The following is a 288,358-nucleotide window of genomic DNA, read 5'->3' on the forward strand; positions in this document are numbered from 1 at the left end:
GGCAGATGCTGAGAGAATCTAGAATCCTGCCAATCACCAGCCAATAGTTCCCATTGACAAAACCATACTGGAATCCAGCTGGCAAGGAAACCTAGGATATGAAGTTTCCAGAGTTCCAGACTCACCACCCCAGAGTGGAATACAGAAGAGAGCATTACCACTTTGTTCAAGAAACAGTTTGCCAGTAGTCCCATACATTAGCCCTACTCATCTCGAAATGTTGGCCAACTTGCCCAAAGTCACAGCTGGGAAGCAGAAGGGTTGGGACTCTCGGCTAGATATACAGGGATGGAACAACCCATTCTCTTCCTGTTATATCAAGATGCTTCAAAATGAAAAAGAATTTCCATTTTAAAATTATTCTTATTAAAAGAAACACCCATTCAACCTCAATAAAAATGCAACATATCTCTGTGATGGCCCAAATGATGATTACTAGTATATGTACTTTATTGTTGGGCATGAATGAGGAGGAAAATTTTCGTGGATACCATGTAACCCATGCTGTTGAAAGAACTACGAATCACTTATTTTTTTTTCAACTTGAAAAAGAAATGCATTTTATGAATGTAAGAGTAATCTGTGCTTGTTATGAAAATTCAGAACAAAACCAAGGATTTAAAGATGAAAATTAAAATCCCCAAATAGTCTAGTCCATCAATCAGGGTAATCTACCTCTGTTAACTTTTGTTAACTGTAATTTCAGTTATAAAATGCTGTAAAATGAAAACAATCATGTTATTTATATTTTTGGAAGTTTAATCATTACTGAGGAAATTTTTCTATGGTCATGAAGCCAGAAAAAGCCTCATTTTAGATGTGGAAATCAACACATAGAATGTGACAGTATTAGGATGAGAACACTGGTGTTTGGTCTCCATATCCATGGTCCTTTCATCATACTGCAGCCCACTACACATTTACCTGTCATTGTTTCTTACAAAAAAAGTTTTGTTTTCAAGAAAATGGAAATGTTCTTTGTATGTTGTATTTTTAAAATAATACCTATTAAATTTTATTTTCCTTCTTTCCCCAAGTGATTCAGTTTTTTAAAGACAGAAAACAAGAGAGTTGGTTGGTTATTGTAGACTCTAAATCAAATACACAGGACCCTTTAATTTCCCCAGCTTTAGAACAGATGAGGCTTTAGAGTGCAGTACCACTTTTGGCCATTAGTAGGCACTCAGATATTTGCCAAGCTAAATAACACTTGTCATAAATATCTAACAGACTGAAATTACTGTTTGCAAAATGTTTTTCTGTTTGAGTGTATTTTTAAGTTAAATGCATTCTTTAAAATCCTGTAAACTAGTAATTCATGTAACTGAAGTTGAAAAATTTTGTGAAATCAAAAATTGCTTTTAGTTGTACCATTGTTCTGGAAGAACAATTTTCATACATCTGAATTCTGTTTTCATGGTTCATAGTCCTAGTTTATTATGTTGTTTTTTTCTCTTGTAGGTAAATAGCAATTCAAAGAATAAGATAAAATATAAATGTGACTTCCCTTCTTAGATTCTTGCTAGTAAAGAAGGGAAACTATTCCAGATTTTTAAAAGGCTGAACCATTTGGCAACTTTGTAAATATTTAGGATTCAGTAAAACTCAATTTGAGTTTATATACTTATATTTGTAAGTTTTGACATTGCACCCCCCTTTTTATTCTATTTTTGTAAGTTTATTTTCTTTTTGACATACAATTGTTGTACATATTTATGAGGTACATTGTGTTGCTGCCATGCATGTATACACTGTATAATGACCAAGTAAGGTTGTTTAGTATATCCATCACCTCATTTATCATCTCTTTGCTGTGAGAACTTTCAGAAACCTCTCTTACAGTTATTTGTTCTAGTTATAACAATATTGTTAACCCTACTGTGTGTGCTACAGAACAGCAGAATTTATTTCTCCTATCTAACTGTAATTTTGTACCTATTACATAATCTCCCCCCATCCCCTTCCCACTACCCTCCCCAGCCTTTGGTAACTACTGTTCTATTTCTGTAATACTATCCTTTTAAGATTCCACAAAGGAATGACATCATGTGATATGGTTTGGCTCTGTGTCCCCACGCAAATCTCATCTTCAATTGTACTCCCATAATTCCCACATATTGTGGAAGGTACCCAGTGGAAGAAAACTGAATCATGGGGGCGATTTCCCCCATACTGTCCTCATGGTAATAAGTAAGTTTCACTAGATCTGATGGTTTCATCAGGGGTTTCCACTTTTGTATCTTCCTTATTTTCTTTTTGCCTGCTGCCATCCATGTAAGACATGACTTGCTCCTCCTTCCCTTCCACCATGATTGTGAGGCTTCCCCAGCCATGTGGAACTGTAAATCCATTATAAACCTCTTTCTTTTGTAAATTGCCCAGTCTCAGATATGTCTTTATCCACAATGTGAAAATGGACTAATATAGTAAATTGGTACCAGTAGAGTGGAGTGTTGCTGAAAAGATACCTGAAAATGTGGAAGTGACTTTGTAACTGGGTAACAGGCAGAGATTGGAATAGTTTGGAGGGCTCAGAAGAATATAGGAAAATGTGGGAAAATGTGGAACTCCCTAGAGGCTTGTCGAATGGCTTTGCCCAAAATGCTGATAATGATATGGACAATGAAATACAGGCTGAGGTGGTCTCAGATGGAGATGGGGAACTTGTTGGGAACTGGAGCAAAGGTGAATCTTGTTATGTTTTAGCAAAGAGACTGGTGGCATTTTGCCCCTGCCCTAGAGATTTGTGGAACTTTGAATTTGAGAGAGATGATTTAGGACATCTGGTGGAAGAAATTTCTAAGCAGCAAAGCATTCAAGAGGTGACTCAAATGCTATTAAAGGCATTCAGTTTTAAATGGGAAACAGCATTAAAGTTGAAAAAAATTTCGATCTGAAAATGCAATAGAAAAGAAAATCCCATTTTCTGAGGAGAAATTCAAGCCAGCTGCAGAAATTTGGATAAGTAATGAAGAGTCCAATGTTAATCCCCAAGACAATGGGGAAAATGTCTCCAGGGCATGGTCAGAGGTCTTCATGGCAGCCCCTCCCATCATAGGCCTGGAGGCGTAAGAGGAAAAAGTGGTTTCATGGGCCAGGCACAGGGTCCTCAAGCTGTGAGCAGCCTAGGGACTTGGTGCCCTGTGTCCCAGCTGCTCTAGCTGTGGCTAAAAAGGGCCAACACAGAGCTCAGACCATGGCTTCAGATGGTGCAAGCCCCAAGCTTTGGCAACTTCCACATGGTGTTGAGCCTGTGGGTGCACAGAAGTTAAGAATTGAGGTTTCAGAACCTCTGCCTAGATTTCGGATATATGGCAATGCCTGGATGCCCAGGCAGAAGTTTGCTGCAAGCATGGGCTCCCATGGAGAACCTCTGCTAGAGTAGTACATTAGGGAAATGTGGGCTCAGAGCCCCTACACAGTGTCCCTACCTAGTAGAGCTGTAAGAAGAGGGCCACAATCTCCCAGGCCCTAGAATGGTAGATCCACCAACAGCTCACATCATGCACCTGGAAAAGCTGTAGACACTCAACATCAGTTCATGAAAGCAGCTGGGATGGAGGCTGTACTCTGTAGAACCACAGGGGCAGAGCTGCCCAAGATCATGGGAACCTATCTTGCATCACCATGACCTGGAGTCAAAGAAGATCATCTTGGAGCTTTAAGATTTGACCATCCCACTGGATTTCAGACTTGCATGGGCCCTGTGACTCCTTTGTTTTGTCCAATTTCTCCCATTTTGAATGGTTGTATTTACCCAATGTCTGTATTCCCATTGTAACTAGGAAATAATTAGCTTGCTTTTGATTTCACAGGCTCATAGGCAGAAGGAACTTGCCTTGTCTCAGATGAGACTTTGGACTATGGGCTTTTGAGTTAATGCTGAAATGAATTATGACTTTTGGGGGACTGTTGGGAAGTCATGACTGGTTTTGAAATATGAGGACATGAGATTTGGCAGAGGCCAGGGGTGTAATGATATGGTTTGGCTCTGTGCCCCCACCCAAATCTCATCTTGAATTATACTCCCATAATTCCTACATGTTGTGGAAGGGACCTGATGGCAGATATTTGAATCATGGAAGCGGTTTCCTGCATACTGTTCTAGTGGTAGTGAGTAAGCCTCACAAGATCTGATGGTTTTTTTTAAGGAGTTTCCACTTTTGTGTCTTCCTCATTCTCTTTTGGCCTGCAGCCATCCATATAAGGTGTACTTGCTCCTCTTTGCCTTCCGCCATGATTGTGAGACTTCCACAGCCATGTAGAACTGTAAGTCCATTATAAATCTTTCTTTTGTAAATTGCCCAGTCTCAGGTATGTCTTTATCAGCAGCATGAAAATGGAAAAATGCATCATATAATATTTGTTTTTCTGTACCTGGTTTATTCAACCTAACATAATGTCCTCTAGGTTCATCTATGTTGCTGCAAATGATAGGATTTTATTCTTCTTAAATGGCTGAATAGTATTCCATTGTGTATATAAACCACATTTTATTTACTCATTCATCTGTTGATGGACACTTAGTTTGATTCTCTATGTTGGCTATTGTGAACAGTGCTGCAATCATAATGGGAGTGGAAATATCTTGTTATCTTTGGATAAATATAGGTATAACTCGGAGATATTGTGGGTGTAATTCCAGCGCACCACAACAAGGCAAATATTGCAATAAAGTTAATCCCCCAAAAAATGTTTTGGTTTCTCAGTGCATATGAAAGTTATGTTTACACTGTACTGTAGTCTATTAAATGTGTAATAGCATTATGTCTTAAAAAATGTACATACCTTAATTTAAAATACTTTATTGCTGGAAAATACTAATGATCATCCAAGCCTTCAGCAAGTCATAATCTTTTTGCTGGTGAAGTGTCTTGCCTTGTTGTTGATGGCTGCTGACTAATCAGAATAGTGATTGCTGAAGGTTGGGGTGGCTTTTATAGCATGTACATTTTTATGTACAATTTCTTAAAATAAGACAATGGAAGTGTACCACATCAAATGACTCTTTTCACAGAAGATTTCTCTGTAGCAATGTGATGCTGTTTGATAGCATTTTATTACAGTAGAACTTCTTCCAAAATTGGTGTCAGTCTTCTCAAATGCTGCTGATGCTTTATCAACTTAGTTGATGTAAGTCTCTTGCTGCCATTTTAACAATGTTCAAAGCATCTTCCCCAGCATTAGATTCCATCTCAAGAAACCACTTTATTTGCTCATTCATAAGAAGCAACTTCTCATCTGTTCAAGTGTTATTGTGAGATTGCAGCAACTCAGTCACATTTTTAGTGACTTCATTTCTTCATGTCTAATTCTAGTTCTCTTGCTATTTTCACCATCTCTGCAGTGACTTCCTCCACTAAAGTCTTGAATACCTCAAAGTCATCCTGATGTTTGAAATCAACTTCTTCTATACTCCTGTCAATGATATTTTAACCTTCTCTCATGATTCATGAGTGTTTTAATGCCATCTAGAAATGGCAGAAAAACCTTTAAAAGGTTTAAAAATAAAAAATAAAAAAAACCTTTAAAAGGTTTCCAATTTACTTTGCCTAGCCATGAGAGAAATCATTATCTGTGGCAGCCATAGCCTTATGAATCTTTTTTTCATTTATAAGGAAAATAGGTATATTTGGCTAACAATTCTACAGACTGTAAAAAAAAAAGGCATGGTGCCAGCATCTGTTTCTGGTGACAGCCTCAATAAGCTTCCACTCATAGCAGAAGGCAAAAACAGAGCAGGTGTATCACATGGCAAGAAAGGGGCAAGAGAGAAAGGTGGGAGTGCCAGCCTTTTTAAAAAAAAAATAGCATGTGAACTCATTACCACAGGAAGGGCACCAAGCCATTCATAAGAGATCTGCCCTCATTACCCAAAACTTCTCACCATGCCCCACATCCATCCAACATTGAGGATTACATTTCAACATGAGATTTGGAGGGAACAAACATCCAAACTATATTATTCCACTCCTGGCTCCCCAAAACTCATGCTTTTCTCACGTTACAAAATACTATTGCACCTTCCCAATAGTCCCCAGTCTTAACTTGTTCCAGCATTAACTAAGAAGTCCAAAGTCTCATTTGAGACTCAAGATAAGTTCCTTCCACTTAGGAGCCTGTAAAATCAAAAACGTTTTATTTACTTCTCAAATAAAATGGTGGTATAGGCATTGGGTAAGCATTCTCATTCCAAAAAGGAGAAATTAGCCAAAAGAAAGTGGCAACAGGCCCCATGCAAGTCTGAAACCCAGCAGGGTAGGCATTACATTTTAAAGCTCCAGAATAATCTCCTTTGACTCCATGTCCTGAACCCAGGGCATACTGGTGCAAGAAGTGGGCCCCCAAGGCCTTGGGCACCTTTGCTTCTGTTTCTCTCACAGGTTGGAGTTGAGTGCTTGCAGCTTTTCCAGGTGCAGGGTGCTGGCAGTTTTACTATTCTGAAGTCTGTAGGGCAGTGATCCAATTCATGCATCTCCACTAGGCAGTGCCTGGTGGGGACTCTGTGTAAGGTCTCCAACCCCACATTTCCCCTTGGCACTACTAGTAGAGTCTCTCTACAGGGCCTCTTTCCCTGCAGCAGGCTTTTGTCTGGGTACCCAGGCTTTCCTATACATCCTCTGGGAATCTGGGTGGAAGCTATCAAACCTTCTTGACTCTTGCATCTGTGTGCCTGCAAGCTTAACATCACATGGAAATCATCAAAGCTTATGGTTTGAGCCCACTGAAGTGGTGGCCTGAGCAGTATTTGGGGCCCTTTGAACTGAGGCTGGAGCTGGAGCTGCTGGGACACAGGACAGCAGCCTCCTAAGGTAGTGTACAGCAGTGGCACCCCAGGCCTGGTCTCCAAAACTATTCTTTCTTATGGGTGCCTGGGCCTATGATGGGAGGGATGGCCTGAAAGACTTCTGAAATGCCTTTGTGGCCTTCATCCACCTTGTGTTGGAGATGAGCACTTGGCTCCCTTTTTGTCACGCAAATCTCTCTAGCACATAATTGCTCCACAGCACTCTTGGTTCCTCTCCTGAAAATACTCTTTCCTTCTCTACCACATGCATGGGCTGCAAATTATCCAAACTTTTACACTTTGCTTCTCTTTTAAATACAAGTTCCAACTGTAATTTATTTCTTTCCTCCTGTATCTGATCATAGGTTGTGAGAAGCAGCTGTATCATATCTTGCCCACTTTACTGAAATTTCTAAATTTCTTCTGCCAGATGCCCTAGTTCATCACTCTCAGGTTTGACCGTCCACAAAGCCCCAGGGAATGGACACAATGCAGTCCAGTTCTTTGCTAAAGCATAACAAGGGACCTTTTCTCTAGTTTCCCCCAAATTTCTAATTATCAACTGAGACCTCATCAGCCTGGCCTTCACTATCCATATCTCTATCTGCATTTTGGTCACAGCAATTTAACCAGTCTCTAACAAATTCCAAACTTTCCCTCATCTTCCTATCTTCTGAGCCGTCCAAACTCTTCCAACCTCTGCATATTACCCAGTTCCAAAACTGCTTCCACATCTTTGGTATCTTTATAGCAATGCCCCATTCCTTAGTACAAGTTTTCATTGTTAGTCTGTTAGCATTGCTATAAAGGAATACCTGAGGCTGGGTAACTTATAAAGAAAAAAGCTTTAGTTGGCTCATGGTTCTGCAGACTGTACAAGAAATTTGGTGCCAGCATCCACTTTTGGTGATGGCATCAGGAAGCTTACTCTTGTGGCAGAAGGCAAAGGGGGTACAGGCGTATCACATGGCAAGAGAGGGAGTAAGAGGATGAAATGTATTTCTTAAAGAGTAAGACTTCAAAGTCAAAATTACTCCTTGATTCAGTGGGCTGCAGGCATGAAAATGACATTCTTTTTCTTGTACATCTCCATCAGAGCTCTTGGTTGACTAAGTACATTTTCAATGTGCAGTAATGTTTTGGAAGGAATCTTTTTTTCTGAGCAGTAAGCCTCAACAATGGGCTTAAAATATTTAGTAAGCCAGGCTGTAAACAAATGTGCTATCACCCAGGCTTTGTCTTTCCATATATAGAACACAGGCAGAGTAGAATTAGCATAATTCTTAAGGGCTCTAGTTTTTTGAAATGGTAAATGATCATTGGCTTTAACTCAAAGTCACCTAATATCAGCCCCTAAAAAGAGAGTCAGCTTGTCCTTTGATGCCTTGAAGCCAAGCATTGACTTCTCTTTAGCTATGAAAGTCCTGGATGGCATCTTCTTCCATTATAAAGCTGTTTTGTCGACATTGAAAATCTGTTTAGTGTAGCCACCTTCATCAATTACCTTAGCCAGACCTTCCAGTTCACTTGCTGTAGCTTCTACATCAGCACTTGCACTTTTATATTATAGAGACAGCTTCTTTACTTGAACCTCAATTAATGAACCTTTGCTAGCTTCAGATTTTTCTTCTGTAGCTTTTCATCTCTCTCAGCCTTCATAAAATTGAAGAGAATTAGGGCCTTGCTCTGGATTAGGATTTGGCTTAAGGGAATGTTGTGGCTGATTTGATCATCTATCCAAATCATAAACTTTCCGCATATCAGCAATAAAGTTATTTTAATTTCTTATCATTTGTGTGTTTATTAGATTAACATTTTTAATTTCCTTATAGAAATTTTCCTTTGCATTCACAACTTGGCTACTTAGTACAAAAGGCCCAGCTTTTGGCCTATCTCTGCTGTCAGCATGCCTTCCTTACTGCAGCTTTTGATTTAAAGTGACAGACATAGGACTCTTCCTTTCAGTTGAATACTCAGAGGATTATTAATCGGCCTAATTTCAACATTTTTGTATCTCAGGGAATAGAAAGGCCCAAAGAGAGGAAGAGAGGTAGGGGAACAGCCGGTTTGTGGAGCAGTGAGAACACGCAACATTTATCCATTAAATTTGTTGTCTTTTGAGGGTGCAGTTTGTGGCACCCCAGAACAACTACAATAGTAACATCAAAGATCACAGATCACCATAATAAATATAATAATAATGAAAATGTTTGATATAATATGAGAATTACCAAAATGTGACAGAGACATGAAGTAAACACATGCTGTTGGAGAAATGTACAGACTCGTTTGATGAGGGGTTAACACAAACTTGCAATTTGTAAAAAATGCAAATCTGTGAAGCACAATAAAGCAAAATGCAATAAAAGGAGGTATTCCTGTATTGCATGTGCCAGGCACTTTACTATGTATCTTTTTAATATATTTTGGCTAATTTAATCCTATGACATGTTATTCTATTATTCCAATTTTACAGATGAGAAAACAGAGGCACAAGGAGGTTAAATAACTTGCCCAAGTTCACTTAGCATGTTAGAATCTGGAACTGAGTTGCTTAAGCACTATGCTTCATACAGTCTCCTCCAAGATGAAACAGATTTTTTTTTTTTTTTAATGATCAGGAAAAGATATCACAGTACTGTGTCCAGAAACTAGAAGGGAATTTAGCTCTAGGAGAAGAACACTTAAAAAAAAAAAAGGACTTAAAACAAATAAATTCTAACTGTGGAGTTCCAAGCGATCATTCTGAGGAAGAAGGAAGTCATCTAAATAAGCCAGGGTGCCTGAGTAAAGTATATTCTGCTCACCCCACTGTAAATAGTTCAATAGATAAGAAGAGAGGTGCATAACCAGAATCACATACAAAAAAGTAGCAATGACCTTCCAGGAGGATAACGTGTAGCATGACCTGCAATATAAGGTGGCTTAGGACAGCTCTAAGGATTTTTACATATGTGTTCTAAGAAGGAAAAAGGATGAAAATATGTTACTGCTTGAAGCACATAGAATAATATTAATTAGGTTTAAAGGGAAAAAAAGAATGTTATTTACCATTAGAATGCAGTTAAAATAAATGAGAGTCAGATATCAATGATACCTCACTGGGTAAAGAAACAACTAGAAATTTTACATGAATTCAAGCCTTTTTTGTGGTTATAAAGGAGCTAGAAGTGAGAACTAGCAAAAATTTCTGCACAGTTGTATGAATGGAGAAGTGTCTGACATTTGGAATTAGGTGAGTAACATTCTAATTGAGAGGAATTAGCTCTCACAACTATCTGGTGAGCTTATCATGGAATACTTGGCAGAATTCAAAAATGGAATATTAAAAAATAGTTTATAAGTACTTTAAAAAATCAGCACTAAAAGCCATTATGGCTTCAAGTGAGGACAAGAATATCAAAATATTTCCACTTTTCATTTTGAGGGTGTTGTTAGTATTTTGTTTTCAGCAAAGAATTTCACAAAATTTCATATTACCTTTCTAGTCAAACTGGAAAAGCATGGGGAAAATGATAAAAGGTGTATTATTCAAGGCATCGTGGCTTGAATACATCTGTTCAAAGAGGTCTGATCACTGAGGTTGCCTTTTGCTGGGCCCAAGAGCTCTGCCGTTGGTTCTAGCCCACTCACAAATGTATCCACTTGGATGGTGACCTGTAAGAAATACTTTATTACTTGAGCAGCAAAATGGGACATGCTGCAGATTCTGGCAACAGAATATGGAACCAAAACATTCCAGACAGGCAACAACAAAGCCAAAAATAATAAAATAATATTTAGAAGAAAATTTATTAAAATCTTGAGTTTACATTTAAAACAACCCATCATACACATGTTGATGGAGAAGGATTTTAATAGCACTGAATGAACAAGAGTTTTAGTTGACTACATGCCCAAAATGAATTAACATTCTATATATGATTTGGCTGTTGTCAGTAAATGCAGCTGCAGGCCGCATTAATGTAGAAGGGAGACAGACAAGTTTCTGTATTCTCCCTGGTCAGAGGGCAGAACCTAAGACAATGACTGTAGGCTCCATGAAGTGCAATTTCAGATCTAGGAAGATCTCTGATGATCAAAGCTATCTTCATAAGGAAACAAATTTCCTATCACTGGAAATTCTTAGGAAGTAGCTAAGAATACTGTACGTATCCTACCTTCTGGATTTACAGGCCTGTGGATAATGGATATCCATAACCTTCCTAGTGGAAGCTGGTACTAGGTGATCTCTAAGCTTCCTACTAGCTTCAAAACTATTATATTTTACTCTGGAAGCTTCTCAGTCATGTTATCCCCTGCAGCTACATATTCTGAGACCCCTGCTGACAGGCCCCTGTGCTAACTCCCACACAGATTCTCTGGATCCTGGGTGAGAATTATGTTCCTAGACTTCAGGTTCACAAAAGACTGCTGACACCACCTGCCTATTCACCACTCCCCACCTCCCTGCCACTCCACTATGGACCTCCTAAATCGTGGCAGAGATAATTTCTTGTCTTTCTTCTGCATGATCAGTGTATCTGTTTTTACTAAAATTATTTTTTTGCCTTCCTACACTATCTTACCAGGTGGACAGTTCTAGTGTGTTGCTGTCATTGCTAAATCTTCCTGTTTCAAATGCCACAATTATATCATTTACACATTGTTCCTGCTCAAAGAATAATAGCTCATAGCACTACCTGGTCAATCCCTGCCCACCCCATTCCTGCACAAAGTCTTCTATGCCATGATTAGTTTAATCAAATCATAATCTTTTCCCAAAGTTTCTCTTCATATTTTCCTAAAGATGAAATCTGAGAGCTGAAAGAGGAAAAAATAGCAAAATGAAAAAAATATATTTGAGCTTTTACAAGAAAAGACAAAGTTGCTTTTAGCTAAAAACAAAGAAACCATCAGAATGGTTTAATTATCTTCACAAAAGCCAAGTTCCTATCATCATGGTTAAATTCCAGCCAAACAAGATTTCAAATTGCCAATATATTGAAAACTCCTCTAATATACTGAAAGTGATCAAGTGGCTCATCTCTCCAAGATGGCTTAAAAGTATTTAAACCAGCTTCCAACAAGTGAGCTTTAAAAGCTAAAGTACTTACCAAGTATATCAAGCACTGCTAAATCTCAGTCCCTGGATGTGCATTAATTATAATTTCACTTAGAATTTTATTATTGACACACACTTAAGTCTCAGGGACAAAACTGCAGTTAGTTTGCTTGCAACAAGCCTTGTCTCAAAGATTAATGACTCAGAAGAGGTAACTGATAGACCTCAGCTCAAATAGATTTTAAAATAACCATCCCATTAGAACAGATACCAGGTAGTACATTTGTTTAGTCAGTGATGATGGGGCGGGAGAAAATGTGTGTGTGTACATATGAGCTTGGAGAGAAAAATGTTAGGTTTTTGAATTTATAAATTTACAAACTACAAATAATTCTTCTAAAAGAAATGAGAGTACTCTCCCAACAATCTTATTAATAAGATACTTACCAAGGCAGGGTTATTTCCCTATTAATGCCTCTGTTGGTTTTCTGTGTATTTGTTTTCTTTGCATCTCATTAGCATCCAAGTGTCATTTTTGCTCCTTCAACCCTCAAACAAGCTGAAAAGGAGTCTAAGAAACTGCTAAGTGTGAACTAAAACATGCCCACTTGCAGATCACTTCTTCTGTTACCCAAAATATAAGGTTGGAGCTCAAGAAAGGGGCTGCAGTGAGGGTGACTGCAATAAGAGAGAAAGGAATTGAGGGTGCAAAACAGAAAAGGAGATTCCATTGTATGGGTAAAGGAGTGGAGCAGAAGGGACTCAGTGCTGGGCTGCCCTAAGTGTGGATGTTTCTAATGCTTGTGGGCTCCCTACCTTTCAGCAACTCCAAACTTAAGCCCCATGAACACAGGATGGGAGATCTTTATGGGAGAAGGATAAAGGGAAAACTTTCCCTACAAAATGAAGTAGAAGTGAACATAGAATTTCCTTAGGAGCTTGTGTGGCAGCACAAACTGTACCATTATCACATAAAATTCTTAGCAGAAGAGTGTGGCTTAGGTGGTTTACCAAAAGAATGCATGGCTCTTAAGCATTCACCTGTACATGGAGTAGCCATTGATTCTTACTTCTCCAAAGCAGATCACATTACTCACTACTAGCAACAGGCTCTGCTATGACATCTGCAAGCACTAAAAATTGAGAGTCCCACTTAGGACCAGCATACATTTTGCAGTATGCTAACTAACCCTTTTGGAAGGAGTGAAATACACAACCACGGAATTGATACTGGGATATAATTCTGGAAGACTAGTAACCTGAAGAAATGTGATGAGGTCCATCAGTGGCCATACCTGCATCACATGGCTGCTGGAAGCAGTGATGGGAAGAGCCCTGGACTCAAGATCTGGTTCTACCCCTTGCACTGTGGTTTTGAGAAAATTGCCTAATGCTCTTGAGACCCAGTCACCTCCTCCACAAAACAAGGTTAATAATAATGACTACCATTTACTGAACTATATACAAAACACTGTTCTGAGAATGTTTTCATTCTTCTATTCTTACAGTAGCCCTAGGAAGTAGATACTATGATTATTCCCATCTTGGAGAAAGGAAATGCTCTTTAAGATGATGGCACAGAAGGGTAACTGGAGACTAGACAAGGAAACGAACTCAGTAGAGCCCCAGCCGTCAACTCATGTCAGGCTGACACGAAAACAAACAGGAGAGGAATGCTACATTAACTCTGTCTAGAAAAAGTCATGTTTTCCTAAATTAGACAAAAATATTTGCTTCGGGTGACTTCTAGGGTAATAGATAAATGCACAGGCTATGGAATCGTGGTTGATTGCTGGATGAGTCAAATCCACTTCCTGTACTTACTGAATTACACAGAAATTAAATGGATTCTATAATTTTCTTATTTGTAGTAGTAGGGATAATAATGCTAGCTACCATACAGATTTGTTAGGATTAAATGTATAGAGGTAAATCATTTAAGGCATGCTTGGTGAATGTTATACACTAAGTTTATTGTGACTAATTGTTCAGTGCTGGCTTGAGTGTTGCTGGAGACACACAAATGCAATGGTTAGCGCCTTGCTCAGGAGACAAGCCAAGGTAGTATATCCAAGATAACACAGCATGAAGAGCTTGGGATGTGGTGTAAGTGGTAGACTGGGGAATCGATGCCGATGGCAGGAAGCCATCACTGAGAAGATCCCTGGGTAAATGTGGATAGGGAAACGGGAAGCCATTAAAGAGGTGGTGACAGCAAAGGGCTGCTGAGAGGAGCCAGCAGACAGTGTCCATACAGAGGGGACAGGTCGGGGAGCAGGCTTGCTTTGTAGGTTGTCTGCAAAACAAAAGTAAGTTGCACACATATTCTTCTGAGAAAGGATAGATCTTTGAAAGTTCTCAGAAAGTGTAGTTCTTAAAATTTGCTTTATAAGAAACATACAAAAACAAACAAAGCTGTGACCTGTGCCTGTTTCAAAGTCACTTTTCCAACTGTCCCCTCCCCCAGTAATTCTAACTGATGAATTCAGTCATCCTGATGTATTCTATTAGGAAAAGAACTATAATAGCCTTTTTAGTGTGTGTTGAGCTTTGCGGAAATCCCAGAATAACTTCAGCTTAATAACTCAATTTTTTCATTTTAAAAGCTAAACGAGATGCTCCTGAACACCACCTGTACAGAGTTCAGCTGTGGCTTTGTAATAGAAACAGGTGCCTCTACAAATGCTTCTGTATTTGCAAAGGCAAAGTTGCACATTAACCAATCCTGTCAGATGTTTTAGCACTTCCTAGATTTGGGGGACTCTCAGCAAAGTAAAATTTTACAAGCTGATTCACACACACTAACCATCTGGATGGCTAGCTTCCCTTACCAAATCGTGAACTGGCTTCTCTCTCCACCTGATTCAATTAACTGCTAAGAAAATCAAAGACCAAATCGCTGTAAGATATGATACATTACATTATTCTTGCAGTTCCACTTGTCTCACTGCTCGTGACTCATGCATCAATTAAAAATCTCCTGGGAGAATCTTTATTAATCAACTCAAGTCAGTGTGAAGGAGATGCAACATGCTTGCTGGCCTGTTCAAACACCAGTCACTCAGAGGCTCGTACAGGAAAGGTAATATTGCTCTGCGTCTAAGATTTATCTTGAAGAATAATAACAATTATTGAAGTGGACAAAAGACAAATAATTTTCTAAAAACTGAAACAAGGCCTTCTCATCAGTTTTTTTGGAATAGCTATACTGTAGTTTTTTTTAATTAGGGGAAAGTTACAGGTGAACTTCTCTGGATCACTTTCATTCTGTGTATATGTGAACAAGTAAGTGCAAGGCAATGGTTGCCAATCTTTAGCATGCATCAGCACTTGTTGAAATCCCCATCACTGAGCTCCATCCCGAGTTTCTGATTCTGCATGTCTGGAGGCAGGGTGAGGGGACCCAAGTATCTGCCTGACAAGTTCCCAAGTAATGAATGCTGAGGCTACTGGAAACCACATTTTGAGAACCAGGGGTCTAGGGCAGCCTAATACAAGGCAAGTTTCAACTTATGCAGCTTGCAATTGTTAAAAAAATAAAACACTTAAGGAATTGAGGTAAGTTGTGCTTCTTTTTAAACCACTAATATTTTAGCTTCAGATACCAATGCATATCTCTCTTCAACAATCACTGAGTAATTCATCTTCTTTCAACAATACTGAAAAGTCAGTATTAAGTGTTTGATCCAGGACAGAGAACTTTGGAGTATAAGGAGTATACTTGTGACAGTGCTGCCGCAAAGGAACTCACCAACTGTTAAGGACAGTTTAGGCAAAAATCCTAGTTCAAAGGGCCTGAGTACTTGCATTTCATCCATCTTAGCTAACCAAGATTCTGTGCCAGGTGCTGTCAAGGATGCACAACAGAACACACAGATGAAGTTCTGGGTCTCTCTTCTCTACAGACGCCTTTCTTCCCCTCAACTAATGGGCCAGCAGAAGTGATTAGTTCATTTGGGTGCAGTTTAAAATTATAATTTGAGGGCCTGTATAGGTACAGCCAGGCCCACACTGTCCATTTCTCAAAATGCCTGTCACTCGTTATCGAATAAGATCTGCTGATTTACTTACATGTTTCCTACTCATCCTGTCTCCACTTGAATGTCTTTCTCACAAGAGTCTTTCCTGACCCCTACCCCAGCATTTTCCTTCGGAATAGTCACCAATATGTCATGAAATGTTTGTCTTACATGTATTTATCCTGCTATATTTCAGCTCCCTGAGGGCACATAGATTCTGTCCTATCCACTAGAGCATTTTTAACACCTAGCCAGTGTCCAATGCAGGAAGACACTCTGAGACAACATGACCCTGGAACGCACTAAGTCACCCGAATGACAAGCTGCACCAGAGTGTATCTTCCTGCAAGAGCGATGGCTTCTCCTCCCAGTCAAAGGAGTTACAATGTCCAAAGGTCTCAGTAGATCCCTAGGTGGCAAGCTGTTCTCATGTTTGCTCTAGAAAACTGTCCCTACAGCACAATACCCTGGTCCCGTCTCACCTCTCATGGTAACAATGACAAGATGGGGAGAAGTGCCTTTTAAAAATTTTTTTACTGTCCCACGTTTGTAAGTTTTCTGCCTCCTAAAGAAATCTTGGTTTTACATTATATTCTGATGACTCCCACATTTACGTCTACAGCTCTGACCTCTTCTCTGAACTCCAGACTTGTGTGCAGCTACCTCTCCTACACCTCTACTTACTTATCTCCAGGTATCTCAAACTTTCCTATCCAAAACTGTTTTCTTGATTTTGTTCACAAATCCAATCTTCCCAAAGACTTCTACTTCCTCCATAAAGTCTTTAAGCACACTTTTTTCTCAAATATCAGTATATATTTGGAAATCCCCCCACCCTGTACTACTGTGTGCTTTGAGCACAACTTGTTTTCATCAATTCATCTTCAGATCTAATTTTTTATTACAAAAGATAACTATGCTTACAAAGCAAATTGAATTACAAGCCTTTTACTACTTTTCAGTGAGTAAAGAAAAAGCTATTTACTCTAACAAAGTTTCACTTTAGCACTCAACTAAATAGAAATTTCCAAAATAAATTCTATTTAAGGATATGATAAAATACCATATGGCCCTGGTTTCAAGAGATATGCATTTCATAAGTTGTGTAAATGAGTTTATTAGTTAAAGTTAACTTGTAAGATCTCTGTTGGTTTTATAAACCAAAGCACACTAGTTCATTTGAATTGCTATGTATCTCCCTAGCATTTTTAAATGGAAGATAATGTATTTGTAGAAAGAATCATTCTTTCTCAGGAAATTCTAATTTACCATGCTCTCATATCAACTTAAAATCTTGAATTCTAAAGACCACTTTCCTATAAAATGTCGAAGTTAAGGAAAGTTTAGACTCAAAAAGAAGAAATTTTTGATAATATAGTTTTTGGAACATGTATAATTCCATTTACATTCTCAGCTTTTCAATTCTATATATCTTAAAATTAGTTTCACAAAATGTTATATGGTCATAATTCAGTATTGCTACATAATATATTTGAGAAATGTCTGGTAACTCTCGTTTTTAGGTAATTTCATGACTCAAATCTGTTACTGTTTTGATGCTAGCTAGCACTTATTAAACTACTTAATGCAAAAAAAAAAAAGGCTTTTTTCAAAAAGCATTAAAAAGATTTACCATTTTATTTTGAATATGGAGAAAGAAAGCAAAGTAAGGGTGGGTTAAAAGGTCTGTCAAATTGCATGGTCGAGTCTCTAACAAAATAAGTAATTCTTTTGTATCAGTTCCTATTACCTTGGAAAACACTGGGCTCTACCAGGCAGGTAATTGCTGTTCATGTTATCTACGGCCAACTAAAGTAGAAAATAAAGGAAACCGACTATAAAATCCATGTAGAAAAGAAAAATAAGCAGCTCGTCATCAATTGAAAAATAAAAAAAAAGATTGAATAGCTCTTTAAGTGCCCAACCAAATATGTCATTTAAACTCAAGGACCAAGCTTATCTCATGTTTTTTTCTTCAAGTGGCTGCATATAGATAATGGCTACAGGCAGAATCTACTTCACAAGTACATAATCTAGTGCCACAAGTAGATCATAATGGCACCAAACTCATACCTTTTTACAAGAGGAAAGTTTTAAATTGACAGTAAATGAACTGTGAAGTGAGAGGATGAAAAGAACACACTCAGCATACAGACACACATAAACACATTCTGAAAGTGCTTCACATTACACTGTGCCATTACAGACATCCATAGGGAATGATGGGCATAGAGTAGCAATTGTTTCCTTATCATCTCCATGCTTGATCACATGCCATTCTGTGCCATCTACTTTACCACCTTAGGTCTGAGAAGACTCACAAGACACAAGGCCTGTTTCTCATGTGATTCTTTAGGATTCTGTGAACTGTTGCTCTTACAGGTCATGTATGGCAATTATTGAACCAACACCACAGAAGCTTAGATGTTTTCCACTCCCCAGTCAGCAAGAATACATACAAAATTCCTTATCAGATACTTAGTAAGAGTACATGGAACATGGATTTTCATGTCACATATATTAGGACAAGATCCCTGGCTTCAGGGCAAAGTTTAGAGGAACAGCACATACTCAGTAAGTGGATTCTAGAGTTCATCATTGGCTAGACTGAAATTATTTTACACTTCTGTTACAAAAGCAGGTATTTAAGAAGAGTGAACATGTGACCATACATTTATGCTTAACTAGCAGACAACTGTTTCCTGAGTCAGTCAACCTAGGTTTTGCTGTTTTAAGACAAAATCTGAATTTAAAGAGACCAAAACTTTCAACCGAAAAAATCCCATATTTTTATAAAGAAAGATAAAAGAAAATCTCATAATTATGATTCTTTATGCTACTCAGGCATTGAAAAGGTACACTCAGTGAAATTACTTTTAACCATTGGTTTCAGAATACAATTAAAATTAAAACACGCTAAAAACTGCACTATGGTTTTATGATATCTGCATGCCACACAAAAAAATAAAAATGTAGTCTCACATAGGCTGATCATACTAGAGTATATTTATTAAATTTCATCATTTATGACTTTGTTATAACTAAATTAACCCTGACATAAACTTTGACATTTTAAAAACAGAGAACATACTGATTTTTCAGCTATTTTACTTACATGTATTTTTAAATTCTCATGCAGTCCTCATAATTAGGAGATACTATACATTCACCCTCATATTATGCTTATTAAGAACCAAGCTCAGAGGGTAGAAAAATGCCAACTTCATTCTCCATAAACTTCCTATAGATATATTAAGCCACTGTTCTTCTAATTATATACTTATGGTACATTCTTCTGTAAAATGTCTATCTGTAGTCACATAACCATTATTATGACAAGGCAACAGTATCATTTCAGATTACAACAACAAATGAGACCAAAAGTTGAAGAGACCACAGCATATAAAAGTCAAGAGAACATCACACACATTTCAATGTTTTCCACTTTCCAGTTGAATAAACCATGCACAAAGTCTTCTTAGCAGATAGTTATCAGAAGTGCATAAAAAACTGGCTTTCGGGTCATATATTTTGAGAGAGGATCAATGCCATTGAGGAAAAAGAGCGGTGTTCATTATCTTTTAGGTCTGTCTATATCATCTATAGCTGCTAGAAGTTTTTGTCTTGCTTTCTTATTGATATGGGATCCCAGGCAAACATTCACCAGATTGGTCAGCTGCTTCGTTGAATATTCCTGCTCAAAGAAGAAAGATCCAAATTTAGTACCCTAAAAGGAATGTATCTGATCAGTGCAACAAAAGAACAGGTGGATATTCAGGTGCAGTGGATAGTTACTGAGCACTATAAACCAGTAAAAGCAGTGGAAATTACAATTGGGACATGGAAAACAAATTGTTTACTGAGCTGTAATAGGAGAGAATAAGGATACTATAGCACACATTTGAAACAGTAAACACTAGAATCTGTTTTAATACAGCAAAGTTATCTGACATGCATATGCTTATTACTTTGACGATCACAATTTATACTTGTTTCTGTGATAGTCTTTGTTATTGTGTTATCAAAATACACTACCAAAATATCCAGCCAAATTAAGCTTCACAAGCGAAGGAAAAATAAAATCTTTCACGAACAAGCAAGTACTTAGAGATTTCACCACCACCAGGCCTGCTTTACAAGAGCTTCTGAAAGAAGCACTACATATATAAAGGAACAACCAGTATCAGCCTTTCCAAAAATCTATCAAAAAGTAAAGAACATTAACATAATGAAGAATTTACATCAACTAATGGGCAAAACAGCCAGCTAGCATCAAATGGCAGTATTAAACTCACATATATTATTATTAATCTTAAATTTAAATCGATTACATCCCCCAGTCAAAAGATACAGACAGGAAAAAGCCAAAACCCATCGGTATGCTGCATCCAGACCCATCTCACATACAACAATACACAAAGACTCAAAACAAAGGGATGGAGGAAGATTTACCAACCAAACGGAGAGCAAAAATAAATAAATAAATAAAAGGCAGGAGTTGCAATTCTCACCTCTGATAAAATAGACTTTAAAGCAACAAAGATCAAAAAAGGCAAAGAAGGACATTATATAATGGTAAAAGGATCAATGCAACAAGAAGAGCTAATGATCCTAAATATATACACACCCAATACAGGAGCACCCAGATACATAAGATGAGTTCTTAATGACTTATAAAGAGACTTAGACTCCCACACAATAATAGTGGGAGACTGTAACATCACATTGTCAATACTAGACAGATCAATGAGACAGAAAATTGACAAGGATATCCAGGACTTGAACTCAGACCTGGAACAAGTAAACTTAATAAACATTTATAGAACTCTCCACTTCAAATACATAAAACATACATTCTTATCAGTATTATATCACACCTATTCTAAAAGTGACTATATAATTGGAAGTAAATCACTCATCAGTAATTGCATAGTATTTCATAGGTTTAAATGATATATTGGTTGGCTGCTTGTTTGTTATTTTCTTCCCTTATTCCTTCCTGTCTCCATTGTTAAGCGCAATTATTGGCATAAAAGAGGTTTTCAATTCCCATTTTTAGACTGCATTCTAGCCTGGGCAATAAAGCAATACTCCTGTTCTCTCTCTCCCTCTTTTTCTTCCTTTTTCTTCCTCTCCTTCATTCTTTATTTTCTTTCTCTCTTTCTTTCTTAAAAAAAAAATACACTGACATTTCAAATTTTTAAAATACTACTGATGGAAGTATTTTTCTGGCACTCTACGTTTTACCAACACTTTAGTTAAAAAAAAAAATCTTCAACAACAGAACAACTCTTCTAAGATCCAACAAATGAATAAGGTAACAAGGATCAGAAAGTCAGTGTTTTTTATTGTAATTGGTATCTGCAAATAAAATTAAGAGTACGAGTATCTTTTGCTATCCCAATCTATGTGGTTCCTGAATTTCAGATACTGAATTGCTAGGATGAGAATAAACAGGGATTCATCATAAATTTCTGCCAATTGATTTGGTACTGGAGGTTGAACAGCAAGAGTTCAGATGGGAAAGACAGCTGTGTACTACTATCAAATAGGAAAGGAACACCTGTCTTCATTGAAGGTAACCACTAAATAAAGATAGTACAATTTCAAAAAAGGAGAAAGAATTGATTTTAAAAACCTAGCAAACTGCTCAGTTTGTATATCTGATCTCTGAGAGCACCTGTCCCTACTTGGTAAGTAATCTCATTTAACCATTCAGCACTCAGTAAGGATCCACCGTTAGTGATCACCGGACTCATCATTGTGGGGAGTTTCCTTCAAAGACAGGAAAGAGTCCCTGCTGCTGTTGGGAAAATGTCACTGAATTACAAATATCAATCAGTTAAAGCTCTTTCAGAGTATTAAGCTAAAAAAATCATTCCACTATATTAAAAGAGGAAATCCAGAAATGGGCATCATTTTTGCATCAAATAATGTGTATTTAGAGCTGTGCCTTTTCTCCTCAGCTCCTTTACTCTTTTCCCAAATCCTTTCCTCAGTACCAACCCAGAAGTGTTGACAGCTTACTTTACTACATGGATTCTAGCAGCATTCAGCAGTCCATCTGCATCTAGGTTTAACATTTCAGTTCTCAAATGTCAGTGGGGCTAAACGTGGTGAAGGTTTTCTCAATCTGGTTTACTGGCCAAACTCATTTAAAATAACATGCACATTCCTGCTTTGCTTCTAAAGATCCAAAACTGACTAAGAGTGGGGACATTCACACAAAATTCAGGCCAACGTGAATGCCCTAGGCTAATGTTCACTTTATCTCTTTACAGTGTTGAAACCAGAAAGGATGAGCCTGAGCAGGTTTATACAAACACAAATAATTCTTTATTTTCTTAGCCAAATGAAATAAAACTTGATTTGGCTTTTACTCATGATGTTCATAGGTTAAGTAAATGTGAACCCTAGGTTATTAAAGCAATGAGGATTTGGTGATGATTTTAACACGTGCCATAAACAGAAAAACTTCCCATACCAAGCACACTGAGTTGAACTGTGTCAAAAATTTGGCATCCTACATAACAGTAGTATTTTTCTTTATCTACACAGTCATATAAAAGAAAAATAAATCTATATTAAAGGTGAACTCTAATGTAAGATGCAAGTTAAACTTAGCCATTTAAATATTAATGTCTCCAATCATCACTAAAACATGTCAGTGTGTAAGATGTTACCACTTCATTGTTGAGAAGTACCAGAAGGTTTGTATGAGAAGGTTTAAGTTACATAATAGATTATGGCTTATGAATCATTTCATGGTTTCTGTATTTAATCTGTCTTAGTATTTATCAGCTTCAGGCTTTTCCTATAATACAGTTGCAGGAAAAATACAGGTAATGTTCTGACTTTGGCTATATTTCTAGGTAATTACAGTAACAGTTCACAAAGGGCTGAAAAAGATTTGATAAGTCAAAGGGCACTGCTTAGATACAGTGTCCTTAATCTGAATATGGTAAAGAATGACCTAAATAATTTGTATTAAAAAAGCAAATGTTTCTTTCCATTTTACTCTCATGATTTTGAATTAAATAACATACCTGACAAGAACAGCACAAAGAAAAAGGAATAAAAACTTAATTAACTGTTTTCCAGCTCTCACCCTGTGCTCTTTGATCCAGCGTTCCATGTCATTCTCAGTTAGGTAGTAGGCTTTAATATAAGTTTCCACAAATTCTTTATCAGGAATGGGTCTAATATCTGTTAGTTTTTCAAGTTTCATTAAAAACTGTTGAAAATCCAATTGCATCAAGGCGCGACCCTCATTACTGCACTTCTTGACATTGGCATATCTAAGATGCAAAACAATAAAAAAATACATTATAGGATAATTAGAAACAAAAAACTGTCAGGTATTTGAAGTTTTCTCTAACCTATATTTGTACAGATTCCCCAGAAATAAGAGGACTACAGGAAATGGAGAAGATAGGCCTTGAATCAGAAAGACCGGGTTGTGTTTGTGCCCTGTCATTTTACCTATGTGGGCCTCAGTTTTCTCATTTGCAAAGAGATCGAATGAGTTCAAGGCTCTTTGTTGTTCTACAGATGACAGGTTTCTATATTCAATTAACATAATTGTCTGTAAGAAAGTTCAGCTGGTATTCCAGATGATCTGGCTGCGAAGAGTTATTTTATAAAACTAAGCTTTGAATACTCCAAAGTAATCTTAGTTTTATAAAACTGTTCAATATTGTAAGTATTCAAAGCAAAAGAAACAAATCAAACAATTCTCCCATGAACACTTTGAAAACGTAAAGAAATGTGTAAGAATCAAGCATAGAAAGTATATACATATTTCACATGACAAAAGGTTGATAGAGTTATTCTAACATTCTACGCTACTGAAACATAGTGTGTTTCAAGGTAAATTAGTAATAAAAACAAATATACTAATTCTAACAATGTATCACTTTATTATTCACTAAGTCAGTGTTTCATTCCTTTAATCAATCATACAGAACATAGAAAATGTTAACCGTAGGGAATGAGGTACTTATCCTAAGGAAAGTTGCAAGAAAATGAAAGCTTATTTTATTTAAAGTGACCAAGCTTTTTTAAAAACAAAGAGTATTTTATACAGAAATATTACATATATTATTCACATTTCTACTTTATTAAACAAATTTATTTAAAATACTCTTCATTCGTGATTGTTGACACAGAGCCATTTTATAATTCATAGCACTGTTGGTTTCAATACAGAGTGCCACAACTTGTCACTGTTACCTTACCACTTACTAATTCATTCTTTTGTATAAAAAAATGAGAGCACAAGAAAAATCAGACAAATGATAGTGTCAAAATTCAATTGATGTGCAATTCTAGAGCACGGTGCAGAGTCTTTGAAATAGCTGTTTGCTTTTCAGGGATATTTCAGATGTATTACTGATTCTTATTCGTATCCTTGATGTTATGGGCAGAGTAAGCATGGTCTCTGAGTAAGTGGGAAAATTACTATTATTAGACCTATAACTTCAACACATGAAAGATTTATACAGTCTATAATGATATTATGGTGATTATTATTAATGATGATATAAGTTATGAGGGCTGATTTTGCCATCAGAAACCAGGAGTACAAACGGGCATGGTGGCTCACACCTGTAATCCCAGCACTTTGAGAGGCTGAGGTGGACAGATCAACTTGAAAGCAGGAGTTCAAGAACAGCTTGGCCAACATGATGGAACCCCATCTCTACTAAAAATACAAAAAATTAGCAGGCATGGTGGCACACACCTGTATTCCCAGCTACTCAGGAGGCTGAGGCACAAGAATTGCTTAAGCCCAGGAGGCAGAGGCTGCAGTGAGCCCAGATCACACCACTGCACTCCAGTCTGGGCAACAGAGCAAGACTCCATCTCAAAAAAAAAGAAAAAGAAAGAGAAATCAGGAGTAAATATGCCTTTAAAAACTATGTGAACTTAGATAAGTTACCTAACCTCTTTACCCTCAGTTTTCTGAGCCTAGGTTTTCTCATCGATGAAATAGAATCATATTACCTACCAAAGAAAATTTATTTCAGGTCTGATGATATAATCCTGTGAAATGTTTGGTTCACTAAATAACACATAGTTAATGCTCAAAAAATGTTAGATATAACATCATCATCATCATAATTTTATTATTAGGGAATAATAATTATTAGTTTAACTTTCAGATAACCATTAGATTCTGTATTCCTCACTCATCTACTAGCTGGTTCTATGCCACCAGCAAGAAAAGAAAGCAGAGACGGAGACAGAAACAGTGGGGTCTAAGATTTCTTCTCTAATTTTAGCTCAAACTTGTCTGCTAGTTACCATTATTTCTATTGATTCTCTCCAATCATTTGTTATACCAATGTTATTCATGTATTACAATTTGTCATCTAAGAAACAAATAATGCTTTCATGAAAAACTTACCCTTCCACAATAGTTCTATTAGCCAATCGTATACAGTGTTCCCAAAGTATATTAGACACAGGCAAGGGTATTCGAACTCTCTTAGAAACTTCATTTAGCCTCCTGTTAAACTGCTCAAATTCCTAAGAAGATAAATAGTAGCCATTTGTGAATATCATTAAAATGCCACAATGCTTGCCCATAAAAACAGTTTAAGTAAAAAAGATTTAGAAACTCAGAATCAAACCAAGATAATCAAAAAAGATAATCTGCACTTAGTGTGAGGGTCTTAAAAACATATATGCAATAGTTTGAATAGGTTATATTATAGTACAGAGTACACTACATTTTATTGCAAAAGTAAGTGTCATTAACTGATTAAACAATGATAACAATGTCAAAATGTCTCAAAGTTTCCTATGGTTGTCAGCTGAATGACTTAATTTGGCTTTAAAAATATCTTCAAGTAACCCAGGTTTAAAAACATGGTTTGATATGCTTTCAGTTCAGAACTATTTGTAATTTGTAACTATACACCTCAGAGTGCAATCTAATAAATAATCATCTTTCCTAAACATTTTTTAAAAGTAAATAATTATATGGGTTGAGAATTCCTTATCTAAAATGCTTGGGGCCAGAAGTATTTTTGGACTCTAGATTTTTTTCCTGTTTTGGAATATTTGCATTATACCTACTGGTTGAGCATCCCAAATCTGCAAATCCCAAATCAGAATTCTGAAATGCTTCAATGAGCAATTCCTTTGAGTGTCATGCTGGAGCTCAAGAAGTTTTAGCTTCTGGAGTATTTCAAATACTGGATTTTTCAAATTTGGGATGCTCAACCTGAATACCAAATGATTAAAAAATCATATTCTAGCTGCAAATTTTTAGTACCAAAGAAAAACTAAAACATAAAATAGATTCTATTACCTACAGAAGAACTAAATATTTTTACTGTCTAACTTTTATGACATGATTGTACTAAATAGACAACTCCAATAATTAGATGGGAACAGCAGAAGGCTTAGCCTTCAATGAATGTGTTTTTGGTCTCTTTGGACTATTACTATATAAATATACTCACTTACGGAAGTAAATGCTGTTGACTCTTCCCTGGCAGTGTATTTCAAATATAAGAAGGCTTAAAATGAGATTTTTTTCTTCATAGTTACCTGAATAGAGAAGCTACACAATATTTAACAAGACTGACATGTGTTCACCTTTTCTAATAACACATAGGAGAAAAAAAATCTAATCTGATCACGACTCAGGCTATCACATAATAATTGTGTTATCCTCTGCTCTTTTGCTACTTCCTAAATCACAATTTTTCTTGCTAATTTATTTTTAACAATTCATTGCCTTTAATTATTAAAAAGTAGATTGTCAATTCATGAAATTTACCTTCCAAAATCAAAAGTAAATAATTGCTCTTTATCTGTTGTTTCATTTCATGGATCTAGGAGAGTGATAGTATTTGTTACTGTATTTATTTATGCATTCCTTAAACTGCTTTGGATTTCAAAAGTCATAATTCAATATTTTTCATCAATATTATATTTAAAAGATAAAGCTATATGTACAAATGCTTTCTGTACAAAAACATTCTACTTATTGCTAAATTCAGTGTTCAAAAATGCTTGTAAAAAATGAATCATACAAAGATTTCATTTTTCTTATGATTCTTTTGGGACAACATAAAGCAGGCTGCGAAGACTTAGATGGTTAGACTTAGAAAAGTAATAGAACAAAAGTTATCACAGATAATTAACCTTTATCTTTATGCTTAAAGAAGGCCTTAAGCTACTAAAAATTGGACTCAGGTTAATAATCTGAGTAACACAAGTTCATTCTTATAACTGGAATGACGAATAACTGAAACAAGCAGCCTCCTCATCGTATGTGTATTTGTTGAGCACGTTAAGTCTTTTTTTTTTCTTGCACCCCTATAAGTACCATGGTTAGTATGTGCTATGGTCTGAATGTTGTGTCCACCCTAAATTCATATGTTGAAATCCTAATCCCAGGGTGACAGTGTTGGGAGGTGGGGCCTTTGAAATGTGATTGGGTCCTGAGGGCAGAGCTCTAAGGGGATTAACATCCTTCTTAAAAAGCCCCAGATAGCTGCCTTGCCTCTTTTACTATGTGAAGGTACAGCAAGGTGACATCTATGAGAAATTGGGTCTTCTCCAGACACCAAATTTGCCTGAGCCTTGATCTGGATCTTGAACTTCCCAGCTTCCAGAACTGTGAGAAATAACTGCTGTTTATAGGCCACCGAGTCTGTGGAACTTTGTTGTAGTATCCCAAAGGACTAAGACAACATGTCATAAAAATTGATTCAATTTTTCAAAAACAGAATTGTTAAAAAGAAAGAATGTATTTATAAATTACATTCATCTTTTACATTCCAAATGAAAATCTGCAATTGAAATTTCCTGGTACTCTAGAAACCAAGTTCTTTCTTTAATTATTTTTCAAGGTCAATGATCTCTGAATTCCAGAGTGGCAAATATAGAGCACCACTGGTGTCACTCCCTGCTAAGATCTCTATAGAAATTCCTAGCAATTTCTGACTGATGTTGGCATGATTAGACCTGGAGTTTGGAGACAGCCTCAAAGTCTTCAACCTAAGCCTCCAGAAGAGGACCATAAATTGCAGGAAGTTGGGTGACTGAAGAACTCCATTACCATCTCCATTTTAAATCTATGGCTCTGTTCACTGGTTCTCAGATGTCCTAGGCTCTTATTTGTTGACTTGATCTAAGCAGGTAAGAATGATGGTGTAAATGAGATTAAAGTAAGGAGTTTATGAAGGGACAATTTTCTTTTCATTGACAAAAATGAAAACAAATTTTTTTCTTAAAGTTGCTTTCATTTTCTCAGATGCTCTTTCCACAGCTTATTTCCTTACTTCCCTCAGGCCTCATCTCCAGTCTCACCTTATCAGGGTCCTTCTCTGAGCACCACAAATACATGGTATTCCTCTTCCACCCACATCCTGGCATTGTCTCTCACTCTTCACATGATCTTGGGTTTTTTCACAGCATTATTCATCATCTGACATTTTATCTCAGTTTATCTGTTTACTGCTACCTCTGCCCTGGAATGTAAATTCCTTGAGGGCACATAAGTTCCTGAACTTACAGCTATACTGCCAGGACTTCTATCAGTGTGTGACACATGTCAGGTGATCTACAGCTATCTATTCATGCATAAATGAAAAAAAAAAGAACCACAATTCTTTCCAGGAAACTTATGAACACAGGTCACTGGCTGCAAAGGGGTGTTTGTATCACACACTGCAAAAGTAGTGTGATTTCTACTTGGAATAATCAGAGGCATGGTCTCTTGCTAATGAATATTACACTAAACTACAAAAATCGTTTCTAATTAAACAGAAATATCTTCATGTCATTATAGGGATGGCTACTGAGATTACATAATATGAAAGTCAGCCACAACATACAACAACTCAAAATGGGAAATTAGTGATCAAAGCCAAAAAATCTATGACGTATTCTTAGATCTAATAGAAGACAAATTCAGAAAGTAAGCCTATTTCAATTCAGGGGCTTTAATACCACAATGCTAGAAATGTGGTAGTAACTATCATCTCATATTTTAAAGCCACTGCAATAAAAGAACACTTCACTTAGTAGACTGATCTTTAGCAAAGGTGTTTCCCAGAACACTTGCCTTTAACAGTGCATCTACATATATGTTGTGCTGTGACATAATTTCTTTTACATCCCATTTCACATTAGCCATTAGGAGCAGCATCTGTTCATAATCAATGGCTTTACCAGCTACAATCCAGTAAATTGGTTTGCGTAGTTCACTAGCAGTTGAGACTGTCTGAAATAAATTTCACAGAAATGAAAACAATTATTTTCTAAAAGTATCATATAGATAAAGAATATTTGCCCATTTTCAGTATACATCATATCTGAAAATAAAACACTATATATTTGGAGATTTAAATTATGAAAATATTTTAAATATTTGAGTGAGGGCAAAGGCCTTACTCAAAACATAATTTGGAGACATTCAATAAACTTGAGGCCATTGACACTGCACCTGTAAAAGAACTAGAGCTTTTCATGGAGCCTAGCAATTACTTCTCATATTCTTCCATTTCTCTCCATTTCCACTCCCACTATATGAAGTCAGGATTCCATAATCTCTCCCCTGCAATACTGTTGCAGCCTTCATATGAGTTTATCTGTCTCCAGGACTGCCATCTACAATCCTTTCTTCACAACGCCCTCAGAAAACTCTTTCTAAAACACACACCTGACCATGCCACTCACTGTTTCACACCCTCCAGGAGTCTCCATGCCCTCCAAATAAAGTCCAGCTCCTGAAGTGGGGTGCTTTATATAGTAGTGGCCCCTGCTGATTGCCCCAGCCATCTTTTTCATCCCCAGCCCTCCTCCCTGCTGTAACAAGCTCCTGAAGTGGGGTGCTTTATATAGTAGTGGCCCCTGCTGATTGCCCCAGCCATCTTTTTCATCCCCAGCCCTCCTCCCTGCTGTAACAAGCTGAGCTTTCCTCAGCTGCTGGCATGCACCATGCTCTTTCTCACCTTCAGGTCTTCACACATGCCATTCCCTTTGTCTGGAATCCATCCCTCATTCACCCTCTCTACCTTGCTGGTCCAGTTTAAACATTACTTCCTCTAGACAGCCTTTCTAGATGACCTTCTCCCACCCAGAGCCTCTCTCCTTCTCCAGTCTGGGTTAAAAACGTTGTCATGGCACTTTCCCCTTACCACAGCACTTACCATGCTTTATTTTAATAGTTTTAACTGGTGTTCTCTCTCTCTCACTATTCTAAAAGTTACATGAGCTGCTCAATAGTATGTATGTAATGCAGGAACTCATGAGTGAATAAATGAATATTCTATCTGGCTCTCCTGGGCTTTGAAGACTAACTTCTAGTTTAAAAACAAACAAAAAATCTAAATAATCTGTGACTGTCCTATCTTGCTCACAGTTGAAATGACATACAAGACCATCTCTGACCTGAGAATAAAACTGCTGAAGAAAGGGCTTTTTGACTGCAGGCATCACAGCATCCAGATGTGGCTGAAGGAACTCAAACTGTTCAGCCAAGAATACCCTAAAGGAAACAAATAACCCACTGTGTAAACAAACTGTGTAGGATTTAGAGCCTGTCATGTTTTTGTATAAGTATTTTTTAACATTTCTGAGCAAAACTTTAACAATTAAAATTACTTTTCACTTTAGTGAATGACCCTGTACTACCACTTGGCATGTTCATTTACAATCTACACAATAAATAATGCTGAGTTTATGACTGAATCAAAGTTGAGGTAAAACAAGAGCAACTTCAAAGGAGCCAAGCAAGTTACAATGAGGTGTAGAGTCATGTACTTCAACTGTAAGATGTGAGCCCAGAGTAGCAGGTTAAAAAAGAATACAAGGGTATTTTTTAAAGGATTTCTTTTAAAGATCTCATTCAGTTATATACAGCAGACTCTTGAAAGCTCAGATTCAACATCTGACACTTTTCAGAAGTAAACCAAACATTCCTAACAGGCAGCAAACTGTAGCTTGGCTCAGTATTACAAATGAACGACAAGTACTGGAGGCTGGGTTCAGGGAATGCGAGTCATTGGGCTGGTGAAGGAGCCTGAACTACTGCCTGCAGAGGCACTGCAACTGGGCACTGTCTTTTTCTGGTTTTTGTTATTAATGCAAAAACTCTTAGGTTATATTGGACTACATTTTATAGAAGTGTAGAAGAAGTCATATGCATTAACTGTATTAATAACTTTGGGGATTTATAAAGGCCAGGAAACATTCTTATTGATGTTAAGGGTCAACTACACTTAACACTAAACTGACACTGTAACTACAGCTTCTCTAGGATCATGAATCATTTTCTCTAGGAAAATATGAAGCATAGTATAATGCTTTTTAAAGTTGTACTTAAAGCAAGGATCATGTTGTTAAAGACTGAAAATTAAAAGGTTTCCTTCTCTCCATTTCTATAACTGAAAACCAACCATGCAGTTTCAAAAATCAAGTGGTAATCTGTGTTAGAATATACTTCTCAGAAACATATAAGTGATATCTAGAAGTGGTAGATGTATGCAGCTAATTAGAAGTCTAATTAAACAATGCTTACTTTCATAAACTTTCTAAATATTTAATGGCAATGCAACTGTTCTGAACAACTTACAAGGATTCCGTGGCTACCACTCTTTCTGCCAATCCATACAGTGTATCCCCAGATGTCAAAACCACTAAGTGACTGAGGTGTGGACTTGGCACCTTCTCCTTTCTTTCTTCTGCTGCTGTGAGCGTGGCAGTAGGATCAGCTGAAACTTCCTGAAAATAGAATACACATACAACCTGGAATAGCAAATCTAACAGTAATAAACCACCTGATTTTGACAAATATAGAACTACAATTAAAATACTCTTGGGGCATACATTAATTACATTTGGTTTCAGTTCTTTTTATCCTGCTTTCATGTTTTGTAACTATTGGAACCTCCTTTTTAATCCTAAGTGAGAATAAGCCTATATAATATCATCCAACTCTATATGCCACCATCTGTGCATGACCTAAAGTCTGCCAACACAAGGACTCTTTATGAATTGACAGATGTTTCATAAAGACAATAGTGAGATGGGCCTCAAGAACTTGTTAATGAGAGAAATGTGATTACCCCTTGAGAACCACACTGATAATCCAAAATTATGGTTTGATTAACCATCTCACACCCAAATTTTAATCAAGGTTACCTTGGTATTCACCTCAAAAAGGCAGGACTAGAATGAAGTTATAAACTGGAAAAGAGCCAACTGTACTATGTATATCTGGGGACAGACTACTGATAAGAAGGAAGACAGTCAATGTGAACAAAGGAAAGGGATACCCAGGAAGCAGGGGGTGCTGGGCCCTTCAGCACCATCCAGGAGAGAACCACAGACGCAGGTACATAGCCCTGTAGTCAGCAGGAGTGACACAGTCTAATTTGTGGTCAGGATAACTCATCAGACTTCAAATTTCTCAGTTTTCCTTTCATCTGATGATATAGTTACTAGAAATCTTCTCATTACTAATTTACTTTTCTAGGTATTCTCATGCCAGGCAAGGAGCGCCTTGGATATGAGTTATGTACATTCTTGGACTTTATAAAAACATATCCTATAATATAAACAAACAGGTTGGCAAAGGAAGAGTTTCAAAGATACACTTACTCAACTTCTCCTCAGTAGATAGCAAGGGATTCAATTGTTTCTAAGCTCTTAGTAAACAGTTAGCAAAAACTTCAGCTCACTGGCACACTGGCTATCTTTTTTTTTTTGCCAGGAGGGTGGAAGTATCTTGAGATCGTGGATAAAGCTGCGCTAGGCTGGCTACTTGGAGTGGCTGACAGAGTAGCAGAAGACTGCCAGTTCAAGAGTTACCAATAACTCCAAATATTTCAATAAAGATACATTTCGGCAAATAAGTTTCCCTTTGTACAGCAAACATAAAAGAAGGCTGTTTTGAATACTGACGTCATTATAGCAGTTATTTGAATCATTGCTGCATTACACCTTAGAGAAAGAGAGTTTTAATTGTTCTTTTCTGGGGCACAAAGGAGAGAGGTAGAGGTAGTGACACCGCAGGAATCTTAACATCGCTGATGACAGTATAATCCAGAGTCACTTCACTGTGAAGGCCATTAATAACTTTTATAACAAATATATTTCTAATAACAATGAGCTTGATTACAAATGGACATTATACTTTTGGTTAAGTATAGAGTTTTGCAGTAATGTCATGGTAACAAACGTCATTCATTACATTTTGAAAAAAGTTCCATAAGATAAATTTACAAAGAGAAAAAACAGAATAAAAGCTATGTAAGTTAAGCAATAGCTCATAGTACAAAAGTGCTGTTATGTTTTTTAAAGTTAACCTGAATACAAGTTAACCCCTGCCCCCACTCAAAGTTTTTAAATGTTGATTGAATAATAGGATGACAGAGTTAGAAGAGATGCTAAACATTACATAATACAGCCCCAGCAGTATACGTGCTACTTTCAGTATGGAAAACACTCCATGATTATCTCTATTATGGAGTTTAAAGGTGAGAACATGTGAGTAGGCAGACAGCACAACTAAATGTTTAAATGCAAATAAAACAGCTTTAAAAGACACTCAAAATGTAGCACAAAAATTAGATGTAAACAAATCTAAAAGTGTACAAAATATAAAGCTACATTACTTTTTAAAGCAACTTTATAGTAAAAATCTCCAATTATTTTCCATATGAATGAGACATGAAATGTATAAGTCTCTAGGAGTATAATTTAGTCCTATAAATTTAGCAAAAAGCAAATAAAAATCACAAAATCTTTCAAGTTAGAAAATGGTTTAATTCTCTAGTTCTTTTTTTATTTCCTATCTTCTCCTAAAGACAGTATATCTCTTCAAGCTCTAATTACTCAATTAGCATTTAAAAGTTAGTTTGGGAATAACTGTGCTTCCTCTAGGGAGAAGTAGGATCATGGAACCATGCAAGTTAATCAATGTCATATCTCCATTATTCATTTCCCTCTAAAAAGGAAATAACCCTACTCCATGGAGGGGAGCGGGAGAAGATAAGAATTCACAAAATTAAATACTGTTTGGCACCAATAGGTTGTCTATGCTATTTAATTCTGGTAGTTACTGATAAGAACCAAGTAAGGGACCGTCAAGTCATTCATGACTCCCCTTCTTCCTCACCTTCCACATCCAATCAGTAAAACATGCCTAAACAGACATCTCTCTTGTTTGTTCCTTCCTGATGTTATTTAAACAGGTTGCAGGCTCCTTAGCAGTCTTGACTGGACTATTCGAAAAGTCCACGAATAGAGCTCTGCCTCTCCTATCTTTATGCCAGTTTCCACATAGTTAACTGGCTCAATTTTTCTACAAAAGTGATGTGAACTTTCTCAAATAGAGATGTGATCATAACACTCTCTGGTTTTAAAGCCTCAATCCATTCCTTCTAGGAAAAAACCTAAACCTGTTGCCATGATATTACCTGTTTATAACTGACTCTAGCCTAAAACACTTTCCCCCAAAATATCTTCCCCCTACTAGAAAATAAACTCCACATGAGTAGGGAGTTTTGTCTGGCTTCCCCACCTGCCCCTACAATTGTATCCTTAATTCCTACAATAGTGCTTGGCACCATATATAGTGATCAACAAACAGATAAGAAATAAACATTTGTTGAATAAGGGTGGCCCACTCTCCTATTTCCTTTAGAGATCTGCTTCAGTGTTCCTTCCCAGAGGGATCTTCTCTAACTGCCCAAATAAAATTGTACCCTTTCTCTCTCTGTCCTTCTCACCTAGTTCTTCATTGATTTCAACATAATCTGATGTTAAATTAGATCTTTATTCCTTTACTGGCTCCTCCACTCTGGGGACCATCAGTCTACCACAAAGTACCTAGGCATGCAATAGGTTTTGTCGAATAAATTAGTAATAAAGATAGCTATCCAACTATCTTGTATCCCATCCTGCACCCTCATCACATAGCTCCTAGTTTTCTGTCTGCTTCCAATACCTCTTACAGTGCTCTCAATTTTCTTCTTAGTTCACATTGTAAACATCTATTTCAGAACAAGTCAAAGACTGGTGAGGAGACCTAAATCTCTGAAACATGTAAAACGAATAAAGCAACTGGGAGAAGAAATGACTCACTTGGGCAAAATGGCTAGGCTAGTCAAAGTGGTCCAAAAGGGGAAGAAATAGAAATAACAGAAAATAGTTCAAGAGAGAAGCATATTTGGCTACATCATAACAAAGCACATTCTATCAGGCAGACTTAAGGCAAGAAGGGCTGCTTTGGGTGGTTATGAGTTCCCAAAATACAACACTGGAGATGTTCAAGCAGAAGCTGACAGTTACTAAGTATGCAGGAATGCTGTACAGATTAAATAAGCACAGATAAGTTTCCTTCTATGAGTAAAAACCTGGAAGATTATGCTTCAACAGTATAACAAAACTCCTTCTAAGCATCAAACACTTCTCCTTATAAAATATTTTATAATTAAACTAAATCTGATATGAACTTTCTGACAATGTTGTACAATCTCAAACTCAAAATAGCTCAAGGATCCCATGAATACCACACACTTAACCACAGCAGTTACTTTTGAATTTCATTCTTTCTGATTAGATATCGCATACACAACATATTTATAAAACTAAAAGTTTCTCTGAATTTAGGTACTAACTACTTAATTAGGAATAGAACAGGGAGGTAACTCTAGAAAATAATGGAAGGCAAGGAGACGGTATATCTACAGCCTGAGAGAATACAGTTCTCTCTCTTATGACAAGAGGAGCCAAAAGCACTTACCTAACTACCTCCTTAGTGCCTCCAACACAAATGCGTTGAGGTCCCTTCTACTCAGGGAGCTCTTTCACAAAAGTGTTCTTTAGATCACTGAAATTGCTGCCCCCACTTCAAAAGGTTTTCATTAAAATATCTTCCTTTGTTCTCAGTTGTGTGCATGGCATTTGAGGCATAAAATTTCTGATAATTATTTGCTTAAAGACTAAAGTTCTGTGTTTATGTTTAGAAAAACACACTTGAAGAGAACAAGAGAGTCATGAAAATGTCAAGCTGACATAAATAAATGGTATGTGCTTACTGCGTACTTAAAAAGCTCCTAAACTAGGTGTTTCAGTTTACATGAGTACATAAGTAAAGGATATAACCCTTTAAAGACTGAGAAATGAAAGCTTAACCACCTTTATTCTCATGGTGAGTCACATTTTTTAGCCTTTCCTGCCACCAAGGTACTACTCCAAAGAGGGTCCATATTTATGAATTTTTCTGGACAAATTTAAAGTACTTTTTATTGTTAAAGATTTAAAGTTGGCTAAAGGGCCAGGCACAATGGCTAATGCCTGTAACCCTAGCACTTTGGGAGGCTGAGGTGGGAGGATAACCTGAGGTCAGGAGTTTGAGACCAGCCTGGCCAACATGGCGAACCCATCACTACTGAAAATACAAAAACTAGCCAGGCATGGTGGTGGGTGCCTGTAATTCCAGTTACTCGGGAGGCTGAGGCAGGAGAATCGTTTGAACCCGGGAGATGGAAGTTGTAGTAAGCCGAGATCGTGCCACTGCACTCCAGCCTGGGTGACAGAGCGAGACTCTGTCTCAAAAATAAATCAATAAATCAATCAAAATAAAAAAGTTGGCTAAAGGTCTTAAAGTACAAAATTTAGTTAGCATTACCAAATGGGTAACTAAAACTTCACATTTCTGCTGTCACTATCACATATACCAGCTTCCTTTCTTACTTTTCCTGTTAGACAACTTTTCTTAAACTTTTCTTTGATGTGACAAACACATTTTCTTAGTTTACATGGAATTTATATGATAAATTATTTCAGGTGGCCTTTTTAAGACCACAGTGATTCCATTTCGCCTTTTACAGCTTAAAGAGAAGTAAAACTTAGAATATCTATATGGAGAAATAAAATTATCAAAAAGTATTTATTAAGATTTTAACTGACATGCAAGAGAAATATAAGGAAAAATATTACTTCAATCTAGTTGGTTTCAGATTGATTAAGCTATAAATTATTTTAACAGCCAAAGAATATATTGAGCAGCAAGAAATTACTGTACTCTGTCAATGTAAATGATTAATTTACAATTAATGTACTCTGTCAATGTAAATGCAGATTAATGAAGTGAAGAAAATTAATACATACCAGCTTAAAAAATCCTGAGATCAAGCAAGGTCTAGTAAATGACAAATATATTTTCTAAAATAACAAACCAATGTTTATCGGTATGAGTAATAATTCAAAACTTGAAGCAGAAATTCACATCTTAAGGGTCAACTCTAGAACTGGAGTTTGATGATCGTAAGACAGTAGCTAGCAGGGATGACACAGACATGCCAGAGTGAATGACTCTAGTGGTAAAATTTGGCCCGTCGATCTTGGGGCTTTCAGTCAGAAACAAGAAAAACTTTAGCTGTGGACTAAGATGTGGAGAGTAAGATCTCAAACTCAAGGTTATACTTAAGTATCAAATAAGAATAAAAATGGAAACAGAAAACTGGAAGTGGAGCTGAAAGCCAATGGATTTTACAAAACAAAGACTAAAAACAACAACAAAAAAAAGAGAAACAAAAACAAAAAGGCTGGATCAAATAAGGAGCCTTGACTCTAAAATTGAAGATCAAGGATTAAACAAATATCAAAACCAAGAAAAACAAGTCCAGTTAAGCCAAGAAACAAGAAACTCAGGTAGTGGAGTATGTTCATCTACTCCATGAACATTTACTGAAGCAATGCTATGTGCCAAGGTAAGTGATATGTCTGTATGTTTTAAAAATGTGATGTTAAGAAAGAAGGATACCAGTTATTTCCTCTGCCCAAGCAGCACTCACCTGAGATACCAGCACATGCCTCTCTCACTTTATTGACACCTCTGTTTAAAATCCCCATCCTATCACTCTGCTTCAGTTTCATCTGAGTACTCATGAGTATCTGATGATATATTTGTTTGTCTTTCTGCTCCAAAAAAAAATAAAAGTTCCAAGACAGGAAATATCTCTTCTGTGCACTGATGAATTCCCAGCCCTGTAACAATGCCTCTCATATAACAATTGTTGCAATTAAGTATTGCTTAAAAGAATTAATAATCATGGTTTTATAAAAGCTTCAATAACAGAAGTATGCACATAATATAGAGCTTATGAAAAAGGAAGAAAATGATTGCTTGTTTGTGTTAGGTTGAAGGAATAAAGGAAAATTCAGAGAAGCCTGGGATTAAAGTAGATGCAGAGAAACGTCTGAACAACATAAATTACTGGCTACAGTGACCAACCACAAGAAAAAAGTTTTTCTCATGTTAAATGCTTATGTTAGCTGAAACATTATAGGTCAACCCTGTGTTGCTGTCTAACCTATCTTCTTAAAACATGCATTTCATCCTGTGACAACCATCAAGAACCAGGCTCCCTACTACACAGCAAACTAAACCCAAACTCTCCTTGAATTTCAAAGCCATTTCAAAAGTGTCTCAAACACTGTCTGCAACCTACTCTGCAGCATAAACCAGTGTCCCAATCATAAGATCTGTCAAACTTTGGGCTACACCCACCTCAAGACCCTTGCTCATCCTATATACCTGAATTCAAAGACTTTTCTCTTTCCCATTAATCCTATGACTGATTTTTGAAGTCTAGCACAAGTGTCACTTCTTCCTTTAGTCCTCCTCTAATATTAGTTTTTCACATAAGCCTTTCTCCTCTTTGAACTTGTGTTTGCTGTATGCCCAATATCACATTCTTTCATGTATACTGGTTTCTCTCTGATCAGACTATAAGCAACCTCTGTTTTACTTCCTATATGCACTCATTTAATTCTGAGGACTCAGCTACTCAATACACATATAGATACACATTTGCATGAAGTTGATTGAATAGCTAATTTCCATTTTATATACTCCAAAAGAATTGATTCCAATTTATTACTTACTAGATCAATAAGGCTTTCCTGTATTCTGTTTAGAGTTGTTCTTAGTCTACTACTACTAAGGCCGAGTCCTGTTGATTCCAACTGAAAAAGAAAAAGGCTTGTTACATCGTTCTAGAGATCATCTTGCAAATGTTACATCTTCAAATTGATCAAAGTATTTGATGAGTCTTCACTCAGATACTTAGCCTTCAGAGGGTTTCCATATTGCATTGACAAATTCTAGCACATCAAGCAAAGAACTCAAATCTCAAAGAAACCAAAGAAACATTTACCTGTGTGCATTTACAGGGCACACTAACATTTATCAATCTTAAGAATTATCAGGGGCGAGTTCTCCAGAATTTCTTTCTCACAAGTCATTACTTTTAGTTGCAAAACTTGAGATTTTAGATAAAGCTATTACACTCTGTTGTATGTAAGGTATGCTGTGCTGTGTTCATGTAGCAGCAGAACAATGTAAAGTGATTTATATTTTTGCTCATTTATTTTTCTTATACAAATTAGCAACAGCCTAAATCCTCATTCAAAAATCAATACAATTTTCTATTAGGCTTGGTAAACATTTCACCTTATAGATAGAACTCTATTCATACAACAAAGCCAAAGCATTTATAAAAACCTTCACACAAGAGCATAAATGAGAAGGGTAAGAATAAGACATGAAAAGCCAGTTAGTCAGCTTCTTGTGTGATGATTCCATTGATGAAAATAAATTTAATTTAGAGATAATCATGCATACTTATAGGCATTTGAAAAAATGTTACAATGTTCTCTATGAGCCAATAAATTTAAAACATTATTAATAGTAAGCTATAAAATATATTTCATTAACAGTAATAGAAATTATGTATGAATATGTGACTATACATGCATGTAAGCATAAATGAACATTTATTATTCCTCTTCCTCTACCATTTGAGATAAAAGAATGAGAAATTATTTACATGTGTCAGAGTCTGAAGTGAAAATAGTGGTGTTGTAACACTGTGCAATAAAACATGAACTAATTTTATATGCCAATTTTATAACTAATATATTTTATTTTCTCTAGGTTTTATAAACAATCCATTTTTCTTCTATTTTCATTCAGTAAGGTATTATTTATAAATTACATTCAGTCTTTTTAAGTACAGTTGGATGAATTTAGTAGTTGCATACAATCTTGCAACCAGCACCATAATATAGAGAAGAGTTCCTTCCCCGTTAATTCCATCTAAATTCTCTCACACAAGTCCCTTTCTTCTGACAAAGAAGCAGATAGAATCATATAACCTGTTTTTCCCATTCTACACATTACCTGATTCCCCCTCCCCTGGTAACACTACGATTCGACAGCTAATGGGGCAATTCGGAATATTTCTTTATATTTATGAGTATGAAAACTTCCATGATTTCTATTGGGCCTGAAAAGCTTATTCTCTTAGGAAATTAAAAGCTACCGCTTCAATATTATACACACGCATGTGCTTATTTGTGCTACTTATTTATTTATTTATAGATTTTCCTTTGTTTCAGTATAAATAGCTCTTAAGGAATCTTACAGAACTGAAAATGCTTTAAATATAAAATTTCAGATTAGTGTGTGCATAACAAACATTAAATCAAATATCCAATATATTTTACAATAAGCACCTAAATATACTTTGCTAAATTTCTCAGGTACTAATGAATGCCATTCTGAAAAAAATCTGTGTCAGTGTATAATCAGCTGGGAAATCACACCCAAAACCATTCAGTTCCCAAAAGTTTCAGAAAGATCTTATTTTAACATATTTTATCAATAATGTGGTCTGTAACTGTTCTGTCCCATAGGATACTAGTCACGTTACTATTTATACTTAAAGATAAATTAACTAAAATTAGATACAATTAAGAATTCCATACCTAAGTCAATTAGTCATACATATTTCAAGTGCTCAACAACCATGTGTGGCTAGTGGTTAGCATACCGGACAGTGCTAATACAGAATGTTTCCACTATTGTGAATTTTCTTAGACAGCACTGGTTTAGCGGCACAGCCCAAAAGACAAAGTAAGACTCACCTACAAGACGAAAACATTCTGACAATTAGCTAAAACTCTACAATGTCTGCCTCCATTAATATTTATTTAGTGAGTTTCTAAATTCAGAGTGGTGAATTAATACATACTTTATAGTACATAAATTCTGCAGCAACATTTTGTCACTGGTCATACTAGCATTCTTTCTAAGAAATATTTTTCAGAATTAAGAACCCAGGAAATTCAGGTCCTATATAAAATGATTATGTCTTTGACATACTTGTGATCACAGCAAGGATATAACTATTAATATAATGAATGTAGTTATGCATTGAAATTTGCATTTTTTTAAAAATATGAAATATAAGTAATATTATTATATATTCATAGGACTCAATAGAATGTTTTTACACAGAAAACTGCCAAACATCTATGAAAACCACATAATTAATTTTAAAGTATTAAATTAGTTACCTGCCTAATATTGTGTTATTTTCTGTGAGTAGTAGAAAAAGATATATTCAATAAGAGCTTTGGAAACACAAAAAGGAGGTGCAGAAAACATTAATTCTGTGGAAGACAGATAGCTGGGTCAGTTCAGATTTTCAATTATTTTAATAAATATTTTTCATTATCTTTTAAATGTATTAGTGACTGCTAAGGTTGTTATCCAATATTTAAAATGTCTCATTTACTGTTTCGTATTTTACAAGGGGCAAGATTTAAATAAAGCAACCTGTACTTTTTTCATTGCCAAAATATCTCAAGGTTAAAAACAGATGTTGTACTTTTTCTGCCAAAAATTTGAATGTGTTCATCATACCAAAGCTTAAAATTAATATATAAACAAGGTAATAAGGCAGACAGAAAGCTGATATCAATAATTTTGTATTTGATGCATAATCTGCAAAATAATGTTTCTGTGTATCTTCTACAGAGAGAATGAAAAACTTTAACATTTATAAAGTAAATTTTAAAAGAAAGATTTTTTTCCTTCTAAAGGTGGACTTACTGAATCATTCCGACCAAAAAAGGTATATATTGCATACAAGTAATAATCAAATAGTTGAGACATGAAATGAATAACATCAAAGGCAATTGGCTTAAGAATGTTCATCATCTGCATATATTTCCCTGAAAAGAAAAAAGAATCAAAAATTAAGTAAAACAAAATTAAAATTTGTTAGTTTATAATTATAAAAAGACAGTAAAATTACTAAAATATTTTAATATAATGAAATATTGCACTCCTTCACACTAGCCATGTCTCACGTACTCAGTAGTCACATGTGGCTAATGGCTACTGTATTGGACAGCACAGATAATGAACAGTTCTATCACCTTTGAAAGCTATATTGGAGAGTACTAACATAAATAATACAATGATATTTTCCTCTTACTACATTTTAGTGTTTCCCAAATTTTTATGGAACTCTTATACTCCTCTACAAATGACACTGTACAAACAAACAACACCAGTTCTCTTTTCTAGGAGTTTCCATTTCAAATAATTTCTTGGAAAATGTTTAAGTTTAATAGAGTAAATACAATATATTTAAGAAAATATTTATTTTTCATAAGCTTATACACACATAGCACAAGCAGAAAAGCAAGAGGAGAAATGATACATGCAAGGGACTATACGTTCCCCTGAATCCTAGCCCTGTGAAATCTTGTGTCAGAGGCCAAGAACATTTATTTATCACTGTAACATTCAAAAGCTCAATATCCACAAAGTGCAAAGAACATATCTTTCTCATTCCTTTTTTTGGAAGATGCCAATATCTCATTCCTTTTCCTCTACATATACAATCAGATATAGTCACAGAAAAAAAAAACAACATAAATCAAACTTCTGCATTTACAAACTTGCTAACGTATTTGAAGGATTCGTTAGAGATGAGATGAATCAAATAACTACAAGTCCACAATTCTGTTTCTTTTATATGGGAAACAATAGGAAAAGAAGCATATCTAGCAAAAATGTTCTATACCTTCTTCTGCAGAGGATCTTAAAACAGGCCATGTGCTTAATTTCCAAATAAGCCAATAATTCAGGTGCTGTCTCTACTTCACATAACGGCTATAATTTTAAATTGGTACTATTAAAGACACCATGACTCAAGAGAAAACACATTTACTGCAGTACAAGAAATGACAAATGTACTCTAATGGAAATGTCTACTATCAAAATCATTTCTTTAAGAACTCAGTACATCTTTCTTAATCTATGTGGGAAATGATTTTAAGTAACAGTCAGATGGTCAAGAAGAGAAACAAACACAAATACACATCAAAACAAAGTAAAAAACACTCAACTCAGATTTTATTCTTATTCCTATTTAAAAATTCTTCTGTTTCAGAATCATCCTTTGCAATTATTTCACACAGTCAGACATATTTTTGAAAAATCTCATTTGAAAAATATTTGAAATATACTGCTCCTAAAACACTCTGGATCATTATGCAGATATTTCCTCAGTTACAAAACATATAGTTACTTAAGCCCCAGCTTGTTAACATATAAAATATGCAACACTGTGAAGAAAAAATATTATATTACTCAGTTTAAAAAAAAGAAAAAGATAAATAAGTAGAATGAGGTAGAATGCAAATAAGTAGGCTGACATGCATCTAGAATACAAGGTCCTCTCCATTCCCCACAATATTAACCACTGTTTAAATACCTAATCTTGAGAAAGGATGTAAAAATGAATTATTCATAGGTAAAGATTCTTTTAAATGTGTATTCAGAAGAAAAAAATACCTGTTCCTGACCACTTTGAAAAGAAAATTAAAACATAAGGATATTAATTTATTCATTCAACAAACACTTTTTGAAGCCTCACTATATACTTTGCCTTGTATTAAGAAACGAGGAATTACACAGAATCCCAGCTGTTGCACCTTAAAAGGCCATACATAGAAGACAATGATCAACAAGCAGACCATCAGTATATTACAGAGCGAATAGTGAGGACTCTGTCTTTCCAGTTCAACTGTCTTTCCAGTTCAAGAGAACAGAACAGGCAGACAGTAGACATTTGGAGGCTCGAGGAGGCGTATATGCCTCCGCAGATCTTACTGAATTAAAAGAGAACCTTACAATGAATTAATTCCTTATCTATGAAGAGAAGAGGGTGAGAAGGCAAAGCTGGTAGGTTTGAGCCCAAGAAAATAAAAAATGTCAAAACATTTCTAGACTAGAGGTTGGTAAATTTTTCCTGTAAAGAACCCAAGAGTCGATAGTTTAGGCTTTGCATATCACACAGTCTCTGTGGCAACTATTCAGCTCTGCTGTCTTCTGTTTCAACTGCTCAACTATGCCACTGTAGCACAACAGCAGCTACAGACAGGCAATATGCAAACAAATGAGCATGGGTGTGCCAATAAAACTTTATTTACAAAAACAGGCAGCCGGCAGCTCAAAATATCTGACATCTCTAGATGATAGACAGTAGATAGGAACAGGCTGATGGAAAAACAAAGAAGTCAATAAAACCATAAGAGGGGCACAAAGGAGGTGGAAGCTATTCAGTAGGACAATAACTACTTAGAATCAAGCTGGAACAGCAGGAGTGAGAAACAGGACTGAAAAAGGATCCAACTATAAGTTCACTTATGGGACAAACTGTACCAGTCTCCACTCCCCCTCCACCACTATTCCTCTCTCCTCTCCAGCAGTTAGAGGTGTAGGATGCTAGAATTTACCCACAAAACAAAACAGAAAACCTTAGGATTCCTCTCCAACAGAAATGATAAACAAACTCAAAAAAAAAAAAAAAAAGATGGGGGGGGCAAAGGAACTTAAAAAAAATAATAAATTGAAAAGCTAAGGCTTCGACCTCATTCTGGGATTTGGAGGATCTGTCCCAATAAAGGCTGCCCTTTCCTATTTTCACACAAAGTTCCCAGTCAGAATTCTACTGAAGAGAAAGAGCCAGCTCAAACATAGTCCTAATTACTCCCAAGAAACACACAATGGCTATGTAAGCCTTCTATTTTAAATCTAAATAGATAATTAAAAAAAACATCAGGCACACAAGAAAACTCAGAGTTTGAAAATAAAAAGGAAAGTTCATCCCAAAGGAAATAGAATAATTCAAGCTAAAAAAGAGAAATATAATAATTATGTAGAACTCAGTAAAAAAAAGAATATGCAAAAAAGAGAGTTTAAAGTTAAATTAAGTCTCTTAAAAGGTATGACAAAAGACAATGCTATGGGAAACATTTGAGGAAACAGATATAAAAGACCAATTTGAGTAATGGAGGAAATTGTTTTAAAAAGAAAGAACAGAGAAAATAGAGGTAAAAATTATCAAAGAAATACCAGTGTCAGTAATAGCTGAGGAACACAGGAGCTTTCAGACCAAAAGAGTCCACAAACTATCAAACACACTTAGAGAAAAAGAAATCAGACACATCAACATAAAATTCTGGATCAAGAAAAAAACATGAAAAGCTTTCAAAGGCAGAGAGAGAAATTCATCTGAGACAGAAGAGAATGCTAGAAGTTCCAGTTCTGAAGAAAATAATTTTTAATCTACAACTCTATTCACAGCTAAATCATCATTCAAGTAAAAGAGCAAAAAAAAGACATTTTCAGACTGACATGAATTCAAAACATTTACTTCTCATCAGCCTTTTCTGGGAAATAACTAGAAGACAAACTGAAACAGACCAAGAAATTGCCTCCACACTGCTGGCAGTGCTTTTCATCACAAGCGCTTCCTTACTGTTGAATGTGTTGCTGTGAGATGTACTACCTTGATCAAAACTTGAATGCATGGTTCTGAAGTGAGCCTGCCTAATTTAAAAAATGTTATCAGTGGTTCAAGATGTAGTTCAGATGCACTCTATCCTTTACTTCCCCCTTTCAGAGTTCCTCACAGAGAGGGCAGAGCGAGAAGCAGACACAGCAGGCCTTGAAACACTGAAGGTTATCTAATGCAGAATGGGTGCCCAGGAAAGGCATCTCTTCCCAAATTACCAATTGTAAGAGTTTACTGTTCCTGCCTCCAAGCTATATTATATTATTTCTGATCTGTGACTAACTTTGTTTAGGAGTGAGAGTTAATGTCCCTGATTTCTTCCACTTGCCGTGAAGCAGGAATGTTAAGAGCCTACTGGCTCTAGGATAAGACAGCCTGGGTTTTACCACTTATCATATGTGTTACAATTTATCTCTCTGAGCTTCAGTTACTTGGTATGTAAAATGGATATTGTGAAGAATTCATAAGAAAATGCATGTGAAGTCTTTACAAAGCATATGATATGTGTTTACCTAGCATCCGATACACACCTAGAAGTCTTAGCCATTGCTAATAGTTATTAGCTATTGCTAATAATTAAGATAATTATGATGATGATGAATGCAATAGGAAGAGGTATAGGATGTTACATAAAGGGAACCTAACCTAATCTGGAGATGAAGACAAGCTTCACAGGGGAAGTACTGTTTTAAAGTCTCTAATCCCAAATCTAGACCATAGGGAAGAGACACACAGAGGGACTGGCAAAGAAACCAACCAAGTAGCAGCATGGACAAGAACTAGAAACAAGAGAATGAGCAGTGGCCTGCCTTAGCCAACTCATCAGTGGGAGACACAGAAGTGTGGCTAAGACAAGAAAGATGGCCCAGAGGGATTCACGGTTTCAACAGTCAGCCAAGCCACACCTTCTGTGTAGAGGAAGGAATACACAAGGGCCGGAAACGTGGGGGAGAAATTTTTCCCATTGTGGATATAACAAAAGAGAAAATGAGTTTCTCCTATATTGAAGATTTTAAAAATTAAGGTTTGTCAGTTCAACATCTATTGGCTTCCTACAAAAAAGTGAAAAGGACTTGGCCAGGTGCCACATATAGATGCTACAAAAATGATTTAAGACTCTTTTTTCATCTGTAGGAGTTTATAATCTCATGGGACACAAACAGGAATAGATTCTGGGTTGGAAGCATATTCATTACTCTTATTTCAGTACACTAATTCGAGAAATCATCAATGAATATAAATAGCATATAAAGCCATAACAGTACATGAGATAAACTGGAAAAGCTATATATGAGGCATAAAGGAAAGGAAAGTTGGCTCGGCTCAAGCAATTCAGGAAAAGGTATTGAATAATAACATGAAGACCAGAGTAAAATATTAACACGTCCATTACCTAAGTGCCTGGCTACCAGTTTTTATTTTTTAAATATTATATCTCAGCCCCCCAAATCTCCAACATCATTTTCTTATGACACATACTGAAGGATGGTGCTTTTAGGATTATGCTCTCAAAAGATCAGGCTATACATACACTAGCAACTCAGAAAATATTTTTAAATGTTAAAAATATCAATTCATGTAAATAATATCTAAATATAATATGTTGTCTTATAGTATTAAAATATAGAAAATTATAGTATTAGTACTTAGAAATATACATATATATTATAATGATGTATCATTATTATAGTGAGTATAAATAGAAATACTAGAATGTAGCTTAAAGAAAATGACAAATTTTTTTCCTTAAGCATTACATATGAAAATACTGTTTCTTAAAATACAACTTAATCATAAAACAAAGTTTTAAAATTTTAAAACAAACAAAAATGTATTGTGATACTTCTGTAAGACTACACTTATGACTTCATGGAACTTCATCCACATATCTGAAATAAGGATACTTTAAAAACAATTTACATTCAAAAAAACAAAAGAAGCTACCATTTTAATTATCTGTTATGTAATCAAGAATGTTCCTGTTAAATACACATTGTTTTACATTTTAATTAGGAAAGGAACAGAAAGGAACTAATGGTTCCGAAAGTGAGGTCCCTAGACCAGCTGCATCAGCATTACCTGGAAACTTGTTAAAGATGCCCATTCTAAGGTTACACCCTAGACCTATTGAATCAGATACTCTGGGGGTGGGGGACAGCAATCTGTGTTTTGTTTGTTTGTTTGTTTGTTTGAGACAGAGTCTTGCCATGTCACCAAGGCTGGAGTGCAGTGGTGCAATCTCAGCTTGCTGCAACCTTGGCTTGCTGCAACCTCTGCCTCCTGGGTTCAAGCCATTCTCATGCCTCAGCCTCCCAAGTAGCTGGGATTAAGGAGCACTCCACCACGTCTGGCTAATTTTTGTATTTTTAGTAGAGACAGGGTATTGCCATGTTGGTCAAGCTGCTCTTGAACTCCGTATCGTCCTCTCATCTTCCCTTTGTCATTTCTAGCATTGTAACTGGTTAATCACACAAACCTAAAATTTGAGTGATCCCTCATCACTGATTCACCAATCCTGTCTGTTGTATTTCTAAAATCTATCAAATCTGTCATCTTCTCTCTATTACAATGGCCACTGCCATATATAGGCTTATGTCCTCAACATCCCTTGCCCGGGAGACTTCAACGGTCTGCGATACAGTCTTTGACCTTCTCCGGTTTCCCCTTAGCCAAAGTCAATCCCTTATTTACACTTTTTTAAAAACAACAAATCTGCTGGGGTCTCTCCCCTGTTAGAAATCCCTTACGGAGCTTATGTCCAAGCTGCACAGGGCAGGCTATGAGGCCCTCTGATACCCAATTCTTGCCCATCTTTCTTGTCACATCTCCTCTGCTTCTGCCTCCAGCCCCCATCATGTTTCTTACATGCTAGCAAAGTAGACTACTGGGGTCTCTGAATACACCATGTCTTGCACATGTTCTTTCTGTCTAAAATGCCTTTACCAATGTCTATCTTCATCTATGAGAACCTATTCATCTTTCAAACTCAATTAGGATGTCAGCCCCCACAGTGAGTCAGTCCTTTTACTTGCTACCCAAAAAGGAAAGTTAATCATCATTATTTCGCTCTGCCTCTTTTCTATTTATGCTTACAACAATACACTGTAATTTTTTTTTATTTTGTATGTTATTTCCCATGTTGGGCTCCTTAAGTACAAAGACTATGTTTTCTTCATGACTGTATCTCCTACAGCTAGCCTGAAGTAAAGTAGTGACTCAAAAAAAATCTGTTGGACTAAAAATGATGAATGCAATATACATGGCAAAAAAAAGAACTAATTTCCTTAATGTTGAAATTAAAACCTATGATTTCCTTATTATATAAAAATGAGCAGTGGATATGAATATATAGTTCACAAGTAAATAGAAATGTCTTTTAAGCATATGAAAAGATGCTTCGGTTCATTCATAATTAAATACATTTTTGAAAGAGATGCCATTTTTAAACTATCAGACTGGCAAGCACCCAAAGCTGGAGGATACACAGTGTTGCTGAGACTAAGAAAAGAACTATCCTCAAATACTGCTGATGAATGGTAAACTAACAGAACTCTTTTTGTAAGCCTGTTAGCAACCTCATTGATAAACTGGAAGTATCCATCAAAACTGGAAATGTATATATTCTTTGATCCAGCTGGAGGAAGTAGTTATAGGAATTTGTTCTATAGCTCTATTTTATATGCACAAAGATATTTCTTCAAGGATACTTGCTGTGGCAGTTCGTAGTATGAAAGGACTCAACTATATGTTTAAAGTAGAACACGTGTAAATTGTGGCACTTATAATATTGCATCTATACAACAGGAAAAAAGAATGAAATAAATACATACTAAGATAGGTAATATCGTAAGCTATTTTAAGTGTAACCTTAAGATATTTGAAGTAAAAAAGCCAGATTAAAAACAGTATAGATCATATAATCCAATTTTTAAAGCAAACAAAAACAACAAAAAATAGAGGAGAGGAGATATACATATTAAATATATTTGTACTAACACTCATATTTCCAGAAGAAAACAGTAGAAACTGATTAGTTTTGTCTGAGGAAGGAGACTTGGAGCCCAAGGGCTCTGCTTATACCTTGGGGTATTTTAATTTTTAACCATTTTCATTCATTACTTTTCTATTTAAAATCCTCAATGATAAAGAGTATGCCAGCAAACTAAACTGCTGGGAAAATTCATCAGTCTGCCATCTAGTATTTGATCTTCCCCCAGTGAAAAGAATGTGCCAATGAAGGAGTGGATCTCTCGACTCCCATGTCTGTGTTCTCTCCACCACATAAGCTGATCTCAGGCACATTATAACTAAGTATCCCTTAGATGCACATATCCTAGTTTCATTTTAAATACGGATGGATGTGCTAGTGTATATTTTTTTCTAGCTACTAAAGTAGTAATTTTGTTGTTGTTGGCAGCTGTTATAAGCATGGACTTCGGTAACCTAGCTCCTGCTCCTCAGACCTGTCACACCTGCTCCAGTGAGAGCTGCTTCCAGGAGAGAGAACTGTCAATACCAAGGCTATTTCACTGATGAGACACATTTCCTAAAACTTCTCTTTCTCTATCTGCAAGAAATTATCAGGCCAACATAATTTTCTCTTTATCTAATACAAGCAAGTGTTCTGATCAGTCCTCTGCACTAGTGCAAAGCCTCCCTGAGCCTTTCTAATAAATTCAGGTACCACCTGGGGTAACAAAGCCCCATTAACACTTTTTTGTTTACTCTCTGCTAATTATCTGTCAAGTAAATACTACTTGAAAAGGACATCTTAAATATGACTTTAATGTTCTAATTGTGTTTCCCAACTACTCAATAATTAGTTCCTTCATCTTCTCAGGCACCAAAAATTAATGTCTTATTTACACAACCATACTTCTCCCTTTGTAAGAAGAGGCATTACCTTTGCCAGTTTATGATCTTCAGGCACTTCTATGTGATAACAACAGGGGATGGAATAGTGCATTTACTAGTCAGAGACCCCTGATACAGTGGCTTCCTTAAAGTTCTATCTTGTATATATCTAAAAACTGAAGATAAAAACATCCCAGGGAGAGAGAAAGTGATAGGCATAAAAATCTACTGGGGGAAACTGGGGTGATAATGGCAGCACCTAATCCCAGTCCTAAATGAGAAGATATAAAAGTTAAATTGTCATACTTGGCATTGTTTCCTAATTGCAAGTCTAGCAAAAGACATGGTAGTGGAGAAAGTTGAAATTACAATAGTCAAATTCTCTTCACAGAGTAAGGCTTTATTCAGGACTGTGCCATACTTTAAAGGCTCCTGAATGTGGCTTTTGTCAGTTCCTATAAACGCACTGTTCAAAAGCAAGGCCCACTGTGTTGATCAGTAATCCTCATATAAGAATTTGTTGATACTATCATCTGAATTCAGCACCAGGAGCATATTTCTACCAATATTATAAAGGCCTCTACCTTTTTCTCAGGTAATGAGGATAGCAGAATACATTGTTTCTTCAATTCCCTTATGCCTACCAAGAAGTTAAGCATTGTATTTGATGCCTGCATTTAACATGATATGATAAAGTATGATGTGCTCCCTCCTCAACTTTGTCTCAGCCTTATATTTTATTTGATTTGATTATAATGAAAATATGCCTTCAGAGTAAACAGCAACATGACTATCTCCAGCCCCATTTGAACTAGGTAAGGTAAAAAATATAAACAACTGCTTGGATGTGTTTGATTACATTATTTTTCCCAATTCCTTGTAAGAGCATTTTACATCCCTGCCCATTTCCCTTGACTTGGAGTGCTTCCTGCGGCAGAAGCATACTTTTCCCTCCCTTTGTCAAGCCTGACTTGCTTTGGCCATGATGTCAGAGGAAGTGAAGGGTGCCACATGGAAGCAGAAGCTTTAGCAGTCATCACATAGTTTGCTCTTGCTCTTTTCCTCATGTTCCAGATTGGTTGGTACTATTCTTTCAGCCTATATCTTAGAATGAAGAGACACACAGAGCAGAGCTACAGATAATCAAAAGACAATGTGCATCACGAGTGGAAAATAAAACTTTGTGGTTGAAAGTCATTGATGCATCAAGAGTTCCTTGTTACTTCAACATAATCTAGCAAAAGCTGACTACATCTCAAGTAGTGTGTTCAGACACTGAAAACTGCTGAGTCTAGAAGGCTAAGGAGGATGACAAGGATTCTGAAAGGTCTGAATTTCTATCAGTAAGGACAAGATAAAGGAGTTGAGACCATGAAGCCTGAAAAATTGATTGTGGGGTGGTCAGTATGAGAAAAGGAATGAAAGGATAACTACCACCACATATCTAAAAAGTGACCACATGGATTAACAGAAGAAAAAGAAAGCACAAACTTATTCTTTTTGCTTCTAAGGGCAGAACTCAGACCAAAAGCTAGAATCACAGAGAAACAGGTTTTGGTTTACCTTAGGGAAGAGATTTCTACTAATGAGATCAGTCTAATAATACAATGAGTAGTCTTCCAAACCACTATGTTTCCAGTGACTGAAGTCATGAAACAGAAGCTATACGGCCACCACATATTAGAGACATTATAGAAAGACAAGCAACTTCATGGGAACTTTTACCAATGACCACTCAGCACCCTTGCAATTCTGATTCTCTAAATTATAGAGAGGTATTTCTGACACTATGTTCAATCAGCTCTCTTGGAAGAAGAAGAAAAGCTAAGTCTCCTGGCAATAATTAGCTACGGAATAGCTTTTTAGAATGTATCCTTTTTTCTGAGCATCATGAAAATGTTTACTTTTCTTTTCTTCTCAATTCAGTAACATTTTTTGCTCTTTCTAAAGAAAGTGTGACTCCTAAAAGGCATTCTATATATTTATCCTATTCATTAATTAAATTTCAGAATTATCTTAAAGAACACAGACCATTTCAACAGAGCTAATATAATCAAACTAGGCATTAGGTAAATACTATCTCCATAAATAGAATATAGAGATTTCTATGGAAAACCACTAAAATTCCTGATTGGAATAATGAAAGTTAATATGAGAAGACATCTCTTTAACTTATTTGTCAAATATATAGACTTATTTGTGGGATTGAAAGGCTAAAAGCATATAAGATGTTGAAATACATTAAAAAAATTCACAGCATCCTCAAACCTGAATATTTAAAATGTCATTTCTTCATGTTGTTTGCCTTCTAAAAAATCATCAATAAAGGTCTTATTTATAATAAGAACAACATTTCCTATAATCTGAACATTTGGGTTGTAAATCCCTTATGTCTAAAAATGCCAGAGTCACTATTCACTCTGCTTGGCAGAAGATTGTAAAGACCTATTAAACAACTAAGTAGAAAAATATTGTATAAATGTGAAACTGGTACTATCTTATCTTACATGTATCTCTAACCTACCTAAAGAATTTTTCATCACATTTCAATTAACTGAAATATTTTAGAAAAATTGGAAGATACAAAGAATAAATAGGTAACTGAAAAAGAGAAACTGGCAATACTATTAGTATTATTGTATTTGGAACATTTAAAATAAGAAGCATTGACATATGATTACCTTAAGTCCCTTATTGCAGAGAGTACTAGAGTATACCAGACAATGAAAACCACAAGTAAAAGTCATTCACTAACAAACTAATTTAACTGTTACAATGTTTTTTTTCTTTTTTGGGAAAAAAAAAAGTACAGCTACTTACCAACAAGTCTTATTACATTCAACGTTGTATTTGTTAAAATAGGTGCATTCACTTTATTTAGACTGTAATCTGATTTCTTCCTGCTTTTTAGAGTTTCTCGAGAAACACTTTATATGGAAAAACAAAACAGAGTTGCTAGGGTTGTCAAGTAATAAATCAATAAGTTACTCAGATTAGGCCCTAACCTTCATAACTAATTATTTAATGGAAATCTTACTATGCATTAAGTAAAGATACAGAGATTAACTTCTTATCCTTATAAAATTTACATTCCATAAGACAAGTAAGTAAGCAAAAAACTAAAGTACCATAATGCATTTCTTCGATTCTAAAACATTATCTGTAAACCACTAAAAAAGCTACATCACTTTAAAAAACAGATTTTCCAGGATAATTATATTCTAAGTGTAAATGTACTATGTTTCTTCATTTCAGAAACTTATAAACATTAAAAAAAATACCTTGGGAGGCCGAGGCGGGTGGATCACGAGGTCAAGAGATCGAGACCATCCTGGTCAACATGGTGAAACCCCGTCTCTACTAAAAATACAAAAAATTAGCTGGGCATGGTGGCGCGTGCCTGTAATCCCAGCTACTCGGGAGGCTGAGGCAGGAGAATTGCTTGAACCCAGGAGGCGGAGGTTGCGGTGAGCCGAGGTTGCGCCATTGCACTCCAGCCTGGGTAACAAGAGCGACACTCCGTCTCAAAAAAAAAAAAAAAAAAATACCATCCTAAGAATCTGAATTAAGTATAGAATATTGATGGCAGTATTTGGGGCTAAGGGGCAGCATTAGGTTCAATAGAAAAATAAAAGTTAGATGGTAAGCACAGAAAAAAGGGCCAGCATAAAACAGGGTCAGAGATAAGAAAGAACAGAGTGTGCTCAGAAAATTACAAGGAGTTTACTACATGCACATGTAGAACAAGTGGACAGAGGGGAAAATGACAAGAAAGGAGACAAGTAAAGGCCAGATCCTTGAAAGCAATCAGACCTGAGGGACACAAACCTTATCTTGAATACAGTGTGAGTCACTAAAAAGTAACCAGTAACATGACATGACTTAATTTGTATTTATGAAAAAAAAAAACCCATAAATTTAGGTCTAATAGTTGTTTGGAAGTGGGCAAGTCTAGAGACAAGAGCTAAAGTAAGGGAGTTGACTTAATAATCTGGCACAGAGATAATTTTGGCATAAACTAGAATGGTAGGGGTGAAATATAAGAAAAATTGTTCAAGAGACACAAATTAGAACTGAGAATAACTATTAATTTATTGGCTTGTTACCAGTTTATTCAATTCAAACTTCTTAGGGTTAAGAAGTTTAGGGGCTGAAATAACCCTACCAAAAATTGAGACATATATACATGTACTGGCAGACATTATCTTACTTGTACATTTCAATTCAAATGGACCTTTCCTTTTGGCCAAAATATGCCCAAAATAAATCTAATAAAGAATTCCAACAAAATAGTTCTATTCAGTTCACAGTAGATCATACTGACACTTAATATCATACATATGCAAAAACCAATAGAACAAATTTTTTCAATTAAAATACCTACAAATACGTGAATTGCTCACTTTTGAAAACAGAATTATTTCAGTCGGGATTTCAAGTTAAACAAGTATCAAATAGATAGTCTGGGGTTAAACAATAAGAGTATACTTAAATCTATCATTAAGAAACAAGTATATCCATGGTCACTAAATGTTTGATAGTCATGAAATCAAGTCATTTCAACATCTAAGAATCAGGCCCATTTAATTGGCAAAAGGTAAGAAAATATTCTGTTATAATTATCATAGTTTTGAAGAGGTCAGTTTATCATAAAACAAAACTCAACCACTAATGGGACACCTTGATAGAAGGTTCAAATAGTGAACACAAATAACATAGGGAAAATAAGTGGCAACTTTCTGTGTTTACAAGATTGAAGCAAGAACTCCACATACAAAACAAAAGACCATTTTCTCTTTGAGGTTTTTTCTTTTATTAAATCTATGTAAAGAATAAATGGCCACCAAGGCAGCACTGATTTTATAAATCTAAAAGTTTCTTCCTCTGCAAAAACTGATCTCTGATTATGCTCAATATTTTCAACAAGATAATTTTAACAGATTTTAAAAATGACTATCTAACTTTGTGATACCATAAAAAAAAGGAATTAGAATCTTGCTACAAAAAACAATGTCAAACAAACTATGTAACTCAAAGGAAAGCTACATTCAAAGTAGCCATTAAAAAACGTATAAATGACTAAATCAGTTTCTTTCTTGACACAATAACAATCCAGTTCACAGTTAAATGAACTGATTTGTGAGATGCCACCAAAAGTTTTGCAAACTTTTCATATAACTATTTTATTTTTCCTGAAATTCAGTTATGAAATGTTAAGGGGAAAAACTTACATTTTTAGCCTTCCAGGAATTATTTTTAAATGATTCTGTCAGGTGACATTATAAGTACCAAAAAAAATTAAATTTTGTTTTTTTCTTAACCTTAAAGGAAATCCTATATGTTAAGATAACAAGATAAAATGCTAAATACCACACAATATATGGATAATCACCTTTTCACAGGAGCATCTCCTGTCTGCTCATCCACATAGTCTCGTTTGAGTTCCTCAGGAACATCGCTGTCACTATCATACTCTTGATAGGCACTCTTTTCTTGTTCATCAGATTCATACTGAAGAACACACAGGATATTAAAAAGTGAGTATAAAGAGCCTCTTTTTGTGGGGTGTCTCAACACAGTGAAAGTACTCAATTTTATAAGCAACAGCTAAATACAAGAGAATTCTCAATTTAGCTTTAATACTGTCACCAAGAATCTCACTATTCTTCCATGATCTTCATCATTTCTACCTTAATCAACACAAAATAAAAATATTACACGTATAAAAGCTTGAAAATGTGCAACAAACTCAAATCGCCATAAACAAAAACCTAACAAACATTCCACTTGGCCTAAAAAGAAAAGAGTATACATTTGCTTTTTTTTTTTTTTTTTTTTAACCTAAAATCTCTCAGAAGTTTCACCATACTTATTTCCAATTTGCTAATAAAACTCTTGAAAAAGAGGTTCGGTATGCAATTCTGGCACTCTGGAAGTATTACTTCAGCTTAATAAATACGTGCAACACACATGCTAATGTTCTATCTAATTCACTATGATAAGATTTAATTCTAATGGTAACTTAGAAAATTAAGCTTAGAACACAAGGACCTACTGAGAATGAGGACAAAAATGGTAGATTTACTCTTGAGAGGAAGGGTCTCTTCCTAATATTTTCATCATCTTTATGGTACCATGGCCCAATGCCAGCATGGGAAGGACAGTGAAATTCAGGCACAATAAAGGAAGCAGTGACAGCATTTTCATTATGATGATCATCATCATCATCTATTAATGTTACAGATTAATATGCTTAAATAATGGCTAACATTAATATGATTAAATGATAGCTAATACTGAGTTTTTAACCAAGTATTATGCTAAGTGCTTTCATGAATTATCTCATTTAATCCTACGGACACTTCTATGAGGAAGTTTTATCTCCACATGACAGCTGAGGAAACTGGTATGATAACAACATGGCAAGAAGTTAGTCCCCTAATTCAACAACCATGTTTTGAGAGTCTATTAATAAAAAGCAGTATGAAAGGTTATATTTAAATGTGGACCCTGATTCTCAAGGACACAAATTGCACCTGGAAAGATTAGACCACACATTAATAACTGCAAACAAGTCTTACAGGTAATCCTCTATACCTATACACAATGTGATCCTGATGTTATGCAGAAAGGTATTCTACACAAGCTAGGATCCTGGTTACAACGACAGAGCTTTGTGACCACACCGTATCATATATACTCATTATTTGAGGATTTAATATTTGCAAATTTGCCTATTCACTAAAATTTATTTGTAACTCTAAAGTCAATACTCATGACATTTTGGGAGTTATTCATAAATATGTGCAGAACAGTGAAAACTTTGAGTCATCCAACATGCATGTTCCCAGCTGAGGACAAACAAGGCATGCTCTGTCTTCTTGCTTAGCCTCTCATACTATAAACAAGTTTCCTTTTCATGACCAATTTAGTGCCAAATGTTTTATATTTTTGTGTGCTTTTTGTTGGTGATATAACTGTTTAGAATGCCCCTGCAAGTGTAGCACTGAAGTGCTGTCTAATGTTTCAAAGTACAATAAGACTGTGATGTGCCTTACAAACAAAAATGTGTCTGGTAAGTGATAAGCTTCATTTAGGCATGAGTTATGGTGTTGTTGGCTATGAGTTCAGATTATGTACTGATGGGCTGATAAACATGCTGCAACCAGAGGCTCATAGGAACCTAATCCTATATTTGCTCTGGGAGTAATGGTTCAGTATTTGCTAATTCAGTATTCACGGCAACTTTATAGAACACACTGCTGCAAATAATAAGAATCAAATGTTATGTAAGTTTTAACTAATGAATAACTTTTATAGAAAGATATATTATTTTAAAATAATTGGAATGACTTTAAATTCCTCTTGGTTTAGGCAACTTCACAGAGGCAAAATGTCACAAAGAATCACTGAATTATAAAATATGGCTTACTTTGAAACAATTTAAATTTCATTAATTTTATCTTCATCAAATAAAAAAGAAATTCTACTATAATAAAATATAAAGACAAATCCTTCAACATATTTTTGTCATATCTGAATAGTTTTCACTTCAGCTTCATAAAATTGAAAATAAAAATCATACTGAGTCACTATGGAAATTAAGAAGAAACCATCAAACAAAATATTAAGTCAAGTAAAATACTGTGAAACCCCATGTAGGTAACTGTGAAGCAAGCATTCTTCTTACTGTAAATATCGGGAAACTGAGGGTCACAGAGTTAAAATAATTTGCTAAGGGCCACACAGCTGATAAATAATAAAGATGATATTCATCATCTGCCTTCAAATCCTTTCCACTAACTCACAGTATGTCTAGTTAATATTGTTTTTGAGGTCCTCAAAGTGTTGTTAAAACACTGTACTTCTAAATCTCAAAAAATATCCCTGCCTGCCAACTAAGCAAGACATTATCACTTTCTCTTAAAGGGACATGGAACAAAATAAATCAGTTACCCATAAAGGGTGTCAAGAAAAAGGGCAGATGATATCTATTCCCTCACTCATCTGTCTGTACAATAAATCTCATAAGTATTCAGTGAAGAAACTATATTACTACTTGATTAGCAACATAATAAAAACATAATGTAGTAAGAACATAAGCAAACAAATTTACTATTTAAGAGGACAAGGTCAACAATGCATATTATAGAGTCATTATCTATAAATGTAATATCATAGGTACATTAAGTATATAGGTAGGCAAAATGGTAGTAAATGGACACATAAATGTAGTAAATTGCCTTACTCATTGAGTAGAATGTTTTTAAATTAAGAAATCTCACTTATGTTTCACATACCCCATTAGAAGCCAAGACATCTTCTGTTTCTTCATCTTTGTGGTTAGCCTGAATTTCAAACGGATTCCCACCACTACAGTACTGCTCAAACAAGGTCACTGCTTTTGAAGAAGTTGAGACTGGCTGCTTACTAGGTGAAACTGATGGGGAACGAGACTGCTCCATGAATTTAAATTCCTAGATGTTAAAAAAAGGAGCCAGATACCTTTTAGCAACAATAAAATTCTAGTATACAAACAGAATCCATCAATATAAATGTAGAATATTAGAAAAATAACATCTTGACCTTCAGGTTATTGACTTTTAAATCATGCAAGTTGCCTAAAAGCACATACTTGGAAATACATGATTAAAGGTTTTCCTAAAGACAACTCAGTGAATGATACCACTTAAAACAGTATCATCTGCATCAAGCTACTTTTGGCTTCCTTTAAGAAACTGGACAGATCATTTTTTAAAACAGCTTAAGAAATTTGAATGTCTTCTAAAAATTTTAACACAGCAGCAAAAATCCTAATCAATAAAGTCATTTATGAAAATAATTGTTAAAGCAAAACACCCTGCTTTTTCATATGCTTGCATCACTTAAGATATTCTGTACAAATACATCAGAAACAAAGTATAAAATATATATCTGTGTCACACTGATGTCTACAAACTTTCATTTACCTTTCTCTGTATACCAAGAAACAGACAACACGAACATATATGCGAAGGTCATATGATGTGTCTTCTATTTCCAGCAAAGCTAAAGAGTTGTAAGACCTAATCTAAATTATGCAATAACCAGATGAGAAAACTGAGGCAGTCTGAAGGGATTCAGTGCAAAGTTCAACATTACATAGCTAATTAGAGGAAAAGCTGGAATAAGTTCTAAAGTTCCTTTGAATTAGAAAAACCTTGATTTAATGATTTATCACAAGATTTAACAAACATTTTTATCTAAAAGGAATAATCCCAAATTTAAATTTGTTCATATTCAATGATATTCTTAAAAGCTTTCCTTAAAATTCTTGAAAGGTACATTGGCTTGTAGTATTAAATAATATATGTGTTTATTTTCCTTTTACATTTCTTTTTTTTTTTTTTTTTTTAGAAAGAAAAAAAAGAATGAAGAAGAGGAAGAAAAAGGAAGAAAAAGAGAGAGAAAGAATGGGAGTATTGCTTTCTTGCCCAGGCTAGAATGCAATTTAGTAATGGGTATTGAAAACCTCTTTTATACCAATAATTATACTTAATGATATAGACAGGAAGGAATAAGGGAAGAAAATAACAAACAAGCAGCCAACCAATATTTCATTTAAACCTATGAAATGCTATGCAATTACTGAGGAGCGATTTATTTCCAATTATGTAGTCACTTATGGAATAGGTGTGAGGTGGTAATGTATGTTTTATGTATTTGAAGTGGAGAGTTCTAAAAATGTTTATTAAGTTTACTTGTTCCGGGTCTGAGTTCAAGTCCTGGATGTCCTTGTTAATTTTCTGTCTGATTGATCTATAGAATCCTTAGCTCTTCTTGTTACACTGATCCTTTTGCCATTATGTAATGTCCTTCTTTGCCTCTTTTGATCTTTGTTGCTTTAAAGTCTACTTTATCAGAGGCGAGAATTGCATCTCCTGCTTTTTGTTTATTTGTTTATTTTTACTCTCTGTTTGGTTGGTAAATCTTCCTCCTTCTCTTTGTTTTGAGTCTTTGTGTATTGTTGCATGTGAGATGGGTCTGGATGCAGCATATCGATGGGTTTTGGCTTTTTATCCAATTAGAATATATATAAGTTTAATACTGCCATTTGATGCTAGCTGGCTGTTTTGCCTATTAGTTGGTGTACATTTTTCATTGTGTTAATGCTCTTTGCTTTTTGATATATTTTTGGAAAGGCTGATATTGGTTGTTCCTTTATATGTATAGTGCTTCTTTCAGAAGCTCTTGTAAAGCAGGCCTGGTGGTGGTGAACTCTCTAAGTACTTGTTTGTTTGCAAAAGATTTAATTTTTCCTTCGCTCATAAAGCTTAGTTTGGCTGGATATGAAATTCTGGGTTGAAAGTTCTTTTCTTTAAGGATATTAAATATTGATCTCCACTCTTTTCTGGCTTACAGGGTTTCTGCTGAGAGATCTGCTGTAAGTCTGATAGGTTTCCCTTTATGGGTAACCTGACCTTTCTCTCTGGCTGCCCTTAGTATTTTCTCCTTCGTTTCAACCCTAATAAATCTGGCAATTATGTGCCTTGGGGTTGGTCTTCTTGAAGAATATCTTTGTGGTGTTCTCTGTATTACCTGGAGTTGAATATAACCCTGCCTTGCTAGATTGGGAAAGTTTTCCTGAATGATATCCTGAAGAGTATTTTCCAACTTGGATTCATTCTCTTTGTCACATTCAGGTACACCTATCAAACGTAAATTAGCTCTTTTCACATAGTCCCATATTTCCTGGAGACTTTGCTCATTCCTTTTTATCCTTTTTTCTCCAATCTTGTCTTCTCGTTTCATTTCACTGAGCTGGTCCTCGACTTCTGATACCCTTTCTTCTGCTTGATCAATTCAACTGTTTAAACTTGTGCATACTTCGCGAAGTTCTTGTGTTGTGTTTTTCAGCTCCATCAATTCACTTATATTCCTCTCTAAAGCGTCCATTCTTGTTAGCATTTCGTCAAACCTTTTTTCAAGGTTCTTAGTTTCTTTGCATTGGGTTAGAACAAGTTCTTTTAATTCACAGAAGTTTCCTATCACCCACATTTTGAAACCTGCTTCTGTTATTGGAACACACTCGTTCTCTATTAAGCCTTGTTCCATTACTGATGAGGAATTGCGATCCCCTGTAGAGGGAGAGGCATTCTGATTTTGAGTATTCTCTGCCTTTTTAGGCTGCTTTCTTCCCTTCATTATATATTTATCCCTCTGTCGTCTTTGTAATTACCGACTTTCTAACTAGGTCTCTGAGCGGATGTCCAACTTTTGATTCCCAGCGTCAAATCTGAGCAATCCACTGCGCCGGCCAAAACAGCGGTGTTAAGATTGATGGTGCTTTTCCGCCTGGGAATCTCTGGACTCTGCATCAAGAACTGCCGCGCTGAGGCGCCAGCAAAACCGCCGCACCGGCCACAAGAGTCGCTCTGGCGACCCGTGGGGCTCCTCCACTGAGAATCTCCTGGTTCGTGAGCAACAAATATTCGTCTGAAAGTGTGGCGTCCTCTCATTCTCTGCGCTTTCACTGGGAGCTACGTGCCCGAGCTGCTAGTGATCAGCCATCTTGGATGATTTCAACTATACATTTAACCATATACATTATAATGCCTAAGGATCATGCCATTATTTTTATAATTCTAAACAAGGAGTGAATATACATCAATGAGATTAATTTTTAGAAAATCAAATCCACAGGAATGCATGTTAGGCGAAAACTAAGTTATGAATAGTTTTCAAGGTAACCACTTTAAAGGAGATAATGTTTACCTAGATGGGAATGCTTCAACATGCCTTTTTTAAAAAATGTGTCTTACAATTTTACTAAGTAAGTGTAACAACATGACAACACACAATTTGATGGTTAAATAAGAAGTCAAATAAAATTATTTCATAGATATTCTAAAATTAATGTTAAACTTAGAATTCTAAATAATGCTAAGGAATTACCTTAAATCTTTTAGAATTCTTAAATCCTATGTTAATTTAATGTTAATTGTTATCTTGCTAATACTAATTAACATTAGCATTAATTTTGCTGTCTTTAAAGCATTTATTAATCACCATGTTACAATGTTTTTAATATTTCTATAATAGGACAATATAATAAAACTAGATAAGAAGCTATTATACAATATGAGCATAAAGATAATCCCTATTAAAAAAACTTGGAGTCATGTATTCTTTACATTTATCCAGAATAAGAAAATTGCTTTCTAGAAAGCCATTCCTTCCAAAGGCAAAAACTAAACACACCGTACTTTCTGAACAAGGATCTAGCTATATGCACTGCATTTTGATACTTGGTATTTGCAGAACACCATCTTTCAGACATGAATATTTATAATTATCTATAATGTGTTTCAACCAAGGGAAAAATCAAACCAATTAAAGACTCTTTCACAGATTGCTTATTCTTTAAGTATTCAAGGAATTAACTAATACAAATTAGTTAAGAGTATTTTTTATAAGTGCCTCTTTTATTTCTGAGGCATATTTTCATTACAGGCAAATTTAAGAATTGCAGCACAAATTAAGAACCTACGAGTCACTTTAAGAAATAAAAAATATTCTATAAATATAAATAAGCATTTGTATTATAATGCCAAAATACGGCTAATTAATTTTCTGCAAAATTTAAATACAGCAGTCGGCCCTTTCCTGAATTCAAAACAAACAAAAAATAGCATTTTAACTGTAACTCTTTTTAGGCAAGAGATTTCCTGAAGTATGTAAACTGAATTTTCTAAAAGAAGACAGATTTTTCATAACCAAAAAAGGATCATTACTGTAAAAGATGCTGCCTACTAATGACTTCCAAGGAAGGAAGATAAGAAACTGTTTCTTAATTTATTTTATAAATGTTTTCATATATTTGCGGATAATTTTTTCAAAAAGAAAAGGTAAAAAGATGACTAAAAGACATATTTCTTTGTTCTTAAGAGACACTTACATGAAGTTGCAAGATGCTGAAATTTGACTTAACAGGACAAAGTTCCCAAGTCTCATTCTCTAGGAACATTCTCAGTTCATCAAGCCGTGTTCTTAAAAAAAGAAAATGAACACTCCAAAAAGTGAGAAGAAAAGTACACTGCACACAAGAATTGAAGAAATAATGTATGATACAAATAATTATAGGATTATCATGATCATAATCAACTTTAAAAACCCATTCGTATAATGCAGTAAACTGAAATGTTTACTTTTATTAGTTAATATCTTATCATCCTTGAGAGAAAAACTCTCTTAAATGTTAATAAACTAAATAAATGTTTGTACTATATTGCGAAAGTAATACATAGGAAATGACAATTTTATTAGGGGACTAAATTAAAAGCTTGTCACCAACTCACATACTTAAAATATCCTTAGCTGATTATATATCGATGCTAAAACATAAAGACAAAATTTACAGATTATACGAGATCATCAATACTAACACATTACATTAAACAGCACGGCTCTAGTAAAGCCACAGATCTAGTGAACCATATCTAGTAAAGCCACAATAGCAAGATAATTATCGCTTTCTGAAAATGTTTAGCTAAGTGCCTATCCCTACACAGCATTTACAAATTAAATTAGCAGGTGTAAGACACCTATATACTTGACATTCCACTAATCACTTATGCCATACTGATCTCTTGTTTCTTTAATGCTATTGTTCTTACTGTCTATCCTCAGTAATCAACACATTATATAGGCAGCCCCAGAGAAACAAACCCTTTTATCCAGTTGACAAAAGGGCCAGTGCCTGCCCTATTCTTCCTCTTTCAACCACAAGTTGGTAGTACCGTGCTAAAAACAAAATCTAGATTTTTTTAAATCCACAGGTTCAAAATAGACAATAAATAGATGACTCTAAAAAACAGTAATTGCTCCAACTACTACAGTTAATGGACAAGGACTTTAAGATAATTACTATAAGTTAAATAAAACAGAAAAAAATACGTATAAAATGGATAGAAAAGATAATTTCAAATAACTGCAATAAGAGAAACAATCAATAAGAGAATCAAATAGACATTTGAGAACTGAAAAATATACTTCCAATTAAAAACTGACTGGATTGTAAAATAGCAGTCTAGAGATGGCTGAAGACCACATTCATGAACTCCAAGACAGATCAACGGAAAATATCGAAATTGAAGCAAAAGTTGGAAAAAAAGGGAAGAAACAGAAAAGATCATAAGAGATATGTGAGATAGTAAAAACATTTATTATGCAGGCAATTGGATGGAGAGGACAGAGAATAGGCAAAAACAATATTTGAAGACATAATGGCCAAGAATTCCCAAAAGTGATTGTGTGCATAGCTCATACCATATACAAAAATTACCTCAAGTGGATTGCAGACCTAACTAAAAACTAAAACTACAAAACTTGACAACTCAATAATAAAAAACCAATAACCCAATTCAAAATGGGCGAAAGCTTTGAACAGATATTTCTGCAAAGAAGATACACAAAGGCCAACAAGCACCTTAAAAGATGCTAAACATTATCAGTCATTAGGGAAATGCAAACCCAAAACATGGTAAGATACCACTTCATACCTACTAGGCCAGCCATAATCAGAGACAAACAACAGGTGTTGACAAGGTTTTAGAGAAACTGGAACCCTCATATAGTATTAGTAGAAATGTAAAAATGTATCATGACTTTGGAAAAAAGTGTGACAGTTCCTCAAAATGTTAAACAGGAAGAGTTACCATAGGACTCAGTAATTCTACTCTATATTAGTTTCCTGTGGCTGCTGTAACAAATTACCACAAACAAGGTGACTTAAACAAGCAGAAATTTATTCTTTCACAGTTGTAGAGGCCAGAGCCTGAAAATCAGTATCAGTGGGTTGAAATCAAGATGTTAGCAGAGTTCCACTCTCTGGAGGCCCTAGGGGATAATGTGTTTCCTGTCTCTTTCAGACTGGTTTGTGGTATTTATTACACTGTAATTTAAAACAAATACAGTGATAATAGGTATAACCCAGATTGAAGAAGCGTAGTCAACGCTAGGCATAAAAAATGTATAGACAATAATATATAAAGCAAAAGTATATGACAAAACACCAAGAGGGTAGGAGAAGTAAATGCAGTTTAAAGTCGGTTCCTGCATTATTCTGGAAGTATGCTACCTAAAGTAGACTACGGTAGAACATAAATGCATATTGAAATGTTGGTGGTAACCATTACAAGAATGTATTTTTTAAAAGCTAACAGAAAAATATATATAATATAAAAAGTAAAAATATATATGATCGATCCAAAACAAGCAAAAAGAGAAAATTTTTAAAAAATATTTAACATTTTAGATATAAAACAGCAATATGATGGGTTTAAATCTATTAATAATTATGCCAATAAATATATTAAATGTAAATGGAAAGACAGTTCTATCAAAACACAAAAATTGTCAGACTAGATTTAAAAAACAACATCAACAACATCAAAACAAGTCCAGACTTGATAAGCTGTTGAAAAAGGGCACATTTTAAATATAAGAACACAATTAGAAAGAAAGTTAAAATTACACAAAAACACAATTTCTCAAAATCATAAGCTAGGGTAGAATTTTTATCAAAATTATTTTCTACATCTATTAAAATGATAATTATGATTTTTTCTTCTATGCTGTCAATTGATAAATTAAATTTCTTAATTTTTTTTAATGTTTAGCCAACTCTGGTTCTCCTGAAATAAATCCTACCTGTTTGTAGCATATTATCCTTTTCAGGTATCACTGAATTTAATTTGCCAATATTTTGTTTAGGATTTTGCATCTATGTTCTTTTTTTTTGGAGATGGAGTCTCACTCTGTCGCCCAGGCTGGAGTGCAGTGGTGCAATCTCGGCTCACTGCAACCTCTGCTCCTCAGGTTCAAGCAATTCTCCTGCCTCAGCTTCTTGAGTAGCTGGGATTACAAGTGGCTGCCACTGCGCCAGCTAATTTTTGTATTTTTAGTAGAGGCGGGGTTTCAACATCTTGGCCAGGCTGGTCTTGAACTTCTGACCTCTTGATCCACCCGCCTCGGCCTCCCAAAGTGCTGGGATTACAGGCATGAGCCACTGTGCCCGGCCTGCATCTATGTTCTTATGTGATACTACCATGTTATTTCCCTTTCTTATTATGTCCCCTTGTTCTGTTTTGGGATCAATGCTATGCTGGCCTCATAAATAAATTATAAAACATTCCCTATTCTGTGAAAGAGTTCTGTTGGTATTGTTTTCTCCTTAAATGTTTGGTAGAATTTACCAGTGACATCAGCAGGCCTGAAGATTTATGGAAATGTTTTGAAGCCCAAATATAATTTCTTCAAAAGACCTAGGACTATTCATATTTTCTATATTTTGTTTTGTAAGGTTATTAAGTTTGGCTTTATAAGGAATTTGTTTATTTCATCTAATTTGTTGTATTTTCTTCTAAAAAGATAGGTGACTTCTCTCTTCCAACACCAGTCAATGCAACCTTAGGATCCTTGAAAATATTTTATAAGCTTTGATTACTAAAGTAACTACAAAATAAAATGTACTTATTAAACAGAATATTTTGACAATTATACATTGCTCTGTAATTTTTATGTCACTATGGTTTAAATTAGAATATTTGTGCTTTTAGAAATTCTTCAACATCTGACAGAACAATGTTCTTTGGGCATATATAAACTTAGTATATGGATTTTTTTTTTAATGGGGGAAAATAAAACTTATACTTTTGAGAGGTAGGAACAAACAATAATAGAGGCTGTGTTCTCTCACATGTTCATACGGTTTTATCCTAGAAAAAGATAGTGGAATGCAAACTTTTAAACAACTACCACAACTAACATTAATTCATATCATAAGTAGCTGTTCTGCCAAAAATAAACTGCTCCTATTTTTACCTTTTTATTATGCCTATAACTTCAAACCAATAGCTTAAATGGATTCAAAGTCAGAATAATTTGATTCAAGAATTTCTTCATTCTCAAGAGCTCTATTTGGCAGGAGAGGACCATGAAACAAACTGTATGCGCATTTAAACACTTGTATTAGCAAAATAAAAACACACCTCATCTATATTTTACCATGTTTCATACAGTTTTTCAGTATTTATGTAGTATGATTTGGCAAAGGGGATATTAATTTGGGATTTTGCAGATTTAGATTCATCACTGACTAATGCAATATGACTTTAGTCATTTCAATGTATGTACACTAGCATCATTTCTAAAGTTCCTGTCAAGTTTATTTTGTTTTGTAAAGAAACAAATATACCTTAGAACACATTGATGGTTTGCACCAACTTTACCAAATGACTTCCACTATAATTTTCCCAATGACAACTGTCAGAGAGAAAAATGACTACAGACAGGATAGAAACTAAACTACCTTAAACTTTTGTTTAAATACTAGGGAAAAAGAATAATACTGTGTAATAATTAAATATTTCCTGTTTAACCTGCCCCAATTTTTATAATATAAAATACTGCAAGAAAACAGGTCATGATGTGCAGAACTAATGGAGAGACCTTTTAATCTGGCCACTTCATTTTATAATTCATAGAATCACTGGCCAGAGAGGTTAAAAATTTGCCAATATCAGACAGTTCATAAGCAGCAAAAAATGGGACAAGAACCTAAGTCTACTATTATTCAACGCAGCTTTCCTTTAAATAATATAGCACAGCCACATCAATGAGAAATAGGTTTCACAAATGTTTCTAAAAGAAGTTATTTAAAATGTTGAGTGTTTGTGGAAGATTTAAGTCATTCATTTCTGTATTCTCTAATTTCATTAACGTGAACTCTGTGAAGAATTTTTATCATGGTCAAAATCTCCATATCTAGTTGCTACAGATGACAGACACCTTTTGACAATAAGTAAAACAGAATGCAGAATGGAAGCCACTAAATAGATCAGTGTTTCTATATTGTACACACATCCTGGACACTAGGAACACCAAAAGCTCTCCCAGTTGTCATGTTGGATACAAAGCAATCTCTGGGAAGAGAGACATCTGGCATGATTCATACTACAGGGAAAGTGAGGCTTCTTGCTCCTTTGTGCTTGCTTTTTATTCCCTATCCATCATTAACAGGCCCCTCCTGTTTCTATACAGGAATGTTTAAGGAAGCAGCCCTTTGTTTTAGTCAGGGTTTAAGTTTTAACAGAAAACAAAGTTATAAATAAAGGCAGTGTTAGGGCTTCCTACTGGTCCCTTCCCACTGTTTCCCTGAGGTTTATTCAATTAAATTTTTTTTTTTTAGTTTTAAAACATTCTCGATTATGAAATTCAAAGGCTCTGCTTTAGTATAGTTCAATTTAAATCCTTTTCAAACAATTTACTTAATTGTTTGCAATTAACACAGACAACTCATAGTCAATATATTTAATAATTAATTAATCAATGGTTTGGTGTTCAGTCATCTCTCTTTTGACATGGCATATATCATTGTGAGCAGGTGTTGACTACGAACAAAAGAAGAAAAAGCAGAATTTCAAATTATGACTCTCTCTGGCACCAAATAACATGGATATCAAAACTTAAATTCAATTGTAAAAAGTAAAAGTTCAGAATAAAAAGTAAGATATAACTCAACTCAAAGGACAAAATATATGTAAGGGATACAACTTAGGGTCTAGCTTATAACAAGAGAAGTCTAATGTTAGCTTTCTCTTCCCTCAATTTACTGCTGATCTAAGCATATAATCACACTGCCATTATGAACATTCTTTCCCACCTTCCTCCACTCCCCAAAAACCATTCCTAGTCACCCTTTTAAATATTAGCTGTGATTGTTTTGCAAAGCAAAGCAGTATACAAATTTGGCTTTGTAGCAAGATTCTGAATATCATATCCTCTTCTCTAGAAAAGACAGATGCTCTCAAGCACCCCCTCACCGAGCACTGCCTCTACTGATTTAACTTCCTTATTCACACACCCATATGTATGCAGGCATGGAACAGTGGCCAAATTATTTCTGGGAACCTTGATCAAATAATCATGTTTTACTCATAAAGGAATCAGTTCAATATTTTAAGCCCCTCAAGACAAAGAATACATTAAAGTTTACAATGAATACATAATCAGAACATTTCATTATATTTTGGTTTAAAAAAACTCTTAACCATCTTTAAAAAGGTACAACACATTCAAATTCAAAAGTAATTGTTTAAAATCAATTAATGCTCTAAGATTAAGTATTAGACAAAAGTTTTATCATTACTTAAATAAGTCTATACATTTTTATTAGAGTTCTTACCTATGGTAATTCTTGAAATAATTGACACTTTGTTTTCTAATAGACTCCTGTAAAACTTCAGACTTGCTACCACAAAATTCTTCTCCAACTTGCATCAACCTAGTTGGATAAAAAAAGTTTAAGTAAATTTCAGCAACATCCTTATAGAGGAAAAAGAAGTGCAGGTTCTTTTCTTCAAAGATTAAAAAAAAAAACTGCAAAAATTTGGATATGTGAAAAAATTCTAAAGATCACAAATCTATTAAGGTTTACAAACATCTAGAGGGCAGAAATATTTAAATACACTAACATAAAAACATAGCAGCCATCAAATTATGAATGTATGATTATCTTCATTTCCATAAAGAAGTTACAGATGATAACTCACCCGTTCATTATTTACTGATTATAATGGTTGAATGACTCAAACTAAAGAATAAGACAAGATCTTAAACACTACCTGCTGATTATATCCAAAACAAAGATGAAATCATCATATTTGAATATAGACAAATCAGTTCCAAGCAAGTAGGTTTTTACTTTTAGCTGAACATCCTGTAAGACAAAGAAAAAAAAAATTCAAGCAGATCCAAAATATAGAAAATGAGGTATCAGAACCATTTACTCTAAAGTTCCAGATTAAAATGAGACAGGAATCATTCTTAATTTGACAAAGAATATCTATTTAGGCCAACAGCCAAAATCCTTAAGGGAGATATAACAGAGACAAACCCATTAATATCAGATACAAAACAGCAATGGTCACAATCATCATTATAATTTAACAGTTATATAAATTTCTATCCAACATAAAAGACACAAACACACATACCCATAACACATAAGATAAAAATTATATCTTCATACTGGATATGATAAAAATCATTATTCATAGTTTGATTGGTTAGAACCCCCAAAATAATCAATTCAAAAGTAACTGAATAATGTATGAAATGACTGTATATATGTATAAGATAATGTATAAAAATTACATTTCATGTATACCTGCCATAGCACCTAAAAATCAAAAAGACATTCCACTTTAAATAGAGATTAAAATATAATATTAGGAATAACCTTAATAAGAAATAGCAAACCTATAAGAAAAAACTAGCAACTCTAATGAGACACAAAAATAAATTTGAAAAGAAATTGCAATAAATTGGAAGTCAGGGGACTGGATAAGTGATTAAATAGTATAAAGATGTCAATGTTTTCAAATTAATATACAGGTTCCATTAAATTATAACCAAAATCACAACAAAAACTTTTCTAATTCTAAAATTCACCTGGTATAAGAGGCAATTACCACTTTTTTAAAAAGCTTTGAAAAGATGAAGTTATGAGTAATGTTGGAAAACTGGTACTACCTATATTAAAAACTATTTTTTAATGCCAGCAATATAACAATATAGAGAAATCAATAGACTAAAAACAGTGTGTGCATACATATGAAAATAAATAAATAATGGTCTAATAAACCCTCGTAAAAACTGTTTTCTGAATATTCACTTTGTGTCAAGTATTATGCCAAGAACTTTACAAATTACATGTTATCTTTAATCTTACAACAGCCTGGTTGAGCAGGCATTTATTATCCCCCTAGAAGAAACTTTGAGGGAAGACAGACCTGGAATCAAGGCTTAGTTTTGTCGTTCACTGAGCATGTGAACTCCTAAGGAGTCAGGTAATTATCAAAGTTCACATGCTCAGTGAATAACAAAACTAAGCCTTGATTCCAGGTCTATCTTCTCTCAAAGTTTCTTGTTTTCACTGCACCTTGCAACAAAGAGACATTATACATGAAGAGGAGGAGAAAGAATATCCAGAAAATGAAGAAAAGAAAAACCTGACTAGACTGGGTGGAGGGAAGGGGTGGAAATCCTCTCTTTATATTATATATCAAAAGAAATGTAAAACGTATTAAATAAGCGTTTTTGTATATTTTCAAAAGATTAAAAGTTAGATATTAGCAATTAATTTAATAAAGCCAAAATATTTTCTGGGTCTCTTTTAAGTGTTCTAGGCAGTACTCTAGGTATTAGAGATAACAATCTAAAGTTTACATGAGTATTTAAAATTACCAGATAAATATTTATCTGAGCTTTACTTGGGAAAGAATATATTAAGAATAAATATAGAAAAAAGAATTCACAAAAGGATAAAGATCAATAGTCTAATCTCATAAAAATGTGAATCATCTGCATATTAAAAATAAGTGAAAATGAAACAACAAATGATTACTAATTATCATATAAGTCATTTAGAATCTATGAAAGAAATGAACAAAAAATAAGAGCAATTAATTCACAAAACAAACTACAATAATTAACCAATTTTTAAGTGTTTAGCTTATCTAATTAAAATATAATGTGCCTCTCTCAAAAAAAAAAAAAGGAACAAGCTTTTACATTGCAGGAGACACAACTAAAATGTAATCTAAAAACATTTAAAATGAAGGGATGGTCAAAGAATTACCAGGCAGGTATGAACAAAATAAATACAGGAATGCAAATAATAATATCAAGCAAATGACTTCAAAGCAAAATGCCTTACGATAAAATAAATATTGTTTTAACTGATGTAGGAAATTAAGTGGAGAACAGAAAGTGGTTATTAGTATTTTTTTTTTATTGCAGTTTAGGTTTTGGTATACATGTGAAGAACATGCAAGATTGTTGCATAGGTGCATACGTGGCAGTGTGATTTGCTGCCTTCCTCCCCTTCACCTATATCTGGCATTTCTCCCCATGCTGTCTCTCCCCAACTCCCCACTCCCCGCTGTCCCTCCCCTATTTCCCCCCAACAGACCCCAGTGTGTAGTGCTCCCCTCCCTGTGTCCATGTGTTCTCATTGTTCAACATCCACCTATGAGTGAGAACATGCAGTGTTTGATTTTGTGTTCTTGTGTCAGTTTGCTGAGAATGATGGTTTCCAGGTTCATCCATGTCCCTACAAAGGACGCAAACTCATCATTTTTGATGGCTGCATAATATTCCACGGTGTATATGTGCCACATTTTCCCTGTCCAGTCTATCATCGATGGGCATTTGGGTTGATTCCAGGTCTTTGCTATAGTAAACTGTGCTGCAATGAACATTCGTGTGCATGTGTCCTTATAGTAGAACGATTTATAATCCTTTGGATATATACCCAGTAATGGGATTGTTGGGTCAGATGGAATTTCTATTTCTAGGTCCTTGAGGAATCACCACACTGTCTTCCACAATGGTTGAACTAATTTACACTCCCATCAACAGTGTAAAAGTGTTCCTATTTCTCCACATCCTCTCCATTAAAAAATCTGGTTATTAGTATTTTCTAATCAATCAATATAGCATCCAAATACAAAAAGCAAAAGCAGTTAGAAATGAAAGAAAAACGTGACAAAACTACGATCCTTCTGGAAGATTAAAACTTCTCCTTCAGGAGAGTGCACCGATCAAGAAAACATAAAACAAGTAAGGATATAGATTAGAATAATACAATTAACAAATTCGACTTAATATACATAATTTCATGTGTATTAACAAAGAGGAAATACCTGGTTATTTTTCAAATGCTCCAGAAAGAATTTAAAAAGTTGGTAGCATGCCCTTACAGTACTTATAATCGAACAGCAAAGTCCATTTAATCAAGTCTATTTAAAAGCATCCAAATTAAGAATCCTACCCACAGAGTTAACATTGCTCCTCGGTAAACTGTACTGTTACTGATAATAAAATGATCATAAATTCTTCTTTCATTCTGAATGATGTCACTGGATTAAATACAGATTATGATGTCTCAGGTCAATAGTGTTTTGCTTCTGACCTAACCAAACTAAATACAAACTATCCAGAGTCAGAATGGATATTCTGCTGTTATTCTACCACCGTTAATTTCCTCACCATGATTATACTGTTGTGTCTTATTTATCCCAATGGGGATCAAAGCCCAGAAAGAGGTGAGTTTTGGGGAGCAACCCATCAAAGCCAGAAGGAAGGCAACTGAGGAAGGGTCAGGAAACTGGTTACATACAAGGTTGAGCAAAGAGGTAAATATATTGAGGACAATAGAAGCCATGCTTCTTGCTGATGGAAAGGAAATTACAAATATGGAAAAGGTAGAATGAGCCCTACAACAGTGGACTGAAATTGGATATTATCTATGTGAACTTACAGTTTAAATACACAGAGAGAAATAAAAATAAATATAGATGTAATGGGGTATGTACATATGTGTGCACATATTTCCTAGTCTATCCACTGAAAGTGCCTGAAACCAGTGACACCCCAATAGCAATGACAGCTAACTAAAGCCAGATCCTGGTTTCTACTGGTAAAAAGAACCAGGGCTCAGGCAAAAAGGTACTAAATGAGTCTGGAATAATTTCTGTGAGGAAGTAAGAAAATCCTCAAAGAATGATGAAAAAATGTCAGCGAGATACAAAAGCTAGCTTGAAGAGTGCTCTAACTAATCAATTTGGGGCAATATGCCTATAAAATAAATGATTAGTAACAGACTATATAATGGATTATGCATGTGTGTGTGCATGTGTTATGTATGTGTGTGTGCATATACTCATATATGTTATATGTTACTTCAACGAAGAGTTTCCTAGATTATGGTACCAACTAGTAAATGCTGAAGTTAGAAAAATCATAATCTGACAATTATAAAAATAAAGAATAATCCAAGCAAGAAAAATAAATAAATGTTAAAACCAGTGAATGACAGTAGGATGCCAATAAATGTTAAGAAATGAGAATTTGAATTAGAAAATATGGTAACTTACTGGCAACCATCAGAGCAAAACAATAAATCAAGTAAGAAACGTTGGCTAAACAGAAGCTAAAGCTAATGAGTGAATGTTGGATAAGAAAGGGGATATTTATGGGAGTGCATCTTCCCCCAAATAATTTCTCATCACAAAAAGCAAAAGGATAACTTTACAGTGGAGGCATCTTTCTCAAGTTAACATCACTAGTGATGAGACGAACTGGAAACAGGTACTACTGGATGGGCCTTACTTGTATGATATGTTTTTCAAAAATTTTGACCTGAAACTAATTGTAAGAGCACACACACACACACACACACACACAAAAACTCAAAGGAAGGGACATTCTGCCAAATAACTTTCCTGTAATCTCCATAAATGTCAAGGTCATAAAAGTCAAATAAGGGCTGAGAAAGCCTTCTAAACTAAACATGGAAGAGGCATGACAACTAAATCTAACATGTGACCACAGATTGGGTCCTTCGGCTATAAATGCAAAAGACATTTCTGAGAAGAGAGAAACACAAATGGGTCTCTTGGTCAAAGTTATATATGGGCATTCTTTAGAATGTTCTTACAATTTTTCTGTATGTTTCAAGCAAACAAACAAAAAGATCTTATCTGCCCTTTTTGGTGCTTTCACTTCTTCATACAAATCCAGGCTTCCACCTGTTACCAGTTCCTTCAACCTAAAAACATTAACATTTCAGGTCTGCTGGAGACAAACACTTTTCTCAACATTTGCCTGTTTGAAAATGTCTGGCAGCAACATCATCATTTGGAAACTTAACAGAAAGCTCCAGCCCAGATCTACCAAGCCAAAAGCTCTGGGAGTCAGGACCAGCAATCTACATTTTATTAGTAACATGTCTACCAGGTGATTCTGATGCATGCTAAAGTTCACAAACCACTGCTTTAATATAGTTATTTTAAAGTCCTTGTCTAGTAGTTTCTACAACGAGACCATCTCTGGTCATGTTATAACTAATTACTTATCTTGACAATTGGACACATTTTCTTGATCTTCACATACCTCATATTTTTCAACTTATACCAAAACTCAATGTAAACAGTTAATACAAATAAATGTTGACTCTCCCCTCCCCACCTTAAAAAGAGTACTACAGATCGTCTTCTGTCAGGCTGGTAGAGAAGAGAGCTGAGTCAATCTGATCTGCAGCTGAAATAGAGCTGGGCTTTTTGCAGCTTTAGTTAGATTCAGTTCACCATTATCTTCAAATGTTTTGAGGGTAGATCAGACATTTCCTTACAGCAGGCTTTGATATCCAAGCAACAGAGACTCCAGAGATGTGTTTATACCTTACAGCCTAGCCAGCAGCTTGACAAACTACAGGAGACATCTGATTTAGCTTTCTAGGTCACTGGGAGTACTCTTCGCTGTCCTGTCCCACTCTCAGCTTCCTGTGCTTTGGGAGATCTCTCTCTACCCTGTTGCCCTGCCTTCAACCTTCAGAGGGCCACTGCCGTCACTTGGTAAAGTTCCAGGATGTCTCAGAGGGATTTCTCTCCTACCCTGACCCAGCTTTCACCTTCGCACCTGTAAAAGACAATGCACATCTCAGAGTGAATCCCTCCTGGCTCTGCCCTGTGTCCAGCCTTCAACAAACTACTCCCCAGCACTCTATGCAAGACTATAGAAACGACCTGATGTGTAGGTTCAGACTCACTTTATGCCTGGAGATCCTCAGGATTCTAATCCATCATTCCAGTCCTTATACATGTTAAAAGCTTGTTAAATTCTTCAGCTGGCTTCTCCTTGCCTCCACCTATAGTGATTCTTTCTCTTCCCAACACTCTACCGTAATAAAAGTGGCTGTGGAGGGGGTGCCAAGTGGCCATGAGAAGGCGACACTGGAATGCAGCTCCCAGCGAATGAGACGCGGAGGGCTAGAGGACTTCACGATTCCAAACGAGGTGCCGGGTTCCTTTCGGTGGGGCTGATAGAGCACTGAAAATAGCCCAGGGAAGAAGCCGCAGGGCGAGAGCCGCCCAGGGGAGAAAATCAAAAGGCGGGGGGCAAGGCGTCCCCACCTGAAACGTGCAGCCAGCTCGGAGGGTCTGGGAGGACTTCACCCACTCAGTGCTGTGATTCAGATCCTGTGCTTACCTCATCCTTCCTGCAACCCATGGTCCACGAGAGCCCTGCCAGACTGAGGGGCGCCATGGGTAGTCATGCAAATCTGAGCAGCGGCTCCCTCCTGGCGAGGCAAGTTGTCATTGGGTGGAAGTTTGGACCAACGCCAGCGGGATGGACCGTCCTACAGAGGAGGCAGAGTTCAAAGCTGGGAAACAGACCATAAGGCCTGGCAGACCCCACCTCCACAAAATTCAAACTGAAGCCCTCGCTAGAGAGCTTGGCAGCAAATACACCAGTTTGACCCCAACTAGGAAGACGGAGCTCTGGGAGAGACGCCATTGGGAAGGCGGGGCCAATCTCACCTGCAAACAAATTCCAAGGACCACCCACCCACAACCTGACCCAACTCGAGAGAACACAGCAACGCCCTCTACAGGCCAAAAAAAGATATAGCTCCAACCTCAACAGAAAAAATGTCCACTCAGAGACTGCTCCTGAAATCAACTTCAAAGATCAAAGGGAGATAAATCCATGAAGATGGGAAAAAAACAACGCAAAAAGGATGAAACCATCAAAGAACAGAACACCTCTTCTCCTCCCAGGGATCACAACTCCTCACCATCAAGGGAACAGAAAAAAGAATGAATTTGACAAATTGACAGAAGTAGGCTTCAGAAGGTGGGTAATAACAAACTTCTCAGAGCTAAAAGACCATGTTCTAACCCATGCAAAGAAACTAAGAACCTTGAAAAAAGGTTAGACGAAATGCTAACTAGAATAACCAGCTTAGAGAAGAACATAAATGACTGGATGGAGCTGAAAAACACAGCACGAGAACTTCGTGAGGCATACACAAGTTTCAACAGCCGAATCAATCAAGCAGAAGAAAGGATATCAGAGACAGAAGATCAAATCAATGAAATAAAACGAGAAGGCAAGATTAGAGAAAAAAGTGAAAAAAATAAACAAAGCCTCCAAGAACTATGGGATTATGTGAAAAGACCTAATCTATGCTTGATAAACATACTTGAATGTGATAGGGAGAATGAATCGAAGTTGGAAAACACTCTTCAAGATATTATCCAAGAGAACTTTCCCAATCTAACAAGGCAGGCCAACATTCAAATCCAGGAAAAAGAACACCACAAAGATATTCCTCAAGAAGAGCAACCCCAAGGGACATAATTGTCAGATTCACCAGGGTTGAAATGAAGGAAAAAATCCTAAGGGCAGACAGAGAGAAAGGTCAAGTCACCCACAAAGGAAAGACAATCAAACTCACAGAGGATCTCTCGGCAGAAACCCTACAAGCTAGAAGGGAGTGGGGGCCAATATTCAACATCCTTAAAGAAAAGAACTTTCAACCCAGAATTTCATATCCAGCCAAACTAAGCTTCATAAGTGAAGGAGAAATAAAATCCTTTAAGGACAAGCAATTGCTGAGAGATTTCGTCGCTACAAGACCTGCCTTACAAGAGCTACTCAAGGAAGTAAGTACTAAACAGAGAATGGAACAACCAGTATCAACCACTGCAAAAATGTACCAAATGGTAAAGAACAATGACACAATGAAGAAACATTGTCAACTAATGGGCAAAACAACCAGCCAGTAACAAAATGGCAGGATCAAATTCAAACATAACAATATGAACGTTGAATGTAAATAGCCTAAATGCCCCAATCAAAAGACACATACTGGCAAACTTGATAAAAATTCAAGACCCATCAGTGTGCTGTATTCAGGAGACCCATCTCACATCCAAAGACTCACACAGACTCAAAATAAAGGGATGGAAGAAGATTTACCAAGCAAATGGACAGCAAAACAAAGCAGGGGTAGCAATCCTAGTCTCTGATAAAACGGACTTTAAACCAACAAAGATCAAGAGACAAAGAAGGGCAATACATAATGGTAAAAGGATCAATGCAACAAGAAGAGCTAACTAGCCTAAATATATATGCACCCAATGCAGGAGTACCCAGATATATAAAGCAAGTTCTTAATGACCTACTAAGAGACTTAGACTCCCACACAATAATAGTGGGATACTTTAACACTCCACTGACAATATTAGAAAGTCAACAAGGATATCCAGGAGTTGAACAAAGATTTGGACCAAGCAGACCTAATAGACATTTACAGGACACTCCACCCCAAATCCACAGAATATACATTCTTCTCAGCACCACATTGCACTTACTCCAAAATTGGCCACACAATTGGAAGTAAATCACTACTTAGCAAATGCAAAAGAACGGAAATCATAACACAGTTTCTCAGACCACAGTGCAATCAAATCAGAACGCAGGATTAAGAAAAGCACTCAAAACCGTACAATCACATGGAAACTGAACAACTTGCTCCTGAATGACTAATGGATAAACAATGAAATGAAGGCAGAAATAAAAATGTTCTTCAAAACCAAAGAGAATGAAGACACAACGTACCAGATCCTATGCGACACATTTAAAGCAGCTCTACAGGGAAATTTCTAGTAATAAATGCCCACATGAGAAACAAGGAAAGATCTAAAATCTACACCCTATCATCAAAATTGAAAGAGCTAGAGGAACAAGATCAAAAAAACTCAAAAGCAAGCAGAAGACAAGAAATAACTAAGATCAGAGCAGAACTGAAGGAGATAGAGACATGAAAAACCCTTCAAAAAAATCAATAAATCCAGGAGCTGTTTTTTTGAAAAGATCAACAAAGTAGACTGCTAGCTAGACTAATAAAAAAGAAAAAAGAGAAGCATTGAATAGATGTAATAAAAAATGATAAAGGGGAGATCACCATCAATTCCTTGGAAATAGAAACTACCATCAGAGATTACAACAAACAACTCTATGCACATAAACAAGTATATCTGGAAGAAGACTAACCCAAGAAGAAGTTGAAACCCTGAATAGTCCAATAACAAGGTCTGAAGTTGAGGAAGCAATTAATGGCCTACCAGTCAAAAAAAGTCCAGGTCCAGATGGGTTCGCAGCCAAATTCTACCAGATATATAAAGAGGAGCTGGTACCATTCCTGTTGAAACTATTCCAAACAATATAAAAAGAGATTCCCTCCCTAACGCTTCTTATGAGACCAACATCATCCTGATACCAAAATCTGGCAGAGACACAACTAAAAAAGAAAACTACAGGCCAATAGCCATGATGAATATTGATACAAAAATCTTCAATAAAATACTGGCAAACCAAATCCAATAGCACATCACAAAGCTTATCCACCACCATCAAGTAGGCTTCATCCCAGGGATGCAAGGCTGGCTCAACATATGCAAACCCTAGAAGAAAACCCGGGCAACACCATTCAGGACATAGGCATAGGCAAGGACTTCATGACTAAAATACCAAAAGCAATGGCAACAAATGCTAAATAGACAAATGGGATCTAATTAAACTTAAGAGTTTCTGCACAGCAAAAGAAACAATCATTAGAGTAAACCGGCAACCAACAGAATGGGAAAAAATTTTTGCAATCTACCCATCAGACAAAGGGCTAATATCCAGAATCTACAAAGAACTAAAGCAGATTTACAATAAACAAACAAACAAACCTATTCAAAAGTGGGCAAAGGATATGAACAGATACTTTACAAAAGAAGACATACATGAGGCCAACAAACATATGAAAAAATGCTCATCATCACTGGTCATCAGAGAAATGCAAATCAAAACCACATTGAGATACCATCTCACGCCAGTTAGAATGGCAATCATTAAAAAATCTGGAGACAACAGATGCTGGAGAGCATGTGGAGAAACAGGAACACTTTTACACTGTTGGTGGGAATGTAAATTAGTTCAACCATTGTGGAAGACAGTGTGATGATTCCTCAAGGACCTAGAAATAGAAATTCCATCTGACCCAACAATCCCATTACTGGGTATATACCCAAAGGATTATAAATTGTTCTATTATAAAGACACATGCACACATATGTTCATTGTGGCACTGTTTACAATAGCAAAGACCTGGAACCAACCCAAATGCCCATCGATGATAGACTGGACAAAAAAAATGTGGCACATCTACACCATGGGATACTATGCAGCCATAAAAAATGACGAGTTCATGTCCTTTGTAGGGACATGGATGAATCTGGAAACCATCTTTCTCAGCAAACTGACACAAGAACAGAAAACCAAATACCACGTTTTCACTCATAAGCAGGTGATGAACAATGAGAACACTTGGGCACAGGGAAGGGAACAACACTCACAACGCTAGGTGGGTGGGGGAGGGGAGGGGAAGGGAGGGGAGGGAGGAACAGCAAAGCCGGGCAGGGAGGATGTGGAGGGATAACACTGGTAGAAATGCCTGATGTAGGCAATGGGGCGGGGGCGCAGGGATGGAGACAGGAAACCACCATGGCATATATTTATCTATGCAGCAATCCTGCAGGATGTGCACATGGACCCCAGAGCCCAAATACAACTAAAAAAAAAGTGGCTGTGGGTCTCTTCTCTCCTAGGAAGGGATCAGCACTTCCTTGATTTAGTTCATTTGGGTTTCCTTGCCTCTTCATCTCTAATAATTTTTTTTATGTATGTAAAAGCATCACTTTATATGTATCTTGATTAGTCCTGAGGTAAGAGTAGGAGAGATGGTCTCTTGCAACTTTCTACATACTAACCAAATGTAGAAATCATTAAATCAATTCAAGTTTCAAGAATAAGCAGTATAACAGTACAGGTTATATACCTATAAACAGTCTGCTACAAAAATTTATAATTAGTATATACATATCAAAGCACTGACTCCTCTGTGGCATAGGAATAAACCTTGGAAGGAAAAAACTCCCCTTTGATTACAGGTAAATTTTCTGCCTTTATTCCAACTCTTACTTTTTGTATTGCTTTATATGAATCCATCCTTAGCCAACCATGCTTTGGAATTCAGGATTTCAGATGTTCAAAATGTATACATATTACATATACATAACATCCCCATTGGGGTCTGGGCCAACATTCTAAAATCAAACACAATATTCCTGCAATGTATCAATGTTCACCTTAATGGGCTAAGTAAAAACTATCAACAGCCTAATGATAATACTGGCTAGGTTCTGCTGCCAAATGAATTCAATTCAGGTCAGCTTCTGCCTGCTAAATGTGTTACCAAAAGAACTTTTGTTTTCCAGGGCTTTTGCTTTCTTTACTGCAGTGAGCCTTGCAATTTCAATTTAATAACTATTCAGTGAGTTCCTAAAGTATGCAAAGTCTATTCTAGACATAGTTGAGAATCGGGACTGGTAACGTAAAAGGGACTGAAGAGTAAAAGAGACTGAGGAGTGGTGGAAATTAAGATACTCTAAAGCAGGCGTGTCCGATCTTTTGGTTTCTCTAGGCCACAATGGAAGAAGAATTGCCCTGGGCCACACATAAAATATGCTAACACTAATAATTGCTGATGAGCTAAAAATAATAATAAATTTTAAAATCACAAGAAAAATCTCACAATGTTTTAAGAAAGTTTACAAATTTGTGTTGGACCACATTCAAAGCTGTCCTGGGCTGCATGTGGCCCATGGGTCATGGGTTGGACAAGCTTGCTCTAAAGCTCGAAACCTAAAACACAAGAATCTATACTTAAAAATATGATGACTTCCATTAAACTGTCCAAATGCTTAAATAAGAACAGCTTTACTAAACTTTATGTTAAACAGATTTTCCTATACCAGGAATGCCATCAGGTTGCCAAACTGAATGGAAACTAACTATATAAAGTGCCAAGTCAGTATTTCAAAGTATACTGAATTACTAGAAATTCTATCATAGGTTGTACAATTAAGGCCTATTGGGAGACTAAGTCAAAAACAAACTACATCTGACCCTAGCTGTATATTCAATAACTATAAGATTTTCCTTTCTTTTACACATAATATTCAGAAAAAAGTCAGCCTAAATCCACAATTAATGATAAATTAAATATGTATTTAATTTTAATGTTTAATATGGTTATATGAGTTTGAGTCATATGACAAAATATATGTCAAACCTCTTACAACCACCACAAAAATTTTAAATACTAAAGTATGAAATAAAATAGCATATCCAATACATTATTAAAAATTAGAAGAACACTAAATTATAAATATTAACTGATTCATGAAGAAATGTATGTTTCCAAAATACATTTTCCTATAAAATTTTTTTCAAAACAAATCCTATATATAAAGACACATGCACACATATATTTCTTGTGGCACTGTTTACAATAGCAAAGACCTGGAACCAACCCAAATGCCCATCAATGATATACTGGACAAAGAAAATGTGGCACATCTACACTGTGGAATACTATGCAGCCATAAAAAACAACAAGTTCATGTCCTTTGTAGAGACACGGATGAATCTAGAAACCATCATTCTCAGCAAACTGACACAAGAACAGAAAACCAGACTCTGCATGTTTTCACTCATAGGTGGGTGATGAACAATGAGAACACTTGAGCACAGGGAAGGGAACAACACTCACAGGGCTAGGTGGTGGGGGGGAGGTGAGGGGAGGGACAGCGCAGGGGGAGGTGGGGAGGGATAACATTGGGAGAAATGCCTGATGTAGGTGACAGTGGAGGGATGGTTGGGATGGAGACAGCAAACCACCATGGCATGTATGTACCTAGGCAACAATCCTGCAGGATGCAGGAAGTGCACATGTGCCCTAGAGCCCAAAGTACAATAAAAAAAAAAAAGTGGCAGTTTCCCTTGCATGTTCTTTCTCTCCTACTGCCATGAAAGAAAGTGCTTGCTTTTCCTTTGGCTTCTGCCATGATTGTCAATTTTCTGAGGCCTCCCCAGCCATGTGGAACTGCGAGTGAATTAAACCTCTTTCCTTTATAAATTACCCAGTCTTAGGTAGTATCTTTATAGCAGTGTGAAAACAACTAATATAGTGAGACTGTGGAGAAATGGGAAAGCTTTTATATTGTTGGTGGGAATGTAAACTAGTTCAGCCACTATGGAAAGCTGTTTGGAGATTTCTCAAGAAACTTAAAATAGAACTACCATCTGACCCAGCAATCCCACGAGTACCATCTGACCCAGCAATCCCACTAGTGGGCATATATGCTAAGGAAAATAACATTCTGTCATAAAGACACATGCATCTGCATGTTCACTACAGCATTATGCACAATAGCAAGGACATGAAATCAACCTAAGTGCCCATCAACAGTGGATCAGATAAAGAACATGTAGTACCTATATACCATAGAATACTGTGTAGCCATAAAAAAGAACAAAATTGTTCTTTCAGTCCTTTGTAGGAACATGGATGGAGCTGGAGGCCATTATCCTAAGCAACCTGACATAATGTAAGAACAGAAAACCAAATACCACATGTTCTCACAAGTGGGAGCTCAACATTGAATACACATGACTGTAAAAATGAGAACAAGGGACACTAGGGATCACTAGATGGAGGAGGGAGGGAGGGAGGCGTGGGCCGAAGAACCCCTGTTGGGTACTATGCTTACTGCCTGGATGGCTGAAGCCTCAGTGTCATGCAGTTTACTCATGTAACAAACCTTCACAGATACCCTTTATCTATAATAAAAGTTGAAATGTCAACAACAACAAAAAAGATGGTCAAGCTGGGCATGGTGGCTCATGCCTATCATCCCAGCACTTTGGATGGCCAAGGCAGAAATATCACTTGAGCCCAGGAGTTCAAGACCAGTCTGGGAAACATAGCAAGACCCCATGTCCACAAATAATAATTGAAGAAAATTAGGCATGGTGGTGCACATCTGTGGTCCCAGCTACTTGGGGCTGAGGCAGAAGAATCACCTGAGCCCAAGAGGTCAAGGCTGCCTTGAGCCATGACTCTGCCACCACACTCCAGCCTGGGTGATAAAGTGAGACCCTGTCTGAAAAAATAAATAAAGAGAAATAAAGAAAAAAAGATTGTCAAAATAAAGATCAGCTTCATTAGAAAAATCAAAAACACATTTTAAAAGACCATAACATGGCCAAAGGGTCTACAGTCTTCCAAGGTTCAAAGAAGTTCAAAAGAGTAAGTTATTTTCAAAGGAATTACACTGTGATCTAAGAAGTAACAAATTATCTGATTACAACAATTGAAAAACTTACCTAAGATACTGCTATGGTCTGAATGTTTGTGTGTACCCAAAGTTCCTATACTGAAATTCTAACCTCCAAGGTGATAATATGTTAGGAGGTGGGGCCTTTGTGAGGTGATTAAGTCATTAGGGTAGAGCCCTCATGAATGGTTATTAGTGCCCTCTATAGAGGGGACCCCAGAGAGTTCCCTCATCCCCTCTTCTATGTGAGGACTGAGCAAGACAATGTCTATGAACAAGGAAGCAAGCATGCTGGCACCCTGATCTCTGACTTCCAGCCTCTAAAATTCTGAGAAATAAACTTCTGTTATTTATAAACTATTCAGTTTGGAATGTCTTGTCATAGGAGCCCAAATGTTGACTAAAACCAGATATATTCAGCCAATAAGCATCTAAGATTCCCTCAAGGCACAAAGATCGTTGACTGAGAAAAAAAAAATTCTTCATTCTAAACTATATTCTGACCTAAGTATGACACCTACTTAGTTACTCCTTTTTTAAAATTAACAGAATAAAAAATTCAGAAAATACAAATAAAATAAAAATAAACAAAACATCTCACTAAAAAAGCATACATTTCTTTAGGATAGCAGAAATTCGCTAGGCCTCTAAAACAAAAGATATACTCAAGGCATATATGAATATTTCCAATTGAGATTTTCAATTAAAAGACTTTTTTTTTTTTTTTTTTTACTGCTACTTACAATCCAAATACAGTCACCAAATACATTACAGAAATTAAATTAAATGATAGCCTAATTCCAAACAGAAATATATGATTAAATCTGCAAAGAATACACAAATAAAAAATTTAAAACTGAATTTCTAAAACAACTTTGACATGACATTTCTATTGCTTCTGTGAAAAAAATAATTTTAAAAAAATCAAACCTGCCATATTCGTGTAAGTCCATGTTCTAATTTCTTTTTTATGTAGCCACGATCAAAATTAGTTTCTTCAGTACCTATCATGTTACTCCCTTCTGAAAATAAAAGACAACATATATTTTTAGATTTAATCCAATGTGTGTGTGTTTTCCAAATAATTTCTATTTGGCCTCTCATATATTGTAAGTCTATGTAAGATATATGAAATATATTCAAAACAATGGCAAAAATAGGTATTAGAATTAAACCCATTTGGTAAGATAACATAAACTTAGACCAGGAAATGCTAAATATACCTAAGACCACTCAGATCACATGTGACTGAGGCTGAGACTCCACCTGAGTCAGTGTGGTCCCAGAGACCAGGTTCTCCATGAGCATACTGCCTACTGCAAGACCATGTAAAAGGCTGTGAGAAGGGCATTACAGGACCAGTTAACTGAATTATCAAGTAATATGCATACTAAGAGGACAGTCTACATGAACAGCTCAGGCAGTGAAGTAATAATGCACATGTTTTATATTTTTCATGTTGAATAATAGTTTTATCCACTCCAGATAAACAATTTAACAATGTCTAGTTTAATAGGTAAGATCAATGATCTTCCTCCAAACAACTCTCCCCCTAAAGACAACTGAAAAATACAGACATATATTTATATTAAAAAGATGAAGCTTTGGGTGAATAACCTGTGCAGAACACCTAAGTGAGTATGTTACCATCTTGTCTCAGGTTGGGAAGGTGTCCACTGATAACTAGTAAAAAGCCCCTGGAAATACCAGGCCTCAGATACATAGATACATGACTACTTTGCCTCTGAGTACTCCTAGAACATAAGCCTTATTATTATATGCATGGTATGGACCCAGCAGCCTAAGGCAGTACACCTGAACTATAGCTTTAGAGTTTTACCTTAGAACGTTAATGTATCAGGTTACCAAACAGTATCAAATATTATCACTAAAGAGATATAGCAGATTAAATCTAGAGTCCTCTTCAGTTTTATGAAGTTCCATGAAAAGTAATGTTCAGTTTACTAATTTCTACAATTTTATTCCTGAATATGAAAGGATTAATTTCAGGTGAACAAGTAACTTTTTACAGTCCTAGATACTATCAGCTGACTGCTTCAGCACTTGAATATCCATAAAATATACAGATTAGGGTCAAGAAATTTTAGCAAAGAGGATTGAGTAATAAGGATCAAATTGAGTTTTAAGTTTGACTCAGCACTTCAGTGAATGTAAACTATTGGCCTAAAGCAAAAAGCAAGCTTTACCATGATGAATATATAGATAACTGTCACCTAAATTCTTATATCTAAAATACATGTTAATTCTATTCCAAACTTTCCTTTGGTCTCTCCTTAATGTACAAATATGGCTTAACAGTCTCCAGGTATTTCGCTATTATTATATTATCTCTTGATCCATTTCCTTTCATGATATTCACCACCAGCAATGTAAGTACTTTACATGGTCTCCAAGCTTTACAACGACCCTGCAGGGTTAGATGTGTTTTGTTTTGTTTTGCTCTGCTTTGTAACTGACCATTTTTAGGAGCAAACTGAAATGTGGAATAACTAAGCAGGGTCTTTAAGTTCTCACCTTTGGTAAATGGAAGTGAAAACTTGAAGCCAGGTCTCTCAGATTGTAGAGTCCATGGTCCAGGGGTAGTACAGGGGTAAGAGTTTAAGTTTGGGATAAAAATAGTGTGACCTGGAGTCCTGGCTGTGCGCCCACCCTTCTCTCTGCCTTCTCCTCTTCTCTTCCTTCCTTTACTCTCCCCAACAATACTTCTAAATAGATAAAAATCCATTGATGGAATTTTTCTCTTATTTTTTTTTCTAATTTTATGAGCTTCTTATAAGTCAAGAAAAAGATTAAACTTATGCCTTCCAAATCACCAAAATGTTTAATCAGGCAGTGAGATTTGGGTGTGTTGTCCACTCACCCAACAACAGAAACCAAGCACTTCAGAAATTGGAAGTTACTAAAGTAACTTGATTAAATAGCAACAATAAATTGCATGTAATACAAAAAAATGTGCAGTATAATTTATTTTGTCTGTATTAAACAAAACACTGATGAAATCACTTACTATTTTCATAAGTATTCTGAATATTCAATCTCAGCTACTGTTGAAGGATAATCACTTAAGGTATATAACTATACAAATGAAGCAATTTAAACAGAATGACTAATAAATACAATAATTTTTTCAAAGACTTATTCTTTATTGTTTAGCTGACTGTATCATAGTCATTTAAAGTTACATTTTCCATTCAAAGATGAATATTTTAAAACATGATTTTTAAAATGAAATTCTAATCATTTTCAGGAAGGAAAGTATCAATATAATTATTAATTCTTAGAACCTAGCTTTATTACTGTAACTTGAAAATTGACCAAATAGATTAATATTGACCATCTAGCGTTAATTTCACGTAAATTTAGACAGACTAATGTCTTACCTAGTTTGCAGCTAATAATATTAACAACAAAAATTTATAAATTCAGTCCTAAAGCCATCACTTCTGGAAACTGGTACTACGTGCCGCTTAAGAAGTCCTTTGGCCCAGTTACTCTCTAAAGGTAACAGAACATTTGAAGTAGCCGAATCACTTTCTTTGCTGAATATTGAGCCTATGGTCATTTTAATCCTTGAAATCCAAAGGCATTCCTGCCCCTTTCCTTTCTTCTTACTCCAGTAATGTGGGATATTTATGGTTCAATTTTTTAAATAAAATAAAAATATTTTCCGACCTGAAGCAGAAGCAGTGTCCTCATTGTCATGCTTTTCGTGCCATTCCATAGTCCTGTAATAGCTGAGCATAACTTCCCACAGTGCTTTGCACAGGTCTGCAAGGCATGGAATATAGCTGTCTGGCGTAACATGCTAAAGAAAATGAAAAGAGACAACTTTAGTTACAACAAAATATGTTATTAATCAAATATATTCAAAAATGAGAGATAACTAAGAAAATTTCTTCAACTGACATATGTAAAGAGAAAATTCAATGGTGAGAAAAAAAAATTTTAAGTAATTCCCACCTCAATATGGCTTTCTCCTACATATTAAGAACATCAGCCCATGTGCTGTGAATTAAACTGTAGTCACGGAACCATAAAGGAATTACTGAATTAGCAATTGGTCTCATAAGTAGAAGTGTAAACATCCCCAAATACATTTTTTGAAAGACATGATCCTAAACATGCAAATACAGCTTTACATGGCCTGGACCTTAGTCACAACCTGCAAAAAGGAGGTTGGATTTACAATTCTGTCATTTCATTTGTGTAAATTAAGTAAACATCTTTGACAATTTCTAAGTTTTTTAATCTCTGCCTTCTCCTCTTTCTTTCCCTTGGAATAGATATTCTATATCGAACAATAACATTTTAAAGTAACTTCTAACATAAACAAGGCTATGAAACAATATACGATCTCAAATCCTCTCCCTAATGGAAATGCATGAATTTTGTTTCCCTTTGTAAAAACAATTTGCCATTGTGCTTTTTTGTTCTATTCTATTTTGCAGGCTTCCTATTTGTCATAATGCAGCAATTGTTCTATCATCTGGGATTTTCTAGCATTTCTTTAGTTTGTGATCAATCGACCACAACTTATGTTGATAAAATACTGAAAGGCGAAGACTGGTGTAAGTAGACTCCTCAAGATAACAGCCAGTAGAAATAAGCTATGGCAAGTATTGCCATGGTGTGGTTGATGATCATGATGTCACAGTTAGTAGTGGTCCTTGCTCCTTCAAAAGGCTTTTTCTTCCCATAATGATCTCTCCCTCTAAACTCATTCACCAAAACATTTATTTGGCAATTAATAAAAATACTAACTTACATGTAAGTATATCAAATCTTTGAAACTAAACTAGGAATTACTAAAATAAAGAAGTTAAGCTCTGGAGTCAGACTGTGGGGTTTATGCCAAGAATGCTAGAATGGCTTAATCTTACAAAATCCATTAATATAATTTGATCTATTAATAGGCCTAAGGAGAAAAATCAAATTATTATCTCAATAGATGTTGATTTTTTTTAAATTTTTTTTCTCAAAGTGGGCTTTAAGAAACTTCAAAACCCACTCCTAACAAAACATATGAGGAAATAAGAAGGAAAAGATATTTACTTAACGTGAGAAAACTCTAAGGCACAACCACTGTAGTCACAAACAAAACAATGATGCCCACTATCTCCACTACATGTAACTGTTTACACTGCTATTTATGAGAACACTTGTTAATTCAATAATTTCTTTATGGTTCTGTGACTACAGTTTGATGCACAGCATATGGGCTGCTATTTAACAGTGATTCAGAAGTACAAGCCAACACAATTAGGTTACAGAAAACAGGCAAAAGAATTGGAAAAGAAGAAATAAAACTATTTATATCTGCCAATGACATAAAAATATACCTGGAAATTCCTAGAAAACCAATAATAAAATGAATTCAAACAATAAAAGAATTCAGCAAGGTAGCAAGTTATAAAATGTACATGCCAAAACCAATAGCATTTGTATACAAATATCCATTTAGAAGATATACTGAATGAGAAATCCTCATTTATAATAAAAACAAAAGAGAGAATTTTTAGGAATTTAACAAGAAATGATAGAAAACTATGAAGAAAACCATGAAACACTCCCAAAAGACATAAAAATAGATTTGAACAAATAGAAAGAAATCCCTTATTCTTCGTTAGGATATCTCAACATGATAAGATGTCAATGTTCCTTAATTTATAAATTTACTGAGATACCAATGAAAAAAGTCCAGAAAAAGATCTGGCCTCATATAAAAATCTGGTTTATGATAAAGACAGCATCTCACATTACTTAGATGAAGATAGTCTTTTCTTCACAAATAGTATTGGGAAAACTGTATAGTTAGCTGGAAAAAAGATAAAATTAGACATATTCCTCAAGAATATGCAAGAATAAACTCCAAATAAATAAGAGATTTAAATGTCAAAAAAACAACTATACCAGAAGAAAACATGAATCAATTTCTAACATTGATATAGAAAAAGACTAATTATAACACAAAATTTACAAGTAATAAAAGTAAAATTTGATATTACTATATAAAAATAAAAACACAATTTGTATAGCAAAAAAACACCATATGTGAAGTCAAAAGACACATGACAACTCTGTAAAATATTCACAACATATATTCACAATAAAGACTTGATATCCCACATTTATATAGAATTCTTAAAAGTTTGGGGGGAAAAAAGACTAAAAATCCTATCAAAAAAATGAGAAAAAATGCATATGAACACATTTCATAAACAGAGATATAAAAATGGCCCTTCAACACAGCAAAGCATGTTCAACTTTACTTGTAATAGGACAAATATAAATTAAAATTACAATAAGATGCAAATTCTCACCAATCTCAATCTTAAAGTTGACCACTGACAAAGATTCTCTCCTTAATCAAACTCTTGTCAGGCTCCTCTGAGCTATCTTCTTAACCATAGCCTAAAAATACCTGAACGAAACACCTAACAGAGTTTCTTATGGCTCAAGCCACACCCCTAGGATGACTTCAGCCCCGCCTTAAAGTGCCTGCCTGAAAAAACTGAAAGCTGTCAAAAAAACGCAGTGTTTGTTCCAACATCTGAAAATAGGGCCCCTGTCCTCCAGTCTCTGTGAGAGGGTAGAAGCCTAACTTCCATAAACATCAGTTAGCAAACACAAATGGGTTTACAGGGACCAACTTCCTTCTCACATTTTGTAAATGTTCACTTTTCTGATTCCACTAACCCCCTGCTCAACCCTCCATGTCACCCCACTTCCCTCATTCTCCCTTTAAAAACTGCCCAATCATCTTTGTATAAATCAAAGTTGAGTCAGTTCACACTGGACTCTTTTCCCTATTACAATAGTATCTTACTAATTAAAATCTATCCTCCACACTTTAGTATCCAGCTTTATCTTTGACATCATATATGCTCTGCTGGAAAGGCTGTGATTAAACAGGCACTCTCATACTTTGCTAATGCAAAATAGTACAATCCCAAGGAGGGGAATTTGTCACGATCTAACAAAACCTACATGTGTATTTTCTCTTAAACCCAGCAATTCTACTTCTAGGAATTTAAACTGAAGGTATACCTCAAACAATGTGAAAATACATATGCACAATGTTATTTATTAAAGGATTATTTGTAATTGAAAATCACTGAAATATATATAAGTGTCCAAACATAGGAGATTCATAGAACTTTATTCATGCATACAAAAGAGAATTTTGCAGCTGTGAAAAACAATTTTGAGTAATTTCTCACATTTACTTTTATAATAGCTACCCTTACAATGAGCCAGTCTTAATGTTTTTCTTTGGTGATATGGTTTGGCTGTGTCTGTCCTCACCCAAATCTCACCTTGAATTGTAATAATCCCCATGTGTCAAGAGCGGGGCCAGGTAGAGATAACTGAATCATGGGAGTGGTTTTCCCCCATACTGTTCTTGTGAGAATAAATAAGTCTCATGAGATCTGATGTTCTTATAAGTGGAATTCCCTGACCAAGCCCTCTTGCCCACCACCATGTAAGATGAGACTTTGCTCCTCATTTGCCTACTGCCATGATTGTAAAGCCTCCCCAGACATGTGGAACTGTGAGTCAATTAAACCTCTTTCCTTTATAAATGACCCAGTCTTGGGTATGACTTTATTAGCAGTGTCAGAACAGACTAATACACTTGGTTTCTTTTTAACACATAATTACACCTGACATAACTATTATACCATACATATATGATGAAAGCCAATACCAATACACAGAATCAGGAAAAGGCTAAAAGCATTTTCCAAGGACAAGGCAAAGCAAAAATCCCAAAAAGTTCTGGGCTGTAACTCAGAAACCATAAACCTAAATAAAGGTACTCCTCTACATGTCAATTTTTCTAACTTTTATTAGCCCAACTTTGCATAAATTCATATATTATGCAAATAAATTTAATCTAAGTATATCCCAACGTTCCTTCTGGTAGATAAGAGAAAGGCAGTGTTAGTTATATTTTTTCCCAAAGAAAAATTATGACTGTACAAATAATTGTTTCTATTATACTTCTCACAGTTTAACAAACCAGAAAATTAAAAAATAGACCTACTATTTTCTATTCTCCAGCCAACCACTGTCCAGCTACACTATTTGCCTATTTATTTGGAAAAAAGGAGGTCCTTCATTATGTTATCTCTTGAGGGTTTGCTGAAATTTAACAGGTTTGGATAAGATAATACACACAGAGATGTTAATGTGAATCTTTTTTTCAAAAAAAGTTAAAGTTACATAGTGAAGTTATAGCAAGCCTTTCTTCTCACTGAACTGATTCAAGTGTAAATAATCCAGAGATCTAGCTAAACCACTGCACACACCTAAACATTTCCCAAAAGAACCCAAATTGTATTATCTTCAAATATATTCACGTGTACAAACGTTAAGACTATGATATATGCAGCACCAGCAAACAGATGATTCTTGCCTAAGTTTATATTCTAAAATAGAAACAAATGTAAACAATTTATTAAATACATAACAATAAATAGTTTAAGAAGAAAAGGTGAGTTGGGATTGACTTTTTAAAAAACAATGTGTTTGATAAATTTAAGCCCAGCTATGTTAATCTCTGAAGGTTATACTGGCAATAAGTTAATAGTCATTTCATTTTAAAATTGGGACCCTTTCCATTATGCCATGCAAACAACTGGTGTCAATTCTCACAGTGACAAATGCTTCTCCTGCATTTAACAGCATATAACTAAAATCATTTGCAACTAATATTGTCTAATTACTTTATAAAAATCACCTCCAAATTTCAGTTAGAGAATGTTATTACAAAGACATGAATGAATCATAACGAAAGAGATTCAAAGAAGCCAGAGAATAAGCAAATAATTACACAGGAAATCAAAAAATAAAAGGCAGGCTAAAAAGAGGAACCTGAGTGTTCCACCCTAATATCAATTCTTCACATCTGCAGAGCACAATGGAAAGAGACCTAAATAAAGAATTGGAATCCCTGGATTCCAGCTGGCATTAGTTCCACAAGTTACCAGTCACATGCCTTAGACAATACTCTGGTTCTCAGTTTCACCTTTCATAAACATGTTAGAGGTATCTGGATTCCTGTTTCATCTGTGATTGAAGTCATTCATTTATTACTAAATACCTAATATTGAAACTCAGTTCAGGTTAAAGGGAGACTCATTTGGCATCATACTAGGAACATCATAGCAGAGAAGCACCGTATTGTAATCCAAGATCTATGTTCACATCACATATGGAAAATAGCAATGAAAGTCGTGATTGAATCAATTTAGAAAATATTCACAAAGACACCCCCAAGAGCTAAATAACATTATCTTGAAATTTTTTTAAGAATAGATAAGAAATTGAAATTACCAAATATTTCTCTGTGTTTTAAAGCTATTTTCCAATGCTACTCTTCAACTGAAAAGCCAGTAGCATCAGTTTATTTAGCAAAGGCTGTGAAGTGAGGGGAAAAGATAAAATAGGCATATAATCTTTGGGAAATATCCCAAAAAACACACACAAAAAGGAAACTTTAAGCATCCTGATTTTTAAAAAATCCATAAACTCTATAACAAAGACAACATACATATCTAATAAATTTGGTGATCAAAAGGGTAAAAAATATTCTACAAGGAAGGATTTGGAGAAGATGAACAAATCTAGATGTCCCATGCAAGAAGCTCACAACATTTCCACTATGCTTCACAATTCAAACACCAAAATTTGCTCCTTAATCCAATCTTGATTAACACTTTCACAAAATCCACAAATCTGATTTCCCATCTCTTATCACTGTCAGTTCAGAGTAACACTTGGCACCTTTCATTTCTACTATTAACCATCTCAACCAACCTACCTGGTTAAAATAAAAATGATGGAACTAGCTTATCAAAACCAGCAACATCTCAGTCTTGATTATAAAATGTAAGTTTAGGCCATTTTCAAAGAACAGTGTACATCCAGAAATGAATATAAGCAGCCTTTATAAGTTTGAAGCACACAATGAAAGAATGTCATCTTATGAAAGTTATTTAAATGCAAAGTAAAGCAGTAAGTACGGGCGGTGGCGGGGAGGGAGCTGCTAGTTACTCTTTTGCTTCTTATTCTATAATTTACTTTAATACCCATAAGAAATCTCTATCACCAAATCCCTACAAAAATTTCAAAGTAATGCTTTTTTATTTCAGAACATCAACATGAAAAATCTTAGGGATGGCCGTAATGAATCATTTTGTTCTTGTTCCACGTTTTGATTTAGCATTCTAATCACATCCTAACAAACATAAAGGGAACAGATGTTTTGGCATTCTCACAGAGATCCAAAACTCCCAGTGTCTCCACCACCCAAAACACACACAGTGATAGATGGATTTCAAAAAACAACAAAGGGTTATCAATATCTTTAGATGAATGCTGTTGGCACTACAAGCTCATATCATCAGAAGCCGCTGGGGACAATCCTGCTGAGTGGCTTCTGAAAACATGCTGCTGGTCAAAACAGCACTAGGCCCATGGAGTTGAAAACATCTCTGGGGGTAACTCTGGACCTACGGAAGTGTTTGGGCCAGGAGTTACAAGATCGCTCCAATATCTAACTACTTCTGTGAGGCCTAGCTCTATGAAATACGATTATCTTAAGATTCTAACCACTGGAAACCAGAGAGGTGGTATTGTATAGTGAAAAGAACACTGAACTAGATGAAACATGTTTGGGCTTGGAGCCCAACTTTGTGACTTACTTGATCCTGACTCCTGCATAGCAATTCATGTATCTAAATTCCAAGAGGTAAAGCAAATCTCCTAGAGTCCCTCTGAAGCTTTAAAAACTATGAGTCTCTGTAAACAAAAATATGTATATGCTTTTAGCAAAACTGGATTCATTCATGATTTAAAAAACAAATATAAATGGGCAGAAAAACATTCACTCTCATCTACCAGACACTTTATCATTAATGCTAAATATGTACATACACATAAGACATGTAGTAGGTATGATATTAATAATCCCAACTTGGAATTACGTAACTAGCACCAGTTAAATTGTGAAATAAAAAGTTCTTCTTTAGTTTGCAGGTTATTCTAATTGCTGTTAAATGGCTTTAATCAAATAGATAGCTCACTATTATAAAATAAGCAAAGTATGTATAATCAAAACATATAATTATCTTCAAAGTTTCAAGTGATAAGATGCTACTAATAACCTCCATGCTGTCTGAGATCACAAAAAAAGAAAGTATTTAAATATAAAAACACCAGCAAATAAAGAATCAGGTGTTTGGCAGGTTTCAAAAATGATTTCCTCTTGGGCAAGGTGGCCCAAAAATGGCTTCCTACTAGTAAATTTATTTTTTCTTTCTGCTGGCAGCTGTGTGCCACCATATAAAGATAGGTTGGCTCTTTTTTTTTTTAATCTCCAATCCAATCCCCCTCCCAAAAAATATCACCCAGCAGTCTAAATTACATTGATAATGTTAAGGGTTCTTAGATAGAAAAATATAGAGGCCTTGCCAGACCTGGACCAGTTTCAAGTGAACAGAACACCCCTCCACTTCCAGTCAAGAGAGTAACACTGGCTACCCAGATAAATGGTTACCCAAAGCATGTGCTCCATAGGCACTCATTATTCCCTGGGTGCACTGAAACAACCAAACCACGATACTGAAAAATCCGCTTAAACCAAGCCAGACAATCTACTGTTCCTTTCACCTGCCCTGTGCTTTCCTACTTTCATGCCATTGCTCATGATATTTCCTTTCCATTCCTGGACACACACTGTTCTTGTTGTGCCCGTTGAAATCTGAGATCCAATTTTTACCTCCCTTACAAATCTCAAAGAGATATTTTGACCCCTTGGATACTTTATGCCATTTGGCCTTTTCTTACTCTACCTCTGAATATAATTAATATGACCTTAACTAGATTATAAACTCTTTAAAGTCTTATTTGTTCTTGCTGATCTGAACTGACGACTGAGTAAGAAAACCTCAGTAATGACAAGGGAACTGGTTTACACTTAGCAAGTTATAGTGCTAAGAATATGAAGTCTGTGTCTTCTACCAGAAACCATGAAATAGTAACAGGCTAGCTTATTAGTTTGCAAGTAGAATAAAATTTCAGACTCTTCACAATTTTTGATGATCCAGAGAGAAAATGGCAGGGAAAAAAAGGAAGAAATGAATAAACTTTCCTTACCTATCTTTTGGTCATTAAGTTTTAGTTTTAAAAATTATCAAAACCTACTTAAATCTAGAAATCAGTACATAAAATTATATGCTACAAAATTAGCTAGGCACTCCATATATGTGATAAGAATAAATCTGACAGCTGAATTCTTAGTTCATTCTGAAACTGACCTGAGCAAACCAAGTAAATGATAATATTCTTAGAAGTGAAAAGGTTTCTCTCTTCAACCAAATATTCAAATTTGCAGCATTCAGCAAGAAAGGTCTACTCACCTAACCAACCACATCAAGCAAATTAACCTCAACAATCAATGAAATGTTTAATTTCCTTACCATCCCAAATATGCCTGAGTGATATGCAACACAAATTATTTTTGATATGCTACCTTCTGGCATCTGACGATTTTGGTATACAATAAAAGATAATCAGCTTTCATGTGCTTAGGGAAAGGGATAAAAGCAGACGCTGCTGATCAAGAGTGTAAGTTGAAATATCATCTTTATAGAGCAATTTAGGAAACAAAAACCAAAAGCCTTTAAAATGTAAAGCCTTTGAAAGGCAATGCAAAGTCATTTCTCGTGATTTATCCTAAAGAAACAATTAAAGATGTACGCAAAGATTTAGCTTTAAGAATATTTACTACAGTGCTGTTCATAATGACAAAATATCATTAACATAAATATCTTAACATAAAATATCTTAACATAAATATCTAAGAACAGGAAACCAGTTAATTAATCCACAGAATCTCTTACACTGAAATACCATTTAGTCATTAAAAATTATACGAGTAGCATATTTACTGAAATGGAAAAATTGTTTATAATGTAACAAGTGGGAAAAAAGTTATAAAAGTTTGTGCAGCTACTTTTAAAAGCTGTAAGGCTCATATACACATTAAAGACCAGCTTTGCGCGCAGACACACACAACTTTCACTTTCTTGTTTCTGCTTGTGTCTTTTCCTACAATTAATGCTTTAGTTGTATATATGCATATTTTTAAGAGAATGTTTATTAATGATTGCTTAATTTTAGCCACTATTTATATAACTTTTCCTACAATTAATGCGTTAGTTGTATAAAATATGCGTATTTTTAAGAGAATGTTTAGTAATGATTGCTTAATTTTAGCCACTATTTATATAACTTACATTATGTCTAACCCTATAAAGACTGTGAATAATATAAAGACATATAAATAACATACCAGTTTAAGAAGCTGGAAAACAGAAAAGGGATAAGGAGGCAGCAGTTAATTCTTAGAGAACCCAAAAAAAAATGCATTCTAAAAATGAACATTAACTTTAGCATTAACTTCCTGCAGCTTATCATTCATAGTAAAAAGAGTCAATACACTCTCACAGTATCCCATGAGAGAAAATATTAATTCCTCACAAAAGAAAGTATTCTGACAATTTAGGAAGAGAAACATGTTTTCAATCAAAAGAAGAATTTCTCTTTGGGGTTTTATACTAATAACGAAATAAACTATATCTTCTACAGGGATCTTACTAAAGATATTTAAGAATGAAACTTAAAAAGCCTATAAGAATGGAACATTAGATCAGTATTATAGTTTGTGTTTCTATGATGTACTATTATACAGCACCTGTACTGACATAAAGTACACGGCTCAGAGAAGGTGCTCAATGTTGATTTTCTTTCCCTCTCACTTAACCTAAACAGACTATAATTGTGTTAACACTACACCAGTTGGAGACAAATACAGCAATCTAATTACTCAGGAAATACCTCCAATGTGCCAGACACTATGAAAACACATAATGAAATGACTTCAAAAGTTTTTTCTAACAGAAACATTTTATTTTCCCCCAAATAATGTATATGTGTGTATGTATATATGTGTGTGTGTATATGGGTGTGTGTGTGTGTGTGTGTATATATATATAGAGAGAGAGAGAGAGAGAGAGCGAGAGAGAGAGAATATTTTTCCATGGTGTATATTTTTACTACATTATGAAATTCATCATAAAAACAGAACTCAAAGCTCATTAAGATCATTTGGAAAGGAACACTTTTAAAAACAGTTAAGAAAACTTCAGGCAGCCTAGCCAACTCTATTATCCTAAAATTAATCAATAACACCCTAATTAGCATCTTGAAATAAGCTCCCCAGGAAAACCCATCAGTCTGCCAAAGTAATGTTATTTTTAAAAAGGAAAAAAAAAAACCCTTATGAATACTTCATAAACTTTCAAATAAACCACAAAGGTTTCTCTACAAAAGTGCTAAATTAAAAGTTTCCAAATGTTTTCTATAAATCTGTCTGCAAACTGATGTAAATATGTAGAGTACATCAAAATGTAAAGGCAATCACAAACAAGGCTTAATTTTTTAAGTAAATAAAAGTACTAGTATGAACCCTTTATACTGTCCCTTCCAGAAATGAAGTATGTTGAATTTTCATTTGGAAATCATTGGGTTTCAAAATAATGTACCCATTTAAAAAAAAAAAAAAGAACCGAAACAGCTGGTGTAAAAACAGTAAACCAATACATTCAAGAAAACCAGGGAAAACAGACTGAAAGATAACCTATAAAAACTATGCATGTAATTAAACCCTTCAAAAAACATGGTTTAGTAAAGAAAAAAAAGTACATTCAACTGCAAAATGATTTCAAAAAGCTCAAAACCAACTAAATTTTTAAACTCAGAGCAATGGTGAATGGAAACAAATGGCGGAAATTTCACTGGGAAAGGATGCTGCTGGCTTGTAGAACTTTGAGGTTCTCTATACCAGAGTAAATAAAAATGGAACACTAATTTTGTACCAGAATTCTTTATAAAGAGATTTAAAAAGAAAATCTAGTTTAATTTCACTGTTGCTCATTTAGGCTGATATCTAAGAATTGTTCAAAATGATACTATGAATAAAGCAAGCAGATGATTATCTCTTTTCATTTCTACTCTCTTTCCATTTAAAGGAAGCACAATTTTATTCCCTGTTCACAGGAACTCAATCTCCCTTTTACTCTGTACCATTCATCTTGATTTTTCAATGTTATTTTAAAACTCTATTTACGATTAAAGACTTCCTTCAAAATATTGCTGTGGACAGAGAAAACAAACTGCCAAAATGCCTAGACTCTTTCTTCTCATTTCATGGCACGGTCAACACCCTGCACATCTTTTGAGGACTCTCCTGCTTCTTGCTTACCTGACGCTCCTCTGTCACATTTGCTCTCCCATAATTATCATCAGTTACTTTTGATCAGAGGCTAAAATGATCACCCACTGCCACATATTGAAAAATAAGAAGCTTACATTCTAATATAAGGTTCTTTCACAAATTATCTCTCTTGCCTGAGTTACGCCAGAGCCTTGGTATTTTTTCTCACTAGGAAAATATATCTAGATTTCCTTTCATCAGCTTCTTTATTCAGCTCCTAAGGGTTCCCTCTATCTTTCCTCTCCTGAGGTAACCACTATATTTTACAGAACTCAGTTACTAAAAGTTAACATCTTTTCATCAAACTAAGTAATAAACAAACAGAACTGGTAAGAAATAATTTCTTCCTAATCTTACCTGATTTAAACATCAAATATGATTCAATATTATGAAATACATTAACAGGTTACAAAGAGGTTTCTGCACTCACATCTGCCAGTAGCAGCACTGACTAGGAGTCTTGGGGTTAACTTCTAGGAGGCCTGAGATGATTTCTAAACTTCTTTAATTTTTTATTGAGAACAGCCAAAGAAAATGAGTTACCTTAATATGCATCGTAATCTTCACCTTATTATATTAACTCCTTTCTTAAAAATAAATTCCTCCATGAAGCCATCACTAATATTTGATATTATTCTTACCACTTCAAACCTACTTTAACTAATGTTTTAGCACAGCTTGACTAAAAACCAAAAATGTAAAACTGTGTTAGATGAATAATAATTTATGTGCCTGCTATTGTGTTTTCTATGACTTCGCTTCAGAATATTGATAACTGGTTTCCTTAATTTAATTTTACATACATGTATCTTACCTACTATCATACATACGTAGATAATTTTATAATACAGTACCATAAGTTTCTTGGGGATAATTTTAACAAGTATTTACCAAAGATAAGCTATTTTTTATATGATAATTTAAATATACACAGCTACTTCAAAAGATTATTTTACAGTCAGCTTTTTTTTTTGAGATAGTCTCACTCTGTCACCCAAGCTGAAGTGCAAGTCTCACTGTGTTACCCAGGCTGGAGTGCAGTGGTGTGATCTCAGCTCACCGAAACCTCCACCTCCTGGTTCAAGTGATTCTCCTGCCTCAGCCTCCCCAGTAGCCGGGATTACAGGCATGCGCCACTATACCTATTTTTTTTTTTTTTTTTTTTTTTTTTTTTGTATTTTTAGTAGAGGCTGGGTTTTGCCATGTTGCCCAGGCTGGTCTTAAATCCCTGGCCTCCTCATGCTGGGATTACAGGCATGAGCCACTATGCCTGGCCTACAGTCAGCTTTTTTTAAAGTGAAAGAAACTCAGAAAAAACATAATGATATAGTAAACACCTTGAGCACAAATTTTTGTTCATAAAAATATGTAAGTCAAGTATTACATTTCAGCTTTTTATTATGTAAATGTGCAGAGGGGATTTCTCAAGAAGCACGAGCACAATATATGTCTCTGACTTTTTAAAAAGCATATAAAAGTGGTCAATAAATGAAAGTACAAAATATACACATAAAACACAACAGATTTAACCAAATTTAAAAAGATGAAAGGACAGAAATCTAATTTGTTTAAAATGTTTGGTTTAATTTTTAAAAGTTATTTTCTGCTTTAACAGAAAAAAATTGCTAACATAATAAATTGCTTTACCACCTATGAGTGATAGCAATATTAGAATTAAAAAATTAATAAAAATTATTAGAATAAAAAAGGTGATTGGGTAATTTAAAATATATACTATCAAAGTAAGAACATATATAAGAAAAATAATAAAAACAATTCGAAATTATTATTTACCAAATAACTATACTTAAAACTGAACATTTAAAGACACATTAAGCAATTACATCACACTTAAAGTTTATAATCACTAAATCTGTAAAACATCCTCATGATTTATATAATTAGTTTAAAAATAATTTTTTGCCATATTAACATACATCCACTGTCGTTATTAACTTAATCTTTAATACATCATATATAATCACACTCTTCCAGAATACTTATTGTAGCTCAGGTAAGAAAACTTCTCTAGTATCCAATAGACATGTAATCAGCACTTTTGATAAAGAAATTCATTACAGGATGAAGATTACTTAAATTTACACTAATTCCTGGACACAATTACACAACAGAATAGATATCTACTTACTTGAAATGTACTTAATTTTACACTAATTGCTGGACACAATTACAAAACAGAATAGATACCTACTTAACTAGAAGTGTTATAATTTCCTGAGTTGACATTAGAGAAAACTCAAGGATGTCTCCAGTCAGAGAAATAGTGCATTCTTAGGCTAAAATGGAAGAGATCATAGTAAACAATGACCTCCACGTTGTTAAATCAAGTGGTCAATCCTGTAATGTCACCATATTCAGACCTAGCAGCAGCTGACATAGGTTCCATTCTTCTTGAAACACTTCCTTCTTCATGCTGTAGTGACAGTACCATCTCCTAGTTTTCCTCCTACCCAGCTAGTTGCTCTTTTTAAGATTCTTCTAGTCTCACCCCTCTATCTAGTCCCTGAATGTCATGAGGCCCAGGAACCTCAAGTCTTCTTTATTTACACATTTTCACCTTAATCTTCTTATCCGGTATCAGGGCTTTAAATACAAGTAGATGCTGATGACTCCTAAATTTACAAACTCAGCCCTGATCACTCTAGGTGCTTCTATGCAAATGCCTCCTCAGCAAGTCCACTCAAATGTTTAATAGATATCAAAACAGAACTCATGATTTTTCACCAAGTCCTGTTCCTTCCCACTCTTCCCCATAAAAGCAAATGGCACCACCATTCTCCCAATTATTCATCATTCTCTTTTCCTCACACTCTATATCAGCAGGACCTACTTCTAATACAGAACCCAAGTCAGTCCACTTCTCACCTGTTGGGTTATATCACCTAAAGCCCTAAGTTTCTCTAAGAAGAAAAAGAAAAAACCAGTTACAGATGCTGACAAAGGCAGCATTTATACACATGAAAAGACTAGCTGAAAATCTGTACAGAAAACCAGCAATGATGGTTGCTTAGAAGCCTACTAGATGCAATCATAGAAGATAATTTGGAGCCTGAGAGAGAAGGGTAAAAGAAGCTATGAGATGGTAAAGAGTTGATTGAGAAGCAATCACACTCCAATCTCAGTAACCCTTACCATTTGTGTGACTGAGTCCTCCAATTTCTCTATGAGGAAAAGAACAACTTGGGAGAAAAAAAAATTTTGGCAAAGATTTATTTTTATTTTAGTAGCATTTTCAACTAGCAGGTGCCAAGATAAAGAAAATAGGAATTTAAAATCTAAAAGAGAGATATATGAACAGTAATTAAGTCACTACATACTGTACAGAGATCCTTATATTGCAGCTTTTGGAATTTTGTGTCTGTGTTTCCTGCACATAGTTCCACATAACCAAGAACCACTTGAAACACGGTGTTGTGAATGGCTTGGGTGAAGTGCATATGAAGTTGATCCATTGCTGTCTGTGGAAAGAAAAAACATACAACATAATTTCACATTATTAAAATAAATAAATTTCAACAGACTGAAAAAACCCAGGGAAACATCTTTTCAAATAATAGTTACAACACAAAGATTAGTATTATTCTCAGATGTATAACTGTAGGTGTTATTATTTGCAAAAAAATCCTTAATATAACCACATTATCAGAGCACTTAAAATAAATGTGACTTGTGAACACTGCTCTGTTGTTCCGTATTTATACCTGGTACTTATCTTACTCTTTCTTCAATATGTTGTACATAACCATATTTCTAATTACCCGCTGCATCGTTCTGCATGCATTGGTTCTTTTATATCATTCAGTGCACTGCTCAACAGTAATCTTCTCAGGGAACCTTCTATGACTAGCCTGTATAAATCAGTACTTTCTATCACTGTATCCACATACCCTCATTTATATTTCTTTGTAGCATTTGTTACCACCTGACACCATATTCATTTATAGGCACACCTCACAAAGCAAATTTTTTGGTTTCCCAGTGCATACAAAAGTTACATTTATACTGTACTATTGTCTATTTAAAGTGTGTAACAGCATTATGTCTTAAAAAACAACATATAAACCTTAATTTGAAAAAACTGCTAAAAATGCTAATAATCATCTGGGCCTTTAGCAAGTCAATCTTTTTACTGGTCAAGGGTCTTGCCTCAATGTTGATGGTTGCTGACTCATGAGGGTGTTGGTTGCTAAAGGCTGAAGTGGCTATGGCAATTTCTGCAAAGACATCGATGAAGCTTCCTGCATTAGTTGACTCTTCACAAACGATTTCTCTGTAGCACGCAATGCTGTTTGATAGCATTTTATCCAAAGTAGAACTTCTTTCAAAACTAGACTCAGTCCTCTCAGACCCTGCTACTGCTTTATCAACTAAGCTTATGTAATATCCCAAATTATTTCTTGTTACTTCATCAATGTTCATGGCATCTTCACTAGTAGATTCCATCTCAAGAAACCACTGTCTCTGCTTAACCATAGAAGCAACTCTTAAATCCATTCAAATTTTATCTTAAGACTGTAGCAATTCAATCACATCTTCAGGCTCCACTTAAAATTCTACTTCTGTTGCTGTTTCTACCACATCTGCAGTGATTTCTTCCACTGAAGTTTTGAAACCCTCAAAACCATCATGAAGGCTGGAATCAACTTCTTCCAAACTCCTGCTAATGTTGGTATTTTGACCTCCTCTCATGAATCACGAATGCTCTCAATGGCATCTAGAATGGTGAATCCTTTATGGGAGGTCTTCAGTTGACTTTCCTGAGATCCCAGCAGAGGAATCACAAATGTTCTTAATGGCATCTGGTAAATCCGGAAGGTTTTCAATTTACTTTCCCCAGATCCATCAGAATAATCACTATCTATGGTACCTGTAGGCTTAAAAAATATATATTTCTGAAGTTGTATGACTCAGAATTACTCCTTGATCCATGTGCTACAGAATGACTGTTATATTAGCAGGCATGAAAACAACATTCATCTTCTTGTACATCTCCATCAAAGTCATGGGAGACTAGGTACATTGTCAATGGACAGTAATATTTTGAAAGGAACATTTTTTTCTGAGCAGCAGGCCTCAACAGTGGGCTTAACATGTTTAGTAAACCATGCTGTAATACATGTGCTGTCATCCAGGCTTTGTTACTCCACTTATAGAGCACAGGCATTGTAGATTTAGTAATTCTTAAGTACCCTAGGATTTTCAGAATCATAAATGAGCAATGGCTTCAACTTAGAGTCCCCACATGCATTAGCCCCTAACAAGAGAGTCAACCTGTGCTTTCAAGCTTTGAAGCCAGGCACTGACTTACCCTCTGTACTTCTGAAAATCCTAGGTGGCATCTTCTTCCAATAGAAGGCTGTTTCGTGTACACTGAAAATCTGTCCCTTAGTGTAGCCATCTTCACTAAGCTTAATCATTTTTAGCTTTTGATTTAAAGTGAGAGACCTGAAGCTACTGTAGGTTTATTAATTGGCCTAATTTCAATACTGTTATGTTTCAAACAATAGAAAAGTTCAAAAAGAGGGAAAGAGAAGGAGGAATGGCCAGTTGGTGCAGTGGTCAGAACACACACAACATTTGTCAATTAAGCTCACCATTTTATATGAGCGTGGTCCATGGACTACAAAACAATTACAACAGTAACTTCAAGCTCACTAAACATAGATCATCATCCCAGATATAATAATGATGAAAAAGTTGGAAACACTGCAAGAATCATGAAAATCTGACACAGAGACACGAAATAGGCACATGCTGTTGGAAAAATGGCACTGACAGACTTGCTTGATGCAGGGTTGCCACAAACCTTTAACTTGTAAATAATGCAGTATCTAAAAAGCACAATAAAGTGAAGTGAAAGAAAAAGAGGTATGTCAGTATCCCTCACTAAAAGGTAAGATACATAAAATCCTATATCCAGACACCTGCAGCAATGCACATAGGAAGTACCAAAAATATTTATGGAATGTAAGACTTAATGTTATGGGGGAAATGAGAAGTTATAAGCCTATTTTCAAAGGTGTTTAAACATATCCCTCAAAATTGCTAATTTCTTTCTTCTTGGATTTTTTTTCTTGGGTATAGCTTAAGATATGAAAATCAAAGTACAATAAACAGTAAAATTTATTTATTCAGATTTCAAAATGTAGAGTTTAAATTGTTTAATAAATTCTTAAACTTCCTTCTAAAAGAGGGGACCATTTAAGGAAAGAAAACATTTACATCTATAATATTAAATGTTGTATAGGTAAACATATAATCCTATACAAACAAAAGATTCATTTAACTTTCAAAACCATGGCACCTGTTTCAACTTTTTCAAGGAAGCCCTTGAACAGTAAAAGTATGCAAAGCCATACATTATGAGAGAAGTTATGACATTTCGGGGATAATAGGAGCCTCTGAAATATCTGATAAATAAAATTGACCTGTGTTACAGATAAATGTACAAAATGTACAATGTTTACATATCATTTTGAGGGAGTCATGCTGGCCTACCTAACAACCCATGAAGCTGCAAATTAGGAAGTCTTGTTTCAGAACCAAGAGCTGAGATAAAAGAAACTACATATTGTCTCCTACTGAATTATCTTACAATATACTTTTCGGAAAATCTACATAAAATTGTGAAAATATTAACCCTAACAAGTACTTCATAGTTGAAAATAAACTACTGTAATGTTTTAATCACATTATATACATTCTGATTCTAAAAGAACAACCATTTTATCATTGTTAATTCAGCATAAAAATGTACTCCATTAAATAAAACTTTCTAAGGACATGAGATTAATAACATTCAAACTTAATCAAGAAGGACAACAAATTCCTGATTAAAGAAAAATGCAAACATCCTTTAGAAACAAACCTGTGTTTTTCCAAGAAGTCGATAAGCTTGTTGAACCTTGGTATAATGGTTAATGTCAAAATTCTTGCAGATTTTGGAAAGAGCTACGTCCAACTGTTCCTATGAAATTAAAAGCAGCGGCAAAAAATGGTTAAGGAATTACATTTTCAAGGCAATGATAAGAAAACATTAACACTAATCTCTCACTTTTAGTTAATATTTAAATACATTTACTATCATACCAGATTTCAAAGTCAAAAACAAATTTAAATAAAGTTATAAGTTTGTAAATTTATTAGCAACTATAATCAAATTTACCAACATATTAACATGTGAGTTTCTATGTCTTAAAACCCATGCCTAGTGTTTTACAGTAAACAAAATGATAGTTTTGTAATGAATCTTACTCTTATTGCTACTTAATGTTTCCTCAACCATCTGCTAAAATATCATATAAACTGAATTTGAGGGACTACTGGAAAACAACAGAACAATCTTTCTGTAATCAATGAAAAGGAATTCTCAACAAAACTATATTGAATTGAAAAGTATATGCCTCAAGGTTTAAGCTTTAATATCTAAATTACTACACTTTATAGATTTCTATCTCAATGATTTCACTTTTAAATAAAAGCTTTTAATATAAATACAGAATGATATCTATTAAGAGTGAAGAAATACTGAGCTCTCAAAAGAAAGTCTTCATTAACATGTTCAGGGAAATGTTAACTTAAGCCACTCAAAGCAGTTGTTTTTGTGACTATCAAATAAACTGTCATTCTCACAATTATTTAATAGCAAATAATTGCATTTGTGGTCGATAATCACTTTCACAAAAGGTAATCTGAAAGTCCAATCTCAACTTTTATAAATATTCTTATCAGGAAAACAATAAAATACTAGAAGAAACAAAATATATTTATTAAAATGAATATCCTCCTTTGCAAAGACTGACAAGGAAAGAGATGAACTTTGAATATATGTAAGAGGCAAAATATGCTTCATGCTCACAATTACATATCTCTATCTTCCTAGTTTCTATATTTTTGATGAACTATATGAGTATCATTATGAGGTTTAGGAATTTAGGGGGATTTTCATCAGTCAATAATCACTTATGAGTAAATTAACCCACTATACCAAATAATAAAGTAACTGATAATTGAAATATAATATAAAAAATATTTAAAAATATAAAAAAGTATTTAAAATAAAAAAGTATTTAAAATATTTAAAAATATAAAAAGTAAAAATAATAAAGTAACTGATAAAATATAATAGAAAGTATTTTGACTACTATATAATTTATATGAGAACATACCTATGACTAATAATTTGGAAATTTTTCTGGAAATGGTAATATTGTCAATGCTGTTTTAGATCCCATAATTTACAAGTAAATTTTTACACTAACTTGACCATGGATAGATATTCCAAATGAAAATCAAGAAATACAGAAAACTAGAGACATTGGTAATAACATGAAAGCCAAAACACAATGTTGCGTCTATGCTATTCAAAATCTTCTGAAAATAAAAAGCCATTTAACTTAGGATATAATCCTTCTTACCTCAATCTGCTCCAAAGTATCTTGCAGCTTGGAATTCAGTTCACTATTTAAAAAAACAGAGTTAGATGTGTCTATCTCTAAAAGAGACAAATTGAGTGCTAATTAGATACATACTAAGTGAATAATAAATCAACAAAATCAAAGGTTAAGAGTATGAATAGTAAGACATGCTGCTGATTCTATATATAGACAATGCAATAAGAAAAAGAACTAGCAGGAAATAAATAAGAGTCACTGCCACCAGCAACAGGATTGTGTCTTCAAGAATGTCTTCAAGAATCTATAGATCAAACTGAAAAAACTGAAGAATTGAAAATTGACAACTTTTATGAGACTGACGTGCTGCCTACTGCACTGAGGAGACAGGTTGACAGCAATTTTTAAAGAGAAAAAGGATAGCCAGGTGTGGTGGCTCATGCCTGTAATCCCAACACTTTGGGAGGCTGAGACAGGCAGATCACTTTAAGCTCATGAGTTCGAGACCAGCCTGGGTAACAGAGCAAAACCCAGTTTCCACAAAAAAATACAAAAAAAAAAAAAAATTAGCCAGGCATTGGTGGCTCATGCCTGTAGTCCCAGCTACTCAGGAGGCTGAGGCTGGAGGATCACCTAAGCTCAGGAAGTGGAGGCTTCAGTGAGCTGAGATCACATCATTGCACTGCAGCCTGAGTGAAAGAGTGAGACTCTGTCTCAAAAATTTTAAGAAAATAATAATAAAGAGAAAAATATAATTTCAAAGTAAAATTTCCAAAATAAAAATAATTTCTATATTATTAGGAATAAAGGTTTAGAAAACAGTATTTATTTACTATTTTTAAAAACCAAATACCTGGGAATAAGTCTAACAAAAAATATACAATAAAATACTGAGATAAAGTAGCCTTAAATACATGGAAGTATATGCTATGTTAATACATTTTTGTTGTTGTTGTTGTTGTTGTTGTTGTTGTTGTTGTTCAGAAATGGTTTCGCTCTGCTACCCAGGCTGGAGTGCAGTGACATGAACATAGCTCACTGCAAGCCTTGACCTCATGTGCTAAACAGATCCTCCCATCTCAGCCTCCAGTAGCTGAGACTACAGGCATGTGCCACCACATTTGGCTAGTTTTTTGTTTGTTTGTTTGTTTTAATTTTTGTAGAGATAGAGTCTTGTCATGTTGCCCAGTCCAGTCTTGAGTTCCTGGGCTCAGGTGATCCTCCTACCTTAGCCACCCAAAGTGCTGAAATTACAAGTGTGAGCCTCTTCATCTGGCCAGTGTTAATACACTAAAATCTTCAATATAATTCTCACCAAAATGATCTATTATATTAACAGAAATTCTAACCACAATCACAGGTAGCTTTGTGTGTGTGTGTGAAAATTAACAAGTTGCTTATAAAATTTAAGTAAAAATGTAAAGGGCTAAGAATAGTCAAGAAAATCTTGAAGAACAATGTGGAAGGACATATACTAAAATAGGTTAGGCTTATTACTGTAATAAGATAGCAGTGCTGACACTCAGATCAACAGAACAGAATAAAAATAAAGGGAAAAAGTCTTCAGATCTATGACAAAAAGGATATCCAATTGGCTGATAAACACATAAATAGTGTGTCTACATAAACAATGTTTGTGTGTTTAATAGCCAATTGGATATCTTCTTTCTCAGTGATCTGAAGACTCTTACCCTTTATTTTTATTCTGTCTGAAACTTATTGGCCATTTAGAAAATGCAAATTAATACTATAAATACACCATAAAAAATGAATGACAAGAATGGCTAAAATATTTTAAAAATGAAAAATGACAGCACCAAATGTTGGCAAGGATGTCGAGCAAATGGAACTACTCCTTTGATGCTAGAGGAAAAGGAAACTGATATAACCTCTTGGAAAACCCTAGTATCTACTGAAACAACACACACTCTACCTCCCAGCAGGTCTAGTCCTGGATATATACTGAACAGAAAAGCACATAGAATGCTTGCAGCATTTTTTTTTTTTTTTTGAGACAGAGTCTTGCTCTGTCGCCCAGGCTGGATGCAGTGGCACGATCTCAACTCACTGTAACCTCCACCTCCCAGGATCAAGCGATTCTCCTAATTCAGCCTCCTGATTAGCTGGGATTACAGGTGTGCATAATCACACATGGCTAATGTACTGTATATTTGGTAGAGAGGTGGTTTCACTGTGTTAGCCAGGATGGTCTCCATCTCCTGGTCTTGTGATTCGCCCGCCTTGGCCTTCCAAAGTGCTGGAATTTGCCCACCTTGGCCTCCCAAAGTGCCCCAAGTGCTTGGCCTCCCAAAGGCGTGAGCCACCATGTCTGGGCTCAGCATTATTTTTAATAGGCAAAAACCTGAGACAACACAATTGCCTAGAATAATTAGATACGTAAAGTGTGATATATTCACACAATAAAATCCTATAGCAATTAAAATGTATGTGAACCCCAAAAATGTGTTTAGCAAAAGAAGTTAGTAAAAATAGTTATATACTGTATGCTTCCATTTAAAGTTCTAAACGAGCAAAACTAATTTCGGTGACAGGAACCAGAACAGTGCTTACCTTTAGAAGAATGACCAGGATGAGACATGAGAGAAGTTTCTGGGTTGTTAGAAATACTCTGTTTCTACTTCTGGGTGGTAATTACATATCTATGTTTACTTTACAAAAATTTACTGAGTTATACTCATACACTTAGGACACATGATTGAATCTAGATTTTTTTCCCCCTTTAATTCTTACTAGGTCAGTAAAAAAAAAATTAACAGAACTAACATTATTTGAATTACTATATCTCATTACTAAAAAGGATGTGACATCTAAAAAAATAAATGCAAGCAGAAAGAACATATTTTAACCACAAAGAATAAAACCTTATTGTTTTTAAAATAGTACAAACAAGTGAAAGACATTTAGCACACCAAAATCAGACAAACATTTTTAAAACTTCTATCTACTGGTTATAAACTTGACATTCAAATTCCTAGCAGCCAAAGCAAAAGGGAGGGCCACAGTACAAAATTCAGTGTCTGTAACGTAAGAACTTATCAGTAGCTCAAAGGGGAAAAAGAAATCAAAACAAGGTCAGGTGCGGTGGCTCACGCCTGTAAATCCCAGCACTTTGGGAGGCCAAGGCAGGTGGATCACAAGGTGAAGAGATTGAGACCATACTGATCAACATGGTGAAACCCAATCTCTACTAAAAATACAAAAATTAGCTGGGCGTGGTGGTGCACGCCTGTAGACCCAGCTACTCAGGAGGCTGAGGCAGGAGAATCACTTGAACTTGAACCCGAGAGGTGGAGGTTGCAGTGAGCCAAGATCATGCCACTGCACTCCAGCCTGGAGACAGAGCGAGACTCGGTCTCAAAAAACAAAAAAAGAAATCGAAACAAAAATATAAAAATCACTTTTGTTGGCATTAAGTTCTGAGAAAAAATTTTGCCAGGTCATGATCTCCAAAGGCAAAACACCCCTGACAATATCCTTATAATACATACAATAATGGGTTCCTTACATTTGCTTCTTATAGAGCCTTTCAATGCAAGATGAAGAGATAATACCAGAATGAGATAGATGTATAGACAGATATACATAGCAATCTGTCAAAAAAGTAAAACCAATATAATACAAGTACACAGTTTTTGATGCTCTTAAGAATAAATGTCCAAACATCTAGAGGAAGTAGATCATGTTCTGCAAATAGTATGATAAGCCTACTTTGAACTGAAGTTGAGGACTGGACAGTATATTCTCTAGTAAAAACTGAAAGTGAGCAAAACTATATCCTTTGACAATTAACAGTGTAGAGCTGATTCCTTATTAGAAAAATTAAGATCTCTAACCAGGATTTGTGCCTGAAATGTAGCCAAATCCTCAGACATAGATTAAGGGAATACTTGTAGGTAGGACTGAAATTTCCTTAAAAAAATTATTCTAGGATAATTCCTGCCAAAAAAGTAATGAATGGATAAATAAGTGGATGAAGAATGAAAACTATTGTCCCCAAAATAATTCCCCCAAGAGGATAGCTATGATAGTGCCTTAACACTTTCAAAGAACTAAATAAATCCTCATCCAACCCCAAGAAAACCAAAACAAACAAATCAGTATCTTCTCTCCCTCAGAGCTGTTCCTTCTCCCATGTTCTCTGTCTCGATTCACAGCATCACCACCTACTCAAACAAAGCTGAATTCTTGCATTCTTCTCTCTATATATGTAATTGGTAATCAAATCCTGATGATGCTACCATTTCATTTCAGTATTTCCCATATCTACCTGTGCTTATCTTTACTTAATTCTGTATCCTAATTCAAGCAATTATCACCCTTTACTTAGGGAATATAAATCATTCTATTATAAAGATACATGCATGTGCATGTTCATTGCAGCACTATTCACAATAACAAAGACATGTGAATAGCAAAGAAATGGAGTCAACCCAAACGTCCATCAATGATAGACTGCATAAAGAAGATGTGGTACATATACACCACAGAATACTATGCAGCCATAAAAAGGAATGAGATCATGTCCTTTGCAGGGACATGGATGAAGCTGGAAGCCATTATCCTCAGCAAACTAACACAAGAATAGAAAACCAAACACCACATGTTCTAACTCATAAGTGGGAGCTGCACAATGAGAACACATGGACACAGGGAGGGGAATAATATATGCTGGGGCCTGTCAGGGGATGGGTGGGGAGAAGAGCATCAGGAAAAACAGCTAATGCATGCCAGACTACCTAGGTGATGGGTTGATAGGTGCAGCAAACCACCATGGCACACATTTACCTATGTAACAGACCTGCACATCCTGTACATGTACCCCAGAACTTAAAATAAAATAATGAAATAAATAGCCTCCTAACAAATCTGCACATGCAACACACTTACTTTAAATCAATTCATCCATTTATTTGACAAATACCATCAACCAAACATCCTTCAAAAAGCTGTATATATAACATCCTTCAAAAAGCTGTCAGAAATAGCTCTGAGCAGGGGTCTAACTTCACATTGGATTTGGTCAATATTCTACATGATTTGGCAGACGCAGTGTTGTCAAATGGTTTGTATGTGAGAGGCTTTAGGCAAGGCAAGTGCTCTCTAGTCCTGTGGGCTCTACCATTTACTGTTGTCTTACATATGGCCTCACATTTATGTTACTTGCCTGGTCCCTAGACATCTGAGTGCAGCTCTTTTTTTTTTTTGAGACAGAGTCTCGCTATGTCACCCAGGCTAGAGTGCAGTGGCCCGATCTCAACTCACTGCAATCTCTGCCTCTGAAGTTCAAGCAATTCTCCTACCTCAGCCTCCTGAGTAGCTGGGATTACAGGTGCTCGCCACCACACCCAGCTAATTTTGCATTTTTAGTAGAGATGGGGTTTCACCACGTTCGCCAGGCTGATCTCGAACTCCTGACCTCAGGTGATCTGCCCGCCTCACCCGCTCAGGGATTATAGGCGTTAGCCACCATGAGTGCAGCTCTTAAGTACAGCAAAACAAAACAAAACAAAACAACAACAACAACAACAACAAAAACCACACATTTATCTCCTGCTTTAAATCTTTTGGCATCTCCCTATTAAACTAGGAAGAAAAGCCCCAAATTAGTATGGCATGTAGATCTTTAACAATCTGACATGAAAAATTAACTTTCCATTCACTTTGCAATGCCTATATTTGAGACATATGTACTGTGCACAGCACCTGAAACAAACTCCAGACTTTCATACCCTCAGTTTTTATACATAGTGTTCACAATAACTAGAATATCCCTTCTTCCTTTCTCACTCACAAACAACCATCTATCTTTCCAGGCTTAATTCAAATGCCATCTTCTCTGGGAAATCCTTTCCTGTTAAGTCACTACCTCCATAACCTTCATAATACTCTGTTTATAGCATCCTGTATTATAGTAAGGAATACCTGTGGCTATGTCTCCAAGGCACAAGCCTTTAAGGCACTGTGGCTTATTCACCAGTGACTCCCCAGAACTAAATTTACTAACAGGTAGTGAATATTCTGAGTCAAATTTGCAATTCAAAGAAAAATGGCAAAATTTTGCCATCATTCCATCAGCCCCTATTCTCTACCTTAATAAATAAAACTACAGAGACAGAAGGAAAGGGAAGAGAATGTTTTAGAAGAAAAAGAACCACACTGAACTCTGGGTCTGCAGGTGCCTTAGCAAGAAAAGAGGGACAAGTAAGAGTTAAAGACAATTCCAATATCACATGGAGTTCAAAATTTCACCCAAGGCTGATCCTAGAGTAACAGATACAGAGAGGCAAGGATAAATGGAATAATGAGTAATTCAGAACTGGTAAACATATTCCTTTAGGGAATATTTTACGTTTAGGGGAAAAAGAAATATATCTGAATACATTCACAGGTGAGAGCAATGGTTTGTTCAGCTTCTCGATCAAAACAAATGGGGTTTAGTGTTAGTTTATGAAATTATAATAAACCTAGGTGTTTTTATGGTTGTTATTAAAGATAAATGATTCTTTATTTATTAAGATTTAATGCAAATGTGGTAAGGTAAATAGTATGTAGAAAATTATAAACATAAAAATCTATAAATCAAAAATTTGGTTTTATTAAAAATACTTTCAAAATGTACAACTGCAATTAATTTATTACTAATTAATAATATATATATGTTATATGATTAAATAGTGGACATTAACTGTACAGCTTTTAAAGAAGCTCTTAGCCATCATTTAGAAACATGAATTCAAGCCATTTTGATCACTTAATCAAAGTATGTTAAAAGGATCCATTCATAAACATTTTAATAAATAAATGCAACATTATGGTCAAAAAAATTAGCAATTCTAAGATGGAAAGCTAAAAGCCTTTAAAAGCTATCTGCAAGCTGAATGGAATGAATCAAACAATTCTACAAAGCATTTTTACCATCACTACAGGAAATATTAAAAATAACTTAGCCATACAGAATGAATTAATAGTGTTCTTTATGCAGCTGATTTAGGACACACATACACTCGCAAGAATGAGTCCAAGAAAGCTTGCATATAAATCAAGATTTTGAAAAAATCTGACTGTACAAAAAGACAAGATGGCACAGCAATAATATCTTAATAATCTTTCCCCAGTCTGTTATTAACAAACCACATGATTTAAGTCACATCCTTTAATATTTCTAGGCATCAGTTTCCTATACAAAGGTGGGACAGAGAGAAAGGGCTGCTTTCAGCGCTAGTGTTTCATGATTCTACTACATGCTGAAAACATGTTACTCAATTGCCCAATTTGTACATGGTTCAGTAAAGTTCTAAAACTTTTAGAATTAGCTTAAGTAAATTAGCCAAGTTTATACTGTATATCCATGGCCCGAAGACATTGACATTCCAGTCTGTTTAAAATCAGAGCCTATTCCAGTGGTTTTCAATCTAATTACAGGAAGCAGAGAATTTATCAGGAGACCTCAGAGAAAATCTGATTTTTAAACACTCTGAAGCTAAACCAACAACTTTTAAGTACCATGAAGTGCCTATATGATCCTTCAAATCATACATGACCGGGCTATAATAGAACTCCTAAGATCACTTTGGATCTAACTAGATCTCTGTCTTCACTTAACTTTACTTAACTCTGTCCCTAACCTTGGCTGGGTGAGGTGGCTCACACTTGTAATCCCAATACTTTGGGAGGCCAAAGCGGGATCACCTGAGATCAGGAGTTTGAGAACAGCCTGGCCAACATGATGAAACCCCATCTCTACTAAAAATAGAAAAAATTAGCTGGGCGTGGTAGCACACGCCTGTGGTCCCAGCTACTCAGGAGGCTGAGGCAACAGAATTGCTTGAACCAGGGAGGTGGAGGTTACAGCGAGCCATGATTGTATCACTGTACTCCAGCCTGGGTGACAGAGCAAGACTCTGTCTCAAAAAAAAAAAAAAAAAAATCCCTGACCTACCACCACAAAGCTCAGAGTCCATTACTAATATGCTAATATGTTCAAAACATCTCACTTTATTAACTGTAGTTCTAGATCAGAGATCGGAACCCGAAGGCGAAATCCAGCTGGAAGTCTATGTTTCTAAATAAAGTTTTACTAGAACAGAACCACATCCCTTTGTTTACGTTTAGTCTACAGCTACTTTCAAACTAAAAAGGCAGAGTTGAATAGTTGCAACAGAAACATTATGGTATGTAAAATCTAAAATATTTACTATCAGGCCCTTGAAAGACAGTCTGCCAAGCCCATGCTAGAGTTCAGCAGAAGACCTTTTAGTTGGTCAACTGATAAAAGTTAAAACACTGTATATGTGTATGTGTGTCTGTATACATACAAATTGTGTGTGTGTGTGTGTGTGTATATATATATATATATTTTTTTAATTAGTAAACTGTAAAAGTAGTTTACTCCAGGGATTAGGAAAGGGAAAGGTGAATGGGGCAGAAAGAAAATCCTTTGCATTTTGTTTAAATCCCTCTTGTTTATTATGATTTTTGCCATGTGCAACTATTATTTTACATTATTTAAAACAACACAACATGGCAGAAAGAGGCAGAGAAAAATAAGTTAAAAAAAAAGATAAAGGAGTGCAGGTGGTATCATCATAGCATGGCATCAAAAACTTGGTCCAAGCTGACCAAGCAACAAAGACTCAGGATCTAGACAATGGATCAAGCTGAGGCCTGGTAACCCAGCAGAAACACTCAACGTTCAAATATTACTCAAGGCAGGGCTCCTTAAGGTCCCTGACCTTAGAGGAAGAAAGTAGGCATATCTTGCTATAAATAAATTAAATGCAATAGGGAAAGAAAGGTTCCCAGTATTGCTATATTGTAAGTTGCATTCATTTGCCATATGATGTAAAGACTTTCTACAACCTACAAGTTTCACTAAACTACCAAGATCATATTCTGAGAAAAAAATGAAGGGATTCTTGAAAGATTATGAGATATTTAATACATCTGTTTATGTTAAAGTACAGTACTCAACAAACTAGTTCAGTAGTATGAAACTTCTCAGTGCATAATGCTATCAGGCTTCCTCAAGTAGTTTCTTTCAAATGAAATCCAGTAACAAACCAGTTTTGACTTTTAAAAATTACTTGTTTTGAAACAAATTTAGACAAATTTCAAGTGAAAAAGAAATTAAGTACTTTATTCACAGATGCACTTTAGCATGAACATATTCTTATTCTCAATAAATCCCACTAAATGACTCTCTGTCAATCAACTCAAGAAATGTCAAATAATGTAAAAATGTTCTCAGTCAGTTATAAAAGTGGACAAAACTGGGATTACTGTATCTTTTATTAAAGATGCTGAAACATGGCACATCTCAAGGAAGATACAAGGTGCAGAGGAAGTGCCAGTTCTTTCATTTTTTCAACCAACTGGGTGCATCATTATGTGACAGTCATTCCTCAGGCTATGTGGAGATTGTTCTGAGACCCTCTGTAGACATCAAAATCCATGGATGCTCAAGTCCTTTATATAAAATGGCACAGCATTTGCATATAACCTATCCACATCCTCCTCTATACTTTAAAACATCTTGATTACTTATAATGTTTAATACAATGTAAATGCACGTAAACAGTTACATTGCATTAATTTTTATTTGTATTATTGCATTGCTATTTTTTGTGTTGCATTGTTATTTTTGTTGCTGTTTTTTCTTTCCATTTCTGGCTGGTTGAATTCAGAGATACAGAACACATGGATACAGAGGGCTGATTATACTTGGCATTTCATGTATTAAACTACCTAGTCATATAATGTGAGACTTACAAGATATAGAGTCAATATCTCTTTATGCAGAAGAAAATACGTAAATTCTGTTTTTGCTACTTCAGAATCGTAAGAGGCAGCCCTAAGTTTTTCCATGTTAGGTACTCCAAGTAACTCTCCTTAGACCACAGGGTCTCTGCTCTCTACCAAAAACAAAAACCTTATTTCCAATAAAGGAGTGATGTGACTAGGAAAGAAAAGAGGAACACACAATCTGCCAAGGAAAAATTAAGAAGTAGACAAGCATATAAACTTGCTTAAAATATTAAAAAAAAAAAAGTCACACCAGAATTCAGAAATGTTCTACATCATGGCGTGTTTCTCTTAAAAACCATTTCTAAAGGGAAAATATTTATGGTTCTCTAGTCATCAACAAGAATTAGAATATATATAAATGTTTAAAAAAATGAGAATATATAAATTCATTTGGAAGTTACTGTTCTTATGATTACTAGAATGCAAAATGCTTGTTCGCTCTAATTCACTCAGGTCCAAGCAAAGATTAAATCTTGCCTTTGGCTAAGTTCTACAAGCCCAAGTCAATTAAATACATTTTAAAAGTGTGGATGAATCCTGTATGAGTAGGCCCAACTAGAGAGCAACAGTGTACTAGGAAGACCAGAGGAAAAAGAGCAAAAGAAAGAAAAACACACAGAAAAAAAGAGGTGTATCTAATTTATAAAGACAAAAATAAAAGAATGTTACAATGATGTCTTTTATCTTTGTGGACTCAACATGACCCACATATCAATTAACTCTATCCCTATATCCCACATCGTATCATCTACAAAAGAAGTGAATAAACTTATTATGCTTTAGCATATAAGCAAAAGATGAGAGGAGGACCTTTTGTTGTATCCTAGTTAGGAGGACATGGGTGCACAGACGAGCAGAGCTGGGCCAACAGGAGTTGGGCTATCTCTGTCCACTTTTGGCTTCACCTTTACCCTCCTGAGCATGTCGCTATTAAGACCCCTCTGGCCCATCTCACTGCATCTTTGAAACAGAGAAAATAAAATGAACACTCTTCCTTCCCCGACCAAAAAAGAGTAAAACAACAGGTGAAGGGAAAGAGGTAACAGCATTAGGCAGGTGAAGGGTGGCTGGCAAAGGACACTGTGCTGGTATGGGGTGGAGAAGAAACGCTAGCGGAGGGGCTATCGACATCCACCAGACAGCTCCAACTGATCTCTGCTCTCTGAGTCACCCTGACACTGTCACTAAATCACCAAGTTAAAAACACAACTTTATCTAACAGTTTTCCTAAGATATTTAAAGTAAAACCCCATTACAAAGAATTCCTTGGGATGTCTGAATGTATGTGTAATGTATTTTTACCTATTTGCAGAGAATAAGACCAATTTTTCTTATTATCACATGCATGACTCACATATCTAAAAACAGTATGCTTCTTATACACTGTATTACCGAAAATAAAATAACTATTAATTTAAATATTTTCAGTTTCAACCTTTTTATCTCATCCGATAACTGCAGCCACGCCTCCTCCACATGTCACTATATCCATTAATTTAAAAAGTGCTCAGAAGCACTTTTATATCAATTTTTAAAAGCTCAAATAAGAATTTCTTTCAAAGACATTTTTTACAGTTAACACTCATCATGTAAGACATTTACTTTAGCATAGCTAAAATAGATTTTTAATTATATGAAAGTTTCAACGCATCACCTGCTCCCTCAATTTCCTGCCAACAAATTCCACACTCATTCTTTCCTATTATAATGGTGACCTTTTCAAAGTCAATCTCTGCTATAATCCCTGCAAAGTCTTAGTATATTATTACGCTATTTTATTTTCAGCTTCTCTTTCCCACCAATTTTCAAATATTGATGTTTCTCCTTCATAATTCCACATCTGTCCTCATCACAAAATTTCCCCACCTTACACTTCATAGTTGAACCAACTCCCACCATATCTGTCCCCAAAAGGTCAACTATGACCTCTCTGTTGCTATAAATCCAATAGATACATATTTTCAGTCTTCATTTTGCTTGGTATCTCTGCGACAAAGATTTCATTCCTGGCGTAGACAGTTTCCTAGTCACAATCCTCATATCCTGGCCTACGTTAAATCCTCCTGCTCTTCCTTCAGGTCCTCCTTTAGTCTTGATCCCCAAAGGAGAGTTAGATCCAAATGTTTCCACTGTATGCACAACTTCCTTCTCTTTAAAACCTAAATCTACTGGTGCCTACTTTATGTTAAGTCCTTCTTGATAGATTATGCTCTTTATGAAACCAGGGATTATACTGATTACACTGTATGTGGCTTATCACCATACTGCCAATTTCAAAGCAAAGTACCTGTCATAAACACTGTAAATACATAACCGTCTGAATTATTTTCACCCAGTAAACAAGTTGTTATCATATAATAGATTTATCACTGCAAAATGAACTAAATGGATGCTTTGGTTAAAATGGATTTGTTTTTTTCAGGACCTAGAATGGCTTGTTAGAAATTTCTGAATACATTCAACATACTAAAACTAATTCTCTATTTACTTAACCTAATAAGTGTAAATGACATCATCAAGTTTCTAACCATGACAGTTAACCACGCTCAAAATGGACAAAACTAAAGTATCACTGGTACTACTCAATTAATATCCTAACCAAATAAAAAATGTGTAACTTCAAGCTGGGTGTGTTGGCTCACGGCTGTAATACCAGTACTCTGGGAGACTGAGGCTGGCAGATAACTTCAGGTCAGGAGTTTGAGACCTATGTGGAAAACATGGCGAAACCCCGTCTCTACCAAAAATATAAAAACTAGCCAGACATGATGGTGGGCACCTATAATCCCAGCCACTCGGAAGACTAAGGCAGGAGAAGCACTTGAACCCAGGAGTCAGAGGTTACAGTGAGCCAAGATCATGCCACTGCACTCCAGCCTGGGTGACAGAGTATGACTCCATCACAAACAAACAAACAAACAAACAAATGTACAACTTCAATCTGCATGTTTTAAAGAAAAAAACAACATAGGGACTTAAATAGCATCTCTGAGAGGAAACTATCTAGCCCTTAGCCTATAACCAGCAAAGATCTATGATATGAGAGAATTATTTTAAATTAATTCAAACCTATATTAATGTTTTGCTCTACTACAATATTTTTACTTTTCAGGTACTAGCAAACAACATCTATAACAACAGTGAGTCATGCTCACTGAATGCCAGAATTTCCATACAGGAGAGACAAACGGGACGCAATCTGGGATAGGTATAAATTTAACTTGAAACTGGATTTGCTTGGCAAGCACACTATTTTACTTAGATTGTACATTTATTTGTGATGGCTTTAGAGGAATATTGGAAACTACACCAAGGGATCAGAGCTTCGCCAAGGTACTGTCACAAGTAATGCAAATTCTTCATTTTAAGCAAACCAAAATGCTATTAATAAAGTTAGAAATAATACCAAAATATGCAGTGGCTATTTTTCTATTGTACATTTAATAATAAACAGAAGACGTAACACATTAAATACAAAATCACTTAAACATTACAAACATGATTATTACATAAATTAAAATTATACTTAAATTTTCCAAAAGACTTCTTATCATGATGACCCAAATGCCTGAACCATCTGGATCTTAAAAACAAGCTGCAATAATATCCTCAATATTTATAAGCTGGGCAAAGTTAAGGAAGAATTCCCAAGAGATGCAATGGAAATATGAACAGATAATTTATGCTTCTACAACTCTAAAATATAGAATCAGAAAAAAAGCTCATCATCACTGGTCCTTAGAGAAATGCAAATCAAACCACAATGAGATACCATCTCACACCAGTTAGAAGGGCAATCATCAAAAAGTCAGGAAAGAACAGATGCTGGACAGGATGTGGAAAAATAGGAATGCTTTTACACTGTTGGTGGGGGTGTAAATTACTTCAATCATTGTGGAAGACATTGTGGTGATTCCTCAAGAATCTAGAACCAGAAATACCATTTTGACCCAGCAATATCATTACAGGGTATATACCCAAAGGATTAGAAATCATTCTACTATAAAGACACATGCACATGTATGTTTATTACAGCACTGTTCACAATAGCAAAGACTTGGAACCAACCCAAAATGCCCATCAATGATAGACTGGATAAAGAAAATGTGGCACATATATACCATGGAATATTATGCAGCCATAAAAAAGGATGAGTTTGTGTCCTTTGCAGGGACATTGATGAAGCTGGAAACCATCAATCTCAGCAAACTAACACAAGAACAGAAAACCAAACACTGCATGTTCTCACTCATAAGTGGGTTCTGAACAACAAGAACACATGGACACAGGGAGGCGAACATCACACACCAGGTCCTTTCAGGGAGTAGGGGGCTAGGGGAGGTATAGCATTAGGAGAAATACCTAATGTAGATGACGGGTTGATGAATGCAGCAAACCACCATGGCACATGTTTACCTATGTAACAAACCTGCACATTCTGAACAGTGTATCCCAGAACTTAAAGTATAATAAATAAATAAATAAATAGTGTTAAAAATAAATAAAATCAACAAGAAAAAATAGAAGCAATTGGATTGGAAAAAATATGAAAAATAAGTTTCAATGAGGTGACCAAAAAAAGCAGGAATGAAAACTATCTAATCTTTCACACCTTAAAACCTATTATTTATAATTTTATTCTACTGCCCATATATAAACATGAATGTTAAACTAGAACTAGTACTTTATACTAGCTTTCAATGTTTATTAACATTGTTACACAACTGCTACATAAAAAGCCGACAATAGAATCTGCTTTAAAACTTTTGTATGACCTTACCTTATACAACTGTAATGTTTAAAAGTGCTGGCAGCTTTCTGACATTCAAGGCACAATTGAATAGCTCCTGGATAGTCTTCCTCCTTTAAGATAACAAGAACAAGAGTCATTAGACTAGAAACATTTTTTCTTAAAGCCCCTGACAAAAACACATCTCTGTTCATATTCTAACCAAAAGTTACAGAATCAAAAAAAAATTAATTCCTCTTAGAATATCAATGATAGATAAATGACAAAATATAAGAGGCAACTATTTCCAGGCCTAAAATATATATATAGAAGAAATATCTAAAATATTCTATTCCCTCAAAGTAACAGCCTTCTGAGACCATGACTTGTGGATAAATCTTACATTAAATCCTTAGCTGCTTTGCAAGAAAGGTTTTCTTTAACTGTTAACATATCTTCTTACAGTAATGCCTATATAAAATGCTCCAAAATAGTATGCATTCTATTTGTAATTGATATTCAACAATTTACCACCAAAAAAATAAATAGTTCTAAAGAAGTAAATTTGGAAAAAAACAACATATTAATAACCTCAGAGTATTTTTATCACCTAACAGTAACTTAATGCCAAATGAATTTTTCATATGAGTTTCTGAAACCCTAGTTAGCAGTAATCGTTGAGAAGTAATAAAATAATTATACAGAAAACCACAAAAACTTTTCCCTATGCTCAATTCTAAATTGAGCAGATGCAATTCAAACCACTGGTGATGCTGATAAGGACAAAGTACCTACCCTAAGGAGCTCAGGTATTATGAGGAAACACACATATTACATTATGCTTTGGTGAACCTTATGACAGAAGTAGACAGAAAATGCTAAGAATGCATCAAAGAGAAAACAGATGGCTCTCTCAGAAAAGCAATTAATACTTGATACTGAACATAACTACAGTATCGCACTTTCCTTCAATTACTACTATTTGTTAGATAAAAAAGATGTTAATTTTTATTGTTGTTTGGATGCAATACAATCAAATAGTTAACATTCCAATGTTATAATAAGATAAATGTTTCTCCAAATACATTTGCTTTTCTAAATGAAGTATATACCATGTCAATAGAAAAAGGCTCCATAGCAAGTATATTTATGTGTCTAAAAATACTCTTTATATCATATACCAATTTGAGAAAAATGCACTTCTGAATTTTGTCTGCTTTAATGTTTCCATACAAATCACTACAACTCCAAATTTCCAAAACTTGTTAACTTACCTCCAGCATTTCACTTAAGCGTACATCAGTTCTTTGCTGAAAAAACAAAAATCAAAAGTAAAATCTGTTTCAAACACAAAATTCAGTTTTAATATTTTTTAAAATGACCCATATATACCAATGTTTTTATAGTTCTCAGAGATTTCAGAAGTCCAATCAGCAACTGACGTTTCCTTTGATTTGCAAGAAGGCCTAAACTAGCTTGAGTAAAACCTTCTTTTGCAATATTCAAGTGTCTGCAAAAGTGAACAATAAATAGTTAAATGTTTTTTATTACAATAATAATACTATCTGCACAGAACAATTAGGTAACTAATGAAGCAGTAAAATGGACTACTATTAAAACCAAGGATTTAAACTACAATTTGACAAATATACTCAATGGCCAGTCTAAACCAACATTACTCAGAACACCGCGAGAAGATTGGTGCCAATTCACAACCTGCTAGTGGTCTACGACAAAAAAGTACAGAAACTGAGAATAAGTACTTAAAACACTTAGTGTAAAAGCTGACAGAATAATTATTGTTTGTGACTTTAATAATTTTTTAAAAATCAACACTGTATTATATGTCTTTCCTTCTTTATTTCATTTTATTACTAATTTGTTTTTATTGCATTACTTAAAAATAACAGCCTGTAACAGATTGAAAATTTTAGAAAGAAAAAAATAGGTCCTTCACCACAAATAGTTTGAGAAGCACTAGTCTAAACAATACAAAAACAGTAATTTTTTTAAACTCATAAGTAGATTTAGAGATATTTCCCACAAACCCTCTTAGAGTAGTCTTTAGATCATAATACATATTCGCTTAATGAATGATATTCTAGAAACCACAGCCATAATTTTAAAAATCAATTACTAATTATAGATTCCATAGTTATTCTTGAAATATTGTCCAGCTTAAAGGACAAAATATCATCAAAAGCAATACCTTCTCCCATTTGTACAGATAACAGCAGCTAATTGAAGACCCGTCTGCAATGAGGTAACTCTTTCAAGTTCCTATGGAAAGATTAGGTGCAGGTTATTATCAGAGGTATTTTATTTTTCTTTCTTATTTACATAGTACTCTTAAAAAAAACTCTAGTCAGTTTCAAAGAAAACCTACTTGAAAAACAAAGTAGCATCGAAAATACCGGAACTTGAAAACTGTTACTATATTTTTCACACAATTTTTAAAGTGACTACTTGCAAATGATTTTCACAATGACAAATGACAAAATATTTAGTCAGTATTGCTTGTAAGGAAATCTAGACCCAACTTGTTGTGGACAGGAAGAAACAAATACCAGTAGTATATCTATTTAAATGTTTCTACCCAAGAGAACGTCACAAGGTAATTTAAGGATATGACAAATATGATTTCTGTTTACTGAGATGCTTTGACAATGGAAGTCTTCATTTGAACATTGGTAGACATTTCAATGGATTTTGAACGCTCCGATTTTCTAATGAAAACACAGATTCAGTTATACGGTTCCAATTTTATCATATTTTAAAGCCAGATTGTTATATTGCCAATGAGTGGTCAATATTGCTGAATCTGTTTGTCTGTTAATAGGAGCAATTTTCACTGGCTCTTCCAAAGTTTGAAAAACCCAAGAGATCACGTTAGAATCATATATAAAAACCCTTCACTTCTTCAGTTAGATAAATTACCCCAAATGAAAAAGAAAAACATACATACACAGATACACACACACACACACACACACACACACACACACACATGCACATACACACACAGTCAGTATGTTGCTACAGAATTATAGACAAAAAAAATTATAATATTTTGACAGTTCCAAACATAAATCACTCAACCATTTTAAAATTCTGCTATAAAAAATAACAAATATTATCCTACCTTTACATAAGCAGGCTGTTTTTCAAGGATTAAATCTGCTACTTTTTTAGATACCTATAAGATGTAATCAAACAAAGGAAGTAAAAGAACAAGCCTCATGCTTTCTATGACATTTTATATTTGAATTTTTAAAAAAATATTCCATAGATCTCCCCAATAACTTCTAGAGCAGCTACTGGCATACTACGGCCATATGCATTTCCCTGGGCTATGAAATTAGTAAAAAAAGTAATATAATAAAGCATATAGCACAGGTTCTGTCCTTAACAGAAACTCGATAAATGATCATTATTGTTATTAATAATATGAGTCTCATTATCTGATTTACCTAACATTAACCAAAAAGTGTAACCCTCTTTAAGGGAATAGGATTTTATTGAAAAAGATGAAATTGCTAAGCAGATTTTTAATCAACTGAATTTATGGAGACAGTATCTGGAAACAAAACTTGCTTGTACCCTTCAGATCCTTTATGCTGCATAAGAAGACAAGCAAGTAGTTTGGTCCTCTACTTCTGAAAAGCTGAAAACATGTTTTTTGGAATGCTATGAAGATATCTAAGGTTGTGTATAGTATTCTATGAATAATATTAATATACGCAAGTTAGAAGTATAATGAATTTGAACATGAGGCTCTAACTCCACCATTTCAGGGTAACTACCAACTTCACTAACAGATATAGTACAGGCAGCATGAAGCAGGACACACAGAAGGTATTTAGGGAGTGTTTACTCCAGAAACACAATTGGTTCCCCTTCCCCAGGCCAACTGAGAACAAAATATTGCACACCCACTATACTAATGCATTAACTCTTTCACATTTTCTTAATCTGCCTCAAGCATCTTTGAAATTATGTAAATTAATTTTTAGATATACTCATTGTTTCTGTCTAGAAAGAGGGATTCCACTAAAGTTAAGAAAATCAAATGTTAAATGGCTTTTAGACTTCAATTAACGAAGAAATATCAGTGTTAATCCTAAATATCATTTTAAGAATTCCAAACGTTCCCCAGGATTGTCTAGTAATATAGAGTACTGATCCACGGCCTGTGAGGAACCAGGATACACAGCAGGAATTGAGTGGCAGGTGAGCAAGCAAAGCTTCATCCGTATTTACAGCCACTCCCCGTCACTTGCATTACAGCCTGAGTTGCTCCTCCCATCAGATCAGCGGTGGCATTAGATTCTCATCGGAGCATTAACCCTATCCCTACTGTAAACTGCGCATACGAGGAATCGAGGTTGTGTGCTCCTTATGAGAATCTAATGCCTGATAATCTGTCACTGTCTCCCATCAGATGGGACCACCTAGTTGCAGGAAAACAAGCTAAGGGATCCCACTGATTCTACATTATGCTGAATTGAATAATTATTTCATTATATATTATAATGGAATAATAATAGAAATAAAGTACACAATAAATGAAATGCATTTGAATCATTCTGAAACCATCCCCATTCAACCCCCCACCAGTCCATAGAAAAATTGTCTTCCACAAGACTGGTCCCTGGTGCCAAAAGAATTGGTAACTGCTGCTCTAGAGCTCAAATCCTTTCTCCTACCCAAGACTGCCCTACACTACCACTGAGACTTCCGAGTGTAACAGAAAAGTGTACCTTCCTTTGTTTGCCAGTTGTATTATTAAAAATCATATCTTAAATTCAAACAGATAAAACTTAGTCCTACTGGCCCTTTGGTTGAAAAAATTAATAAGATCACATGCTACCATTAATTAAGCCCCCTACAGTAGAGTCTGAATTTCATAAAGTGGGTTTGGCCTAACATGAAGAAATTATACAATCACAGAAATCTTACAGCATTAAAGAAAATACAAGCCTAACCTATCACTTTATTGATAAACAAAAGGGAGTAACTGAGGTTAAATGATTTACCCAACTTCATGGCTAAATAGTGACTACAACTCAGATTTTCTGATCTCAGGGGGACCTTTATTCTGAGAAAAGGATACTCCATTACAGGACCAGGCATAGTGGCTCTTGCCTGTAATCCCAGTGCTTTGGGAAACTGAGACAGGAGAACTGCTTGAGTCCCAGAGTTCGAGACCAGCCTGGGCAACATAGTGAGACACCATCTCTACAAAATATTTAAAAAATAGCCAGACACAGTGGCACATGCCTATAGTCCCAACTACTCAGGAGGCTAAGATGGGAGGATCATTTGAGTCCAGGAGAGAGAGGCTGCAGTGAACCATAACAGTGCCACTGCACGCTAACCTGGGCAACACAGCAAGACCCTGTCCCAAAAGCCAAAAAAGAATACTCAGTTACAAAACTATGGATAGGGAAATCATGTATGTATCACAAGGGCCTAAAGGTACTTACTAATCTAAAACTAAGTTCAAAGTTCTTTGATCACATTTAGGATTACAGAGAGAAAATGCCAAGTTCTAGAAGCAAATCTATCAAAGTAACATAAGGAAAACCATAGGCATTAAATTTTAATACAAATGCATCATTTGAATCAGTCATGTTAAATAACAAGATTTGTTTCTATGTTATAAAACCATAAATCTGCAAACATTATTCCTCTCTGCTGTATTTCATCTGCAGTTTTGTCAGTAGAAAATATGTTTTTTTTTACTTACTGCAGCTTGCTGTTGTTTCAATTTGTCTCTGTACTCCTCTAATTCTTGCAAATTGAGAACAGGTGGAAGCTTCTGCAGAAAAAAAATCATGAATGAAGAAGAAAAAATAAATTGTTTAATTTGGTTTCATTTACCTGGACCCTTCTGACTAGGGAACTACAATCTATGCATACAAAACAGCATCACATCCCACTGCCCTCCATGCTGGCTGTCCTCCCAACCTCCCTCCTAGACTCCAACCACAGAAGCCTACACATCTTTAGCACACAGCCCTCTGGTTCCATCCTTCATCCAGGCTTGTTACTTCCACTGCTGCTGCTCTACCTTCTGGGGACCCAGGGGACCTTGGGGGACCATTAGGGACCCTGGACCCTAGGCCGGCAGACACTGCTGCCATGACCTCTGACAGGAGGATGTGAGAAAGTCCCTAACCCTAACCCCAACTCTACCATCCATAGATACATCCCTATTTGTTTATGATAGAGCTCAAAACAGATTTCTCCTCTGGAATATTACAAACCATAAGTACTACTGTGTGATGGTTGTTGGACAACATTCTGGATTACATCAGCTTTCAGAGAACAGTATGGAAATGAAGCAAAATATGCATACCATTGTGTATACAGGGAAACATTCTCAGTCAATTGACTGATGAAACATCAAACTGAGTTGGGAAGTGACTAACTGTATGTAATGCATATAGCATTTGGTTGTAACTAAAACTAAATTTCACTGTTCTGGCTTTTCTTAAAGTTCCTATATATTTAAAATGTCAGTATTATAAACATTATGTCATAAGAATTTTTATCATGACTAAACAATTATGTAAATACACATTTCATAATTAAAAGTCTGAGCTTCCCTACACATAAACAATATATAAAATAGGATAGAAACAGCATACTAATGCATTGGTGCTAAAAATTAAAAACCAAAAATACAGAAATGTTTCCCTGACCAATATTCTACAGTTGTACTTAAAGTTACATTAAAAAAAAATTTCATCATCAAACAATGCTGACAGTTGATTTAATCACAATGTGGTAATCACAGACCTATTTTGGTACCAAAAATATATAAATGCCTCAAAAAAGCACTCAAATCTCACAAATGCAATCACTGAACACAATAGGCCTTAGATATGTTTTAATGAAATTCTCTTTACCTCCAGCTCATATTTAACAATATCAAATGAATCCGCAGAAAAATACACTTGTTCAATACTATTAATAAGCTCTTGTTCAGCTTGAGGGTCACTTGGCTGTTCTCGAAGTTCCCTGAATTCTTCCTTTAAGAAAAAAAATCACAATTATAGTACTTGTAGCTTTTAAAATTCCATCTGCATGGAAATAAATGATCATTTGTCTTAACAGTCACATATGTACCTGGAACAATTCTGACCAAGGATGCAAACCAACAGAAACCAGAAGAGTTTACAGGAAATTAGGAAATAGCCAAACACTAACACTAACAACAGGAGAAAAAAACTAGCCAGTTTGAATATCCAGATTTTATTCTCAATTCCTTGTTTGTCAACAAGGTTGATAAAAATTTAAATATTCAACAATAACAAAAAAGTGACTACCTAAACCTATCATACATATATATCACAGATATACGCTTACTATTTAACAATATTCTAAAATCTGTCTCACCCACCAGATAATAAGGGAAGAACACCTCAATAACTTCTGGGTCACAATCAACTTTAGAGCCCTAAGCAGAAGACATAAACTCTGCTAAAAAAAATCTCAGTACTCAGCTCTCCAGAAAAGGTTTACAAATTTAGTTCTGTAATTCTATGAGGTTTCCTTCAAAGTGGATTGCTGCTACAATTAATGATCTGATTATCAACGTAAACTTCTGTATTTGATAAAATGCTTTATTTCTAATGATACAGAACAGAGCTTCTGTGGATTTGAAAAAGAGCCTGACAGACAAACCCCTACTCCCAATGTCAGCATCCTTATCCTATGCAATTTCACTGCATAACCAGATAAAGCTTCAGTTAACTAATAAATTTTTACAATTCAGATACCCACTCCCCTGCCACATTAGTCAATCAAGACATCATTATAAGCATACAACAAGTTAGTCATTTGGTTTATAAATTAAAATTAACCTCAAATGAACTTATATACACAAAAGGAACTATTATTTTAAATCATTTTACAGTAATTAAAATAACACAATAAAAATACTATGGAAATACATGAAAATTATCTGGTCAATTAAAGAACAGTATATTTTTCAAACAGACACATTCTAGATTATTTTATTGCAGGGCATATTTTTTTTCTGCAAAAAAAAAAGCCTTGCTCAGTTATCTTTTAGAGGTTACCTTATATTTTGTATTTGTAAAATTAACTATAAAAATATTCCCTATTAGTAAGTTCAAGATAAAGAAAATTAGAACAAATCTAAAAGTCAAGAAAATAGTTGGCTGTTTAAATTTAAAATTCCAATAAACTTAAAAGAGAAGGCAAACTTATAAATATCAAACCTGAATAATCAAAAATGCTGGAAAGGAAAATCCCTCTTCTCAGTGTATTATAAAATACACTGAGAAAAAAAGGTCAAAGATATAGCCATCACGGAGTCAGCCTGAAATTAGCTACTATGAGTGCAGTAAGAAATCCAAGGTCCTAACAGTGGGAGCTACCTCCCCGAAGGGGTTTATCTACAACACGTGAATCCATTTAGCACCCTGGACAGTGGTGCTGCCACACAGACTGTGTTAAAACTCACACTTGTGCAAGGGAAGGTTCCCAACTAGCCTATCAACAGGCAACCTCCATGTATCCAGCAGAAATATGAAATAAGAGTAAGAAATGAGATGGAAGAGGAAGTCTGAACTTCCTGGCAATCTCTTTCCCTCAATGTCCACAGGCTTTTCAAATACCAGCTTCAAATGCTGTAAGTTGAGGGAGGGGAGGAAATGAGGCCCAAGTGACAACATGGCAACATTGCCTCCTGAGGAATTCTGCAGTAACATGAGCAAATAAATGCAGTTGATACCATTCAAGAAAAAAATGTTTGAAGATTATAAAACTGCTAAGATTTTGTTTTAATTAGATAGAGAGCCAAGCCAGAAATTCAAATAGACTGCAATGATTAAGTACTTTCATCTTAAAAGCATAAATGTCAATGACATATAACACCATGCTGAGGTTCTCAATACAGTATCTAATTGATTGATAAGAAGTTAAAGATACTTGGATTTTAGCTGCAATTGCACTATTAACCCTCGGCAACTTAGTCTCTTCATGCCTAGTTTTTTTCACCTGTAAAGGACAAACATACATGCTTGCACTCTCTCACGCTCTCGCTGTCACTCTCGCTCTTGCTCTCTCTCTCTCTTTCACACCCCCGCTTTCCTCTCAAAATGATTGTAAAACAAATATACAAAGTTATTAAGAATGCCAAAGAAAAAACATAATTTAAAGTATCTCACAAGTGTACATTTCCAAAACATGATGAATCTGTAAAAAGAATACAATGTGTATATGTATATCAAATGCTATTCTTTCCTAAAAAACTGAGTAATTAATATCACAGAGAGCATACAACTCCATATAATTTCAAAGAACTGACATGGAACACTTGACACTCTAAAGTGTAAGAAACCTGACCTAAGGAAAAAATAAAACATAGAAAAGCAGAAAAAAAAAAAGTAGCATAAAAATAGAATTAAACCTAAAACAAATGTCCCCATGTAACATTATTTCCCTATAAAACATCCTCTCCTTTAAAACAATTACATAGCTTCTATGTGAAAATATACATATGAATTGGAACTTATTCAAACCCCCTTCTGGAATCCTGATTCCTGTGTTCTTTTCAATCCCATTGCACCAGCAGCCTGTAAAGCTCTGCTTCTACCTAATCATTCTCTAAATGTTTTATCGCTCTTAGGGCTGCCTGCTCAATCAGACTGTACACTTCTTGAAAACTCAGACTTCTCGTCATTCCCCATCATGCTGCTCCACAGTGCCAAGGCACACTGTAGATAATAATCACTAATTATTATTACTGATCAAACTAAAATTAATTTACAATTCCCAAAAAATGAATATAAGACAAAAGGAAAGGAAAAGACCATATGTTCTTGTTTTGATAGTCAAAATTTTCCACAAACTCTTAGTAAAACATTTCTTTCTTTTAATTAGAGATAACAATAAATGTGAACTGATTTAGGAATATTTTATACACATAAATTAGAAAAAGAAACAGAAGCAACCAGATTGCATATTCTTAACACAGTTACTCGATAATTTAATAGAAACTGATTCCCTAGGGTGGGAGATACAAAAATACATAATTCTTCACCTAAAACAGAGCCAAAGTGGCAAGCCAATACACAAGTATGAGGCCAAATTTTACATAACCAAAATGAACAAGAGGTTTCCTATTAAAAAAATTACAGGGCAAAATTGGGGGAAATGAACACCAAATGAACCTTCTTATACCATATTTAAACACATGATTTAAGAAAAAAGTTATAATAATGTTAGATATTCAAGCTAAGTCTGGGATAAAATATTTCAGCCTTAAAAATGCTTAATTTATTTTTACAATAAAATTTGTGTCGCATAGTAAGTAATAAATACATATTGACATTAACAGTGACATTTAAATGCTCTCTAAAACTTGAAAATCCAAAAATAATTTGTCAGCAACTACAGTCTTCCAAATGCGCCACACAACTTACTGTCAATGGTAATCAACTAAGGAAAAAGTATATCAGCGTCACCCCAGAATTAAAGCTGGAGGAAAAAACTACAATAAAGTAATGAACTGGAGTAACAGAGAAGAGGAAACAAAAGCATAAAAGGCAAAAATGAACAAATCAAATCTCTCTCCCATACTATCCTTACAAACTAACCTACCTACTTTCAAAGCTCTGTAACCTTATCTTTCCCAAAAAATAATTCCATTTAAGAAATAGTTTTTAAAATTCCCACTATGTAAAAGTTTCCCATACTAGGTCATACAAGGAAGAAAAATGAGTGAAATATAGCTCTTCCCTCAAACAGGTGTTAAAGTAATAGGAGAGGTCAGATAAATAAGGAAGCAATGACAACGCATGGCAGAGCCTAAGGGTGATGCAAACAGAAGGAAGGCATTAGATGGTGCGTTCACATCTGATGGAAGAGGTGGCATCTGGAAAATAAGAGAGAATCGGTAAAATTTCAAATTTAGAAATTTGGGGAACAGGGTTACAAACATAAAGCAAAGCAGAAGTAAAAATGTTGTATCGGGAAAGTGTACAACAGGTTAAAGCCATAAAGGGTGGCTTCCGCAGGACAGAAGAATGTCACAAGGGAGAGGCTGCATGTATGCCAAGAGACAGTAAGATGCAACAACTGAGATTTGTTTGAATTCATTTTTAAAAATATATTGGAACCATATTTTCTTCACTAAAAATAAAGCATCTTAAACACATATCACTGCCCCAGGTGCTATATCAAAAACAGGCATAAATATTCAATATTTTCTTAATGTAATAAACCAAGCAGGATTCAATGTTTTAGAGGCATTTTTCCAGCAGTCACAACACGCTATGAAGTTGCATATAATACCACCTAGCCTATTTTTCTACTTTGATCATGTCTGAGATAAAGCTACATGAGCATGCACATAAATGTACATCATAAATGTATGAAAAATGAAGAAAAAAATCATATTAGAGATTTAAGTCAACATCTTTGATTCAGCCAAGCTACTTTTCCTCTCAACATAACAAAAAAAGGTTTTATGAAAATTTGGGATTCAGGTCTATAAAATAATTTGAGCCCTCAAATGTAAGGTATTATAATACATTCCCAGTATGTTTATGGTTTGTAAGGAACTATACTATAACTTTACCAGCAATTTCCCATTTAAGAGTTCATCACTCAAGGGAATTTATTCAAATTTAGTAGGGAAAAAAAAGAGACTACTAATTTTGTATTTAACTACTACTTTTAAATTATTCAAAATACCACACTAATTAAAAATACTAACCCAAATTCAGGGCTCTTAATTCTGTTCACTTTTATTGAAAAGTTAGTTATGACAGCTTAACGGTTTTCCTTACCATTATTAAACTTAATATTTTCTGCAATTTTTGAAAAGTAATTTAACCTAATTTTTAAACCTATATAACAATTTGGAATCTCATAATCTTCAGTACTAGGTTTTTATTCAAACAAAATTATGAATGCAAATCTTCATTTCATAGGTCAGATTTCAAAACTCTGCAAAAAAATGTATATAATAAAAAATGAAATGCATACCAACTACCCTTTCTGTACTTAACTCATTAGACCTGATTATACAGCTCAATGGCAGAATGCAATGTACGTAAGTGTGTGTTGAGAAAGGGGAGAAATTTTACAAGCAAGATTTGGGGTTTGCCACAGTTAATCTTATCAAAGACTTTTTTTTTTTCACTGTTTGCATTTCTTCATTCATCAACATAAAAAAGCTATTCTGTTATAAGAAAAGAAAAATAGAAGCCATCATCTTACCAAAGTTAACATCACTTTAGAGTTCAAATTGAAAACAAAAACAAAACAAAACAAAACCCAGAAACAATTAGTCACCAAAATCTAAAAAGAGCTAAAAGGAAGAACAAAACATGAAGTCTTCAATATTCAGTCAGTATTACAAAAGTCACAAATCACTGAACAGAAATAGATTTCATCTCTTTCCAAATGAAACAAGATTCAAAACTTATTTCAAGAACACAAATACCCTAAAACCATATACCACATAAGTTTATAATGAATTGCCAGATGTCTGATTACATGAGGAAATGGCACGTTCTCCTAAAATCCCACAAGAACAACAGTAATAATTCATCAAAGATAGCCGGTTCATCAGTTTCTGTGTGTTTTAAATAAACTTATCTTTTAAAGCCTACCCTGTTTTTCTTCAGGCCTTTAGTGCCATCTAGTGGAATACTGTTGGAGTTACAATTTAAAAAGAGGTTTTGGCAAAATGATTTACAGAACACTTTTATAAAAAGTTATTGTATCACATTTTAATCCAGCTTTATAACACAATCAAGTGATTAAGATGATGTATTTTAATGTGTGCCACATGCCTGTCCTTTCTGGGGCTAACACTGAAGAAAAGACACATCAAAAATTGAGATACAGAGAGAAAAATCCAGTGTGTACATCTTAATTGTTTTTCTTTTGTTTTCAAACATCTCACCAGACAGTTTCTCTAACAGAAAAAAATACTGTCTATTCTGAGAAAAGACAACATCACAGCACCTTCAATCCCAGTGCCTTTCACAGGTTCTTCCAACTTCCAAATCCAATAAAATAATCAGTCCTATTTAAATGTCCCTCCAATGTAACCCTTCTCCATTTCCTATACCTTATGCTCCTTTTTTCTTCTTAATCAGCATCCTGGTCCCCAACCTCCACTCAACAGCTCACCCCATAAAACTGTAATCTTTCTTTAAAAAATTAATCACCAACTGTAAAAGATCCTGAATACACTTCTATCTAGTCTACATCGTCTCCTAGCTTTGATACCACTGTGCATACGTTCACACAAACTCTATTGTGCCTCTACTCCTCTGCAATTAACTATTTTTGTTTGTCTCCCTTACTCAGGTTGAGTCAGGAACAGAGTCTTGTACCTCTTTGTAACTTCAATGATTAGTAACTGCCTGGTTCCATAAATGTTTGCCAAATGGACTGCATGAATGAACTTACATGATGTGTTATGAAAGAAGTGTAAAGAATGTCAAAGCATCTGAAGCCATGAGAAGCATAATTTTATTAATGGTTAAAAAGAACACAACTAAATACTGTTAGCCATGAGCACCTAAGAAAAACTCATAAATGATTTTACAGATCCATGGTTAGAGTCTCCCTTAGTATCACCTGCAGAAGACACCTGTCCTAAACGATACATAATCCTAAATTGAAAGTCTTTCTCACAATCACTAAAGTCTCCTAGTCATATACCTCAATACTAATCTTCTCTGATACAGATATCAATATATTAATCTTCTAAAAAACACTGCTCAGAAAATTCTTTAGAATGTATATTTCTTGCACCATATTTCTCCTATAAAAATTGTAACATAGAAAGTATAAAACGTTAGAGCTAAAAGGACTCTAAAAAATCATCTAGTTCAACAGTATCTTTTCACAAATGAGGCACAAATCATTAAAATGACTTTCTTTCAACGAGCTGAATGTTTAAGTCAATACTTAAACCTACGTCTCTTGACTTATTCAAATACACTGTCCACATATTTTGGTAATACTGTAAAACAAGCTCTGCAGTTAGCACATGGTTTTAGGATTCTTTTAATGGATGTTAGTAAGTCAAGTCAAATTGGTTTATCTGATTTCACAAAGTACCAGGAACTCCAGAAAACATTCTGCTCAAATTCCTAGAATTTATATAAGTAGAAATGGTACAGAGTGGGCAGGTACTCAATAGATACTGTTGAATGGACAAAGTATAAAATAATTATTTCTTATATTTAAATAATTATATTCTCAAATGTTGACTGCAACAGACATTTATTTTGTCACCTCATCCTATGTTTTTCTTTCATGAAAAAAAGGTAAACCAATCCTGTAATAGTAAACACAGCTGAATCCCATTACTGTTTATGAGTTAATTAAATCAAGGCCAAGGAAACCCTTAACACTAAAGAATACTATCAGGAGGCAATACTTCAGTAAAAATTCATAAAACAGTATTAGTATCAATACTCTTTTTCAGGTTCATATTGTACCATTGTGGAAGTACAATGGAAAGCATTAATAAAGGCTGGATGTAGATTTATAAGGTTCTGAATACTGGTATTTTTATTTTGAATCAGGGTTCAACAAATACCCTCAAACACAGTCCTAATAAGTTCTATAACTAATAACCTTGTGGCTCTGATTATTATCATATATTATAATAAATATTGGTTTTATTCTTAAATCTTGTAACCAAGTAAAACTCCTTTCATGTTTAAATGGATAAAAAACTTAGTAAATACTACCTAATTTCTTTTATCTTTACATGAAAATCTCACAAATTTGAAGTATAACAGAATCCATTTCAAAGAATGAAATTTTAGGTTTCATTCAACCTTATCCTACAAAAATTCTCAGTAAAACTTCAAAGCGATTTTTTAGAACATTTCCTCTATTTCCCGTTGCTCCATTCTTGAGATGATATTCTCATCTCGGCCAAAGGTTCCCAAACCTGGCTCCACAATGGAATCACCAGGGAATCTCTAAATATTACTGACATTTGTCTCCACCCAAACACGGTGATTTAATTGGAATTGGCCATGGCCTGGGAACCGCTGATTCTAAATGTGCAGCAAAGTCTGGGTGCCACTGATCTTGGCACTGAGCTATTTAAGCTAAGATTCCTGAAATCTTTCTCAAAGTTTTCTTTGCTCTAGCAAGTTCTGAAAAGAACCTTAAATGTTTTCTACTTTTCTATACTATTTTATCCACCCAAATTCCAAATTTCCAGTATACAGATTACCAGTTGAACTGCATCTGCTCTTAAAATGGGGCGCAAGGTCAGTTTGTCTATAAAATGCAGAAATTGTACCAGATGGCTTCTTACCACTTTGAATATATATAGTTCTCAAAAATAAATAAATAAATAAACGATACCATCTTGCTTATCAAGCACACCTAGTGCCCTTCAATTCTCCCTCACTACCCTCCTTTTTCTAGCAAGTTGAAGCATATAAAATTTGCCAATATTTGACCATTTTAAACATGAACAGCCACAATTCATCCTAATATTTTTCTCCTACTTATCCTTTATACTAGAACCTTTTCATGTAACAGAACCCCAACTAACCTATTTCTTGAAAATGCCACTGAAATCTCAATTCTCTGTCCCAACCCAGAAAGACATTATGAAAAGAAAAGGAAAAAGAAAGAAGCCCATTCCTGAAGACCAGGGATATGTTTTTTAAAAACTGTACCTACACTTATGAGTGAGGCAGAGCTATTAAATGAAGTTAATAAGTTTTCCATATAAGAATTTACAGGCCAGGTGCAGTGGCTCACGCCTGTAATCCCAGCACTTTGGGAGGCCAAGGCGGGCAGATCACGAGGTCAAGAGATTGAGACCATCCTGGCCAACATGATGAAACCCCCATCTCTACTAAAAAAGTACAAAAATTAGGTGGGCAAGGTAGTGTGCACCTGTAGTCCTAGCTACTTGAGAGGCTGAGGCAGGAGAATCACTTGAACCTGGCAGGCAGAGGTTGCAGTGAGCCAAGATTGGGCCACTGCACTCTAGCCTAGCTCAAAAAAAAAAAAAGAAAAGAAAGAATTTACAGTGACTACTTAAATAGCATAAATTGCTAAGTATAAAGAGTACTCACCTAAGCAAAACTAATGGGTACCTTGTTTTTTAAACCTGATAATATAACAGGAGAATTTTCTATGTTATATATATATATACACACACAGATATATATATATAATATATATACACACATATATAGAGATATATAATATATATATGTATCTATATATATATGTTAAAAACCCAAGCTTCCAAATAATTTCTAGAGTATAATAACATTTTTAAAAGGTCAGGGAGGGAGGGTAGAAAATCTATACTGACTACCTCATGCAAAATAACTGCCAATTTCAAAGAGTTTATCTCATCACCCTATTTCCTTCTGCTTGAATGTAAGTAAGCTCTCTGACAACAGGGAACTTTTGTCTTTTCACCGCTATACTGCCAGTCCCTAGAAAGTTTTTTAAAAATGGTACCTCCACTTACGTTTTTTAAAAATTGTACCTACACTTATGAGTGAGTCAGAGCTATTAAATGAAGTTAATAGGTTTTCCATATAAGAATTTACAGGTTGGGCACATAGAAACTCAGTAAATTTGTTCAATATGCATTTGGAAAAGATCAGAAGGCAATGTTAACCTTTACAGTGTTGGTGATCTTTGTGATTTTTTTTTAGGTACCTTTTTAGTTTATCGCGTTTTCTGTTTACAGTATACATTAATTTTATATTAAAAGCGAAGATTATTTTAAAATAATCATTTCAATTAACATTTTCCATTTTGTTAAAATGCTTTTAATCTTAATTTTAAAAAGATCTTAAGTGAAGATCTTTTTCAATGACATCAAATTTCAGGTCATCCAGAACTACCTACAACATTAATTTCAAAGCAATTATATAAAAATAAGTCATTAAAATATATGTGTATGATCTAGGCATAAAGTCACATCTAAATTGTGAAAAATATTCAACATTAAAGTTATATCAAGCTATGCTGTGTAGGGAATTTCTGAATGAGTCTTTTTAACTCTCAATCTCAGTACTGACTTCAAATCTCATCGATATCAAACTCAGTTTACTGACTGGAGCTTTGCCAGTCTATGGACCCAGCAACTCTCATGTTCTCAGAACCACCCACAAAGAAGGCAGCAGCTCTGCTCACCCCATCTTTTGTTATGCTATAGGAGAACACAGAAAGAAGAAACAGGCAGATGAAGCTTATAGGGATTTCTTAGTGTAAGGTTAAATGTAAACTTACAGCATTAATACCTTTTTTACTATTAACTGTTTTATTATTTAACTAACTTGGCTTCTTAGCATGTGCTAAAGAGACCAGTGCTCTAGGCTTACTCTTCTCCTGAACCATTTATATTTGCTGACCTTGTGATCCCAGACTGGCCACTCTACCCAAGGCCAGTTATCCTAAAAGTACAGACAGCACTGGTCACTGATGGAGCTAGGGGTGGAGAGTCAATAAGAAGACTATGTAATGAGATCACCATAAATTCACTACCAACCGCTACTGGGAAAACATCAAGGCTCATGGTTGAAACCCAACAGAAAGTTCTTATTAAGAGAGTCAGTATTTTTTAAAGAAGCTCACTCATCAATTTGACATTGATTCTGCAATATGTAATACAATCTAATTCAAGGCATGTTCGTAATGTATAATAATCTTTTTCTTAAGTCAAAGAAGTAAAGAGAATTATTGTCAATTAGGATTTATGGTTATCTCTTATTTCCCAACCTTTTCATAGTCAATAATCTTTAATAACATCGTATAAAACTATATGATACACTTTTTATAAAGTTTTTATCTGAACCATTTCATGCAAAAGGGTTGGTTACAATTTTATTGCATTTGGAGAATATGTTTGGGTCTGACCCAAAATGAAAGCAATGCAGAAAATACAAAATTCACTTTAACAGGTCAGGCACCTGAAAGAGATGAGAAATCATCCTCCTAAGGAGCCGACACTGAGGTGTAAGGAGAGGCCTTAAACTGCTGATCAAGAGAAGCAAGCCCTGCGTATTCAAATGCCAGACGCAGAAAACAAACAAACAGCATTTTCACATACGACCCTCAAATTAAAAAATACAAAAACAGACATTCAGAAGTGCCAGCTTAATCTGTGATGGAGTGGCTATTCACATGGGCAGCTCCAAGCAGCAACACTCCAGAGAAGCAGCAGGAATTTAACAATACTTAATAATTCTGAGGAGAATCCAGCTAGCTTTCAAATAACCTATATAAAATTTGTAAACTGAGAAGTTCACATGAACGTCAGAAGATTAAAATCTAAAATATCTACAATTTAGGCGATAAGTTATACAATTCAGTATAAACACTATGGTTTAGCTACTTATTCAAAAACCTCTGCTCAACAACTATATAATCATGATTTTGGGCACAGAGTATTAAGAGTATAAAAAATCAGTAGTCAATTATTTCATTTTATTTCTACAAATTACAGCAGATCAATAAGTGTGTGTGTGTGTGTGTGTGTGTGTGTGTACACATATATATAACTGCTTTCAGGCTAATAATTTAATATAATAAATTCCCAATTTATCGTTTGCATTTTCTGCTTTATTATAATGAATCGTGCATACTACATCCCAATTGTAATGAAACAAGCCCTACACCCACTGTACAATAAAAATGGACCTAGCTTATCATAATAACCAACTGCCTGTGGGAAAGAAAAGCTTCTGTGAATCAATTACTATGCAGAGGCAATCATATTTTCTTAAGGAGGTTAAAAAGTCACATTCACACATGTAGATCAATACCTTTCCAGGGACCCGGAGACTCTCTATGGCACCAAGATCACTGAGGCTTTCTTGAGGGCTTTTCAGACCCTTAAAAAAATAATAAGATAAAGAGAATTTTAATTGTGCTGAAGAATTATAAGAGGATAGAATATACCTACTGAAAAAGAAATGACCACTTTAAAAATAGAAATTTTCCTGCCTCAAAATACGGAAGATACATTCTAAAACCAATTATCACTTAAAACAATAGCACTATTATTAAATCAGCGAAGGATGTACTTTTGGTATTTTATAATAAAAGAGTATTATACAGCACCTTTACAACTAATAGTAGAAGTCTAACCTATCTATGGTTTAAAAACAGCCAAAAGAAACTTACATAACAAAAAGGGTTCTATAAAAGCACTTGGATATACAATAATAATTACTAAATTCACGTGGAAAAAAGTCCAAGCAATAGTATTATGATTCATAGATACAATATACTAACCAACGAAGCTATTCAAATATTTTTGAATAATGCAAATTGCTTAGTTAACATATAAGTAATACCTTCATTTTACCTGAATCTTTCCCACCAACGTATCCAATTCATGCCACATAAATTAAGACTGAAGTCTCCTATCTCAGTCTCCTACCTCCTTCAGTTCGTTGGTGCCCTGCACGTCTATATGCATATCAACTGAGGGATTATGAAAGCTTTATTTGTACCAGGGGAAATTATTAAAATAGAAAGAAATCAGCAATTTAAATTTTCTTTAAAAGCCTCTCTTTAAAAATAGGCTATTCAAAGAAGACACTTAATGTCCCTGCAATATCAGTTTTCAGGCAAAATTAGCTGTTATTAATTTGAAGAGAGATTTATGGTACAGACTGTCCTTTAGTTGCCCTATACTGGGGTCCATAGTAACCAAAATACATGGTATGCTTATGTTGACTATCTGAGACTTAGAGCAGAACTTGCTGATCTTTAAACTATGGAGATGCGTATTCTCTCTTCCTGTTGTAAAATACCATAAGTCATATCTATAATTTTTTTATTACAAAGTGTTTTGCCTCAACCCCAAGTCTTCCATTACCCCAGAATATCTAACCTACCCACCCTCTCTCCCAGCTGCCTCTCTCATGCACACTTACTACTCTAAGAAATGAGAAAGCAATATACTACTTTCAGAATTATCTCCTCTACAAAGTCTTCCTAAATCCTTATGCTTCAAAGAACACAGTATCTCTCAGTATAACCCTTTGTTCATGTCCATCAACATCACCCAGGGAACTTGCTAAAAGTAAGATTCCTAGGCCCTAAAATAAACCTAATAAATAGGTTTTTCTGGATTTGGACCACGAATGTGCATTTTCCAAGACAATACCTCAGCCAAAGCAGTAAAGTTTTAAATTTTAAATATATCTTTCTCTTCCAAACTTTAAGTCTCAAGGAAAGGGAAAAATAAAGTCCTATTTGCCTCTATAGCCCAGTGGCTAACAAAGTTCCAGAAACAGAGTAAACAACAAAGAAACGAGTAAATTATTACATAGAAGTCACTGGTCAGGCTCCAATCTCCAGCAAATTAGCACATTGTTCTGACAGGAATATGCAATTGACTGCAAAAAAAAAAAATGTATAGGAATGCTTGCTGGAAAAAAAAAAGGATTAATGAGGTTTAATATGCCTTTCAATGAGTAAGGAAGAAAAACAGTATGTTACTAGTCTTGGGTGATTTGTTCTGCCTTGTCTTGAATTCTCACAATAGTCATGAGGGAACAGCATCAAAAGCGGTAAAGAAAGCAAGACTGAATTATCAAACTAAACTTCTATATACATTATATATACATACTCATGTGAAAGTAAAACTTCCCAATTTGATTCAAAATCATGACCACCCCTAAAATATATCTTTAAAGTATAATTGCCATGTCTTTTAAACATATTTAAACAAACATTTTTCAAAGTACACATGCTCTTTGACTTGCAATTGGGTTATGTTCCAATAAATTCATCATATGAGAACACATAGAAACATAGAGAAGAAAACAGACACTGAGACTGCCTGAGGGTGGAGGGTCGGAGGAGGGAGAGGATCAGGAAAATAACTAATGGATACTAGGCTCAATACTTGGGTGACAAAATAATCTGTACAATAAACCCCTGTGACACGACTTTACCTATATAACAAACCTGCATATGTACCCTTGAACTTAAAATTAAAAAAATTTTTAAACCCATTGTAAGTGGAAAATGCATTTAATAATCTCAATAAAACCATCATAAACTCAAAAATTCATTAAGTGAAACCATAATAAATCAGGGACCATCTGTATAGATTTGCTTAACTAATCTAACGGAAATCCCCAAAGGAATACATCATGTTTAATTTCTCTTTCCCCAGAACAACTCTGCAAAGAAACCAATGCCTAAAATGTAAATGTGATATGTACCAACATCTAGAAAAAGGTCTTACCTCCATAATAGTCACGACGCAACAATTCAATACCAACACACAGCAAACTTCTGCCAAATGTACAAAATAAAAGTAATACAAATTGAAAACCCCGTGTACGTGTTAGGAGGATGTAGAGTGAAGTGATTATCGGAATGCGTTCTGGAGCAGACCACTTGAGTTTGTATCCTGACTTTCTCACTGTGGTTTTGAACAAACTATCTATCCTTTCTGTGCATTATATTCTATGATGATCATTCACAGGCTATTATAAGAAGTAAAAGAGATAAGGTATGTGAGAAGCCAAAAATACTGTCTCATATATCTCAAGCATTCTGTGTTCATTAACTGTAATTCTTAATATTTTTATTATGACAGAAATGTTTTCCTTTTATCAAAACAGAAATGAAGAATTACATAAATGTCTCAAAACACAGCATATGACATTCAACTGTACTTTAGAATGATAGATCTTTAACACTTTATCAACTTTATAAATTTCTCCTAACAAAGTCATTCTTACTTTATCTTTATCTCTCTAAACCATGAAGTTACAGTTTAAGTGTAGTTCTCTGCCTTTATTAAGTTAAAACTTTGGGAGGCCAGGCGCGGTGGCTCACGCCTGTAATCCTAGCACTTTGGGAGGCCGAGGTGGGTGGATCACCTGAGGTCAGGAGTTCAAGACCAGCCTGGCCATCATGGTGAAACCCCATCTTTATAAAAAAAAAAAAGTTAAAATTTTGATGCTAATCATTAACCACTATTTGATTTTCTTTCACATTTGATTTTTGTTTTGATAATTCCCCAGTTTAGACATATAGAAAATTCAGCATAAATTAACACTTGCTGTTGTATTTTATTTGCCCAAATCAGATTAACACTTCAGACTACTTCGGTTATGTCTACATTAATCCTCATTTTCCATTTATGAAACCAGCAACTGTGTCTTATCCACCCAAAGAAGCATCTGTGATGATTTGTGTTTCCTTCTCTTTTTGGCAAAACTCAAGAGTGTTTACACCCAGTCCCTAATTTCTCTCCTCCTATTCTCTCCTAAACCCGCTCTATTCAGGCTTTCCACCCCACAACTTCATGAAAATTGCTGTATTCGGGGCACCAAGGACCTCCATGCTGCTCAATCCAAAAGCACATTTCTCATTCTCACTCTCACCTTACTTGGCCAATCTGCAGCATTTAACACAGCTAATCACTCCTTACTCCTTTAAATTCTTTACTTGGCTTCAAGGCACTCTTCTTAGTTGTTCTCTTTATCCCATATTCATGCAACAAATATTTATTGAGCATCTGCTATATTCCAGGTGCCATTTGGGAAGCTAAAGACTTCTTACCTCACATGCTGCTTGTTCTCATTCTGCTTTCCTGGATCCACCGCTTCCCCCTGACTTTTTAACACTGAATTCTCAAAAGCTCCAACCTCAGATTCTTCGTATTTCTACACTCATTCCACTGGTGATCTTAACCAGTTTATATACAATCTACATGTTTGTAACTCCCAGAGTTTTAGCTATACCCTGGATTCACCCCATAAATTCAGATTCATCTGGCCAACTGCCTACTTTATTTCTCCACTAGAATATTTAAGAGGCTTTCAAATTAACAAGTCTAAAAACCACGTACCTTCCCCCAATCTGTTCTTCCCTCAGTTTTATCCATCTGAGGAAATGGCAATTCCGTTCTTCCAATTCCTGGGGCCAAACTATTTTGAGTCATCCTCGTTGCTTCTTTTTCCCTCACATCCCAAACCCAATCTGTCAGGAAATTCTGTCACCTCTACATTTACAGCACATTCATAATCTGATCTCTTTCAACACTTCTGCCACTAGGGCAGAAGGCCTACACCCACCCTCTCACCTGGATTACCACACTAGCCTCATCATTGGTCTCCCCATTTTTGCTCTTTTCCCTTCTTCAATCTATTCTTAAAACGTGGGTCAGAATGATCTGTCTGAAGTGTTATGTTAGATTATATTATTCCTTTATTTGCCATTTCACTCAGAATAAACACCAAGGCCTTGCTATTACCTATAAGGCACTACATGATCTAGCTTCCTGCCCTCAGAAATCTAACCTTATCCTGACCTCATCTCCCACTACTCTTCTTCTCACTCACTTCACCCACACTGGCCACTTGTTTGAGAAACTGCTCAAACAATTGAGCAATTTCTCAAACAAGCTCCTGCCTCAGGACTTCTGCATTTGCCTTTCCTTCCACTGGAAATGTTCCTTCCCAAATATCCACATCAGAGAGTTCAACTCCTCACCCGCTTAAGGTATTTTTTTATTACCTTCTCTGAGAGGCCTTCCATGACCATCCTATCTAAAACTGTAAGTGACCTCAAATCACCAACAATTCCCAGGACTTCCTAACCTCTTTTCCTCTAAAGTGTTTATCATCATGTCTGCCTTAACACTTGTCTATTTTTTTTAATTAGAATAGTGCCTGGCACATAGTGCTCAATAAACATTTGTTGAATGGACTGAAAGAACAGAGGCCAGCATAATGGATGAACAGATATCATCTAAATAAAGAGAGCTAACAAAGCCTTCCTTCCCTCCCATTATTTTGCAAACAAAGATCCCAGGACAGCTGAAATGCCCCAAAACTTAAATTTCACAGACCTTAATTTCCTATCTCTCTATATTAACTCAATATATATTATTAGCATATTCTATAGATTCAAAAAAAGAAATAATTTCTTATATACTTATTTTAATCCTATTAAGTTTAACTCAATAATAAACTATACTAATTCAAACCCTCAATGTAAACAGGCAGCATGCTATTTTCATACCTCATAGATTCAAGAACTGTACATCAGTATCAAATATGTGAAAGGCAAGTCATAAACATATATAATTAGGATAACTTTAAATATGTGTGCAAAACTCCTAATTTTACCTCACTCTGTACCAGTATAGTTTCGCTTTGTGTATATGTTCTTTGATGTATTTTTTCCACTCCAATTAAACACAGGTTTGGCCTGCTGAAATTCAATAAGCAACGAACTAAGGCTTCAGTGTTACCATTTTCAGCACAATTGCATCACATTCAGGAGACATACACTTCCCATCATTGCTAGTGGAAATTTTTTTCTCTCCTCCTCATTTTTACAAAATGAGGTCAAAAAACTAAACCAACCCCAGCTACTGTACAATTATGACAATGTTAACTACACTGAACTTGAGAAAGCATCAAACTTAGCTGACGCACAAAAGTCCAAATTCAGCATTCCAAAGGTAGTTTAGAAGTATTAGCAGCATCGTGTACAAAAGTGTATATTGATTTAAAAATCCAACAAACAGGTACCGAAGTCAGCATGAACTTATCTATTGCTTGAATTACTGCAACAGCCTGCTTCCAGTTTTCCTACTTTCCCACCATCAACGCAGCCAATGTAGTGGTCTCTATATTCAAGCACTTCCTTGATAATGCCCAGGAACTGCGTTAACGCCTTTACCTCTTTAACTTCATTATATCATATAAACACCACTATCAGGCTAACTCCATAAGGTACACATTATTCCTATTTTAAAGATGTCAAAACGGATGCTTAAAACTGTTAAGTAACTTGCCGAAACACAAGATACAGCAGGACCCAAACTCATTGTCAAGTAAGAAGTAGCAGGATGCATAACACCAGTACCCAACACATGTGAGGAATTGCCAAATGATACTAGCCACTTACTTAAACATTTTTATTATTCACAGAACATTTTGATTATCTTTTCATAACATTAACAAAATCATCTGACATAAGTAAAATAATCATGCAAGGATCATTTGTGTATTTTGCAAGAGAAATATACAATTTGTAACTTGTTCATATATCTCTCAAATTCTGAATTCTCAAATAAGAATGTGGAATTTGAGTTTTTTGTAATAAACAAGAAAAATACTTAAACCTTGCACTAAACGATTATCTTCCATATTCTCCAAGCTTCTAAAAGCCATGCAGATTTAAAACTATAATCTTAATCATCTTTCATATTAAAATAATAAAACAATGGCCAATTGTAGTTGAAGTATTAAAGTTGAAATAAATAAAGGGAGCTAAAACAAAGTCATAATCGATATGTACATAAAAGAAAATTTCTGCACTTCTTAAGGAAGCCGAGGCATTATTACGAAGTCCCTAACATTTATGAGACAGGTTACAAAATAGCCAAAGCTCTTATTCATGACTTTTCACTCTGGCAAAAAAAAAAAAAAAAAAAAAAAAATCAGCATTTTGACAAAAATAAAATTTTTAAGTAGAATTTCACAGAGTTTTCACATATATTAGCTTACTGATGAATCCTCATAACAGAACTGTGAAATAGAATGAACAAAAATAATTATTTTCATATCCAGAAACGTAACCTACAAAGTTTGGGGACTTGCCCAAAATCCAAAAGCTACCAATTCTGTCTTCAAATCATCCGTTTTCACTCTTTCCAGATCACCTCTACTGCACAGACCACAGCACCCTATCCAGGCTATCAGCTCGCATGACAGCCTGGGTGCGGAAGACCTTGCAAGGAAGCTGGGGCTGTTCTGGAAAGATGGCAAAAAGAGGAGGAGGGGAGACAAAGATATCCTGATTCCTTCGATGACCTCTTCTAAAGGAATGTTTCTGGGAGGCGGGTACCCGCTGGAGCAGGGCTCCAATCCAGGTGGCCCAGGTGAGTTTTGCAGGGTGTGCCCCGGCTTCCCAGTCCCCCTGACACCTGCCACCACCCATAACTTAGGTCTCCACCCGCCACTGGTCGGGGACGGAATATCTCGGCTCCTCTCACAGTCGAAATGAAAGAAGTCTTTGCTTCAGCCTCTGCGACTTACCTGTCGGGTCATGAGCGATTTGATTTTTTGCATGTCGAAATCCTTAGGAGGGTACCCTGCCTCAAAGAGCTAACAAATCACACCGAGCCACTCCACAGCTGGCCCTGACACAGGGAAGCCATAGTGGGTGGTCACGTGGAGGCCCCGACCCGGGTCATCCTTTCTTTCCCTGAGCATGCTGGGAACTGTAGTCTTCTGGCCCCCGGCGGCAAGCAACAATGAACTAAAGAGGCCAGGCCAGGGACTACAACTCCCAGCAAGCAAAAGAGCAGGTGCTTCAGTTGAGCCGGTAAATCTTATTGCTCAGAGTGACCACAGCGATCGCCGGACTAACGAAGGTGTCTGCACTAGGTAGTTTCTCTTCGGGGAGATGGAAACCTAAGTCATAGGTGACTAGGCGTTGAGCGAAAGACCAAACCCAGAAGAGACAATGTATAAGCCAGACTGGCGCGATGTCCCTTAGGAATGTGATGGAGGAAACCCCACCTGGTCTAGAGGGGCGGGGTGGGAGAACGAGAAACTGACACGAAAGAGAAAAAACTCAAGAAAGGGCTGTCACTGAGAGGTGACCCGAGAACTCTGGACTACCCCGGGCTCGCTGGGTTTGGCCTGAGGAAAGGTGTGCTCTAAGTTGCCCAATAGGCGGCCCGCCAGGATTAGGACTGTTCTACCTCAGTCTTGGCATCCTATTGTGGGGAGGGGGACGGAGTTTCGCTCTTGTTGCCCAGGCTGGAGTGCAATGACGCCATCTCGGCTCGCCGCAACCTCCGCCTCCCGGGTTGAAGCGATTATTCTGCCTCTGCCTCCCGAGTAGCTAGGATTACAGGCATGCTCCACCACGCCCGGTTAATGTATTTTTAGTAGACACAGGGTTTCTCCGTGTTGGTCAGGCTGGTCTCGAACTCCCAACCTCAGGTGATCAGCCTGCCTCGGCTTGCCAAAGGGCTGGGATTACAAGGGTGAGCCACCTCTCCCGGCTCCGACCGCCTATTATTTTACCTCCGCACTCTTTAAGACAAATTAAGACGGGAAAAAGGACAATACATTATTGTTGTACACGTGTCACTTTAAAGTCCTCTTTTCAACTTTAGGCAGTTTAGTGAAATTGGGGAATGGAATAGGAGTGTCTTTGGGGGCACAATTTTAAAAGGACTTTACAATTATGAGAATATTAGAAGAAGAAAAAAAAAGTGGTCCTAAAGCTAACAATAATAGCTAACACTTATCGAAAGCTGAGTACCTGTCTGCAACTGCTAATAGCTTTAGATGTATGATTTCATTTATCCACACAAGAATCCTGTGAGTTCCCATTTTAAAGATGACGAAGCAGGTATGGCGAAATTAAGGAACTTGCCTAAGATTACTGCAGATGTGCAAGCAGAAACTGAAGGATTGGTTATCAGATGTGTTACGGGTTTCATGTATTGTGTTGAAGAATGAGCTATAAAGCATGGTACCATTTTTTAAAGTTTATTGTCTTATATCGTTAACTTTTAAAAATATGGCACAGACCCATAACTTCAAAAATATTTCTTAAAATTAAAAAATGTTCAAGTTTGTCAACCTAATAGGAAGTGTTAGGTAAACAGTAGTATGGGTGGTAGTCAGATATGGCAAAACTCATAAAGGTGATTTGCAAATGATTGACGTTTGGGGGACACTAACAGAGGTTATTTCTGATTCTGAAATTCTATTTTCTCACCCCTCAGAGCCTCGTTTTATTTTTATAAATGAGGTAATATTTTATATAGGGTTTTGTAAGGATAAATGAGGTGATGTAGGTGAATGAAATGTATAAATGGTAAAGCACCGTACAATTATGAGGTATTAGTTTTTATTCTGCCCAGTTCTCTACTCCAACAGAACCACCTTGTGCATACTTGTATCACTGCGTTCAAAAATTTCTTTGAAATTATATGTTTACCTATATGCTTCTCTGACTCTGTTATTTCTAACCCCTTAAAGAAATTCTGGTTACATTTAGGGCAAGTGTAGTTTAGTTTATTGTTTACTTGTTCTAATCTTAATTTTCCAACTGTTCTTTGTATGTGAAAACCTTCAATATTTAGAATTCCCTGGAAGCATCAAAAGAAAAACTGCCAGCTATGCATATAAAATAAAACTCAAATCAGCAAACATTTCTTGATTGTTGAGCTCAAAGCAACACTATAGTAAGCACTTTAGATTAATAATGTATGGTTGTGGTCACAAGCAGTTTACAATTTAGTTTAAACGCGTACATTAGGGGTGATCCAAGTTCACTGGTTCTCAAACCTGACTTCGGATTCACCTGAGGCATGTGCTGTTATTATTGTTGTTTTCTTTGGGGATGTTTGTTTGTTTTTTTGTTAAAGATCTTCAGTGATTCTGATAAGCCGTCCAGCTCTAGCATGTCAAATCCATTCTGTAAAGATGGGAAAAATTATCTATATAAAAGTTCGAGGCCACATATTTCATGAGAGCTTGATCTAGAACTAGAACCCAGATTCAGCCCCAGAATTTTCTCCCTCACACACTTAAATATACAAAGTTAAAGATGATCCCCCAAAAAAGTTTTTTTAATCGAATGTGTTTATTTCTGTTGTCCAAATTCAGAAAAATGAGTGTTATCTATTTGACACTGAAAAAGCAAGAAAGTAAACTTTGTTTTACTTCAATACTCTTACATTTTAGTTTATTTTCTATAAACTGGAGAAAAAGACTAACTATAATATTGAAAGCATGTAAAGTAAATCAGCACTGGTATCTAAATAAACTATATTTTCTAATTCAGCATAACTTAACACTATATGAAATAATTGAGCCTTATGTGATTCATTTTTACCTGTCTACACTCAAAAAACAAAAAACTTAGCACCCTAAAAAACACTTTCTAAAAGTGGGGCATGCTATTTCCTTTCCAATTTTCAAAAAGGTATTTATATATAAGATTTATTCAGGACTTTCATATTTGCCCAAGAGCTGTTGTTAGTGATAGGTCAAAGCAATGGAAAGTTTAGATGGTCTGCCAGCAAATCTTGAGGAAGGTTTGCTGGATACTAACTCCTTGGAAAGAAGTGCTAACCCCGTTTTTGCAGATTGGAACATCAGAGCTGAAAGTTAAATAAATTGATATGATTCAGGGCAATAGGATTAGCAGTAAAGTAGGATAAGGGAATATTTCTAATGGCCCAAACAGGAGGAATTTCTGGAAGCTTAAATAAAGGCTGAGATCCTGATTTGATTAGAAAGATAAAATGTCTTACCACTCCATGAATACCAAAGCAGTGGAGAGATGCAGCCCCTCCAGGATTACAGGGCTACACTTCTTGAACAGGCCATAACAGAAAACAAAACCCTTGCTGAAGGTATAGTGGTGACCTAGAGAGGTGCCCAGGAAGAAAGACATTACTGCATAGTCATTTAGCAGCCATATTAAGATAGATCAAGGCTCCTGGGAGGCAGCTTTGTGGACTTTATAGAAGTGAACACTAGCACATGCATAGGCCTATGTGATAGGTTCCTCTGGCAGCTTACTCTTCCTGTAAACTGGAGAGAATCTACTAATTACAATAAGAAACACTTTCTTTCCCCAGTTCTTCCTATTCCTCACTGCTCTACATCTACATTGACCTTGGCATTTCACCACCTGTCCTTCTTAATTGTTTCTGCCACTGCAAAACATGCATATGCTACTTGTGATTTAAAATGTGGGTGTTTGAAATTCATGCAGCAGACATTAACTGTATGAAGCAATACCAGTCTACAATTTAAATAGACTATAAACTATATAGTGTGATTTGAGAGGTAATAAAAAGCGCTGCCCCAACACACACACACACACACACACACACACAACGTACACACACACAACATACACCTGCACAGGAGTGTGTGTCCATATGCCATTGCAAATGCATGTGTACACACATACACACACACTCTATCCCAGTGGCTCCTTGCATTGCTTGCAGTTTAATCACCATGGATATAGACTGTGTTAGGTTAATTAGCTTTCTCATTTTAAATGCAAACATGACTAAAATTGGTAAATAGTAACACTACAGGCCCTTTTTTTCTGGCTGGAATGGTAGAGCAGAACCTCCCAGTGGGTGACAGGTGTGATGTGATATGGATGGTAGGAAAATTTTTATACTGATAAAACACTTCAAACTATTTTTAAGAATCATGTAAAAATAACAAGAGTTGAAGTTAAGCTTGAGCACTCTTTCTTACTTCCTGCATAAACGTGGTGTAATCAGAAGTTACTCCAGCAGGCAAGAGTTTATATCTATAGTTTACCACTAGAGGGCGCTTTGTCATGATTATCCCAGTAGCCCTTTCCCTAGATGTGCCGTTTATATTTTAATGTGTGCCATTAAATAAAAAGATTACAAGTAAGATTCATTTTGCATTTATTTTTTAATGTAGCATCTACTATCACCTTATGTCATAGAAGAGGGAATATTTTCAAATACAACAAAGAAATAAAGTCTCAGAATAAAATACTTTAAATTGAGTATATATATATATATATATATATATATATATACATATTTTGTTTTTTTTCTTTTTTTTTTTTTCTTGAGACGGAGTTTCGCTCTTGTTACCCAGGCTGGAGTGCAATGGCGCGATCTCGGCACACTGCAACCTCCGCCTCCTGGGTTCAGGCAATTCTCCTGCCTCAGCCTCCTGAGTAGCTGGGATTACAGGCACGCACCACCATGCCCAGCTAATTTTTTGTATTTTTAGTAGAGACAGGGTTTCACCATGTTGACCAGTATGGTCTCGATCTCTTGACCTTGTGATCCACCCGCCTCGGCCTCCCAAAGTGCTGGGATTACAGGCGTGAGCCACCGTGCCCGGCCGAGTATATTTAACATTAGGGGAAGAACACAGTCCATTGTCTTTCTTTCTCTTTTTGCCAGGGACCCAACAAACTTCATCATAATGCAGCACTAGACTGAAAAACACTGGAGAGAGCTAATTTAATAAAGGCAATTGGAGATTAATATCAATCTAAAAGATGTTGGGGGAGTCTATGTGATATCTGTAGAACTTCCATATTACTTTCCAAATTGTATTTTCTACAATCCAATATTAAAATTTATTTGTATTTATTACACATCAACTGAGAATCATAAGGCAGGGGCCAAGGAGCATTTGGAGTTTTGTTTTCTGGGGGAACAACTTAACAAAAATACTAATTAAGCATTATGCTACATCCCCAAGATCCATGAATGAATAAGATTATTCTCTGCATTCGAGGAGCTCAAAGAGAAAATAAACATCCAATAAAATAAGTTAAGATTATGGAGATAAATACTGCAATAGATGTATGTACAAGATTTAGAGATAGCACAGAGAAAGTTGTAGTATTGTTATTATTTTGCAGGGGGCTGGGGAGCATGAGGCGCTCTTGCCATTTTTCTGAAACATGGAGGGATCTTAAAGTGACTGATCTCTGAAGAGGACTTAGTTTTCCCAATAGTCACTTACTTTCTTTGCTTATACAAGTCCTTCTAGAAGAGTTCAGAGCCTCAATGCAAAGAGTTTTCAAACTTGAATTCCAAAATTACTCATTCCTTTTTGACTTTAATTATGCTTGAAGTATATTCTTCCTTCCCCTCTTGTCATTGAACTTCTTGAGTGGGCCTTTACTGTTAAACTGGTGTATGCAAGGTTTTTACTTGATTTGATAATTTAATACAGATTTGGTTATACCCTTATAACCTTAACATTTTATATAACAAAAGGCTAGGACCAGAGCCTTCTTGGAAATAGGGGTTAACTAATAACTTAGTAAATTAAGCAGACATGCTCAGACTATCTGCTGCCATGACAATGAAGTGGCCAGGTTGGAAAACCGTAGCCTGGACACTGCAGTAGAGGTAAGATCATTTCTAGATCATTGGTTCACTTCCTCTATGCATCAGCTGTGAAATATGGCCTCAGATATTATCTGTTGGCCTGAGCTTTTCATTATAATTATGCATGGTCCATGCTTCAGCCCCACTTGGAAACACACCTGTGATTTGCTTTTAAAAATAAGATGAATTCAAAGATTAAATGAAATCAATCATTGTAATAGGAAACACTACATAGAAAAATACATTTTAAAAGATATTCTGGAGCTCTCTTTTGATTTGTTGGTATAATTTTTACATGTTAGTGACTTCCTGAAGATTTATAACTGTTTAGCAGATCCATGAACTACTTCAATTTTCATATAATTTTTTAAATTTTAAAACAATAATGGCACAGTTTTGTATGATAGAAAACCAGCCTTTGTTTTTAAGGAAATTTTACAATATTCCTTTATTATGAGAGCATGCTGTTTTTCAGTAAAGTCACTCAAAAGGATGTTTTCCTTCATGTAACTTTTAATAACTGAGTATAATTTATGAAATATATAGACAATTACTGATAGTTGCTAAGAAACTCTTCTGAAAGTCATAAGCCCGTATTCTTGCAAAACATGTAACAGGTGTTCCCACTCCCTGTGTCCTTTGTATACACATTCATTCTGTATTCAAATCACAGAAGCAAGAGGCAAGATAGGGTCTGTTACCTCACTGCTAATTTCCCTAGCAAATAAACCAGCAGCTGCTGGTCCAAGTTACCACCGAGAACAGGGAACTGCATGCATGGGACAGGATGCTTTCATGGAGCCCTTCAATGACACACTTGGGGTCTTTCAGTGCAAATTATACCTTCTTCTCTTCGGTAAGGCCCTGTGTGAATTGTGTTTTAGCTGTTTGTTAGCTTTGTTTTTCTAATTGTGGATATAAGGTAAATATTTGCTTTAAGCTGTAGATACATTCAGATAATTGAAGAGCGGGTCAGAACCTTTTAACAATAACACACTGTTTCAGCAAAGAAGCCGGAACATTCAAGAGAAATGAGTTTCAATAAATAGATTATTATTGTTTTCTTAGAATGACAAGTATTGTCATAGAACTCATGAAAAGAGTTAAGATATTCTAAAAATCTAATGAATTTCTTTTTTTTAGAGTTGACATATAGGTTCAATAGTCTTTAATGCATTTATTTCAGCAAATATTCCAATAGGTCATGAAATTGTGACTACTTAAACTCTAAATAATTTATGCAAATGGTTTTCTTTTTAATTAAAGATATTGTTGCAAACTGTTTACTGCTTCAAGTTATTGGTCTCATCTTATGAAATAAGGAAGAAGTGAGATTCCAAACTAACAAGTTTCCTACACAAAAGGGAGAATGTGTTTAAAAAGATTATTATTCCAAAATGCCTTTAGCTTTTCTCTTTGCCCAATGTCTAGTCCTATTAAAAATTTTCTTCTTTACCTCAATATTTTCCCTCATTCTCTTCTTTATCCTTAGAGTTTAAAGGAGTCTCTTTCCAACATTCCCACTGCTCGTCCGTCAACATGATTTTCACCAGATGTTCCCTTTTCCATTCTTCCTGTTTATCAGTTTTAAAAGTCAAATCAGTTTCTTATTTATATTCAACAGAGAGGAGCTTTAAAAAGGCTACATTTTTTTAAATTTAAGAACAGCTTAGCGAAATAAGCAATTAAACTTTTAGGCTTCTTCAGTTATTTAGAGCCTTACTTTCACTCCTATTTTTTGTTAAAGTTTGCATTGTAAATGTTATTATTCAAATTTATACCTAATGTTGTGCCTATCCCACACATTTGAAATATACAGTTTATAAATGTTTTTAAGCCTTTGAGTTTCCCAGAGTTGATTGTTCCAGTTATTACAGTATTTATGTTATCAAATTTAAGTCTATAATAGATTTTTATTTTCTAAAATTTTTTGAAAAAGTAAATAATTATTATAACTGTCTCTATCTTTGTGCATTTTTCTTGGTTTTAACAGTATCCTGGATCATCATCCCACTTATTTTTATATTTAAAACAGTAGGACTGATGTCATTTTATAAGTGTTGTTTTTGAAACTGCTTTAAGAAGAACTTAGAGACAATTTAGTTAAGGAATCAACTAAAATAAAACAAATATGCATTAGGAAAATAGCATGTTCATAAACAGCTAAAACAGTTTTTATACCTTAAGACCTTCTCTCTTCTACAAATTTGCTTTTCTTCGTAGGTAGCATGTTGTAAAGGTCACAGGTCATTTGGCAATCTTCTTGCTTTTAGGAATATTGAATTTTTGTTTCTTTCTTCTTTTTAAAAAAATTTAAAAATTTGAAGCCTAAAATGTGCAGTTTGTGCAGTTTATTCAAAATACATCATAATTTCTATTTTCTTTAAAGATGCAAGAGTTTATTTTCAGTCAACAATACTTGTGTTATGCTTGTTAATATCACGCATGATAATGGGGAAGTAAATGCCAGCTATTTTGAGCTACAGCAGAGGTCACTTTGTGAAATCTGATGTTTATATTCAATACAGTGAAACTGGTCTAGGGAGTCCTTTGTTGCTGAAATATTGATAAATTCTACAGTAGGACTTCAAGTGCACCTTAACACTGGATACTCCTTTATAATGCTATTGTTATACAATGTAAGAGGGTCTGTAAAGGAGAGAGCATTGCTGAAATTTTGTATGTCGGATTATGATTAGTATTTGTGTAATGCCTTATATGCAAAAAGTCAAGATATTTTCTTTTTTTTATTTAACAAAACTATAGTTTACAAGAGTTTTTGTTACTTATACCCAGTAATATTAGTGGATTTAATAGTAAAATTGAATTTGAATTTCCACTTAAGTCCAAATATTTGGAATATTAAAAATAAATTGAAATTTCATCAATTTTATATTATTTATTATTTTTGTGTTTGTATTTTTTCAAATAAAATAGAGACAGGGATGTTGCCGTGTTGCCCAAACTGGTCTCGAACTCCTGGGCTCAAGCAATCCGTGCACCTTGGTCTCCCAAAATGCTGGGATTACATGAATGAGCTACTGCAACTGGACTTTTTATATTATTTATTTTCTTGAAGTTCATCTGTTTATGCAGAGGATGATTTTCCAAAATAATAGTTTTAGTCCTTTGAGTTTTGTCATACAGCTAGAAAAGAGCACTTGAAAATTTCTCAAAATGAAGCTAATTTTTCTAAAATCAGTAAACTGCTGTTTTTGACAGCATGAATTTATCACATCTGTAGTAGGAGACACATCAATAGCAAGAGAACATGTGTTCCTAGAATGTGGAGGAAGTATTCAATTATCTGTTTACTCCCAAATTTCACTGCAAGTAAAGATTGCATCATATTGATAGATTCATGTCTTTCCTACAAAAGAAGAGATTTTAGACAGCTGAGATAAGATACTGTATAAAGAAAATTTCATTCCCTGCTGACATTTTTATAACTTGCTACCTATCATTTATCTGATAAAAAATGGTATAGGCAATTTCTAAGCAAATAGTTACTGTAACAACTGTGCTATTTCTCACTGTCATACAAACATTTGAAAAAGCATACATATTTAAAAAAACTTTTTATGTAATAAGAAAGCACTGCAGAGATATTGATGGCAATATATTATTTAAGGTATTATTACATGATGTAGTCTAAAGTAGCCCCCAAAACTAATTTTCCCCTAAATAATGATCATAAATACTATAAAAAATTTCTTCTTCTACTAATGTAGTTTTATTTTTCCTACATCTTTGAGTTTTTCCAAGGAAGTCAAAAGGCAAACAGACCTTTCGATCTTTCCCTTTTTAATATTGATGGCCTTTCATGACATGACTTGGATAAAGCTTGAAGACTCCCTGATAGAAATGAAAAAGCGGAAGTGATCAAAGAGGATAAACATTTTGTATTTAAGAAATTTAAAATTGTAAAATACTTCTATTTATATCTAATCTCCATCTCTTCTCACCCGCTTAAGGATTTTATTCCACTTTCACTCATCTCTATTCTGCCTCATCAACATTTCCCTTTGCAGTGGAACATTCCCAATAGCAAAAAACTCCCTTGATTTCACATTTTTGATCCTTCTTTCTGCTGCTCTTCACAGCAAAACTCCCCAAAAGTGTTGTCTATACTCATTGTCTGCAGCCTTCTTTTTTATTCTGTGTTTTTTCCTCTCACTGTTCAAAATATTCTACATTTAAATGTCTCTCACTCTCTCCCTTGATACATCAAATGTTCCTGTGATGTAGGTATCATATTGCCCCTTTTAATATGAGGATTTTGAAGGAAAGAGCTTCAAGCAACATGGTAACCTGAGCTAAGGAAGACTCTCTTCCCCCTGCAAATACATAGAAATGCCAAATAACATAAAATACTATCTCATAGCTTAAGGTAACATGGGGAAATCTCCAGTTGCCAGAAACTAGGAAGAAACCTGAAGACACAGCAGTGAATGCATGGGCTGCACAATCCCCAGCACTGCCCAGGGCAATCCACTGGGCAGAGCTCCATGCCCCAAGGCCCTCCAGGCCTCTCATTCTCTCTTAAGTTCACATTAATCAGGAATTTACAACATTGCCTCTTGGATGTCTAATGGGCATCTCAAAATGAGCATGCCCAAGACTGAACCTTCATCTTCTCCGCAAGAAACTATTCTCCCTAGAGTCTTCCCCATGATTAATTTATTTGCTGCAATTCCATTCTTCTAGTTGGTCTAAGTCAAGAAGCTGGGTATCCTCTTTGTTTCTGACACCCTCAAAGTGTCAGCAAATCCTTTTGTCACCATCAGACTTTTCCCACAACATCTTTTACTAACACCCTAGTCTCCAGCACAGTTGTCTCTTGCCCATTATATTGCAGTCACCTCCTAAGTGTTCTCCCTGTTCCTGCTCTAGCACCTATTCCAGTGTATTCTCACAGCAACTAGACTAGGTCTATAAAACATGAGAAAAATCATAGCCCTTTTCTGTTTACGAAACTCCTATTGCATCCCCATCTTAGAGTAAAATTGCCAGAATCTTTCCCATGACCTTAAGGTCCTGCTAGTCTGTCCCAGCCACCTCACTGACCTCACAGCTTATCACTCTCCTCCTCCTCCACTGTGCTCCATCTGTACCTGCCTCTTGCTGTTCTTCAAATACACCAAGCAGATGCCTGTTCACGGTGGAAATAACTGGTCGTGACTGATAATAATTTAATGCCACTCTCCTTGGCTATTTGCACTTGGCAAGCATTGGGCTAAAGGGAAGAACTTCCAATAACGGAATATTCAGTCATTTCAGAAGGCTTTAAGGGAAAATCTTAGGAGGAAATAACCCCTAGTATTTCATAAATCACATAGTTTGATTAGTTTATGATATGACTGACATTAATATAGTCATAATTCCAAATGTTTTAATGGTTTCATTGGACTTTAGAAGCAGTAAACTTTCTTAGTTCTCCTTTTCCCATTATTCTGTAACAGCCATAGAAAATAACTTCTGCTTTTCCTTTTTATCTTGCCTTTAGAGAAGTCGTGCAATCAGCACAGTCTTTGGGTGGAGTTTTTTAAATGCAGAAGGTTTGAGAGACAAATATTTACCTCTATATGTAACCAGTACTAGAATAGTCAGTACCTAGAAGCCACTCTTCTTTGAAAAGGATTATCATCTGATCAGGTTCTCTCTGTAGTTGCCCCTTTAGATTGTGAAATGTGGCTCAAGATCTTCACAACTTTTCTTTCCTTTGCAACAGGTGCTTGCTCAGGGCTGAAGGTGACAGTGCCATCACACACTGTCCATGGCATCAGAGGTCAGGCCCTCTACCTACCTGTGCACTATGGCTTCCACACTCCAGCATCAGACATCCAGATCATATGGCTATTTGAGAGACCCCACACGATGCCCAAATACTTACTGGGCTCTGTGAATAAGTCTGTGGTTCCTGATTTGGAATACCAACACAAGTTCACCATGATGCCACCCAATGCATCTCTGCTTATCAACCCACTGCAGTTCCCTGATGAAGGCAATTACATCGTGAAGGTCAACATTCAGGGAAATGGAACTCTATCTGCCAGTCAGAAGATACAAGTCACTGTTGATGGTGAGTACCCTGTGAGTGTACGTGGGCAGCAGTCTAGTATGGTAGTTAGCAAAAGCTAAGAAAACTAAACTACCTGGGCTTTAGATCCTGGCTCCACAATTTTGCACAAATCAATTAATCCTCAAAGCCTCAATGTCTCATGTCACTAATGACATTATTTACCTCACAAGGCTTTCTGAAGATTAAATAAGACGTCCATGTAAGAGATACACCTAGTGCCCAGCAATAGGTAATCAAGCACTCAGTATAACTTATTGTTTGTTTGCCTGGGAACTATCAAGTATAATGTTGCTAATTTGGTAAGATGGAGAAAATCTTATTTTCTTAACAGTAGAATGCACTCTGGGAAGATCTCTATTTTGTCATGAAGATTTTTGCTTCAGTACACTGTTTAGGAGAGGATGAGACTTGAGCAAGGATGATACTTAAGGACAATAGACATGCCTGGGAATGTCCTCTGAGGAGGAGTGGGGTCAGCTAACTTTCAGACACTCATTTTCCTTATTGAATTATGTAAGTGACATATGTAAAATATACTATGTCCAAAACCCAACTTCTGATTTTTTTCTCTCTACACCTGTTTATTTGACAGTATTCCCATTTTAATAAATACAAATTCCATTCTATCAATTGCTCCAGCCAAAACCTTGCAGTCACTGTTGACCTCCTCTTTTTCTCACATCCCACATCCAGTCCACAAGAAAGCCTATTGGCTTTACCTTGAAAATGTAGACAAAATCCAACCATTTACCACCCGCAGTACTGCCCCACTTAATACCACAATCAGCCGTGGCCTGAACTATCCTAATATCTCTGCTACCAACTCTCCCTGCTTCTATTCCTGCTTCCTGCAGCTTAAAATACTCCCATTGCTTCTATCCCACTCAGAGTAAAAGTCAAAGTATTAACAATCTGCAATGCCCCACATACACAGCACCTATCTGAGCCCATTTTCCTATCTGTATCCCCCTCACTCACTTGTTTCTGGCCATGCTGGCCTCCATGCTTTTCCTGGAACAGGCCAAAACACACTCACTCCTCAGGGCCTTTGTACTTGCTGTTTATTCTACCTAGACAGATTTTCTCCAAGATACTAGCATATACCCCTCCCTTACTTCCTTTAGGTCTCACCCCAAATGTCACTTTATCTGTGAAGCCTTTACTGACCACCCTGTATAAAATACATTCTCACTTCCTCAAGCACAGAGAGAGACAAAGAGAGAGAGTCACTCTCTGTCTCCAATTCTGCTTCTCTCTTTTTCATAGCATTTATTACTACCAGGCACATTATAGATTTTTATTTGTTTAGCTTGTCTCTTCCCCAACTAGAATATGAGGTTCCTGGAAGCAGGGACTTTATATTATTTGCTGCTTTGTCCTCAGTGCTTAAAACCTTTGCTGACCATTAGTAGATTGAACAAGTATCTGTGGAGCAAATGAGTGGCCACAGAGGAGACTGGGGAGGCTTCAGGGGAGTGAAGACGCAGAATGTAGAAGCAGATGCCTAGAGAGCAACCGTGGGGAAAGAAAAGAGCTATCTAAAGGGAATGTCCATGAAGCTTTCCTATACGGTGTTCTGTCTCCCTCCAAACTTTTCATACAATATCCTTTCTTGTTAATTGGTAGGAAAGTTGAATCTGCTCAGGAAAATGCAACAAAAAACTTAGTAAAGCCTCAATAGGGTTTTAGCGACTGTGCCAAAATTCTTCTCAGAAGAAAAACTTCTACATCTCAGTTACACCGTTTTAAGCAAATGTGTGATCACAATACCAGTGACTATTCTAATGATTGGTTCTTTTCAAACAAGACTGTTGATGAGTTACCTATTTATCTCCTACCACCTACAATTAATTCTACACACAGGTACATTTGAAATATAAGCTTTTTCTGCATATTAAACATACACAATTTATTTTTGTTTTTAAATCATAATTTCATAAACATAAAGCCTTTCCAAATCTTTTGTTTGATGAGCCAGTTGATTACACCCTTCTTAAATGTGCTGGAGACTTCAGAACTACTCAGCTCCTGTTTAAGTTACCTTTCAACCTCCTTTCTCTTACCTTTCACTTTCTTCTGTCTTCTCTGGGATGAAGAATTTCATCAGTTTGTGCCCTAATGCACATTGTCCAGTGTACAAAAACATGAGCACAAGTCAAAATTTACCTGAGGAAGATGCATCGACCCTAATTAAAAGCTTGACAGGAAATTGAAGTCTAAACATTGGACACAATCATCTCTAACTTAAGTATCATCCTACTCTCTCTGTGTCCTGTAGTCATACATAGAATGAGATTACTAAATACATCTCTCTCCAAAATGCAGGAGAGAAACACTGCCAGACGTGAAGCCCTCTTCATTTTGCCACTGACTGCTGTGTAACTCTGGGCAAGCCACTGTTTTCATCAATTAAGTCAAGAACTTCAAAGATTAATGAAAATTGCCAGAAATAGTTGCAGATGCTTATATAATTCCACCATGCTTATATAATCCATCAACTTTACAGTTAAAATTCAGAGAGAAAATATTTGCTCATTTTTGGAAATTTGTTTTGACAAATATTAAGAGCCAACTGTGTGGCAGACCATGAAATAAGACTATTTCTCTATGACTTGACTTTCCAACAGGAATTTCTACTGGATTTTTTTTTCTCTCTCTCTAATTTGGTATAAGCCCGAGAATATATTATTATCCTATTTTCAGATTGAGTCACTGTTGAAATGTAGCCTTTGGTTTGTTAAAGTGACTAACATAATGTTACAACACAAATGCAAAGCAATTAAAGTATATAATTACTTCATGACATACATAGAAAGAATAGTTGTACGTATGTGATTTGCTAAAACTATCCATCAGTTTCCCAAAAGTATAGTATATATTAGCTGTGTATTTTGCAGATGATAGAGATTTAAGTTCACCACATCCATCCCAACCAGCTGCTGTTGGCACATTAGGACAAGTCAATAGAGGAGAATAACGACATAAATTTACATGTGAAAGTGTACCTTTATGGTGTTGGTGAAAGCCCAATGAACAGCAAATAAGGGAGCTGTCATTCTCAGCCACATATAAAGTAAAGCCTTCATTAGACCATCCTTGAAGAGTAAGTTCTGGAATTTGATTATCTCTGACTATAAATGATATTCTTATATTTTGTCATCTTGCATTTTCACTGGCTTTTTATTCTCTTCTTTAATTATTACCTAAGCTGTCTACATTTATATTGTAAAATGCTGGAATCATTTCTCCAGGAGTTCATATTTGAAAGACTTCATAGGGTTTTATTATAATTCCATGAGTAGAAAAAATCATTTCTATCTCTCTTAATATTGCAGATCCCGTCACAAAGCCATTGGTGCAGATTCATCCTCCCTCTGGGGCTGTGGAGTACGTGGGGAACATGACCCTGACGTGCCAGGTAGAAGGGGGCACTCGGCTAGCTTACCAATGGCTAAAACATGGGAGGCCTGTCCACACCAGCTCCACCTACTTCTTTTCTCCCAAAAACAATACCCTTCATATTGCTCCAGTGACGAAGGAAGACCTTGGGAATTACAGCTGCCTGGTGAAGAATCCTGTCAGTGAAATGGAAAGTGATATCATTATGCCCATCATATATTGTAAGTTTATTTTTCTTAACTCATGAGTTGTTTTTTGTTTTCTGAGAATATCTCCCACGATAGTCACAGAGAATATAAGTACCAGATGTCATTTGGCTTTTACCATTATTGCAGTTCAGTAGTTCTAATCACACCTCCCAGGCACTGTCTTGTATGAAATATGTCTACTAGAACAACCCTATTTCTTGAAGATCAAGTTGAGATACTGGCCAGGGGCCATTCAGGTTGTATTTGGTGATTCAGTCCGTTGTGTGACCTCATTTCCAATGGAAAGCAAAAAATCTTAATTTCAAGAACCCAGAACAATGCAGAGGCTGCAAAGAAAAAAACTGAAAGAATACCTTGAGAAGAACTTTCTTCCTATCTAAATATTACCATTCCTAAATTTAACATACTTTATTTTTTTATAGTAAAATATTTTCCTAACATCAATTCTTTCTTCTAGCTATTTATGTCTTTCCATCCCTACCTGCCTATCTTTAAACCCTAGCCATAGATTTAAATGAAAAACTCCTGGGGAAAATTCTATAAGCAATTATAGGTACATGCAAATATTATTTTTGTAATATACTTTTGTTTTGCTATATAGTTCATCTTAATCTAGCAAAATAAAAATAAGATCTTTCTTTCAACATGTGCAAATCTATGCACCAATCTCATTATTATCACAGAATATGCTGTGATACATACTGTGGAAAACATAAAAATGGGAGAGAAAACCATAATCAAAACTGCAAATGTTAAATATTATGCTTTAGGCTCCTAAGCCTTCTTTCTTTCATGATGTTATTTGAAATAATGAGAATACCCCAATTTGAGTAAGTTTATGCTTCACAGAATCTTTTGCTTACAGATTGAACTTTCTTCTTTACATTATTTTAAACATTATCTATGAAAATCTCACAGAGAAACATCTATCACATGCAAAGACTAATGACAGATAGTAGAAAGAAGAACATTTAGAAAATTTACAGATGTGGGTTCTGTTTACACATTGTAAAGATGAATTATCTACATGGCTTAAGAAAGATTTTGACTCATTAATTGGTAATTGTGAACATTGCATTATTAATTTTTGTCTTCACTATTTTTACACTCAAATGCAGAATCCTTCACTTGGTCAACATCTCATCTTATTGATATTCATTCATTTGCTTATTTATTCATTTATGGACTCATTCATTTATAGATTATTTGATTTAAAAAAATCAAACATCAGGGTCTTGCTTGTGCTAAGCAATTACTACCTACCACGTAACATTTACAAACACAACCCAGACTCATCAATGTAATAATTTTTCTTACTATCACTATTTTAGCCCTGTTTTTGTTTTGTTTGGTTGGTTTTGTTAAGAACTCAGTAAAGTTTCCTGAGCTTGACTAAAATGGAACAGATTATCTTTCTTCATATCCCTTTTAGATTCCAGTGTTACTTGATGATGCTGTAAAAAGGCTAAATTCTCATGATAAGATGACAGCTTCTTCATTATAGTGCTTTGGCGCTTTTTTCCTGACTGTTAACAAAATCAACTATTCTGTTTTCTAAAAGCACTGTTTCCATTGAAGGATTTTTTCATGAAAGTAGGAACTATTTTTTATTTTGGTAGAAAAAAGTATAATAAAATCTATTAAGACCGACTATATACTTATGAGGTTGTGATGTCATAATCTGGTATTGGCCTTGGTGGAATACAGTGTCAAGCCAATAACTCAGACCAATATGTACTTGCAGTTCATGATATGCCTTGAAGCTCCAGTTGTAAATAATAACCCAGTAACCACTGCATTTGGTGTGCAACATATGGCAATGCTGCAGGGGAGAACTCTAAGTGATAAAAATTAAAGGGGAGAAAAAAGGTCATTCACAGTAAATACTTACCATCTGCTCCCAAGCAGGGTGGCAAACAGCATCATGATGTAAATTTAGGTACCGTTCCCACCCAGCCATAAATTGTTAAAGAGAACAGATGATATGTGATTTTACAAGTCATTTAGTAAACAGCCATCCCTGAGGCAAAGGGTTCATTTCTATTGAGAGCTCCCTGCCAAAGGCAAGAAAGTAAACCATAATCCAAAGTCAAAATGGAATTATCCTTCTGCTTTCATCTTCAGTAACAGAGGTTACTCTAGTTGAATCACTACAAATATCTCCAGTTGGATTGCCCATTCACTTGAATAATGTACTAGCCTGCCCCTCCATGTAGAGGGATGGTCAGCCTGGAGTGCTAATGATAAAGGAAACAACATCATAGTAGAGTCAGAAGAAAGTATGTTGTAAGCAATGTGTAGGGTGTGAGATGTAGTTAGATTTCTGTGCATGTGTAATAAAGAGAGAGAGAAAAAAGATGCATAGAAGAAAGACTTAAAAATCATCCACTGAAACGCAGACATTGGTTCTCTGATCAAGAAAATTACAAATGACTTTCTTTTCATCTATGTGCTTCTCTGAGTTTTAGGATTTTTCTGCAAAAAAAACCAACATGCATTTCTTAAATAAATAGATAAACTATGTTACTCTCTAAGAAACATATCAGAAGCAAGGAACTGAAATGCTTCAAGGTGTTAGTCTCCAAGAGTTGGAAGAGATGCTTGAGGTGGGGGCAAGGAAGTTTGAGGGATTTGAAGCTGATTCTGAAGAGCCAGATATAGCATATAAATAAAACAGATAGAAGAGAAAAAGTTATGCCAATCATGAAACCCAATAAATGAGGAAGTAACAAAATCAAACATGATTAAGGAAGATAAGCTAAGATAATCAGATTACTTACTTTAAAGGTATTTTTATTTTAAACTAGAATGATCTTATTAAATTAGATAATTGACCTTATTTACCAGCCTTGGCTCTAAATGACTATGGGCTTCCTCTACAAATTAAACCCATCCTCTGAAATTGAAATTGAAGAATCACTGCTTGTGAGAATACTCCATTATGCTGCAGGGTCCTAAGGCAACTCCAAATGAGAAGTTCCCAAAAAAGTTTTGAGTGATGTCAGCAAGCTTTAAAGGGAGTAACACTCATTTTTATGTGTGTTAAATTACTAGACAATTTGTTTTTGTAGCCACATTCTCTATACCCCAAAAACCAGGGGGTATGATGAGACCTAAATTGAGTGGATGTATTTTTATGACCACATTTTTCTTCTTTATCAAGTCTGCCTTGCTCTACTCTCAGAAAGACTCTCAGACTTTAGTTGTTGTACGTAGACTCAGGTCTCTTGCTCTCCTAAACTATAGTAAATTCCTCCTGCTTGTTTCCTTTGATGTGAGCCATAACCGTGCCCGCTGCTTGGTGAGCTTTCCTTCCCTCTAATGTTCTATCAATGCTGTTAGGGTCCCTGCTGAACCACAGGGCCTGAGATAATAGCCATATATAGTATGTGGTCAACATATCAGATTTCCTCACTATGCCTGGAACCGTACCATGTACAGAGTAAAATCTCAATATTGATTCTGGTTGAGTGAGCAAAAACAAATTTTTGTTCCCATTACACTACTTACTATTTAGCAGAATGCAGAATAAAAGAGTTCCATTTCACAGCACACTGTTCTAAATCTTTTATCACAGTGGTTTCACCTGAGACTGTGTCATAGCCTGAAATAAGAGAATGGGCTTCTTATACAGTAACAGGAAAGGGAGAGATAGTTCTCCTTATTTTAATCCTGTACCTTCAGTTCCTGATTACTTTAAATTGAAAGTACTAACTTCTATGTTTGCTTCTGAAAGCTGGCTTACCTCATGCAGTATGTTAATAAAGACCCGTAAGGTTCCTTCACATTTCTCCATATGTTTTTACTCTAGAAAGAAAACATAGATAAGTTTAGGTTCTTTAGATAAAGATAATTTATTATTTTGTATATTCGTTTTCTGTTATAGCTTATAAATTTGTCTCCTCAATGGCAGATTAGTCAGAAAATGCTGACATGATAGAGAACCACTCTGGGAATTTGCAAACTTTAGATTGGTTGGCTAATATCCAAAATGGTTTTACTAAGTTGGTGGAAGAGTAATTGCAGATTTTGCCATTACTTTTAATGGCATGGCATGAATCATGGTGTTTCAAAGGGTTTAGAGACAATCTTGACAATCAGTCCTCTAATCCATCTTTTTATATTAAAAGGTGAGAAAAATGAGACCCAAAAAGTTCAAATGACTTCTAAAGAATGCCTAGCTAATGACTGAAAAAATTAGTTACCCTAATGTCTAGTTACTACATTATATTATTCTACATGTTGAGAGATAAATACTTTATACTTTAAAAACAATCAGGACCTTTAAGATTAGGTCATTACTGAACAAACCATCCATAGCCATATTTTGTAATATGTTTGTAAATTTTTGTAATATGTGTGCAATATATGTGTAATATTTTTGTAATATGTGTGTAATATGTGTGTAATGTGTGTTTGTAAATGTTTATAATACAGGTTGTAAATTCCCTAAGAATATGAATTATGTCTTACAGTTCTTTCTGTCTCCCATATACTAAATATATTATCTCATACTTAGCATCTCTCAAATAAATATTTGATTCATTACTTGATTGGATGATTACAAATTAATATTAATAATTAGACAGTAATTGTAGAACTAGTATTATAGTTAGACAACAATAAACTGTTATGATATAGAAAGTTATACCAATTATAGCTTATTGCTTTTTAGAGAAGTAATATGAATGATTAAGTGCAAATATTTTAAAATCCCAGCTCTACTATTTAATAGCTGTATGACCATGGGCAAATAAATTGTTTAAATATCTTTTTCCTCAACCTAAAATTAAAATAATAACATCTACCTCACGGTGGTTGCTAGAAACATTAAATGTTGTTATCTGCGTAAGCACTTAAAAGTTCCTTCTCATGGCAAATATCCAATAAATGTTGGTAATGATCAGCTGAAAGAAGAGCATAAGCACACCTAAAATTCAAAGATTTTTAGACTGTAAACCAGGATTTAGACTGAATAATAAAACCTATCTAGGTGAAGAGTATTTTTTAAATTTTCTTTATTCTCTGAAGAAAGCAATGGGAAATGTGTCTTCACCTGCTGGTAACCTGACACTATAGAAATGATAAAATGCTACAGGAGTACTGCAATGTGGAAAGAAACACCAGGAAATATTCATGATTAAGTAGTTTATGGATGATCAATGCATATCAGTTAATGATAAAGAAGATGTAATTTATTTTCCAAATGGAATCCTAAGCTTAGCTGGGGTGGGGTGGGAGGATTTTTTTAATTCTTTAACTGTTAAAATGCTGTGAAAATACCAAACACTCCTATATCTATTTCCATAGTGTTCCATGTGAAACAATGTCTTTTATAAATATTTACATGGCCTACCTACCCTACACTGAGAAGAAAAATAGATAATACCAAAAGTGTGGTTGTTAAAGAGAAAATCGTGGTCATAATCAGTTGTAATAAGTATTTTCAAGTACAATGACTATTTTAGAAATACTGAGTTTGCATGTGTAGAAGCTTAAAAAGTTGATCTAATAGACACAGAGAATAGAATAGTGGTTACTAGAGATGGAGAAGGGTGGGATGATGGAGGGGTAACCAAAAGTTGATTAACAGACACAAAAATAGTTAATGGACAGCTAGATACAAGGAATAAGTTCTTGTGTCCTATAACACTACAGGGTGACTGTAATTAATGGCAATTTATGGAGTATTTTCAAACAGCAACAACAGTAGACTTTGAATATTCCCCACAAAAAGAAATAATAAATGTTTGAGGTGATGAATATACTAATTAGTCTGATTTAATCATTACACCCTGTATACATTTATGGGCTACAGTGTGATGTTTTGATCACATGTTTTGATACATCAAAACATCACACTATACCCCATAATTATATACAGTTATCATGTGTCAATTAAAAATAATAATAAAACAAAATAAAGCAGCATATAAAAAATAAGCTAGTCACAGAAAAAAGAAAGATTGAATTTGTCTACAAGATTGCAGATTTATCAGTACATTACTCAAAAGCGTGGCAGTATTTCATATTAGTTCAGATCACTATTTCAAATCAAATCTCAAATAATTTTCACTTTCATGGATATCAAAATAAAACATATTTAGGTCCTTATCATTTATTAGGAGTCTAAGCAAGGACCTGCTTGTCCAACTCTAAGATGAAGACTTTCAAAAACAGTAAAATATGACTAGCTCTCCCAAACTTAAAACCTATGTTTTGATTACTTATGTTACTCATCTACTTCTTTTTTTATATTGGTGCAGATGGACCTTATGGACTTCAAGTGAATTCTGATAAAGGGCTAAAAGTAGGGGAAGTGTTTACTGTTGACCTTGGAGAGGCCATCCTATTTGATTGTTCTGCTGATTCTTATCCCCCCAACACTTACTCCTGGATTCGGAGGACTGACAATACAACATATATTATTAAGCATGGGCCTCGCTTAGAAGTTGCATCTGAGAAAGTAGCCCAGAAGACAACTGACTATGTGTGCTGTGCTTACAACAACATAACCGGCAGGCAAGACGAAACTCATTTTACAGTTATCATCACTTCTGTAGGTACGTGTGACATACAAGAAAGAGATTCTAATAAAACATAAATGCATGCTGGCCTTGCCCTTCTCCTATCTTATACCTATGTGGGAAAGAAAATCATTGTGGGATTATTCATATACTCTAAAAATCTCTATTTCCAAAGTTAACTAAGCCATGGTTTCTATGACTCAAAGAAAGAAAACTCAAAACGAAATGGGGAAGAAATTCAACTCAATTGTGAAGGGCTATGAAGAAAAAGGGAATTTAGTAAATTACTTCTAAATGTGCACTCTTGCTTTCCTAGTTTTGCAAACAGGAATGTAAGAGAAACTAGCCTGTTTCAAACTTTCAAACTAGGCACTTTGAAAGGCCCAGTTTTACAAACAGGAATATAAGAGAAGTCCTCATTTAGAGGGTTTATCTCCACCGTTGCATTAGGTCAGATGAGAATAAATCTCCATGAGTTGAGAATCTGGTTTTCCTACTTCTATTTGACCCTCCTTCTCAATGTCTTTCATGGGCTCCCCTTCCTCTTTCACCATTTAAACACCTGAAATCTATGGAAGTTCACAATGGGAGTCTCGACATCTTGGAAATTTCAAAATTCTGTAAGTCTGTGAAATTTGGCTTTCTCTAGAAATCTCTAGAAATCTGATTTTCAGAAATGTAATCAACCCACAAAAGGTTAAGAATTACTGCCTAAAATATTGATGTCCACCAAATTCTTATCCCTCTACACCTTCTCTTCTCTCTCTACAGAATGATTGTAAATCTCCAGAATGATTTTCTGTGTGATTTCATTCATTCCCATGGCTTCATGTAACACTGGTATATCCCAAATCTATGTCTTTAAAGCTCTAAAACCATACACCCAGCTGCCTCTAGATGCCTCTGCTTGGAAGTACCAGAAGAAGCATACAGGTCCAACATATCAAAACCGAACCATCTTCTTTCCCCCAAAATTGCTATTCTGTCTGTGTTGCCTATTTAAGTGAATGACCCTACCAACCGCCAACTTAAGACAGAAAGCTAAATGTCATCTCAGACTCATTCCTCTTGCCTATTGGCTGGTCCCACATTCAGTCACCAAGTTGTATCCATTTTCTTCCTTCCTATTTCTCAGATACATTTTCTTCTCTCCTTCTTCCTTCTTTTGTTGTTCTTTACTTATTTCTTTGTATTCTCTTCTCTTTCTCTCTCTCCCCTTCCCTTTCCGTCCCCACTCCTCCTTCTCCTTTTTCTTTTTCTTCTTTCTCTTCTATGACTTTTTCTATGACTACTAACAAGTCCTTCTCAGACTCTCCTTTGCACACAGAAAAAGACAAGTCAAATGCCACTTGGGCAAAATCTGGGGGCAGGTTTGGACAGGACATAGTGGTTAAGGTACCTATGACTGGTAATTAATAAAAGCTACTACTCATTAATATCTTTTCCATTGATGCCTTCTCTTTCTTCACCTTTATATCACTGGTACCTAGAATAAGACCCATAACACAGAGAAACTCATTGTTTTGTTGAATAAGTGATGCAACAATATAATTTCTTGTAATCCTTAGGCTGAATTTTTCAGTATGTTGCCCCTGGACCATCTGCATCAGTATCACCTAGGGAGGTTGCTAAAAATGTAGCTTCATTAAGACACCTCAGAACTATTGGATCAGGATCTTTCAGGTAGTGCCTGGGAATCTGAATATTCAGAACACACAAGTGTGATAACCATTTATCTAGTACGTTTTATCTCCAGAGCGTTTTGAATTTGAATTAAAAAGTGCTTAAAGAGCCACGAAGAATTATAAGACTACCATAAACCTACAGGTTGATGAAGAAATGTGTAGTGACTGCGTTCCTCCTAGGGAATCCTTAAGGTCTTAAGAGGAAAAATCACCTAGGTGTGTTGGAATGTATATACCGTCATGGTGGGGTTTTTTCATATGAAGAAAATGGACTGTTTATTATGATAGCCACTAACCTCATTTGGCTTTTGAGCACTTAACACATTGTTATGCACCTGAGAAACTGAATTTTTTATTTTATTTCATCTTTATTAATTTTAATTTGAATGTAAATAGCCACATATCTGGTAGTTACCATGTCAGACAATGCAGCTCTAGAATTTTTACCTGAATTGCTTCATTTGGGCAGTAGATAATAATATATATTTCTTGTAGACCCAAAAACCATATGTGCTTTAGTTTGTTATAAATTAGGCACCCATTCATTCATTTTTTTAGCACCCATTATTGGCCAAATATTGGAGTAAGCACTAAGAATATCAGATGAGAAAGATAATTCCTCCTAACAAGAATTCCTGCTCACAACCTAATATGAGTGGCACACACATAAACAACTGAGGTACATCCTTTGCTTTCTATTTTATTAATTTTTTATAGGCGTAACCAGCTTTTTACCCCAGTAGCAAACCAAGACATAATTGTCCAGTAAGCCACAGTAAGTACATAAAATAGTTTAGTAGCAATCCAGGTGTCATCTTCAGCTTGTTTTTCATTCTCACTGCAAGTGAAAACATGGCTGTAATGTGTAGAAGTATACTACAGTAAGGCTTTCCCACTGCCTAAACTTTCTACATTAATATTTAACCAAGTTATTCTCATAATATCAGAAGCCCCCAATATTTGATTAAGATCTTATTACCAAGGTCTAAAGACAGCTACAGTCTTAACGTCAGATAATTGCCTTTTGCAAAATCTAAAAAACCTGTTTGACCTGTACAAAGACAGAGCATTTGTTATTATAGTAAATAAGAAGAGCAGGTGCTTATTTTTCAGAGGGATTCAGAGCTGTCAATATTAGTGACCTCTTTGTGGTTTTTAGAGCGATTTTCCAACCCCCAAATGTCCACAGAGCTTTAACTCAAACAGCAACAAAATGGCAAAGAAAATGAATAGTATTGACGCGTTTTGTTAAATATTTGTTTTTCTAAGTTTCCAAGTCAGTGAACCTCTGCAGTACAGATTAGGTATACACCAACCTGCAGTTATAAATGACCATCACTTGCAACTATCAATTGAGCCTACTGACCACTCACTCTGATGAATAAACTCTTGAGATCCGTGAAGAATTTGAAATCATTTAGAAAGTTAAAATTCCTGATTTTGAGATGTTTCCAGAACCAAACTGGTATTTGATGTAGCCAGTGAAGTTGTAAGAAATAGATTAATCTCTTCTTAATGAGGCAAAACATTTGGCTAAACCTTTTGTTTTAGCAATAAAACATGGAAGCCAAAAGAAAAAGGAGTCAAAGATGACTCCAGGGTCACAGATATGGAAGGAAAATGACAAGGTCAGGAAGTAATCAAGTTTTATTGGGGATTTTCAGTGGGGAGAGGAAGGCTGGAGAGAACAATTAGTTCTGTGTTGTTTTGCTTTTCTAACACTACAGCAAACGGTAACTTCCACCTCTGTTCACTATGATTCACATCTAATCTGAGATATTAATTGACCTTTTTATATCTCCATGGAAATATCCTAAAGAAAACAGAGACAATGGGCAAGTTCACACAGCTAGTAAGTGATTAAATAATATCTGAATTCAAAGCCCTCTTTTTTTTTTTTTTGAGACGGAGTTTCACTCTTGTTGCTCAGGCTGAAGTGCAGTGGCGCAATCTCGGCTCACTGCAACCTCTGCCTCCTGGGTTCAAGCTATTTTCTTGCCTCAGCTTCCTGAGTAGCTGAGATTACAGGTGCACACTACCACACCTGGCTAATTTTCTGTATTTTTAGTAGAGATGGGGTTTCACCATGTTGGCTAGGCTGGTCTCAAACTCCTGACCTCAGGTGATCCGCCCGCTTCGGCCTCTCAAGGAGCTGGGATTACAGGCATGAGCTACCGTGCCTGGCCCAAAGCCCTTGTTTTTAACCACTATACAAACTGTCTTCCTTTGATATAACTGGGAATGTCGATGAAACCATATAGTCTTTCTAAAAGATACGTATAGGGTCACACATAGAATATAGCATGTACTTTCTCATCACCTATCTAATTTAATGCTATGTACATAGAGATTCTCTGGTTTGTATATACATATAATTTCATATTAATATAAAGTTAGGAAATATCTGTAACTGAAAATAATGTCTATGATATGTTTCAAGAAAAGAATAGCTAATAAAATAATAAATGAGCATTTGTGTTTTGAAAAACAACTTTATTACCTTAATTAAGGACTTCCTTGAATAAAGATGTCCCTATTTTAAAGTTTTAAGTGAGCCTAAATTGCTATTGTGACATGCAATAGATAGATAGATAAATAGATAGATAATGTTTATGGAAATGTAATCATCTGATCAGAATTCAAATGTTCACATTTCATGAAGGCATTCAATTGTATAAATAGAATTCCCTAAGGCCATGTGGGCATAGTTTAAGATTTAGCCATAATAGAAATGTTTTCAATTTGTTTATGATAAAGCTTCCATTTTTTACATTTATTCGTATTCTCCATATTAAAGAAGAGAACAGGAAAAAGACTCAAGGCAGGAAAATGAATTTACTAATTTTTCTATCTGGAAATTTCTCAAGTCAAGGCCTCTAGGAAATGTATTTCACTTCGGGCCATTGGAAATGACAATTAAGATAGAACTACAAATCTGACACTCAGACCTGAGACCTAAGGTGATGTTTCCATGAGCATCCAGCATTGAATAACTGTGTCTGTCAGGTAGGCCTATGATGGAGTGTGGAAATGGCACACTCCTCAATGTGGCACCTTTGTCTCCGGAGGGACGTGATTCAGCTGCCATAACCAGTGAACAGATTGGATAAGAGAGATCTCAAGACTTCATTTTGATCTAGTAATAGATACACAGACTGGAGCATATGGCTGTCCTGCTTTGAGTGCAGTCTCAAACAGCAGGGTTGCGATACCATGGATACCACACCTCTTGCCCATATTTGCACTTAACATGTTATTCCATTTTATTTGTTTGCCTAAGGAGGAGGCAAATAGTATTTGCGCTATGGCTTTGGCACATGAGTCCATCATGTTTAAATAATGGGGAGAATGGCATGCTATGTGCTAAAGAATAGTATAAACTCTCTGAAAGGAAAAAGAAGGAAGCTCCTGCAAGTATCCAGAACTGCAGAAGCGATCTCTATACATTCTCTATGTCAATACAGTCAGAATTTCCTTGCTGTCTTATTTTCAAGTTCAGGTTCTGGAAGTTCAACTTTGCGAAAACACTTGCTTAAGGCTGAGACCACAGCAACTGTGCCCCTTGATTTGATCCTTGACATATCTGGCACTTTTTGTATGTGTGAAAGGGAACAAATTTCAAATGCTGGACCTAGTAAATCTTGTGTGTTCTGGGACAGAAGAGCAGTGTTGAGAGCAGAGAGCCAGGATGCTCTAGAGAAGAGGCCTAACAGGAAAGATCATTCCTTCCAGGAAAAGGATTGTCCCTATTCCTCATTCTCCATGGGGAAGACTTTTGGCCTTTGCCACAGCCAAGGTTTTGGGCTGACAGACGCTGGTCACTACAGGAAAGCTCTCTGATGTAGGGCAAACGCAGGCCAAGGAAAGAGGCAAGAGGGCAATAAGGAAGGAGCCTAAAGAAATAAGGAAGTAATGGAGGAGGGGAAGAGTGGGATCCTCTGTAGGAGAGAATGTGTAAAATTAGGTCATTTTAGTAAATACATATCAAAAGGGATAATGAATTAAAAATGAAGGGGAAGGGAAGAGATGTCTCTTATCTAGTCTAAGACATCTTATCATTATATATTAAGCCTACTGCCCAACTGCAGAATCACAGAAGTGTCTGGCAAAGAGCTGATGCAGGCCAGAGTGAAGCTTCACTATTAGAATGAGAACTGCTTGGAAATAGTAATTATTAGCATATGCTCAAGTTTAAGAGGGGAAAAAACAGCCGAGATTACTCAAGTGATTTTCTGCAGTTTTGCTCATAGTAAAGCACATTGCAAAAAACTTAAATAGAATAAATTAGCATTGAATTCTTTTTTAAGGAGTCTTCAGGGGTTATAGAATTTTGGTCAAGGCAGTCTGGCTATTAAGAAATGAAAGATTTGAAGGACATGAAGTCTGATGTCAGTAAAAGTTGGAGGAAAAGCTTATATATAAGTAAGAGCCTACCTGCTTATTGCAAAAACCAATCTTTGACCAGAGTAACAGAAAAAAAGTTGAACTTGCAGTCAGAAGAAAACCTGTCTACTCTCAATGATAGGACTTACTGACTATGGCAAATATTTTAGTTTCTCTTGAGACTCTTTCTTTATCTGTACCTGTAAATGGTGTTATGAATTTTCTTTTGTAAATGGAAAACAAATGTACATTTTATTTTTTGTATACATATTTAATATATATTTAATTGTGCATTATCTGAAAATTCCCTTAGCTACTTTTGATTTTATTGTCAGATCTAAAATGAAGAAATAGAGAATTCACTTGCTAAAAGTGGTGCCTAAATCATACAATATGTATTGAATCTTGCCACTCTATTATTTGGTATTTTTTATCAATTTTTTTATTATTATTTATTTCTTATCAATTTTTCTCTTTTTTTACTTTTTTATCACTGTCATTGTCTCAGAGCATTCTATTTGCCTTTAGCTTATTGACAACCACAGTGAAGTATGGGTCCTTCTAAATTTATATTTTAGAAATGAAATTGACTAGTTTGTTGGGCTTCCAAAAGTACACCTCTAGGATGGTAGAGAAGCTGGAAACCAATCATGTACAGAACAACAAAATGATCTAGGAATGTTGAATATGAAGAAGAGGATTCTCAGAGGGAGATGTGAGAGTTTCATCAAACAATTAAGATGGCATCATATACAGAAAGGATTTGATTTATTTGTGGTTGCTTCAATTAATATAACTGAGTAGATTTGGGCTTAATTTGGGGGAAGGATTTCTGTTTCTTGTATAATGATTAGGCAAGAGTGGTGGAAAGAGCACGGAATTGTTGTTAGACATTGCTAAATTCAAATTTGAGTCCTGGAGCCTTAGATTTCCCAACTGTAATATGAAACTAACTGTTGCATCATAGAAGCAGTAAGTGGTAAAACTATTAATTTTGATTAGAATTGTTTACTCCCTAAAGTCTAAAAGACAAATAAAAATATATAACAAGGAAATAGAGAAGAAAAGAAAAATAAAATTCTGATTATTCTAAATTAAGACAGGAAATGAGAGAAAAAATAAAAGGAGGTAGGAAATATAGAAAAAATAGTAAGATTGTAGATCTAAACTGAAATATAATCATACTAGGTCTTACTGCACTAAATATTCCAACTAAAAAACAAATGTCAAACTGGATACATACCTTATGTGTGAAGATACTGAAAGGTTGAAATTAAATAGAAGAACAAATGAACCATACAAAAAAGAAAGCTAGCATAGCTATATAGCAGGACGTCTAATAATGTTATTTCATTTCAACATCATTTCGTTATAATACTGGTGAGAGAAAAATATCAGTTCCCACAGGGGCCACTGTGTGTGTGCAGTTTGCACATTCTCCCCATACTTACATAAGTTTTCTCCAGGTTTTCCAGCTTCCTCCCACATCCCAAAGATGTGCACATTCGGTGAATTGTCCTATCTACATGGTCGCCATCTGAGTTAGTGTGGGTATGTGTGTGATTGTGCCCTGCAATGGGATGGTACCTGGTCCGGGGCTAGTTCTGGCCTTGTGTCCTGGGCTTCCAGGATAGGCTTCTAGCCAGGTGCAGGTCTGATCTAGAATAAACAGGTTGGGGAATGAATGAATGAATGAATGAATGCATACAATGATTGTCAAATAAAAATTTATAAAGTCTAGGATAATCATATAAGTGCATGACAATAAATGATGTGGTATGAAAGTGCTCAACAAGACTGGCAGATTTGTGATGTTAGTTTTTGAACTGCATGATGCTAGAGGTGCTTTTTACAATTTTCACTTTGCAAACATTTATTCCTTGATTTCACCCATTACCACTACCACTGCCATCATTCACAGATTCACCAAAAATGGGGTAAATAACAATCTTGTTTTTATTAATCTTTATTAAATGTATGTATAGCTCACATTTATTTGATATTAGAAGTTTTATTAATCTTTATTAAATGTATGTACAGCTCACATTTATTTGATATTAGCGTTTGATATTAGAAGTGTTTGGGATCTTTATGTAGAACTCTGATAATTTTCTGGCCAGAAATATGTTGTAGCGATGTAGCTCTTGTTTGTATCAATTAGCCAGTGGTAAAATTGGTTTGTTGTTTTGCTCAAAGTCACAGTTTCCAGGAATCATTCAATGATGTTAAGTGAGGACTTACTGTACTGGTATAAGATAACTTATATAAAAATTAGGTAATTTCTTTAAGACAGGAAGTATTAGGAAGTACACCTAATAAATAGCAAAATTGGCAGAAAAATTCACAAAGTGGGAGACTTTAACATATTTATTTCAGTAGCTAATAAAACAGACAAAAACTCAGTAGGAATACAGAAAACCCACCTCACCTAGTTGAAATAACATAAATGCTACATGCAGCCACTGCACGATACACCCTTTCATATGACTACTTTTATAGTCATTTAAAAAATCAACAAACTTCAAAGGATTGCCCTATACCAAGAATGAAATTAAACTAAAAATCAATAACAGAAACAACACTAGAAAACTCCCAAACTTAAGAAAATTAAGCAACAGACTTTTAAATAGCCCATAGGTCAAATAACAAATTGCAATGAAAATTAGGAAATATTTTGGACTTAATGATAATGAAATTACTGTTTCAAAACTCAGAAAAGTGTTGCTCTATAATTACATTGCTTACACTTGAGGAAATGAGGGAAAAAATAATGGAAATTAAACTTAAAAGTGTATTGTGTGTGTTAATAAGTTGTGTTAAAATAACACGTATGTGTGTGAGTGTGCAATATTTTGGAGACTGAGTTGCTAGCATGCCACGCATATAGTGTCCTATTTACATAACTCAGTGTAAACCTCTCTGGCTCCCCAAGTCAGAGAGTATCAGAGCAAGAAGAGAACTTAAAGGCAAGTCACTCTTGCCTCCTCCTTATATTAATGGGAAAATAAAAACCCTGAGAGTCAAGGGGCTCACCTAAAGTTACACAGCTCTTTAGAGAGAACAATCCCACAAGAGCATAATATCTGAGAAAAGGCTAAGATCTCACAAAGAGATCTTAGTGCAAAGTGCAAAGTGCAAAGTGATTCCAAACTAAAATGTCAACCTTCCAACAGTGGAAGAATATAAATTATTCTACAACTTATGAGGCAAAAATAATCTAATAAGCTTCGTGATGTTCTAGTCTATATATAGGATCAATAAATTGTGATTCTAGTTCATTTTAAGCTGCCTTGCACTTATTTCTTCTAGCCAAGGTTTGCAAGAGTTTAATTTAAAATCTGTTAGAAGATAGAAAGTTGGACACAGCTATTATAATCCCATAGAAGAACATTTTAAGAATGCAATTCTCTAAATGCATATCAGAAATTTATAAACTCCCCATCAGAAATGGTGAAGATTTTTGATAATTAAAAACAACCTTGTTTAACTCTTTAGGACTTAAAGGGAATATGTGAATGGTGTTGTATGGGGAAATTAGAAGAGATAACCTGATTTCTATGATGTGTTTACTAGATTTTGGCAACTATAATCTACACTACATTATTAAAAGTCTCCTGTAAGATTAAGAAATGAAAGTAATCTGGGTGGAAAAGCCAAGAGAGTTCATGTAGGCTCATACTGAGAGAAAGAAAAGATTAAGTGTTCTCCCCTTATTTTAGCCATTGGAAACCTCAGCAGAGACTTTATGGTGAAAGATGACAAAGTGTGGGCTGGATATTTATTGCAGAGCTGTGTAGCCACCATCGTCTTCACCACATCCAGAGTTTCCAGGCTGTTCACCACTGCTGAGTGGAAGTGGCATCACATGACTTTCAATCCCACGTTAATCTAGACAGACAGGCAACTGCCATGATTTATTTCCACATCCATATCTGATTTACGTGGTAATATGGAAGACATCTGTTACTCTCATTTGTTGGAGGTTAAAACTACTTCCTATTATATCGATTAACTATATGACTAAACATATTATAGCCTGAAGCTGGTGTTAACATAGCCACAGTTAATAAGTTGTGTTAAAATTCTATTAAAGGGAGACATCATTAAGTGTTAAGAGTCTGGGGTAACATCTGGACTCTACCACTTATAACCCGAGTGACCTTGGGCAAAATTCAGCTTCTTCACCTATTGGAAGGGATGATAAAATAATCTCTCCTTTACAGAATTGTTGTAAAGATTCAGTGAGTTAATATGTATCGTGCACCTGTAGAACAGAGCCTGACATATTGTAAGCTCTCAGCAGATGTTATTAGCACCATATTTTATACAGTGATATTAATAAAAGGCTTACAAAACAAAGTGAATTCTAGTCAAAAGGTGGGACTTTAAATATTTTTTGAAAAATCACGCATACATCCTATTTTAAGAATTGATGTTTCTTTTTTTATTTTTAATTTTTTTCATCATTTATGGTAAGAGACATTTCTTTATTGGCCAAAATTTAGTAAAATGTGTTTGAAATGAACACCTCCCCTCTCACACCTTTAACCACTTACCATCTCCCTAGAATATTCACATACTTGAATTATGCTAAAAAAGCAAAATGGAAGAAAAATGAGAGAACAACTTAGCATTTAGGGATGTAGACACAATGAGATGAAACATCTAAGTTAAGGTGGCAAACATAACTGAGAAGTATGACATGAGATATTTGCTACACTTAGTATAACATAACCAGTTTTAACCTGGGCAGTGCACCACATTCCCAATCACAGATATCCCTAGGGAGTTTAGTGTGTGTTTTAAAATAAGTGCATTCCTTCCATTGGTCCTTGTCTCTCTCTAATAATACATGTGTATATGTTTTTTTCAATAGCATCTCCTTTAAAATAAGGCATTTAAAAAGTCAAGTTATATACTGTAGTAATTTATTACTAAAAATATATTTATCTTTTTATTTAGGACTGGAGAAGCTTGCACAAAAAGGAAAATCATTGTCACCTTTAGCAAGCATAACTGGAATATCACTATTTTTGATTATATCCATGTGTCTTATCTTCCTATGGAAAAAATATCAGCCCTACAAAGGTAGGTTAAAATTTCCAAAAAAAAAAAAAATTTTTTTGAAGCTGTATATATGTGTACTAAGAAATACCTTACCATTTTTCTTCTCTCTTGATTTTAGTTATAAAACAGAAACTAGAAGGCAGGTAATGCATCTGTTTCTATGAAAACAGTTTTTTTCCTTACATGCTTTTTCCTCAATTATTATCTCTGACAAAAATACCTATTTTGTCTTTTCAGGCCAGAAACAGACTACAGGAAAGCTCAAACATTTTCAGGTAATGGCCAAGCCAGAAAGGGCTATTATCAGTTTTAATGCATATTAATTAATATTGTTAATATTATTATAGATTATTAATGTAATAGAACTAATATAAGCTAAAATTAATATAACATTAGCAGTCCATTACCTTTGGGTTCGTGCCTTCACTTTACAAAATGTTATCCTTTGCATTGGTTTTATGTAAGTCACACAAGTCTATAGTATCAGCCTGGAAGGCACTCTTAACTCCATTTTACAGGCAAGAGGACTAATGATCAAGGAGATGAAGTCACTTGCCCACAGTCAGTAAGATCAATGAAGTTAGTTCTGCTAATCCGTTGATCCTATTATTATTATTTTGAAAATTTCAAAGAGTTCTATCACTTTGTTAATTCCTAAGGTAGGTTTCATGCTGGCAGCTCCATCCCAAAGAGAAGAGGAAAGGAAGGTCTGGCAGAGGCCAGGGTACCTTCTTTGTCCCCATTGTAATCCTCATTACCATCAATATTGACTGTACTGAGTTAACAATAGAGTTTTTGCTCAGGCCACAGAGTCACAGGGTGCCAAGTTTCAGTTTTATATGTGCCACTTTCCCCTCATATCACCTTAGGAAAATTATTTTTCTTGACCACAACTTCCTCTTCTCTATAACAGAGATAAAAACTTCCCACAAAAGGTTGCTATGAGAATTAAATAAAATGATATAGGTGGAGTGCTTGATATGAAGCCTGAATGTTTAATAAATGTGGGCCTTCTTCCTCTTTTCTAGCCCTTCCCGACTTATAAATGACAGAACATCCGAGCTAGCAAGGGCCCCAGAGACCATCTAGTTCCTTCTAACCACCTCCACCCCCATCATTCTATAGATGATAGTTTATGTGGATTGATATTATAATGTATTGTACTTTTTCTGTATGGGAAGCTACAGTTAGTTATTTATTCTTTTTAGTTCTGGCAGTCTCTGTTAGATCTAACAGGGTGCAGTTGATATTATGGGTGGATCAAGAGTGGCTGTGACCTTCAGGTTGAATGAAGCCCTGGTGACCATGAGTCTCTGGTAACTGAGAGTTACAGAGGCCAAGCTTGCCCACATGTGTGTATTTAAAGATATAACAGGCTATTCTCATGTCTGGCTTTAAGAATAATTGTTCCAATTCGATTTCGATTCTCAGCTTCAGAAAGAGTGATTTCCAACACTGCTTAACGGCAATGTGACTACAGGGACTAGGAAATGTTAAATTCACTTTGCACCTATATACCATTTAAAGCAGGCAATAAGGATACGTTTGACAAAGGTTTTAAAAAACAGCAACAGCAAATCAAGGCATTTGATTTTTAAGTAGTATTTGTTTTACATTTCAGGCCATGAAGATGCTCTGGATGACTTCGGAATATATGAATTTGTTGCTTTTCCAGATGCTTCTGGTGTTTCCAGGGTTGGTTTTCCTAGTGGCTGATTCTGCTTCACCAGAGGTGTAAGCAGCATTCGTTTAAGCACTGGGCAGTGTGGTCAAGTGGCTACATTATTCATTACTGCATTAAGCAGTGTTGACTTACTCCACAATGTGTGGCATTGCCAGATCTGGGGAGCTAAAGCATTTTCTTTGCCTTTATAAGTAAAGCTAACACAAATAAGGAAGTTATGCTAATTCATAAATAGTCTTTACCTGGTAATCTCAGTGAAGAGAGAACTAACTAGGTTGAAAGTCAGGAGAACTGAATAAAAGGCTAGGTGTTGGTGGCTCACATCTGTAATCCTAGGGCTTTGAGAGGCCAAGATGGAAGGATTGTTTGAGCCCAGGAGTTTGAGACCCCATCCCGACAAATATTTAAAAATTAGCCAGGCGTGGTTGTGTATGCCTCTGATCCCAGCTTTTTGGGAGACTGAGGCAGGAGGATCACCTGAGCCCAGGAGTTGAAAGTTACAGTGAGCTGTGATCACACTACCACACATCAGCCTGGACAATAGAGCGAGACCCTGTCTCAAATTAATTAATTAATTAAAGATAACTGAATAAACAGAGGACCAGGAGACCCTGATTTAAGTCATTCTGCATCACTTGGGTGACTGCAATCCATCACTTTACTGAACTCTCTCTGTTCCTCAGTTTCCCCTTTGTTGCCCCCCATATCTTTTGACAACATTGCAAAGACAATTGATCACACCCTTGAAGATACCTCACGCTCTTCAAAAGGAAGTTGCCATATAGACCTAAAATATGCAGGTATACATCTTTATTATTGCCTTGAAGGTACATGAGATGTCAAGGGAGCTTTCATATAGTTGAAGTCATTTCAGTCCAGAAAACAAAAAAAGCCCATCTTTTAAAGTAATCAGTTTTGTTCAACAGACATGCAGAATGTTTCTCTGAGCTAATCAGCTTATTAACACTTTTGTAGATTTGTATAGAACCAAGTTTTCCTCTGCTTCCTTATTCCGCTACCAGAGTCCATTTAAGGAAGAGCACCATAAAACAGATTACTTGCTTCCAGGCATTCTCATTTCCATTTGTTAAAAGAACTATTTGCCATTAGGGAATGGTGACTTCTCTTGTTTAGAGGATTCTATCAATGTATAAGGTTCATCCAGTAAGTTTCCTGGCCACAGACTTTATTTGAGAAACGTCATGTGAGTAATGGAGAGGGACTGATTGGATTTCATCCTCCCTAAGGGTGAGTCAGTAACAGTCACAGATGAAGAGGAGAACTGCCCTGCGAAGGCTTTGCAATACCCTATTCAATCTCAGCAGGATTAGCTCACCCTTCATTTCCACAACCAAAAGACAACAACAAATATTTGATGGATCAGTTATTTCATACAGCTTCTCACGATGGCAAAAAGCACACCTCTAAGGTGTGGCTTCAAATTGGAGAGGAGGAAACTGAAGAGCTAAGTCTTATAACTGAACTTTTGAATAAGGAGTTTTAGTTTCTTTATTTAAAACAATGCACACTTTTTATTCCTAGGAATTCAATGGAAAGGAGTGAGGTTTATGTAAGAAATTTTAAATCTTACCATGTGATTAATCACTACTCAGTTTTGGAGTTTTACCGGAAGGACCTCAATTGGCTCAAAATACTATAGTCCTGAAGAACTCGAAGCAGATAAATAGGGGTATTAATTATATAACAGAAGCCCTGCTTGTTTCTGTTGGAAACAGAATAACTTGATTTGGAGCCACGCCCATCTTCAAAGCTGAAAGCTCCTAAGGAAATCTGCTGAGGTTCTTAATTGGCCACGGCAGGTGCTTTGGGGCAGAAGTGAGAAATCAAGACCAACAACCAAGGGAGGAGGATTAGGACAGGGACACGAGGAGGAGGATCTGCATGAGAAGCCAGAACGGCAGATATGTGGGAAGATAGAACCAAATGCGATGGCCTTTAAAAAAAAGGAAAGGTGATCATAAAACCAAGATCTCAAAACTGAAGTTAAGAAGGGAAATAAATTGAATTATTAACTTTTTGAGTTTTCAAAAATCAAAATAAGCTAGGTGCCATGGTGTACACCTGTAGTCCCGCTGTTCAGGAAGCTGAGATGGGAGGATCACTTGAATCCAGGAGTTCAAGACCAACCTGAGTAACATGGCAAGACCCTGTCACAAAAAAAGATAAGCAAAATAATCTCTTGGCACATTGTGTGGTATGTGCACAAATGGATTACTTTTCTCTCTACCCATTGCACATTTCATCGTACATTTAGCACCTCTTTCAGGAGTTAGACAGAAAGCAATTGCATTAAGTGAGCAAGTTTTTATTTAACAGCTCTATATTAGGTTAGGTGAGTACGTTGGTGATCATCGATAGATTGCTTTTACCATAGCCCCTGAATACCTTCATACCAAAAAATGTCAAGAGCTGATCTCAAGGATTGGTTCTAAACCAAAATTTCCTTGACACAAAAATGACAGGGCAAATCACATCTCCTAAGGTTTCATATGAGAGCTTTAGCAAGTGGAATGGAAATTAGTGATTTCTAGAAAAACAAAAAGCTAAGATGTTCCAAGCAGGTCAAATTAGCCTGAGATAGGGAACTCTTCCGAGTTATCAAGAGCAAAGAGCCCTCGAGATGGAGCTGTATAAATATAAAGGCCTGAAAGTAGACAGAAGTAGGATTAAAATAGGAAGCATTTGGGATGGGGAGGCAAACTAGACTTTGGCTAAATAATTGGGAAGGAGTGTTTACAGGAAGAAGGAAGTTATGAAGCATAAGGAATGGGAATTAATAAAACACAAATACCAGTTTCAATAAAAATACCTGTTGATTTTTACCAGCCATAAATACACTATTCTTTCCACATTCATCCAAGCATTTAGTTTTTTCAGTCCCTTACTACATTTAAACCAAAGCATTTTCCTTTGAGTGTTCCATATTCCTTGGTACTGTCTTTACTTATTTGCAATATGATGTATGATTTGGGCTGTATATTGTTCTTTCTTTTAAGCCACCCTTGCGCACATAATTGGCAAATAGTGTCAAAAAGGTAATTGAGGTATAGAAAAGATGATAATATATGCTCTCTGATTCTAAGATGTCCTGATATCTTCTCTTTTGCTATTTTTTCTTTCTATGATATTTCCTTTACAGTACTGCCAGCTTTCTTCTTAAATGAAGAAAAAAGCCATAGCTTTGTCAAGCTATCCTTCTTCTGACCTTATAGCTATGCTGCTGCACAAACTGCCATAGGGTAAGTGCAGAAAAGTGTAGCAAGGAAGAAGTCAACCTTCTAGGGAAGATAAATAGTTCTAATTCTCTAATCATCACTACTGCTAGTTGTTTTCAACTATGCAGCATAGTGGAAAACTATTTACTAGTCTTGAGCTAATTTTTTTTAATGTGTCACATTTTCTAGATGCCGAGTAGGTCTGTTCCAGCCTCTGATGGTGTATCAGGGCAAGATTTGCACAGTACAATTTATGAAGTTATTCAGCACATCCCTGCCCAGCAGCAAGACCATCCAGAGTAAGTATAACTCTTCATTTGATGGTGCTAAGGAGAGGCTAAGCATTTAGCCTCTGCTTTCCCCAGAATTGATTGAAAGGCACAGAAGAAAAATACAAAACAAGATATAATGCTTTTGTGCATTTGAACATACTTCCCCACCTGAAAATAATTTTGAGAAACAAAACAGGGAAACACACAAATATCTTCCAGGGCCATGCACTTGGGCTAGTGGACTAGATTCAGAACTCTAGAATCAACTGTCTCTTGTGTACATTTCTTTCTCACAATATTTCCCCAAGGAATCCACATCTGGGTATGAAAGGAATGTTCAGGCCAATTTTGTAGCCATCTTAATGATTACTTAATGATTTTCCAGTAGCTATGGTAGTTTTAGAGCCATGATGATCTATCACTAGAAACAGGACCAGTAAAATATAAGCCTGCAGAAGGTCCACAGCACAGTCAATATCTAATGCCCAGCCTCTTATTCAAAGTAGCTTATTCCCAAGTGAGTGGAACCCCAGTGAGGACTGGCCTCTTAGCCAGAGAGGACAAAACCTGTGCTAAGGGCAAAGCTGAGAACCTATTTATCCAGTTAAGCTCAAGGCTGCCACTAAGAAGTCTCCCTCTCCTTCCTGCCATGGAGAAACTAAGCCTACAATCTTTTGAAATAATAAAATGAATCTTTTTTTTTTTTGCGGGCTCTAGCTGCCTGAAGGCATAACTGCCACAGATCATCTTCCATCATTTCTTTGTCATTTATTGACTTTGAAAAGAACATCAATAACCACTTACAGAAACTTCCCCTCTGGCAAAAGAAACAGTTCCAGAAAAGTAATTCATGCACACTTCTGGGAAAATATCAAAAATAACAGCAAGGAGTACAAATGCATGGGAAATCATCTTATGGGGACGAAACCTAGTCCTGGGGGGCGGGCACTGTGCGTCATTTAAGGACTAAATAAGTGGCAAGATACTTCAGAGAGCCTCATCAGATAAAATTTACCTAGAGTCACATAAATTAGGAACAGACTCTGATGGATGTAGGAACTTACAGTTTGAAAAAAAAAAAGTAAAGCATTGTATTATATATCTAGTAGAACACAAGAATAGGATATTATTACATAATATTTTAAGAATAAAAGCACTCTAAAATGATACCTAATTCTCTTTACTGTCTATAAAAGAAAACTAGGGGAAATTTGTTTGTTGTTAAATATAAGGCATTGAAAGAATTCTGAGATTAAGTCTGCTTTCTAAGATTTAATCTAATTAAAATTTGTATCCTATTTAAATTCATTTCTCTATATATCATTTCTTCTAACTATCAATTTTTCACATTAGAATGCAAACAGACCAAATGACAACTTGGAGTTTATCTTTTAAGGTTCTCAAGAATGAAATAAATTTTAAGTCAAAATTGTGAATATGACAGCTACAATTTCAGAACACAAAATAAAGTGATTGGATTGTTTTTCATGTCAAAAAATCGATTTTCAAAAAAACACCCTTTGAAACTAGATGACTTTCAGCACTAGCAAAATCTTTTGACTTTTTTAAGGATATAAAAGTTTATTTCAAAAATAAGATTTGAGAATTGAAAACAAAGCAGAAATGCTCTTTATCAAGCATATGAAAAAAGTATTCAAAACTACTGCTGTTAGCACATGCTCCTCCAAAAGGCAGTCACCCTCAAGACCCCGGCTCACGCTGCCAGCACAAGCTGAGTAACATCTCCAACTCCCACAGCCTCCTCTTCTCACCTTCTTCTTTCCCATTTTCTCAGTCTTTTTCTGTGTTAGTTTCTCTGTGTACGTCTTTGTCTTCCAGTGGCTCTCTCTTCCTTTGCCTTCATTCTTTGAATCCCTCCTTTGTCGAGTCTAACGTTCTCTTTTCTTCTCTTTCTCTATAATTGTCTCCCTTATCTGTAATATTCTTCCTAAAATTTTCCTCCTCTGTCTGTCTTCCACCTTTATCTAAATGGGGAGTCAATATTTTTAAAGTATTATTTTATTTGAATTCAGATTTATGTTACCTATTCTAAATTGTTTAAATAAATAAGTGAAATGCTTCCTTTTTCTTTATCAGAAACTATTCTGTACTAATTTTACTTATAATTAACTCACAAACATTTCCAGGACATTTACTATGTGGTAGGGCAAGAGATTAAATAAGACTCGATCTTTTCAAGATTTCATAGTTCAGTGGGCTGCTGTTTACTTTTTTTAACTAAAGATTAGTGATTCTTAGTAAAATAAATATTTCTCAGTAGAATAAATGCCACCTATAGATGCAGAGAGCATTTTTCTTTCCTGATTGCCTATGGTTTTATTCTCCTCCAGGTCCAATTAAATTCAAAGATCAACTTCATGAATAATGCATTATTATAGGTGGTTGGTGAATCTCTCCCATCTCCATTTCCCAACATGAATGTGCCAGCTCTGTGGAAAGAATTCTAATTTCACTGCTTTCTTTTATTTGGCAGTTACTTCTGAGTAGGAAAGACAGCCAAACAATTTTATTCTTTGGCTCTTAGACTGTTCTAACAGTGTTATCTTCTTAACTTCATATGTCTATTACCTAATTGGACTGCTGTTTAACCAATTGGTAAATTGGTCTGTGTTCATATTCTAGTACTCAGACCAATTATTTATTTATTGAACTTATGGCTGGATGTATTTCAGTGTTGTCTATTGACCTCATTAAATGCTCTTGGTACGGTTTATATTGAACCCAAGACTTAAGTTAGTATATTGAAAACAGGACATTCAAATTAAGTAAACCTTAAGTTTCAAAAGGAAATTATCTATAAAATTTAATAATTGCTTAGTCTCACATTTTTTTGTTGATAAATGTAATTTTCTTGAGCTAGCTCAAGACATTCATCTAATTTGTAGCCCTGGAAAGGAATAAAATAACTTAAGGTTTGTTTACCTGCAGACCTGAAAAATCTATAGAACTGTTTACATAGTTTGTGATCTCTTTACTAGGTGAACTTTCACGGGCTAACCAGTACACTGGAGTGAAATTCTGAAGAAACATTTTAAGGAAAAACAGTAGGAAAGTATTCATCCAGAGTCAGTGAAGAAACCAAGACCAACACCTCTTACTCATTATTTCTTTACATGCAGAATAGAGGCACTTATGCAAATTGAACTGCAGGTTTTCCCGCATATTCACAATGTCTTGTGTAGCAGAAAAACATGTTGGGAAAATATTCCTCAGTCAAGACAGTGGCTGGGGTTTCCTCATTCCTTTTCTATGAAATATCTCTACAAAGCTCAATTAGTTTACTTTATACTTTCACTGTCATCAACACAGAGACTAACCTGTCTCTCCTACAAATGTGGAAATTTTACATTGGTAGATTTTTCAGCAGACTTTGTTTTGTTATATTTTCATTCGTGTTAAGAATGCTAAATTTATGTTTGAATTTTGTGTCCAAATTTCTATCTTGTTATATGTGCTACAAAATAATAAGGATGGTTGTCACAAAACCAAAACTATGCCTTCTCTTTTCTTTTAACCACCAGTAGTATTTTTGAGAAGACATGTAAACACTCAAGGAAATGACTATTAAAGTCTTATTTTTATTTTTGTTCAAGGAAAGATGGATTCAAATAAATTATTCTGCTTTTGCTTTTTGTGCTTAATTATTTGTCTCATAGAGTAAAAATATCACATAAAAATCAGATTGTAGACTTTGGTTTTTTCATCCTTATTTCCCAATGTGCAATAAAATCTAGATTATAAGGAATTATTAAAATAAAGATCTTGCTCTCTCATGGTCTACTATTTTAAAGAGAAGAAAAGAAATCTTAAAAATAGAATTTCTTTTTTAAAAGTTTCAAGCAAACCACTGTAGGTACATTGCCCCTCCTGTATTTTCACAGAAGCACATGGTGAAAAGAAAATTAAGACTTTAGTCCCATGACTGCTTTCTGGTCTTCTCTCTGTACTGCCCTTATATATTTTCCTGTTGGAAAAGTTCATCCATTCTACCAAAAGTCTTTTCTTCTAGATTTAGTAAAAAAAAAAAAAAAAAAAAAACTACTGTATCTGATTAGCAAAGAAATTCATGCCCCTTGTAAAAATATATGTGTACTTGGAAATGCATAAGACTCACCATAAAACAATTAAAATCACTCATAATCCTACCCCTCCGAAATAACCTGTTAGCATTTCCCCAGATTAGTTATGTATATATTTATTCATACCCCTTCCATTTCCAGAAAAGATTCATGGTACCTCATATAAATGCATAAAATCACAAGATAAAATATACCCAAAAAATAAAGTTGATAAGGAAAACAGGATGAAGGAACAATAAGAGGCAAAGCAAAAGCAGAAAGAGATTAAGAACCAGTGTGATGAAGTGGCCTTCATCAGTGGGTATTGTTTCACACTGCCAAGATCATGTGCCGTATACAGGTATATATCTAAGGAAGGGTTTCTACGCTGAATGCAATTTGTAAGTAGCAGGGCCAGAAGAAAGTATGTCAGCCATCCACCACAGCTCCATTCATCTCTCCCCTCCTTTCTCAGTCTTGTGCCCCCTCCTTCCTTGGGGGTGTTCTCTTTGCTGATACATCTCTTACTTGGAGGGCAGACACTAACTACAATGAACTGTAACTACATTACTGTCTTTCCCTTCCTAAACCCAACCCTGAAACACTTTAATCCACAAACAACCGTCAACAGCTCTGTCCTGGAAAGATAATAATACATTCACATGATTCACAAATCAAAACCCTATTTTTAAAAAAAACCCAAGTACTGAAGTAACTGTGTTTGATAGTTTTGGGTTTTGGCTTGGCTATTTTGTGTATACCTCCAGAGTTTCTTACCCCAAACCGAAGAAAATACAAATATATATTCTTATTTTTTCAAGCTCACTTTTCAATTACTTGTAATTCCTCTCATTTCTCTCTCTCACACACACACACAAAAATACACAGACTCCCTTAGCGCATGGTTCCACTCAAAGCAGCAAGGAATTGCTGTAAGCAGAAATGTGAAAGGATCTAGAATCCAATTAACTTTTGCTGTCATTGGTGTGTAACACCAGATGACTCACTGCTTTTTTAGTAAATGAGGATGAAAGTTTCATAAATTAATCAAGGTTTCCAAGGGAAGTGATGAACCAAAACCCAGATGTTCACCTAATTAACAAATTAATCTTTAAAAACCAGCCTCAGGTTTTTTCTTCATTACTAAACAGATCGTAGCTAGTGTTAGTTTTTAACTTTATATTACCACTTCTAACTTAGAATAGAATCAAATTTTTGACGCTTATTATGTTTAAAGAGTATATTCTACTGATAGACTTTTATGCAAAAAATTTAAAAACCTCCTACTGAAATACAGTTTTCCTTGGATTTCTGATGTGCACTTCCATGTTCACAAGAGAGTTTCAGTTAAACTGCAATGTAGTCTCAGACATCAAGGTCCACATGATCCTTCAGTTCCACTAGAGCACATACATGAAAAGGTGTTCTCAGAATAATAACTTAACATATAGGTGGTTATTTCCCTATATTTTACTTAAAATTTATTTTGTAAAAGTTCTTATTTGCTGTTTCTACATTGCTATATGTAACCATGTTTAATCCTAAATCATTCTTATATAGTCCTCTAAAGTTTGTGTTCAAATATACATTAATATAGATGTTTTCATTTCACAAAGAATTGGAAAGCAAAACTATCTTTCTCACTGACACAGAAATCAGACACAGCACTTGAATTTAAGTGTTACTCTCCTTCCTTCTCATCTCCTAGATACACTGTTTATTGTGATTACCATAGTAAGCTTGAAGTTTATTCAACTTTCACATCCATGACTTATTTTGATCTTCACAAGAACCCTGTGAGAGGGAACCAGTATGCCCACTTTACAAATGGAGAAACCAAGACTCTGGGAGTTGAACTTTCTAAAGTCACCAGACCAATGAATGGTAGAGCTGATTCTTGAACTACACTTCTGGCTCCAAGTCCAAGGACTATTCCAATGCACCAATGATTTCTCTGGGCATGGCATCCTGGAATGGAACAAACACAAATGTTTCTTGTCAGCCTTACCTTGGGAACTTCATTAATTTCAAGTATTATTGAGCCCCCAGCAGAGTTTATTTACTTGTTTGTTGATTCTTGACGAAGAATTTTCTTATTTGAATATGTTCCTAGGGAAGATGCAGTTCAATTGCTTGCCATTAATAGGGCATAAACTGGGAGATTGTTTTTTCACACTTGTGAAAATCCCCAGCAGAATCCCACCTTAGGTTTATGACAGAGGCTTTCTGAGCCTCTGAGTCTTTGGGGATCAGTCACTGAGCCTCATCCCATTCATCCCAGCACACACACTTCAGAACACAGACAATACAAGGTTTTTGAATTGTACTGAGCTGAACTGCCTGCCCTCTTTCTATTTAATAAAAACACCATCTATTGGAGGCAATACATTACTGTATTTTCAATAACCAAGTTTCTTTGAATTTGTCTCCCAGAGGCACTTAAATAACTTTGGGAGCTATTTTTCCTTTGCAGTTCACTGAGACTCTATCAAAATGCTTTGTCCTTCAGAAACTAGAGAGTCGCAAGAGTGGGATTATATAAAACTTGATTCTCATTATACTTAAAAAAATAATTCATAGTTTCTGACTCACAGATCACAGATAACTAGACATTTTACAGAGGAGGAAACTGACTCAGACATTCAGGGCCTCAGTTTCCCCATCAAAACATGAAGACGCTGAACTAGGCAACCTCCACCCTGCTTTGATTTTCCCAACAGTGACATTCTCCAAACGGATTAGGACCTCTGCGATGCTCTCATTACACCTCTATCAAAACCTTTACTATGCTACTATATTTATACTGCGGACCAAGCACGTAAAGAGCTAATTATAATACTGTGTTCTAGATGCAACAGTAGAAGTGTGTAAAAATGCAGAGACACCACAGAAGAAGGAGTGATTATTTCCTTTTGGCAACATCCAATAAGCTTTCTTACAGCATATTCGGTTTTGGTGGGCAAAAGGAACTCACCAACTATAGAGGAAAGGGGATTCCAGCAGGTAACATTAAGTAAGATTTGTAATATATGAGGAACAGGTATGACGGGTATAGTCATGCAAAACAAGAAACATGTAAATGATCCAGGAGGGCATACTTAGTAAAATTATAAAACATACCCAATGCTTGGGAAATTTAAATCTGGTTAGAAATTTCAGTTATAAAAATCTCTTGGTAACTATATTTTATGTGCCATAAGATAGAGAAGAACTAAATATGACTCAGTCTTTATCCTCTAAGAGCTTGCAATCTAGTCAAAGAAAGAGATACAATAAATTTAACAATAATACTAGTAGACAGTAAGTGCAACATGGTACACTTGTTAAGAAAGAAGAACACAAAGCATATTATGGAAGTTTAGATGAGGGCATCAAATTGAGTCTAGGGAATTCAAAGAAAGCTTCCTGGAGGAAGCTGAGCTGAACCCTTAAGGACAATGAGGAGTTAGCCAAGTGAAGAAACATGAGGAAAGCATTTCAGGCAGAGAGAACTACTTCCTGGGCAAAAGCATAGAGGCAAGAAACAGCCTGGTCTATGTGAAGAACTGTAAGCAGTGTAGTAATATAATAAGAGAATAAGAGAGGGGGCCAGGTGCAGTGGATCACGCTTGTAATCCTAGCACTTTGGGAAGCAGGCAGATCACAAGGTCGGGAGTTCGAGACCAGCCTGGTCAATATGGTGAAACTGGCCTCTACTGAAAATACAAAAATTAGCTGGGAATAGTGGCAGACACCTGTAATCCCAGCTACTCAGGAGGCTGAGGCAGGAGAATCGCTTGAACCCAGGAGGCAGAGGTTGCAGTGAGCCGAGATCAGGCCACTATACTCCAGCTTGGGTGACAGAGACTCTGTTCCAAAAAAAAAAAGAGAGAGAGAGGGAATGGTCAGGCAAGTACTGATGAGAGAAGAAGCTAGCATACTGTACTTCCCCATTACACTCATCACGAGGGTAATCATTTGCTTAGTGAGTATCTTCCTCACTAGACTGTAAGCTCCCAAAGCTAGGGAAGGCAGGGAAGAACATCTGCCTATATTTCCAATGACTATCATATCTCAGCAATCAAGAAATATTCGAGGATAAAATGAATGAACAAGAGTACGTGGATAAGGGTCAGATTATGCATGAATGTGAGTGTTCAGTTAAGAAACTTGGATGTATTCTCTAAGTAATGAGACACTGGAGCAGATGAATAATAATCAGATTTCTGTTTTGGATGGATCACTCTACAGCAACTTAGAAATGGATTTTATAGGACGAGGATGAGACTAGATAAATAATTAGGGAAGATATTACTATTACAAGATGAGGATGAAGTGCTGGATGGACTATAGGGTGGAAGTCAAATATATATGTATATATTAGAGATAAAACCCAGTTATTGGATGTGGGACATCAAATACAGGGGGGAGTCGTAAATATTACCTGTATTTCTGTCCTGAGAGCTTGATGATGCCATTACAACAAGATGGGAAGTGCATGTGAAACAGGTTTAAAAGTGGGGAAATGATGAGTTCAGAACTAGGTAAGGTTATGATTAGTTTAGGATTCTAGACAGAAATGTGCTATAGACAGTTATATATCCAAGTGGGACATTCAAGGAGAAGTCTGGGTTTAAGAAATAAATTTGGACTATATATCATAATGCCTTTCACAGAGAATAATGAATAACTTGGATTAAAATGGACCTAAAGAATAATTTATCTCAAATGACAGGAAGTCCAAAGGCCAGGTAAATTCCCAGGATTAATTTAATGACTCAGAGGGAGATCCAAGATGGCCGGTTAGGAGGAACTTGGGAGTGCAGCTCCAAGAGAAAGCACAGAGGGACTGCAGGGAAGTTCACACGGAAGCTGGGCAGAGCCCACAGCAGCTCAGCGAAGCCTCTGCAGGCTGAGTGTGACTAGGCTGCCACCTTGTGGGCAGGGAAAACGGCAGCAGCACAGTGGAAAATCATAAAGCCCTAACTCCCTGGGACAGAACACCTGGCGGGAAGAAAAGGGGGTTTATGAGTTCTGCTGCTGCAGACTTAAAATTACCAAAATCAGAAAGACAGCAACTACAAAGTCAACAGGTGGATAAATCCACAAAGATGGGAAGAAACCAGCGCAAAAAGGATGAAAACACCCGAAACCAGAACACCTCTCCTCCTACAAGGGATCACAACTCCTCACCAGCAAGGGAACAAGACTGGATGGAGAATGAGTGTGATGAAATGACAGAATCAGCTTTCAGAAAGTGGATAATAAGAAACTTCCATGAGCTAAAAGAACATGTTCTAACCCAATGCAAAGAAACTAAGAACCTTGAGAAAAGACTTGACGAAATGCTAACAAGAATGGACAACTTAGAGAGGAATATGAGTGAATTGATGGAGCTGAAAAACACAACACGAGAACTTCGCGAAGCATGCACAAGTTTCAACGGCCGAATTGACCAAGCAGAAGAAAGGATATCAGAGGTCGAAGATCAACTCAATGAAATAAAACGAGAAGGCAAGATTAGAGAAAACAGGGTAAAAAGGAATGAACAAAGTCAACAAGAAATATGGGACTATGTGAAAAGACCTAATCTATGTTTGATAGCTGTACCCGAATGTGACGAAGAGAATGCATCCAAGCTGGAAAATACTCTTCAGGATATTATCCAGGAAAACTTCCCCAACCTAGCAAGGTAGGCCAATACTCAAGTCCAGGAAATACAGAGAATACCACAAAGATATTCCTCTAGAAGAGCAACCCCAAGGCACATAATCATCAGCTTCACCAGGGTTGAAATGAAGGAGAAAATGCTAAGGGCAGCCATAGAGAAAGGTCGGGTTACCCACAAAGGGAAGCCCATCAGACTCACAGCAGAACTCTCAGCAGAAACCCTACAAGACAGAAGAGAGTGGGGGCCGATATTCAACATCCTTAAAGAAGAGAACTTTCAACCCAGAATTTTATATCCAGCCAAACTAAGCTTCATAAGTGAAGGAAAAATAAAATCCTTTGTGAACAAGCAAGTACTCAGAGATTTCATCACCACCAGACCGGCTTTACGAGAGCTCCTGAAGGAGGCACTACACATAGAAAAGAACAACCAGAACCAGCCACTCCAAAAACACATGAAATGGTAAAGAGCATCAACACAATGAAGAAGCCGCATCAAGCAATGGGAAAAACAGCCAGCTAGCATCAAAATGACAGGATCAAATTCACACATAACAATATTAACCCTAAATGTAAACGGACTAAATGCCCCAATCAAAAGACACAGACTGGCAAATTGGATAAAAAGCCAAAACTCATCAATGTGCTGTATCCGGGAAACCCATCTCACATGCAAGGATACACAAAGGCTCAAAATAAAGGGATGGAGGAAGATTTACCAAGCATATGGAGAGCAAAAAAAAGCAGGAGTTGCAGTTCTCATCTCTGATAAAATATACTTTAAAGCAACAAAGATCAAAAGAGACAAAGAAGGACATTACATAATGGTAAAAGGATCAATGCAACAAGAAGAGCTAACGATCCTAAATATATATGCACCTAATACAGGAGCACCCAGATACATAAGGCAAGTTCTTAAAGACTTGCAAAGAGACTTAGACTCCCACACAATAATAGTGGGAGACTTCAACACACCATTGTCAACATTAGACAGATCAACGAGACAGAAAATTAACAAGGATATCCAGGACTTGAACTCAGACCTGGAACTAGCAAACCTAATAGACATTTACAGAACTCTCCAGCCCAAATCCACAGAATATACATTCTTCTCAGCACCACATCACACCTACTCTAAAATTGACCACATAATTGGAAGTAAATTACTCCTCAGCAAATGCAAAAGAATGGAAACCATAACAAACAGTCTCTCAGACCACAGTGCAATCATGTTAGAACTCAGAATTCAGAAACCAACCCAGAACCACACAGCATCATGGAAAATGAACAACTTTCTCCTGAATGTTGACTGGATAAACACTGAAATGAAGGCAGAAATAAAGATGTCCTTTGAAACCAATGAGAATGAAGTCACCACATACCAGAATCTCTGGGACACATTTAAAGCAGTCTCTAGAGGAAAATATATAGCAAGAAGTGCCCACATGAGAAGAAAGGAGAGATCTAAAATTGACACCCTATCATTAAAATTGAAAGAGCTAGAGGAGCAAGATCAAAAAAACTCAAAACCTAGCAGAAGACAAGAAATAACTAAGATCAAAGCAGAATTGAAGGAGATAGAGACATGAAAAACCCTACAAAAAAATCAATAAATCCAGGAGTTGGTTTTTTGAAAAGATCAACAAAATAGACAGACCACTAGCCAGATTAATAAAAAAGAAAAGAGAGAATAACCAAATAGATGCAATAAAAAATGATAAAGGGGATATCACTACAGATTCCACAGAAAGTCAAACCATCATCAGAGATTATTACAAACAACTCTATGCACATAAATTAGAAAACCTGGAAGAAATGGATAAATTCCTGGACAGTTGCCTCCTCCCAAGCCTAAACCAGGAAGAAGTCGGAACCCCGAATAGACCAATAACAAGGTCTGAAGTCGAGGCAGCAATTAAGAGCCTACCACCCAAAAAAAGCCCAGGTCCAGATGGGTTCACAGCCGAATTCTACCAGACATACAAAGAGGAACTGGTACCATTCCTTCTGAAACTATTCCAAATAATCCAAAAAGAGGGAATCCTTCCCAAATCATTTTATGAGACCAACATCATCCTGATACCAAAACCCGGCAGAGGCTCAACAAGAAAAGAAAACTACAGGCCAATATCCATGATGAACATAGATGCAAAAATCTTCAATAAAATACTGGCAAGCCGATTACAACAGCACATCAAAAAGCTTATCCACCATGATCAAGTAGGATTCATCCTGGGGATGCAAGGCTGGTTCAATATACGCAAGTCTATAAATGTAATTCACCACATAAACAGAACCAAAGACAAAAACCACATGATTATCTCAATTGATGCAGAGAAAGCCTTCGACAAAATTCAACAGCCCTTTATGCTAAAAACTCTCAATAAACTAGGTATCGACGGAACGTATCTCAAAATAATAAAAGCTATTTACGACAAACCAACAGCCAATATCATACTGAATGGGCAAAAACTGGAAGCATTCCCTTTGAAATCTGGCACTAGACAAGGATGCCCTCTCTCACCACTCCTATTCAATATAGTACTGGAAGTTCTAGCCAGAGCAATCAGGCAAGAAAAAGAAATAAAGGGTATTCAATTAGGAAAGGAGGAAGTCAAATTGTCTCTATTTGCAGACGACATGATTGTATATCTAGAAGACCCTATCGTCTCAGCCCAAAATCTTCTGAAACTGATAAGCAACTTCAGCAAAGTCTCAGGATACAAAATCAATGTGCAAAAATCACAAGCATTCCTATACACCAATAACAGACTTAAAGAGAGCCAAATCAAGAACGAACTGCCATTCACAATTGCTACAAAGAGAATAAAATACCTAGGAATACAATTAACAAGGAACGTAAAGGAGCTCTTCAAGGAGAACTACAAACCACTGCTCAACGAAATAAGAGAGGACAGAAACAGATGGAGAAACATTCCATGTTCATGGTTAGGAAGAATCAGTATCGTGAAAATGGCAATACTGTCCAAAGTAATTTACAGATTCAATGCTATCCCCATCAAGCTACCAATGACCTTCCTCACTGAACTGGAAAAAACCACCTTAAACTTCATATGGAACCAAAAGAGAGCCCGCATAGCCAAGTCAATTCTAAGCAAAAAGAACAAAGCGGGAGGCATCACGCTACCGGACATCAAACTATACTACAAGACTACAGTAATCAAAACAGCATGGTACTGGTACCAAAACAGAGATATAGACCAATGGAACAGAACAGAGGCGTCGGAGGCAACACAACATATCTACAACCATCCAATCTTTGACAAACCTGATAAAAACAAGCAATGGGGAAAGGATTCCCAGTTCAATAAGTAGTGTCGGGAAAACTGGCTAGCCATATGCAGAAAGCAGAAACTCGACCCCTTCCTGACACCTTACACTAAAATTGACTCCAGATGGATTAAAGACTTAAACATAAGACCTAACACCATAAAAACCCTAGAAGGAAACCTAGGCAAAACCATTCAGGACATAGGCGTAGGCAAGGACTTTATTATTAAAACACCAAAAGCATTGGCAACAAAAGCCAAAATAGACAAATGGGACCTAATCAAACTCCACAGCTTCTGCACGGCAAAAGAAACAGTCATTAGAATGAATCGGCAACCAACAGAATGGGAAAAAAATTTTGCAGCTTACCCATCTGACAAAGGGCTGATATCCAGAATTTACAATGAACTAAAACAGATTTACAAGAAAAAACAAACAAGCCCATTCAAAAGTGGGCGAAGGATATGAACAGATACTTTACAAAAGAAGACATACATGAGGCCAACAAGCATATGAAAAAATGCTCATCATCACTGGCCATTAGAGAAATGCAAATCAAAACTACATTGAGATACCATCTCACACCAGTTAGAATGGCGATCATTAAAAAATCTGGAGACAACAGATGCTGGAGAGGATGTGGAGAAATAGGAACACTTTTACACTGTTGATGGGAGTGTAAATTAGTTCAACCATTGTGGAAAACAGTGTGGCGATTCCTCAAGGACCTAGAAATAGAAATTCCATTTGACCCAGCAATCCCATTACTGGGTATATATCCAAAGGATTATAAACCGTTCTACTATAAGGACACATGCACACGAATGTTCACTGCAGCACAGTTTACAATAGCAAAGACTTGGAACCAACCCAAATGCCCATCGATGATAGACTGGACAGAAAAAATGTGGCACATATACACCATGGAATCTTATGCAGCCATCAAAAACGATGAGTTCACGTCCTTTGTAGGGACATGGATAAACCTGGAAACCATCATTCTCAGCAAACTGACACAAGAACACAAAATCAAACATCGCATGTTCTCACTCATAGACGGGTATTGAACAATGGGAACACATGGACACGGGGGGGGGAGCACTATACACTGGGGTCTGTGGGCGGGGAGTGGGGGGGGATAGCGGGGGGTGGGGAGTTGGGGAGAGATGGCATGGGGAGAAATGCCAGATACAGGTGAAGGGGAGGAAGGCAGCAAATCACACTGCCACGTGTGCACCTATGCAACAATCTTGCCATGTTCTTCACATGTACCCCAAAACCTAAAATGCAATTAAAAAAATAAAAATAAAAAATAATTTAATGACTCAACAATGTCATCAAGAACCCAAGTTCTTTTCCATCTTCTACTCTGCCCCCATGGTTACAGGATGGATATAGCAATTCCAGAAGTCACATAAACATATCAAACCATCCAGAAAATGGAAAAAGCCACTTTTGTTGTGTTACTTCCTTGGGTGTGAGGAAACCTTTCCCAGCAGCGTCTGCTAGAATTCCAGTAGAGTCTCCTTGGCCATACATGTTACATGCCCTTTTCTTAAGAAATTATTGGCAAGAGGAGTGGGGTTACCTCGATTGAAACGATACCCAGAATTTACTTCCCTGGATATGATAGGGAAGACAACACCTTCAGAAGCATGAGACTAGGTGGAAAAACAATGAATATCTGAATAAAATTGAGTTTTGTATGGAAATGAGAAACAGGTGAAAATGGATGCCAGAAGATGAGATAGAAAGCAAATAAAGGGGGAAACGCCCTTGGAAACAGCAACTTCAGAAGATGCCATCACCATTACGGAGATGCCAGGAAAGGTTAAGAAACAGCAGTTAAGGAAGCAAAAGTAGAACTTGGAAACAACTTTAAAGAGAAAGAATGAACATGAATTTTATCGTTCTATGTTCATAAATTTTTTTTTTTTTTAAAAAGGTTGGGTAGCCCTATATATTCTGGTTTTAGATCAGGAAGACTCTTGTGTTTACAATGACCACCTAAAACCATTTTCGTAGATAGTTCTATTTTAGTGAAATTTTAGTTTAATTAACATATATTTACTATATAATTCAATGAAATTTAATTTTTAACTTTATGATTTTGCATATTAAGAAATCTACCAACTGCAAATTCTGATTCTTAATTTTAAACAAACGCTTAGTATTAGAAGCTGACCTGCCAGGCAGTCATAATTAGATGCTAGAAGACAAATATATTTGCTTGATTTCATTTGTGTCTAACAAATCTGACCCTGACCTAGTTTCCCATGCCATGAAAGAAATTGCCCATTGTCTTCCCACTGTTCCAACACACACACTTACGATACATCTATTTCAAACCTTCTGCTTTCAAAAGTATCCCAGTTTAAACAATAGATTATATCATGACCATACATGGAAAGCTCTCATTTGCCTCCTTGTCCATCTGGAATATTCCTGTTTACTCTTCAAGAATGTCCATGTGAGGGAAGGTGTTCTCTTTCTGGGTCCACGAGGGGGCGTAGTTTTAAGGGCAAGAAATTCCTAGCACCATGCCCCCCCTCTCATCTCTCTCCATCCGGGAGATTTAACGGTTTATGTTTGAATTTTGAGGGCGCAGGAAGAAACTAAGAGTCACTTACCCCAGCGTAAGTTTAAAGGAATTCCTTTCACTGGCCAGAGGAACTTGGGGAGGTGGGAATTTCTCCCAGGATAAATTCCCCTGCTCCTTCACCCACACTGGATTTCCAGCTCTCTGGAATCCCCTCCCACATGGTGGGAGCTCCCTTTCCCCTCTGGGATTTCCCCTCTGGAATCCCCTTCCACACTCTTCGTGGAAGCCTTTCTCTTCTTCTCTTTCTCTACCTAAATAAAATCACCTTTCTGCAACACTTCTTGGGTCCGATTTTACTTTTACGAGTATACGGCACACCTGCAGTGGTCCCATCGCTTATTCTTTAAGAGGCTGGAGATGAAGAACCCACAGCATTCTCTAGGGAGAGCTGTCCCTCACCAGCACTCAAGAAAAAACCCGGTTACGTATGCTGATGTCATATACACTGTGCAGCCTCCCCAGAAGTGCCCAAGACTCTTTCATGATCCTGTAATGCTGCCTACAAAACCCTGCTGGAGCCCTGGTCACACATCTACTTTCCCCTATTAGGTGGAAGATAAAACAATTTTAAATAAATGAGACATCATTTAGCAACTAGGTTACAAATATAGAACTGATATCAGCAAAGTAGTCCTGTGTATGTAGTGTTGATGCGGTAGTGTTGAAGTCAAACCAAACACTATCTTTGCCCAGTCCCGGTTGTCTAATCTGTAATATGAGAGGGGAATACCAAATAAACTCTAGGATTCCTTTCAGTTCTGTGGCCTACGCTTTTATCAATTTACTATAAATAGCTATATCTTCTTGGCAGACAGATATTATAAAGTCCACATTTTTTCACCAAGCTGTTGCCTTTGCTTAAATAACTGAACCGAGAAGTAGACATGAAAGAAAGTTTGTTTCCCCTTTGAGAACTCAGCGTGGCATCTCACTTGTACTCAGCATTCTTACGCAGCACCACTTAGTGTAAGCACCATCAAGTAATTACACACAGTGTAATAGTTGCCAAATACCTATAATGTCAATAAAATGTCCAAACTTTTTCCAGTAGTGTTTTTAGGTTTTCTTGTTTTCAAATGATCTGTTTAAAGAAAAGAAACAAGAAATCTAAATACCTATCAGTTAGGGGCCAGTTAAATACTCGTAAAACTAATAGAGTCAGGACACTGTAGTATTAAAAAAAAATGAGATAAATCTAAATGTAAAAACATGGGGAAAAGATCGCATATCTTATTAGTCAAAAACCAATATGTCACAGGTCATTTTTTGGTATGATTAATGTGTGATACAATGATAGGAATCAATATTAATTTTATGTATTAGTGTATATATAGAAAATATTTAGTAACAATCTCTGGGAGGAAAAAAAGAAGTAGACGGTATAGAGGCTTAATTTTTTTACATTACAGATATTTCTCCTGCTTCATAGGTTTTCTACAACAATAAAATAAATCACAAAAAATGACATAAGGAGAACTTAACATTCTAATCACGCATCTTAATTAAAATTAAATTCATGAAAAATTGTTCTGTAATTACTTAGGTATGCACTTATCTCTTCCCTTTCATTTACTCTCATTTTCTGTCTTCCCATTTTCCTTGGCTCTTTCTTCCTGGTTTTCCTTTTTTTAATCCTGATTTCATTTCTACTTGTTGTATTCCATATTTTCCTCCCTTTAATTTCCTTTTCTCCTTTCTCCTAAACTGATCCCTGAGAGGTGAAAATCTGGAAGTATAAACAGATGATTTGTGTGTTGGGTGGTGACTCTGATATGGTCCAGGGCTCTCCAAATCCAGGAATCTGAACTGTGTAGTCTGACTACCTAAGAGGAACTGTGGCCAAGACGGAAGGACACCAAGATTCAGAGACCGACTGTAGAAATTTAAAACAAAATTCTATCACTAAAATCCAGAATTTACTTTTTCATAAAAATGTATAACAATTTGGCTTTAATGCTGTGGCCATTTCACCTGCTGGACTGTAGAAGAAGGAAAAAGAGTGAATCCTGGAATAAAGGAGCCTCCATAACTAAGAGAGGACTGGACTAATATCACCATGGCAACGGCCAGGTTAGTCAGAAGGGTTAGTGAAAGATACAAAGTATTTGGGGACTCTTGCTCCTTATAGCTAAAAGTTTATATCATTGGAGTGAATTGAAATTGAATTGAATTGAAACACATTGAACTGGAAAGCAAAAGACTAACCTGAGGCAGAGGTTTTCCAATGATTCACTTAATTAATTTATTGTTGCAATTTGGTGTGCAATATATGTCAAACTCTGCCAGATGCTTAAAATATATTCTCCCTTAACCTTCAGAATAATGTTATGATGCATTCTCCCTACTGTGTAAATGAAGAAACTGATGTTCAGAGACATTAGGAAACACCTCCGATGTCATCAACTGGTAAGTAAATGTCTGCATCACTTGCCACTCTCTCCCAGACAACTGCAGCAAAGGCTGCTCTGTGGAATCACACTGGAGTCTTCATGAAGCTGTGTGTTTACACATAAAGTTCTTACCTAAAGCCTGCAAGCTTTCTGGAGTTAAACAGTTGCAGAACATCACCTAATCAATTTGTTCAGTGTTCAGACGGCTTCCACTTTGCATAAGAATGCTAGGAAAATAATTGTTTTTTCAGAATTAATAAGCTAGAATCAAAATGAATATGTCTCTCTCAATACATATTTAATGTATGTGCATATACATTTATTTATGTCTAGAAACATCTGCATATATATTTATATATTATCAGGCAATGTTTCCTTTGCAGTAAGACCAACTGCATATTTCTTTTATCTGCAGAGAGAGAAAGATGAGGTGATTTTCTTTACATTTCTAGAATGGGATACCTAGAATTTCAATTCCTGTCTCTGATACTATGCTGCTCCACAGGAGTGAGACATTTATTTATACAGAAACAAAAAGGCCCAGATCAAGGAGGGGTGTGTGTGTGTGTGTGTGTGTATTTTGACTCTGAAAGGATGTGTGTGTGTGTGTATTGTGGCTCTGAAAGGTTTCTGAAGCAATGGCTACTTGTTTTAACTAGAGTAAACCAGTTTTAAAAGATAGACTCAGTTCTCATGTCTTCTGAATCTAATGTATTTTTATTGTGAGTGGCAAGCTGTAAACATTAGCATTTTTAATCTTATCTTTGAAAAGGCACAAACATGAATGCTCCCATTGCTTCCCTCTCCTTCCTGTCTCCCTACCATAAATAGATAATGACTGAACACATATTCTACTGTCATAGCTGAAGGAGGTTACAGAGGGAAAGCTAAGTTAAGACAGGTAGTCCTAATGTAAGTTTCATCTATACCAGCAGGGGCCATTTGGTCTTCCAAGAAAAGTTGACTCCCTGCAAGCCTGCTTGCTTCTCAGTCATTGGACTCTTGAAATCTAGAAATGCTGGGTAAGAAGTCACCAAAGCAACTCCTAAGAACGGATGGTAAAAGCAGTAGACAGTGGTGACATTCAAAACCATCCCTACCAGAACATATCAGCTTGATATTAAAGTCACCATACAACTTAGCAAGTTAAGTATGTCACCTAAATTGATATCTGCAGTTTTACAGTGCTAAGTTTTATGATCAGATCATGAGAGTTCTTTGCCTTTCTGACTTATGACCTATATGTGTCCTTTTTGGAAAAAAAGGAAGTTTTAGAAGCAGAAGAATGAAAGGTGGCAAAGTTTAGTGTAAGACAACTGATATTGTAAGGCATGCAAATGACATGGTAAAGTACACTCCGCAGACTAGAACAGGGGTTCCCAAACCCTGGGCCACAGACCAGCATGTTAGGAACTGGGTTGCACAGCAGGAGGTGAGCAGCAGGCCAGTGAGTAAAGCTTCATCTGTATTTACAGCTGCTCCCCATCACTCGTGTTACCACCTGAGCTCTGCCTCCTGTCAGACCAGTGGCAGCATTAGCTTCTCATAGGAGCAGGAACCCTATTGTGAACTGTGCATGCGAGGGATCTAGTCTGCACACTCCTTATGAGAATCTAATGCCTAATGATCTGTCACTGTCTCTCACCACTCCCAGATGGACCATGTAATTCCAGGAAAACAAGCTCAGGGCTCCCACTGATTCTACATTATGAGTTGTATAATAATTTCATTATATATTACAATATAATAATAATAGAAATAAAGTGCAGAATAAATGTAATGCACTTGAATCATCCTGAAATTACTCCCTCTCTCTAGTTTGTGGAAAAACCGTCTTCCATGAAACTGGTCCCTGGTGCCAAAAAGGTTGGGGACCACGGGCCTAGAGGACAAGATAATTCCAATAGGCTTATATTGTTACAGAATCACAAGTACAACAGACCATTGAGACTCAAAGTGTAAGTTTAGAATGGGTGACCAAAGTGATTTACATATAATGTTAAAGACAGAAAGGGCTGTTTTTCTACAACTGTTTATTGTTTATCTGCCATGAAAGAGTGTGGCTGGGATGTCCACTCAAGATCCCTTCCAACAGAGAATTACAAACATGGTTATAGTCCTTAATCCTTTAGTGCCACCTATGGTCCCAATTTAGAAAGTGTCAGTTTAAAACAGATTCTACATACTGTGATGTCTCCTAGTTTAATATTAGCATATTTATCTCTCAGTTATATTCTGTCTTTTGGGTTTGACTAAATAAACTGGATATCTTTCTGAAGGGCAATTTGGCAATATGTATTATGAGATTTTAAAATGTTCAAACTCTTACCTCAGTGATTCCCTGGCTAGGAAATATTAAGAGAGAAAGATACATGTATAAGTATATTCATTATAGTATTATTTAAAAGTTCTTAATGTACAAATAATTATAATACATCTATATGATGGCATATGATGCATCCATTTTTAAAAATGTGTCGAAAGAAAATCACCTTCAGTTGCAATCTCTATAATTTTTCTCCTTATAGAAAAGTTCCAAGTCTTTCATAAACTATCAAAACTCTAAAGAGATCTATAATGCTACAGCATGTAATATCACATCAAAAATAATGCAACCCATAACCCACAAAACTAAACAGCTATGTGCCTAGCAAATAGAATCTACAAATATGCTAGAAGAGAGTGTTAAATGTTGCATATACACCAGTCAAGATAAATGATGTAAAATCTTTACTTTGCAGAGAAAACAGAAGTTACCAGATTGAAACTCCTTCATCTTTTTGAAATAAAACATACTTCCCTCCCTGTGCTTTCATCCTGGTCTGCATCTCTCTGAGTGCCAGAGAGGGGAATACTCTCTCCACCTCTGCTCTGGATTTTACCGTATTACCCACTTCAAGAACATTACACCATTCACTATCTCTTTTCTTCTCCATGTGTATTCAACCTTTTCTCTCAATTGAATGTTTTACACCAGCTTTAAAACATACTCAAGTGAATGTTATTTAAAGCAAAAAATGAAAAGAATTTCTCACTCAAATCCATGTCCTCCACCTCCTTACTTCTAGCACTGCAGTACTATTTCTATCACTCACTTCACAGTCATTCTTAATTTTTTTTTGTACTATTGTAATTTTCACACCCACTGCTCAATCCTAAATACACTTCAGTCTGGCATATGACCCCATCACTCTAGTGAAACAGCCCTCTGTAAAGTCACTAATGACTTCCCTGTTGCTAAATTCATGGATTTTTTTTTCAGTATTCATTGTACTGTCTCAGCAGTAGTCAACATTCTTGACCAATTCCTCCTTCCTGAAACACTCTCTACCCTTGGTCTTCCCCTTTTCTACAGCTACTTCTCAGTTTCCTTTGTTGTCCATTCTCCTCTTCTCGGCCATTAAATGCCTTGGCTCAGTTTTTGGAATTCCAAGACTATGGGAACCTATATGTTTAAGTGGTTTGACCTGATCCCATTGAGGAACTATGTTAACTTATTTTCCCTGGTCCACAAGGGGCATGGTTTCAGAGGCAAGAACTTCCGAGAGCCATGCCTCCATCCACCTCCCCATCCGGAAACTTAGAGTTCTTTGTCTAACTTTCCCAGGAGCAGGCTGGGTAAAATTTCAGGTAAGCTTCCTTTGTTTAGAAAGCCTGCTTAAATCTCCAAGGGAGGAGGCTTTAATTGCAGGCCAGGCAACCAAGCCAACATCAGAGATGAAGATCAATCACTCCAGAGGAAGTTTGGAAAAGCTCTCTCACTGGACGAGAACTTAAAAGGGGCAGGAGTAACTCTGGGAGTTACTCCTACTGCCTTAGCTATACGGATTTCTCTCCCTGGGATCCTGTCCCACGGCAGAGCAGCAGCGTGAGAGCCTTCTCTCTCTCTCTCTTTATCTGTGAAGACTCCATCTCTGGATCCCCTCCCATGACAGCGTGGGAGCTCTCTCTTTTTCTCTTTCTCTCTCTCTCTCCTTCTCTTTCTCTCTCTCTTTCAGCCTAATAAATCACTTTCTGCAAAGCTCTTTGGGTCCGATATTTACTTGAATGATATCACTGCACTGCTAGGGTCCTCCTCCCCATTCTTGGGTGAGTGAGAGCCCAGGAACCTCAGGGCACATCCCATCGGGGCGGGAGCCAAGCCTCCCCAACATCTCACAACCTCGGTTACACCGTCTCATTGCAAATTTCTCAGTGGTCTGCACTCTTCTTCAAGGTCTGTCACAGGAAAATTAAGCCTCTTTGAATATTGAAGCTAAAGTAAGCTATATATTCTAATTGCCAAGTCCTGATAACCACACTGATCCCCAACATATGCCCCAGGGAAAATGGTGACCATGGATTTCCTTTGCTCCATAGATCATGATTTGGCTGGGATGATGCAAGGAAGAAAAATAAAACAGACCATTTAATTTTCTAGTCATTTGTTTCTGCTTATCTGTTCTCTCCCATATAAATGGAAAACACACAGATGCTTACATAAGAAAAAAAAAAGTTTAATACATGCCTAACCGTGTACCTTTCTGCTCAACATGTTCAGGATAATTCAGGAAGAATGAGGTAAGGTATGAATACTTAAGGCACTGAGGGGTGTGGCTCTTCAGGAGCCTCTGATGCTCACACACTCTATTCTTTGGAAGACATGAGTCAGATCTCCCAGGGGTCCCACTGAGCAGTGTACCCTGAATGAGGCAGAGCGTCAATATGAACATGGATTATTACAGGCTCCTGACTTAGCCAATCAACTTCAAGCCCCAAAATGCTTTGATTTACGAGGAAGTTTGTATTTATAACAGAAAGAGAAATCATTCCCAAGAAAGTTCTTTTACAGGAAACTGGACACAATCCAGTTACTCAGAGAAAACAAAAGGGGCACACCAACTGTGAATGATTACTACACATATTAGATATATGAAAAATGAAAGCAAAAAGCTTCCTCCAGCTAAAATCTGCTCCCAGACCCCGGAAGAAATCCACAGGTCTCAGGGTTATAGGAGATGTGATAGCTGTATTCCCCTCCCTGACCAGATGTGATATCCTGTGACACGTAACACCTCTTTCCTCATAAGATATGCCTGCAAACCACAGCTCTACATACCAAATTCATTCCTAACATTATGCCCAGTGGTTTCTAAAGGACTTTTTTACACATGACCTTGTCTTATGTGATCTTAATAGGATCCCCATCATCCTCATCTGAATAGATGGAGAAACTGAGAAAAAGAGAGATTAAATGACTTGGCCAACATCACAAAGCTAGTATTTACATTGATGAGTAAGGACTTTCCAGTATTTTTCATACGGAGAGGAGGCAGGAAAATTTTGGGCAGAAGAGGGTGGGTTTCTGGCAACGGCCCCACCCTCAAGCCTGGAACCGTGGTTCAAAGTGAGAAATTGCATTCCTGTTTTCCCACTTAAATGTTGCCTTTTCCAAAACTACTCATGGCCTGTTCTGCCCCCATCCTATGCCCATAAAATGCCCAGTCTCAGCCAGCAGGAGGAAGAGAAGCAGTTGGGCATCAGAGACTATGGTGGGATGTCAGAGAGAAGTGGCTTGACTTCAGAGGCACAGCTTGATGGTGTAAGTTCAGAGAGGAGTCTGGCTGGGGATGGCCGGATTTCAGGGGAAGATCGCCTTCCCACCTGTCCACTTTTCAGCTCCCCTTCCCTCTAAGAGCCACTTTCACTGGCAATAAAATCCCCTGCATGTACTATCTTCAAGTCATTCCTGCTACCTCATCCCTCCTGGACGCCAGACAAGAACTCAGATGTGGATACAAAAGTCTGTCACACTGACCCTCCACTGAGCTATTAACACTTAAGCCATCTGTGGATGGCAGAACTAAAAAGGCACTATAACACTTCCTCTGGGACTTCAGGGGTTTCAGACACCCCCACCTAGATGCTACTGTGGGGCCAGTATGGAGTTCACGCTCGCTGGTGCCCAAAAGTCCTCACCATCCTTTCCAAGGCCCTTTGTCCAGACACGGCAGTGGCTGAAGAGAGAAGCTGTTAACATCTGTGTGATGAGTTTCTCTCTGTGGTTGTTTAGTGTCTTCTCTTCAGTAGATGCTCTCTGGTGTACATAAGGCAAAAGAATCCATAAAGTGTGTCATCACTTCCAAAGGTCCATCCATACGCCTCTACCTCAAACTTACTTGTTTCCAATATTACATTTTGCTCCTTCCATGCCTTCTCTGCTTAAGGTTTTATTTATATTCATGCTTCAGATTATTTCCCCCTCCATAAAAAACAATAGCCAACTACGCTGCTTGTAACTCTGCCAGCTGGAAGGCTTTCTCTTCACCATTTGTTGTCAGGGTAACTGATGAGTGTGACTGTGATATGGCAACTGTCCATTATTACTTAGCACCAACATGTCAAACTGACCTATCTGGGAACCAAATTTTACTTTCTACTTCTTCTCTCAGTTAGTCATGAGGAATTCCTATTACACCATAAGTATAATTTGAAGGAGAGGCAATAGCACAACTAAGATAGGTGATGTGGAGTTCTGTGTCACCTCTATGTATTACTTGTGACCTCTGGACCTGCTGAGATATGAGCTGAATGTACCATTCCACCATTTGACAGATGGCCGTTGCACTTGCTTGACATCACGACTCCTAAGATCTGATAATATCCAACTTGTGTTGGAAAACTCTAATCACCTAATCACTTGTATTAGTTTGTTCTCACACTGCTAATAAAGATAAACCAGAGATTGGCTAATTTATAAAGGAAAGAGGTTTAATTGACTCAAAGCTCAGCATGGCTGGGGAGGCCTCAGAAAACTTACCATCATGGGGGGAGAAGAAAACATGTCCTTCTTCACATGGTGGCAGGAAGAAGAAATGCTGAGTAAAAGTGGAGAAAGCCCCTCATAAAACCGTCAGCTCTCATGAGAACTCACTCACTGTCACAAGAGCAACATGAGGGTAACTGCCCTCATGATTAAATTATCTCCCACCTCCCATGAGGATTATGGGAACTACAATTCAAGATGAGATTTGGGTGGGGACACAGCCAAACCATACCACTTGTTATCTCATGGTCAGGCACTCAGTCTCTTCTACCGTTCTTTCAAACATCAACTTGCTCTCTGCACAAAAGTCCTGCCATTTCTCCAGAATACTGGAGAATCTGCAATGTGTTTCATATTAGGCCTTCCTAGGGACTCTAAACAGCATTTTAATCCACAGTAAATACTTTCAGCATCATGGGATCTGCTGGGCCACATGACCTGAATAGGAGAGCAGCTTACATCATGTTTTGAATCTTTTACAAAGCTCTTTATTTTGCTGGGCTCCACAGACCATAAGATCCCTAAAAACTTCATCTATGTGATAAACTCTCAGACTTGTGTGGTATATTTTCTAAACCTTTTGCATGTGTTTATCTTACTACAGAATTAGGAGTACTTGCCACTTCCTGCCCTCTAGTCCAATTAGCATGACGTCACACGTAGAGTACAGATAGGATGTTCAGTGGAATATCAACATGATCAAGGTCCTTGCAGACTATATTAACAGACTTAATGTAGCCATGAAGTGGATGTATGAATATATACTGCTCTCCTTCCCATGTAGATGCAAACTGTTTTTGATTGTCATTACTCATAGAGATTAAAGTAAGTCCATTAACTACATAAGTAGCTACATATTAAGTGATTGTGTTGATCTATTGCAATGAAGACACCAAATATGGCAGAGCATCTGTGATTGGGATTACCACTTAATTAAGTTTATGGTATTCCACTGCCAATATGCTTAATTCATTTACTTTTGTTGGGGCAATACAGGTGATTTGAATGGAGATTTATTACAAGAACATTACTTTTTCCTTCTTTTTTTATGGTAATTCTCATTTCTGAAATTCTCAGGATGAAGAATTGCATCTGATTTACAGTCTTGACAGGAGGATATGGGAGCAATTCAGGAACTTCTACATGGCCCTTTCTACTGCAATGGCTCTCATTCTGTAAGACGTGGAATCAATGTGAAAGTTGGCAAGCAGATAAGAATATCACAATTATGTACTTGAGGACTAGAGCAATAACCATTGTGAGTTAGCAAATGCATTGGACCCACTTGTGAGATAGACTCGTGCTAGAACTCTATTTATCTTCTTTCTGTAAACACCCCACTACTCTAACCAGAGGACTACAGTGGCGTTTTAGATCCTAGGCATCAGGGTCAGCTTGTAACCTACATACTAACAGCCCTCAAAAGGTATAGGTAATCCTATACTTTTGCACACTGAGGCAAATTAGTGCACGTCCCTGTGGGGAAGGATTGGGAAATTATTTATTATATTTACTTGCTGTGACATTGCAGAGGCTTTCCTCAAGAGAAAGCTCTCTTCAATCAATGGACTCTAGGTCTATAAACTGGCTGCGATCTTCAAACTTACTGCAGTGTCATAATTTTCTGATACGGTGGCTAACATCCGCTCTCCAGCTTCTTGTCTTTTCGATTATGCAAGTTTGGCTATACTTGTCATACTGTTTTGGCTGCCTGTGCATCTATTCCTAGAAGTGAACTGTGACCTCATACAGATAACCACAGAGCCCTGGTCACCATGCCGGCCTTGCTGCTCACTATTATTGTTTCCATCTTGCTTCTTTATTTAAGTGCTTTCCTTGGGACATTGTATTTCCAGAATGCACTCTCTAATGCAAGTCTCCATTTGTGTGGAGTCCAGTTCTTGGGTGTATCTCCTACTCTCTTTTTTATTTCATTAATTTTTGTTTTTTTACAGATGTGGTCTTGCTACATTGTCCAGGCTTATCTCAAACTCTTGGCCTCAAGCAATCCTCCTGCCTCAGCCTCCCAAAGTGCTGGGATTGCAGGCATGAGCTGCTGCATCCAGCTGTACCTCCTGCCCTCAAGCCTGGCCCTCAGCAGATAGCCATTCCTGAGCTTGTCAAAGAACCCAGGACCCTCTGCATCAGCACATTCCATACAGCCTTAAAGAAAGGAGGGCCCTGTGCTCCTTAAAATGAGAAGTGTCTATTTCTGGGAAAAACATGGAAATAGTGGGTTATCTGGGATCATATAATAAATATATTCTACATTACTCTCTTTCCTGAGCTCTGTGACATTCTGCCAAGGCAGTTTCAGCATTTCTTATTTTATTGTAAGATATTATATCTGGGCCAGAATATTAAATCCAGAGTCATGAAAAACTGTCCACTCAGCAATAAATTTCCCTATTCATATATTCTGCCCATTTTTACACCACCATCCACTGTCCCTAAAATCTATTATATATGTTACTCTGGTTTCTGATGGTAAATATAAGACAGGTCTTGCACTTTGTGGGGAACGTTTTCTCAGGCTCTATTTTCCTGCTGAATCTACACTGAAACCTGGTCCCAGTTATTTGTCTGAAGACAACGAGAGAAGATTGAAGTAAATCTCACAAAAAAATAAGTATTGTCTTGTTCCAAGTGAAATCTCTACCAGTTCTCTTTGCAAGGAGAGGCCACTATCCTCTGATATGGAAAGAAGCTTATTCTATCAGCCCATAGGATTCAGGGGAATACAGGTATTCAAGATTTAGACCTTTCTACTCATCTCTCTCCATCCCAGGTTCTAGGGTTCCACTGTTTTCCTATCAGAGCTCTGATTGATATCAAATATTTATAGAGGAGGTACACTCATAGAAAGTTGACTTTGTAGCCCTTCTACCATTAAAATTAGATTCTGCACCTGATTTTCAGTACAGTCTTGTCCAGGATCTTCAGAAAAAAAAATTTATTTAAAAATACTTCCATGTAGGCTTTCTGATTTCAGAGACAGTCATGAGTTTACAGTTAGCTAATTTGAACCTGTCATTTGCTTTTTCAAGGCTGCTAGGATCCAGTCCACTTTAGAATTCTTATACTGCTTCTTCAACACCATCTAAGTGCTGAAACTACAGCATAAGCCAATGTTTCACTTTCCTTCTGTGCCTCAAACTGATTGCACGTCAGGAATTTTCACCACCGAACTTAGCACCACCGATAGAGTCCTCACCACTGCCTGACCAGTTCCAGAATCCCATGCTGTGAATCTGCTTCCTGGCCCATTTTGGTGCCAACTGTATTAGCCTCAGTTTCCTCCCTACCCCATATCTATACTCCAGGAAACAGCTTGTATGCGGATATTTTGGATTTGAGCCCAAGGAAAAGTAGTGGGGCGCTGGGGAAAGTGAAACCGGGAAGGGTGGAAAACCAATATAAGATATATGTTATTGCCCTGGGCTCAATCTTGCCAGGACCTACTGAGGAGGTGGACAGAATGCAACCAAGAATTTTTCTGAGCTGTGAAAAGGAGGAAAATTTTCCACCAGCTTCTGTCTTCTCCTAGTCAACCACTGCTTGCCCCTGTGACTTTTTATGCTCCTCACATTTCCAAACTGCTCAGACATGAATTCCACAGCGTTCCAGCAGTTGTCACCTATCATTTCTGGTGTTCAAGAAGCCTGAAACATAAAGTGAGATGTACGCAGTCACTGAAGTAAGGTACTGTCAGGTCACATCTGCACAAAACTGGTTGTCACAGCAACGTCTATGATAAAAGATAGACCTAAAGAAGGTAAAGTGGGGCATAAAATGTCTCTGATTCATATAATGTATATATTGAGAAATGTTTTTCTATACCTGATCCTTCATCTGAATATTCAATGTCTTTCTGACTGTGATTTATATTATAGCTGCTGATTTCTGCCACCCACAACCCATATTGCCAATATGTTCCCAAGACAATAAATTGGACACTTGCATTAGAAGCTCTAGTTAATATATACTTTTGTTTACTTAGCTAGCTAATGACATATTTTTAAAATTTCCGGCAGGGCGCAGTGGCTCATGCCTGCAATCCCAGCACTTTGGGAGGTCGAGGCAGGTGGATCACCTGAGGTCAGGAGTCCAAGACCAGCCTGGCCAACATAGTGAAACCCTGTCTCTCTAGAAATGCAAAAATTAGCCTGATGTGGTGGCACACACCTGTAATCTCAGCTACTCAGGAAGCTGAGGCAGGAGAATTGCTTGAACCTGGGAGATAAAGGTTGCAGTGAGCCAAGATTGCACCATTGCACTCCAGTCTAGGCAACAGAGTGAGACTCTGTCTCAGAATAATAATAATAATAATTTAAAAATAAAATTTCCTAGTGTTACTACATAATTTGATCTGTTTGGCCCATGACAATATCAAACTTAAAGATATTCTGTCTAAACTTCCCTCTTCCCAGAAGTCATCAGCATATTTATTCTCCTACATTTTCCCATATTTTAAGAGGTTTCATTATACAAACCTCAACTTCTTCTGTGTCACTTTTTCCTTCTTTATCTTCTTGCTTTTACTACGCCAGAAAAGTATATTGAGCAGGAAAACTTTAAGACATTAAGATGTTAATTTTCCAATTTCACTTAAGGGAATCTATGCTTTTTAGGAGTCTTTGAATTGCAAATAGACATCTGTAGAAGAAATGACTAATTGTCTCCCAGTTTCTGTTCTCTTATGATGTATAGCCATAAAATATTTAGCTGCACTGCTACATGTGACTCTGTGTGACTCTCAAATTTTTTTGTGTCAATTTGAGTGGGCCAGTGTCCACATTGAACATTGTTTCTGGGTGTGTCTGTTATGATGTTTTAGCATCCAGAATCGGTGGACTAAATAAGGTAGATTGCCCTCCCCAAAAGGAGTGGGTATTATCCAGCCCGTTGAGATAACGAACAGAACAAAACAGAGCAGAAAGAGGAATTCACACCTTTTTTCCTTCCTCACTGTGGATCTCTGGTTCTCAGGCCTTCCAACTTGCACTGAATTACACCACTAGCTTTCCTGGGTCTCCAGTTTACACATAGCAGACTGTAGGATTTCTCATTCTTCATAATCACATGAGCCAATTCTTTATAATAAATCTCCTTTTAGATAGATAGAAACAATATATATCTAAGATTTCATATACACATATATACAATATAGTTAGATATGGATATAGATACATCCTATTGGTTCTGTTTCTCTGGAGATCCTGAAGTAATATAGATTTTGGTATTGAGAGTGGTTCTAGAGGAATAGAATTTTAAGGATAAATTTTCTAAATTGGTTCTGCAGTTTTAGGACTGAATTGTATGAAAATGGAAGAGAAGGTAAAAGAAAGAGAAAAATTCATTCATTTTATTCCAGACATTCTTGCCCTGGCTGTAAACTAGAACTACTTGAGGAGCTTTTAAAGATTATTGACGCTTGGTCCTATCCCTACAGGCAATTTATTGTCCAATAGATGTCCTGACCATCTGCTTTTTTGAGAGTTCCCAGAGGTCAATGCACAATGTCGTTTAAGAATCACTGCTCTATTGTGGGGAAAAATGAGTATGAGACCTTGAAAATGGAGCATGTGAGGAAACCCATCTGATGACTTCAATTTTGTCCATTACACAGGAAGACATGTCATCAGGTAGTGATGCAGGTCAAAATTGACAGGGGAGGGGCAGTTGAGAATCTCTAAAATATGCTTATCTAAACTAAAACCTAGATTACTAAGCGTTGTACATTATCTATTTGAAATTATATGCTTTTGGGCCTGGTAAAATTTCTCAAATATTAAATGTATGTACTTTTAAATCCATATAGAAAAAAAGGCAGTAAACAATAGGAAATATATATTGTATTTGGATCACATTGGTTTTCTCCCTCCTTCATATATTCTATATTTTTTAAGTTTGAAAATAAACTTTTATTATATTCACAATTGAATAATGATATTTAGCTTTACCAAGGTATAATTGATATAGAAAAAAATTGTACACATTTAATGTATACATCCTGACATCACCTCCAAAAAAAAGTTTTGGTTTTCAAAAAAAAAAAAAATGAAATCAATGGTGAATCAGCAAGCAGAAATGTAATGGCACTGTGTTAGCTTGCCAGGGCTGCCATAACAAAGTACCACAGACTGAGTAGCGTAAGCCACAGAAATTTGTTATCTCACAATTCTGGATGCTGGAAGTCCAAGATCAAAGTGTCATTGTTACAGGACAGTGATCCTGATCCAGACCCCAAGAGAGAGTTCTTGGATCTCATGCAAGAAAGAATTCAGGGTGAGTCCACTGTGCAAAGTAAAAGCAAGTTTAATAAGAAAATACAATGGTGAAAGGACAGCAACTCCATAGACAAGAGTAGAAGGTTCCCAAAAGAGGAGAAATGCATCCACCCTAGGTACAATGCTTGTATATGTGGAGAGATGTTTTGCTACAAGAGTTTGTGATAAAGAATTAATTTTCTTAATTAGTATATTTTGCAAGAATGGATATCATTATATTTAAAGCAAAATTAGGAATGCCTTTGTTCTCCAGATATTGGGATATCTGGACATTCCCAAGTCTGGATATGCTTACTAAAGATTATTAATTTGTTCCCTTAACAGTAAAATCCAGAGGCTAGGAATGCCTACCTTTCTGAGAATGCAGCCCAGCAAGTCTCAGCCTCATTTTCCTAGCCCTCACTCAAAGTGGAGTCTCTCTGGTTCCAACACCTCTGACATATTCCCCCCTCCACCCTTTACAAGGGGACCCTTAATCCTAAGGGTTGCAAAGGGATGAAGATCTGTCTTCTGTAACTTCTTCAGGTTGAATGAGGGGAATGACATTCCTACCTAACTATTAGTGTCTCTTGCATTCAGGGTAGAGAGAAACTCACTCGGAGAGTGTTGGTATGGTGAAGGTCGTTCATACCTCCAAGTTCTGACAAAAGGTGATAATCTGGAAGATTAGTAAGTGCTCAATTTAAGAAACATTGAGTGACCTTGTCTTACATTCCTACACAAAAAGTACTACTGCAATATATTCCACAACAGCAAAGCAAAATAAGTAAAACCATTCCAAGGAAACTAAACAGGAAGGCTTTCCAAGAACTGGGAAGTTGTTGGAACCAAGGGGTATAGGGTCAATGGATAGTGTATCAATGGCAGAGATACGAATGGCTAAAGCTTTCATAACCTGGATAATAGTCTGGGACATAATGAAGTACCCCCCAAACTTAGGTTGGTTGGTTAAATATGCCAGAGCAACGCAGAAGAGGAGGAAAGTGGCAATTCTCCACATATCCAACAGTTTGTCTGATTATGTACAGGCTAAAGTCTGTGTCCACTCAGTCAATAAGTTACTCTCTGCATGAGTTCAACTTATACCCAAAAATAAATTGTCAATCTATATTTTTATATCACCCATCCCTTTTATTTCTTCCAAACTGGAGTCAGAGGTCACTTATTTGGTCACAGGAATAAATAGGATCAGTGTCTTATGTTCCATCTGCCTGTGAGACTTCAAAAGAGACAGGTTTAATTAGAGATAAGTGGACCCAGCTGTTTTTTCTCAGGAGTTTAGCTGCATTTGGGGTACTAAGGAATTGATAGGGCTGAAGATATGTTTTGGGTAATTGTTGCTGTGAAAGATGGGCCATTATCACTCTGTAAGCTCATAGGCAGCCCAAATCTAGGAATTATTTCCTTTAGTGGAGTTTAGAAACCTTAATTGCCCTTTCAGAGCTGGTAGGAAAAGGCTCAATCCAACTAGTAAAGGTGTCAAGGAATACTAATAAATATTTAAACCATTTACATGGGAGCATCTGAGTACAGTCTATTTGCCAGCCTTCACCTTCCCCTATGCTGAACAGGCCTCATTAGAGGAGGAGGTAAAGGTTGGTTATTTGGGTTATTCCAGACACATAGTTCACAGGCCTCAGTTACCGGCTTTGCTGTTTTAAGTAAGCCTTTTTCTACAAAAAGCTGCGACATTAATTGAAACAGGGAATCTCTTCCCAAATAAGTAGAGTCATGCAAATGCTTAACTATTTTCCGCTGATAGCATCTAGTACAAACAGTTTGTTGTCATTGATAAGCCAGCCAGAGGATCTTCAACTGAACCCTGAACTTCAGCCCATTCTTCTTCCTCTTTGGTATATCATGGTTCTGTTACTGTCATGGCTGAGGGCTCCTTTAACGCTGCTGCCTTAGCAGCTGCATCTGCAAAGAAGTTTCCCTTAATCACACTAAGGGAAGAGCCTTTTTTCTTGGCTCACTGCAACTCCACCTCCCAAGCTTAAGCAATTCTTCTTCCTCAGATTCCTGAGCAGCTGGGACTACTAATTTTTTTGTATTATTAGTAGAGACAGGGTTTCACCATGTTGGCCAAGCTGGTCTCAAACTGTGACCTCCAGTAATCCACCCGCCTCGGCCTCCCAAAGTGCTGTGATTACAGGTGTGAGCCACAGCGCCAGGCCCAGAATTTCTAAGTGATGTTTTATAGGGGAACCCTTAGCACTTCGGAGTCCCTATTCCTTCCAGATAGCAGCATGAGCACGAAGTACCAGAAAGGCATACTTAGAATCAGTGTAAATGTAAATTCTTAACTCCTTTCCCAATTGCAGGGCTCTAGTAAGAGCTATTCTGTAATATTGGGGTTCGGGGTGCCCTCAGCTCCCCTGAGAGGACGTTTCTCCAGGTTCTTGGTCTCCTGCTCTCTCAAGAATGAGAGAGGGGACCACGGCGCAGTGCGCAGTAAATGCCGGACTCAGAAGTGTTTGTAGAAAGTGATTAATTTAGAGACAGAGAGAGAAACAGGAGAAGGAGACAGATAGAAACAGCTAACTCTCACACTGAGTGAGAGAATTCAGAAAGATGGAGTCCAGGAAAGGAAAGCAGCTTCCACCCTGAGTGGAAGGGAATAGAGAGAGAGATGGAGTTTAGGAGGGGAAGACAGGCTTCCACGAGAGAGTGTGGAAGGGGACTCCAGAGGGGAAATCCAGGAGAGAGAAAGACGGCGTCCATGAAGAGAGTGTTCGTGGAAGGGGACCCAAACACGGAGTCCGAAGGGTGTGGAAAAAGGGGACTTTTAGCCTGGGAGGAACCCCCACCTAAGACCCCGGACCTATGAAAGGAGTTCCTTAGAACTTCCACTGGAGTGATTGACTCTTAGTTTCTTCCCGCGCCCTCTAAATTTAAACTGTTAAATCTCCCAGATGGAGAGAGATGGGAGGGGAGCTGGCGCTAGGACGTTCTTGCCCTTAAAACTACACCCCCTTGCCAACCCAGAAAGAGAAGACCTTCCCTCAAATTCTGCCTTTTGAGCTGAAGTAGAAGCTGGCAAAGCCTGAGATTCAATTACCTGGTGTTGACTGACAACAGCTTACCCAGCTTTCCTGTTTCCCTGGTGCATCAAGTTACTTCCATCTGTGAACCATTCACCTCAGGATTATCTAGAGGCTCATCCTTTAAATCTGGACAGCTGGAGTAAACTTGCTCCATAACTTGTATACTAGAATGATCTAGGGTGCCTGTGGGTTCAGGCAAATAGGTAGCTGGATACAACGTATGGCATACTTTAAGTGTTATATCAGGATGTTTAGCAACAAAGCCTGATATTTATTCACAGGAGAGGAGAAGGAGCATTTCGATATGCCTGGTGATTTCCAAAAGATACTACTCTTTGCAGCTGAGTTAACAAATTCCTTCCCAACAAGTGGTGAGGCATTCAGGAGGAAACAAAAGTCTCTGAAGAGAAGCTTAAAAGAGAAGTAAAATGGCATCTATGGGCTTGTCCCTCTATTCCCATGACCATACAGTTTTGGGGTGACAGAGACCATTATAATGGGTCAAAACAGCATGAGCAGTCCAGAAGGAAGTTAATGTTCTTACCTGCCACATCAAGGGTTACCCAAGGCTTCTCCAGAGACAATGGCTAGTTGTCTGATGAGAGCTGTGGCGGAAAGTCTCGGGCTCGTTGCTCTTGGGCTTGCCTGGCTCTTTCGGCCATCATTGGTTCGGGTGCCGATGGCTCCCTTCAGAGCCCTGGGCAATCCCTCTTCCAGTGGCCAGTTTTCTTACAAGCCGCACACAGGTTCATGCCCAAGGCATAGTGACTCTGACACCCAGCTTTCGGATTCCCACCTTTCAGCTTCCCTTTTTCAGGCCAAGAGCCAGGAGGACAACCCTCTGTGGGGAGGTAAGCTTAAGGCTGCAGCCAAGAGCTGCCTGTGGGAGGTCCTTCTTGCTCTTTCTGCTTCCTCTGCTTTGTCCGTCTTATTGAAAACTAAAATTACCCACCCAAAAGCTGTTACGTAGGAGTTTGAGGACCCACAGCTGCTTTTTATAGTTTCCTATGGATATCGAGGGCAGACTGGATTATAAAATGAACTCCCAAAAGGGTTTGTCCTTCCCTTGAGGCAGGATCAGTGTTAGTATATTTCCTAATTGCCTCAACTAAACGCCCTTGAAACAAAGCTGGATACTCATCCTTGTCCTGAGAAACTTCCTTAATCTTTTCATAGTTAATAGGCTTTTTCAGACATTTCTTCATCCCTTCCAACAAATAAGTGGCCATATGATCTCTCCTCGCCAAGGAGTCACTGCCCATTGATAGTTCCACTCTGGATCTTCATCTGGAACTGCTCTACCTCCTGCCTGATATATATTATGGTTTGGGTTGTGAGCCAATGCCTCATCTGCATGGGCCCTAGCTGTCCCCTAAATGCGTTGTTTCTCTTCCACTGTATAACACAGAGACAACAAAACATGCAGATCCTGCCAAGTTAACTATACGTCAGAATTAATTTCTCAAACTCATCTATGAATCTTCCTAGGTCTTCAGAGAAATAACTGTAAGGCCGGTGCCTCCTTGGGAGCCGAATGGACACGCCCTTCTCTCTCCGCGCCTACGTCATCATTCTGCGCGCATTGCTCAGCATTTGCCCTCTCCACGTGGGCTCCCCCTTGCCCATTTCCACATTCCAATCTCAGCCCTGCACCCACCAGAAATTTTGAAAAGGCCCGCCAAGAACCTGCCCTATGGTAGCTCCCCCGTACGTCCTCAACCAGCCCCTCGTCCGTGCTCACTCCCTTCATACCCAATGGAAATGCCCCTGCTTTGTTCACCTCGCCTGTCCCCAGTCCTTTAATACCCAATAGAACTACCTCGTCTTTGTTTCCTCGTAGTCAATCAGCTACCTCCATGCCCTATAAAACCCCACGCCCCAAGAAGAGAAGTGCAACTTCTTTGGCCCCTTTCCAGGACCATAGAACATCGCCTGGGAGCTGAATAAATTGGCTTTTAATTTCCTTACTCCGGTCTCTGGTTCCTCCTTTAACTCAACGAGAAATCTTACAATAACCACATTTGTCTTTACATAGAGCCAAATCAGACATAAAAAAGAGAACATATACTCTCACAGTGCCTTCTTCCCCACTTGTCACCTCTCTAAGTGGACAAAGTTTTCCCTTTGGAGGTTGATAGGAAGTTCCACTATGAGTAGTGCTCACCAAGCTAAGCTCCTCAGGACCAAGGGGGCTTGCATTAAAGGATCATCTAGTATGTCTATCGCTTTTTCTTCTTTTCCACATGATTGACATTATCCAAATAACATCAGTGAGCCAAGCCATGGATCTTTGATAAACTACAACATGGGCTTTGACAAAAATGTTAAATAAGGCAAAGGAAATGAAGAGGATGTAGATGGAAATGACCAGAGCAAGCAGGCTCTGGGCAATAGTGGCAGTGTGGATCGGTCAAGCAAAGCTGGTTTGCCTGAATGCAAGAAAGGAAAGAAGTGTTTTTAGTGTGCAAACTGAAATGAAACAGCAAGGAGAAAAGTCCCCTGATTTCCGTCCTAGTGCTTCTCAATCATACCTAGTTGGCATAGCGGCAACAAAACATAACCACATCTACCTAATCTTCTTGCTCATAGCTGTTGAATACCAAATCTCAATCAGCAATTTTAAAGACAGAGCCTTCAATGCTTTTTGTTCCCAATGTCTCACAAGCAGACACATGGAAATCTGGAGACACACAGGAAAAGAGTAAGTTAATATCCCTAAGAGCAGTCAGATAAAGTCTCCTGAAAATGACAGTGAAACACAGACAACAACCAAGAAATTGATTCATGCAGCAAGGAGGAGAAGGCAGACTAATACAAAAAGCAGGTGCCAAACCCGTTTTTAGCAGAGAGGGACTTTACTGAGACAGACCTCTAACCTCTTAGAGCTTGGAAGGGACTCTGACCCTCCTAAGTAGGGCCTCTAACCCAAGGTCAGACAAAGGTCTTTGCCTTCTCTTAAGAGGGGCCTCTAACCCACCCTGTCTTCAGAGGGACTCTAACCCAATCCCATTCTTTACCCGGGTACCCCACCACTCACCCAAAGTCATCCAATCAGTGCTGCAGTCTGTTTCCTTTGGCTTGCGGTGGGTGGGGTTTCTTCAGTATGGGTCCTTCATGGTTGCCAGAAATATGTTACAGAACAGGGGTCCCAATCCAGACCCAAAGAGAGGGTTCTTGGATCTCGTGCAAGAAAGAATTCAGGGCAAGTCCACAGTGCAAAGTAAAAGCAAGTTTATTAAGAAAGTACAGTGGTAAAAGGACAGCAACTCCATAGACAGAGTAGGACGTTCCTGAAAGAGGAGGAGCTCATCCACCCTCTAGGTACAATGCTTGTGTATATGGGGAGATGTGTTTTGCTGCAAGGGTTTGTGATAAAGAATTAATTTTCTTGATTAGTATATTTTGCAGGAATTAATATGATTATCTCTAAAGCAAAATTAGAAAGGCCTTTGTTCTCCAGATATCGGGTTATCTGGACACTCCCAAGTCTGGGTCTGCTTAGTAAACATTATTAATTTGTGCCCCTAACCATAAACATCTAGAGGCTAGGAATGCCCACCTTTCTGAGAATGCAGGCTAGCAAGTCTCAGCCTCAAATTCCTAGTCCTCACTCGAAATGGAGTTGCTCTGGTTCAAACACCTCTGACATCATCAGGGTTGGTTTCTTCTGATGTCTCTCCCCTTGGCTTGTAGATGACCATCTTTTCTTTGTGTCTTCACATGGTCATCTCTCCGTGTCTGTCTGTGTCCCAATCTCCTCTTCTTATAAAGACATGGTCAGATTAAATTAGGGTCACTCTAAAGACCTCATTTAACTTAATTACCTCCTGAAAGACCTTATCTCCAAATACAGTTACATTGGGAAGTACTGAGGATTAGGACTTTAACATATGTAAAAGGAACTTAGATTGCACTGAGACATTTATGTTCTTTCTTCCTGCTATTTCCATTCTCTTTGTCCTGTAGGTAGGTTTTTGGGTCATTGGTTCTTTTTGTTTGTTATTTGTTTCCTTATTTCTTAAGTCTTATGACTTAAAAATCTGTCTGGTAAGCAGTTTCTCAGCAATGATTCAAATTTATTGATATTTTTGGTAATGTTATTGATTTAAAAATATTTTAGATCCTTCTAAACCCAAGAAAAAAGGATGTTCTAAAACAAAACTGAAACTCTCTACCCTTCAACTTCCTGCTGCTTTTCCGTACTGACACTCTGACACACCCACAGAAAGTCAGAGCACCGGGAGAACAGAAAACTTCACAATTTCATGCCTTAGTTTTTTAAAAAAAGGATCATTACAATCCTATGTCACCTAGCCATCAGAAGAGGAATGAGATAGCAAAAGTTCAAATGACTGTTTCAAGCTTGATGAAGTTTTCAGGAAAATCCTGGTAAGTAAACTGAATCATTAAACCTTTATTTGTTATGCCTTTGAGGGGACAGCTATTTTTTTTAAAACTTCAGCTTGTTGTACTGGCCCGAGCATAGAAAGTCAACACCAAGACAAAAGTATGCCAAATTGCAGGGTCTTTATTGCCAGCGGCCACGGAGGACTCGCGTCTCTCCAACCCGTGGCCCCGAAAGGAGGGTGTCAAGACCTTTTATACCCGTAAAACCACCTCAGGAGTCAGGGTGAGGGGCAGGGGTGGGGGCGAGGGGCTTCAGACGTTCTGAGGGCTAGTGGATTCTGTAAATCACCTCCTGGGCGGAGATGAGGGTGAGGGGCTCCAGACATTCCAGTGGATTCCTGGGCGAAGATGAGGGTGAAGGGCTCCGGACTCTCCGAGGGCCAGGGGACTTTCTGACATTCTGATTGTTACTTAAGTGGTTCACAAAAGTCAAGATTAGCATTTGTTTACACATTGTCTGGGTAGGGTGGAAATTACAGTCCTTAATTACTTATTCACATTTGGGTTATAGAGAGCAGTTTCAACAGAAAGCTGAGGTATGGTTGAGGTATGCAGTTTTATGGGGCTTTTACCATGTCACAAGCTGTACTTTTTAAATAAATATATTTTTGTACATAAACCATTACTTATAAAACTACTAAAGTAATTAGAAACATCAATGGATTAAATACATGTCAGTATATTTAACTGATAATAACTTTATAAGTCCTCTTCTAAAAAGAAACATACCATTAAGTGTAATTAGGATGGAGAGAGTGTTTCTGATTGTGACAGGCAGGCTTTGCAAAACAGAATGGAGTAATGATGCAAACAGGTCAGGAATTTAAGCACAGAAGACTCTAAAGGAACCTGTGATCTTGTAAAATTACGCAAAATTCTTTCTTCATAATGTAAGATGTTATCAAAAGCTTTACATTTCATCAAAAGTAATACTCTGCAGAGGCTAAATACTCTTCTATTAAAGCATTTCATCTACATACATTTTATACGGCAACCTGGTTGAAAACAAACAAACAAAAAATGCAAAGTGCTCTTCAGGAAAACGAAACTGACTTCCTTGTGTGGCCTCCCTTTGCCAGACTATGGGAGGAGGGTGTGGGTGGCTCTCCTGGGCTACAGCCAGGATTCTGAAGTGTTTTTCCCCTACTTCATTTCTAAGAATCCTGCAGAGCTCCCCAGGGCATGGATATCTGAGGTGTTGCTGAGGGCCTCTCAAAGACGGGGTGGGCACCTGTGCTTGCCCCTGAGAGTTTGCTGATTTGGTACCTCTTGCTGAACAGCAAAGAGAGAAAACTGGAGTGCTGAGGATGGCAACCTGCAGCCCCTTTGTCAGTAATCAATGTAGCTAAAAAAATCTGTGTTTACAATTGTTTCAAAACAGGACACTGAGGGCCTCTAAAAAGGCAAGTGTTATATCAAGGCAGTCACAAAATTTGTCCACACTAATCATGATAATTTTGATTGTTACTTAGTTCCAACAGCATATATCCAGATAGTCTTAAATTGCACTGGCTAAAATGAAATAAAAAATCTGGACTCTCTTTTTTCCATCTTTAGGATTTCAAGAGAGAGTGGCTGGTTAAATTACTGAAAGAGGACTCTGGCTTAAAGAAGGTATTGCATCTCACCTGAGTGGATTGTCAGTGGAAAGCGGTAAGCCCCTTACCAGAAGATCAGCTTCCCAGCAGAGGCTGCAGGTGAAAACAGCAGAGGTCTTAAGACACTGGGGACTTGGAGTCAAAAGGGACCTCCTCCAGGGAATAATGCTTTGTGAGAAATGGCCTCATTCAGCCACTGTGAGTGACACAGCAGAAAGCTGGCAAGGTGTATTATGAAAGTAGGGTACCTACAAAAACTGCAGGAGAAAACATATTTATTAATTTTCTTTTCCTTTTGAAAAAAGCTTCCTTTTCATTCTTTGTGACCAGATGATAGAAGCTGGAGTGTTTTGGCCTAAGGGTAGCTCAGTAAAGAGATTTCCCCAGATTTGTATCTGGGCTTCCAGCCAAGTGAAGTAATTACCCTAAAAAGGTGAGGAAGTCCTTTGACTCACAGACATTGCTAGCTTGAGGGCTTTCAAATGTTCATTACTTTTACCTACTCTAAGGAAATATGTTATTCATTTAACAGATTTTTGTTAAGAATCTATTTTGTGCTTGGCAATGCAGGATAATGAAGAAAATGTAAAAAAATTTGTCCTCATTAGAATGCATAGAATAATGGGTGGGACAGAAAATAAATGAAGTAAGTAGGTTAAAATATATAAAATATTTGCTTGTTTTAAGTCCTAAGTAGATAAAAAATAAAGCCAGAAGAGAGAGAGGAAGTGTTGGGAGGTAGTATAAAGTTTTCAGTAGGCTGGCCAAACAGTGCCTGGCTGAGAAGGTGACATTTGACAAAAGATCTCAAGAAAGTGAGTGAGCCCTGCTGGTATCCAAGGACATTCCAGGAAGAGAATGCAAGTGTAGTGGCTGCAAACAGGGACAGGGGCCTCCTGCAGGAAACAATGAGGAGGTCAGGCGACTGGGCCAGATTTGGGAGGGAAAAATAAAAGACGTAATATCAGAGGCTTAACAGGGTACCAGATTGTGTGAGGCCTTGTCAGATGGAAAGCTACAAGCAGGGGTGGACACAACATTGGCATGATGTTATTTACATTTTAACAGGGTCACTCTGGCTGCCTTTTCTGGGAGGTCCCTGAAGGGATCAATAACAGCAAGAGGGAACCTGGTGAGGGAGCTATTCCCATAATCCAGGAGAGAGATGAGGATGGCTTGGACCAGGTGGCAGTGGTGACAGGTGGTCAAATTCTGGGCATATTTTGAAGATATAGCCCATAGGATTGGCTCTACATTGAACGTGGAATGCTGGAACAGAGATAAAGTATACCTGCCACATATTTTTGGAGGTTTATTTATTTTCTTAGAAGGATTTAAGTATACAAAGAGATACTACCTAGGAGGAGGGGATTCTTTTCACTATTCTTTCTGGTTTTCTGTATGTTTGAACAGTTTCATAGTAGAAAGTTAGAAGGAGAATCTGTTCCATAAACATTTCCTAAGCAGAAATCTGGTCTACTGCATTTTAATTGGTTGTGATATCATTGTTTTATGCAATACGTTCTCAGCAAGTATATCCTATGGCAAACTGAACAAGGAACAGGTCTGTTCTACCTCCAGCTCTGCTTCCTCATAGCTGCTTTCCGGAATGTGACTCTTGCAAATTCTCAAAAAGGGGAGCTAATCTAAGGGATCCACATCAAACAGCCTCGTGAAGACTTATTTCATGTTTCTAATATAAAGATAGAAGTTTTCAGAAAAGTCCTAGTAAGTTTCTAATCATTAAAGTCTCCTTTAGTCAACTCTGTTTAAAGGCTATCTTTAAAAATTAATTCTAAAAAGTAAAGCAAAACTTTGAAAATGAATATATTTGCAAGTGTGCATAAGCTGTTTCTTATGAGACCATTTTAAAAGGAATAAGAAATATCACTGCTTTTATATAAGTATCACTAGATGTAACTTGTGTTGACTGCAGAATTTTTAAAAAAGAAATCTTCCAGGAAGCATGGCAAGGGTGCAGCATATTTCTAGAGTTGGAAGGTTCTGGGAGTGAGGCTAGAAAACCTGGGTAAAGTGTAGACCAGAAGATCAGGAATCCAAGCATATAAAACCGTGTAGAAAATTATAGCTGTGTGCAGCTATGCCATCCTCTGTCCTATAAATTACATTTAATTAAAGATCAAAGCCCTCCAAGGTTTAGCCTTCATTTTATGAAAGATTTTTGTTCACAACTAGCTTGTATAGAAACTGGGTAAAAATACCTAACTTGAACATGCACTTCAAGAAAATGAAACTAACTTTAACTTTGTGGTTTCAGTTACACAGAGCGTTACAGCAGGGGTGGGCCTGCTGGTCTGCTGCTGGAATTCTCAGCATCCTTTCCTAGAGGCACAGAAAGTGAATGAGTGAGCCCAGTGAGGTGAGTGACCCCAGTGAGGCCCAGCCTCCTAAAAAAGAGGGTGAGCACCAGAGCTTGCCAAGACCAGGCCAGTTTGATTCTTCCTACTTAGTCTCTACAGAGAGAAAAATAATAGTCCTTAGGCAGTAGATCCTGAAATTTAGTGTCTGCAGGGAATTCATTCCAGGACCTGTGCAGATGCCAAACCCCACGCATACTCAAGTCCCTAATATAAAATGGCAAAGTATTTGCCTATAACCTATACACATCCTTTCGTGTACTTTGAGTCATCTCTAGATTACTTATAATACCTAGTACAGTGTAATATTACACAGTTGTTATATGGTATTGTTTAGAGAATAGTGACAACGAAAACAAGTCTGTACATGTTCAGTACAGATGCAATTTTTTTCCAAGTATTTTCAATCTGAAGTTGGTTGAATCCACGGATGTGGTATCCACTGATAGGGAGCGCCCAGTGTACAAATAAAGAGAACTCTGGGTTTCAAAATGATCTCAGAACAGAATGGAGATAAGTGCAGGTCTTCTCCCCAGCTCCAACCAGAGCAGCTACACCCATGTTAAATACAGCAGTTTCATGTACATTTCTTTTGGAAAAGCAGGACAAAAACAAGCAACAACTAAGACAACACTAGTTCTGGTCTGATTGTCCTATATTATAAGTGGGAAAACAGGCTCACTGAGAGGAGACAAAATTAATCATGACATCATGTTTCTGATCACAACTTCCCCCGCTTTATACACACCATGTAGCTTCTTGCTGAACATGAATGTTATGTTTAAAACTATGCCAACAGCCTAGGATGTAATGTTGAAGTCACAGAAAGAGCCAAAAAGTTATGTCAAAGCATTGTTAAAACCTTATTGCCCAAATCATTGTCACCTGAATTAAATAACAGCTCCAACTAAATATAGATTATAAATCATATAAGATGCTTATAATTGACAGATGGCAAAATTAACATGAAAATAATATTAAATATATAATAGCTTCAAGTTGTTACATCTCTTCTGAGCTACCATCATAAGGGTGAGAAATGGTGGAATTCTTGCTAAAAAATATTTTGACCTTTTTTTTTTTAAATGAAGTCTTCTTCTCGTCCCCCAGGCTAGAGGGCAGTGGCATGATCTCGGCTCACTGCAACCTCCACCTGCTGGGTTCAAACCATTCTTTTGCCTCAGCCTCCCAAGGAGCTGGGATTAGAAGCACCTGTTACCATGCCCAGCTAATTTTTGCATTTTTAGTAGAGACAAGGTTTCACCTTGAACTCCTGACCTCAGGTGATCTACCCGCCTCAGCCTCCCAAAGTGCTGGGATTATAGGCATGAGCCACCTCACTCAGCCAATATTTTGATGTTATGTGTTATCATACTAACATGTGATGTAGTAACACAAGAAAAGTGAAGAAAGCAGGTCGGTGGGTAGATGTGGTTTCAGAAGTTTGGAGAAACTGTCTTCAGATTGCTTCAGTTCTGATGGCTTAAACAGGAAGCAAGGTAATCATGGTGAGGAGGTGTCGTAGGTTTGATGAGAGAGGAGAGACAGTGAAATGATCATTTAGGAGAATAAGAGTCACTAAAGCAGAGAAATAGACCATGGTAGCTGAGAGCATTAAGGCGAGATCAGTTAGGGTATAGAGTGCCATTGTCCAGCCATGTTCCAATCAGGGTGTGGAGGACCATTGTCCAGCCATGTTCCAGTCAAGGTGTGAAGGGTCATCATCCAGCACGCTCCAGTCAGGGTATGGAGGACCATTGTCCGGCCACGCTCTGAGAAGCTGTTGGGGACTGAGTGGTGGATATAAATAGCATTGTAGTTTAACTACATGAGTTGTACCACAGAGGAGAACATAAGTGATGATGATGAATATTCAGAACAATATTAAGCCAGTAAAAGAGGGAAAGTGAAACACGAATGAAGTGAGGAAAAGTGAGACAGTAGTAGAATCCATGGATCAAAGGTGTTGGCATTAAAGAAATATTTAGTAGTGTTTGAGCACTAAAGGCAGTGAGCCTGAGGGGCAGGAAATAGTGGGGACAGGAAAGTGTTTGAAACAGAGAAGACAGAGGGCTTACAGTTCTCAGTAACTGCATTTGTTGGCTAGGGCTGCCATAATAAAGTAGCCAAGAGTCACTTCAACAACAGAAATGTATTATCTCAGAATCCTGGAGACTAGAAGTCCAAGATCAAGGTGTTGGCAGGGTGGGTTCCTTCTGAGGGCTACAAGGGAGAACTTCTTCCATGCCTTTCGCAGTAGCATGCTGGCAATCTCTGGTGATTCTTGGCTTGTGGAAACATCACACTGATCTCTGCGTTTGTCTTCACACTGTTCTCCCTGTGTGTGAGCAAGCCTCTGTGCCCACGTGTCCCCTTTCTACAAAACCATCATTCATATTGGATTAGGGTCCACTCTAATAATTTCACATCTACTAATTACATCTACAACAATCCTGTCTCCAAATAAAGTCACATTCTGAGGTTAGGAATTCAGAGCATGAATTTTGGGGTGATAGAATTCAACCCATAATAGTAATGATAATGTCAAGGATGTGACCATGGGAATAGAAATGGGTTGATATCAAGATAAAAGTCGATTGAGGCCAATGTATTGGAAGGATAAATGACGTATCTATTGAGCTAGCAATAATTAGAACAGAAATAGTATCTGAGGACATGAGTGTTGTTTTCCCTTCAGCTTCCCACATTTTAATACAAAATATTAAAATGACTAAAAATGTATAAAAAGTAAGTATTCAGCAAATTTTCAAAGTATGAAATATCTTAAGAGTAAGGTTTAAAATACTATGGTAGTTATCTCATATGTAATGACTTCAAAAAGGTTTTTATTAGAAATACGTTTATTAATTACTGCTTATACTATTGGTTTTACGTAACGCTTGTAAACAGGTGAGGCAGGGCCCCTGCCTCGGTCTTACCTGAGATGACACTTAGGGCCTCTTCAGGGGAGACGGGAAGATCAGGGATGACCCTACCAGGCTCCCAGGCTCCCTCTGCCCAGAGTACTCCATGGGAGGCCCAGTGAGCGACCTGGCTCTGGGTGCAGGAGTAGGAACTACCTGTGGCTGGAACAGCACCTTGTTATACCCCTTGGACCCCCTAGAGGAGCCTTTGGCAGGCCCACCAAAAGGTGGAGCAATAGGTAGACTGACAGGTAAACCATTTCTTACTCCCTAATCTGTCACCCAGGCTTTCTCCCTCACTTGCCTCCCACATGACTCCAGCAGTTCCTTTAACTTCACCTGCCCAATGTTCTCACTCTCTTCCCTCTCACATATCTCAGGCCTAGACCCCTTCTTGTGTCTAACAAAAAGCACTACCACACTTTGTCAGCATAAACTTTTTTGAGTATGTGTGTATGTGTGACTTATTTTATTTTTTATCTTCTTTAATGGATGATAAGTATCATGAAAGAACTTCACATCTGTTTTAATTATCACTGTTTTTCATCAGCATGATGCCTGGTACATAATAGGTACTCATTAAATATGTGCTGAATGAATGAACAGATGACGCTATTTAAGATAAATAACACTTACCTCTAGTTACAATATATGGGCTAATTCTTGTGGGACCCCTAAGACCTACAAGTGACTTCTGTATACACTACAGAGGAACAGAAGCGATCATCTAAAATATATTTATAGCATTCATTGTGCCAGTTGCTGATAGTTCTGCTAATTGGCTCAGGACTAGTTGTGACCCACAGACTGAAACCAGAGTAAGAGAATTCAAGGCACTAAGACAACCTGAAACAGTTTAATCAAGGCAAGTGGAAGCTGCTATACTCAGTGGTTGCATGCCTATAGACGGGGTAAATCATTCTGGTGCAAATATGGTATTCGCACCGTAAGTGGGTAGTTCAAGTTTTCTCTGTGGCCAATCACAGGGCTGCAAGCTGAAGCCCCAGTTTAGCTTATTCTTTATGCATAACTTCAAGGTGAACTTTTCCAAGAAGCTCCAAGCACAGATGTTTAAAATTTGCAGTTTGGCTAGACTTTGTGATTGGATGTGCATTAATTTTTTTTTTTAACTTATAGCATTCATTAGGTTTAAGGAACTTAAAAATTACAAATCATTTAAAACAGCGGTCCCCAATCTTTCTGGAACTAGGACGGTTTCATGGAAGACAACTTTTCCTCAGGGTAGTGGGGAATGGTTTTGGGTTGATTCAAGGGCATTACATTTTGTGTGTGCTTTATTTCTGTTATTACTACATTATAAAGTATAATGAAATTATTATGCAACTCCCTATAATGTAGACTAGTAGGAGCCCTGAGCTTGTTTTCCTGCAACTAGATGGTCCCATCTAGGGTGATGGGACATGGTGACTGATCATCAGGAATTAGATTCTGATAAGAAGTGTGCAGCCTAGATCCCTCAAATGCACAGTTCACAACAGGGTTTGCACTCCTATGAGAAACTAATGCCGCCACTGATCTGACAGGATGTGGTGCTCAGGCAGTAATGCAAGCTATGGGGAGTGACTGTAAATACAGATGAAGGAAGCTTTGCCAGCTCACCCACCATTCACCTCCTGCTGTGCAGCCCAGTTTCTAATAGGCTAGGGACTGGTACTGGTCCATGTCATGGGGTTTGGGGACCCCTGGTTTAAAATGCTTGTATTTTCTCCCTTTATAGTTTATTCTAGTGTTTTTGTTTTATTTGATCCTTCATATTTTTTGTCTGTCCTTAAAAGATTCTCACTTTCTGGTTTTTCTGCTTACTTAGACCAATTAATTTATTTATCTTTTAAATTCTGATTCAGTTGGTCTAAGTGGGGCCTGAGAATTTACATTTCTAGACAGCTTCTAAGTGATGATGCTGGTCTGGTGACCACATGTTGGGAACCACTGCTGTTGGTCTTGTCTGCACAATATATTCAGCAAGGCAGACTTTTAAACTAATGCCTGAAAACACCACCCTCACTTCCTCAACAACTAACACAGTCTCAGATGTGGAACGCCAAGTGATTCTAATGTATAACCGAGGTTGAGAACCCCCGTTCTAGGAGTCGAAAATAGGCAGCTCTTGCCATTCATCAGAGAACATAATTGTAGGATCACCTTTATTAGTCTCATATCAATAATTTAGGTGAAAAAGTCTATAACAAAATTAAAAACTTATACTATTTTTAGTTTCAGCAGGCCCAGCTTGAACTACAGTTAGTCTCTTTGGGTGCCTTCTGAGAGCACAAGAATTAGCCAACCAAATCAATTATCTTGACATTTTGCTGCCAGCTTCCCCCACCCCTAGCCTTGTGGCCTAACAGCTTGAGTTCCAAAAGAAAACAGATGATTATTTAATCAACTGCTTTGTTACTATGCAACAAAGATAGCCATCTGTGGATCCCTGTTCCTCAACTCACCTCTACCTATTCAGTTTCATTATTTTAAAGTTTGTTTGCAGTGTTCCTGTATGCTATGGGAACCAATTTCTATGTTACTTATGATTCTGGTTTTAAGTTACAAAAACCCAACTTTCACCACGTTAAGCTAAAAGGGAGAATTATCATAAGGATAAAAGTTGTTTCACCTAGTTAGCAGCTACAGCTTATTTCATAATTACAATTAGAGTCATCTAAAAAAGCAAGGATATGAATTAGGAGGGTAAAACAGCTAAAGTAAGTATCAAGCAGTTTTGAGAGTCAGCCCTGAGCAATATTATACATATCTATATATATATATATACATATGTATCTTCTGTATGAGAATGTATACATAATTGACTATATGATTTCAATAATAAAGTATAATTCTAAAATACTTATTATATTACTTTTTCTAAGGAAGAAGTTGAAGCTTTGATATGAGTAAACAAGTAACTCGACCTGAAATGATTAAAGACTGGACCAAAGAGCATGTGAAAAAGTGGGTAACTGAAGACCTTAAGATTGATGAGAAATATGGGCAAATTCTGCTCAATGAAGAAGTGACAGGATTAGTCCTGCAGGAATTAACTGAGAAGGACCTTATAGAGATGGGGCTACCACGGGGTCCAGCACTTCTGATAAAACGTTCATATAACAAATTGAATAATACATCCGCTGAAAGTGACAATCCTGATCCTGGACAATTAAATCATTCAAAATCTTCCAAAACAGAACACCATAAAAAGCCAAAACAGACCAAAAAGAAAGAAAAAAATTCAATGTCATCCAATATTGATTATGATCCCAGAGAGGTCAGAGATATCAAAGAAGAAGAATCAATTCTTATGAAAGAAAATGTGTTAGATGAAGTAGTAAATGCCAAAGACAAGAAAACGGATAAGCTAAAACCTGAACAATTGACTTGCATGCCATATCCTTTTGATCAGTTCCATGACAGCCAACGCTACATAGAACATTATACCCTACAACCTGAAACAGGACCACTCAATCTCATTGACCCAATACATGAGTTCAAAGCTCTCACCGACACAGAAAGAGCCACAGAAGAGGACATTAAGATGAAATTTAGCAACGAAGTCTTCCGATTTGCATCAGCTTGTATGAATTCACGCACCAATGGCACCATCCATTTTGGAGTCAAGGACAAACCCCACGGAGAAATTGTTGGTGTGAATATCACCAGTAAGGATGCCTTCATTGACCACTTCAATCTAATGATCAAAAAGTATTTTGAAGAAAGTGAGATCAATGAAGCCAAGAAGTGTATTCGGGAGCCAAGGTTTGTGGAAGTCCTTCTGCAGAACAATACACCATCTGACAGGTTTGTCATTGAAGTCGATATTAGTCCAAAACACTCTGTATGTAAAGATAAGTATTTCTACATTCAGATGCAAAGTTGTACAGATAAAATATGGAAACAAAACCAAAATCCTTCACTGTTTGTAAGAGAAGGGGCTAGCTCTAGGGATATCCTGGCCAATCCCAACAAACGGGATGTAGATTTCAAAGCATTTTTACAAAATTTAGAGTCACTGGTAGCATCTAGGAAAGAGGCTGAAGAAGAGTACAGAATGAAGGCAATGAAGAAGGAGAGTGAAGGACTAAAGCTGATTAAACTTCTCATAGGAAACCGAGACTCACTAGATAATTCATACTATGACTGGTACATTCTCGTAACAAATAAATGCCATCCAAACCAAATCAAGCACTTAGATTTTTTAAAGGAAATTAAATGGTTTGCTGTGTTGGAGTTTGATCCTGAATCTCGGATCAAGGGAGTGGTCAAAGCTTACAAAGAAAGCCGAGTAGCAAACCTTCACTTTCCAAATCAGTATGAAGACAAGACAACGAGCATGAGGGAGAAGATTTCTGCTCTCAATCTTTACCAGCAGCCCAGCTGGATTTTCTGCAATGGCAGATCAGATTTGAAAAGCGAGGCATATAAACCTCTAGAACCACATTTATGGCAGAGAGAAAGAGCTTCAGAAGTCAGGAAACTGATTTTGTTTCTCACAGATGAAAATATAATGACAAGAGGAAAATTTTTGGTAGTGTTTCTATTACTCTCTACAGTGGAAAGCCCAGTAGATCCACTCATTGAAACTTTCTGGGCTTTCTATCAAGCTCTCAAAGGAATGGAAAATATGTTGTGTATCTCTGTAAGCTCACATATTTACCAACGATGGAAGGATCTACTACAAACAAGAATGAATATAGAAGATGAATTAACAAACCACAGTATTTCCACTTTAAATATAGAATTGGTAAATAGCACTATCCTTAAACTAAAATCGGTGACTCAGTCATCAAGAAGGTTTTTGCCCGCCCGTGGATCTTCTTCAGTTATCCTAGAGAAAAAGAAAGAGGATGTCTTGACTGCACTGGAAATCCTCTGTGAAAATGAGTGTAGAGACACAGACATCGAGAAAGACGAATCTAAATTCCTGGAGTTTAGGAAATCTAAAGAAGAACACTTTTATCGAGGTGGCAAAGTATCATGGTGGAACTTCTATTTTTCTTCTGAAAACTATTCTTCAGATTTTGTGAAAAGGGACAGTTATGAAAAGCTTAAAGAGTTAATACAATGCCTGGCAGAGTCTCCTAAACCAGTATTTGCAAAAATCATTAATCTTTATCATCATCCAGGCTGTGGGGGTACCACACTGGCTATGCATGTTCTCTGGGACTTAAAGAAAAAGTTCAGATGTGCTGTGTTAAAAAACAAAACAACTGATTTTGTAGAAATTGGAGAGCAAGTGACCAATCTGGTCACCTATAAGGCAAAGAGCCATCAGGATTATATTCCTGTGCTCCTCCTTGTGGATGATTTTGAAGAACAAGAAAATGTCTACATTCTACAAAATGTGATCCATTCCATTTTAGCAGAAAAGGATTTGCGATATGAAAATACATTGGTAATTATTTTAAACTGCATGAGATCCCAGAATCCAGATGAAAGTGCAAAATCAGCAGACAGTATTGCACTAAATTACCAACTTTCTTCCAAGGAACAAAGAGCTTTTGGGGCCAAACTGAAGGAAATTGAAAAGCAGCACAAGAATTGTGAAAACTTTTATTCCTTCATGATCATGAAAAGCAATTTTGATAAAACATATATAGAAAATGTAGTCAGGAATATCCTAAAAGGACAGGATGTTGACAGCAAGGAAGTACAACTCATTTCCTTCCTAGCTTTACTCAACTCTTATGTTACTGATTCTACAATCTCAGTTTCACAGTGTGAAATATTTTTGGGAATCATATACACTAGTACACCCTGGGAACCTGAAAGCCTGGAAGACAAGATGGGAACTTATTCTACACTTCTAATAAAAACAGAAGTATCAGAATATGGGAGATACACAGGTGTGCGTATCATTCACCCTCTGATTGCCGTGTACTGTCTAAAAGAACTGGAAAGAAGCTATCACTTGGATAAATGTCAAATTGCATTGAAGGTATTAGAAGAGAATTTATTCTATGATTCTGGAATAGGAAGAGAAAAATTTCAACATGATGTTCAAACTCTTCTGGTTACAAGACAGCGCAGGGAGTATGGAGATGAGACAGACACTTTGTTTTCCCCGCTAATTGAAGCTTTACAGAACAAAGACATTGAAACGGTCTTGAGTGCAGGAAGTAGACGATTCCCACAAAATGCATTCATTTGTCAAGCCTTAGCAAGACATTTCTACATTAAAGAGAAGGACTTTAACACTGCTCTGGACTGGGCACATCAGGCCAAAATGAAAGCACCTGAAAATTCCTATATTTCAGATACACTTGGTCAAGTATACAAAAGTGAAATCAAATGGTGGTTGGATGAGAACAAAAACTGTAGGAACATTGCTGTTAACCACCTAACACATCTCCTAGAAGCTGCTGAAAAAGCCTCAAGAGCTTTCAAAGAATCCCAAAGGCAAACTGATAGTAAAAACTGTGAAACTGAGACCTGGTCACCACAGAAGTCCCAGAGAAGATATGGCATGTATAATACCGCTTGTTTCTTGGGTGAAATAGAAGTTGGTCTTTACACTATCCAGATTCTTCAGCTCACTCCCTTTTTCCACAAAGAAAATGAAGTATCCCAAAACCACATGGTACAATTTTTATCAGGAAGGTGGACCATTCCTCCTGATCCCAAAAATGAATATTATTTGGCTCTTAGCAAGTTCACATCTCACCTAAAACATTTGCAATCAGATCTGAAACGGTGCTTTGACTTTTTTATTGATTATATGGTTCTTCTGAAAATGAGATATGCCCAAAAAGAAATTGTGGACGTCATGTTAAGCAAGAAAGTCAGTCGTTGTTTCAGGAAATACACAGAACTTTTCTGCCATTTGGATTCAGATCCATTACAAAATAAAGGGAGTCAATTACTCCAGGAGGAGAATTGCAGGAAAAACCTAGAAGCTCGGAGAGCAGATAGGTTTGCTGGACTCTTAGAATATCTTAATCCAAAATACAAAGATGCTGCAACCATCATGGAAATTATAGTGAATGAATATGCCTTCCTACTGCGTCAAAACTCAAAAAAAAGCATGACAAATGAGAAACAAAATTCTATTTTGGCCAACATTATCCTCAGTTGTCTAAAGCCCAACTCCAAGTCCATTCAACCACTTAACATGCTAAAAAAACAACTCCGAGAGGTCTTGCAATTTGTAGGACTAAGTCATCAGTATCCAAACCCTTATTTCTTGGCCTGCCTCCTGTTCTGGCCAGAAAATCAAGAGCTAGATCAGGATTCCAAACTAATAGAAAAGTATGTTTCATCCTTAAATAGATCCTTCAGGGGACAGTACAAGCGCATGTGCAGGTCCAAGCAGGCAAGCACGCTTTTCTATCTGGGCAAAAGGAAGGGTCTCAACAGTATTGTTCACAAGGCCGAAATAGAGCTGTACTTTGATAAGGTACACAATACAAATTCCCTCTGGCAGAGTGGGGATGTGTGGAAAAAAAAAGAAGTCAAAGACCTCCTGCGTCGTCTAACTGGTCAGGCTGAAGGCAAGCTAATCTCTATAGAATATGGAACAGAGGAAAAAATTAAAATACCAGTAATATCTGTTTATTCAGGTCCACTCAGAAGTGGTGGGAACATAGAAAGAGTATCTTTCTACCTAGGATTTTCCATTGAAGGCCCTCTGGCATATGATATACAAGTAATTTAAGAAGATACATCACCTGTAGTTCAAATATGTTTATTTATATCTTTATGATTTTTTTCCTCTCTCTATTCTCATGGCACTTTGATGACATTATTGGCTTACCTCTAATCACAGATTTTGCTTTTGCCTCCCTGAATGAATTATTAGCCTTTTTAAGATATGAAATGGGCCTACATGCAAAACTTGGCATACAGGAGAGTCAATTATTTAATGTTTTAAATATGCATTTTTGGGCTCAAATAATTAATATGTTTCTCAAATAATTAATAATTAATATGTTATCCACTAGTCACATTATAACTGATTATAGATCAATAAAATCTGTGTTAAATTCAATTGCTTTTATATGTTTTCTGAATTATTTCTTCACTGTGACAGCGAAGATTTAAATAAGATGAATGTAAAAGAGAAAGCTTATTGAACTCAAACCCACAGATCCACACCAGAGTTTCACTTAACTTGGTATCAATAAAAACTTATGTGGAAGGTAAATATGTTGTTCCTCATCCTCCACATAACCCCCTGCCAACTCTCTCTCTCTCTCACACACACACACACACACACACACACACACACACACACACACTCACTCCTTGTACCGCTTGCCGTTCTCCCAACTCATTGCTTCAGCAGAGAGAAGAGTTCAAAAACAATCATAAACTTGAACTCTCTCCATTCTCTTGTTCCCATTCACAGATGAATGTCTTCCTTTAGCCATTCTTGTCGCCTGTCAGCACAGCCTTATCTCCACCTGTTCCTTAGATCTCATCTCCCCTGGCTTTTTTTTTTTTTTTTTTTTTGCCACTCATTACCCTCTTTGTTCCCTTTACTTCTCAACCTGTGCTATAAACATGCTGTTCTCTCTGCTGAGATTGCCCTGTGTCTATGTAACATTCTCTTTCCTTCTATTCTGATTTGTCGTTCACAACTGAGTTTAAGAGTCACCTCCACCGGGAAGTCTTCCATGATCACCATCATCTCTGCCTGATTAGATGGCTTCCTCATGGTAACATGTTTTCTCAACTTTTCAGCGCCAAGGAATGCCATCCCAGAAGCTCATTTTCAGACTCACAACAGAAAAGTCTCAAGCACCATTCTAGAGCTTAGAATTTAAGAGCTACCCATTGCCTATAAAGTGAAACATAGCCTAATATAGATCAAATTGAATATTAAAATAACAAATATGTTTATTTATCCACATCTTTATATCTCTTTGTAATGTAACTTAGATGTTCCAAACTGCAAACCCAATTCTTCTTGTCATCAAGAAGTCTATGCTCTATCGGGGTTCTTTTGGCCTCTATTTCTACGCATCTGGGCAATGCTCACATGGTCCAGAGCATGTCCCTGTTTCTGAAAGCTGTGTCTGCTGCTGCTCCTCCTACAAACAGCTGCCTCTCTCTTCTGCAGTCCACTAGTCCATACAGTAACAGGATCTCCCAAGTGGTTGTATTCTCCAAAGTGTTCATAGGCCTGTGGACATAGTCCTGATCCTTATTTCTTTTAAACTTCCCTAAAACTGGACTATAACGTTTAGTGAGACATAACTAAAGGCTTGACACAGAGGAAAAAAATTAAAATGAAAGGAGGAAAAACTACTAAATATTCCTGCTAACCATAACTATCTTCCGAGTTAATAATTCTGGCCCCACCGTAACCAAGGGAGTGTACTTAGCTACCAGAGGTTGTAGGTTCTTGGCCTCTCTAACCCTGAAGAATGGGGAAAGGGGCCCCAGAGGCGTGATGAGTTTACCATTTGAATAAATAATGGACCCAAAGAGTTTTGCAGAAGAGTAACTTATTAGACAGAGAGAGAGAGAAAGAGAGAGAAGACAGCTCCTACGCGGTTGCAGATGGGGAACCTAGAGCAGGAAATACATTTAGATAGGAGCAACTGAAGTTTTAACCCTTGAGTTATTCCCTCCCCATTCATGTTCTCATCCAATGAGAGGAGTTCTTTCAAACTTCCTCTGGAGTGATTGATCTTTGACTCTAATACCAGATTGGTTACTTGGTCTACAACCCTGAGTTACAGAGCGCTCTCCTCCCAGAGCTTTCAGCAGGAATTTGGGACATAAGAGCCCCACTTGACTTTCCCTACCTGGCCCACATGTGGGAAAACTAGACAAAGAATTTTACATTTGAAACCCCTCTGGTCTCCGAATGGAGGCGTGGAGATGGGAAATTTCTGCATTTGAAACCCCTCCTCTAGCGGACCTGGGAAGAGACGTTTCTTTAACATAGTCCCTCACCACTACCAGGTTATCTTGGAGGGCTTCTTTCTACCTAGCTCCCATTTCAACAGCCATGCTATAAAGTGATCTTTGCTCATTCTCCTGAATGAAACTACCCCTAAACATGAATGCCTGACTCAGAGGGTAGGATGCAAACCCTTTGTGGTCTCCAGAAAGAATTACATTCTTCCTGTTAAGAAATAGAATGTAATATGCAGAATGTCACCCCACCCTCAATGAGGGCAAGGTCTTACATTACTATGCGGAGAAGCATATGAACCGCACAAATCTGAGACAGGTCTCAGTTAATTTAGAAAGTTCATTTTGCCAACATTGATGATGTGCACCCATGGCACAGCCTCAGAAGGTCCTCATGACATGTTCCCAAGGCACACAGCTTGGTTTTATATATTTTAAGGAGACATGAGACATCAGTCAATATATGTAAGATGTACATTGGTTCCCTCCAGAAAGGAGGGAGGGTCAACTCAAGCACGGAGGAGGCTTCCAGGTTACAGGTAGGTAAGAGACAAACAGTTGCATTCTTTTGAGTTTCTGATTAACCTTTCCAAAGAAGGCAATCAGATATGCATTTTCCTCAGTGAGCAGAGGCATGACTTTGAATAGAATGGGAACCAGGTTTGCCCTAAACAGCTCCCAGCTTGACTTTTCCCTTTAGTTTAGTAAATTTGGGAGCCCCAAGATTTATGTTCCTTTTACATTTTCCTCCTTTTCTTTTTAAAAATCCTTTGGAAAAAGCATTTTAGAAGAAAATGAGTCTCTGGTCTCAGGTTTCATGTGGTCTCTCATGGCTAAGATGGTTTATTCCTAGATAGTTAGGTCCCGAATTAGTAGAAAAGCTCATTTTGAAAAAGTTGAGAACTCTCATGTCCTATGCAGAGAAAACAGAGGGAGGGAGAAAAACAAAACAAACAAACAAACAAAACCAGTTCTGGTAAATTGATACAGGCCACATTACTCTGAAGCCCACATATCAGAAGGCGGGTGTGAAAGTGACTTACGTATGTAAATAGGTTGCTGCATTTTCTTCTGAAGTTTAAATTATCTAGCTTCAGTTCACAGGGCCTTACAAAAGCACAGCTTAGTTTTCAGTGACTCCAAATGAGAAAAAAATGGTGGGAAAAAGAAAGAGAAAAACATGAAAACATTATTTTGAAGACTTACAGTCAAGAAAAAATAGAATTTAGTTCAAATTATAAAAAATAATAAAAATTGAAAAACACTAGGCAGGACTAGAATCCAACAACAGATGAACTATAATCTTTGAAACTACATTTTTTAGTACTGCAGGTGGCAAAGGGGAAAGAAGACAGAGGATGGAAGAAAAGTAAATGAGAACATTTGTTGTCTGTGTGTGCTTTGTTGTTGCTGCTGTTGTTTTTAAGATGAGAAGCACACACAGAAACTAAGCACAAGGATTTTGGGGAGTTTTTCCTCTTTTGCTGCTATTGTAGCAGGAGCGGCCATAGGAAACGTATCTCTTGAACACCAAATACAGGAGGAAGAAGGATTTATCGTTATTATTACAGCCAGGAGACTGGGCAGTAATTTGTCCAAAACCCAGCTCATCTAACAAAGGGAGGTTCTGCCTTTATATAGACTTATACTTTAGATATTACAGGTGAAAGAATCTTAGGTTCATAGCTTTAGAAATCACATATGAAAAGGGTCTCGGTTTACAGCTTCAGGAATTACATATGAAAAGGTTTAGGTTCATAGTTTTAGGACTCACATGTGAAAAGGTTTTAGTTTACAGTTTCAGGAATCACATATGAAAGGGTTCTGGTTTTCAGTTTTAGGACTCATATGTGAAAAGGCTTCTGGTTTGATCTTGTTTTAAGTAAAAATAATGCCTTCTGGAGAGTTTCCCCAAGGCCCAGCCTGCCACCTACAGAAAGGTGAAACCAGAGGCGCCAGTCGGTCAACCTTTTCTTCTATTGAAATGCAGTGTGATAGTCAAAGGAGAAGTTGCTCTGAGATGCCTGGGTCTCCCTCTTCACTATGAGGAATTTTGGCCAAATTAAAGAGGCTTTGTTACCCATAATTTGAAATTTTCACTTGGATTTGCCCAAGTCAGGTAGAGTTGATCACTGAGCACTCTAATGGTAAGGAGAAATTAAGAACAGCTGGCTGGCCAGGTGCAATGGCTCAGGCCTATCATCCCAGCACTTTGGGAGGCCAAAGTGGGCATATCACCTGAGTTCAGGAGTTTGAGAACAGCCTGGCGGACATGGTAAAACCCCATCTCTACTAAAAATATAAAAATTAGCTGGACTTGGTGGTGTGTGCCTATAGTCCTAGCTACTTGGGAGTCTGAGGCAGGAGAATAGCATGAACCTGGGAAGCAGAGGTTGCAGGGAGCCTGAGATCACACCACTGCACTCCAGCCTGGGCAACAGAGCAAGACTCAAAGAAAAAAAAAAAAAAGAACAGCTGCTTGTTAAACTTAAGCCAAGACTGCTTTCTACTATCATAGGAGTAGGAAAAACAAAAACAAAAACAAAAAAAACCTGGAACTCATCTTTTCTGCTGGAGTGACCTCAAACATCATAAAGGAGTTCTGTCTTCCATTATCATGGAAACAGAAAATCTTGTCTTCCTTGTTGGAAGCAAGTAAAACTCCAAAAAAGGGAATTGTACAGCAAAATAAACTTTAGATCTTGACCAAATTTTGGGAGATCAGGGATCTAGGAGTGGGTACTCCCAGACCTCAGCAAATTGTCCTATTGGCTTGAGCCATAGAGTTAGCTCATGCTGGTACCAAGCACTGATAGATTTGTCAAGTTAGGGCATCTCCACTCAGGATCTCTCCATGGTTGCCAAAATGTGAGTCCCAAATATCTGAGACAGGTCTCAGTTAATTTAGAAAGTTTATTTTGCCAAAGTAGAAGATGCACACCTATGACACAGCCTCAGGAGGTCCTAATGACATGTGCCCAAGGTGGTCCGCGCATAGCTTGTTTTATATATTTTAGGGAGACATGAGACATCAATCAATATATGTAAGATGTACATTGGTACTGTCCAGAAAGGAGGAGCAAATCAAGCAGGGAGGGTGCTTCCAGGTTACGGGTAAGTAAGAGACAGTTGCATTCTTTTGAGTTTCTGATTACCTTTTCCAAAGAAGGCAATCAAATATGCATTTATCTCAGTGAGGAGAGGGATGATTTTGAATAGAATAAGAAGCAGGTTTTCCCCAAGCCATTCCTAGCTTGACTTTTCCCTTTAACATAGTGATTTCCAAGATTTATTTTTCTTTCACAAGTTCAACTCCTCATTTCAGAATAAAGTATTTGCTCTATTCCTGTAGACTCAAAGAGCCCATTAAAATGCTTTACCAAATAAATGCAGTCTTACTTCAAAGGTAAATTCATGTTCTCCCTAAAGGAACGCTTACAGTAGCATTACATTCCAGTTTCTCCCACTTCATACCATCTGTCTTTCAAAAATATTGGAATCTAATTTCTGCTCATAGAAGTCCATTAAAAAGTAAAAATAAAAACTAGAATCATCACACTACTCAGCTTCAAATGATACTACAGGGCTACAGTAACCAAAACAGCATGGTACTGGTACAAGAACAGACAAGCAAACCCAGAAATAAGACCACAAACCTACAACCATCTGATCATCAACAAATCTGACAAAAATAAGCACTGGGGAAAGGATTCCCTATTTAATAAATGGTGCTGAGAGAACTGGTTTGCCATATGCAGAAAATTGAAACTTGACTCCTTTATACCATATACAAAAATCAGCTCAAGACAGATTAAAGACTTAAATGTAAAACCCAAAGCTTTAAAAACCCCAGAAGAAAACTGAGGCAATATCGTGTAATACATAGGCATCAGCAAAGATTTCATGACGAAGATGCCAAAAGCAATTGCAATGAAAGCAAAAATTGACAAATGAGATCTGATTAATCTAAAGAGCTTGTGTACAGCAAAAGAGACTATCATCAGAGTAAACAGACGACCTACGGAATGGGAGAAAATTTTTGCAATCTATGCATTTGAGAAAGGTCTAATATCCAGCATCTATAAGAAACTTAAACAAATTTACAAGAAAAAAAATTCCATTAAAAAGTGAACAGAGGATATGAACAGACATTTCTCAAAAGAACACATACATAAAGCCAAAAAACATATGAAAAAAACTCATCATCGATGGCCATTAGAGAAATGCTAATTAAAACCACAATGAGACACTATCTAACACCAGTCAGAATGGCTATTTTTAAAAGTCAAAAAGTAACAGAGGCTGGTGAGGTTGTGGAGAACAAGAAACATTTTTACACTGTTGGTTGGAGTGTAAATGAATTCAGCCATTGTAGAGGACAGTGTGGTGATTCCTCAGAGACTTACAGACAGAAATACCATTTGACTCAGCAATGGGTATATACCAAAAGGACTAGAAATAGTTTTGTTATAAAGATACATTGATGTATAAGTTCATTGCAGCACTATTCACAATAGCAAAGACACGGAATCAACCTAAATACCCACCAATGATAGACTGGATAAAGAAAATGTGGCACATATACACCATGGAATACTAGGCAGCCATAAAAAATGAATGAGTTCGTGTCCTTTGCAGGGACATGGATGAAGCTGGGAACCATCGTTCTCAGCAAACTGACACAAGAACAAAAAACCAAACACTGCATATTCTCACTCATAAGTGAGTGTTGAACAATGAGAACACATAAACATAGAGAGGGGAACATCACACACCACGGGGGAGCTAGGGGAGGGATAGCAGGGGGTCGGGGGGATTGGGGAGGGATAACATTAGGAGAAATACCTAAAGTAGATGACAGGGGATGGATGCAGAAAACCACCACGGCATGTGTACACCTATGCAACACTCCTGCATGATCTGCATGTGTACTCCAGAAATTAAAGTATATATATATATAAAAAAGTAGCTGAGGTTGAATAATTAAAGAAAATAGCTTTCTTTGGCTCACAGTTCTGCAGGCTGTAGAGGAAGCATGGTACCAGAAAATGCTTCTGGTGAGCGCCTCAGAAAACTTCCACTCACGGCAGAAGGTGAAGGGAAGCAACAATGCATGGCAGGAGATGAAGCAAGAGTGACAGGAGGGAGGTGCCGGGAGGGAGGTGCCGGACTATTTTCCACAATCGGTTTTCACAGAAACTAAGAGTGAGAACTCATGCTCATGAGAATGGCTCCAAGCCATTCAAGAGGGATCAGCCTGCATGACTCAAACACCTCCCACCAGGCCCCACCTCCAAAATGGGTTTGGGGGAGATCAAATTTGAACATGAGATTTGGTGGAGACAAACTGTATCCATACCATAGCCAGTACTCCGGTTTGTCAAACCATTTTGTCAGAATTCTACATTTTATGTATGTGCACTCCAATTTTACCTCAGAGGAGGTACAGCTGAAATAAGAACATCAGAATGTGAAAAAGAGGAGAATAGCAGAACGTTAATAACTTTGAAACTGGATGATAAATAGAAAGGGGTTCATTATGCTACTGTTTGTTTAACTTGGAAATTGTCCAAATAAATCATTTTATAAATTATCTCATAAATGTCTATTTAAGAAATGAAAAAACAGTCTATATTTTACTAAGTGGAAAAACAAAATATTACCTAGCACATGCTTTTATTGTTGAGTAATATTTGCATGTTTGCAAAAGACTTGAACAAAAATGTTAATGAACAATTGTGAAGGTGGGATCCAGTGTCTTTTGTTCTTTTCGTTGTTGTTGTTGTTTTCTAGTTGTTTCTGATTTTTAAACTGAATACATATTAATTTTTTAATTAGAAAAATACATCACAAATGTTATCTTTTTAAAAATAACCAAAATAGCAACAAAAAAGAGAGAGTAATGATCCAAATTACTCTGAGACTCAGGAAAGTTGATGTGTTCAGGACCTTTGGAAAAATCCTGCCTCACAGGCTAAAAGGCTTCTTGGTATTATCATATGTCAACACTTCCTTCCTCTGGGAGAAAGAAGAACATGATAAAATGCGAAACTTTCGGTGGTTCTCCTCCCAAGAGAAAATCTACATAAAAACAAGGGAAAGGAATAAAAGCACAAGCCTTTCTGGGTCATGACGTTGTATTTTATGCTTGCTGCTTTAATAAATGTTTTCTTAGAGAATAAAGGAAACAATCCTTTCTTCCCCAAAGACTTCAAATTAGTTTAAAAGAGAAACTTGATCAGGTGATATCTAAAGAACTTGATTCTGTACAGCCTTTTGCCAAGAAAGGCATCTTTATTGCTTGAATTGTTCAAATAATTAAAAGAAAACCACCTCACTCCAACAAAGGGCTTAAAAGAAGGACTGGAAAGGAAAGGGACTCTCCGCTGATCTTTAGCAGAGAAACCCTGTCAAACACATAGCATGTTCTCTAGCGAGACGAGCCACATCCCAGGATTGGTTTGAGGGGCTTTCTCACAGCAGGAGAAGGATGATGGGTAGACGAGGCTGAAGTCTAGGCCAGCATGGGAAAAGGGGTGATAGACAACACCAGAATTCACCAGCACAGTCTCCTCAGGCAGCAAGGCATAACTGGTTTCCATACCCTACAGGACTGTCTCAGGAAACAACTGGCCCAAGAAGCTGATATTATTGCAGTAGCAGAACTGAGCCAATGGGGTGGGGAAGTAATGAGAAATCCAGGTTCACAATAAATGTGAGTCTAGATCACACATTCTCAACTGAGGCTCTATTACCCACAGGGTGAAAATTGGTTCTTGGGAACAAAAAAAAAAATCATAACTTCTTAAAATATATTTATGTTTTAGAGAAGTTTTAGGTTCTCAGCAAAATTGATCAGAAGGTACAGATACTTCCCATATACTACCTGACACCCCCTCCTCCCCGACACCCCCTCCTCCCCCAACACACACGCTTACAACATTTCCCATTATCAAATCCCCTACAGAGTGGTACATTTGTTGCAATTGATGACCCTACATTGGCCTGTCATTATTACCCAGAGTCCATAGTTTGCATTAGTGTTCACTCTTGGTGATGTGCATTCTGTGGTTCTAGACAAATGTAAAATGACATGTTTCCACCATTATAGTAACATGCAGAGTAGTTTCACTGCCCTCAAAATCCTCTGGCTCCCATCTATTCATCCTTTTTTCCTCTCTATTCCCTGGCAACCACTGATCTTTTCACTCTCTCCATAGTCTTGCTTTTTCAGAATGTCATATAGTCGGAGTCATACAAGATGTAGCCTTTTCAGATTGTTTCTTTCACTTAGTGAAATGCATTTGAGGTTCCTCCATATCTTTTCACTGTTTGATAGCTCATTTCTTTTTAGTGCTGAATAATATTCCATTGTCTGAATGTACCACAATTCATGTATCCTTTCACCTACTGAAGGATATCTTGGTTGCTACCAAGTTTTAGCAATTATAAATAACACTGCTACAAGCATCTATGTGCAGGCTCTTGTGTAGATACAAGGCTTTTGTGTGAATATTGTATGGTAAGAGTGTCTTAAGTTTTGTAAGAAACTGAAAAACTGTCTTCCAAAGGGACTTGCATTTTGAATTTCCACCAACAATAGATGGGAGCCTTTGTTGCTTCATGTCTTCACCAGCAACTAGTAGCATCAGGATTTTGCATCTGCGTATTCTAATGGGTGTGTAATGGTATCTCATTGTTGTTTTAATTTGCAATTCCCTAATCACATAGAATATTGTCCTTTTTTTATGTAAAAAATACAAATATACATAAACAGACATACAGTATATCTGTAGTATTGATATTCCATGGTGGAGGGAAAAATTACATTAAACATGCCCTTAGGAGAGCAATAATGAAATTTTTAAAATGAGAAATACTGATATAGGTGGTCAGAGGCTGCATGATGACAGAGACATGGAAGGCAAAACTCTTTAGTTGCTCAGACCTGGGGACTGGTCTCAATGGGAGTCTGAGCAACCAGATAAGCTAGTGGAATATACACTCAGAAGCAGAGCCAAAAATTAATTTTTATAACTGGGTTTTATTAGTCAGGATCTTCCAGAGAAACAGAGCATATGGGATATATGTATCTGTGTATGTGTATGCATATACATAATACATATTCACATATTTGTATAAATTTATATATACAAAGAGATTTATTATAAAAAATTGTCTCATGCAATTATAAAAGTTGACAAGTTCCAATCTACAGATGACAAGCTGGAGACTCAGGAGAGTTGATGGTGTAAGTTCTAGGCTGAGACAGAAGACCTGAGAACCAGGAGAGTTGATGGTGTGGTTCCAGTATGAAGACCAGCAGGCCTCAGGATCCAGAAACAGCTAATGTTTCAATTCAAGTCTAAAGTCAGAAAAGTAAAAATGATGCCCTAGCTCAAAGGCTGTCAGGCAGAAGGCATTTTCTTTTATTCAGCCTTTTTGTTCTATTCAGGTCTTCTACTGAGGCCCACCCACGGCAGGTAAGACAATCTGCTTTACTCAGTCTTTTAAAATTTATTTTTGATTTCAATAGGTTTTTGTGGAACATATGGTGTTTGGTTACATGAATAAGATTTTTGGTGGTGATTTGTGAGATTTTGGTGCACCCATCACCCAAGCTGTGTACACTGTATTCAATGTGTTCTTTTATCCCTCACCCCTTCCCACCATTTCCCCTGAGTTTCCAAAGTCCGTCATATTATTCTTATGCCTTTGCATTCTCATAACTTAGCTCCCAATTATGAGTGAGAACATACTATAAGCAGGGGACAGGAGAAGGTTGCAGGGGCATCCCAAAAGACGCTCACTGTTCCCCAATCGGATGTGTTTTTTCCAGGTCCTTGGGCTCTCACTCACCCAAGAATGGGTAGGAGACCCTGACAATGGTGATGTTGTTCACATAAATATTGGACCCAAAGAGCTTTGCAGAAAAGCAATTTATTAGGCAGACAGAGAGAAAGAGAAACAGATAGAAAGAGAGAGAGAGCAAGCTCCCACACTGTTGTGGGAGGGGATCCAGAGATGGAGTCCACACAGGTAAGGGTCAGGGGGACTTTTAATCTGGGAGTTACTACTGCCCCATTCAAGTTCTTGTCCCACGAGAGGAGATCCTTCAAACTTCCACTGGAGTGATTGATTTTTGACTTTGATATTGGATTGGCTGCCCAGCTCGCAATAGAGCCCCTCCTTCCAAGGCTTTTGGCAGGTTTTCTAAACAAAGGAAGCTCACCTGGGCAGTCTACCTTCCTGTGCACAGGAAAGTTAGACAAAGAACTCTAGGTTCCTGTATGGAGGGTGGGTGGATAGAGGTCTGGCTCTGGGACGTTCTTGCCTTTGAAATCACGCCCCTTGTGGACCCAGGAAGAGAAGTTAACACCACCCCTCAGTACAATGTCTGGTTTTTCATTCCTGAGTTTTCCCTTAGAATAATAGTCTCCAATTCCATCCAGGTTGCCAGAGATGTCATTATTTCTTTTCTTTCTTTTTTTTTTAGAGAATACAGAAACAGAATTTCATTTATCATAAGTATAGTACTTCAAATCAGTGAACAGAGTATAAATTATTCAATTGATGATCTTAAAATAAATTTTAATTATTGGGGAAAACTATATTGTATTCCTAGTTCTCTGTAATACCAAATAAATTCTAGTTAGATCAAGTATTTTTCAAAATATGCAAAAACTAGAAGAAAATATATGTATTTTTAAAATCTTGGGGCAAATAAGATCTTCCAAATATGACACCAAAGCTAGACATTTTAACAAGCACATGTTGATGGATCTTACTCAATTAAAATTTAAAACTTCTGAACTACAGAAAAGTGTCAAAAACAAATATAAACAGCTAAGCAACAAAATTTTTAAAAACGCTATTTACACTTTCTAGGACTAATATTTTAAAGATATATAGAGTTCTTATTTTTTTTTTTGTTTTTTTTTTTGCAATTTTTTTTTATTGCATTTTAGGTTTTGGGGTACATGTGAAAAACATGCAAGATTGTTGCATAGGTGCATACATGGCAGTGTGATTTGCTGCCTTCCTCCCCTTCACCTATATCTGGCATTTCTCCCCATGCTATCTCTCCCCAACTCCCCACCCCCTGCTGTCCCCCCCCCCACTCCCCACAACAGACCCCAGTGTATAGTGCTCCCCTCCCTGTGTCCATGTGTTCTCATTGTTCAACACCCGTCTATGAGTGAGAACATGCGATGTTTGATTTTGTGTTCTTGTGTCAGTTTGCTGAGAATGATGGTTTCCAGGTTCATCCATGTCCCTACAAAGGACGCGAACTCATCGTTTTTGATGGCTGCATAAGATTCCATGGTGTATATGTGCCACATTTTTCCTGTCCAGTCTATCATCGATGGGCATTTGGGTTGGTTCCAGGTCTTTGCTATTGTAAACAGTGCTGCAATGAACATTCGTGTGCATGTGTCCTTATAGTAGAACGATTTATAATCTTTTGGATATATATCCAGTAATGGGATTGCTGGGTCAAATGGAATTTCTATTTCTAGGTCCTTGAGGAATCGCCACACTGTCTTCCACAATGGTTGAACTAGTTTACACTCCCACCAACAGTGTAAAAGTGTTCCTATTTCTCCACATCCTCTCCAGCATCTGTTGTCTCCAGATTTTTTAATGATCGCCGTTCTAACTGGCATGAGATGGTATCTCAATGTAGTTTTGATTTGCATTTCTGTAATGACCAGTGATGATGAGCATTTTTTCATATGCTTGTTGGCCTCATGTATGTCTTCTTTTGTAAAGTATCTGTTCATATCCTTTGGCCATTTTTGAATGGGCTTGTTTGTTTTTTTCTTGTAAATCTTTTTTAGTTCATTGTAAATTCTGGATATCAGCCCTTTGTCAGATGGGTAGGCTGCACAAATTTTTTCCCATTCTGTTGGTTGCCAATGATGTCATTATTTCATTCCTTTTTATGGCTGAGTAATATTCCACGGGAGATATATATATATATATATATATATATATCTCACTTTCTTTTATCCACTCATTGATTGATGGGTATTTGGGCTTGTTCCATTTTTTTGCAATTGCAAATTGTGCTGCTGTAAACATGCCTGTGCAAATATCTTTTCCATGTAGTGACTTCTTTTCTTCTGGGTAGATACCTAGTAGTGAAATGCTGTATCAAATGGTAGATCTACTTTTAGTTCTTTAATGAATCTCCATACTGTTTTTCATAGCAGTTGTACTAGTTTACATTCCCACCAACAGTGTAAAAGTATTCCCTTTTCACCACATCCATGCTAACATCTATTATTTTTTATTTTTGTATTATGGCCATTCTTGCAGGAGTAAGATAGTATCACAATGTGTTTTTGATTTTTATTTCCCTAATAATTAATGATGTTGAGCTTTTTTTTCATATGCTGCTTGGCAATTTGTGTATCTTCTTTGAGAATTGTCTATTCATGCCCTTAGCCCACTTTTTGATGACATTGTTTTTTTCCTGCTGATTTGTTTTAATTCCTTGTAGATTCTGGATATTAGTCCTTTGTCAGATGTATAGATTGTGAATATTTTCTTCAACTCTGTTGGTTGTCTGTTTACTCTGCTGATTATTTGTTCTGCTGTGCAGAAGCTTTTTAGTTTCATTAAGTCCTACCTATTTATCTTTGTTTTTGTTGCAATTGCTTTTAGGTTCATGGCCATGAAGTCTTTGCCTAAGCCAATGACTAGAAGGATTTTTCCAATGTTATCTTCTAGAATTTTTATGGCTTCAGGGCTTATATTTACATCTTGATCCATCTGGAGTTGATTTTCGTAGGAGTTCAGTTAGGGTGGTGGAAGAAATTGTAGGAAAAGGATGCAAACCTTCTTGGAAGGCCAGGAGATTTTTGCAAAAGCCTTGGGAAAGAGGTTATGGCTGAAGGCAGACTAATCCTTTTTCCTTGAGCAAATAGCTATAGAGCAGACACAAGGGAATGTAGGGGAGCTTGTTTACTCATGTGGTCCTAAGACCGACCTTTGAACATCCTTGGGCACATAACTGCTCTCTACTTGGGGGGTTACCAAATTTAGTTACCCACAAATGGTGTTTGCTTTAGGCCTTTGTCATGAAATCTGTACTAAATAAAGGCTCACAGGGCTGGCTGGTGGTGGCCATGGCTGCTGACTCTTTACAGCACCCTCCTTGGTATCTGTGAGTGGCCTGGTTCCTGCTTTTTCACTATATATCTCTGTCTGAGTGCATTTGTCATCCATCGCTGGGTCAGGGTCTGTGGGTTGGACCTCACAAATTTTTGTTTAAGGTAAGAGATGAGGATTCAGTTTCATTCTTCTACATGTGGCTTGTCAATTATCCCAGCACCATTTGTTGAATAGGGTGTCCTTTCCCCACTTTATGTTTTTGTTTGCTTTCCTGAAGGTAAGTTGGTTGTAATTATTTGGCTTTATTTATGGATTCTCTATTCTGTTCCATTGGTCTATATGCCTAATGTTACACCAGTACCATGCTGTTTTGGTGACTATGATCTTATAGTATAATTTGAAACTGGCTAATGTGATGTTTCCAGATTTTTTCTTTTTGCTTAGTTTTTCTTTGGTTATAAAGGCTCTTTTTTGATTCCATGTGAATTTTAAGATTTTTTTTTTTAGTTCTTTGAAGAATGATCATGGTATTTTTCTGCGAATCGCATTAAATCTGTACATTGCTTTCAGTAGTATGGTCATTTTCACAATATTGATTCTACCCATCCATGAACATGGGATGTGTTTCCATTTGTTTGTGTCATCTATGATTTCTTTCAGCAGTGTTTTGTAGTTTTCCTTGTAGAGGTCTTTCACTTCTTTGGTTAGGTATATTCCTAAGTATTTGATTTGATTTGATTTGATTTGTTTTAATTTTGCAGCTATTGTAAAAGGGGTTGAATTCTTGATTTGATTCTTAGCTTATTCACTGTTGATGTGTAGCAGAGCTACTAATTTGTGCACATTAATTTTGTATCCTGAAACTTTGCTGAATTCATTTACTAGTTCTAGGAGCTTTTGGATGAGTCTTTGGGATTTTCTAGGTATGATTATATCATCAGCAAACAGTGACGATTTGACTTTCTTTTTACCAATTTGGTTGCCCTTGATTTATTTCTCTTGTCTGATTGCTCTGGCTAGGACTTCCAGTACTATGTTGAATAGAAGTGGTGAAAATGCACATTCTTTTTTTGTTCCAGTTCTCAGAAAGAATGCTTTCAACTTTTCCCCATTCAGTATAATGTTGATTGTGGGTTTGTCACAGATGGCTTTTATTACCTTAATGTATATCCCTTCTATGCCAATTTTGCTGAGAGTTTTAATCATAAAGTCATGCTGGATTTTGTCAAATGCTTTTTCTGCATCTATTGAGATGATAATTTGATTGTTGTTTTTAATTCTGTTTATGTGGTTTATCACATTTGTTGACTTGTGGATGTTAAATGATCCCTACATCCCTGATATGAAACCTATGTGATCATCGTGCATTGTCTTTTTGATATGCTGATGGATTCAGTTTGTTGGTATTTTGTTGATGATTTTTGCTTCTATGTTCATCAGGGATATTGGTCTGTAGTTGTTTTTGTTTGTTTGGTTGTTTTTGTCCTTCCCTGGCTTTGGTATTAGGGTAATACTGGCTTCACAGAATGATTTAGAGAGGATTTCCCTTTTTTCTATCCTGTGTAATAGTGCCAATAGGATTGGTATCAATTCTTCTTTGAACATCTGGTAGAATTCAGCTATGAATTTGACTGTTTCTGGCTTTTTATTTGTTGGCAGTTTTTAAATTACTATTTCAATCTCCCTGCTTGTTATTGCTCTATTCAGAGTTCCTGTATCTTCCTGGTTTAATCTAGGAGGGTTGTATATTTCCAGGAATTCATCCATCTCCTCTATGTTTTCCAGTTTATGCTCATAATGGTGTTCATAGCAGCCTTGAATAATATTCTGTATTTCTGTGGTATCAGTAGTAATATCTCCCATTTCATTTTTAATTGAGCTTATTTGGATTTTCTCTCTTCTTGGTTAATCACACTAATGGTCTTTCAATTTTATTCATGTTTTCAAGGAACCAGCTTTTTGTTTTATTTATCTTTTGTATCTTCTTTTGTTTGTTGGTTTCAATTTCATTTAGGTCTGCTCTGATCTTTGTTATTTCTTCTGCTGGGTTTGGGTTTGAATTGTTCTTGTTTCTCCAGTTCTGTGAGGTATGACTTTAGATTGTCTATTTGTGCTCTTTCAGACTTTTTGATGTAAGCATTTACTGCTATGAACTTTCCTCTTAGCACTGCTTTTGCTGTATTCCAGAGGTTTTGATAGATTATGTCACTACTGTCATTCAGTTCAAAGAATTTTTTAATTTCCATCTTGATTTTGTTGTTGACCCAATAATCATTCAGGAGCAGGTTATTTAATTTCCATGTATTTTCATGATTTTGAGGATTATTTTAGGAGTTAATTTCCAATTTTATTCCACTGTGGACTGACAGAATACTTGATATAATTTCAATTTTATTAAATTTACTGAGACTTGTTTTGTCTCTATTATATGGTCTATCTTGGAGAATGTTCCATGTGCTAATGAATGGAATGTATATTCTGCAGTTGTTGAGTAGAATACTCTGTAAATATCTGTTAAATCCATTTGTTTTAGGGCATAGTTTAAGTACATTGTTTACTTGTTTATTTTCTGTCTTGATGACCTGTTTAGTGCTGTCAGTGCAGTACTAAAGTTTCCCACTATTATTGTGTTGCTGTCTATCTCATTTCTTAGGTCTAGTAGTAATTACTTTATAAATTTGGGAGCTCCAGTGTTAGGTGCACATATATTTAAGATTGAGACATTTTCCTGTTGGACTAGGTCTTTTAACATTAGATAATGTTTCTCTTTGTCTTTTTTAACTACTGTTGCTTTAAGTTTGTTTTTGATATAAGAATAGCTACTCCTGCTTGTTTTTGGTGTCCATTTGTGTGGAATATCTTTTTGCACCCCATTACCTTAAGTTTATGTGAGTCTTAATGTGTTGGATGAGTCCCCTGAAGACAACAGAAACTTGGTTGGTGAATTCTTATTTATTCTACCATTCTGTATCTTTTCAGTGGAGCATTTAGGCCATTTACATTCAGTGTTAGTATTGAATGCTATTTGTTGCATGAATATCTTGGGAATTTTTTCATTGTGTTATTGTTATATAGGCCCTGTGAAATTTATGCTTTAAAGAGGTTCTATTTTAGTGTATTTCAAGGATTTGTTTCAAGATTTAGAGCTCCTATTAGCAGGTCTTGTAGTGCCACTTCAGTAGTGAGAAATTCTCTTAGCATTTGTTTTGAAAAGACTGTATCTTTCCTTCATTTATGAAGCTTAATGTTGCTGGGTACAAAATTCTTGGCTAATAATTGTTTTGTTTAAGGAGGCTAAAAATAGGATCCCAATTCCTTCTAGCTTGTAGGGTTTCTGCTAAGAAATCTACTGGTACTTTGATAGCTTTCCTTTATAGATTATCAGCTGTTTTTGCCTCACACCTCTTAAGATTCTTTCCTTTATCTCAACTTTAGATAACCTGATGACTACATGCCTTGGCGACTATCTTTTTGCAATGATTTCCCAGGTGTTCTTTGAGCTTTTTGTTCTTGGATGCCTAGATCTCTAGCAAGGCCAGGGAAGGTTACCTCAATTATTTCCTCAAAAATGTTTTCCAGACTTTTAGATTACTCTTCTTCCTCAGGAACACCAGTTATTTTTAGGTTTCAATGCTTAATGTAGTGCCAACCTTCTAGGAGGCTTTGTTCATTTTCTTAAAAATTATTTTTTCTTTGCTTTGATGGATTAGATTAATTCGAAAGCTTGGTCTTTGAGCTTTGAATTTCTTTCTTCTGCTTGTTTGATTCTATTGCTGAGGCTTTCTAGTGCATTTTTCTTTCTTTTTAAAAAAATTTTTATTACACTTTAAGTTCTGGGGTACATGTGCAGAACATGCAGGTTTGTTATATAGGTATACATGTGCCGCGGTGGTTTGCTGCACCTATCAACCCACCATCTCCATTAGATATTTCACCTAACGCTATCCCTCTCCTAGCCTCCCATCCCCCAACAGGCCCCAGTGTGTGATGTTCCCCTCCCTGTGTCCATGTGTTCTCATCTTTCAACCTCCCAATTATGAGTGAAAATATGCAATGTTTGGTTTTCTGTTCCTGTGTTAGTTTGCTGAGAATGATGGTTTCCAGCTTCACCCATGTCTGTGCAAAGGACATGAACTCATTCTTTTTTATGGCTGCATAGTATTCCATGGTGTATATGTACCACATTTTCTTTATCCAGTCTATTGTTGATAGGCATTTGGGTTGGTTCCAAGTCTTTGCTATTGTGAATAGTGCCACAAGAAACATATGTGTGCATGTATCTTTATAGTAGAATGATTTATAATCCTTTGGGTATTTCCCAGTAATGGGATTGCTGAGTCAAATGGTATTTCTGGTTCTAGATCTTTAAGGAAGCCCCACACTATCTTCAACAATGGTTGAACTACTTTTCACTCTCACTAACAGTATAAAAGCATTTCTATTTCTCCACATCCTCTTCAGCATCTGTTGTTTCTTAACTTTTTAATGACCACCATTCTAACTGGCATGAGATGGTATCTTATTGTGGTTTTGATTTGCATTTCTCTAATGACCAGTGATGATGAGCTTTTTCTCATGTTTGTTGGCTGCAAAAATGTCTTCTTTTGAGAAATGTCTGTTCATATCTTTCCCCTACTTTTTGATGGAATGGCTTGTTTTTTTCTTGTAAATTTGTATAAGTTCCTTGGAGATTCTGAATATTAGCCCTTTGTCAGATGGATAGATTGCAAAAATGTTATCACATTCTGTAGGTTGCCTGTTCACTCTGATGATAGTTTCTTTTGCTGTGCAGAAGCTCTTCAGTTTAATTCGATCCCATTTGTAAATGTTGGCTTTTGTTGCCATTGCTTTTGGTATTTTAGTCATGAAGTCTTTGCTCATGCCTATGTCCTGAATGGTATTGCCTAGGTTTTCTTCCAGGATTTTTATGATTTTAGGTCTTACATTTAAGTTCTGTTTCATTGTTCTATGTATCTGTTTTGGTACCAGTACCATGCTGTTTTGTTTACTGTAGCCTTGTAGTATAGTTTGAAGTCTGGTATCGTCATGCCTCCAGCTTTGTTCCTTTTACTTAGGATTGTCTTAGCTATACGAGCTTTTCTTTGGTTCCATATAAAATTTAAAGTAGTTCTTTCTAATTCTGTGAAGAAAGTCAATGGTAGCTTAATGAGGATAGCATTGAATCTACACATTAGTTGGGCAGTATGGCCATTTTCATGATATTGATTCCTCCTATCCATGAGCATGGAATGTTTTTCCATTTGTTTCTCTTATTTCCTTGAGCAGTGACTTGTAGTTCTCCTTCACATCCCTTGTAAGTTTTATTCCTAGGTATTTAATTCTCTTTGTGGCAGTTGTGAATGGTAGTTCATTCATGATTTTTCTCTCTGTCTATTACTGGCATATAGAAATCCTTGTAATTTTTGCACATCGATTTTGTATTGAGACTTTGATGAAGTTGCTTATTAGCTTAAGGAGATTTGGGGCTGAGACAATAGGGTTTTCTAAATATACAATTATGTCATCTACAAACAGAGATAATTTGACTTCCTCTCTTCCTATTTGAAAGCCTTTATTTCTTCATCTTGCCTGATTTCCCTGGCCAGAAGGTCCCATACTATGCTGAATAAAAGTTGTGAGAGAGGGCATCCTTGTCTTGTGCCAGTTTTCAAAGAGAATGATTCCAGCTTTTGTCCAGTTAGTATGATATTGGCTGTTAGTTTGTCATAAACAGCTCTCATTATTTTGAGATATATTCCATCAATACCTAGTTTATTGAGAGATTTTAGCATGAGGGGCTGTAGAATTTTATCAAAAGCCTTTTCTGCATCTGTTGAGATAATCATGTGGTTTTTGTCATTGGTTCTGTTCATGTGATGGAAGTGGCTCACATCTGTAATCTCAATGTTTGAGAAGGCTGAGGCAGTAGGATTGCTTGAGGCTGTGAGTTTGAGAGCAGCATGGGCAATATAGTGAGAGCCCTTCTCTACAAAAATTTCAAAAATTAACTGACAGTGGTGGCATACACCTATGGTCCTAGCTACTTGGGAGACTACAGTGAGATGATAACTTGAGCCCAGAAGTCCAAGTTTGCAGGGAGCTATGATTGCACCACTGCACTCCAACCTGGATGATAGAGCTAGACCCTGTCTCTAAAACAATATATATATATACATAGGAAAAGAAGAAAGTGGACAAAATCTTGAAAACTACCAGATTTCAAGACATTATATAGCTGTATTGATCAAGGCTTTGTGGTATTGGCAGAGGGACAGACACAATGGGATGAATGGAGACTCCATAAATAAACCACACATGCTCAATTGATTTTTGACAAAGTTGTGAAACCAAGTCAATGGGAAAGAATAACCTTTTCAGCAAACGGTATGAAGCAATTAAATATTCATGGGCCCAACAATGAAATGCGACCTGAATCTCACATCTTATTCAAAATTTAACTCTAAGAGAATCACAGACTTATGTATTATTTATTTAGAGACAGTGTCTGGCTCCATTGTCTAGGCTTGAGGGTAGTGTCACGACCTCAGCTCATTGCAGCCTCTGCCTCCGGGACTCAAGCAATTTTCCCACCTCAGCCTGCTGGGCAGCTGGGACTACAGGCACATGCCACCGTGCCCAGTTAATTTTTGTTTTTTTTGTAGAGACAGGGTTTTGCCATGTTGCCCATGCTGGTCTCAAACTCCTGAGCTCAAGCAATCTACCTACCTCAGCCTCCTAAAGTGCTGAGATTACAGATGTGAGCCACCATGCTTGGCCTCACAAATTTAATTATAGAATGTTTAAATTATATAATTTGGAGGAGGAGGAGTAAGATGGCTGAATAGAGCCCTCCAGCAATCATCCCCCCGCAAAAACAGCAAATTGAACAACTGTTCATATAAAAATCTACCTTCATAAGAACATGAAATCAGATGAGTGATCTTAGTACCTGGTTTTAATGTACTGATAAGGAAAGAGGCATTGAAGAAGGTAGGAAGGACAGTGTTACATTGCCTACACCACACCTCCCTGAACCCCACCAGCACAATGTGGGGGGATAAACCCTGTGCTTGAAGGAGAAAAAGCAAAGTAAGTGTGAAACTTTGCATTTGAACTCAGTGCCATTCTGTTACAGCAGAACACAACACCAAGTAGAATTCTGCCAGTGTCCATGAAGGAAGCATTTAGACTAGCCCTGAGTCAGAGAGGGATCCTCTGCCTCAGTGGGAGAAAGCTGAGTTTTGGCCAGCTTCACCATAAGCCAACTAAAGTGACTTGGTGATATGGTTTGACTCTGTAGTCTAGAGAGCCAAGGATAAACCTAGTCCTCGAAGGATTCACCGCCTGCTGACTAAGTGGCTGTGGGTCTTGAATAAACATCAGTGGCAGCCAGGCAGTGGTGGTCATGGGCCTTGAGCAAGCACCAAAACTATGCTCGTCTGGGAGACCATGGGCTTCAGGTACAACCCAGAGCAGTGCCGGCTAGGTGGCCACAGGAGTGCCATGTCACCCTTTCAACAATTCCAGAAGGCCCGGAGCAGAGAGAGAGACTTCTGATCAAGGAAAAGAGAGGGAAGAGAGCAAGAGACTTTGTCTAAGAACCCAGGGAATTCTCCCTTATCTTCCCCAACTCCACCAAGATTGTGTTTCTAGGAGTTTGCAAGAGCTGCAGTATTTCTGGGCTTAGAGCACTCCCTAGTGTTGAAATGAGTGCAGTAACCATGGGCTTAGGTAGCAATATTCAATCCCCTTTGAAATTATGAAAAACCTCTCAAGAAAGACTGGTAGGAACAAGACAAGACTGTGAAGACTGGAATAAACACCTAACTCTTCAATGTTCAGACATCAACAAACATCCACAAGCATCAGAAACATCCAGGAAAATGTGACCGCATCAGAAAGACTAAATAAGGCACCAGTGATCAATCTTGGTGTGACAGATAGGGTGCCTCAGCCAGGGAATTCAAAATAGCTGTCTTGAGAAAAAACAATGAACTTCAAGACAACACAGAGAAGGAATTCAGAATTTTCTATTAGAGAAATTTAACAAAAATTGAAATAATTTAAAATTCAAACAGAAATTCTGAAGCAAAAAAAATTAATTGACAAACTAAAAAATGCAGCAGAATATCTCAACAGAAGGATTTATCAAGCAGAAGAAAGAATTGCTTAGCTCAAAGGCAGGCTATATGAAAATATACCACCAGAGAAGAAAAAAAGAATGAAGTACACCAACAATATCTGGAAAATAACCTCAGAAGCGCACATTTAAGAGTTATTGGCCTTAAACAGCAAGTAGAGAAAAAGATTGGGATAGAAAATTTATTCAAAAAAAGAACACAAATAATTTGCAAACGTTTGAGGAAAAAATGTGAATATCCAGGTACAAGAATGTGGGGGGCACACAGTAACATATTCAAGCTTATGTACAAGGTATTTGAGGTCGGGGCATGGAAAAATACTAAGGCACTCTGTGTATATTATTTTTGCATGAGAATGAAACTCCTTGACCCTGAAAACAGGACAGGGAGTGGAGTGTGTGGTGTGATAAGGAACGCTGAAAACAGCCTCCTGAGAATGAGGTTTGAGTGTGTACAAGGTCACAGGTGCCTCAGCAACCCACCTCAAGTGGCCATCTAGTGGATGTTTGTAGTTAGTACAAGCCCTTTCAATAAATACTTGGCAGACGGATGCTGGGGCGGACTCTCTCAGAAGAGCTGCCCACCAGCGCCACTCGGCTGGAATTGTCTGAGTACTTCCTTGTCGGCATTCACTGCAAGCTATAAGCTCTGCGAGTGGTGACCCTGACATGATCACCTTGAAGTTACGCATGAAGGAAGACAGCTCATCAATTTTCGGGGAATCCCGGTAAGGAACAGTCCTGACTCCCATCAGGAGGACACATAAAATATCACGGGTTGGGTTATCATGGGTCAAGAAATGACCAAAGAGCAGAAGGTATTTTTTAAAACAGTGCAACAGCTACTTCAGGCTGTCCAGTGACTGTAGAGCCTGGAGCTCTGCACCAGCTTATGCTCTTAATTCGGCAGGAATGCCCTTGGTTTCCTGACCAAGGAACCTTAGATTTAGAGTTACGGGAGCAGGTAGGTTGCTGCCTAAAAAGAGGATTTGAGCAAGGTTATTTTACTAATGTTACTATTTTGACCACCTGGGCGCTGGTAGCTCTGCATTGTATCCTCTTTATCTGCCAAATTGCTGTGAGTCAGACCACTCATCTCCACCTGAAGGGAATTCAGGAGATTTAAAGGAGAGGGAAAAGCAGGAACCAGAAAAACAGGGAGAGATTTCTCTCCCCACTTCATTCCCTTCTATGGGGAATAAGGAAGATATTTTTTTCTAGTGAGGATAAGGACACACTGAATCCTTTTCCTCCCCTGATAGAAAAGCTATTGCCCTCTTTTTCTCCACCCTTAAAGTGACCTGCATTCTTTGGCCCCATTCAGGCAACAGTGGTTATTGAATAAGACTCCCCACCCCCGGTCAGCACACATCTATATGATCGGTGTCTGCATTTCCTTGACAAACTTCCCTGCTGGAGAGGTGCCTCCAGGAGGGAAGGAAAGTGGCTGATTATGATTGTCTTCCTAATATGTAAGTCCTCATTTCCTTCTTCCAGTATCAACCTTTTTGATCTTGTCTTTTTTTTTTTTTTTTTTTTTTTGAGACGGAGTTTCTCTCTTGTTACCCAGGCTGGAGTGCAATGGCGCGATCTCGGCTCACCGCAACCTCCGCCTCCTGGGTTCAGGCGATTCTCCTGCCTCAGCCTCCTGAGTAGCTGGGATTACAGGCACGCGCCACCATGCCCAGCTAATTTTTGTATTTTTTAGTAGAGACGGGGTTTCACCATGTTGACCAGGATGGTCTCGATTTCTTGACCTCGTGATCCACCCGCCTCGGCCTCCCAAAATGCTGGGATTACAGGCGTGAGCCACTGCGCCCGGCCGTGACCTTGTCTTTTTTCTGTTTCCCTGGAGTATAAGGGAAAGCTGCACGCTGCCTCCTGGGTTTTATCCCAGAAAGCTCTGGCTTTCTTGCTGCCCACAGAGGCCTGGGGCAGTAGAGTTGTTAAGATGCCATGGAGTGCCCATTTGGTCACTGGCAGTCTGAGCAGGTTGCCCCTTTCTGGATTTGTGGTGATGGAGGGGAGCCAAGAGGCACAGACCGGGTGCCCAGGTGGCTGCAGGCAGCTCCAGCTCAATCCTAAGGATCCTCCTCACCAGGTCACTTGGCTTAGTAACTGTGCCCAGAAAGTGGCCTGCTGCTTGCTGTGCTGCTGCTTTTCCTCCTTCTGCCCTTCCCTGCCACCCCTCACATGTCTCAGCTGATAAGCAATTCCTTGTCTTCCCTGCCCCCTAGGGAAAGGGCTAAGAAACAGACCATGTGTACCCCAACCTCAAATGCCTTGTACATAAGCTTGAATATGTCGTCATGCACCCCCACACACAAGAAGATCAAAACACACAACAGATTCAACCCAAATAAAACTACCTCAAGGCTTAAGCTAATTAAGCTTTGGAAAGTCAAGGATAAAGAAAGGATCCTAAAAGCTAGAGGAAAGAAGTGAGTAATGTGCAAATGAGCTCTGATCTATCTGGCAGCAGACTTCTCAATGGAAATCTTATGGATCAAGAGGGAATGGGTTGACATATTCAAAGTGCTAAAGCAAAAAAAGTTTTAAACTAGAATACTGTATCCAGTGAAGTTATCTTTCAAACATAAATGGAAAATAAACTTTTCTACATAAACAAAACCAAAAGGATTTCATCATCACCAGACCTGTCTTACAAGAAATGCTAAAGGAAGTTATTCAATCAGAAAGAAAAGCATGCTAATGTGCTATAATAAATCATCTGAAGATATAAAACTCACTGGTAAAATTAAATACACAGAGTAAATGCAGAATACTGTAATACTGTAATTATAGTGGATAAACCACTCATATCTTTCGTACAAAGACTAAAAGACAAACCTATCTAAAGTAATAATAACTACAACAATTTGCTAACAAATAAACAATATAAAAAGATGTAAACAGAGACAACAAAATGTCAAAAAGTAGAGGGGATAAAGTGTAGAGTTTTAAAATTTTCTCTTTGCCATTTTTTTCTTTTCTTTTTTGTGAACGAAGTTGTCATCAGTTAAATATAATTGGTTATAAGATGTTATTTGCAAGCCTCATAGCAACCACAAAGAGAACATCTACTTAGATAAACAAAACATAAAAAGCAGGAAATTAAAACATACTACCAGAGAAAACCACTTATATACAAAGGAAGACAGGAAGAAAAAAAGAAGGGACTAATAAAACACCTAGAAAACAAAAGGGCAGTAGTAAGTCCTTACTTACCAATAATAACGTTGAATACAAATGGACTAAATTGTCCAATTAAAAGATGGAGAGGCCCAATGGATTAAAAACAAAACCCAGCTATATGATGCCTACAACAAATTCACTTCACCTCTAAAGACACACATTGACTGAAAATGAGGGGATGGAAAAAAAGATATTCTATATGACTGTAAACCAAAAAAAAGAACAGGAGTAGCTATACTCATATCAGATAAAATATACTTCAAGACAAAAACTGTAAAAGAAATGAAGCAGGTAATTACATAATGACAAAGGGGTTACTTCAGCAAGAAGATATAACAAGCAAATATTAGGGCTAGAGAAAGAGACACAGAGAGAAAAAGAGACAGAGACAGAGAAACAGACTTCAATACAATAATAGCTGGTGACTTTATCACCCTGCTTTCAGCACTGGACAGATCATCTAGACAGAAATCAACAAAGAAACATTGGACTTAATCTATAATATACACCAAATAAGCTTAAGGCATTTGCAGAACATTTTATCAAATGACTGCAGAATATACACTTTTCTCCTCAGTGCATGAAACATTTTCAAGGATTACCAAAATGCATCTCAAAAAATTTGAAATAGTGTCAGGCATTTTTACTGATGACAATGGAAAAAAACCAGAAATCAATAACAAAAGGAACTTTAAAAACGATATAAATACATGGAAATTAAATAATATGTTCCTGAATGACTGTTCAGCAAACAAATTAAACAGAATAATTAAAAATTTTTTGAAGCAAATGAAAGTGGAACACAGCAAAACCAGTGCTAAAAGGGAAGTTTATAGCAATAAAGGCCGACATCAAAAAGTACAAAGACTTCAAATAAACCACCTAATAATGCATGTTAAAGAACTAGAAATATAAGAGAAACCAAACCCAAAATTAGTAGAAGGAAAGAAATTACTAAGAGCAGAGCAGAAATAAATAAAATCAAGGCTAAAAATACAAAAGATCAATGAAATGAAAAGGTGATTTTTATAAAAATAAACAAAATCAACAAACCTTTAGCCAGACTAACTAAAAGAAAAAAAGGAGAAGACCCAAATAAATGAAATCAGAGATGAAAAAGAGACATTACAACTGATACCACAGAAATTCACAGGGTCATTAGACTATAGTGAGCAACTACATGTTAATAAATTGGAAAACCCAGAAAAAAATGGTTAAATTTTTAGACAAATAAAACCTACCAAGATTGAACCATGAAGAAATACAAAACCTGAATAGACTAAAAACAGTAATGAGATAGAAGCCATAATATTTTTAAAAAAAAATCCATCATCAAATAAGAGCTCAGAAACTGATGGTTTCACTGCTAAATTCTACCAAATATTTAAAGAAGAGCTAATATGAGCTCCCCATAAACTATTTAAAGAAACAGGAAAAGGGAATACTTCTCCTCATTCTATGAGGCCAGTATTATCCTGATACCAAAACTAACAAAGACACACACACACACACACACACACACACACACACACACACACACACAGGAAACTACAGGTCAATGTAGCTGATGAACATAGATGCAATAATTCTCAAAAAAAAAACTAGCAAACCAAATTCAACAACACATTAAAAAGTTCATTCGTCATGATCAAGTGGGATTTATCCCAGGGATGCAAGGATGCTTTGACATGCAAATCAATAAACATAATATACCACATCAGCAGAATGAAAGACAAAACCATATTATCACTTTCACCAAAAATAACTATTATAACTGATAAATTCAGTAAAGTTGCAGGATATGAAATCAACATAGAAAAATCAGTAGCATTTCTATATGCCAAAAGCAAACACTTTGAAAAAGAATCCAAGAAAGCAATCCCATTTATAACAGCTACAAATAAAATACAAGAACTAGGAATGAATTTAACCACAGAATTAAAAGATCTATACAACAAAAGGTATGAAACATTGATAAACAAAATCAAAGAGGACAGGAAAGGAAAAAAAGGAAAGATACTCCATCTTTATACATTGGAAAAATTAATACTGTTAAAATATCCATGCTATACAAAGTTAGACTCAGTGCATACCTACCAAAATGCCAATGACATTCTTTACAGAAATAGAAAAAACTGTCCTAAAACTTTTTAAAAATTATACTCTAAGTTCTGGGGTACATGTACAGATCGTGCAGGTTTGGTACATAGGTATACACATGCCATGGTGGTTTGCTACCTCTATCCCTCCGTCATCTACATTAGGTATTTCTCCTAATGTTATCCCTCCCCAATCCCCCCACCCCCAGCTATCCCTCCTCTAATCTCCCCACACCCCGACAGGCCCTGGTGTGTGATGTTCCCTCCTCATGTCCATGTGTTCTTATTGTTCAACACCCACCTATGAGTGAGAACATGTGGTGTTTGATTTTCTGTTCTTGTGTCAGTTTGCTGAGAATGATGATTTAGAGCTTCATCCATGTTCCTACAAAGGACGTGAACTCATCCTTTTTTATGGCTGCATAGTATTCCATGGTGTATATATGACACATTTTCTTTATCCAGTCTATCATTGATGGGCATTCGGGTTGGTTCCAAGTCTTTGCTATTGTAAACAGTGTGACAATGAACATATGTGTGTATATGTCTTTATAATAGAATGATTTCTAATCCTTTGGGTATACACCCAGTAATGGGATTGCTGGGTCAAATGGTATTTTTAGTTCTAGATCCTTGAGGAATCACCACACTGTCTTCCACAATGGTTGAACTAATTTACACTCCCACCAACAATGTAAAAGTGTTGCTGTTTCTCCACATCCTCTCCAGCATCTGTTGTCTCCTGATTTTTTAATGATCACCATTCTAACTGGCATGAGATGGTATCTCAATGTGGTTTTGATTTGCATTTCTCTAATGACCAGTGATGATGAGCTTTTTTCATGTTTGTTGCCTGCATAAATGTCTTCTTTTGAGAACTGTCTTTTCATATCCTTCGTGTACTTTTTGATGGGGCTGTTTGTCTTTTTCTTGTAAATTTGTTAAGTTCTTTGTATTTTGGATATTAGCCCTTTGTCAGATGGGTAGATTGCAAAATTTTTTCCTATTCTGTTGGTTACTGGTTCACTTTAATGATAGTTTCTTTTGCTGTGTGGAAGCTCTTAAGTTTAATTAGATCCCATTTGTCTATTTTGACATTTGTTGCCATTGCTTTTGGTGCTTTAGTCATGAAGTCTTTGCCTATGCCTATATCCTGAATGGTATTGCCTATGTTTTCTTCTAGGGTTTTTATGGTGTTAGGTCTTATGTTTAAATCTTTAATCCACCTTGAGTTAATTTTTGTATAAGGTGTAAGGAAGGGATCCAGTTTCAGCTTTCTGCATATGGCTAACCAGTTTTCTCAACACCATATCTTAGAGAATCCCTTCCCCCATTGCATGTTTTTGTCAGGTTTGTCAAAGATCAGATGGTTGTGGATGTGTGGCATTAATTCTGAGGCCTCTGATCTGTTCCATTGGTCTACATCTCTGTTTTGGTACCAGTACCATTACTGTAGCCTTGTATTATAGTTTGAGGTCAGGTAGCATGATGCCTCCAGCTTTGGTTTTTTGTTTTTTTTTTTCCGCCTTAGGATTGTCCTGGCTATGCAAGCTCTTTTTTTGGTTCCATATGAAGTTTAAGGTGGTTATCCTGAGACTTTGCTGAAGTTGCTTATCATCTTTATTTTTATTTATTTATTTGTTTGTTTGTTTGTTTATTTTTATTTATTTTTTTATTGCATTTTAGGTTTTGGGGTACATGTGAAGAACATGCAAGATTGTTGCATAGGTACACACGTGGCAGTGTGATTTGCTGCCTTCCTCCCCATCACCTATATCTGGCATTTCTCCCCATGCTATCTCTCCCCAACTCCCCACCCCACACTGTCCCTCCCCTATTTCCCCCTGACAGACCCCAGTGTGTGATGCTCCCCTCCCTGTGTCCATGTGTTCTCATTGTTCAACACCCACTTATGAGTGAGAACATGTGGTGTTTGATTTTGTGTTCTTGTGTCAGTTTGCTGAGAATGATGGTTTCCAGGTTCATCCATGTCCCTACAAAGGACACAAACTCATCGTTTTTGATGGCTGCATAGTATTCCATGGTGTATATGTGCCACATTTTCCCTGTCCAGTCTATCATTGATGGGCATTTGGGTTGGTTCCAGGTCGTTGCTATTGTAAACAGTGCTGCAATGAACATTCATGTGCATGTGTCCTTATAGTAGAACGATTTATAATCCTTTGAATATATACCCAGTAATGAGATTGCTGGGTCAAATGGAATTTCTCTTTCTAGGTCCTTGAGGAATCGCCACACTGTCTTCCACAATGGTTGAACTAGTTTACACCCCCACCAACAGTGTAAATTTTTCCTATTTCTCCACATCCTCTCCAGCATCTGTTGTCTCCAGATTTTTTAATGATCACCATTCTAACTGGCATGAGATGGTATCTCACTGTAGTTTTGATCTGTATTTTTCTAATGACCAGTGATGATGAGCATTTTTTCATATGTTTGTTGGCCTCATGTATGTCTTCTTTTGTAAAGTGTCTGTTCATGTCCTTTGCCTACTTTTGAATTGGTTTGTTTGTTTTTTTATTGTAAATCTGTTTTAGCTCTTTGTAGATTCTGGATATCAGCCCTTTGTCAGATGGGTAAGCTGCAAAAATTTTTTCCCATTTTGTTGGTTGCCGATTCACTCGAATGACTGTTTCTTTTGCTGTGCAGAAGCTGTGGAGTTTGATTAGGTCCCATTTGTCTATTTTGGCTTTTGTTCCCAATGCTTTTGGTGTTTTCGTCATGAAGTCCTTACCTACGCCTATGTCCTGAATGGTTTTGCCTAGGTTTTCTTCTAGGGTTTTTATGGTGTTAGGTCTTATGTTTAAGTCTTTAATCCATCTGGAGTTAATTTTAGTGTAAGGTGTCAGGAAGGGGTCCAGTTTCTGCTTTCTGCACATGGCTAGCCAGTTTTCCCAACACCATTTATTAAACAGGGACTCCTTTCCCCATTGCTTGTTTTTGTCAGGTTTGTCAAAGATTGGATGGTTGTAGATGTGTGGTGTTGCCTCCAAGGCCTCTATTCTGTTCCATTGGTCTATATCTCTGTTTTGGTACCAGTACCATGCTGTTTTGATTACTGTAGCCTTGTAGTATAGTTTGAAGTCTTGTAGTGTGATGCCTCCCGCTTCGTTTTTTTTGCTTAGAATTAACTTGGCTATGTGGGCTCTCTTTCAGTTCCATATGAAGTTTAAGGTGGTTTTTTCCAGTTCTGTGAAGAAGGTCATTGGTAGCTTGATGGGGATAGCATTGAATCTGTAAATTACTTTGGGCAGTATGGCCATTTTCATGATATTGATTCTTCCTAACCATGAACATGGAATGTTTCTCCATCTGTTTGTGTCCTCTCTTATTTCATTGAGCAGTGGTTTGTAGTTCTCCTTGAAGAGGTCCTTTACATCCTTTGTTAGTTGTATTCCCAGGTATTTTATTCTCTTTGTTGCAATTGTGAATGGCAGTTCGTTCTTGATTTGGCTCTCTTTAAGTCTGTTATTGGTGTATGGGAATGCTTGTGATTTTTGCACATTGATTTTGTATCCCGAGACTTTGCTGAAGTTGCTTATCAGTTTCAGGAGATTTTGGGCTGAGACGATGGGGTCTTCTAAATATACAATCATGTTGTCTGCAAATAGAGACAATTTGACTTCCTGTTTTCCTAATTGAATACACTTTATTTATTTTTCTTGCCTGATTGCCCTGACCAGAACTTCCAATACTATGTTGAATAAGAGGGGTGAGAGAGGGCATCCTTGTCTAGTGCCAGATTTCAAAGGGAATGCTTCCAATTTTTGTACATTCAGTATGATATTGGCTGTGGGTTTGTCATAAATAGCTCTTATTATTTTGAAATACAGTCCATCAATACCTAGTTTATCGAGAGCTTTTAGCATAAAGGCTGTTGAATTTTATCAAAGGCTTTCTCTGCATCTATTGAGATAATTGTGTGATTTTGATCTTTGGTTCTGTTTATGTGATGGATTAAGTTTATAGATTTGCATATGTTGAACAGCCTTGCATCCCAGGGATGAAGCCAACTTGATTGTGGTGGATAAGCTGTTTAATGTGCTGTTGGATTCAGTTTGCCAGTATTTTATATTGAGGATTTTCGAATCAATGTTCATCATAGTTATTGGCCTGAAATTTTCTTTTTTAGTTGTATCTCTGACAGGTTTTGGTATCAGGATGATGTTGGTCTTATAAAATTAGTTAGGTTCCTCTTTTTGTATTATTTGGAATAGTTTCAGAAGGAATCATATCAGCTTTGTACCTCTTGTAGAAAGGAGGTACCTTGTGAAACCATCTGGTCCTGGATGTTTTTTGATTGGTAGGCTATTAATTACTGCCTCAATTTCAGACCTTGTTATTGATCTATTCAGGGATTCAACTTCTTCCTGGCTGAGTCTTGAGAGGGTTATAGTATCCAGGAATTTATATATTCCTTCTAGATTTACTGGTGTATGTGCATAGCGGTGTTTGTAGTTATCTCTGATGGTGGTTTGTATTTCTGTGGGATCAGTGGTGACATCCCTTTATCATTTTTTATTGCATTTATTTAATTCTTCTCTCTTTTCTTTTTTATTAGTCTGACTAGCAGTCTATTTTGTTGATCTTTTGAAAAAAACAGCTCCTAGATTTATTGATTTTTTGAAGGGTTTTTTTGTGTCTCTGTCTCCTTCAGTTCTGCTCTGATCTTAGTTATTTCTTGTCTTCTGCTAGCTTTTGAATTTGTTTGATCTTACTCCTCTAGTTCTTTTAAATATGATATTAGGGTATTGATTTTGGATCTTTCCTCTCTTCTCCTGTGGGCATTTAGTGATATAAATTTCCCTCTAGACACTGTTTTAAATGTGTCCCAGAGATTCTGGTACATTGTGTCTTCATTCTCATTGGTTTCGAAGAACATCTTTATTTCTGCCTTCATTTAATTATTTATCCAGTAGTCATTCAGGAGCAGGTTGTTCAGTTCTCATGTAGTTGTGCGGTTTTGAGTGAGTTTTTTAATCCTGAATTTTAATTTCATTGCACTGTGGTCTGAGAGACCGTTTGTTATAATTTTTGTTCTATTGCATTTGCTGAGGAGAGATTTACTTCCAATTATGTTGTTGATTTTAGAGTAAGTGTGATGTGGTGCTGAGAAGAATGTGTATTCTGTGGATTTGCAGTGGAGAGTTCTGTAGTGTCTATTAGGTCTGCTTGGTCCAGATCTGTGTTCAAGTCCTAGATATCCTTGTTAATTTTCTATCTCATTGATCTGTCTAATATGGACAGTGGAGTGTTATAGTCTCCCACTACTATTGTGTGGGAGTCTACATCTCTTTGTAGGTCATTAGGAACTTGCTTTATATATCTGGGTGCTCCTGTATTGGGTGCATATATATTTAGGATAGGTAGCTCTTCTTGTTGCATTGATCCATTTACCATTATGTAATGCCCTTCTTTGTATTTTTTGATCTTTATAGGTTTAAAGTCTGTTTTATCAGAGGCTAGGATTGTACCCTCTGGTTTTTTGTGCTCCCCATTTGCTTGGCAAATCTTCCTCCATTCCTTTATTTTGAGCCTATATGTGTCTTTGCATGTGAGATGGGTTTTCTGAATATAGCACACGGATGGGTCTTGACTCTTTATCCAATTTGTCCATCTGTGTCTTTTGATTGGGGCATTTAACCCATTTATATTTAAGATTAATATTATTATGTGTAAGTTTGATCCTACTATTTTGATGCTAGCTGGTTGTCTTGCCCATTAGTTGATGCGGTTTCTTCACAGTGTCAATGGTCTTTACAATTTGGTATGTTTTTGTAGTGGCTGGTACTGGTTGTTCCTTCGGGAGCTCTTGTAAGGCAAGCCTGGTGGTGACAAAATCTCTCAGCAGTTGCTTGTCCATAAATGATTGTATTTCTTCTTCATTTATGATGATTAGTTTGTCTAGTATGAAATTCTGTGTTGAAATTCTTTTCTTTTTTTTTTTTTTTTTTTTTTTTTTTGAGACGGAGTTTCGCTCTCGTTACCCAGGCTGGAGTGCAATGGCGCGATCTCGGCTCACCGCAACCTCCGCCTCCCGGGTTCAGGCAATTCTCCTGCCTCAGCCTCCTGAGTAGCTGGGATTACAGGCACGCGCCACCATGCCCAGCTAATTTTTTGTATTAGTAGAGACGGGGTTTCACCGTGTTGACCAGGATGGTCTCGATCTCTTGACCTAGTGATCCACCCGCCTCGGCCTCCCAAAGTGCTGGGATTACAGGCTTGAGCCACCGCGCCCGGCCTGAAATTCTTTTCTTTAAGGATATTGGATATTGGCCCCCACTCTCTTCTGGCTTTTAGGGTTTCTGCTGAGAGATCCACTGTGAGTCTGATGGTCTTCCCTTTGTGGGTAACCTGACCTTTTACTCTGGCTGCCCTTAGCATTTTTCCTTTCAACCCTTGTAGATCTGATGATTATGTGCCTTGGGGTTGATCTTCTCAAGGAATATCTTTGTGGCGTTCTCTATATTTCCTCAATTTGAATGTTGGCCTGTCTTGCTAGGTTGGGGAAGTTCTGGATAATACCCTGAAAAGTATTTTCCAACTTGGTTTCATTCCCCCTGTCACATTCAGGTATACCGATCAAACATAGATTTAGTCTTTTTACATAATCCCATATTTCTTGGAGGCTTTGTTCATTTCTTTTCACTCTTTCTTCTTTAATCTTGACTTCTTGCTTTATTTCATTGAGTTGATCTTCAATCTCTGATATCCTCTCTTCTCCTTAATTAATTCAACTATTAAAACTTATATATGAAGTTCTCATGCTAAAGTTTTCAGCTCCATCAAGTTGTTTATGTTCTTTTCTGTGTCGGTTATTCTAGTTAGCATTTTGTCTAATCTTTTTTCAAGGTTCTTAGTTTTCTTGCATTGGGTTAGAACATGCTCCTTTAGCTCAAAGAAGTTTGTTACTACTCACCTTCTGAAGTCTGCTTCTGTCAATTCATCAAAATCATTCTCCATCCAATTTTGTTCCCTTGCTGGTGAGGAGTTGTGATCCCTTGGAGGAGAAGAGGCATTCTGGTTTTTGGTGATTTCAACCTTTTTGTGCTTGTTTCTTCCCATCTTCGTGGGTTTATCTGCCTTTGGTCTTTGAAGTTGATGACTTTCTGATGGAGTCTCTGAGTGGACATCCTTTCTGTTGATGTTGAAGCTATTTCTTTCTGTTTTTCAGTTTTCCTTCTAACAGTCAGGTCCCTCTGCTGCAGGTCTGCTGGAGTTTGCTGGAAGTCCACTCCAGACCCTGCTTGCCTGGGAATCATCCATGGGACTGCAGAAAAGCAAAGATTGCTGCCTGTTCCCTCCTCTGGTAGCTTTGTCCCAGAAAGGTACCCACCAGATGTCAGCCAGAGATCTCCTGTATGAGGTATCTCCCAGTCAGGATAAATGGGAGTGAGGGAGCCACTTGAGGAGGCAATCTGTCCCTTACCAGAGCTCAAGTGCTGTGCTGAGAGATCTGTTTCTCTCTTCAGAGCTGCTGGGAAGCAACATTTAAGTCTGCCCAAGTGGAATCCACAACCACCCCTTTTCCCATGCGCTCTGTCCCAGGAAGGTGGGGCTTTATTTATAAGTCCCTGACAAGCTGCTGCCTTTTTTTTTGGAGATGTCCTGTCCAGCAAGAAGGGAGTCTAGTCACAGTCTGCCTGCAGAGGCCTTGCTGACCTACTGTGGGCTCTGCCCAGTTGCTGTGTAAACTTCCCAGTGTCTTTGTTTACACAGGAAAGGTTAAAACTGCCTATCCGAGCCTCAGTAATGGTGGATGCCCCTTCCACTGAGCTCAAATGTCCCAGATCAAGCTCAGACTGCTGTGCTGGCTGTAAGAATTTCAAGCCAGTGGATCTTAGCTTACTGGTCTTCATGGGGGTGGGACCCGCCAAGCCAGATCACTTGGCTCCCTGGATCAGCCCCTTTTTTTTTCAGAGAAATGAGTGGTTCTGTCTCACTGCCATCCTAGGCAACACTGGGGTATGAGAAAAAACGAGAAAAAAACCTGCTGCGGCTAAAAAAGCCACCCAGTTTTGTGCTGGAAACCTGGGGCACTGGTGTTGTAGGCACCAAAGGGAATCTCCTGGTCTTTGGGTTGTGAAGACCATGGGAAAAGCATAGTATCTGAGCCAGAGTGCTGGAGTGTCTGGAAAAGTCCCTAATGGCTTCCCTTGACTAAAGAGTGGGAGTTCTCTGGCCCCTTGTACTTCCTGGGTGAGGCAATGCCCCACCTTGCTTCAGTTTGCCCTTCTTGGGTTACACCCACTGTCTAACCAGTCCCAGTGAGATTAACCTGGTACCTCAATTGGAAACATGGAGATCACTCACCTTCTGGCTCACTCTTGCTTGGAACTACAGACTGGAGCTGTTCCTATCTGGCCATCTCGGCAGAAGTCCTAACTATCCTAAAACTTATGTGGAACCACAAAAGATGTAGAATAACCAAAGCAATCCTGAGCAAAAAGAGAAATGCTGGAGGCATCACATTACCTAACTTAAAATACTACAAAGCTGTAGTAACTAAAAAAAGCAGCATGTGCTGGCATGAAAACAGACCCCTAAACCACAATGGACAGAATAGAGAACCCAAAAATTGATCCATGTGTTTGTAATTGACTCATTTTTTTTTTCGAGACAGAGTCTCGCTCTGTCACCAAGTGCCAGGCTGGAGTGCAGTGGTGCACTCTCGGCTCACTGCAACCTCCGCCTCCTGGGTTCAAGCAATTCTCCTGCCTCAGTCTCCCAAGTAGCTGGGACTACAGGTGCACACCACCATGCCCAGCTAATTTTTATATTTTTAGTAGAGACCAGGTTTTACCATGTTGGCCAGGATGGTCTCGATTTCTTGACCTTGTGATCCGCCCGCCTCGGCCTCCCAAAGTGCTGGGATTACAGGCGTGAGCCACGGTGCCCAGCCAATTGACTCATTTTTTTTAAAAAGACACCAAGTACGTACATTGGGGAAAGGAGAGTCTCTCCAATAAATGGTGCTGGAAAAATTGGATATCCATATGCAGAAGAAGGAAACTATGTCTTTATTTTTCACCATATACAATAATCAAATCAAAATGGAGTAAAGATGTAAATGTCAGACCTGAAACTATGAAATCATTACAAAAAAACATTGAGGAAATGCTCCAGGACATTGATCTGAGCAGAAATTTCTCAAGACCTCAAAAGCATAGGCAACCAAAGCAAAAATCGACAATTGGATCACATTAAGCTAAAAAGTTTCATACAGCAAGGAAATAATCAACAAAGTGAAAAGACAACCTACAGAATGGGAAAAAATATTTGCAAATTATTCAACTGACAAGTGATTAATATCCACAATATGTAAGGAACTCAAATAATAAAATAACAAACAACCTGATTTTAAAATAGGAAAAGATCTAAACAGACATTTCTCAAAATAAGAGATGCAAATGGCCAAGAAATATATGAAAAATGCTCAACATTACTAAACATCAGATAAATGCAAATCAAAACCAAAATATGATATTATCTCACGCCAGTTAAAAGAACACTGGCATTTCTCCCCATGTTATCCCTCCCCGACCTTCCCACACCCCTGCTGTCCCTCCCTTCCCCCCTCCCAACAGACCCCAGTGTCTGATGCTCCCTTCCCTGTGTCCATGTGTTCTCATTATTCAAAACCTGCCTATGAGTGGGAACAGGAGGTGTGTGATTTTCTGTTCTTGTGTCAGTTTGCTGAGAATTATGGTTTCCAGATTCATCCATGTCCATGCAAAGGACATGAACTCATTGTTTCTTATGACTGCATAAGTTGTCTCAGCATCTGTTGTCTCCAGAATTTTTAATGATTGCCATTCTAACTGGTGTGAGGGGGTGTCTCAATGTGGTTTTGATTTGCATTTCTCTAATGACCAGTGATGATGAGCATTTTTTCGTATGTTTATTGGTCTCATGTATGTCTTCTTTTGAAAAGTGTCTATTCATATCCTTCTCCCACTTTTGGATGGGTTTGTTTGTTTTTTTTCTTGTAAATCTGTTTTAGTTCTTTGTAGATTCTAGATATTAGCCCTTTGTCAGATGGGTAGATTGCAAAAATTTTTTCCCATTCAGTTGGTTGCTGGTTCACTCTATTTACTGTTTCTTTTGCTGTACAGAAGCTGTGGAGTTTAATTAGGTCCCATTTGTCTATTTTGGCTTCCGTTGCCAATGCTTTTGGTGTTTTAGTCATGAAGTCCTTGCCTATGCCTATGTCCTGAATGGTTTTGCCTAGGTTTTCTTCTAGGGTTTTTTTGGTGTTAGGTCTTATGTTTAAGTCTTTAATCCATCTGGAGTTAATTTTAGTGTAAGGTGTCAGGAAGGGGTCCAGTTTCTGCTTTCTGCACACTGCTAGCCAGTTTTCCCAACACTATTTATTAAACAGGGAATCCTTTCCCCATTGCTTGTTTTTGCCAGGTTTGTCAAAGATCAGATGGTTGTAGATGTGTGACATTGCCTCCAAGGCCTCTGTTCTGTTCCATTGGTCTATATCTCTGTTTTGGTACGAGTACCATGCTGTTTTGATTACTTTTATGTTGATTACTTTTATGTGTTAGGTGTTTGTATGTCTTCTTTTAGGAAATGTCTGTTTATATCCTTTGCCTAGCCTTTAATAGGGTTGTTTTTGGCTTTTTTTTTTTTCTTGTTGAGTTGTTTGAGTGAGTTCTTTGTAAATTCTGGATATTAGTCTTGTCAGAGGCATAACTTGCAAATATTTTCTTCAATTCTATAGGTGGTCTGTTTACTCTGTTAATTATTTCTTTTTTTATTATTTCTTTGCAAATGATTTTTAATTTAAATAAGTCTCATATGTCTATTTTTGTTTTTCCTGAAGTTACTCTTGGGATCTTCAAAAAACTTCTTTGCCTAGGCTAATAGAGTTGACCTACGTTTTCTCATAGGATTTTTATAGTTTCAGATCTTACATTTAAATCTTTAGAACATTTTTCCTAGGTTTTCCCATAGGATTTTTATAGTTTCAGGTCTTGCATTTAAGTCTTTAGAACATTTTGAGTTAATTTTTGTATATATTGAGAGATAGGGGTCCAGTTTCATTACTCTGCTTATGGCTAGCCAATTTTCCCAGCACCACTTATTTAATAGGGTGTCCTTTTCCCATTATTTTTGTTGGCTTTGTCAAAGATCAACTGGCTGCAGGTATGTGGCTTTATATCTGCTTTCTCCATTCTGTTCTGTTGATCTATATTTTTAGATAGATAAAATAACATCAACACCAGTATGATGTTATTTTCATTTATATAGTATAATTTCAAGTCAGGCAATAAATTATGCTTCTGACTTATTATGCTTATTATGCTTCTGACTTTATTCTTTTTGCTTAGAATTGCTTTGGTTGTTTGGTGTTCTTATTGGTTCCATATGAATTTGGGATTGTTTTATCTAATTCTGTAAAAATTAGACATTGGTAATTTGATAGATGTCTTGTTGAATCTGTACATTGCTTTGGGCAGTATGGTCATTTTAATGATACTGATTCTTCCAATCCATGAGCATAAGAAGTTTTCCATTTGTACGTGTAATATTCAACTTCTTTTATCAGTGTTTTATAGTTCTCCTTGTAGAGACATTTCACCTCCTTGGTTATATGTATTCCTAAGTATTTTATTTTCTTTTTTTTTTTTTTTTTTTTTTTTAAGAGAAAGAGAGAGAGAGAATAGGAAGGAGAAAAAAGGAAGAGAAAGAGAGAGAGAGAATGGGGAGGAGGGAGAAGGAAAAGAAAGAGGGAGAGAGAATGGGAGTATTGCTTTCTTGCCCAGGCTAGAATGCAATTTAGTAATGGGTATTGAAAACCTCTTTTATACTGATAATTATACTTAATGATGTAGTCAGGAAGGAATAAGGGAAGAAGATAACAAACAAACAGCCAACCAATATTTAATTTAAACCTATGAAATGCTATGCGATTACTGAGGAGTGATTTACTTCCAATTATATAGTCACCTTTGGAATAGGTGTGAGGTGGTAATGTATGTTTTGTGTATTTGAAGTGGAGAGTACTATAAATATTTATTAAGTTTACTTGTTCCGGGTCTGAGTTCAAGTTCTGAATATCCTTGTTAATTTTCTATCTCGTTGATCTATAGAATCGTTAGCTCTTCTTGTTGCATTGATCCTTTTGCCATTATGTAATGTCATTCCTCACCTCTTTTGATCTTTGTTGCTTTAAAGTCTACTTTATCAGAGGTGAGAATTGCATCTCCTGCTTTTTGTTTATTAGTTTATTTTTACTCTCTGTTCAATTGGTAAATCTTCCTCCTTCTCTCTGAGTCTTTGTGTATTGTTTCATGTAAGATGGGCCCGGATGCAGCATACCGATGGGTTTTGGCTTTTTATCCAATTAAAATATATATAAGTTTAATACCGGCATTTGATGCTAGCTGGCTGTTTTGCCCATTAGTTGATGTGAATTTTTTATTGTGTTAAAGTTCTTTGCTTTTTGATATATTTTTGGAAAGGCTGATATTGGTTGTTCCTTTATATGTATAGTGCTTCTTTCAGAAGCTCTTGTAAAGCAGGCCTGGTGGTGGTGAACTCTCTAAGTACTTGTTTGTTCGCAAAAGATTTAATTTTTCCTTCGCACATAAAGCTTAGTTTGGCTGGATAGGAAATTCTGGGTTGAAAGTTCTTTTCTTTAAGGATGTTAAATATTGGTCCCCACTCTTTTCTGGCTTGTAGGGTTTCTGCTGAGAGATCTGCTGTAAGTCTGATAGGTTTCCCTTTATGGGTAACCTGAACTTTCTCTCTAGCTGCCCTTAGTATTTTCTCCTTCATTTCAACCCTAATAAATCTGGCAATTATGTGCCTTGGGGTTGGTCTTCTTGAAGAATATCTTTGTGGTGTTCTCTGTATTACCTGGAGTTGAATATTACCCTGCCTTGCCAGGTTGGGAAAATTTTCCTGAATGATATCCTGAAGAGTATTTTCCAACTTGGATTCATTCTCTTCATCACATTCAGGTACACCTATCAAACGTAAATTAGGTCTTTTCACATAGTCCCATATTTCCTGGAGACTTTGCTCATTCCTTTTCATCCTTTTTTCTGCATTCTTGTCTTCTCGTTTCATTTCACTGAGCTGGTCCTCGACTTCTGATATCCTTCCTTCTGCTTGATCAATTCGACTGTTTAAACTTGTGCATGCTTCGCGAAGTTCTCGTGTTGTGTTTTTCAGCTCCATCAATTCACTTATATTCTTCTCTAAATTGTCCATTCTCATTAACATTTCGTCAAACCTTTTTTCAAGGTTCTTAGTTTCTTTGCATTGGGTTAGAATAAGTTCTTTTAATTCACAGAAGTTTCTTATCACCCACATTTTGAAACCTGCTTCTGTTATTGGAACACCCGTGTAATCTATTAAGCCTTGTTCCGTTACTGATGAGGAATTGCAATCCCCTGTAGAGGGAGAGGCATTCTGATTTTGAGTATTCTCTACCTTTTTACGCTGGTTTCTTCCCTTCATTATATATTTGTCCGTCTGTCGTCTTTATAATTACCGACTTTCTAACTGGGTCTCTGACGTCCAACTTGTTGATTCCCTGCGCCGAAATCTGAGCAATCCACTGAGCCGGCCAAAACAGCGGTGTTAAGATTGATGGTGCTTTTCTGCCTGGGAATATCCGGACTCTGCACCAAGAACTGGCGTGCTAAGGCACCAGCAAAACCGCCACGCCGGCCACAAGAGTCGCCCTGGCGACCCGTGGAGCTCCTCCACTGGGAATCTCATGGTCCGTGAGCAACTAATATTCGTCTGAAAGTGTGGCGTCCTCTCGTTCTTTGCGCTTTCACTGGGAGGTACGTGCCCGAGCTGCTAATCATCAGCCATCTTGGATCTCTCTCCTCCAAGTATTTTATTTTCTTGTGGCTTTCATAAATGGGATTGAGTTATTGATATCATTTTCAGCTTGAATGTTATTGGTGTATAGAAATGTTACTGATTTTTGTACTTTATTTTGTATCCTAAAACTTTACTGAATTTTTTATCAACTCTAGGAGTTTTCTGGAGGAGTCTATAGGGTTTTAGGGTACATGATCATTTCATCAGTAAACAGATAATTTGACTCCCTATTTTCTAATTTGGATGCCTTTTATTTCTTTATCTTGTCTGATTGCTCTGGTCAGACAAGATAAAGAAATAAATTTCCCTGGTTCTTAGGGGAAATGCTTTTATTCAACTTTTCTCCATTCAGTATAAGTTTGGCTATGGGTTTCCTATGGATGTCTTATTATTTTTGATATATGTTCCTTTGATGCCTAGTTTGTTGAGGGTTTTTATTATTAAGGGATGTTGGATTTTATCAAATAGATGGCTTTTTGGCATCTATTGAGATGACCATATGGTTTCAGTTTTTAGTTCTGTGTATGTGATGAATCACAGTTATTGATTTGTGGATGTTGAACTGTCTTTGCATCCCTGGAATAAAAACCACTTGAATTATTATTTCTTTTAATGTGCTGTGGGAGTCAGTTTGCTAGTATTTTGTGGAGGATATTTGCCTCTATGATCATCAGTGATACTGGCTTGTAGTTTCTTTTTTTTCTTTTTTTGTATTGTCCTTGCCTGATTTTGGTATCAAGGTAATACTGATTTTGTAGAATGAGTTAGGAAGGACTCTTTTCTCCTCAGTTTTTTGGAATAGTTTCAGTAAGACTGGTTCCAGCTCTTCCTTGTAAATCTGGTAAAAATTGGTTATAAATCCATCTGGTCCTGAGCTTTTTTAGTTGTTGTTGTAAGATTTTTTAAATGATTGATTTAATTTCATTAGTCATTATTGGTCTGTTAAAGATTCCTATTTCTTCCTGATTTAATCTTGGGGGATTGTATATTTCCAGGAATTTATCCATTTCCTTTAGGTTTTCCAGCTTGTGCACACAGAGGTCCTCATCAGAGTGTCTGATGATCCATTTTTTTCTGTTGTATCAGTTGTAATGCCCCCTTACTAATTTATGCTTGTGCTTGTTTGAATCTTCTTTTGTTTTTTCTCGGTTAATTCAGCTAGTGGTCTGTCAATTTTGTTTATCGTTTCAAAAAATCAAATTTTTGTTTCATTGATCCCTTATACTGTGGATTTTTGCTTTCAAGCATATTTAGTTCTGCTGTGATGATTGTTATTTTGTTTCTTCTATTAGCTTTGGGCTTAAATTGTTCCTGTTTTTCTTGTTCCTTGAGGTTTGATGTTAGGTTGTTAATAAGAGATCTTTCTCTCTTGTTGATATGGTCATTTACACCAAAAATTTCTGTCTTAACACTGTATCCCAGAGGTTTACATATGTGTGTCTCCATTTTCAATTGTTTTGAAAAATGTTTTGATTCCTACCTTAATTTTGTTGTTTCCTCAAGGACAGTTCAGGAGCAAATTGTTTAGCTTCCATTATTCGTGTAGTTTTGTAGTTCCTCTTTGTATTGGTTTCTAATTTTATTCCACTATGGTCCAAGGAGATACTTGATATGATTTTTATTTTTTAAATTTATTGATTTCTTTATTGATTAACTTTTATTTTACTTTAAGTTCTGGGATACATGTGCAGAACATACAGCTATGTAACATAGGTATACATGGGCCATGGTTGTTTACTGCACCTATAAACCCATCACCTAGGCTTTAAGCCCTGCATGCATTAGCTATTTGTCCTGGTGCTCTCCCTCCCCTCACCCCTCTCCAACAGGCTCCAGTGTGTGTTTTCCCCTCCCTGTGTCCATGTATTCTCATTGTTCAGCTCCCATTTATGAGTGAGAACATGCAGTATTTGGTTTTCTGTTCTTGTGCTAGTTTGCTGAGAAGAATGGCTTCCAGCTTCATCCATGTCCCTGCAAAGGACATAATCTCATTTTTTTATGGTTGCAAAGAATTCCATGGTGTATATGTTCCACATTTTCTTTATCCAGTCTATCATTGATGGGCATTTGTGTTGGATCTTTGCTATTGTGAAGTGCACAATAAACATATGTGTGCATGTATCTTTATAATAGAATGCTTTGTATTTATTTGGGTATATACCCAGTAATGAGATTACTGGATTGAATGATATTTCTTGTTCCAGATCCTTGAGGAATCACCATACTGTCTTCCACAATGGTTGAACTAATTTACATTCCCACAACAGTGTAAATGATTCCTATTTCTCCACAGCCTCACCAGCGTATATTGTTTCTTGATTTTTTTAATAATCACCATTTTGACTGGCATGCAATGGTATCTCATTGTAGTTTTGATTTACATTTCTCTAATGACCGGTAATATTAAGCTTTTTAAATATGTTTGTTGTCCACATAAATATCTTCTTTTGGGAAATGTCTGCTCATGCTCTTTGCCCACTTTTTAATGGGGTTGTTTGTTTTTTTCTTGTAAATTTGTTTAGGTTCCTTGTAAATTCTGGATATTAGAACTTTGTCAGATGGGTAGATTGCAAAATTTTTCTCCCATTCTGTAGGTTGCCTGTTCACTCTGATGATAGTTCCTTTTTCTGTGCAGAAGTTCTTGAGTTTAATTAAATCCTATTTGTCAATTTTAGCTTTTGTTGCAATTGCTTTTGGCAGTTTCATCATAAAATCTTTGCCTGTGTCAATGTCCTGAACAGTATTGCCTAGGTTTTCTTCCAGGGTTTGGGTTTTACATTTAAATCTTTAATCAATCTTGAGTTAATTTTTATATAAGGTGCAAGGAAGGAGTCCAGTTTCAGTTTTCTGCATATGGATAGCCAGTTCTCCTAGCATTGTTTATTAAATAAGAAATCCTTTCCCCAGTGCTTGTTTTTGTCAGGTTTCTGTAATATCAGATGGTTGTAGATTTGTGGTCTTATTCTGAGGTCTCTATTCTGTTCCATTGGTCTATATGTCTGTTTTAGTACCAGTACCATGCTATTTTGGTTACTGTAGACTTGTAGTATAGTTTGAAGTCAGGTAGTATAATTTCTCCAGCTTTGTTTTTTTTGCTTAGGATTGTCTTCACTATACAGGCTATTTTTTGGTTCCATAAGAATTTTACAGTAGTTTTTCTTATTTCTGTGAAGAATGTCAATGTTAGTTTGATAGAAATAGCATTGAATCTATAAATTACTTCGGGCAGTATGGACATTTTCATGATATTCATTTTCTCTATCCATAAGCATGGATTTTTTTCATTTGTTCGTGTCCTCTCATTTCCTTGAGCAGTGGTTTGTAGTTATCCTTGAAGAGGTCCTTCATGTCCCTTATTAGGTGTGTTCCTAGGTATTTTATTCTCTTCGTAGCAATTGTGAATGAGAGTCCATCCATGATTTGACTCTCTGCTTGTCTATTGTTGGTATATAGGAATGTTTGTGGGTTTTCGCACATTGATTTTGTATCCTGAGACTTTGCTGAAGTTGCTTATCAGCTTAAGGAGCAGTTGGGCTGAGATGATGGGGTTTTCTAAATATAGGATTGTGTCATCTGTAAACAGAGACAATTTGACTTCCTCTCTTTCTATTTGAATCCACTTTATTGCTTTCTCTTTCCTGATTGCCCTGGCCAGAACTTCAAATACTATGTTTAATAGGAGTGGTGAAAGAGGGCATCCTTGTCTTGTGCTGGTTTTCAAAGGGCATGCTTCCAGCTCTTGTTCATTCAGTATGATATTGACTGTGGGTTTGTCTTAAATAGCTCTTATTATTGAGATATGTTCCATCAATACCTAGTTTATTGAGAGTTTTTAACATAAAGCGATATTGAATTTCATCAAAGGCCTTTTCTGCATCTATTGAGAAAATCATGTGGTTTTTGTCATTGGTTCTGTTTATGCGATGGATTACATTTATTGATTTGCATATGTTGAAGCAGTCTTGCATCCCAGGGATGAAGCCAACTTGATTGTGGTGGATAAGCTTTTAGATGTACAGCTGCATTTGATTCACTAGTATTTTATTGAGGATTTTTTCATCAATATTCATCAAGGACATTGGCCTAAAGTTTTCTTTCTTTGTTGTGTCTCAACTGGGTTTTGATATCAGGATGATGCTGGCCTTATAAAATGAGTTAGGGAGGAGTCCCTCCTTTTAAATTGTTTGGAATAGTTTCAGAAGGAAGGGTACTAACTCCTCTTTTACCTCTGGTAGAATTCAGCTGTGAGTCTGTCTGGTCCTGGATTTTTTTGTTTGTTTGTTTGTTTTTTGGTATTTTTGTTGTTTTGTTGATAGGCTATTTATTATTGCCTCAGTTTCAGAACTTGTTATCAGTCCATTCAAGGATTCAACTTCTTTCTGGGTTAGTCTTGGAAGGGTGTGTGTGTCTAGGAACTTATCCATTTCTTCTAAATCTTCTAGTTTATTTGTGTAGAGGTGGTTATAGTATTCTCTGATAATAATTTGTATTTCTGTGGGGTCAGTGGTGATATCCCCTGTATCATTTTTTGTTGTGTCTATTTGATTCTTTCTTCTTTTCTTCTTGATTAGTCTAGCTAGAGGTCTATCTATCTTTATTAATTTGTTCAAAGAAAACCAGCTCCTAGATTCATTGATTCTTTTGAAGGGTTTTTCATGTCTGTTTCCTTTGGTTCCTCTCTTATCTTATTTATTTCTTGTCTTCTGCTAGCTTTTGAATTTTTTTTTGCTCTTGCTTCTCTAGTTCTTTTAATTGTGATCTTAGGGTGTCAATGTGAGATCTTTCTAGCTTTCTGATGTGGGCATTTAGTGCTATAAATTTCCTTCTTAACACTGCTTTAGCTGTGTCCCAGAGATTCTGGTGTATTGTCTCTTTGTTCTTATTGGTTTTAAAGAACTTCTTGATTTCTGCCTAAATTTCATAATTCACTAGAGTCATCCAGAAGCAGGTTGTTTAACTTTCATGTAGTTGTGTGGTTTTGAGTGAGCTTTTTAATCTTGAGTTTGGATTGCACTGTGTTCTGAGATATTGTTTGTTATTATTTCAGGTTTTTTGCATTTTCTGAGGAGTGTTTTACTTCCAATTATGTGGTCAAATTATAGAGTAAGTGCCATGTGGCACTGAGAAGAATGTATATTCTGTTGTTTTTGGGTGGAGAGTTCTGTAGATATCCATCAGGTCCACTTGATACAGAGCTGAGTTTAAATCCTGAATATCCTTTTTAATTTTCTGTCTTGTTGATCATCTAATATTGAGAGTGAGGTGTTAAAGTTTCCCACTATTATTGTATGGGAATCTAACTCTCCTTATAGATCTCTAAGAAGTTATTTTATGAATCTAGGTGCTCTTGTATTGGGTGCATATATATTTAAAATAGCTCTTCTTGTTGAATTGATCCCTTTACCATTATGTAATGCCCTTCTTTGTCTTTTTAAAAATTTTTATTGAGTAAAGTCTGTTTTGTTAGAAACTAGAATTGCAACTTCTGCTTCTTTCTTCTTTCTTTAAAATTTGCTTGGTAAATTTTCCTCCATCCTTTGAATGTTAATGGTTTAATTTTTCAATTAAAAGATATTGACTGGCTGAATGGATTTTTGGGCTAGGGGAGGGATAGCAGGGGGTGGGGGGATCGGGAAGGAATAACATTAGGAGAAATGCGTAATGTAGATGACGAGGTGATGGATGCAGCAAACCACCACCATGGCATGTGTATATCTATGTAACAAACCTGCATGATCTGCACATGTACCCCAGAACTTAAAGTATAATTTTTTAAAAAAATGAAAACATAATAACCACTAAACCGAACCATATGCTCTCTATAAGTAAATCACTCCATCTGTAAAGGCACTCATAGACTGAAAGTAAATGGGTGAAATAAGATATTCCACACAAACAGAATCCAAAAGTATGCAGGAATGGGTATGTTTATATGACAAAATAGACATTAAGTCAAAAAGGCATAAGAAGACACAAAGGTAATTATATAATGATAAAGAAATCAACTTACCAAAAGGATATAACAATTGTAAATATATGTGTGTCCAACACTGGAGCACCCAAATATATAAAGCAATTATTATTAGAGATTATAAAGATAGACTCAATACAATAATAGGGCTTCATCATACTTTTTAGCACTGGACAGATCATCTAGATGGAAAATCAACACAGGAACATAGGACTTAAACTGTAGTATAGAACATATGAACCTAACAGACATTTACAGAACATTTCACCCAATAGCTGCATAATATACATTCTTC

General features: G+C 36.6%; 3 protein-coding genes across 9 annotated transcripts; 2 read left to right on the forward strand and 1 right to left on the reverse strand.

Moving 5' to 3' along the window:
* Positions 1-18,663: 18,663 nt before the first annotated feature.
* On the reverse strand, positions 18,664-149,057 carry VPS50 (VPS50 subunit of EARP/GARPII complex). Of its 2 annotated transcripts, XM_021674207.2 has the most exons (28): positions 148,941-148,967; positions 141,681-141,749; positions 129,768-129,890; positions 128,603-128,674; positions 125,996-126,049; positions 125,063-125,133; positions 124,246-124,363; positions 124,128-124,163; positions 122,905-122,987; positions 108,324-108,366; positions 106,775-106,873; positions 103,224-103,364; positions 88,215-88,347; positions 85,452-85,543; positions 70,065-70,159; positions 69,626-69,724; positions 63,338-63,428; positions 58,701-58,877; positions 55,793-55,911; positions 53,221-53,327; positions 41,787-41,908; positions 38,774-38,854; positions 31,449-31,597; positions 30,266-30,362; positions 28,938-29,096; positions 25,260-25,381; positions 22,959-23,148; positions 18,664-19,544 (listed from the first exon to the last, which is right to left on the reverse strand). In XM_021674207.2, the coding sequence occupies exons 1-28, from the start codon at positions 148,950-148,952 to the stop codon at positions 19,425-19,427; spliced, it is 2,874 nt and encodes a 957-aa protein (XP_021529882.2). In that variant the 5' UTR covers positions 148,953-148,967; the 3' UTR covers positions 18,664-19,424. The 2 variants fall into 2 exon arrangements, with proteins under 2 accessions (XP_021529882.2, XP_021529883.1); XM_021674208.2 differs by lacking the exons at positions 18,664-19,544; positions 22,959-23,148; positions 25,260-25,381; ... (8 more) ...; positions 63,338-63,428; positions 69,626-69,724 and having other exon boundaries at positions 70,069-70,159; positions 85,456-85,543; positions 148,941-149,057.
* Positions 149,058-155,474: 6,417 nt separating this feature from the next.
* Positions 155,475-191,125, forward strand: HEPACAM2 (HEPACAM family member 2). 3 transcript variants are annotated; one of them, XM_012450805.2, is made up of 10 exons: positions 155,475-155,645; positions 160,521-160,871; positions 164,207-164,491; positions 170,746-171,042; positions 182,037-182,162; positions 182,260-182,284; positions 182,379-182,416; positions 183,763-183,836; positions 187,251-187,360; positions 189,685-191,125. In XM_012450805.2, exons 1-10 carry the CDS (start codon positions 155,567-155,569, stop codon positions 189,692-189,694), a joined length of 1,395 nt encoding a protein of 464 aa, XP_012306228.2. In that variant the 5' UTR covers positions 155,475-155,566; the 3' UTR covers positions 189,695-191,125. The 3 variants fall into 3 exon arrangements, with proteins under 3 accessions (XP_012306228.2, XP_012306229.2, XP_012306230.2); XM_012450806.2 differs by having other exon boundaries at positions 190,333-191,125; XM_012450807.2 differs by lacking the exon at positions 189,685-191,125 and having other exon boundaries at positions 187,251-187,364.
* Positions 191,126-227,455: 36,330 nt separating this feature from the next.
* SAMD9L (sterile alpha motif domain containing 9 like) lies at positions 227,456-240,789 on the forward strand. Of its 4 annotated transcripts, none has more exons than XM_012450809.3 (3): positions 227,456-227,546; positions 229,770-229,871; positions 235,679-240,789. In XM_012450809.3, the coding sequence occupies exon 3, from the start codon at positions 235,699-235,701 to the stop codon at positions 240,454-240,456; it is 4,758 nt and encodes a 1,585-aa protein (XP_012306232.2). In that variant the 5' UTR covers positions 227,456-227,546; positions 229,770-229,871; positions 235,679-235,698; the 3' UTR covers positions 240,457-240,789. The 4 variants fall into 4 exon arrangements, with proteins under 4 accessions (XP_012306232.2, XP_012306233.2, XP_012306234.2 ...); XM_012450810.3 differs by having other exon boundaries at positions 235,683-240,789; XM_012450811.3 differs by lacking the exon at positions 229,770-229,871.
* The last annotated feature ends 47,569 nt before the right edge of the window (positions 240,790-288,358 follow it).

The sequence above is a fragment of the Aotus nancymaae genome, unplaced genomic scaffold (genome assembly GCF_030222135.1).
Source record: "Aotus nancymaae isolate 86718 unplaced genomic scaffold, 86718_ANA_hifiasm-v0.15.2.pri h1tg000025l, whole genome shotgun sequence".
NCBI classification, from domain to species: Eukaryota; Metazoa; Chordata; class Mammalia; order Primates; family Aotidae; genus Aotus; species Aotus nancymaae.

Excerpts from the sequence above, each read along its gene's own strand:
- SAMD9L (XM_012450809.3), top strand. The coding sequence starts at position 235,699 with ATGAGTAAACAAGTAACTCGACCTGAAATGATTAAAGACTGGACCAAA.
- VPS50 (XM_021674207.2), bottom strand. Across the intron at positions 129,891-141,680 it reads GTCTCCGGGTCCCTGGAAAG|GAAGAATTCAGGGAACTTCG; the intron begins GTATTGATCTAC and ends TTTTTCTTAAAG. Across the intron at positions 41,909-53,220 it reads GAATGTAATAAGACTTGTTG|GGAAATATATGCAGATGATG; the intron begins GTAAGTAGCTGT and ends TTTTCTTTTCAG.
- HEPACAM2 (XM_012450805.2), top strand. The coding sequence starts at position 155,567 with ATGGGACAGGATGCTTTCATGGAGCCCTTCAATGACACACTTGGGGTC. Across the intron at positions 160,872-164,206 it reads GATACAAGTCACTGTTGATG|ATCCCGTCACAAAGCCATTG; the intron begins GTGAGTACCCTG and ends TTAATATTGCAG. Across the intron at positions 182,285-182,378 it reads AAACAGAAACTAGAAGGCAG|GCCAGAAACAGACTACAGGA; the intron begins GTAATGCATCTG and ends TTGTCTTTTCAG.